Raw genomic sequence first — 288,358 nt, 5'->3', positions numbered from 1 at the left:
CAAACTCTCCACAGACCTGTCCCGGATCACACAGGCAGGGCCGGCTGCGTTTATCACAGATTCTCTACAGTTGCAAATCACCCCCCTCCCCCCAACACAGCCTCACAGCATGTTCCTGTTTGCCCGCAGCCGTCTCAAAGTATGACCAAGAAATGTATTTGAGGTTAAAATATTCCATATTTCCTTCAGCCCTGAAAAAAGCCCTTCAAGACATACAGCCCCTATAAAATGAGTACATGGCACTTATAACCTTAGGGCTGTGGCCTGAACGAACTGCTAATGTCGATTACAAGTTTATCTCCACAGATGCAGACCAAGGAAGAGATAGGATCACTCTTCCACACCCCGAGAAGGTTCACAACATCCACTGTTTCTCTACCCGCTCTTTTGAATGTTCATCTTCTCTTATGTAGATTTACTGGGCACCAAATAGAACTCCAGGAGAATTCCAGCAGCTGTCTCACTGCTCACTTCCTCCACCCCTCCCTGTTTCCTGGGCACCCCCTTTGTGCTTTAAATGAGAAGTTCTCAGCCCCTTCTATGCAGAGCCCGGTCCACAACAGGCACCCTGTGCGCTGTGCTTTTCCTGGATGAGACCTTAAAATCTTGGCTTAATAAACCTTAACTGAGTGTGACTCTCTCATTTTCAGTCACTTATTATTTAAGTAAACACCCTTATAGAGAAAGCACTATATACATGTAATTGCAGGGAAATGCAATTCTGCTGAGCTGTTCCCTGCAATGCTTTTCTCGCTGGTTCACTTGGCTGCTTTCTCATCATTTCAACACCAGCTTCTAATGTTACCTCCCAGAGTTCTACCCGCCCTCCATCTAAGATGAGACGCCCCTGACTTTATCATCTGCATTGTTTCGGTCACTCTGATGTTTTACTTGACCCTCAGTTCCCACTGCTGCCAGCTTTCCCCCCAGAGCATCAGCAGGACGTGGCCTGTTACATTCGCCACCAACCCATCCCAAGGGACCGCCTGGAACTCTGAAGCCTCCTGCAGGTATTCGTCGGAGGACTGAACATGCCTCCCGAAGAGCTGGTATTTAAGAAGCTTCCTTTTTTCCAGGGCTCATGACTCCCTGTGCTTGTTGACTACAGTAAATATTTATTGAATACCCAATCCCCAAGTGCAATTCTAGGCACTAACAACATACAAGTAACAAAAGAGAAAACCAAAATCCCTTCTCTCGTAGAGCTTGTATTTTAGTGCAGAGAGACAGACAATAAATCAACAAAGTAAGTAAACATAGGACGTTAGAAGATCTGGAAGAACAAGATTGAGGTCCTGAGAAGGAGAAGGAATGTCCATTTCAGATGTTATCAACTTGTTTTATGTCTTGCTTTTAACTTTCCAAAGAATCTTCAAAGCGATCTCATTTGAATCTCACAGTAACCCTGTATATATACGTTTGTGTATACACACACACACACACACATACACATACACACACATACACACACGTATATTCATGAAGTTTGGAAGGAGCAGTATCGAGCATGAGGTGCTCTTGGGCAGATTCTTCTCTTTGCCTTTAGCCAGTTACGTGAATTCGGTGGAAAGATCTTTCTGGGCCTGTTTCTTTAACGGTAAAATAAGAGGGTTAAACTAGACTCTAGAATCCTTTCCCGCCCTAGAAATATTACCATGGCGATGTTACACCGTACCTGAGCCCTGTGATCCTGGAAAACAGAGGAAGTCAAGAAACCCCAGCACGGCTGCCCTTCTGTGCTGGGGGACACAGCTGACCCCAAAGGACCCCCCGCCCCGCCCCGTGACTGCCATAGACTCACACTTCAACTCACACTTCCAAACAGAGTCTCCCCAAAGTCCCAATTTGCTTTTTATTTGACAATAGCTTTAGTAAAACTGAGGTAATTTGTGACTTCTCACAACCAGTCACAGTCAAAGGCAGCAGCCTGCCATCCAAGAAAGGCCTGAGAATATCTTGCACGTTTGCTGAAGTCTCTTGAAGAAGCGCTGCACCGACCCCGGGAGCTCAGGCCAAGTCACACGGAGCAACAAATGCCCTGGACGTGAGATTGTGGGTAACTTAACGTGTGCATTTGAGCCCCTAACCCCCAGGTCAGAAGGCATGACGCCTCGTACATAAACTAAAATTTCTGTCTGCTTAGCTGTGACTGCGATACACAAAACAGCCAGACGGGTTTTTTGTTTTTTTTTAATTTTTTGAATGAATTTGAAGGGTTCCCTGATGTCAGGGTGGGTGTGGGAGAGGCACTAGAGAGAGGCCTGGCAGTGACCCTCCAAAGGTGCAGAACCCAGCTCCTGTCTGCCAAGAAAGAGGAACAAGGAGTACGTGTCACGATGCTATCGCCAAAGACAAGCCACAGCGGCTTTCAATTCAAACCTCAAATCAAAAGTCACTTGAGCTGCAGGTATTGGTGCTTTTGCCATGGCAACAACACACCGCCTGGGTTTGTTTGTGTGTAGGCAGCGGATGACACTCCCCTGCGCCCCCAGACAGGACAGGCGCCATGGCAGTGTCCCGCTGGGGGTGTGTAGGTGTTGCTGAATGCCTACAAATGAACACTGAAATTTACAGTTTATACCACAGGTCCATGAAGGCAGGGATTTTGTCTCTTTTTTTTCAATACTGTATCTCTAGTGCTTAGAACAGAAACCAACATAGAGTTGGTTGGCCTGTAAATATGTGTTGAACAAATTCTCAAAACAATCCTTTGAGATAGTGCCCCTATTTTAAAGTTTGGAACCTGGAGATTTGGGGAATTAATGCAACTTGTGCAAGGTGATCGTAGCAGAGGGTGACAAGTCTGGAGGGACGTTCATCACTTTTGGTTCTGTGGGATTTGAATTGCCCGAGACACATCCAGTTTGAGATGTCAGCCTCTCCTGTATCCAGAAGGGATTTTTCTCCCCATCAACTCCTGAAATACTTTCTGACGCCGTCTCTCCATTTCAGGCAGTTATCACACACCTCCTAGTTTTACGCTGATCTCTGTGTGGATCTTATTCTTCTACCTGCCTCCCCGGTGTGGATCTAGCTGGTATCTTTATTCTTAAGTCTCAGCAGTGTGGCTTCTCTAGGGACCAAACATGCATGAGTTTCATTGTCAGTAAAAACCAGGCAAGTGTGTGAAAAAGAAAACATCTCAATCACTGAGACCAGGAAAGGATTCTCATTTGCTACTCAATAGCTCTACCAGGAACTGAGCCGTGAGAGCTGGGTGGGTGAGAAAAGTGTCAACATCCCCCAACACCCAAGGAAATCCCAAAGTCACCAGCACCCCCCACACACACCTGCTCTGCGACTCCACAGTCCCTGCTCCCCAGTCACAGCTGGGAGGACCCCCTTCCTTCCGGGCACAGTCAGCAACTCCACCTCCAGGGGTGCATCTCTGCCTTTTGTCTTAAACTTGTTTGCATAATTCTCACGCTATACATTGTGAGATCCCTGAGAGCAAGAACTTACTTTATCTTCATATTTCCAGCCCTGCAGAACCACGCCAGTATGTGCTCAACAAATCAATAAATATATTTTGAGTGACTCAATTTATACAAGCACGAATTTGCTTCACCAGCTGCAGGCACTCTGGCCCTGGGTGGAAGCATTCCGACTGTTTGTAACAACTCCTCCGCCCTCAATTTTATGCCACAGTGCTGTTATTCCACAACTGCTTAATTCCGTTTCAGGACCTGTGGCTTTATTGGATGATTGGAATCTACCACTCCATTTCAACACACTGCCAGTCTTTGAAACTGTCATCGACAAAAGATGATGACAATTCCAGAGAGTGGGAAAACAGAAATCAACAGGTCCTTATTATTTAGAGCATGTGAGATTGTTTGTCAAACTCTTCATGCTACACATGGATCTCTAAGGAGCCCAACTCACCACAATGGAGCCACACGGGGAATTATTGTCCTAAATGCCTCCAACACCAATGCTTGGTCAGGACAGGAACACATGCTGTGGGGTAAGCTGAAAAAAGTCATCATGGCTTTGGGGCTGCCCATACCTGGAAAGACTTTCTATGAAGGACAAAGAATTCTCCATCACAAGATTTTAAAGTTACATTCTTCTGTGAGGTTCTAGTATGGATATCAGAGAAACAAAAGTATCACAGAGTTTTAGGGCAGGCAGCAATTCCACTGAGCTCCCAACTGTTCTTTCACTTTTATTTTAGCAGCACACTGAGTCCAGATATCTCATGCTAAGTTGTTCAATACAGAACCGTCCAGATGCCCACGTCTTCACAGGAACAAGCCTCACCCCAGGTCTGTGCTCACGGGGCTCCCTGGGGAGAGACAGAATGTCCAGATCATGTTCCCAGCTCAGTCAGAGCCTCAGCCTGGAGCCAAATCGAACCTGTTCTTCTCATCTGTCACAGACCGTGCCTGTTGGAGCACACAGAGAAGGGGAGAAAGAATTGTTCTCACCCAGGTTTGAAAAGTATTCCAACGTCCTCATCAATTCTGCTTGGCAGAATCAGCAGGGCCCATTGAAACGCACACCTCTGGCTCGACAGTTCTCCACCTGGGACTCTAGACTTGCATCGCCACGTAGATCTGCAAGATGTACCTGAGTGTTCTTTAAAATAGAAAAAGAGACAAGTTAAATGCTGGCAGTCGGGGATGGTTAAATAAGGATGGTGAGCCTTCTACTTATGCCACCCATGCAGCCACTGACGTTTATACTATAATACTGAGGGTTTTTTCCAAAAATAAAAAAAAAGCATGCTGCATATTTTGTGGGAGGAAAATTCGGGGGTTTATATGTGTGTGTGTGGAGATGGAGTGATTCATTGTGGTTTCCTCTGGGGAGTGAAAAAATGCGGATGAAGTCAAAACAGAGAACTTTTTGCAACCCCTATGGAAAGCAATATGGAGATACCTTAAACAGATTCAAGTAGACCTACCATTTGCTCCAGCAATCCCATTATTGGGCATATACCCAGAAGAACAAAAGTCATTCTTTAACAAAGACACCTGTACCCGAATGTTTATAGCAGCACAATTCACAATCGCAAAGATGTGGAAACAACCCAAGTGTCCATCAATCCACGAATGGATTAGTAAACTGTGGTATATGTATACCATGGAGTACTACTCAGCTATAAGAAATAACGATGATACGACATCTCTTTGGTTCTCCTGGAGAGAGCTGGAACCCATTATACTAAGTGAAGTATCCAAAGAATGGAAAAACAAGCATCACATGTACTCACCAGAAAATTGGTTTCCCTGATCATCACCTAAATGTACATCAGGGAAGGATACTAATTGGATATCAGACTGGGATGGGGGGTGGGGGGAGGGGATGGGTGTATGCCTACATGACGAGCGCGTTGCATACCCTCTGGGGAATGGTCATGCTTGAAGGTGCAGACCCAGGGAGGTGGGTGGGGAGGGGATGGAGGTATGACTACATGATGAGTGCCAGGCGCACTGTCTGGAGAATGAGAACGGACGCGCTTGGGACTCTGACTCGGGGGGATGGGCGGGACATGGACAATGTATATGACCTAAACTTATGTACCCCCATGATGAGCTGAAATAAAAAAAAAAAAACAGAGAACTTTTACCTTTTGCTTTAAATACATCTCTATTGTCTAAAATTTTCACATAAGCATATCTCATTTTATAAATTAAAATAAAATCTTTAAACGATGTAGATAATAAGAGTTAAAAATCTTTGTATGGATAAATGATAGATTAATAGATAATCTCTAGATTGGTCCACAGTTATTTCCAAGGTAAACTTACTGAAAGCCGGCAGCATAGGGTTTGGCTGTTATGACAAGAAGAATATGAACAAAATTATCCTCTTAGGATTAAAAGAAAAAAGCAGCTGGTTCCAAGTCATCTAGGGTAAAACGAGTTAATATGCCTCCATGGAAGCCTGCTCTAATGTCAAATTGGCTGGTAGTTTATCTCCCCTCTCTTCTGTGCTAATTGGCAATTTGCTAAGGATGTACAAGGCACACGATGCCTTTTATCATCAGGGAAATTGCCTACCCTGGATTTCTAGAACTGCCTCAAATGAGGTTTCAACCAATTTAGTGCTGCCCTCAAAGAAGCTTGAAGCTGGGAGATCTGAGGTTTCTGAACATGCCAATAAACACAAGGGAATAGTCTCTAGTCACAAAACTCTGCCTTCTTCAAAATCAAGTCTGACCTGGAAACGTGAAGGTTGGAACCTCAGGCCAAAGCTTTCATCACAACAGAACTTTGTTGCTGCTGTGCCGAGCCTTCCTCCTCAGAGACTCGATTTCCACAGACCAGGAAAACAGAACCTGCTTTTTAGTCTTTTACTGCTTTCAGAAATGAAAGTAATACAGCATGTGAAAAAAACTTTAAATAACATATAAAAGTGCTAAGTGAAAAGCTCCTGCAAAATGCCCAGCAAATACAAACAAGCCCTGTTATTATTTGATATATATACTTTTACATATTTTCCTCTGCAAAGGGTGGGCATGAAAATATATAATTTATGTACATAAAAGGCTTTTACAAAACAATTCTGCTATTTGTTCATCTGTCTTCTTTTAAATAATGCTATATCCCAGACACTTTTCATGTTTATCAATCTGTAAATATAATTTACAATATCATTTTTGTTAGCCACATAGTATTTAATTGTCTGGATAAATTATAATTTATTTAACCAATCCCCTATTGATTTACATTTAGGATATTTGCTATTTGAGATCTGCTATACTATAGTAAATATCCTTGTACATGTATTTTTTTTTTTTACATTTGGCCAATAATTTGTCAACAGAAAAGAACCCAAACTTGTTAAAATAATTTAAAGAGGTTTATTCTGAGCCAAATATGTGTGACCATGGCCTGGGGAGCCACACTCAAGAAGCCTTGAGCAAGTGGACTCGCTGTGGTTGGGTTGGGTTACAGTTTGGTTTTATACATTTCAGAGAGATAGGAATTACAGGTAAAGTCATAAATCAGTACCTGGAAGGCTTACATTGGTTTGACCTGAAAAGATGGGACATCTCAAAGACGGGCAAGGGGAGTTTACAGGTTACATGTGGGTTTAAAGATTCTTTGCTTTGTAATTGGTTAAAGAAATGAAGTTTTGTCTAAAGTCTTGGAAAAGTTAAGATAAGGAAGTCTGCTAGTCACAGACAAGCCACAGGGCATATACGGAGACTCAAGTGATCTGTTAAGTAAACTGAAGACCTGCAGGTGTGGTTTAAGCTTTGTCTTGCGTGGCCTTAGATTTGTTAATGAGTTACAAAGGATATCTCCAAAAAGGGAGGGGGCATGACGAGGCAGATCTAGCCTCCCTTCTCATGGCCAGCAACTCAGCTTTAGGGTATTTCTATGGTCCCCTTCCACCAAGAGGGGGTCCATTCAGACAGTTCAAAAATTTTTTTCAGTTATATTCATAGAAATAAAATTGCAGGGTATATTGTGCATATTAGTATACCCCAAACTGCCACTAAGAAAAAATGTACCTGTTTATACTTCTACCATTTTATTTATTTCTACTCTTGCAGCTACTTTACCCTGTAAATTTGAGTACTCAGTGGTGGGTCCCAATAGTTAGAACAGTCAAATATGTTTTGTGGCCGTGTGGACACTGATGAGTCAACCGTCCACCTTTTCTAGTCAGCATCCACGTGGCCTTCAGTTAATTTTCTTAACCTCGTTTTTCCCATCCCAGAGCCTTGCCCTTCTTATCTCGCCTCAGATTTCTTCTGTGCCTCTGCATACATCTCTCATTAAACTTTGTTATTAAGCTTTTAAATTACAATCATAAAAGTATTTCTAACCAATTCACACATCTCCATTAACACTAAAAATAACAGAGGCGCGGGAAGGATGGGCGGTGGCAGCCGGGCTCCGCGGACAGTCAGGTGGGACGAGCGCTGAGAAGCGGCCGCTGCAGGTCAGGTGTGCGAGGCTGTCAGGGCCAGCCTTTGAGAAGCCAGCTTCAAAGCCATGTTCAAGACAAAGGTCATGTTTAACACGTTGGGGGTGCACCAAGAAAGGCCAGGAAGTGCAGATTACTTCTGTGGACTACGCCTTGAAGAAGTTTTGCCATACAAGCAAGGAGAGAAATCAAGTGGTAACTCGAGACAGAAAGCAGTTTACGAACTCATGGCTTTGGACGGAGGGCCCTAAAGCCACGGCCAGTGGGTGAGGGTGTGCAGAGAGACTGCGTACAGGAAAGGACAGGAGCAGGGTCCGTGCCACAAGCCTGGAGGAGACATGGGAAGGACTGACCCAAAGACCAAGAAAGAATAGCTGCGCTGATGGACTTAAAATGAAAATGAAATGGCAGAAGCACAGTGAAAGGGGCGCCGTGTACGGCAGATATCCAGAGTGCATTCGCCTTGCTGGACTGAAACTCCACACCCGCTGACCACCAGCTCCCGTTGCTCCCCCAGCCCGGGTACCTGCTGTCCGGTCTTCGCTGCATGGCATCGTACATGGAGTCAGTAGTGATCATTGTGCACTTAAAGATGTTAAGAGGGCAGATCTCCTGCTAAGTGTTCTTAGCCTAATAAAATAATTTTTTTACAAAGAAAGGACCAAAAAATAAAATAAAATAAAATGAACGATTCTTTCTCTGAGAGAGGAGAGAAGAGAACCACAGAGAAATGCATATGCCTGAAGGTAGAAAGCACCAAAGACAGGAAGCTTAGGTCCGGTGATGTCTGTTTTTGCAAGAAAATAGGAGGAAAGTTCAAGAGAAGAAAGAGGAGGTGGGGAGTGTGACTTAGGGGTGGTGATAAACATTTGTAAGAGTTGGTGTGAGAAATAAAATTAGAGGCCAACTTAGAACAGGAATTATGCATATTTCCGACAGCATTTAGGACCCTGATTTCTTTTTTAAATTTTGCTACATGTTCTAAGGGATGGATTCTATATAATCTTTGAAACTGATTCAGACTTTTAGAAAATACTTCTAGCTATGGAATCACGTTTAAATAAATGCACCATTTACATTCTGCACAAAACCCTGCTTTTGTGCAGCCAACACACAAATCTACAAGGGGATTGCTTGGGGCTGAATGTTTGTGTCCATAGAAATGCATGTTTGATCTCTGCCCTTGGTTCCTGACACAGAGCTCCTAAAACCCTTGGAAACTCCTGGGTGATAGGAGCATCTTTTATTCTAAGAGGTGACTCTTGGTGGGCTCCCGAACAGCTCCAGCCTGGGGGCTGGTCACCAGAAAGACCAGGCCATGATGGGAGGCTTGAAACTTTCAGCCCCAGCCCCTGACCCTTGGGGAGGGGAGAAGGGCTGGAGGTTGAGTTAATGACTGATCACACCTACCTCATGAAGTTTCTATAAAAATCCCTAATCCATGGGGTTTGGAGAGCTTCCCGGTTGCTAAGTGTGTCCATGTGAGGGAGGGTGGTGCACCCCAACTCCACAGGACGGAAGCTCCTGTGCTGGGGACCCTTCTGAACCTCACCCTACATGCCTCTTCATCTGGCTGCACGTCAGTGTCATTTATAATATTCTTTATAATAAACCAGTAAGTGTAGATAAAGTGCTTTCCTGAGTTTTGTGAGCTATTACAGCAAGTTATCAAACCTGAGGAGGAGGTTGTGGGAATCCCAATCTGTAGCCAAGTCAGAGAGAAGTGTGGGTACGTTTAAGACCCGTTACTTTGATTGGCATCTGAAGAGGGGGCCAGTTTGGGAGGATCAAGCCCTTAACCTGTGGAATCTGCACTCTGGGTAGTTAGCGTCAGAATTGAATTAAATCGTAAGACACCCAGTTAATGTCAGCAAAGAATTGGAGAGCTGCTTGGTGTGGAAACTCACACATTTGGTGTAACAAGCGTTGTGCGTAGAGAAACAGTTTTCCTTAACCACCCCCCCCCCCCAAACTCATACGTTGCAATCCTAGCTTCCAATGTGGTGGCGTTTGGAGGTGGGGCCTTTAGGTGATGATTGGGTCATGAGGGTAGAGCCCTCGTGAACGGGATTAATGCCTTGGCAAGGAGAGATGTGGTAGCTTTCTCTCTCCTCTCTGCCGTGTAAGAGTACTGAGACCAAACAGCTGCCTCACCAGACACTAGACCTGCCAGCAGCCTGATCTTGTACCCTGCAGCCTCCAGAACTATGTGAAATACCTTTCTGTTGTTTAAACCATCGAGTCAGTGGTATTCTGCTGTAACAGCCCAAACTGACCAACATAAGGATCAGACAAAGGATTTGGGAGCCATTATACTATCTCTGAAATTCTGTATCACTGAATTTCCTCAAAAAATTATAAAACGTGTCCAAGCAGAGATCGGTCTTCGTCTCCTCTCTGCTTGGCCTATGCTGACCAACACATCGTCTTTGCTGGCCCTCGAGTTCTCACCGAACAGTCTCGTTCAATGCTGTGTTCCCAGACTCGTTCTCTGCACCTTTCTCCACCTGCTTAATCCTGGGCCGCCACAGCACAGGGAGGGCAAAGGTGGAATAAGAAGGGACATTCATCCCTCCTCACCTTCCCCTCCCCACTCGGTATGCTGATACTTGTCTCTCCATCATGGCTCATTTCAGATGCCACCTGCCCAGTGATGCCTCTCTGCTATGGTTTGAATGTGTCCCCCCAAAAAGCAAGTGCTGGAAACTCAACCCCAGTGCAACAGTGTTGGGAGGTGGGGCCTAAAGAGGGCATTGAGCCAGGAGGTCTCCGCCCTAATGGATGAATCAAAGCCATCATCACAGGAGTGGGGTCCTTATGAGTGGATGACTGCGGCCCCCTTCTGCCCTCTCTCTCAGGCTCTCTTTCCCTTCCACCTTCTGCCACAGGATGATGCAGCAAGAGGCCCTCACCAGATGCCAGCCCCTCAGTCTTGGACTTCCCAGCCTCCAGAACCGTAGGAAATAAATTTCTATTGCTTATAAATTAGTCTGTAGTGTTCTGTTACAGCAGCACAAAACAGACCGAGACAACCCTCTTAGGAGCCAAGTGAGAAGCAACAGGGCTCCCTCTGCCTTGGGTAGTTTTAACATCTGTCTCCAATCCCAGATTGCAGACTCCTTATGGATGCAAAACACTTATCATTCCACCTCTGGAATCCCAAGTGGCTGGCATAGCACTGTGCATTCATCACATGTTCAGTAAATATTTTGAACAAATTACTGCACTGTTTATCCTAAAACCTTGGGGGGGTTTCTCCTGTATTTCTCTATCCAATCTTGACTGCCACAATCAGAAAGGAAGCACAAGGACACTTTCTTCTTGGATGTGTGGTGGAACCCTTAGCAGCAGACAGTAACTGCTCTGGGTCTGTCAAATATGTGCCTGTCAAACCTTGGTGTTTGATATGCTACTGCAAGCACTATAGATAACAAATTAAAATATCAACCAACAGCATAAAAGACACAGCACTCTGCTCTCAGACCTGTCCACGCTCTCTAACGAGTTCCCTCGAGCCCACCCCACCCCCGTGGCAGAGCTCAGTCCTCCCTGGCTTCCCTGTGTTGCCACAGGCCTCCACGGCAACCCGAGCCCACGAGCACCCAATCCAGGGTCGTAACAAAAGTGACTCATTTTCCTGCGCTGGTGACTGCTTCTTTCTTAACTCCGTCACTACGCTGATGGCACCGCCTGTCCATTTTCTGGCTGTGCACAGGCCCTCCTGTGACTACTCTCGGGTCGTTTCCAAGGCACACATCAGCACTGACAACAGTCTAACTGTTAGGGACCACAAAAGCCCTTGAACTTGACTGTCTAGACCTTCAAGCAGAGAGGGAAATGATGAAAAACGGATGTGCATTATATCATTTTGAAAGTGAAGTCCAGGGTCCTGTAGTGGAAAGGGCCCCAGACAGACGGTCGGTTCGGCTCCACCTTAACTAGCTGTGTGACCACTGCTGCTGTGTGGGTGGAATTGTGGCTCCCATAGATACGTATGTTCAAGTCCTAACCGTGGCACCTGTGAATGTGACATTATTCGGAAACAGGGTCTTTGCAGGTGTAATCAAGTTAAGGTAAGTCCTCCTGGGTCAAGGTGGGCCCCGATCAACATGACTGATGTCTCTATGAGAGGAGACAAGAGGAACACACAGATAGACGGCCATGTGACGATGGAGGCAGGGAACGGAATGATACAGCTGCAAGCCAAGGAATGCCAGGGATTACTGACGACTGCCCAAACCAGGAGAGAAAGTGTCGCCCTGCCGACACCTTATTCAGCCTTCTGGCCTCAGGCCGTGAGAGAGTAAGTTCGCTGCTTGAAGCCACCCAGCCTGTGCCAGTTTGTTGGGGCAGCCCTAAGAAAGCAATATACCATCCTATTAACCATAAAGCCTGGCATTTGTAGATTTGGCAGCACGCATTCCTGTATCTTCACTTGATTTTCAACACCTAACAGGGAGGCATTATTATGCCCGTGTTACAGAGGAGGATACTAACAGTCATGTTATTATAAAGCACTTGTCCGAGATCATACAACCTGGTGAGAGGTGAAGGTGGGCAAGAAGCCAGGTGCTCTGATTTCCAGGCTGCACTGCCCTGTGCCTGGAACCCCCACCGGTCTACCCCTCCGTCTAAAGTGTGCTGTCCCTGATGCAGTTCTGGGCCCCACCTCACACCTGCAGACTCACACTTCCGGGCGTGGAGTCCCGCCACCTGTGATGCTGAATAATGCCCAATTTGAGAGCCCCTGGGCTCAGAGGAAGAAGCTTCACTGTAGGCCAGAGAAGGTTTCATGAAAGAATAAAGCTCAAAGAAGATTCTTAAATGACAAGTAGAAGTTTAGAAGTCAAAGAAATGGAAAAAGGAAATTTAGGTAGAGGAAACATCGTATGCAAATGCAGGGAAGCACAGTCCATTCAAGGAGTTATAAAAGCTTCAGACCAAAAAGCAGATCAAGAAATTAGAAAAGTGGGCAGGATTTGGAAGGGTGAGGATCAGTTTTGCCCTTTACTTTTAAGTGTGACCTTTAAAATTGTTGGGAGCCAGCTTAGCCTTATGCAAAACGCCATCTTATACAAAGCGCCATCTTAAGCTTACATACTTCTTCTTCCTCCCTCTTGCACAAAGAAAGCGCGCGCAAAGCCTGTAACACCCCTCCCACTCCCTCGTCTCATATCACACCACCACCCTTCCTCCTATCAGCAGCTGCCACGAGTCCTTATTCCTACCCTCCCCCCGCTACAGTGCATATAAGCAGCCACCCAGCAATAAAATTTTGAGGCTTGATCAGAATTTTGTCTTGCCTCCATTTTGTGTGTCTCTTGTCTCTTTTCTTTCACCAGCAGCAGGTAGTCCTCCTCGCACCCCTGCGTTGTATGCCCCGCTGGTCGGGACATAAACTGGCGCCCAACGTGGGGCACGAGGCACGGAACAGCGCTGTTGGCACCTACTCAGAAGACGCCCCGGCCGGGCACCCCCTGAGCCCGAGAGCTCGCTTGGAGCCCGTGAGCCATCAGCCCACGGGATAAGACTCCGCGTTGATCGTCGCTGGATTGGCCGCCCCAGCAGACATCGGAACGGTGAGTAGGTGATCATAATGGGACAAGAATTGAGCTCGCATGAGCTCTTCCTTAATGGTCTTAAGGATTCCCTCAAGGCACGCAGAATTAAGGCTAAAAAGAAAGATTTACGTAGTTTTTTTAGTTTCCTGGCTGATGTCTGTCCCTGGTTCCCTCAAGAGGGCACCACTGATCAAAAGTGCTGGAGACGGGTTGGTGACTGCCTCAATGACTATTATCGCACCTTTGGCCCTAGCAGGGTCCCTGTGTCTACCTTTTCCTACTGGAACTTAATTAATGATATTTTACAAATTCATTCTCAAGATTCGGACATTAAACATATAATCCAGACGGGCGAAGCGGCTCTTAAAGCCAGCTCTCGCCCCCCCTCGGCTTGCCACTCGGTTACCATAAGTATGCCGGAAGAGCCTGACAACTCCAATATTGAACCCCTCAAAGAAACTCTCAAAAAGGTCCCAAAATTATACCCTCCCCTCACTTCCTCCCCTCCTCACGATGATCAGCTCCCTCCTGAGGACCAGGAAGTCTTAGATGACCAGGCGGCTCATTACCATGATGAGGAGGACCCCTGGCGGCTTACTGCGCCAGTTCTTCATCCGTTACCCTCCGCTCCCCACAAACCCCCCCCTTATCACTTCCCTCAACCACTTCCACCGTTTGAAAACCTTTTACGCCCTGCGCCCGAGGCACGTCCTCCAAATGACCCCCCGCCACAAATAAATTCTTCTCTAACCCAACAAATTTCCTCCCTTAGGGAAACACTCCGACAAAAACGGGAACACATTAGCGTAGTTAAAGAACTTAGAGCTCTTGAGAGTGAGCTCGGCTCACTTCTTCTCAGCAACTCTAGTACATCATCCAAGAAACAAAAAATTCCCGATCGGCCGTTACTGGCCTCTCCAGTTACACGAAGTCGCGCCCCCAGACCCCCTGATCAAGACAACATAAATGAGGAAGAGAGAGAGGAACAAGAAAACCCTGACTCCCAGGACCCGCCCTCTGCGGAGGAGGCCTCTGACACAGAGGAGCCTGAGGGTGACTCTTCCCATAATTCAGGACAAAAATATCGCAGACTCAATCTTAAACATCTTAAAGATCTAAAGGCTGCGGTCAGTTTATACGGGCCCACTGCGCCCTACACCATGGCACTTCTTGAGGGCCTTAGCGACCGATGGCTAACACCAAATGATTGGCTCATGCTAGCTCGTGCCACCCTTTCCGGGGGTGATTTTGTCCTCTGGCGTACAGACTTTGTAGAAAATTGCCGAGAAACAGCACAACGCAATGCAGAAAATAGAACTTCTAGGACCTGGACCAGAGACAAACTTTTAGGAAGACCCCCTTACCAGACTAATGAAATTCAAGCCGCCTTCCCTCCGGGGTTACTAGGCCAAATTCAAAATGCTGGCTTGAAGGCCTGGCGCCGTCTCCCGCCTAAGGGGTCCGCCACCACATCCCTAGCCAAAATCCGCCAGGGCCCAGATGAACCATACTGTGACTTTATCAGTAAACTGACAGATGCAGCAGAACGACTGGTTGGGGAAGGCGAAAACGAAAGTGTTTTTCTTAAACATCTAGCTTACGAGAACGCCAACCCCGCCTGTCAAGAAGCAATTCGCCCACACCGTAACGGCTCTCTTGCTGATTATATCAAATTATGCTCAGGAGTTGGGGCCTCCCACTCCATCGGTGTAGCCATCGGGGCAGCCCTAAAACCTCTTGTCGCCTCCGCACCTATAATTTCTTATCCAATGCCAACCCGATATTCTCAATAAGACTTTAGAAGTATATGTAAATGTCTGTTTTTCATAATTGCTCTTTATATTATGTGTTGTCAGACAAGATAGTTATTTAAGAAACATGGAAAATGCAGAAATGACTATAGACAATGTTTTCACAAAAGTAACTATATAATGGTACAATAGATGAAGGCAATGCATGGCCTTCCAATAAAAAATATTTAAAGATTATATTATATTATATTACATCATGTTATAGTGTGATATAATATGTGACTATAAAATTAATTATATAATTGATATATAATGATATAATGTTTGATAATATTTGATAATGTAATTGATAATTGATGTAATATCATGATCCTGATTGTAATTGTGATATTATATTATATTGTGTTATATTATGAAATAATTATTAAAATAATTATTAATAATAATATAAATAATAAATAATTATTAAAAAGAATTATTTAACATAATTCAGCCAATCCAGGGACAAGTCCCTGAGAAAACTTGTTTCCTTCCTTGCAGGCAATGAAGCTCTGCCTCTTTATCCTCCTCATATGCTCCTCCTGTATATACGCCGGCTTCGGACCCCCGCCAAATCCGCAAGAACTCATAAGACTCCTCTATGGGAACCCCTGTGACTGCGGTGGAGGGAGGAATTTGCTTAGCCTTGCAGGAACAGTGCTGTTTCTATGCCAACAAGTCTGGCATCGTCTGGGACAAGATCAAAAAATTACAAGAAGATCTCATCAAACGAAGAAAAGAATTATTTGAAAACCCACTCTGGACCGGACTTAACGGACTTCTCCCCTACCTTCTCCCTATCTTGGGCCCCCTCCTTTGCCTCCTCCTGCTTATAACCTTTGGACCCTGGGCATTTCGCCATTTTACAGATCTCATAAAAAGACAAATTGATGCTATCCTTGCTAAACCTATCCAAATTCATTACCAACGACTGGCAGTAGAGGATGGTTTTGGTGAAGATTGCTACGGCTCCCTCCCTACGGGGACGACATGCTAACCAGAGACATGTCTACCCCCTCCCTTCACAGGAGAGGGGTATGAGTACCGGGATGAGTGCAAAACAAAGTATTGCAAGGGAAGGTCACAAAAATTTCGACCTTCTCTGGGTATCCCTGAGAGCATGCCTGGCTTGCATAGAGGTTGGTATCTACTATTCTCTGGAATAAGTTCGGCTCTGCCTCTCCTCCCCAAAAGATACCAAGAGCCATCACTGGTGGGCACAGACGACCCACGGGAGGAGCCAGGCCCCTGCTCCCTCACCCGGTTAACGCTCACCTTCCTTCTTGTTTTAAAACAGAAAGGGAGGAGATGTTGGGAGCCAGCTTAGCCTTATGCAAAACGCCATCTTATACAAAGCGCCATCTTAAGCTTACATACTTCTTCTTCCTCCCTCTTGCACAAAGAAAGCGCGCGCAAAGCCTGTAACACCCCTCCCACTCCCTCGTCTCAAATCACACCACCACCCTTCCTCCTATCAGCAGCTGCCACGAGTCCTTATTCCTACCCTCCCCCCGTTACAGTGCATATAAGCAGCCACCCAGCAATAAAATTTTGAGGCTTGATCAGAATTTTGTCTTGCCTCCATTTTGTGTGTCTCTTGTCTCTTTTCTTTCACCAGCAGCAGGTAGTCCTCCTCGCACCCCTGCGTTGTATGCCCCGCTGGTCGGGACATAAAATGTTCCTATGTACTCTACGATGAGGGGTTTCATAAGAAACACGTTTGGGAAACTGTCCGCTGTGTCTACCTGCACCTTTAGACGCACGGGGCACAATAACACTCGCAAGACTCTGAGAATTCCTAGGGTGAAAGAAATTGCTCAACTTTGTTTAGAGTGACATTTCTCAGACCAACTGAGAAACAGAACATTTTCACAGGACTGAATTTTTCACAGGAAATCTATTAACATCTTGATGTACACTATCCGTGTTAGAGATCATGGAGAATTTTTGAAGGATTTTAACTAGAAAAGATGATATTTTTATTTTAAAAAGATTTCTGGCCTGGAGATATAGTGGGAAGATGGAAATATGAAAGAAACTTGCCACGGAAAGAATTTGCCGTGTTGAACCAGGAGCCACGGTGGACTGAGTCACAATTTGATGCTGATATGATTCCTCCAAACAGATGTGATGGCACAGCTACATATTGGCATGCAGAGAACCCCAAAAACATGAATCAAATATCCCACTAACAACTTGCCTTAAGGTCAGGATTATTTTCTGCCTAATAAACTTCCCTGAGTATTAGACTGGTATCAATTTCACAAGTTAGAATTTCTGAAATTCATGACTTACTTCACAGATAATATGGAACCTTGAAAATAACCAACGACACTGTAAAGAGTTTTTGCTTATTTTTCTGGGATGTAAGAATATGCACATCACCTGAAAAGCCAGGTTTTCCTTTGAAACTGTATTGTGTGAATTTGTTTGGTTTTTTTATCATGGTTTATCTTGCTTTACTTGGATTTCTTCTCTCAAGTTTTCTGATAATGAAGTATCAGATTTCCTAAAATTCTCAAATCGCTGCTGTTAGGTGACCACCAAACATTGTCCCCATCCAGAGGCCACAGATCTGAGTAAGGGCAAGGCCTCGTCTTCATCCTTTGGGCCACGGAAGACTTGCTGGAGGGAGAACTGAAAGGTGACCACGATGATGGAATTTTAGGAATTTTACAACTTCTGACTTATTACCTTTTGACTTGCACAAACAATTTTAAGTGCAAAACATTTTTGCATATGTATTGTTATAACACCATTATATTCTAAAATCCAACTCATTAAAAGGACTAAATTTGGCCAGCACTTCAAATACTGGGATGTATCCAACTATATCATTTTCCTTCTCTCTCTCTAAAAAAGCAATGTTTTAGTTCTTGGCCAATCTAAAAGTGTTGCTATTTCTTGAAGAATAACTGACATCACCTCATTACTCCCTGTCATGCTCAAGCCAAAATATTTCAAATGGATCTGCAGCTGTTACCAATCTTCACCGTCATTCTATAGCGGTTTTGAGGGCTATTCATGCTACTGAAATATCACCTGTTACCTATTCAATTAACACCACAAGCAACTTAGGGGAATTACTTTAATATTTCCTTTAGTTTAAAACTCCCTTTGAAGGTTGGATGTTATAAAAGTCTGTTAGGGTTGCCATAACAAAATACCACAGACTGGTGTCTTAAATAACATATTAATTTTCTAACAGATCAGGAGCCCAGAAGTCCAAGGACAAGATGTAGGCAGACTCACCTCTCCTGGGGCCTCTTCTCTCCTTGGCTTGTAGATGGCCTCCTTCCCACTGTCCTCACGCAATCTGTGTCCTAATCTCCTCTTCTTATAAGGACACTAGTTATATTGGATTAGAGCCCACCTTGATGGCCTCATTTTACCTTCATTCCCTCTTGAAGGGCCTTACATCCAAAAACAGTCACATCTGAGGTACTGAACGTTAGGACTTCAGCAAATTAATTTTGGAGGGACACAATTCAGCCCATAACAGATGTGATATATTGAATGAGTCATGGAATTAAAACACAGAAGATAAGGATTTTGGTTCCACCTCAGACACTATTGATATCAGCTTGGACAAGTCCCAAAACCTCCCAAGGTTTTGGCTTCCTTGTGTGCACCAAAGGGAGAGCCTCACACATGTGTTCCGGTGTTCCCTGGGAGCCACACCGTCGCGGGTAACCACCACTCGCTCCAGAGGAGCCAAGGGGCTGTGGGGGACGGAGGTTGCCTTGCAAGCCTTGTTCTAGGGCTTGTTCGTGGCCTTGTAGTGTCTGGCTGGCCAGCATGCTCTGAGCAGACCCCGGTACCTGGACTCACAGAGACCAGTGTTCAGAAACCAGAGAGCCGCGACAGCCCTGGGCACAGGGAGCTGCAGTCCTCTCTGGGTACACCTACCTGTGGTCAAGCCGGATGACCACCAGAAGGACATCAGTGTGTTAAGGTCAGAACAAAAGAATGTTTCTCAGCTCTGATTGCCTGATGCACTTTTATTCATCATATGGATAATTCTGCTGAGGAAATCTTCTAGCTAGAGCAGCTCCAACGAATGGTGGCAGAACACAGTGACCCAATTCTATAACTGCCCCTCTTTCCTATTATAGGAAATTTAAATTTAAATTAATTAAAAATAAAATGTAAAAGTCATTTCCTCAGTCACACTGCCACGTTTTAAGTGCTCGGTCATGTGTGGCCGGTGGTCACCCTACTGAACATTTCCATCATCACAGAAAGCTCTGCCAGGCAGGGCTGCTGCAGACTGCACAAAGCTCAATCGTGAGTTTCCACATGTGATGCGCCATCGTCATGCTGTGACTTTAAACACATTAATACAGGCAGGCTGCTGAATACACATTGTATTTCCCCAGGAAAGAGCTTTATCACTCATGTATTAGTGATTGCACAGATAATACAAACACAGCTATACAGGCCTACCTCATTTTGTTGTGCTTTACTTTATTGCATTTCCCAGATACTGTGTTTTTCACAAATTGGTTTGTGGCAAGCCTGCATTGAGGAAGTCTATTAGTTCCATTTTTCCAATAGCATTTGCTCGCTTTGTGTCTCTCTGTCACATTTTGGTAATTCCCATAATATTTCAAACTTTTTTCATTATTATATCTGTGATCAGTGATCTTTGATGTTACTATTGTAATTGTTTCAGGACTCTGCAAACCCTGCCCATATAAGATGGTGACTGACCGGCTGTTTCCCCGTCTCTCTCCCTCCCTTCAGGCTCCTGTTCCCTGAGACACAACAACATTGACATTAGGCCAGTTAATAACCCTACAATGACTTTTAAGTGTTCAACTGAAAGGCTGAGTCCCATGTTTCTCACTTTAAACAAAAGCTAGAAATGACTAAACTTAGTGAGGAAAGCATGTCAAAAGCCCAGATATGCCTCTTGCACCAAATAGTTAGCAAGTTGTGAATGCAGAGAAAAAGTTCTTGAGGGAAATGAAAAGTACTACTCCAGTAAACATGCAAATGAGGAAAAAGCAAAATAGCCTTCTTGCTGATATGGAGAAAGTTCTAGTGGTCTGGATAGAAGATCACACTGACTGCAACATTTCCTTAAGCCAAAGCCTAAGCCAGAGCAAGCAGATGACTCTCTTCGAATCTATGAAGGTTGAGCGAGGTGAGGAAGCTGCAGAAGAAAAGTTGAAAGCTAGCAGAGCTGGTTCACAGAGTTTAAGGAAAGAAGCCGTCTCCATAACATGAAAGTGCAAACTGAAGCAGCGAGTGTTGATGCAGAAGCTGCAGCAGGTTATCCAGAAGATCCGGCTAAGATAAGTGATGAAAGTAGCTACACTAAATAACAGATTTTCAACACAGACTAAACAGCCTTATATTGGAAGACGGTGCCATCTAAGACTACAATAGCAAGAAAGGAGAAGTCAATGTCTGGCTTAAAAGCTTTACAGGACAGGATGACTGTCTTGTTGAGGACTAATGCAGCTGGTGACTTTAAGATGAAACCAGTGCTCATTTGCCATCTTGAAAATCCTAGGGCCCCTTAAGAATTACGCAAAATCTACTGTGCCTGTGCCTCAAAAATGGAAAAACAAAGCCTAAATGACAGCACATCTGTTTACAGCATGGTCCACTGAATATTTTAAACTCACTGGTGAGACCTACTGCTCGGAACAAAAAATTCCTTTTAAAAGATTACTGCTCTCTGACAATGCACCGGGTCACCAAGAGCTCCGATAGAGATGTACAAGGAGATTAATGTTATTTTCGTGCCTGCTAACACAACACTCGGTCTGCAGCTCAAGGATCAAGGAATAATTTTGACTTTCAGTCTTATTATTTAAGAAATACACTTAGTAAGGCTATGCCTGCCATAGAGAATGATTTTCTGATGGATCTGGGCAAAGTCAATTGAAAACTCTCTGGAAAGGATTCACCATTGTAGATGCCATTAGAACATTCATGATTCATGAGAGGAGGTCAAAATATTCACGTTAACAGGAGTTCAGAAGACGTTGATTCCAGCCCTCCTGGATGTATTTGAGGGATTCAGAACTTCAGTGGAGTAAGTCACTGCCGTTGAGGTGGAAATAGCAAGAGAACTAGAATTAGAAGCTGGGCCTGAAGATATAAGGGAATTGCTGCAATCTCATCATTAAACTTGAACAGATGAGGAGTCGCTTCTTATGGATGAGAAAGGAAAATGGTTTCTTAAGATGGAATCTAATCCTGGTGAAGATGCTGTGAACATTGTAGAAATAACAACAAAAGGCCCTAGGGTCACACCACTGGGGGCTGGTCAAGGAGCCCACATGATGTGGTCACTAAAGCAAAGCCTGCTCTGGTGCTGCCCTCACCATGTGCTCCCGCTCCAGGCCCTGCCTTGACCCTGCGCCAGTTTCTCCAAGCTGGGATCCTCCTTTACAACTATTGTCCCCCAGGATCCAGACAGCTATCCCTTCCCTCGGGCCCCCTGTCTGTCCCACTAACAACCAGATTCCCCAGCACCTTTCAGACAGCTAGGAGGTTCACATGAGATATGTTCAGGAAAGTGCTTAAAAATCTGTAAATCACAAAACAACTACATGTTATTATAGAAGTTTTGTATTTTTGTGAGCCTCCAAAATAGTAGACAACATGTAAGTGCTCAGTACATTTATTAAATAATGAATCTATCTATCTATCTATCTATCTATATATATATATGTGTTCACCATGAGTTGAAAATGCTTGAGAACTTTTTTTAGAATCTGCATCATAACCAAGGGCTTGTGAGAGCAGCAATACAGTCCTAACCTGATTTTGGTTGCTCTGGGCTCTGTATCTTCACTGAATTTTACACATAAACTCCAGACTTGCATCTTAAGAAATTACAAAATACACTCAATGCTCCTGATTTTATGATTTCAGATTTGTGAATTCATCTGTTTGCTGAAATTGTTCACTCTAAAATCAATACATGCAGTGCTTGCGCAATCCTTGCAGACGTGCACAGAGTGGCAGAATATCTGAGAAACCCACACACGTTCCCAGGTGAGGCCAAACAAGGCAACACTGTGCCTTCTTATTTACAGCTCTTATGCTGTAAAAAGTGCCCTCTCCACACTGTATTTAGTGCCATGTTTCTTGCATTTGGGGAGTTTTGGTTGGTGATTCCACTGCTTAACTCCCCAGGCAGAGAGCTGAAGTGCTATCTAGCGTTCCTAAGTGCAGGAAGTCTGTGCTACTCTTTAAGGGGGAAAATATGTGTGTCAGATGAGCTTCATTCAAGCTGTTGTCCATGAGTTCAACATTAATGAATCGATGATGTGTTAAAATAAGGTGGCTTTAAATAGACACACGTGAAGCAAGCCCGTGTATCCATCAGCTGATGAAAGTGTTGTGACCAGGCTGCAGGGACCTAGCCCTGTGTTTCCCCAGGGGCAGGGCTTCCGTGTTCACTCGGGGCGGGCTCACAGCAACCTTACAAGAATTAACTGTATGTGTCTAAGAGAATAACCACGTAACTGAAAACATTTATATTTAAAAATATACTAGCTAGCAAGGAGCCTTTTCTGAAAAAAATCTATAGTTCAAGCATTAAAATTCTTGTTCCGTACTTTGGCCCAGGATTGACTCATCAGCCCTGAAGTCACCTAAGAACATGCTGCTCCCTGGTGGGCTGTTGCCGACGCCCACGCAAAGAGCCGGTTAGACGACTACCCCGAGCTCTGCGTACTGTGTAATAAAGAGCTGTGAAGAGTGGTTTATAGCTGACCATAATCTCAAAAGGTAGTGGGATTGGAAGATACATTTATTCAGTGAGGTGTTTTCTTGATGGAACTCGGATCTGGTTTTCAGATGCATGTTTCTCCTCTTCTCTTTCAGTCAACACACCATCGACCTGGAATCATCTGGATCCATCTATACTCAACCTTCCAGCAAAGGCTGAGCCTAGGATTCCCCTCCTCCATCCTCCCTCCCTCTCCCCCTGCCCGCTCCTGTCCTTCTTTCTCTTCTTCAACAGCTACTGAGCAGCTACCACGTGCCAGGCCCGGCTGTAAGCACTAAGAATACAGAAAGTAACGCCCTGATCTCACGGCTTCATGGCACGAGAAGAAGACAGTAAAAACAAGTGCCATAAAGGAAAGAAACAGGAAGCCACAGTGCAGACGGGCCAGCACCGTGGTGGCAGGGCCAGGCTGTCTGAGGATGGAGGGAGGAGGGGAGACTTGGCGGCTGGAGGAAGGCAGATCAGAAGGCTGTTCAAGGGAACAGCAAGTGAGAAAGCCCGAGGGTGGGCAGGAGCTCAAGTGTCCCAGGCACAGTAAAGAAGCCAGTGCAGAGGGAGTATGTCTCCTGAAGGGACAACCAGGGACAGAGTGTCACAAACAGGGGCGAGCTTCCTGCCAGGCCTCTGCCCAAACTTCCATTCCCATCCTGATCGTGGTTGTACGGATCGGTCATGCTGCCCCTGAGTGCCAGTGTGGAATGTCACTTTCATGGGTATAGATTTTGGCCACAGCTTCACTACCATGGAAACCCTGGAAACCATACAAACCATCCTTTTGTATTCTGGCCTTGAACATGGCGTGGGGGAGTCTGAGGCCAGCTCCCTGGTAGAGGCTGCTGCATACATCTGCCTGAGCACCCGAAGAACACCCTCATGTTCAGGGAGCTTAATGCCGTCATGGGGATCCGTCCCTGGGTCGGCAATCCTTTATCTACCTTTCCTTGAGCATGGTGTGCTCTTTCAGCCCACACGTGTGGCTCCTCATTTAGGAAATTTCTATTGTCTCATTGTGCTCATGCCTGGGCAGCTCTGACCAGACTCTATCTGCTGACATATCACGTGGGAGGAGACTACTTGTCCTCCTCTCAGAGCTGTAGTTTGAAGCCTGGGAAGGTGTAGCTGTATGCACTTTCCTCTGACCCAAAACCACAGGAGAGGAGATGGGGAAGCCCAGCAGAGGCCCGGGACAGGCTCGGTGAGGGCGCCTGGGCACCCACTCTTCTGAGGATAACAGCAGTCAGCGGGTCACTGCCGATTCCAGGGAGGGCCTGGAGGTGTGCTTCTCCCTTTTCTCCAGCAACATTTCTGCAGCTCACCAAATGGAAAGGGGCAAAATCAAGGATGCCCACTTAGTTCACCTTTATCCTGAGTTTTGAATAATAGCAGCCAACTCTTACCTATATGCACGTGCTCTTTTTGTCACTTCAAATATACAAACTGATTCTAATCCTTACAACATCCTTTTGAGGCAGCTGCTAACTCACCTTCATTTTACACATGAGGAAACTGAGTCACTGAGAAGTCAAGTGAGATGCTCCAAAATCACAAACCTTGAGGTAGAGGCAGTCTGAATTCAAAATCTGTACTTTCAGACACTATTATAAGCTAGACTGGGTCCCATTTTCTTTCAGCTGCCATCGTCAGTGTGGGACATCCCATCCACTGTCAGCCATCCTCCTGCTGGACATCGGTGGGGACACTTCTACGGAGCAGCTTCCCCGGGGGGGTGGACAGTCATGCCCCTCTACTCCAAGATCTTCTTTCTTCCCTTGTTTATCACTTTGTGAAGGCAATGGCCTTATGTTTTGCTCTTTTCATCGTTTGACTTAGGGTAGCAAGTTTGGAGGTGGGGAAAGAGTTTAGGAAGGCTGAGTATTTGGGGTTTATTTTTATAATTTTTGACAATTTTATTAGGTAGCAAGTGACAGAGATTCTATGATCCATTTTCATATTGCCATGTTTGTCCAGAAGTTTCCAAGAGAGTCATTTTATTACCTTTTGAGGGCATAATGGGGGGTGTAGGGGACAAAACAGAAGCATGGAGGAAGAGCTCCTACCCCTTCAGGTTTCTCTGGTTGGGAAGGGCATCTCACAGAACGTGACTCTTGAGTTGAAGGACAAACAGGAATTAGGTAGGTAAGTGAAGCCACTGTAGGAATGTATTGGAGGAAGATGTATGAAGCAGAGAATCTAGAAACAGCGAAGAACTAACGTTAATTCAGAGATCTCAAAGACGACTGTCTCGTAGGGAGATGAGGCTAGAGAAATACTCAGAGGGCCCGTCAATATGGAAGCACAGCACGTGAAGGAAGGTGGGAGCTGTGGGACACCTTTGCACACTTCTGGTCACGGGACTTCCGATCTTACTTAGAGATATCACACCAGCCGTTGTATGAAGGAAAGATTTGCAAGGCACAGATCAGGGGCAAGAAGACCAGTTAATAAACGGTTGCAATAATCAAATGGGAACACATGAGGATCTCTACTAAAATAATTGTACCAAGTATGGAGAGAAAAGAATAATTCTGAAAAATATTTAGAAACTAAAATATTTGACACTTGGTGATTAATTCAGGCGCAGGAGAGATCTGAATCAAGGGCGATTCCATTATTTGCAGTTTCTAATTTAAGCATGTGGCAGGCGAAGCCCCTGACTGAGTGTAGGGAATACAGATGATGGGAAAGTTTGGAGGCAGATGGAGGGGGAATTAGTGAATTTCATTTGAAAAATGTACAGTTTGAATTCGAGTCATCCAGGAAGAAATATCAGCCTCTATCCAGAAGTTCTTTCTTTCTCCCAATAACATTTTTACATGCATACCCTTCTGATATTTACCAAAAAACTTTCTATATTTATATATAAATATATATGCATATATACTTTGTAGATACGTGTCTAATTTTTCTTGCTGGATTGCAAACTTGATGATAGGAGGTAGAGTGTGTAGTCTATTCATATAAGCTCGATAGTGCCTATGTAGCACAAAGCCTTGCGTGTAGTTGGTGTTTAATTCATGCAGTGAGTTAAAGGATGGATGCATGCATGCATGGAAGCATGAAAAAATAACCACATGGCTTCAAGCAGATTCCAGAGATATAAAGTGAAAGATAGAAATATGAAAAATGGAACTCAAGAAATAGAATTCCTATCTGATATTTGCTATCAGAAAACATAAGTTTTGCTATATGTTTGTTTCAATTTATAAGTTGAGTGCCTTTCAGAAAACTTACTTTATCAAAGAAACAGAAAAAAGAGAATTATTCTCAAATTATGAAGCAGCATAAATTTATGCAGCTGTTAGAAAACATTTATACTTATGAAACACATTAAAGGGGATGCAACATAATTAATTAGCAGTGTTAATAGTTCTGAAGGTGATTTCTATGGGAACTCAGTATATCAATTCTGTGCACATTGTTATTTCAAGAGATAATTTTTCACACTACAATCTCATAGCCTGTAGAAACTAAAATATCCATCAAACAACTCAGTTACCTCTGCTGTTTAATGGATAGCTAGGTTCCACCAAGGATTCATGTTCAGTTCATTCTTTTCGATGTGTTCTTGCCTGCACTCCTCACTCTCCTGGCGGTTTCAGATCGCACTCATGGCAAGCTCCTTTCCAGCATGAATATACATTCCATAATAATTCTTAGTACAGATACTATGTCTGACCTGACTGGTCTGCAGGAAATGAACTGCTCACCCTTTAGAATCAATAGCCATTTAACACATCAGGAAAGTGATTAGCTAACTAGCAGCCTAATAGCCTGAGACTGCTCATGCACCTCTAAAAGGTGGATAATGTATTCTCTTTCCACTAGTGAAATGAGCCCTAGTATTATTTACAGAGAGAAATCCTTAAATTTCCCAACAATTAAATACAACTGTTGCCCTTTAGAGTCAAAGTTAGTATTTCAAATTAAAGGTTGTGCCAAGCCTCCGAAACTCCCTTACTGCCGTCCCAACACAATCACATTTAGAACAGCTTGGGCTTGAATTTCTCACACTGTTTGACCTTGAAAAAGGTCCCTTACTTCTCTGAGCCTGTATTCTTATCAATAACTTAATCTTACAAGGTTATTGTGTGTGTTAATGAGAATATGTACCAAAACCAGCATATGTAAATTATCCATCAGTATCATTTTAACTAATAGATGAATTAAATCTGTGATTGTAGACAGATTTTCCTTCATGGAAGCTGTGCCATTCTACTGCCAAATTCAGCTGATGGGATTTTCTTGGTTCCAGTTTCCACCTGCAGCAGAAACATGACATCTTCTAGCCTTGTTCTGTTCTGGAAGGATCAACCAGAGCTCCCCATTGATACAGACAGTCTACTCCCACCCCACACGATTCTGCCCCCTGTCCCTCCCACCAATGTACACACAAGAAGACCAGAGTCAGCGAAAGGGTGAGGAAAAACTAAGGGTGTTAGACAATGAAATGGGTCAAAAAAAGGACAGAATATCTAGTTCACTCTGCTCAACCTCCTTGCAGATTTTAATGCTGTTGATGGTGCCCCATAGACTCTCCTTCTCCCTTAGCCTGACGGTGTTGTCTTCCTCTTCCTACCTCTTTACCTGAATCTGTTCTGGCTCATTATTCTGTAATGTCCAGTCCCGGTAACCTGATATTACCATATTTTATGATAACAATGTTGTCTATATCTTTATTCATTCTGAAAACATTTATCAAGCAGCTACTTTGGGCCAGGCTATCAGTAGATTTGGTTCCTGCCCTCCAGAAGCTACCAGTGAGAGGGAAGAGCCCGTGTGCAAGCAGATAAATGACTGAGCGTGCTGCTGGATAAGAAACTTGAAGAGCTTTGCACCCACTCACTGCTGGCACCACCAACATCCACATCCACAACCTGAAGGCCACACACTCAGAGAAGTGGATCGCTGGCCAGCTCTGCAATTCCTCCTGCCTGCTCTCACCTGCTCTTCCCTCCTAAGCTCTGCCCTCTTTGATAGGCTCATCTTTTCTCCCAGAGCCAGTTGCACTAGGCTCTCAGAGGCTCCGCTCAGCTTTAGTCTCCAGCACTGGACCACACCACCTGCTTGCACAGGCAGTGTCTGCAATGGACTCAATGTGTCCTGCCAAACTCCTATGTTGAAAAACTAACCCTCGATGGGATGGTATGAGGAGATGGGACCTTTGGGAAGTGAACAAGTTGTGAGGGTAGAGGTTTCATGAATGGGATTTGTGCTCTTATAAAAGGGCCCCCAGAGATCCCCTCATCCTTTTTACCGTGTGAGGACAAAGCAAGAAGGTGGTCATCTATGAACCAGAAAGTAGGCCCTCACCAGACACCAAATCTCCCAGGGCCTTGATTTTGGATTTCCCAGGCTCCACCTGGTCTGTGGTTTTCTTTCATGGCAGCCCTCGCAGACTAAGACAGTGCCTGCGCTTGTGTTAGCAAGCACATCTAGAGACCCGTCTACCATGGGCATTCACAGCCCTCCTCTAGAACCTTCCTACAGCTGCCTCACCGCCCTGCCCCCTGCCTCGAGGGCAGAGGTGCTAAAACACTTGTGCTGCTCCACAAACACTTGGAGGTTTCCGAGACTCTTTTAGGAGTATGCGAGGTCAAAACTATTTCCCCTATAACAGTTAGATGTTTTCCACTGATTTGAGATTTGCACTGATGGTGTAAAATTGCTGGTGTTAGCAGGAATCAAGGCAGTGGTTTCAAACTATGCTGGTAGTCACTGAACTCAAAACTGAAGTTTAAAAAAAAAAGCCAGTTTCATGTTAGCACTTCACTTTATTGGTGAAGCAGTAACAATTAATAACTATTAAATCTCAACCTTTAAGTCCATATGTTTTTACTATTCTGTGTGATAAAATAGGAAGTGTGAATGGAGCATGTCTGCTGCATATGAAAGCTTGGAGGTTGTCTCAAAGAAAAACAGTTGTGCAATCATTTGAGTTGCATGCTATACTAACCACTCTTTCACAGAACACCATTTTCCTTAAAGAAATATATTGAACCAATTGTGGTTATTCAGAGCTGGGTATTTGAGATGTATCTTTTTCTAAAATGAACCAAATGAGCTTGTCATTTCAAGGAAAAGAACTGTCAGTTTTTGTTGCCAATGTAAAATCCAAGCTTTCAAACCAAAACTAAAATTCTAGAACTTGCCAATATAAAAATTTTTATCATAAAGTAAGTAGTAATATTAACAAATATAATTCTTAGATATTGCATAATGACATGTATTGACATCTGGAAGATCTGCATAACTTGGTGAACCAGTGTTTTCAGGATAACCAGTGCGTGAAGGTTGAAAAGCATACGTGGGTGAAAGCTGCAGCCAAAGTGAGAGATGGGGTTTAGTGCTGTAGAGTGGGAAAAGCTGACTGATAGGGTTTCAGACTTCATCCTGTCATTAGCCTTTAAGAAACTGCCATGGATCAAGTCTGGTATAGTATCAAAGAAGAATGTCCACCATTATCTGAAAGAGCTATTAATACATTCCTCTACTTTCTAACTACATAGATATGTGAGACTGGATTTTCTTTATATAGTTCAACCAAAACAACATATTGTAACAGATTAAATGCACAAACAGATATGAAAATCCAACTGCCTTTCTGTTAAGCTAGGCGTTAAAGAAAGTGGCAAAAGAGTAACACAATGCCACTTTTTTCAATTTTTTTGGTTTGGAAAATTATAGTTATTTTTCATAAAAACACATTATGTGTCATATAATTTATCATTGTCATTTTAAATGGATTTCATAAATACATATTCTAATCTTCATGGGTTTAATTCTTAACATGAAAAATATAGATAGATATAACCCACATTAAAAAAGCTCTTCGTGGGCTGGGCGCGGTGGCTCACGCCTGTAATCCTAGCACCTGGGAGGCTGAGGTGGGCGGATCGTTTGAGCTCAAGAGTTCAACAGCGAGCAACAGTGAGACCCTATCTCTACTAAAAAGAAAAAAAATAGAAATAAATTAGCTGGACAACTAAAACTATGTAGAAAAAATTAGGTGGGCATAGTGGCGCATGCCTTGCAGTCCCAGCTACTTGGGAGGCTGAGGCAGAAGGATCGCTTGAGCCCGGAGTTTGAGGTTGCTATGAGCTAGGGTGATGCCACAGCACTCTAGCCCGGACAACAGAATGAGAAAACAAAAACAAAAATGAAAAAAGCTCTTTGTGCCTTCAACAATTTTAAGAGTGTAAAGAGGCTCTGCAACCAGGAAGTTTGAGAATCGCTGTGCTATGTATTGCCAGCTTCTCCCACCCACAAGAATGGACACTGAAATCTTGCAGTGGTTGGGGACAGCATCAGAAGGGAGGCCACTTGTGAGCTGTTGTTTAAAGGATCTATAGGAATTTATCTAGGGGGTTTGTGTTCTCCTTAGCTCTCTAAAAGAGGCGATGCATGTTGAGTAGTATAGTGAGGAACTCTGGACCAGGAATCAGAAAATAGGATGCTCCCATTTTCTGATATAGAGCCATTGGTTTATCTCCATGGGTTTCCTGACCTATAAAATGCAGACATTAGATTAGGTCCATCCCTGAGCTCCTATATATATTAAATATTTAGCAATGAAAGGCTAAGCATACCTTTCAATCTACAGGGAATTAAAAAAAATTTAAAAGACAATTTGCACATTAACACAAAAAAGCTTTATATTGAGAGTCACTAAAAATCATATTTTCAGAAATTTTTTGTGATATGAACAATGCTTTTAATATAATGTTAAAGGACTATGATATACAAAATGATACTCATAGTTTGATCCTAAATTTACTAGGAGAAATCTATGTGTGCATATTTTTACAAATAGTTATTTCTGGATAATAGGATTACTGATGATTGATACTTTGTCCTTTATAATGTTCTATTTTCTGAGCCTAATCACAAAGATTTATTTCTTATGTCTTGGGATTACTTATTTCTTATATTGTTGTAAAATAAGCTATCATTTTCCATCTACAGGTGAGCATGCATGAAGTCAAAAAATAATCCGCTCATTATTCTAGGAGTTAGGAATGGAACATCCAGCTTCTTTACCGTTAAGACCACTAACCACCTTTTCTGATTGCTTTATTCTCTGAACTCCAGATATCAGGGTTCAAATGTCCTTTCTTGACCAAACTCTGGAAACATGGCCCAGCTTGGGTCAGAGCCCGGGACCTCCTCTGGGCTCCTGGACCCTGAGCCAGAGGCCACATTTCCCTGCCTTCCTTTGCAGGCGATGTGGCCACATGGGTGCTGCTCAGCTGATGAAAGGAGGTGGAAGTGTCACGTGCAATGGCCGCCTCACCTCAGGAAGCTGCTCACACCCACTTTCTCTTTCCCACTTTGCACTGTCTGGAAAATGGCACCCATTGGAGAAGCCTGCTTGGATCCTGAGATGATATTTATTTGTTGAGAATGACAGAGTGGCCTAAGGAGTCTGGGATTGGGTAGCCTCATAGCGTGATGCCACTTCATTTGCCCTGGGCTGTCTGGCTAGCTATGGGCCGTTATGTGAGGGAGTAATAAACTTCTAGATTATTGAAACAGCTTGTCTATGCATCTCTTTGTTACAGTTTTGCTTGTACCAAAACTAATGCCATAGGCAAAGGCAGTTTCTTGATTGCTCAACAAAGTAGCAAAAATATTGCTTCTTCTGTATTCACAGTTTGGCTCTCAGAATTTCAAGGACGAATTAATCATCAAGAAACAAAATCAATGACCATCAGAGCCCTATCAAAAAGCATTGAGAGAGCTATGATTTGCAGTTATTTTTCTGCAAGTCTTCAAATACACCTTGTCTGAACATACAAATATCCCCCTTAGGATGATTTCTTTTGCTAGTAAAGTATTCCCTTTAATTATAAACACTTCTTTTTTCTTGACATCATTTCTTCCACTGAATTAACAGGATCTGAGTTATTGATTGGGTGGATGTGAAATTGAAAGCCTAGATAATTAAAAACCAGAATAAGCATTTTTCTTATAATCACATAGTTCATAAACTCAAAGCCTTTGGATAACATACCCTATGAGTCACTCTCTTGAGACCAACACAGAGAAAAAGCAGAGAAATGAGCCAGAGGAGCAGGAACACCACATTTCTAAAGCTCAAAGCAATAGAAAGTGTTTTGACTGTTGGCTTAAAACCGGTCATGAAAGACAATCCCTTTAAACTCATTGAACGAGAAGAAAATTGGCAGATAATACAAAAAATCAGAGCATGTCCACACAGTACAAACTTATATGGCAAACTACCTGGTTCATTTGATCTGCAGAGACATCCACAGGAGAAAAATCTAAGGTTTTTCTTAATCCACTTGGAAACTTAATCATTTTCCGTTTTGATATCAGAATCTACCGTGATATCTTGGTCCCAAATCTCATTTAATTAACGATCTTCTCTTTCTTTGTCCTTGAAGACCCACTAATGTGTTCCACTTAAACAGGTGGAGAATTGCAGAATGACTGTGCATCATTACAAGATGGTGTTAAACTTTATTCAGGTTTCAGCTGCACTTGTTGGACGAGACAGGCGGGCATTTGGGGACAAGGCCGACCGCTGCTGCGTGCACCCACTGTCCCCTAGGCTGCTCTCACGTGCCTTGTTCTCCAGCTGCACCCCTGTTGCCCCACCCACACCGTGCACGGCCTTGGCCTTCATACATAAAACTACCCTGCTTAGGAAGTCTCTGTGGAGCACAAAGGAGGCAAAGTAGATACACGAGGAGGAGCCTGGGGAAGTAGCACAGGCAAAGATCACACACTGTCACAGGTCATTCCAGACAAAATCATCCACTCAGCGGACGAGGTCACGGAGCCGGAAGGCCCAGGGAGTGCCTGGGGTCGTGGTCGGGCACAGGCAGACGGGACTGAGACCCAGGCCCCGCCCGCCCGTCCAGAGGCTCTGCCCCTTCCCGGGTGCAGGCGTGGGCGCCGCTGGAGTGCAGGGGACCAATAAATGGCATTTCTTTCTTCTCTGTGGCCGTTCATCACCAGACGGTGATGATACTGTTAGGTTTATTACTGATGAGTTGTTTTGAGGGTGTGGCTCCGTGTGTGCATCCGGGGGCCCTGCCCTGGCCCCACCCCCGCTCTCGTTTGGGTGGCCCGCCTGGGAGGAGATGGCAGTTGCAGAGCAGGGGCGCTCCCGGGGCTCTGGGAGAGCAGAGGGAGTGAGCCTCCCGTAACTCCACCAGTCGGGTGCACGCTCCTGCACTGTGGAAGAAGAAGACAGGGACAGGCAGAAGGCCAGGAATGTTCTGGGAGCGGAGGCCCCTTCACCCGCAAACACAAAGCTGGACGTAGAGTGGGAACATAGGTGAGCTACGTCTCTAATCCCCAGGGCTGGCCACAGCGTTTTATCTTGCCCGTACACAATGGCAGTCACAGCCCAGTGAGTCCACGGGACAGGCTCGCCTAACACACACGCAAGGGCAACCCAGCCCCACACATGTGTAGGCAGGGACGGCAGGGCAGCCATCCTGTCTGGGATCAACAGACTGGGTCTATACGTCATGTAAAAACACTGAGCTTCCATAACTCAATGGCACTGTGTCCCCTGCAGGTCACTGGTCTCTCCTCATGCTTGGGGTCAAATCTCTGGCCTGACTAGGCCCTCGCTCGGACAAGCGCTCTTGCACTGATTCCACTTGGCAGTGACAGTATTGCAGTCACCAAGGAGACGGAGCCTGTACACCCAGAGAGGGACTCAGGTCCCATAAAGGCAGACTGGCACCTAGAGGTCAGGGCTCTGGCCCCAGAGAACTCTGTGTGTGTGTTGTGTGTGTGTGAGAGAGAGAGACAGAGACAGAAAAAGGGAGAGAGAGAGAGAGAACCTCCCAGCCAAGGTCAGGTTAAGTTATAGGCATCATTAAATTATGTTTTGGCATAAACTTAAAACATCTCTCACCCTAACTTCTGGGATAACAGACTAAAGGCATCGTCCCTTCCCAGGGACCTCCTAAGGCAACTCACCTAATGAAAATAAATATTTACACAGCAATCTAGAGATTTCAACACATTAGAAGAAACATTTTATACATTATTCTAAAATATAAATTTTTTATGAACTTGAGTCACCTAGGTCAATGTTTTTTGCAAATTATTTTTATGCAAGGATATCCAAATGGATAATTTGGCCAATAAAAAGTAGCTAGCATTCTTACCTAATTTGTATATGAAAAAGTCTAAGTTAAAGTGCCTAAGACACATGCTCTGATTTTACCAGAAAACATCATTAGGAGCAGACTTTTTAATACATTGTTTATTTTGTATTATAAATATAACAAGTGGTCATTAAAGATAATTTAAGAAATATCTTTAAAATATAGTGGATAATGCTTTACCCATGCCCATTGTTCAGTTATAACCAACATTAAAATTTAGATGAATTTCTATAGTTTTATGCATACATTTTTGATCGTGTGTATATACACACATATATATGTGTGAGTGTGTGCATGTGTGTGTGTATATACACACATACACTCACACACAACCAAAATTTTGCTTACATCAATTTACCTATATACTTATTTGCTATTCTCACATAACACTGATGGCAGAGATGGCTAGCTCTCCACCTTCTACAGAGTACAGATGTTCCTAGGATGACATTTCCTAGGAACCCCAGCATCCAGGTGCCAAGGGACTGAGTTCAGGCTTATGGAATATAGTGAAAGTCAAGATGCTGTCTCCAGGTCTGGTCCAAATAAACCTCCGCATGGTCCTCTTAGGCTCTCCCTCTTTCCCCTTTTTCAAGTCAGATATTAGCACCAGGCCAGCCACAGGCACTGTGCATTGCAGACATCAGAGCCTCCATCAGCCTTGAGTGCCTGGATCCCAGCTGCATGTAGCGTCCTTCTTTGCCCCATCGGCTGCAGGTGACAGGTGTAGGAAGGGATAAGACTGGGATCTCAGTGTTACAGTAGTTCATGTTAATTAGTAAAACAACACATCCAAAGATGTCTTGAAGCTTAATACATAATTCAAGAATACAGTTAAGTTACTCTTTTAATGATAAGGTTCATTTATGCAAGCATAAAATGAAAGACAAATGCCTCATTTCAGATATTGAATTGCTTTTTTTTTTATTCTTATTTCAGCATATTGTGGGGGTACAAAAGTTTAGGTTACGTATATTGCCCTTGCCCCCCCACTCCCCCGAGTCAGAGCTTCAAACGTGTCCCTCCCCTAGACAGTGCACATCGCACTCATTATGTATGTATGCACCCATCCCCTCCACCCCCCACATCTGCCTGACACTCAACTTGCTTTTACGCAGGAGTGAAATAATCACAATGATTGCTTTGCTTTCAACTTGACCTGTAACTTCAGGGGTCATAGACATATAAATGGATAGCGATGACAATGCCAGTTCTGCCATGTTTGTATTGCTAGAGTAACCTTGTCAAATCATTAAAAAAGGGCATTTATTAACAGACATCTTTTCATTTTACAAGCAAAACTGGGATTTGGGAGAAAAACTGATGTAAGTATAAGGGTCCTTTCAGATCACAATCAATTGTCATATCCTGAAAGCATGTGTCATTTATTTGCTCCCTCTCTCTGTCTCACATGAAGCTGTCCTCTGAGTCATTCATCACCAGCAACAGCTGTAGACATAAGGCGTCCCAGCCAGATGCAGCCCCAGCCTGAATGCAGTAGCTTTGCATTCTCAGTTCATCTACAACAACAGAGACAGCTGTAGCATTCCTAAAAATAGTCTGGATCTCAGCACTTGCAGCCTCTCCCATGTTGTTACAACACCCATTGTCACCACTGTTTATATTCCTGGTGCCAGATGTTCCTACAGCTCAAAGGACCCAGGTTACATTTGTGAGAATGGTCTCTGTCCTCTGCCTTCAACTCCCTCTGAAAAATCCAAACAAAACATACTTCATAAGAGATCTCAGTTACAAAGGCAATTTTAAGGTTTTTTAAAATTTACCAACCACATTTCATGTCATCTGTGGTGAGAGGTCCCACTGGCACACCATCTGCCTCCTCATTCTCTCAGACCCTCAAGACCACTAGAGACCCTACCAATATGCTGGAGGCCGGTCTCTACCTGCAGGCAAGCAGACTCACTTGGACATAGACTGCCTGTCCTTCCCTTAGTTTTGTCACTTATAGTAGAAGCGTTTATTTGAAAGGTCCAATACCTGACATTCCAAGACCAGATTTCTGGGACTGAGAGCTCATAGTGCTGAAGTCCTAGCCAGAGCAATCAGGAAAGAGAAAGAAATTAAGGGTATCCAAATCAGGAAAGAGAAGGTCAAACTATCACTTTCTGCAGATGATATGATCTTATACCTAGAAAACCCCAAAGATTCCAGGAAGAGACTCCTAGAATTGATAAATAAATTCAGCAAAGTTTCAGGTTATAAAATCAATGTACACAAATCGGTAGTATTCCTATATGCCAACAACAGTCAAGCTGAGAGTAAAATCAAAGACTCAATACCATCCACAATTGTTACAAAGAAAATAAAATACCTAGGTACATACTTAACCAAGGAGGTGAAAGACCTCTATAAAGAGAACTACAAAACACTGAGGAAAGAAATCACAGATGATACAAACAAGTGGAAAAACATATCATACTCATGGATTGGTAGAATCAGCATTTTAAAATGTCCATACTGCCCAAATTATTCTACAAATTCAATGCAATTCCCATCAAAATATCAACATCGTATTTCACAGGTCTAGAAAAAATAATTGCACGCTTCATGTGGAACCAGAAAAGAGCCCAAATAGCTAAAACAATCTTAAGCAAAAGGAACAAATTGGGAGGCATCACATTATCAGAAATGAAACTATACTACAAGGTTATAGTAACCAAAATGACATGGTATTGGTAAAAAAAAAAAAATAGAGACATAGACCAGTGGAACAGAACAGAAAACTCAGATATAAAACCATCCACCTACAGCCAAACTGATCCTTGACAAAGCAGACAATACACATTGAGGGAAAAAATCTCTGTTCAATAAATGGTGCTGGGAAAATTGGATAGTCACATGCAGAAGAATGAAACAGGGCCCCTATCTCTCACCACTTACTGAAATTAATTCAAGATGGATAAAGGACTTAAATGTAAGGCATGAAACCATAAGAATTCTAGAAGAAAATGTGGGAACAACTCTTCTAGATATTGGCCTAGGCAAAGAATTTATGAAGAAGACCCCCAAAACAATCATAGCAACAACAAAAATAAGTAAATGGGACTTGATTAAATTAAAAAGCTTTTGCACAACCAAGGAAATAATTAACAGAGCAAATAGACAACCTATACAATGGGAGAAAATATTCACAAGCTATACATCTGATAAAGGGCTAATAATCAGAATCTACAAAGGACTCAAACAAATCAGCAAGTAAAACTCAAAACAACCACATAAAAACCAGGCAAAAGAAATGAACAGAAGCTTTTCAAAAGAAGGTAGACAAATAGTCAATAAATATATGAAAAAATACTCAACATCACTAATCATAAGGGAAATTCAAATTAAAACCACAAAGAGATATCACCTTACTCCAATCAGAATGGCCTTTATTGAAAAGTCCAAAAATAATAGATGCAGAGAGAAGAGAATGCTTATACACTGTTGATGGGACTGCAAATTAGTACAACCTCTATGGAAAACAGTATGGAGATTCTCCAAAGAGCTAAAAGTCAACCTACCATTTGATCTAGCAATCCCACTTCTAGGTGTTTACCTAAAGGAAAAGAAGACATTTTATCAAAAAGATACCTGCACACAAATGTTTATTGCAGCACGATTCACAATTGCAAAGATGTGGAAACAACCCAAGTGCCCATCACTTCATGAGTGGATTAACAAAAGTGTTATATGTATACCATGGAATACTACTCATCCACAAAAAGGATGAATTAATGCCTTTTGCAGCAATTTGGATGACACTGGAGACCATTTTCCTAAGTGAAGTATCTAAAGAATGAAAAAACAAACCCCACATGTACTCACTACTAAATGGGACCCAACCAAGAGCACACATGTGCACAGAGAGAAGTAAAACTCCAAGGAAATCAACCATGGCCGGGGGGTCCAGGGGGCAGGAGGAGGAGAGGGCAGGTGAAAACCTACCTAACGGGTACAATGAACAATATCTGGGTGACGGGTACTCTTATAACCATGACTCAAACATTATAAAAGCAATCCATGTATCCAAAATACCCAAACTATTTATACCCTGTAATACTTTGAAATTTAAAAAAGAATGATGAAAAATTGAAAATAGGTTCATGTCTCTCCTATGAAAACTCACATTGCCAAATACTAGCTGTGCTTACATCACCCTTTAGAAAATACTATTTTATGGTTTCCATTTTTTCCACAAATTAAATATTAAATGTGAAGTTTTAAAAATTGAAAAAAAAAGAACACAATTATAAAAAAATTTTTCAAAAAAACCTTTAGGATGTGGTCTCACCTCCTGCCTTTCTAGAGATAACAGGTAGCAGTTACCTGTCCTTACTGGCATCAGTTTGAATATATGACTAGATATTTGCCTGAAAAATAACTTCAATAATGAGAACCTTATGCACAGACCACAAACCATTTTCAACCATTACAATATCATTTTTTAAATTTTTCATAAAACTTATGTTATTTGAAAGCAACCTTCTACTATAATTCACTTAATTTATCTTTCCAAATAGCCGCTATCAGAGTTCTCAAAAGTGGATCCAAACTACAGCATCATAAGAGCTCAATTTAAAAATATATATATTTATGTGTGTGTGTGTGTGTGTGTGTGTGTGTGTGTGTGTGTGTGTGTGTACGTAACCAAAACTTTGGTTACATCAGCTCTTAGTTGTACTATTGTTACTTTCAACTCATAAGTTCTAATTAAATATTTTATCCTTTCCCAAAAACCTGTATGTTCCCCTCTCTAATGGTGAACAGAGCTATTACCTACTAATCACTCAAGCCAGAAACCTCCCTCTTTTCCAAATCATTCTTATTCCAAAGCTTAAACTTTTTGTTTATTCTGTCTTCTCGATATTTTTTCACTCAATATCCTTCTGTCCATTTTCACTACCATTCAGTCAACAAATACTAAATATTTGCTGAGCACCTAATAATGTGGTAGGTAGGTACTGTCCAAAAATAGTCTCTACCTTCAAGATCACAGTCTATGAAGAGAAAAAAACATACAAAAAATAAGCTCAAAGTTAATCATCATACTCATCATCATTATAGTTAAAATTTATTGAATATTTATGTGTCAGGCTCTATCACATTAAATTCCTCAAGTGATCCTAACAACTAAGTACTGTCATTATCATCCTAAGTAGGAAATCACTGGGGCTTAGACAAGTCAGTGTAGCAAGGTCACATAATACAAGAGCAACAGACAAAAAGTAACTGCTTCTGTATACTAAGAACAGATGATTAGAAATTAACTTTATAATAAAATGCGATTTACAATAGCATCACAAAATATTAGCTACTTTAGGATAAATGTGACAAAAGATGTGAAAATCTGTCACAGTAGGCACCATTCTAAAATGGCCCTCTATGAGTTGTGCCCTTGAGTGCGGGTGGGACCTTTCACTGGCTTCTAACAAATAGAGTATGACAGTGATGATGGGATTTTGCAGATAGATTTAAAGTCACTAATAAGTTGATGAAGTTAATCAGAAGGGAGATAGATTATAGATAGTCCTGACCTACTCAGGTGAGTGGTTTAAAAGACAGTCTAGAAGCAGCAAGAAAGACTCCCTCATAGCACGCTCTCTCAGTCTCTCCTCCCTCTCTTCTTTCTCTCTCTCTCCCTGCCCCTTCTCTTTCCCTCCTTCTCCCCCACCTTCCCTTACTGGGCCTGGGAAGAAAGCCACCACTGCTTCTACAGCTGCACAGAAACCAACACTGAGCACAACCAGCTGAGCATGAAAGAGACACTGGAGCCTCCGCTGAGACTGCAGCCCAAACACACACCTCGACTGCAGCGTTGGGAAACCCTGGCCAGGCTCCAGCCAAGCTGTGCCTACATTCTCTTTTCCAGATAATAAATGTGTGTTGTTTTCAGCTGCTAAGTTTGTAGTAATTTGCAGCATAGAAAATGAATACACTTGCACATAAAAGTATAAGAAAAACGAAAGAAGACCTAAGTGACTGGAGAGATACACCATGTCATCTGGTCTCATGGTTCAGAAGACTCAATATTGTTAAAATGTCAGTTCTCCCTCAACTGACCTATATAGTCAGTGCAATTGCAGTCGATATCCCAGCACACTCGCTTTGTACAGAAACTGACAAACCGATGTTAAAGTTCCAAGGACCTAGAATAGCCAAAAAAAAAACTTTGAAAAAGAACAAAATTGGAGGACTAATTCAGTCTGCTATCAAAATTTATTATAAAGTTTCAGTGACAGGACATACTGTACTGCATTAAGATTGACAGATCAACAAAAGAGAATAGTCAGAAATAGACTGACACATATATGAATGGCTGATTTTTGACAAGGATGCAGAGGCAAATCAGTGGGGGGAAGATTGTCTAGAACAATAGGATATCTATATGAAAAAAAGGAACTTCAATATGTAATGCCCACTAAACACAAAAATTAACTCAAAATGGATTATAAATCTAAATGTAAAACTTAAAACCATAAAAAAAATTGAAAGAAAACATAAAGGAACATTTTATGACCTTGAATTAAGCAAGTATTTTTAATATGATACTAAAAAGAAACATTAATAATTTGTACATCATCAGAATCAAAAACATCTACTCTTTGAAAAACACTGTTAAGAGCATGAAAAGACAACTCACAAACTGAGAGAAAATATTTTCAAATATTAGCTGATACAAGACTTGTAATAAGAAAAAAGGTGTAAAACAATGGGCAAAGAATTTGAACAGACATCTCACCAAAGAAGATAATATGTATTGCTCATAAACACACGAAAAAATGCTCAACATCACTAGTTGTTAGAGAAATGCAAATAAAAATCACAATCAGATCCCACTACGTACTATTAGAATGACCAAAATTAAAAAGACTGATCACATCAAGGGTCGGTGAGTCTATGGAAGAACTTGAACTCTCCTTACTGCTGGTAGGAATGTAGAAAATCCATTTGAGCCACTTTGGCAAACAGTTTGGCAGTTTCTTAAAAAGTTGAACACATACTCATCATCATATGGTCCAGCCATTCCACTCCTAGATCCTTCCCCAAGAGAAATGAAAGCATATGTCTGTGCAAAGAATTGTCTATGAATATTCATAGCAGCTATATTTGTAAGATCCAAACTCTGGAAACAACAACTGGAGAGATTATTAGATCAAGAATGAGCAGTGGAAATGATAGGGAGGGAGGAACCCCTTTTAGGTAGAAAGAGCTTAGGCAGAGATATGGAGAAGAAAATCAGCATGATAAATTTATGAGACTAAAAGCATCATCTGCATTTGTGGAGCTATAAATGTTCGTGCGATGACAGTCATCAGCTCACACAGAGCCTATGTACAATGCTTGAGAGCAAGACTTCACACTGAAGAATTTTAAGTGGGACAGTGACAAGCTAACATTTTTATTTTTGGTTATGTACTCTGATGACAGAGACAAAATAAGAAACCCTGATCATGGAGATTAAAAAAGTAGACTTTTGTGATATATATTTAAGAGACGACACTCACTCAATGATTAATTAATGTTGAGTTAAGAGAATAAGTCAAATTTCCCGTGCTGCTAAGCTGGCTTCACTAGGTGGAGGGTGAGAGAGAGAATGTGGAGCGGCCGGTCTGATGAGTTGTGGACATGCTGGATTTGAGAATTGTCCTTCCTGGCTAGGAAGAGATATCTGGCAGTCAAAGTATATATGAGTCTAAAAGCTGGGGAAGTAGACTCGCGTGAAGTCATTAGCTTGTGAGAGAACGTTTCCAGCCACAAGAATAACTGCAGTTGTCAGAGAGAGTTTGTGGCTATGGAAGAGCACCAAGCCAGGGATGGAACCGCAAAGGACACCATCGGCACTTGTGACACGTGTTGCTACCTGCTGCAGGCACCGGGCTCTGGTGTTAACCGGGGCTGGTTCATGGCATCTGCGTTATGCTATCATGCATAGGCCTTACCGGCATTCTCCTTGCAGCCCTCTGTAGCCAGCTCATAATTAAAGAAGAACTGAAAATTCTAAAGTAAGTCAAAAATACATAGATTGTTATTATTCTCCTGCTTCTCAATGGCATGAGGAGCTTAAATGTCACTGTGTCACTTGTGTGTGAGAGCACTGAAGGTTTTCATAGGAAGGAAAGTTAAGATGAAGATACTTTATAAGTAAAGTACTATGTGGTCACAGGAAAGAAAGGAGTAAAGGGAGTGGAGGAGGGTAGCCGGAACAAGTGAAGGAAACGGACTGGAGTTCCAGCAGGGCAGGGGGCAGGGGCTGTGAGCTGGGGCAGCCGACCAGGCTTCTTTCTGATTGAAATTAGTCTTGTGATTCAGAAAAGAATCGAATCCTTAAGGGTCTGGCAGGAAAGAAAAGAATGTTTTTAATAAAAAGGACAATCTGGGAATTTCAATGTTGATAGAATCAATATAATAATAGATAATTTTAAAGAGAAAACATTTAATTACAAAGAGATCAACGAAATAAGAACTAAAAGAAACTGTTCATTGGAATTGGTAGGTGGCCTTAGTAAATGTTAGTAAAATCGGCAGGGATAGTTTTATGTGTGTACACCTATGTGGCAACGTGTAAGTAAGTGTGCACACACAGACTACATATCAACTTCAGGACAGCGGTTACCTCTGGAGAGGAAGAAGAGGGGTAGTAAGAGGATGTTTTAGCTATGCCTATAAATTTTCATCTCAAAAAACTTGAATGAAATGCAGCTAAACATTACCTTTATTAAGCCTGTGTGATGAGTATACACATATGTCTGTATTATTGTTTTCTATACTTTTCTGTACTTAAGTGATTTCATAATTTTTAATAGCGAATAGGAAATGGGAATATTGAGTTTGAAACACTCCTCTGAGTAATGACTAATGGGGCAAGGTCTCCAAAGAAAACAAGAGAGGAGTCACGTCACAACATCTGATCTTAGAAAAAATTAAGTAAGGGTATTGTGGCTGTCACTTGATATATAGGAGAATGTGATACTCAGGCTCTAAAATGGGGCTCTAGTCACCCCTTAGTCTGCCACCTCCCACAGTGCCCAAAGACATCCTGCCAAATGAACATCTGACAATGTTATCCTCCTGCTTGCATATATAAAAAGCAGTTGACTTTTGTCCTAAGGATAAAAACCCAAACTCCTTTCATGTCAATATGTTCCCCGCCGATTTTGCCAACCTCATCAATCACCTTCCTTTCTCTCTCTTTGCTTCTATCTCTTCTCACCCCAGAAAACAACACTGCAGACACACCAAACTTCACTCAATCATCTGAACTTGCCCTTGTGTTTGGTGGTTTCATGATTAGGAACACGTGGTTGCTTCTTCTCAAAATGTCCTTCTCTGCCCTGCCTCTTAGCCACTACACCAAGCTCAAGAAAATCAGTAAGATCTGCCTTAACCCCAACTGCCTGGGCTGGTCATCTCCCTTTTCACGTCAACATTGAATCCTTTAAAAGAACTTATCACAGTGTGTTGCAGTAGGGGGTTCACGTAACTGACTCTCCTACTGGACTGAGCTAAGTCAGAGTAGCGACCTATTAAATTTTGGTTCCCCAGGGCCTGACACATGTCTAGTTTGTTGGAGGCTCTCAGTAATGTCTGATGAACAAATAAATGAATGAAGACACTTACATTTATGTGGACATCAAGCTTTTATATTTAGTAAGGTAATTTATGATCAAACTTTCTCAATTTTTTTTTAATTTCACAGAATTTAATTGAGAAAAAAAAATCACATATTGGGCAGTCCCCAGAGCAAGAATAGGTTCAGAGAAACTGCCATTTCTTAGAATTTCATTAACTCTGCAATGTCATTCCTATCTTCCAGGATTAGAATCTGATGCAATAATAGAGAAAGAAATTTGCCCTATTTTTTCAACAAACGTATAAGTACAATTACTCAAAATTTGGTTTTCAAATTAAGTCTACTGAGCCATACTTCTTCTCTAAAAATGCAATTATTCTTTCAGTAAGTAAATTAGCTTCTAAGTCAAATACTCTATTAGATGATCTAAATTACAAGGTCTCTTAGGCTCTGAAATCCATTACATTCGTTCTGTAGGGCCTGCTTGGTCTGGAAGAGTTAATTTTCTCTTAATGAGTGAGAAATTTATTTATACAGACTAATTATTTCACCATAATAGTAGGACTCCTTATTTTGCTTCTGTATCTGCATTTGTTTCTAGAATTCATTGTTGTACATTTAATGAAGAGCTGTTAATTATATGAGTAAGAATTGTGTTTTCCTCTCAAATACTTCATATAACACACTTGATTAAGAAAGGCATAGACGTCTGCTTCTTAGTTGGACATTTACAAATTATTCAGAGCTTTAACCAATTAAGAATGTGTTCCAGGAAGTCTCATTATTACAGAAACATCAAATTAAACTTTGGATGGGTTTCTAACTTAATCACTCAGGGTGAGCTTCATGGTGCTTAATTTCTCCTGGGTTTGCTTAATTATGAACTTCCAGTGTATTTATAATTATCATTGACCCTAACTTGGCAATTGTACATATACTTATTTTTTAAATTTAGCACCACAAGGCTGTAGCAGATGTTTTATACCTATTCATGCTCCCTGAATAGACCTTGGAGTTGTTTACATATCGTATGTTCTCTATAAAACTATGTATCATTGGTTCACTCCATATTCATTACCTCACTTAAAAACCACACAATACCACTATAGGACTACGTGTCATCTGCATTTTATAGATAGAAAATAAGAAAGAACTTACCCTGGTTCAAATACCAGAAGTGGTAGAACCAGGATTTGGATTCATGCCTTCCTGACTCCAGAGCTCGTGTGTCCCAGCCATTGCCGTGCTGCAAGTGCCCTTGTCAGGGTCAGCGACCTGTGCTTCATCACTGTGGCCTCCACAGCTCGCAGTCCTGCACTGGCAAGTAGCAGGTGCTGAACACCCTCCGGCTGAATGAAAGAATGAATGAATGAACACTTGCAAAATAAAGTTTTATGAGAATATATAATGCATAATTCTCAAAACAAACCTGGGACACATATGAATATCATCCCAATTTTGCAGGAGAGGAAACCAAACCTCAACAACATAGCTAAGTACACATAGTAACTGGCAGGTTTGAGTCATAGCAGGTGTTTTGTCCCCACAGCCAGCACTGTCTGCCCTGCAGCTCACTGCCCTGCACTGCAGAGACAGGGGCTCACAAAGCATGGCTTGGAGAAGCCGATGGCACAGTGGCCAGGAGCACGGCCTGATGCCCACACAGACTCTGAACAAGACCCAAATCCCCACTTATGAGTGCTGCGATCTAGAGCATACGCCTTTGTTTTCTCATCGGTTAAATGTGAATAATGAAAATCCCTACCTTGTGGGAGGGTGGGAGCATCACATGAGATAATACGCATGTGCCCCAGGCACAGAGTTAGAATGCGGTATGCATCATCTCTTAGTTTGCACACGCCCTTTGCTAAAGAATCAGAACCCCCAATGTGGAGAGCTCACGCCACTAGTAACACATGACTTGGATGTTGGTGGTACAGAGACAATGCATCCTTAACATCGCATCACAGACTGCAAGGCCTATTCCCTTTTCAATGATCTTTTAATTCTTACGATCACACCAAAAAGAAAACCTCCAGTCATCTTTAACAGAATCACTTGTTCATGTCACTTTTTTAACAAAGAAAGATCAAGCTCCATCTGAAAGTATTAGTAGGCGATAGTAACAAGTAAGAATTTAACTTAAATGCTCTATTTTCATTCCATGAATTTTGACATTTACTTTATATACATAGTAAGAAATATTTATATTCAATTTTGTGATACTGGTATCAGATTTACTTTTTAAATAAATTTATTAAAGTTGGAAAAGTGCCAGGCTAGCAAAAGACAGCAAACAACCCAAAAGTCCACCAAGAGAAGACTGATTGAATAAATTATACACATCCACACAAAGGAGTACTATGCAGCTGTGAAAGGAATGAGAAATATCTCTATAAATACCTTAAGGTAACCCCAGAGTATGTTAAGTGAAAAAAAGCAAAGTGAAGAAAAGTGCATATAGTAGGCTATCATTTTCTAAGAAGTGAGTGAATACATACAAGTGTGTGTGTATATATATATATATATATATTTATACACATACATGATATATACCTATATAAATGAATACATAAACTGGAAACTAAAAAAAAAAACTTATCTAAAGGGGGAAAAGTGACAGGTGGAGGCATCAAGGACAGAAGGCAGTCTTATGTAAATATATTTTCTTTCAAAGATTTGACTTCAGAAATATGTGTTTGACATAATGATAAAATAAAATTAGTGAATGTTGCCTCCAAGAAAATGAAATAGACATGCTTTTCCTTAACCCTCCTTCTAACCACAACTGAAGACCCTACATGTTACACATAAACATAAGAAGACTGAAAGACAGAGAGAAGCAGCAGACGGGCAAAAGACCTCAAGACTTGAGGAATGGCTTAGTAATGAATTTTCTTTTTGCCTCAAATACCCACTCTAAATACTGGAGAAGCTGGTCACCCAGGAATGCCAATGGACACAGACAAAAAAATTTTCGAGAGAAACCTGTTTTTCAACTTAAAAAAATAGGCAAGGGTCAGCCTAGCAAAAGAGAAGATGTTTAGACAATAACCACTCTACTCCAGCCCAATGCTACAGCCCCACCCATGCTGCCAGCCCAGGCCAAGTGGGGACCTAGACACACCCCAGGTTGTCATGAAGCATCAGTCACCCCTCGTCCAGGGAGATGTTAAGGAAACACAAGTGCGCAACTTGAACTTTCATCCCTGCTCCCTTCCCTGTCCCCTAGTGCCAGTGGAAACCGCACAGAAAGCCTGGACTTCAACCCACGCCAGTAGTAATGCTGTTCCCCACACTCTCCAGGCTGCGGTGGTATCAGAGGAGGCTCAGTGGACAGTCAAGACTTCTATCAGTGCTCAGCAGTGACGAACACCCTCCCCCATGCAGTCAGTGGTGACCACATGTGGAGAAGTAATAAGGTGCCCCTCTTTCTCTCAGACTTAGTGTTATCAAAAGAGGTAAAGGAGGGAGCCTGAACTTCCAGCCACACCCAGCCATGACAAGGAGCCCCTTCTCCCCAGATGCTAACAGTATCTGAGTAAAGAACCTGGACTTTCACCCGCATTTGGCAGCAACAGGACAATGCCCTCCACAACCATGGAGCAGTGTCAGAGGAGACCTAAGCCACAAGATTTTAATAACAGGAATCTTGTAATACCCAACATTTTCAAGTGTCAATTGAAGATCACTCATCATACCAAGATCCAGCAGCTTCTTAAACTGAATTTAAAAAAATTGAAAGCATTCTCGCTTAGAACTGGAAACATACAAGGTTGCCCACTATCACTACTTCTATTCAACATAGTGCTGGAAGTCCTAGCCAGAGCAATCAGACAAGAGAAGGAAATCAAGGGCATCCAAATGGGGGCAGAAGAGGTAAAACCATCGCTCTTTGCTGACAATATGATCTTATATCTAGAAAACCCCAAAGATTCTGCCAAGAGACTACTGAAATTGATAAATAAATTCAGCAAAGAAGTCTCAGGTTACAAAATCAGTGTACGCAAATCTGTAGCATTCCTGTACACCAACAACAGTAAAGCTGAGCATCAAATCAAAGACTCAATACCTTTCACAATAGCAACAAAGAAAATAAAATACCTAGGAATATATTTAACTAAGGAGGTGAAAGAACTTTACAGGGAGAATTATGAAACACTGAGGAAGGAAATAGTGGAGGATGTAAACAGATGGAAAACCATACCATGCTCATGGATTGGCAGAATCAACATTGTTAAAATGCCTATACTATTCAAAGTGATCTACGGATTCAGTGCAATTCGATGTAAACAGATGGAAAACCATACCATGCTCATGGATTGGCAGAATCAACATTGTTAAAATGCCTATACTATTCAAAGTGATCTACGGATTCAGTGCAATTCCTATTTAAATACCAATATCATTTGTCAGATCTAGAAAAAATAAATAATTCTACACTTCATATGGAACCAGAGAAAACCCTGTATAGCAAAAGCAACCTTAAGCAAAAGGAACAAATTGGGAGGCATCAATTTACCAGACTTCAAGCTACACTACAAGGCTATAGTAACCAAAACAGCATGGTGTTGACACAAGAACAGAGACATAGACTAATGAAACAGAATTGAGAACCCAGATATAAAACCATCCTCTCATAGCAATCTGACCTTTGACAAAGCAGACAAAAACATACACTGGGGAGAAGAATCCTTATTCAACAAATGGTGCTGGGAAAATTGGATAGCCACATATAGCAGACTGAAACGGGATCCACACCTCTCCCCTCTCACAAAAATCAACTTAATGGATAACAAACTTAAACCTAAGGCATGAAACCGTAAGAAGAAAAGTGTTGGAAAAACTCCTGATAGACATTGGGCTTGGCAAAGAATTTATGAAGAAGACCACCAAAACAATCACGGCAACAACAAAAATAAATTAAATGGAACCTGATCAAATTAAAAAGCTTCTTCACAGCCAAGGAAACAATCAGTAGCGCAAAAGACAACTTACAGAATGGAAGGTAATATTTGCATGCTATACATCCGATAAAGGGCTGATAATGAGAATCTACAAAGAACTAAAGCAAATCAGCAAGAAAAAAACCAAACAACCCATTAAAAAGTGGGTCAAAGACATGAACAGAAACTTTTCAAAAGAAGATACACTAATAGCCAAAAAGCATATAAAAAATGCTCAACATCTCTAATCATCAGGGAAATTCAAATCAAAACTACAATGAGATATCATTTAACTCCAGTGAAAATTCCTTTTATCAAAAAGTCCCCAAACAACAAATGTTGACATGGATGTGGAGAGATAGGAACACTCATACACTGCTGGTGGGACTGCAAACTAGTACAACCTCTATGTAAAGTAGTATGGAGATATGTCAAAGAACTAAAAGTAGAACTACCATTTGAGCCAGCAATCCCACTACTAGGTATTTATCCAAAGGAAAAAAGACATTCTATAATAAAGACATCTGCACTCAAATGTTTATAGCAGCACAATTCACAATTGCAAAGATGTGGTAACAACCCAAGTGCCTATCAATAAATGAGTGGATTAATATCATGGAGCACTACTCAGACATAAAAAAGTGGTGAACTAATATCTTTTGCATTAACCTGGATGGAACTGGAGACCATTCTTCTAAGTGAAATATCACAAGAATGGAAAAACAAACACCACATGTATTCACCATTAAATTGAAACTAATCGATCAACACTTATGTGCACATATAGAAATGACATTCATCAGAAATCAAGCAGGAGGAGGAGGGAATGGGTAAATTTACATCTAATGGGTACAATGCACACTACCTGGGGGATGGACACACTTTGACTCAAACAGTTCAAAAGCAATTTATGTAACCAAACGTTTGCACCCCCATAATATTCTGAAATTAAAAAAAAAGAATATGAAGGAATAATCAGAAATAAATAAATAATGATCAGAAGAGGTCAATACTAAGATACCATAAGACATTAGAATTACCTGACAAGCATTTTAATGCACTCATTATAAAAATGCTTCAACAAGCAAAATATAAAAACACTTAAATGAAAAAACAGTAAGTCTCAGCAAAGAGATAGAAGATATAAATAAAAGCCAATTGGACATTTTAGAACTAAAAACTGCAATACCTGAAATACAAAATCTCAAGGGATATACTCAACAGGATAATGAAAAAGACAGAGGAAAGAATCAGTTAACTAGAAGACAGAACAATAGAAATTAACCAATCCTATTAATAACAGCAGAGAGAAAACAGACTTAAAAAAATGAACAGAGCTTCAGAGATATGGGACTATAACAAAAGATCTAACACTTTTTATTGTGGGAGTATCATATGGGGAGGGGAAAGAAGGTCAGGCTGAAACAGTTCTCAAAGAAATAACGGCTGGAATTTTCCAAAACATAGCAAAAGACATAAACCAACAGATTGAATAAATTGATTGAAACCCAAACAGGATAAATGTATTCCCCATAAGATCAGGAACAAGGCAAGGATGTCCACTGTAACCACTGCTATTCAACATTTTGGAAGTTTTAGCCAGAGAAATAAGGCAATGAAAGGAATACAGATTGGAAAGGAAAAAATAAACAGTCCCTATCTGCAGATAGCATAGTGGTCTACATAGAAAATCCCAAGGAATCTACCAAAAAAAAAAAAAATCATATAGGATTAATAAGTGAGTTCAGCAAGGTTACAAAATAAAAAATCAATATACAAAAAACAATTGTATTTCTATATACCAGCCATAAACATGTGAAAACCAAAAGTAATGAACAGAAGATAAAAGAGAATATCTAAATAAACAGAGTGACATACCACATTTATCAACTGAAAGACTCAACAAAGAAAAGATGTCAGTTCTCCCAAACAGATACACTGGTTTAACACACTATCTATCAAAATACCAGCCACATTTTTAGACTATTCTAAAATATATCTGGAAAAGTAAGTGAACTAGATCTTAAACAATTCTTAAAAAAGAAAAATAAAACATGAGAAGTCACTCACCTTGATTTCAATACTTATATAGCCACAGCAATCAAACAGGGAGGCTTTGGCTGAGAGAAGGACACAAAGATCAACAGAACAGAAGAGAAAACCTGGAAATAATGCCACCTGCTATAACCAATCTATGTTTTACAAAGGTGTACAAACAGTCTGATGGAGGAAGCATAGCCTTTTCAACAAATAGGACTACAACAGTTAGACATCCATAGGCAAAAAAAATTAACCACAACCTACACTTCACACCATATACAAAAATTAACAAAATTCCCCTGCATATGAGGCCAAGAAAAAAATAAAATTTAAAAAACTGATAAAATCAACCATAAATTTCAATGTAAACTATAAAAATTTTAGTGGGTAATGTAGGAAAAAATCTTTCAGACCCAGGGCTTTGTTAAGCATTCTTAGACATGGCACCAAAAACACAATCCCTAAAACAAAAACTAGATAAATTAGACTTAAATTGAAAAACTTTTGCTCTGTGAAAGAGTAGAAGTTTAAGAGAATGAAAAGACAAGCTACATACTGGGAGAAAATATTTGCAAACCATGTCTATGAAAAAAGACTCATACCTAGAACCCTCAAAACTCAACAATAAAAAGCATAATCCAATTAGAAAATGGGCTAATTATGTAAATAGATGCCTCACCAAAGATCACACACATATGGCAAACAAACACACAGAAATATGCTCAGCATCATTACCCACAAGGGAAATGCAAACTGAGACCACAATGAGGTATCACTGCACACTTATTAGAACAGATAAACAAAAAGTGGTGACAACACCAAAATGCTGGTGAGGATGGGGAGAAATTTCAGTTCTCATGCATTGCTGATGGGAATGAAAAATGGTATGGCACCCTGGAAAACAGTTTGGCAATTTCTTAAAAAAAAAAACTAAACATACACTTAACATTCAACCCAGCAATTGCACTATTGAGTATTTACCCCAGAGAAATAAAAACCTATGTCTACACAAAAACCTCCACACTGTTGTTTATAGCAGCTTTAGTCATAGCAGCCAAAACCTGGAAATACCGAAAATGACCCTCAGTAGTGAACGGTTAATGGTGAAACAAACTGTGGTGCATCTATACTATGGAGCACTCAGCAATGGAAAGAAACCAATCATTGATACAACTTAGAAGTATTTCCAGGACATTATTCTGTTTAAAAAAAAGAGGCAAATCCCAATCCAAAAGATATGTGAGGTATAATTCCATTCATATAACATTCTCAAGATGAAAAACTTACAGAGATGAGAAACAGTTTGGTGATTGTCAGGGGTTAGTCACGGCGGGAGGGGTGGGCGTAAGTGTAAAGGAGTATGAGGGAGAGCGTTGTGGATGGAATAGTTCTGTATCTTGATTGTGGTGATGGTTATGCAAATCTATCCATGTGTCAGAATAACATAAAACATAAAATGCCTGACTTTGATATCATACTATGATCATGTAAGCTAAAACCACTAGAGAAAACTGGGTGAAGGGTACTTGCAACCTCTCTATACAATTTGCAAATTACTATGAATCTATGATTATGTCAAAATAAATATTTTTAAAAAATAAAATTAAAGAGAAAAATATAATTCCTAAAAACTTAAAGCAAAATGAAATAAATGAACCTAACTCTCTATCAAGGTGGTGGCATACCCACATGTAGAGACATTATTTCAAGGGACTTTACAACCAGTAATTTGATTGTGTATCCTTAGGGGGATATATCCTAAAGATGAACAGATCACCCAAAAGTAAATCTTTAACTTTTTCCAATAATCATATGGTTGGTGATAGTGTTATTATATTTCTGAGATAGTTCTGTATGTATTGTGGAAAAAAACCAAATGTATTATTGCATTAATGTCATTGGCAATTGATATTTTCAGCATGGTAGGAGAGAAATAAGACATTTAAGGGCAACAAGATTAAATAAAAGCCTGTATTTCTAAATTTAAAATGAAAATATCAGTATAAACTCAAGATATATTTTATTTTTGACATTATGTCCAATAAAAAGATATAGAAGCAATGAGCAAATCAGTAACAGTGATCACCTCTAGAATGCAGAATATGCTTTCCCACACCAAGGAACCAAGTCTCCTTATACAAATGGAACATGGTAATGCACACCATCATAAGTCTTTATATATATGGTAAATATAAATATATATGGTAAAATTCAAATATCTTCACACCAGAGGTGAGGAAGCTATCAAGGACTGTCAGGGTCATGTTAAAAAGATTCAGAAGTGACTCTGATTGCCCAATAATAGAGCAATTTGAGCCCTGATGATGATGATGATGATGATGATGATTGCAAAGGATTGAAACACATCAAAAATATTTAAATCAATTAATTGATAATGGTACAATAAAATTGCATTTGTTATCTTTGGTGAATGCTAAGAAATCAATTCATTGTTTTTAAAAACTGATAAATAGAAAGAATTAAGCTTTTGTCTGCCTTTCCTGTATAATTTTACTTCAAGTAATCAAATAATTGATCAAATGAAGTTTCTCTTTGTAGAATTACTCTAGCTATTAATGAAGAAAGAATGACAGAATGTGGCCATTTTGGATCCTTTAATGAAATAATGAAGTGAGGTCATGACTGTCAGTGAATGTTGCAATAAAAGAGACCAGGAAACCACATACCACCACCTGGGATGTAATCTTGGGGGGGAAATCTGAATAACTATAAGTATAGTGGACTAAAAAGCATCTTTTTAGATAATTATATGCATCATCTTTAATATTTTGCCAAATTTCAGTCACGTAAAGACCATGGCTTTTACGCATATTGTTTTGTCAGTATGAAAGTGTATTTGTCTGCTCAACATCACTAATCATCAGGGAAATGCAAATTAAAACCACAATGAGATACCACCTTTCCTGTGTCAGAATGGCTATTATTAAAGGTCAAAAAAGAATAGATGTTGGTGCAGATGTGGTGAAAACCACATCCTTATACACTGTTCATGGGAATGTAAATTAGTACAACCTCTATGGAAAACAGTTTGGCGATTCCTCAAAGAACTAAAAATAGACCTACCATTCAGTCCAGCAGTCCCACTACCGGGTATCTACCCAAAGGAAAAGAAGTCAATATATCAAAGAGACATGGGCAATCGCATGTTTATCACAGCACAATTCACAATTGCAAAGATATGGAATCAATCTAAGTGCCCATCAACTGATGAATGGATAAAGAAGATGTGGTCCCACCATTTTACTCAGCCATAAAAAAGAATGAGTTAATGCCTTTCACAGCAACTTGGATGGAACTGGAGGCCATTATCCTAAATAAAGTATCTCAGGAATGGAAAAACAAATACTATGTGTACTCATTTATAAGTGGGAGCTAACTGTGTGTATACATGGTCCTACAGAGTGGCATAGTGGACTTTGGAGACTCAGAATGGGGAGAGTGGGAGAGGACAGAGGGATCAAAAACTACCTGTCAGGTATGATGGGCACTATTTGAGTGATGGGTACACTAAATGCCCTGACTTCACCACTATCCAATTAATCCATGTAACAGAAAACTACTTGTACTACCTAAATCTATTGAAATTAAAAAAAAGACAAAAGAAAGTGTATTTGTCAAGGAAGGAGGATAGAACATATTTTAAAATCTAATAGTTTCTTAAATTGCTTAAAATATGTAGATATTTAGATATATGGGTGATGGGCCTGCATTTATTCTTTTGCTTTTATCCCTACAAATATCAGATGCAGGACTGCTTATCAGTGAGGAACAGAATGGACATAGCAAAAAATTAAATTATCCCCAAGGAGCAAAGGCTTGATATGAACAAAATTAATTCAAGGAAATAAAAAACAAAAAGAACAAAGTCATTAAAAAGTATGAATGGATATGAAAAATAAAAGTGATACAATATATGTATAATTGTCCTTAAAGTTCAACAAAAGGGTAGAAAAATTATTAAAAATATGAAAAAAGGGTCAATTCAACAAGAGGATAAATAATAGGAATCTATATGCCCCCAACAGCAGAGCCCCCAATACATACAGCAAATATTAATCAATCTAAAGGGTGAGAAAGACTGCAAAATAAGAATAGTAGGGGAGTTCAATACCTCACTTTCAGCAATGGACAGCTCACCCAAGCAGATATTAACAGAGAAACATCAGAGTCAAACTATACTGTAGACCAAACGAGTATAACAGAAGTTTACAGAATATTTCATCCAAATGCTGCAGAATACACATTCTTTTCATCAGCACATGGAACATTCTCAAGGATAGACCATATGTTAGGCCACAAAACAAGTCTTAAAAAATTTTAAAAAATTGAAATTACATTAAGTATTTTTTTCTGACCACAATGGAATAAAACCAGAAATCAATAACAAGAGAAACTTTGGAAACTGTACAAATACATGGAAATTAAACAACATTCTCCTAAATGACTAATAGGCCAATGAAAAAATTAAGAGGGAAATTAGAAAATGTCTTGAAACAAATGAAAATGGAAGCACAACATACCAGAACTTATAGGATGCAGAAAAACTCGTACTAAGAGGAAAATGTACAGCAATAAATACCTACATCAAAAAAAAGAAGGCCCCAAATAAACAGCTTAACAATGCAACTCAAGAAACTAAAAAAGCAATAACAAACCAAACCCAATATTAGTAGAATGAAAGAAATAATAAAGATTGGAGCATAAACAAAATTGAGACTAAAAAATAAATAAAAAATCAGTAAAATGAAAAGTTGATTTCTTTAAAAAATACATGAAATCAACAAACCTTTAGACTAGCTAAGGAAAAAAGAGAGAAGACTCAAACAAGTAAAATAAGAGACAAAAAAGGAAGGATTACAACTTATATCACAAAAATACAAACGATCATGAGAAACTATTATGAACAACTATACATCAACAAATTGGAAAACCTGGAGGAAATGGATGAACTCTTGGGTACATATAACCTACCAAGATTGAACCAAGAAGAAATAGAAAACTTGAACAGAACAATGATGGGTGACAAGATTAAAATAGTAATGAAAATTCTCCCATCAAAGAAAAGTCCAGGATCTGAAGAATTCACTGCTAAATTCTACCAAACATTTAAAGAAGAACAATACCAATTCTACTCAAACTCTCCAAAAAAAAATTGAAGAGGAGGGAATACTTCCAAATTCATTCTACAAAGTCAGCATTACCCTCATAACAAAATCAGACAAGGACAGAAAAAAGAAAGAAAGAAAGAAAACTACAGGTCAATATTACTGATGAACACAGATGCAAAAGTCCTCAACAAAATACTAGCAAACTGAATTGAACAACACATTAAAAGTTCATTCATCATGATCAAGTGGGATTCATCCCAGGGATGTAGGGATAGTCCAATATACGCAAATCAATAAACATGATACATCATATCGACAAAAGCAAGGACAAAAATACATGATCATTTCACTAGATGCTGGCAAAGCATTTGAAGAAATTTAATGTCCTTCATGATAAGAACCCTCAAAATTTGAGTATAGAAGGAGCACACCTCAATAACATAAAGGCCATACATGATAAGCCCACAGCTTATAGAAGGAACAGGGAAAAATTAAAACCCTTTCCACTAAGATCTGGAACAAGATAAGTATGCCCACTTTCACCACTTTAATCCAACATAGTGCTGGAAGTCCTAGCCAGAGCAATTAGGCAAGAGAAAGAAATAAAGGGCATCCAGGCTATAAAGGAAGAAGTCAAATTAGCCTCATTTGCAGATGATACTATCTTAATATTTAGAAAACTCTAAAGACTCCACCAAAAAACTCTTAGAACAGATAAACAAATTTAGTAAAGTTGTAGGATTAAAAATCAACATACTAAAATCAGTAGTATTTCTATATGCTAACAGCAATTAATCTGAAAAAGAAATCAAGAAACAATCCCATTTACAATAGCTATAAAAAACATAAAATACCTAGAAATACATTTATCTAGAGAAGTGAAAGATCTCAACGAGGAAAACTATAAAACACTACTGAAAGAAATTGAAGAAGATACAAAAAAAATGGAAAGATGTTCCATGCTCATGGATTGGAAGAATTAATATTGTTAATATGTCTATACTACTATCAAATTGATCTACAGATTCAATGCAATCCTTACCAAAATACCAATTACATCTTCACAGAAATAGAAAAAAAAAATCCTAAAATTTATATGGAACCGCAAAAGACCCTGAATAGCTAAAGTCATTCTCAGCAAAAAGAACAAAGTTTCAGGCATCACACTACCTGATTTGAAATTATACTGCAAAGCTATAGTAACCAAAACAGCAACACACTGGTCTGAAAACAGACACATAGACCACTAAAGAGAATACAGAATGCAGAAATAAATCCATGCACTCATAGCTAACTCATTTTTAACAAAGGCACCAAGAACATACATTGGGGAAAGGACAGTCTCTTTAATAAATAGTGCTGGGAAAACTGGTTATTCATATGCAGAAGAATGAAACAAGACCTCCATCATTTATCATCTACAAAAATCAGTTCAGAATGGATTAAAGACTTAAATGTAGGACCTGAAACTATGAAACTAGTAAAAGAAAACATTGGGGAAATGCTCCAGGACATTGATCTGGGAAATAATTTTTTGTATAAGACTTCAAAATCACAGGCAACAAAAGCAAAAATAGACAAATGGGATCACATCAAGCTAAAAAGCTTCCACACAGCAAAGAAAACAATCAACAAAGTAAAGAGATAACCAACAGAATGGGAAAAAATATTTGCAAACTATTCATCCAATAAGGGATAAATAATCACAATATATAAGGAATTCAAATAACTCAATAGCAAAAAAACAAATAATCTGATTTAAAAATGGCCAAAAGACCTAATAGACATTTCTCAAAAGAAAACATGCAAACAGACAACAGGTATATGAAAAAATGCTCAACATCACTAATTATCAGGGAAATGTGAATCATAATCACAACAGAAAATCATTTCACCTAGTTAAAATGGCTATTATCAAAAAGACAAAAAAAAAAGGTGAAGATGCAGAGAAAGGGGAACATTTGTACATTGTCAGTAGGAATGTAAAGTAGTACAGCCCCTATGGAGAACAGTATGGAGTTTCCTCAAAAAACTATAAATAGAACTACCATATGACCCAGCAATCCCGCTACTGGGTATATATCCAAAGGAAAGGAAATCAATATATTAAAGAAATACCTGCACTCCCATGTTTATTGCAGCACTATTCACGGTAGCCAAGATATGGAATCAACCTACATGCCCATCTACAGATGAATGGATAAGAAAAGTGTGGTATATACACAAGGAAATATCATTCTGTCATGAAAAACAGTGAAATCTTATCATTTGCAGCAACATGGGTGGAACTGGAGGTTGTTATAGCAAGTGAAATAAGCCAGGCGCAGAAAGACAAATATCACACGTTCTCACTCCCATGTGGGGGGCTGCAAAAGTGGATCTCATGGATGCAGAGAGTAGAACGGTGGCTACCAGAGGCTGGGAAGGATGAAGAGAAATTGGTTAGTGGGCACAAAAATACAGTTAGATAGAAGGAGTAAGGTCTACTATTAGACAGCATAATAGAGAAATTAGTTAACGGTAACTTATTGTATATTTCAAACTAGCTAGAAGAGAAAAATTGTAATTTCCCAACACAAGAAAAGATAAATATTTGAGGTTATGGATATTACAATTACCCTGATTTGATCATTACCCATTGGATACATGTATCAAAATATCACGTGTGCCCCAAAAATATGTACAACTAAGATACATCAATTAAAAAATACAAAAATTAAAAATAAAGCCATAAATATAAAAAATGTAAGAAAATAGTTGAAAAACTAATATGCAAACAGTATCCTTGTAGTACCCACCAGTAAACCTTTGCCTCTTCACTAAGAAAATTTACTTCTAATACAGGTCTCCTCCCCACTTAAAGGACTCTGAATCTGGTGCTTTTGCATAAAAATTATCCCGTTGGTATTTTGTTCATCATGAATTTCTTTGCATTGATATTTTTTTAAAGATTGTATTAAAGTAAGATTTCTGCCTGCTCTGTCTCCTGCTGGCCAGCACAAGGCTTTTCCATCCTGCGGAAATGAAGCCCGGGAAGATGCTCAGAGCCAAAACCAGTTAGCTGTGGGTGACGATTTATTTTCACTTCTGGTAAATAGCTAACTCCCCAATTAACTTCTCCATTCAAAAAATGCTTTCTCCCCAACTAAGCTAAAAGGAGTTCTTGACAAGCAATAAAAATGTTAGTGCCCGTCAGCTGCACTGCAGACACTCAGGGTCCTTGTTCCTTGACCTTTACATTTTAAAAGGCTCATGGGGAAAAAAAAAATCACTCCAAAAGCATTTAGCCCATCAAATGTGTTCAGGCCCAAGAGTTTGCTGCATTTTAATTATTCAGGAAACTGCTTTGCATGTAAAACAAACAAACAACAACAAAAAAAAAACCTTTTAAAACTTAGAAAATAAGCAAGGAAAGGGAATGGGCAACCTTCTGCCTAAATCATAAAATTTGAAAATAATATTTTTAGAAATGGCATTTTTAAAAACTGTATACTTCAAAGAAGAAATAATCTTAATGAAGCAAGGCTTTTTCCTCCAAGAGACTTTGGGAAGAGCATTCATAAACCATAAATCCCCCTTCTGGGAATATAAATAGTCACAGCAGCAATAACATGCAGCTACACAAATAAAGTCAGGGTCAGAAACATAAGAAATAAGACTGCGTTGAAGTATAGAGACATTAGGTGATCAGTCAAGATGCCGTGATCTCATATATTTTAAAATGTATTCCTTGCCTTGTCCCAGAAAGGATTTAAAATAACCTAAAAGGGCACATAAAATCCAACCAGATAATACAAGTCAAAATTGGAGACAAAAAGAGAAAGAAAAACAATTTTTCAGACATAAAATGCAGCCAGGAAAAAAGCTAAAATGTATCCCCAGAATAACCAATCATGAGCAGAACCATGTCTAATGCACTCTGGCTTCACCATAGGAAGACATGTTAAAACAGATACTGAAAGGGAAATTTAGAAAGACCTAAGGGCTGTTACTAAATCCTCACGGTAGAGAAACGGAAGCCCAGAGAAAGGCACAGTCTCCCCAGCACGGAGAGGCTGATCTTTCCTTCTAGCCTCACATCCTTTCTACTTTTGTTGCTGCAACCCTAGACCTTGTCTCCCCTTTTCCTTCTGGGCAAATCCCCAGTGGATACCCGGGGAGGAGGAGCAAGAGGATGGAGATGTAGAGGCTACATATATGCTGATAGGTATTGACTGAAGCTGGTTAATAATCAAATAATCAGCAAACATGTCAAATATTGATCGCTCACCAGCCACTGTGCCAGTCATTGGCATGATGGGAGAGGCACCACGAAGGTATCCACAAGATGTGAGGGTGAATGTCAGTCACACAACCACTTTGCCATTGATCCCTACCTCATTTAGAACGGCAAAGATTTCTAAATCTTTACAGATCTATTGGTGGCTTTTAAGCGCTGTTAAATTTTTCTTTTGTAATCCTAGCAAGACAATAAAGTTCTCAGCTTAGCACTAAAACTTTATGACATAATTGCAGCCCATTTATTCTTAGCACATTTAGTAGGAGCTGTATGCTAGTTATGAGAAGGGGATGCAGGTGTTATCATAATTTAATACTCCAGCCAACCACCTGGCTGTGTTACATGATCCCCAGCTGAAGGGGAGTGAAGACAACATATTTTTTAAAGTTTCTTACTTTTTCCTTTTAATACATATTCCCAAAAATAGTGAGGTTGGAGGGTACCCTAGATGATCTTGTCCGTTTACAGAGGCAGCAACCAGACAGAAAAAAAATAGTCCCACTGTTGCCATGGTGATCATAAGATATAAAGCCATTCCACAAGAAATCTCACTCACTTGAAAATTGAAGTCCCCAAGTGACAATAAGCCGAGAAAGCTGTCATACTAGTTGCATAAATGGGAAGTTTCAAAGTCTAAGACTCAGCAGAGTACGGGGACAAGGAGTGAGCGTCTAGGCTCACTCTGCCTCGAGTCACAGGCAAGTGGACACATCCTCAGGAACCTCGTGTTAGAGATCAGATGACTAGATGACTTCCACAGCTGAAAAATACATTTTCTATTAAAAAAAAAAAAAAAAACAGATGTACCTTTAGGAAAGTGATGAAAAGAAAAAGGCCTACTGGCAAGACAATGAAGTCTGTCTTCATTGAAATGCTTAATCAAAGGGTGTTACCTCAAAAAGGAGAAGTAGTTATTTCATGAAATACACTCAATTGTTGTGGAATACGGCTTTAAACATTTCCCAGCTCCAAATAAAGAGGTGGGTGTTGCCGTTCAGGTGGTCATCAAGGGCCATGTGAACGGTGCTCCCTACAGTTCTCCCTCAAAAACTGGGGTGGGTTCCCCGCTATCGCGTCGCCACTAGGTGCCTCCCAACACTTCCTCATGCCATGCTGCTTCGTGACTCCCACTCCTCAGCCATCCACGGGTGTCCGTGGGCGAGGGCAGCTGTGAGCACCGCCACAGGACAGAACAGTAACTTGTGACTTGGGAGCTGCTGGTGGCCACCTCCAACCCATCAGGTCGGCTGAGTGAGGATCCAGAAACACGCAGAGAGAAAAGCGAGTGAGAAGCAGAGAGAGCACCATCCCGAGTCCCAGCAGCTTCCCAGTGCCCTGCCCAGTCTTTCCCGAGGCCCAGCAGGCTTCCCGCCCTTGGGTCCCTAAGTCATCTGCATCTCTCGGAGTCAAGTCCCTGCTTCAGACACCAGCTGTCACTCAAAAGGAAACAGGCTTAAGTAGCCAACTTCATCCACACAGACATAAGGAAAGTTCTTCAGCCCTCGTCAATTTCAACTTGTTATAATGTCACCATCTCTTCTTCCTTCTTCCTTTGCCCTGAGGGGAATGTCCTCAACACTGGCATTTTCCACTCTCTGGTCTCATCTGACGACAGCGCCTGCCCAACAGAACACGTGCTGTTTCCCTCGGTGTTAGGCTGGTTGTCTGGTCTCAGCTTTACCTATTAGTGGCCAGCTGTCCACACCAGCCCCTAATATTTCTTAGTAAAAACAATAGACAGTTTTTATTTTTGAGTATTTACTATGTGCCACACCCTGTTCCAAGTAATTTATAATGATTAATTTATTTATTCAGTTAGTCCTCACAATAACCCTATTGGGTAAGTACTAGAATATCCCCATTTTACAGCTGGGAAAACTGAGGAAGTGAGTGGTTAAGCCATTTCCCCAACTCATATTGCCGGTAGGTAGTGGAACAGCATTTGATTGCAGGCAGTCCAGTTCCAGAGCCCAAGCCCACAGTCACCAGCCAGCACGGCCTCCCTAGTAGGTCCAAGTCCACACGTGCACTGAAAGGCAGTTGGCAATATCCCCGGGAGACGCTGCATTGTGAAGAGTGGCTTTCGGAGTGGAACTGCTTTGGGCAGCTTCAACTATCTTCAATGACATCCACATTCACACACACACACAATCCACACACACAAATCACACAAATATTCAAAGACACACACCTACACACATGAAAACACACAACACACACACAAATATACAAATGCATAGACACACACTGCCCTCAACTTATGGCCAAGATGACACTGAAAGATCACAGCAGCTCGGGGAAGCTGTCGAAGCTCCGATTCTGGAGACCAAGACAAACACAGTCTGGGATGAGGTACGGCACAAGCTGGTGGCATCAGGGGAGCGGCAGGCTAGCAGAGGCATTTAGGCATCCACCACTTTTAGTTGAACGCTGTTAATTGAACTAATGAAGAATAGGCTAGAGCTTGGAGAATTAAGAGGACTTTGAGTGGGTTTTTTGTTTTATCTTGCTTTTTGTTTTTAATGGAGAACAAATCTCACCCCAGAAAAGCTTCTTGCTTCCAGATTGGGGTTGCCAATATTGAACTTCATACCCGTGACAGATAAAGGCAGCCTCTAGTGACTGTATGTGTGTGTTTGTGTACGTATGTAAATGTGCCCACAGAAGCAGTGTAATCCAGCTACAACTCACAGATAAATGTAGAAGGTTTCAGATACACCAGGTCTTGTAGAAATTGCAGGCTTATACAGAAGAATACGGTTTGCAACATGAAATGTAAAATGTGTAGGAGAGAAATTGAGCTCTTGACAGAGAAGTGAAACATTTTCACCATAGAATTGTTGGAAACAAATAGCTTCCTGCCTAATACAGCCCTCTCTCTACCGTTAGAGAAGTGCTTCCAGTTTCTCTTCTACGTTAAAGCAGTTGACATGCTCATTTTCACATCTTGTATGGTCTTGAAAATAAGAACAAAATATTTACCTTCCACAAAATTATCTTACTTCTTTGGCCTTATATACAGAGTGATAAAGAAATGAAGTAAACACAAGTCATTACTTAGACTCAACTCTATTATTCCTAACTTATAAACATGAAAGTATTTAAAGGCAACAACGCAATTTTGTGGTCAAGGAATGAGGACTTTGGTTTTGACTCTGTTTAAAATTCATGATTTAGAAAGTGATTTTGCCAACCTGTGCCTCAGTTTCCCATAGATCGAGTAAATGCCTTGGATTCGATCATCTCAGATGTTGGCCAGCACTGGAATTCTATGATTCTCTCCCAAGATGTTAACTTGAACTCACCTGTGAGAGAGAAAGCCACGCGGCTTGGAGTTCCAGACCCAGCTGAGAATTCTGCCTCTCCTGCTTACCTGCTCTGTTGCCTTGAGCGACTCAGCCTGAATGGCTTGCTCTGTAAACTGGAAATAATGACACAAGCAATGTGTAGATTGCATTGAAAAGAGATATGGAGGATGATGAAGCACCTGTGACAAGCCAGGCCAATGGTGGTCACACAGCAAAAATGAAAGAAAACAGAGGGAAAATTAGTGAGTGGTGAAAAGAGCTGCTTTGCAGAGAAGTGGGGGAGCTGAGCAGAGCCCGGGGAGAGTGGGTGAAGGGAGGAGAGGCCAGGGAGGCAGCGCCAGAGGGTGGGAACCAGCAACCTGCTCTTAGACCTGACGCAGCTCACTTCAGAATTGCATTTAACATTCTGTATTAACTAAGAAATCTGAGGAACATAGAATTTGAATATCTCATTCAGGATAACCTGAAGATTTGGTAAAAATAAATAAATGAATGAATACTAAAATAAAAGCTGCTCTAGAAAATCTGGAAACCCGTAAACCGTGAACTGTGGCTCCATATCAAGATACTTGGCACGTTGCTCTCTAGAACTGGGGCTTCCCACAGAGTGGTCATCAGAACTCCTACCACAGAATCATCCGGACTGTTTGTTTAAATATGCAGATTCCAGGTCCCATGCAGACCTCCCAGTTCAGAATTTCTAGGGTGGGCACAGGACTGTGCATTTTAAATCCATTTGCTAAGTGATTCTTGTGCACACGCCACTTTGAGAACCACTATAGGACAGGATAAATGACCCCCTAATGTCCAAGCAAAGATTTCCAATAGGTCTCATTGCCCGCAATGCTTGTCCCTTTTCACACAGGAGCAATCAAGGATTTCCCAGAGGAATTTGCCTTTGCAGACTTTTTCTACAAAGCTTAGAGCTGCAAAAGCTCTCTGTCCCTGGAAGTTTTATCTATGAGCTCATCCAAGAGAATTTAAATAGTTTTCCAGAATTTTAAAGCCAAGTTCTCCCTCTTTCTCCCAGATTAACAAATGTGGGCATTTAAGAATAAACAGTTAACAGAAAATCCAAAAATGCTAAATAAAAGAGGGGAGAAATTCTTTAAATTATCTCTTGATGCATGACAATAGAGATTTCTACAACTCTACTGACTTCTGCAAATTGTGTAGGTTTTCCAGATAACCACATGTGGAATTTCGTTGGAAACCCAAAGAGATACTCATAGGTCATAGCCCACATTTCCGTCTGTGCCTCATGACAGAAAGTCAGTGATGCTCCGCAGGCAGCAGCAGGAGGCACCAGCCTCTCCGGAGGGAGGTGAGTAATCTCAGTCAGAGAAAGGCTGACAGCAGCCACTTGAAAGGCTAATCTAAATTTATGAGCCTTCACCTTTGCTGCTTCCTGAACGTTGATTCCAGAAGACGTACAGCACAGAAGACGTGTAGCTCGCGCTTCCTAGATGGATGTGGAAAGGTCATTTGTGGCAGAAAAAATAGCCTTGGGATGAAGCCAACTTAGAAACTACAAGTTGTCCTCTGACGCTCTTTCCCTTTAGCTAGACGAACCCGCTGGTTTCTTTTCCCAGCTGGCCCCAGTTAATAATTTGCAGCCTTCAAAGGGCCTTGAGGGAGTTATTCATGTTACCTATCAAGTGATCTCCCCTAAGCATGAATGGGCAGATCATTCTGGAAGAACCACAGAAGGGAGTTTGCAGAAATTTAAGGTGAGTTTAGAAGATAAGATACTGAAAAACAAGCCGGATAATTTTCTGATTATTCATAGTAGACAAGTAACCGCAGGTACCAACTGATTATGCAAAACCACGCAGGTGAGAGGTGGTGTCTTCATCTTCCGCACAGTGCTTGCACACACCAAGGTCACGTACAGTCTTCTTATGTCATGGACCTGCCTGCTCTATTTTACATCTCATCAGTGTAATTCTGCCTGCAAGTTTTTTGTGGTTTTTTTTTTTTTTTTTTACTTTTTTTTTTTTTTTTTTTGAGACAGAGTCTCACTTTGTTGCCCGGGCTAGAGTGAGTGCTATGGCGTCAGCCTAGCTCACAGCAACCTCAAACTCCTGGGCTTAAGTGATCCTACTGCCTCAGCCTCCCGAGTACCTGGGACTACAGGCATGCGCCACCATGCCCAGCTAATTTTTTCTATATATATTTTTAGTTGTCCAGATAGTTTATTTCTATTTTTTCAGTAGAGACGGGGTCTCACTCAGGCTGGTCTCGAACTCCTGACCTCGAGCGATCCACCCGCCTCGGCCTCCCAGAGGGCTAGGATTACAGGCGTGAGCCACTGCGCCTGGCCTGCCTGCAAGTTTTAACATGAAAAACCTGCTCAGAGTCATCAAGTTTATAAATCCCAAAACCCCAAATAAACATTTCTTAGAGAACAATAAAGCTCTGATTAATTTTTGATGACAAAAGATTACTAGGAATCGTCACTGTAATCATTTAAAGCCTATCTTAAAGGTTTAAAGAGCCTCATTCATTACATAATGTCATACTTTATCCTAACTTTATAGAAGAAAAAATAAAGATGACATTAATTTTTAAACATAGAAAAGTAACTTCCAAGCAACTCTCAATAATCCAACTAACGGGATGTAGATAATGACTTGGAAAGTCCAAAATAGCAGATAATTTTTAAAAATCTATTTGCCTTTGTATTCCATTAGGTTTATCTTAAATCAGTGCATATAATACATAAAATAAAATAAAACTCTTTAAAATTACATGTTAAGTCCCTTATCAGCTAGTTAGTAAGAGAATGTGAATAAACAGAGAAGGAAAAAGAGTTTTCTCAACTTAGGAGGAAACCAACTGAAATGTTCTTCATTGTATTGTCCAAAAATGAGTACGGGAAGCTGACTATGGCAGACTCTGTGGAAAGACCACCTATTAAATAACAACCCAGTGGCTGCTAGGAAATATTCTGGCACCATTTCCAGAATTTTAAGAAATTTACATATGTATAATATATATGTTCACATATCATAAGCATAGGAAAAAAAGTAAAAAATTTTGTGACTTTTTGTTGTTTGTTTGGATAGCATGGCAGGCAGCCGCCACAGCAAGCCCCAGCAGGAGGCGGACCAGGCCGCGTGGCTGCTGGGCTGAGAGCCCCGTGCGGGAAGCGCCCGGCCAAGGCTCAACTTTCAAGCTCCGACTCTGGTTCTGGCGCTCGCTGCGTGGTGCAGGGTATGTTTGCATTCTCGTTCCTCCATGACCGTTATCATTCTCAACCAACACATTCACACAGCACATCAAAGACTGTAGCAAAGGGGAGCTACTCCTGCGCTCACTGTCCCATGTCTTTGTCCTGGCTCTGTTTTATCCATCAAGCTCTATGCTCCTAGTAATGAAAATAAATCAAGTGAACAGCTTTTACCAAAACTGCAGTGGGAAATAACATGTCTCCAAGCCATTAAACATTGTTTAAAATTTGGGTGCATTTCTTAAAGCTGTTAGGCAGTCGGAGGGAGGACTGCAAAGTTCCCACTTCAGTTCCCGAATCAGATGAGCTGGCAACGTGACTGTCTCCCCACAGGCTCTGTGCCGGGTGATCTGCGCCCACACCCACCCCGCTCTGCCGAACCAGCAGGCTCAGACTCCTTCACCCCCGGGTGAGCAAAGACGGAACAAAGGACTCGCACGGCAGGTGGCGCAGACTCCCAGGCGCCAGGGCAACACACGTGGCGGCTCCTGCTCCCGCTCCCCCCTGCCATGGGCGCGGCGTGCGGCTGTCACTCACCACGGGCCACGAAGTAAAGCTCTGTTCTCTGTCACGTTGGCCAGCTCTGCACGGACATGAAAGAAATACAAACGCATCCTTCAAGATAGCAAGATTGGCATTTTCTCGAGGACAAACTTCTGCCGTCACAGGGGCATCTTGGGGACAGCTGTCTGGCGTTTGTCGGAGATCAAGTTGGGAAGAGAGAGGGTGAGACTTTGTTCAGATTGGCCTGATTAGGCTAGATTTTAATCCATTCTCAAACACCATTCTCTGCCTCCAAATTGAGCATAAACCCTGCACAGCACGGCCCTGCACTCAATACTAGGACAGAGCCATGAGTCTTTGTGGCAGGAGGAAAGGAAGGGATGGCAGGGATTATGCATAATTGCGGAGGATAGAAGAGTGGGAGGCCGCTGGCCACCCTCACCTCCGCTGAGGGCAGTGGAACCTGCCCCTTTCAAACACTGCACTAGCTATTAAACAGCATAGGCAGCTTCGTGGTTTTGAATAGCAGATGAAAGAGCACACAGGTTTTATAATGCAAATTTGCCAAGTTCATGGCCTCAGCCTCCAGGAAATCTATTGTTTCAGAAAAACCTTTCTCAGCTCTTGAGAAGACAGTGACTTTCCTGAGTCGACTCCAGATATCTCTTCGTCATCTTATGGCTTCTTGGTCTCTGGCTCAACCCTTTCTTTGGTCATCATGCCTCCTATCCATAAATTAGCCTTAAACAACCAAAGCACTACTTTTGAGGAATTTGGCAGGAAAAATCTACGTAGAGTTGCTTTATGGGGAAAACGCCAGCAAATAATGATTTAGAGAAATTTTCCAAAGTTTAAGATTGTAGACAGTTTTACACTCAAACATGTTAGGGGAAGAGGGGGAATGGAGCCAAGAGGAGTGTCTGTAAACCAGGATTTTCACTGCCGACCCCTCCCAGCCCTTTGCTGATTAAACTGACACCCAACTCGAGCTGTTGCTGTCGCATGGGTTCCTCCGGCTGCCTTCAGGGAAGGAGTGCAACTGCAGAAAGCACATAGCAACAGCTTCATACAGCCACAGCATTTGGAGGTGAGGAGGGAATTTAAGGATCATCCATCCAATTACTTCATTTTACTGGTAGGAAAAACTGACGCCCAGAGGTAAATTGTCCAAGGCCCCAGATCACAGAGGGACTTAGAACAGATCACGGACGTGGATTTCACCTTGACCACAGGGGTTGGAAGCTCCACCTGAGCCATCTACACATTGCCAAAATAAATTCATTTCATCACACGTTAGCTCAGCTAGAGCTCCTCGCAGCAACTCGGTAGCACTTGGGAGAAACAGAGAGAGCCCCACAGAAATTGTGATCACCCCCTGCCTGCCAAGGTCAGCCAGATTCTCAGAACAGAGACCAGAAGATTGCATCTGTTTTTCCATTTTATTCACACACCCGCTGTTGGACCTAATGTTTTCCTGAAATGTGCCATATTTTACTTCCGTCCTTTTTAATTCTCCAAGTGAGGTCATTGAGGCTTCCAACTGGGTCACAGCATTGCCCTTGAACACTTAGCACACAGTGTGGAGGAAGGCAGGAAGGAACAGTGTAGCTATGAGCCGCCACAGTGGGCAGTGCCCTAACCCGGGAGTCCAGAAATGAGGGAAATTTTAAGACCTTAGAAAGTGGTCAAAAGAAAGGAACAGAGGAAAATCGTCCAGCTGCAAACCAACCAAGAGAACAGGGAGTGCTAAATTCTCTACTGAAATAGCGGGGCCTGAAGTGCTGTGTGTGTCTCCAAGATGTTTTACTGGTGGTGATGGGCACTGTTTCTCACTCCGTAGAGAACAAAGACAGGTGGGAAAAAAATAGGAACTCGGATGAGGAGGGGACAAGGGCCAAATGGAGCCATATGCCTGTGCCTATTAGAGTGGTTTCAAGACTGGCTAATGCAGTGGTTTTGAAGCCATTACCCTGGTTTTAAAACTATTTCCCTGGTTTTGAAACCTTGGAGCTCTGAGTTTCCATGGTGATGTCTGAGGGGTGAAAGAGGCTCAGCTCTAGCCTGCACTGTTTGCACCTGGACTGTAGCTCCTGCCCCGCCTCTGCAGCTCCGCACTGAAGGCCTTCTAGAAGCCATGCCAGCCGAATTAGTTCCGCCGCTCAGCACACGAACTTGGTCTCTCTGCCTCCCTGTCTCTCTCTCCCACCTCTTCTCTCTCTCTGTCTCACATACACACACACACACACATCATCATCATCATCATCATCACATCATTTCTTGAAGAGGAAACTATTACATAAAAATCACAAAATAAATTCTAATTTTCTTAATTTTATTTTTAAATGTGCAGGGAAAAAGGTAAGGTCCAGGTACTTTTATATCCACTGAGTGATTTTATAAAGAGTCAAAATGAAAATGAAATGATTTTCAAGAGAAAGAAGATCTGATTGAGTGGATTAGAAGTGAATTGCCAACGGAAACGCTAATTAGAAAGATGCCGTCTCCAAAATCCAGGAGCCAAGATCGTTTGCCGAGACAATTAGCTGAGGTGGCTCCATTGGGACATTCAGTTCACAGTCACGAGAAAGCACACAGGGATTGAAAGCATGAAGTCTCACCACTCAAGCTGGAATATTGTCGGAGAAATTTAAAAGGTGGTGAGGAAGAAAGGATAGAAAAATCTCAGAGTTAGAAACAGAGTAATGCAGAGGCCGGTGACATTTTCCCTTTGATGAGGAACTTGACCCAAGTGTCCTGAGCGGGGTGGCCTGGCAATGTGTCTATCCTTAAATTTGTTTTTTATATTTTCTTCAATTGTTGCATCAAAGACTTAACAGAAAGTCACGTTCAATTAATACATGTCACTTCAATGAGGAGGTATATTTTTCTGAAGGTAACAATATGTGAGCAGCCCACGTGCTGGCCCGAGTGGGTCCAGCCACCGCCCTGAAGAGAGCGTGCTGTGGAGCTCGCGCGGAGCAAGAAGAGCACCCACAGCAGGCTGGCGTCAGTGGCTACAGTGGGAAATCGTGACCCGCATCAAGACTCCAGGTGTGAGCCATTTCTCACACCCAGACCAACACTGGGAGGAGAGGCGGAAGCCCTGAGGAAGAGCCCTGCCAAGCCACCACAAGTTTACATGCTGAGAGGTTCCCAAGCCTTCTCCAAAGGGCTCTGGGCCTGTTCACCAGAGTTACCATAGTGGGGAAAAGGGATATGCAGGCTGACAAAGCTTTAGCACTGGGTTCAAGTGTTTAAGTGACACCAGTCGCAAACGACACAGAATGCCATAATCACACGCCAGATGGACCCACGTGCATCTCAGCATGGATGCCATGGCTCTATGGACACAGCTAGCGTCATTTCTCCTGACCCCGAGTGCATCGTTGAGATGGGTATACTTAGCACCCGGCAGAACCGTCACAATGGCTTTCTGGTGGGTGGAGTAAACCATTATGGTAGGAAGAGCCAAACAGAGGCCAGTGAAACTGTCCCCTTCCGGCAAAGACAGGAAATCAGAAGCAGCCCTGTGGCTGATGATCCCCCGCACACCCCTGTTGAATTCACCTGCATGGTCTCTGTAAGGTGAGGATGGCATGTGGCTTAGTCCATTCATGCTAACAAAATACCTGAGACTAGGTAATTTACAAAAAACAGAAATTTATTTTTCAAATTTCTGGAGGCCAGAATTCCAAGATCAAAGCACTGGAAGGTCTGGTGTCCGGCGAGAACTAGGTCTCTGCTTCCAAGGTGGCGCCTTGTTTCTCATCCCCCAGAGGGCATGAGCGCTGTGTCAGGACACGGCAGAGGGTGGAAGGGTAAGAGGGGCCTCGTTAACTCCCTCCAGCCCTTTTATAAAGCACTGATCCCAGCCATAAAAGTGGAGCCCTCATGACCTGATCACCTCCTAAATGTTCCACGTCTTAATGCTGTGGCCTTGGGGATTCAGTTTCAACATTAATTCTGAGGGGAACACGAACATTCGAACCACAGCAGCACACCACCATGAGCTCAGCCAGCGGCCCTCACCGCTGCTGCTGGGCCCCGTGCGGCACATTTGCTCAAATAACACAGCGTCTGGCAGTGGGTACACGGCTACGGTGCGGAAGAATGTGTTCAATTCCTATCACTAAAGGAGACCAAAGGCCACTGACACTCATGGGAATACGAGCAGTGCACATTCACTCTCTTGCCCAAGGTCTGGGTGAGCTCTCCTGGCTCACCCCAAAATAGTTCACAGGGACCTGGATGATGTGACAGTCCACACAGTTTGACAGGGTCCACTACGTTGGTGACGTCACTTACTGTCCCTGGTGTGCAGGAGTGGCAAGGACTGTAAGAGCAGTGGGAAGAAACATGTGTTCGGTAGCATGAGAGATAGAAGAGTCAGGGACCTGCCACATCAGTGACACTGTCAGAGAGGTCCACTGATCTGGGGAAAAGATTAGGACAAGTCACTGCACCCCCTACCACTAAGAAAGAGGCCCAGGGCTTGATCTGGATTTTGGAAACAGCACGGGCTGAACTTGGGAATTCAACTTAAGTCCCTGTATCTGGTGTCTCAGAAGGCCGCCAGGCCACGAGGGCTCCGGAGCAGGTCCAGGCTCCACGACAAGCTTCCAAAGCAAGCCATGAGCCGACAGACCCAAAGGGGTTGGATGGCTCCCAGTAGATCAGGAGCATGTGGAATCTTCAGCAGGCCCCAGCAGAATTGCAGCCTAGACCCCCAGGCTTCCAGAACAAGGCCGTGTAGAAGACTAACTTGCCCCTCAAAAAGCAGCCCCTGTGCATCACAGGCCCCAGTGAGGCCTGAGCACCCACCCACACGTCCAACTGGCGCTGCCCGCCGTGAGCTCAGTGTCGACCCACCACATCTCGGGTGTCTGCTGCTGCACAACAAACTCCCCCAGAAGTAAGTGGCTTAAAACAGCCTCTTTTTTCCTCACAATTTTGTGGGTCAGAGTAGTTGATTGTTTTACACGGAGGCTTGGGGCTCCCAAAAGTACAAAAGTGGAAGTTGCTAAGCCTGCTAAAGACCCTAATGATCCATGTTGCAAATACATTCCCCCCTCTCAAGGTACCTAAAAGTTTGGTTGCGTTGCAGAACCAGGCCCCATCTGGAGTTCCAGGACCCCGTCATCTCAGTGAGGCCTGGGAGCAGCTCTCTGCAGCCGGCCTCGTAATGGGAACTCGGGAGACAAGGACCCACCCCGCAGGCACCCAGAACACAAGGGCCAGGCCAGGCGAGGACCACAGCAGACAGTCCCAATCGCAAAGAAAGACAGTGGCAGATACAAAGTGGTCACTGGTCTGTACGTGTCAGGAAACCCAGCTGGGCACGTGGTGCTGGCGGAGAGCCTGGTTCTGGGGGTGCGAGGGCGCTCAGGGCACACCTGTGTGCCTTCATGTCTCACATCAGTGCCAGCCGGAGAGCACGTGCCCTGGAGGAGACAACAAGGTGGACAGAGTAACTCTCCAGGAGATGTCAGCGTCTGCCCTCCGCCACCCAGAGTGTGGACAGTGGCCCGGGAGTGGAGAAGCCACGGTGGTAGTCACGGGATGGACCCTGTGCGTGGGCCTGTCTGCGTGGCCTCCCCGGGCTATGACTGGCCCAGACACCAGTCTGCCAGCTCCTGGCAGTTGCCCTGCTCCTAGTTTGTCACGCCATGTGTCTTCCGCCCCAGTGGGAGCAGTAGTTCATCCTTGCAGGACCGACTGCAGGTATTGGTTTGCTTTCTCTGCGTGCTGTGCCACTGCCGGCGCTGTGGCCTCCAGGCTTCCAGTGCCCGTTTATCAACATGGGAACCTGCCGCACGGGATAAGGTGATCCCGTAACACCTCAGACTAAGGGACTCAACTTTACAGTGAAGGAGGTGTGACAAGGATCACACAATGCATCACTCTTAAGCAGTCGACTGGACCCATCCATTTGTCTTCTATACCACTGCAGGTATTTTCCTAAATAAAAATCCAGTGCTTCGCTTCTCACCCAAGACTAAACAAACCCTTTGGTGGGTTCCCCAAGCCTGGAGGATGCAGCCTGAACCCCTCAGTATGCTGTACAAGGCCTTTTACAGCCTGGCTCCAAAGCCCTTCTCCAGCCGCGTCTCCTGCCGCTCCGCACACGGTCCACAAAAAGCCACACTGAACTTGGCCTGTCTCCTGACAGCGTGGGGCCTCTCAGGCCATGTCACCTGCGTTTGCTCCTCCTTCTTCTGGAATATCTTTGCTTTCATTCTCCTCCTAGAACCCTCCCCAACTCCTGTAAGAGCTGTTTCAGCAATCTACAGTTGTGTGACAAACTATCACAAATGTAACAGCTTGAAAGTGCACCAATTTACACCCTTCCAGCACCCGGGGAACAGGGACAGCTGTATCCTCTGCTTCAGGGCCCCTCACTGGCTGCAATCCTGGTGTCAGCTGGGGCTGCAGCCTCGTGCAAAGCTGGACCAGGGAAGGGCCTGCTTCCAAGCCCACGTGGTCGCTGGCAGAATTCAGCTCCTTGCAGGCTGCGGGAGGAGGGCCTCGGCTTCTTGCTGGCTGTCGGCTAGAAGCCACCTACGCTCCCAGCCACGCAGGCCTCTCCACAGGTAACTCACGACGTGGCAGCTGTCCTGAAAGCCAGCCAGGGAGAGCGTCCCCTGGCAAGACACAAGCCACACTCTGATGTGATGTGATCACAGAAGTGCCGTCCCATCACCTTTGCCATGTCCTGCCCACACTCAAAAGAAGGGGACGGAGGGGTGTGGACACCAGGAGCTGGGAGGCACTGGGGCCCTCTTGGAGCCCCCCAGCCACAGGGCCAGGTGGTACCACCCCTAGGGTCTCCCTGAGCCGCTCTGTCCTGCGTCTCAGAGGCAGTCCTGCTCACACGCTCGCTGCCCACAGCGGCCTCCGCACACTGCACACGTCCTCCACGTGGCTCCGCATGGGGCCGCCCAGGGCCCGCAGGGCTCCACGCGCAGAGGGGACAGGGAGGACACCCACGCAGCCACCCTCCTCACTCTAGAGCAGGAGGAGATGGGAGGCTTACAAAGGTGGATTTCTATAAATTTAAGCTCTTCACAGCTTTCTGTTCCTCATACGTTTGACAATCCAACTAAACAGTTACTCTATTTAAAACTGAAATCAAGACTTAGGTTTTATCAGTACCTGATGTCAGCTAAGGTAACTTACATGCTAAAACAACTTTAGTCATTGTTTCCACTGAAACTTTTCGCCAAGGGAAGAAAGATGTCTTGAATTTATGTGCACAGCACTTCAAATCCCCACGAACACCCTGTAGAACAAGCATCGTCACCTCCGTTTTGCAGGCAGGGAAATGGAAGCTCGGCTTAAGTCATTTATTCTTGATAGAATCAGGACTCAACACCTTGGTCCAGAAGCCTCCATCCTCACCCCACCTCCTGCTCAGAGCGCAGTGGCGGGGCTCGGGGTACGGGTGACCCTTGTGCAGGGAAGGGACTCCCAGGGGCTCGGACCCCACATCCAGGCAAATATGCAGCATCACGGCTTTCGGCTTCAGAAGCTTCTCCCTGGAGCTGCAGCTGCCCCATCTGGTGGGTGGAGTGACCTCAGGCCAGTCACTGGGGTCAGTGAGGACAAGGAGATGGGGGAGCCAGGGCGACACTCAAGCACCTGAGACCTGCCGCTTGACAAGCGCTTGTGAGTACTTTGGAGTACCCGGGAGATCCTCTAATATCCTAGCTGCTAAATCAACGTTAAAACTCTCACCAAAAGAAAATTCATTTGAAAGCATGCTTTAGTCAACTTCATGACATCTATGTGATTTCCCCATTTTGCCTCAAAGGTAGTCTTTTTCTTCAGAAATGCCCAATTACATGCAAAATCCTGGCAACTACTGATTTACTCTATTCAGAAACCCCTCTTGGCAAGCCCAAATCTCACACTCAACCAGTCCACCTACGCCTGCCACGGGAGGCAGCAGGTGCCCTTGGTCTCCTGCGAGGAGATTTTACAGAAGGGCCCCGCTGGGCACGGGGCCCTTCTGGGGACAGAGGAAGGGAAGGAAGCCCACTGACAGTGACCAGTGACGGGCCTCTGTCTGTGAGTATTATTCTGCAGGACTGAGCAGTTTGCCACTATTGGAGAAAAACCTTGTTTTGTGTAAAATGCCCTGGGGGGTCACTAGGTCGTTTGTTAAGGATTCCTTTTTTTTCAGAACTATTGACTGCATGCCTACTTGCCCCAGGGCTCCTTTCTAATCACAGGCTTCCATCTCCTTCAGGTTCCCACCCTAATGAAGTTTTGTGACTTACTAGCAAGTGCCACAGACCCCTCTGCAAGTCCCCACTAACAAGCTGCATGACTCTAAGTGGCTATTTAGTTCCTCCCGGCCTCAGTGAACTGAGGATGGAGAGAGAGGAGATGGCCCCAGGGTTTGCTTTAGCTTCTCAAGGCGAGTGAATTGAATAATCTGTTTAATCAGCTCATTTTACCAGTTTTAAATATGACTGTTACTAACTGGCAGTGGATTCATTCCCTCCAGGCAGGCACTTGAAAAAGCGAGCATAAGAAATGAGCGAGCTGGCGCTTTCTTCAGAAACATCGTGCCATTGGGAATAATTGGAATGCCTCTCCTTTCTCTCTCTCCAGAATTAATGCAATGGATTTATATGAATTCGAAGGGAGACAGGGCTTGGTGGACTCTGCAGGCAGCAGTGCAGAGCTTGAGAGAGAGAGAGAGAGAGAACGAGAGCATGAGAAAGAAGGAGGGAGGGAGAGGGAGCGAGGGAGGCCACGGGGCAACGCCCCAGAGTGAAGTACCAGCTGGAACATGAGAAAGGGGTCCACGGGGTCCGGGTGGGTGGCCTTGGGTCCATAAGAACGAGTTTCTGAGAGAGGCAGGAGAGAGTCCCAATGTCACAGCAAGAAGTCCCTCAGGCTGCCAGCTCAGGGAGCACCTGGGGAGCCAGACTTCTAGACTTTGTCTCTTATTAGCTATCGACTTCGAGAAAGTGCCTGAACTCCGTGCCTCAGCTCCCGTCTGCATCTGTAAAATACGTGTCGTCACACACTGGTCATTGTAACAGTTAAATAATTGAATACATGTAAAGTGCTCGAAGAGTCTGGAACACAGACCATGCCCAACACACCCTCCCTGGTGCTTGGTGGAGGAGCCTCGGGGAAGGAGGCGTCTCTCAGTGCTGCCGGGATGAGGCAGAAACAGGGTGTGTCCGTTGGATGCTGAGATTTCGGTTCTCCCCATTCCTGTGAGAACTGTTAGCCATGAAGAAATGCCCAAACTCCCCCAGGGGAGTTAAAATTGCTCTTAGCCACTAATTCTAGAATTCCAGGTAAAAAAACAGAACAGACATTCACACACCCAGGCTCAGAGCCAAAACCTTAAATCCCAGGGGATATGTGATCCAAAGTTCTCTGACCAGGCAAGAGTTTCATGAGCTTGTGTCTCGCCCTGGGTGCAGATATGGTATTTACTGAGCAAAATGACTAATCAGTGATTTCCTTAAAAAGCATAGTAAACAGTCACCAAATATTTATTACCCAAATCAAATAAATGAAATCAATGGGTATTACTGTTTTTGCCAGGAATTTGGAGGGAATAAAACTTGGGGAAATAGAAGTAACTTATAATCTACTTTGAAAATCAAATTAAAATTTAATACACAAGAGATTATATGTGGAAAGACACTTGATGCTCATACTGTAATCTCCACCCCTCTCCAAGTTAGTTTTTAAGTTATTTTAAGGATATAGCCATGTTCAAAACATCATGAATACATTTGTCCTCTGGATTGGGATTTCAAGTTGGGGGTGGGGACACACTGGGGTCACATTGGGCACAAAAGCTTCAGTTTGCTCAATGCCAGAACTGGAAGCAGACATTGGTGGCATTCGATCTCTGCAGGGTCAGCTAGGACCAAAAGAGTTCCTTGCATGACAGGCAACCAGAGCCAGGTTCCTCCTAAGAAATTGGGAGCTGAAACAAGACACCAAAATATATGCAAATGCTGCTCATGGCTATGCCTGTATAGAGCCAGAACACCAGAAGATGGGCCAAACCTCTCATTCCCCAGCCCATGCTCTCTCCACGTCACTCCCTAGCAAGGACCCCAGAGCTGCCAATACCATAGCTGGTTCTAGACCAGGCCCCCAGAGGGATGAGAGGAAGGAACCACACAATGGCTTCTTAGAGAGAACAAGGTGAAAGAACAAAATTTCCCACTCAGGATAAGTCTACAAATCAAAACTCCAAAGCACGTGAGAAAAAAGTTTATTAAGAAAGGCAGCCAACAAAGGCAATAATCAAGATATAAATTTACTGCTAACCAAATGCAAGTAGAACAACCAAAAAGGACTTTAAAATAAGTATATTTAATATTCTTAAGTAATATTAACAAACAAGAATAAAAATATGATTAGAATAGTAAGTTATGATTAAGAACAGATGGATATGAAAAATATCAAATTATAAACTCTGAAAATAAAAATTAAATCATTAAAATAAATAGCTCAACAGCCAAGAAGGTGTAGGCTGGATTCATCCAAACAGAGAATTAAAGTTGATATAAAGGCAACCTACACTCCAGTGTTAGATTAAGTGATGTTGACTAAAAAGACTGACAGAACCCAGACAAGGGAGAGATCTCCATGGTTGAATAGTTTCTGTGGGAAGTTATTGGAACCAGGCCTAGGTGCCCCTAACAGAAAGCCACCTAAAACTGAATGGATTGCAGGTGTATGTTCCAGAATGCTGTCCCCCTCCCATGGTGGTTTCACAAATCCTTTGCAAAAAAAAAAAAAAACTTAAGTTCAAAAAGCAATAAAACCCTTTAAATTAAAAAATAAAATGCACAGAAGATGGGGAGAAATTGGAACCCTTGTGCACTGTTGGTGGGAATGCACAGCCGCTGTGGAAAACAGTACAGCAGTTCCTCGAAAAATTACACATAGAATCACCACGTGACCCAGCCAGTCCACTTCTGGACATTTACTCAAAAGAATTAAACAGGGACATGAGCACATATTTGCACACCAGTGCTCACAGCAGCACTATGAACAATAGGCAACAGGTGGAAACAGCCCAAATGTCCATCACCGTGTGAAGGGGGGAAACAAAATGTGACACATACAAAGGAACATTCCTTAAAAAGGAAGGAAATTCTGACACATGTTAGAACATGGATGAACCTTGAAGATATTATATTAAGTGGAAAAAAAACTTATCTGAGGTATGTAGAGTAGTCAAATTCACAGAGACATAAGTAGAATGGTGGTTGCCAGGGGCGGTGGGAGTTGGTGCTTATGGGGACAGAGTTTCGGTTTGAGAAGATGAAATAATTCCAGAGATTGATGGTGGTGATGGTTGCACAACAGTGTGAATGAAAATGTACACTTAATGAGCACTTAAAAATGGTTTAAAATGGTTACATTTTATGTTATTTATATTTTACTAAAAAATTTTTTTTAAAAAAGAAAGAAAACAGAAGACATACTCTAAAGGTCATTGGGTCACAGATGATTCTAGGTGACACGTACTAAGCCAGGAACTAAGTACTCGTTCACGTTAAGCCAGCGTCAGTAAAAAGTTTTCTGTTATGATAAATATCAAAGGAGGCTGTGGAGACAAAAGCGACTTTATTTTAATCCCCCATGTGACTCCTGACTGACTCCGAGTCCAGGAATGCATCCAAGAGTCTACCTGATGTATTATTCTTCCTGCAGAAACACCTGTTCGCTGTAAGTTTCCCCTTTCCTCCAGCACAACCCTTGATCTTGTTGCGAACATCATGGGCTATGACAGCCGTAGCATCTCAGCCACCTGCACATCCCTTCCAGAGCGGTACTTTTTCCCGGAGACACGACCCCCGGCTCAGAGGACTGTGGCATGGAGAGCCATCTGTCTTGCTGCTGCCCAAGACCACGCTTCTGGCTGTAAATTTCCCTAATAAATCACCCTTTCCCGACAAACTGGATTTATCTGCCTCATTCTTTGGTTTCTTGGCTCCTTCTGTGTTTGGGGGTCGCTTTGCATATGCGGCCCTTTCACGGAATAGAGGCCATGCGTGGAAAGGCCTGTTATAGTGCAGAGTCTTGATAGTGATAAAACAGCAGGGAGAATCTCGAGAACCAGTATGATTTTAAACACTGTATAGATTTTTATTACATATGCTATGCACATATTTATAACTAATCTCCTATACATACACAGTCTAACATAAAAATTAAAGTATATTTTTGGGCAGAAAAATAAGAATAGGTATGTTAGATATTATACATAAAAACCAAATTGTTTTTAAAAATTCCATCCAGAGCAATGGTAGTGCACTGAGCAAAATGGCCTGACAGTGACTCTGAATGCCCACTCTACTGTGGGGACCTGGGACCCGGGACTCTTCCCCCTTCCAGACAGAGGGAGCTGCAGTCAAGGTCATGCTATGGAATGGTCCCCCTAATATTCAAATGTTGAGATCTAACCACCCCCCCATGGTGATGATATTAGGAGGCAGGGCCTCTGGGAGGTGATTAGGGTGGAGCCTTCATGAACGGGATTAGTGTCCTAAGGAGAGGCCAGGGAGCTCGCTAGCTCTCTCCCCGCCATGTGAGGATGCAATGAGAAGGCGGCTGTCTGTGAGCCAGGAAGAGAGCCCTCACCTGACCCTGACAGCACCCGGATCTCTGGCTTCCAGCCTCCAGAACTGTGGGAAATAACTGTTGCTTGAATACCACCCAGGCTATGGTATTCTGCAACAGCAGCCAGCACTGGCCAAGACAGCAGAGAATCAGTGGCTCCCTTCTGCCAGCAGGACGGAATGCTTGTCCCCATGGACCCCAAGGACCCCAGCTTCTGGAGAGCTAGCAGTAGACAGCAATAACCAGGGCCCCAGCCAGCCGGTGGGGACATACGCAGACCTCAAGCTTGCCCTACAGAAAGGTAGAATAAAAGGGCAAAGTCCTCCACTGAAACACAAACCCAGTCTGGAAGACCCAGGGGGGCCCCAGCTCACTGTGGGATGAGGGGGACGCAGGCCTCTTCTCTTGCTGACCCTTGGTCTATTTACATTCCCCCTTTCTCCTTCTCTGCACTGATGCAGAATTCATCCCCCCGTGCATGACACCAGGCAGTTTGGCCCTCCACTCTCTCCTGTCAGTACTATCAGTTGGTTTCCAAGACAGGGAGTAACACTTACTGGGACAAGAAGTCCTGTGAGATAGCAGTCCCCAATCTTTTTGGCACAAGGGACAGGTTTCATAGAAGACAATTTTTCCACAGACCAGAATGGGGCAGTGGGGATGGCTTCAGGACAAGTCAAGCGCATTACATTTATTGTGCTGTCAAACCTCTGCTGATGATAATCTGTATTGGCAGCCACTCTCCAGCACTAGCATCATTGTCTCAGCTCCACCTTGGATCATCAGACATTAGAATCTCATAAGGAGCTGCCACCTAGATCCCTCGCGTGTGCAGTTTACAGTAGGGTTCGAGCTCCTGTGAGAATCTAATGCCTCCGCTGATCTGACAGGAGGCAGAGCTTACGCAGCTTATGTGAGCAATGGGGAGTGGCTATAAATATGGATAAAGCTTCCCTTGCCCCCCACCGCCCACCTCCTGCTGCACAGCCCGGGTTCTTGCACATGATATTATGTCTGTGAGATTCACCCATGTTGCATTCATATGGTTTGTTCATTTTCATAACTGTGTAAGATTTCATTGCCTAAATCCATGAACGAACTTGTTGGGTCTTAGGTGTGCGTATGTTCAACTTCAGTAAATAATGCCAAACTATTTTCCAAAGTAGTTGCGTAAATTTTGCCGGTCACTCAGCAATGTATGACAGTCCTGTTGTGTCATATTCCCATCAACACTTGGTATTGTCGGTTGCGTTCATTTTGCCCATCCAGCAGGTGTGTGATGGCATCTCACCATGGCTTGAATTGGCATTTTCCTGATTCCTAGTAAGTTTTATTTTCTTTTCATCTCTACTGGCTATTTGCATATCCTGTTTTATAAAATACTGTCCAAGACTTTTGGCCATCTTCCCTTTGGCTTTTCTATCTATTGATTTGCAAGAGCTCCTTATGTATTCTTAACACGAGTTCTTTCTCAGACACATATGTCGCAAATATCTGCTGCTAGATGGCTTGTCTTGTCAGTCTCTTTCATGGATTCTTTTGATGACATGCACACTGAATTTTAACGTGTTCAATTTTATTAATACTTTTCTTTATGGCTAGTGGATTTTGTGCCTTTTTATGAAATACTTCCCTATACCTTGAGTTATGAATGAAGATTCTCACTTAAGTTTATCTTCTACATATTTTTGTTTGCTTTTTTCTTTTAGGTCTTTAATCTACCCAGAATTTATTTTTACGTGTCGTGTGAGTTAGAGGTCCATTGGGATATCCAGTTGTCCCAGCATCATTTACTAAAAAGCCTGTTCTTTCTCCACTGCTGTGTAGTACCAACTGTCATGTATCTGGTGTCAGAATGTGCCTGGTCTCGGGGCCCTCTGGTCTGTCCCTACCCTGACACCTCCCTCACCCTAACTTTCCAACATCCTAATACCTGGCGGAGCCAGTTATCCCTCCTCCTCTGCTTCTGCACGTGTGTCTTAGCTGTTCTTGATCTTTGTGTTTCTCATGAATCTGAGAATTAGCCTGGCAAGTTAAAAATAAATAAAAAACTTCTGCTAGATTTTTATTTTTATTAGAATTGCTCAAACTCTCTGTATCAGTGTTGCGCCTTCTAATACACAACTGTAGCATGCCTCCCCACTGATCTAAGTCGATTTTGGCCACAGCCTATGCTTTCAGGCATAGAGATCTCACACATCTGTCGCTAGATCTATTCTAGAGCCTTTACACTCTTTAATATTTTGATAAATGACACTTTTTGTTATTTAATTTTTTAACTCTTTGATATAGAGAAAAACAATTGATCTTTATAAGTTTATTTAATATGTCAGGAAACTTGAAAATCTCCTTTTTATTCTGATTATTGTTAGATAAAATTTTCCTTCATAATGAAATCTAATAAAGGTGTATAAATGTCTATTTATGTGATTTGCTTTTAATATTGGTGGGAGATCATAGTTTTAACTAATAAATGCCCTGACAGTCTGACAGTCTAATTATATGTCAGGGCTACTGTGCCACAGTGATAACTGTTTTCACAAAAATGTCAGATTACACACACGTCACATATCACACAATTTAGTTTTTATTTATAATGAATGTGGTCTGCTGATCAGCTTTTCATAATTGCACATTTAAATCTCTCCCCATCCCCCTGGAAACCATAGTTCCTTCTGAGACTTGGCAGACCAAGCATCGATTGAGGGTCTATGATGGGCCAGGCACATCACGTGCCTCCTTTCACTTAATTTTTACAACAATAACATGTGGAAACAATTATCTGCATTCATGGGTGAAGAAACTGACGCTCAAAGCACACAGTTTGCCTGAGGCCTCACAGCAGTGAGTGGCTGAGCCAGGAGCTCAGCTCAGAGCAGTCCTGTGCCCCTCCACCATGCGGGGCTCAGAGGAGACGGCTCCCTCCAGCTCCTCGGCACACGGAGGCAGAGCCACCCCGCCCACCACCCTGCCCTCTACACACACTGTTGCATGTCACTGTCTTGTCTACATGGGGTCTTTAAGGACATGCTAGTTTTGAACAGTATTTCAAAGACCTATCCCTTGTTTGACACATATATAGAGATAGATGGGTAGACAAGTGTCCTGTGTTGGCCTTGTTTCAAATGTAGGATTCGTTACTACTCAGGTCTGGCAAGGCAAACAGATCAGGAGACGACTGCCACTGAAAAGTAGTTCATTACTCACAGATCCCAAGAGGAGGGCCACCACCGTGGAGGGGCACATGAGGCAGCACCAGGGTCGTCCAGGGGCAGGAGAGGGGAGCTGTGGGCCAGAGTCCTTGCTGTGGTTTCCACAGGAAGAGAGAGGTGGAGGAAGCAGGCCCAGGACTGGCAGGTTTGAATAATTATAGCAGGTTCTGGGGCACAGGGGCTGTCCCCGGTTGTCTGGCACCTGGTGTGATAGAACAGGGATAGTGGCCTGGGGTGTGAGAGCCCTAAGAGCAGGTGGTGGGCAGCGGGTTCTTGATGTCTGGTCTGCAAATGAAAGATGAGCTTGCAGGTGAGTCCTCTGCTCTCTCTAGGAATCGGCTACCCTGCGAGGGACAGTCCCTCCAGGGGCAGCAAGGCCCCAGATGTCACAGCGACAGAGACACATGGCTAATACAGGGCTACATGCAGAAAAGAGCTGATGTAGCAGGCCTGACTGCTGTCCTTGGAAAGGCCTGCTTAGGAGGCTGGCCCTCAGCTGCTTTCCCCGAACTTGGATTTTGGGGAGGCAGGGATTGGTGTCGGGGCTCCCAGCACTCTGACTGATAGGAGCGGGTGACTGTGGGCCATTGTGCAATGTGGTTTGCGCTGAGTATCTGCTTTCCTTTTGGGAGTCTGGGGTTTGGCACGCGCCAGACGGCACATAAAAACCCTGGCGCCAGGCCTCCAGTGAGCTTGCCGGGTAGACAACACTTCACACGTGTTGTCATAACTCGGTGCTGGGGACATTAAATGAGTCCCGTGTGCCTCCACGGGAACGGGATTCTCGGAGGCCTATGCATGGTTTCCCCCGGACTTCACCCCACGTGCCTTTTCCCTTTGCTGATTGTGCTTTGTATCTCTCCATTGTAATAAATCAAAGTATCTCTGTGTATCCTCGCGTCCTCGCAGTGAACCCCGGCCCTGTGGGCGATCGGGAGACCCCGGCACAGCCCATCTTTCCATCCAGCGAATATTAAAGCCCAATATACTTGTTAGGGCCCTTGTTTCTAAAGAATGGGATTTTTTAAAACATTAACCATCATTAAATGTTTGACATACGGGATAAAAATTAATTACCCTTCTGACGGGCTTAGCCCGCGAAAGGCCGTAATTAGCGAGCGCTTGTGCAGTGTGCCGCCTCAGCAGCTGTGCTGAACGCAGGTTTAGCCTCCTCGTGTCAGAGGCAGGGCTCAGTCACTGACGCAGCTCTTGGTCCCTCATCACACCGAGGTGGCTTTAGCAGGTAGTCAGAGGTAAGAACTGGGAGGCCCTCGCCCACCCCCAATCTGCTTCTTTAAACAGACCCTCAGGCATTTGCCCTGGAACCTAAGGCGACCCACACCCTATTCCCCAATGTAGCCTGCTGGTTGCCACACGCTCTCTCCTCCCTCTCGCTGGCTGTGCTCCCAGGATGCCGTGGACCCCCAGGGTCTATAAATACTGCAAACTCTTAAACTTTCACATTGTGGTCTTGTCATTGTGCTGCAGTCCAACCCCTGACAGTGGGGTCACCCCCAAGAGCCCCTTGCAGGCGGACCCCAGGCTGAGGCTCTTAGTTGGGGCCTCTGGTGGCTGTGGGGACAGTAGCTACCAGGCAAGCTGATGGAGAAACTTGAAGAGTTTCATCTAAACCAAGGCTGTTTCATAATTAAGCTGCTCCCTGAAGACTTATCTTTGATCCTTAATTTGGCAACAGGAGGGGGTTCTCCTTGTGCCCGCCCATCATGGGCTCCTTTGCTCGGTCTATGCTTTTCTTACTTCTCTGGACTTTGTGCAATGTTATTGACTTTTGAATTTTTCTCTTTGGTCCTTTGTCTATTTTTTTTGGGGGGGGGGATTATTATGTATTCACATGCAGTTGTAAGAAATAATACAGGGCCGGACTTTATACTCTTTACCCAGTTTCCCCCATTAGTAACATTTTTCAAAACTATAATACAATATCACAGCCATTATCTCAACACTGGTAGAATCCACTGATCTCACTCAGATATCCCCAGTTTTATGTGTACTCTGTGCCTGTATTAGGTCTCGTACAATTACATCGCCAGCGTAGGTTCATGTATCCACAGCCACATTCAAGATGCCAAACACTGCCAACTCCACAAGGATCCCTCAAGTTGTCCTGTTTTAACCACAGCCAAGTCCCCTTCCCTGGCAACCATTAATCTGTTCTCCATTTCTATGTTATACAGTATGTAAGCCCGTACACTGTGCAAACTCTCTGTGCTCAGCATAATTCCCTGGGGATCTATACTGGCTGTTTCATGTATCAATAGTTTGTGCTTTTCATTGCTAAGTAGTATTTCACAGTGCAGCCAGACCACATGAAGTTTACCCATTCTCCTACCTGCTGAAGGACATCTGGGCTGATTCCAGTTTGGGGACTTACAAATAAAGCTGCTGTGAATATCTGTGTACAGACTTGTGTGTGAACACACATTTTCATTTCTCTGGAAAAATGGCCAGGAGTGCGATTGCTGGGTCAGACTGAAGTTCCATGGATCTTTTGTTGAGAAGCTGCCACACTGTTCTTCGAGTGTGAGTGATCCAGTTACTCCTTCTATTAACTTTTCATGACCCCAGATTACCATTTTGACCGACTCATATACAGGTAATTACAAGACACCACAAAACTATGTTTCTCCTCCTCAACTTCTGACCTAAGTGGTCAGAAGTCTGCCCCTCAATGGGCTGAAATAGATGCAGACCTCAATACATCACTGCCCCTCCCATGCCTGTGCAGATACCACTTCCTGTCTCCTCTCTGCCCCCACAAAGCTTTGACCCTCGCTTCCTGCAGGGAGCCATCTGAGATGTCTCAACTGTACCCACCTGTCCTCACTCGGCATTGCCTCCTCTCTTGGAATAACTGGATAGATTATTTTCCTCACCAGGCTCTCAGTTCTCTGAGGGCCAGAGACGGTCTCATCTGCCATCCCAACCTCAATATTTAACCCACTGCCTACACGTAGTAGGTGCTCAATTAGTATTTGTTGTGGCTGAATGGGTAGTCTCAATCTCAAAAGCCCATTCAGTACAGTATTCCAGGCAGCCATTACCAAAGAATTTGACACAGGAATTGAAAGCCCAAGTCAACAAGAAGGCAACACTCATTAGGTGTGGTGCCAATAAATTCACATCATGTATTTCCAAATAATACATGCTGATGAATTAAATTTCTTCTAAAGAGCAAAACGGCATATTGTCTGCCTTGTTTTGCTTGCTGTGAGGAAATCAACCCTTTACCACAGTTATAGATACAGACAGAATCTGAATATATTCACACATTGACCTGCTGTACTTAGATCTCCACACATGCTCTAACTAACAACCTGGTTTAACTGCTTGTTAACAGTTCCCAGAATTAATGATTTCTAACACAATTGTTGCCCGGACTTTCAAATCCCATTTTATGTTGTTAAGTTCCTTTTAATGCTAGGAGACAGTCTCGTATTTCCAAAGGAAAAAATTAAGCATCACCCTAGAGATGTGTATAATTGAATGTACAATCTAATTTCGGCCCAGGGACTTGGACACTTCTAATTAGTGTGAGCGCCTAAACCCCAGGCCAGGAATTCATCCCTGGAAAGATCAGACCAGGCTGCTGCTAACTGCTTTCACAGAGGCCTGTGTACTCCCACTCTCTGTGGATCCCAGGAGGTCTCCTGTCCCTGGGGTAAGGTGAGCGTAAGATAAGTTACCATCTGCAAAGCTCTTGGGGAAATGCCTGGGAAACAGTAAGCATGTGTGTATTCATCAGGGTTTCCCAGAGAACCAGGCCAATAGCAATTATAGAGGTAGAGGTGTGTGTGTGTGTGCGTGTGTGTGTGTGTGTGTGTGTGAGAGAGAGAGAGAGAGACAGACAGACAGACAGACAGACAGAGATGTTCAGTGATTGGCTCATGCAATTATGGGGGCTGCACGTTTAAAAGCTGCAGGGGGGCAGCAGCCTGAGCCCCAGGGAAGAGCTGATGCCGCAGCTGGAGTCTGGAGTCTGTCCGGGGCAGAATTCCCCTCTTCCTTGAGAAACCTCAGTCTTTTTCTCTTAAGGCCTTCAGCTGGCTGGGTGAGGTCCACCCACATTAGGGAGAGTAATCTGCTTTACTGAAATTCTACTGATTTAAATACCGATCACATCTAAAAATATCTTCACCACAATATCTAGACTGGTGTTTGACCAATACCTGGGTGCTTCTGCCTATCCACGTTAACAGAAAAGTACCCAGCACAGCACAGCGTAGGTGCAAGCAGGTGTTAGGATTCCCATGGGATTCTCGGGGCACAGGGTTTGCTGTCGGTCTCACAATCCCTGAACCCTGTGCTCCTAACTCAACCTTCCTCTGCTCCCCTCTCTCCAAGCCCCTTCCTCCAGCCCCTGCTTCAAGGCAAATAAACGCAACTAAATCCATTGTCCTAAGTCTCTTGTCCCTTTCTTTTCTCCCCTGAGTCCCAGCCCTCCTGACTGTCACCCTTTGGGAGCCTGCAGGTGCGGGTGTGCCCCAGCCCGGGCGGTGGCGTGCCCGACCCCGCTCCAGCCCCATTCCTCGCCCAGAGCAGGCGCCTCTGCCCTCAGTGAAGAGCCTTGTCTCTTTTAAGTTCCTGCCATTCGGCTCTACCACCTCCTCATGCCACCCCAAAGATGGCTAGAAACTTCTCCCCCGCGCAGCCCACCCGTCCTGCTGAGGCCAGCCTCGCTACACTGTGGCGCACGGCAGCAGGCCCTCTGCGCCCTGACCTGCCGGTCCCACGCCCTTCACTCCTCCTCCTCTGCCAGCCTCCTGCCACGGACTCCTAAGGACTGTCCCCACCTGGGACTATCCTCTTTTGACGCTGTAAATTGAAGCAAACTTCCCTCTGACCACGCGGACTTCCCCTCCATTACCTCCACCACACCTGCCTCTGCCCTCATACAGCCCCCAGGCCGCTGCCCCTTTGACTCAATCCGGTGTGTGAGTCCCCTGCCGGCCTCCCCTCCCCTGTGTCCGGCCGCGGCCTCCCCTCCCCTGTGTCCAGCCTCGGCCCTATTCCAACCCCTCCGCTGTGGCTGCGCCCCATCCTCTCCTCCGCGCCTCTTCACGGGACGCGGCTGCCGCCCGCCCCGCTGCGGCCACCGCGCCGCAGTCCCTCACGGCTTGGCCCGGGGGCCGCTCCGCCACCCCTGACTTCACAGGGCGCAACTGGGTTGAACTCTTTCTTCTTGCCCGGTTATCCATTGACATAGATTCCTTGTTGACATACCGTTTTGAAGTCTTATTTTTCTCATTTTTAAAAGTTTTATTTATCTGCTCATCACTGTTGATTGTTTCTTGAAATCTGGTGTATCTAACAGAAACAGAGTTCTTCCTACGCCGGTTGTCAATTCTATGTGAGAAATGAAGAACGTCCGCCGAGCTCCGGACTGAGGCGTTGTCGTCTGAGCAAGTCATGACGTTACCTGTGGGCTTGGGCAGCGGCGCTTCCTCTGGTTGACTCCACATGCGGAAAATTAAGTTGGTTACAGAAATTGGGGAAAAGAGCAGGTAAAATTGTGTTGCCAAGTTACGTGCACCAAAGTTGCCACGCCACCCAATGCACTGCTGTCATTCTGCTGCCGTTGCCTCCCGCGTCCTCTCTGTGGTATCTGCAGAAATGATTCCCCTTGAGCACTCTGATAAACTCACAAAAGATGAAAAATCTCACAGCATATCAGGGCCACATGAATATTTGAAGATTAGCTACAGAACTATTGTAATTAGAGCAATCAAAAGAAAAAAATATATATATATACACCCACAAGGAGAAAGAATTATCTGTGTGCTTCAAGGACATTGAAAATATCCAGCGAAACTATTTTAAGAGAGTTCTCTTCTTTCTCTGGATTTTTCAGCCAGAAATCACATTTTCTTTGGGTGGGAGCCAGCCCCACCCGTAGCTCCTGCACTCTGGGATTTCCTTTCCACTCCTTCCGATGAAACGGGGGCAAAATTTGCTCTCAGTGGAGGAGGTAGTCGGTCCTGAATCAAAAGGATGCCAGTAAGATGTATAGTTCTCCCTCAGGTTAGTAGTCAGAGACCAGACTCCTGCCCTCACATTTCGGTGGCTGGCCGCTCCCAGAGACCTGGCCGTCTGCCCCTGGCCTCATCCAGCTCCCAGTTCTGTCCCTGTAGACCGCGAGCTCTTCCCAGCGCCGCTGAAATGCCTCCCTTGGCCCCTAATACACCAGCCACCCATGGGTCACGTGACCTCTTGAATCACTTGTGAACTGTAGAAATGAACTTTGGCTAATTCAGAAGGAATTAGTTAGGATGTTGAGATATTCAAAGTATCTCTCAGAAGGTGGAAAACCAGCAGCTAAGGTTACATAGCCAAGCAAAAAGTCCAAAATTATGCTACAAGCTGACCCTAGGGAGACCTCCCCACGTCAGGGCCTTCCCAACTGCCACCCCCAGCACCGGCTCCGGACTCTCCGCTAGAACCCCCAAGGCTATTCCTGGGATTGGGCACTGCCCGGGAAGAAGTCCCTGCAGCCCGTGTTGTTGGGGTCGCCAGGTCCCAAGACAAAGGCTGGCCCGGTGCTTCCAGTGGAGGGAACCCGGGGCACTGTGAAGGTTAATGCTACGTCACAGCTCAGCCAGGCTACAAGACCCAGTTGATGGGTCAAACACTAGTCTAGAGGTTGCTCTAAAGGTATTTTTTAGATGTGATTAACGTTTAAGTCAGTAGAGTTTGAGCAAAGCAGATTACCCTCCATAGCGTGGGTGGGCCTCGTCCTGTCAGTTGCCAGCTGCAAACCAAAGACCAAGGTCCCCTGAATAGAACAGAATTCTGCCCCCAGACAGCAATACAGAAATTCTGCCTGAGTGTCCAGCCTCATACTCAGGACTGCAACCTCCACTCTTACCCAAAGCTAGCTACAGGCAGCCTATGGTTTTATACTCATTCTAGCCAGTCTCTACAAAATCAGGCCAGCTAAATTTTTTTTAAATCTCTCTCTCTCCCTTCCTCCCTCCCTCTGGATAACCTATTGGTCCTGTTACTCTGAAGAACCATGACTAATACAGTCACTTACATGCACATAGGTGCAAGGAGGGCTGGCTTCTCTCACGTGGGAGGTCAGCCTCTCACCAAGATTCTGAAGAGAAGGGTGTGCTGAGCAGTAGCAAGAGTAGCCAAGTGTACTACTTTTATTCTCTTACAAGTCGTATGTGCAAAAAAGCCCTAATAGTCTTTTACTTTGCAAAGTTTGCAACTACCTTGTTAACAGTTTCCGGATTGTCCAAAAATGAAGAATTATCGTCTTTCTTGAAGCCTGGGTTTGCACTACCAGGCTGGGCTCACTGGGCTGTGGAGAGCAGGCGTCCGGCCCACGAGCACCACACGTTGGTCATCGTTCCTTACCAGTTGCCAGACTCAGTAACCATGAGAAGGGAGATTTGGTTTCTTTATGGAATGGGCTCCAAAAGGCAATCAAGTTTTGGGCTGCTGATGGAAAAAATGAGGTTTGGCAGTGAGATGACTCACAGTTTAGAGCCAGAAAATGGAGGCTTTAGATAAAGCAAAAAATACATATTTAAAAATGGGAAAAAGATCTGAATAGACATTTCTCAAAAGAAGACATGCAAATAGCCAACAGGCACATGAATAAAAGCTCAACATCGCTAACTATCAGGGAAATGCAAACCAAAACCACAATAAAATATCATCCTTCCCCCAGTTAAAATGGCTATCATCAAGAAAACACGACAAATGCTGGTGAGGATGCATTGGTGGGAATGAAAAGCAGTCCAGCCGCTATGGAAAACAGTACAGGATTTTGACATGGACCATGGCTTACATTTCTCCCCTAAACAAAGTCACCACATACTCTAAAAAGACAAGAAAACAGAATTATGGAAACTAGTTTGGAAGTCCTCAGGCCAAAGAAAAACCTGCTTAGAAAATGAAAGATTAAAACTTCAGAGAAACTTGAGTAGGTCGTCAACTGGTGTTATAAGGAAACAGGTGACTCCCAACTGAAGTGTGATCCTGAAGAAAGTCAAGGACCAGGTGTTCTGAAGTGCAGGACCAATGAAAGCGTCCAGGTGGATTATAACAAAGGCTACATACAGGCATAATGCTATGGGCTGCACTTGGATTACCTCACCCCAGCCTCCCAACAAACACAAGGCAGAGATTACTATCATTGCCACCATCATCATTATCAACATCACTTCTGATGAAGGATCTGAAACTCAGAGAAACTAAGTCAATTTCCCAACATAGTGGCGCTAATCCATGGTAGATTTAAACCCAGCCAGTCTCACTCTGACCACCACACCACACCACCTCTTGTAACACATCTTATAGTATCTCTAGTGAATGTCAATTAGAATGGGTAGCCAGCTTTCTGGATCATTTCTTGTTTGTTTGTTTGTTTCATTAAGTGTAATTGTTTAATCACTACTATCCAAGTTAACTTTGATACTAACTGTAGCGGCCACTTTTAGCGCTGGTGCTCAGTAGCGAACGAATAATTACTTAAAACACATAGTGTTTAGAGAGAAGGGGAAAGACCAAAGTCTGAAGGATAAAATGGCTTCTGTGGCTAAGTTCTTTCCCGTATTTATTACCAAGGATACGTGCAGAAGGTTAGGGAGTACACAAGAATGTGGGAACTCAAGCAAGCATAACTTTTTGCAGATAAGGAACAAGATGTGTGGATATCAGCTAATAATTCTTAGAACAAAGAATTTAGCTGGAGGGCAAAGGTCTGGGCCATTTGCTAACTTTTTAAATAACATTCGTACACAGTTAGCTGTTTTCAGCTGACCTTTGCACACAGCAAACAAGCAGCTTCGTTCACTCTGCTCACGTTCTTTCCATCCATCCATCCTCTCTTCTAGGCCCAGCCCCCACAATTAACTATTTAAGTTTTGATCCCAAGTCATTTGTAGTTTATGCAACACTCCTCAGCATAAGCAAAAAATACACACGTAACAACTATTAGTACATATCGACACTCTGTAATCAAAGGTGTGTACCATTACAGCTATGTCCTTATACATATATGTTTAGATATGCCACCCCTACATGAATAGATGGGTAGGCAGGAAGGTAGGTAGGTAGATAGGTAACCTCTCCACATGTGCTATTTTTAAAACTCCACCCCTTTGTGCATCGAGGCTAGAAAGTGAAATTTATCCATGGAGAGATTTTATCTTTGTCCTGAGAGGGATCATTCTTATGAGCAATTTTGCCCATGCAGGAATATGCTTGTCTTGAACTTTGGTGAAGTTACCCAAATGCAGAGACTATGTTCATTTTATTACAGTTAAATACAGGAATAGTTTCCTCTATAGTGGGTGGAACACATCTCTATAGGGATGATTAGGAGGTAAGGGACTTGGGGTTCCCACTAACAAGCTGTGATCATGGAATGTGCAGTCAGATTTTCTGTGAGGAGGACAGACATGAGTCGGGAGGCAGCTGCCCATCCCGGGCAGCACCCAACCTCCTCAACTCCCGGGAGATGCGAGTCAGGAGCATAGCCAGGGGATGGCAAGGAAAGGGGCTGTCAGTAGGGGAGGACACTGCAGGTGCAGGTGATGGCTGTGAGGATGGAGAGGTATATGCCACTCCCGTTCTGGGTCATAACCCAGCCATCACCTCCCAGCCTCCACGCCAGCTTTGTGTTCATATGCTCTGTTTTGTAAGCTAAGGGGTTTGAGTCATTTCAACATTCGGAGTGAGGATGAGCTGGATAGAGAAGTTTGCAGTAATGCACAGTCAGTGCACCGTGTCTGGCCAGAGAAGAAGGCAAACAGCTGGGAGCCACTTCAAGCAAGAGGGAACAAGTAACAACCAGGAAGTAAACCCTGAGAACAAACCCAGGTCTTCAGAGACGCTCTCTGGGAAGGGACTAGCCTGCCAGCCATGGGAGACAAGGGCTCAGTCACGTTGAAGGGGAGGGACTCCCAACAGCTGAGAGTTCGAGCACAGAGACTCTGAGGTTCTGATGAAGGACCAGTTCTGAGGGAGGAGGCTCATAATGGTAATAATTAAAAGTTGATAACCAACTCTTGAGAATAAAAGTGGTAAGTCTAAACATATTTTCAGATGTGTGAGGGGGAAATGAGATTTTTAGAATTAAATTTTCTCTAAAGCAATAATGGTACACCAAAATTCACTGCAATAACAAAATTCCCCTAAGTTATTGCTTCATTAAAGTATAATGGATTTCCCTGAGGAACTTTACAATGGGATTATGGCTAAAATCGCTATTTAGCTTCCATTTTCATTTAGTATTAATGACTAAAGCTAGGAGATGTGTACTCTATAACTTCAAAAGATTATGATTAGCCATTCTTGATTATTTTATTGACATGTCAAGACACTATGTGCAGATAACAAATTGATTGACTTTTTGTCTCATCTTCTCTCAACCCAGAGTCACCTAAGACAGGGCCTTTGACTTGGAAAGGATGATTTAAATAATGGGCACTTCACCCCACGTCCTTTTCAAGTGGAGGCACAGTGGTTTCTAAAGCACAAAAAAGGAAAGAAAAATAATTAGAGGAAACCATTTTCAGAGGGCAAGAGATACGCCTGTGTAAGTAGACAAGTGTCTACAGCGTTGTTATGGGACAATCACCTGGAAAAATCCATGTGGCATTTAGAAATGTGACAGATATTCATTGGGAAAGGTCTTTGAAAGGACATGAAAATATATTGGAGGTTCTGCGAGCTCAGATTTCAAATGTAAGAAGATGGCTACGCAGTTTTCCCATTTGCTGCTGAGGGCTTCTTTGCTCTTGTCTCCAAGGCTCCTCCTCGCCTTGTTTCTCTGGCTTGATCCCGTCCAGTTTAAGGCACTCATAGTCAGGAAACCTTTGTCCAAGCCCTTGCTTGAAAGAGTTCACCAAATCCTCCTCCTCCATGTCAATATTCCCTAATACCCCACTTCCTCGACATGGCAGCCAAGATTGGACACAGGAGCTAGAGGGGTCCCCAGACCGTATCGCGCCTCAGAAGGATCTAGGTGGCTTCCATTTTCCACCTCCTGACCTGCCCCAGGACATATGCATTGATCGTGAAACAAGTATAGATAATGATTTAAATTCCGTGCCTACTATCTCATGGACAGCGCTGAGCAGAACTGTCTGCGTCCACTGAGAGCTAGCAGTGATCTTCACTCTGCATGGGCTTTTGGGAGAAGGTGATCTAATGCAGCTTTGACATACTTCACTCAACTCTTAGATACCTAGCCTGGCGCGGTGGCTCACACCTGTAATCCTAGCACTCCAGGAGGCTGAGGCGGGAGGATCACTTGAGCTCAGGATTTCGAGACCAGCCTGAGCAAAAGTGAGACCCAGTCTCTACTAAAAATAGAAAACATTAGCTGGGCTGTGGTGGCATGCACCTGTAGTCCCAGCTACTCAGAAGGCTGAGGCAGGAGGATGGCTTGAGCTCAGGAGTTTGAGGTTGCTGTGAGCTATGATGACACCACTGCACTCCAGCCCAGGCAAGAGACTGAGACTCCAACTCTTAGATACCAAAACATACATAGGACTGGATATCACCTGTAAGGTCATTCTCATGAGTGTATTTTGAGCTTTTTAAGCCTATAATTCCTTTAATAAACACAAATATTTTACACACACTTCCTCTCACCTCCCCTGGTTAGGAATCACTGTGTACTATTGGAATAATGTGGTCATGAAAACTAAAAGACAACCTGAAAGCATCCAAACCGGTGCTCTACCAGCATCTACGTCCTGGCTCCCTGCACCCTGCCACCGTCGGAATGCCAGTTCCCACCCTCCTTCCAGCTGGCTTCCGCAGAGGCCGGGGAAAGGTGCGTGGTAAGGTAAGGGGCACAGCGTCGCGTGCAGCGGGCAGCACGGACGCTGTGTAAGCAGACACTTGAGAAAGGCCCGTCTCCTTCACTCTGTGCCATCCTTACCCAGCATGGAATGGCTTTGTAGATTTAACTGGCAGCATTCACTGTATCTCCTCAGTGGCCAACGAAAACAAAATCCTAATTCCAAATTATATTGGCCTAAATCTCATGAGGAGCCCTTCTGTTCTTGGTTATATGGTTCCCAATTTACTCATTACTTGGTGGATTTTAATTTCTTTTTGCCTTCCTCAAGATAACTCCTGTGCAGAAAAAGAGGCATTTAAACACAATTCCAAGGAAGCCTGCATTAGCCTCACTTGATGCCCAAATATAAGACCCTATACAGCATAACTGACCCTTCTTTTTAGCTAGGGTTGAAGCCATAACTTTCTCTCATTTCTCTTGAAAGTGTGAGGAAGGTAAACTAATTGGAGGGTTGGTTACATCATGCACATGAATAAATGACATTAAAGGAAGCATTTACATTTTATCTTTATTGAGCAAGTGCACATTGGCAAAGTTAGAGAGAAGGGAAAAAATAGATGAGTTTGGAATAATTGAGAGCACAGAGCCTTTAACTTTAAAAAGAGATCTTTCTAGCTTATAATCTGAAAATGTATAACTGACGCTTTACACAAAAATGGCCATCTTTCAGCACACAATTTAAATATCTCAGAAGCTAAGAAAGGCTAAAGAAGCAAACAGGGAGAATTTTTAATCCATATTAATGGGTTTATTTCAAAACTTAGTAAACAATTGGATGGTACTATTTTCTAGATAAGCACTTCCCAGTACAAATATAATGCAAGCCACATATGTAATTTGCAATTTTCCAGTAGCCACATTAAAAAAGTAAAAAAAAACAAATAAATTATTTTAATAATACATTTTAATTAATCCAATATAATAAAAATGTTATTTCAATATGTAATCAATATATAAATTACTAAGACATTTTTATTTTTTATACTAAATCTTTGGAATTGGCACATATTTTACATTTACAGCACATCTCAGTTCAGACCGGTACCTGATACCCACACCTGACCAGAGGCTACCTATTAGCACAGTTCTAGGCGACTTAACCAGTAAGATAATATAGACTCCATAAGTGCTCAATTCTTAGCCACAACTGTTAGCTACCTCAATTATAATATTCAAACATGTGGCTTTCATTTAAAATGGACAGAAATAATGATTCCTGAAACTGCCATTTTCTAAACTGTAACATGCATTTGCATTGAAAATATTCAGTTCTATCAGGTGAATAAATTTGTAGTTTGTCAGACATAGGCAAAACTTTTTAAGACGTTTTAAATAGATAAGAAACTGGTAAGCAAAAAGTTTATTGAACAGAAACAGAACACATAAGATATGTTAAGCACAAGACAAGCAGTTAGTATGTACACCATGTTTGCTAAACATAGATAGAAGGAAGGAACAAAACATAACTAATACTCATGAGGCACTTAGGTACTAAATAGTCATAATATAATAAATATATAAGTGCACCAGATATTCAGGATATACTAAATATACATGAGTACTTAATATTCCTGAGTCTTCATTTGGCTCCCCATGGGTAACACCCATTGCAGTCTCAGGTGATGTGAGCACTGAGTGCCCCAAGATTCAGAGAGTGGTCCTTCCTCCTGTTGCACCCCACCGAGGTATATAGTAACCAGCCCTTCTCTTCTCCCTTGTTTCTCACTGTGGGATTTCAATTGATTATTTAACCATGGGATTTGAGCATTTTAATTGGGTCTGTGAGCCCTTCTCTCCTGTGGCCTCTGGGCCAGCCTGCCTGGCAGCGTACCTGAGTGATTTCCCACGCGCCACAAATGGTGTTCACCCAGCCAACACAGGAAGGGAACACACAACACCGCTCCTGATTTCCACTACAGACCATTCCCAGCTTCTAGTGTTTCAACTTTACGATGGTGCAAAAGCCATACACCTTTGGTCAGAAATGTACTTTGAGTACCCATACAACCATTCTGTTTTTCACTTTCAGTACAGTATTCAATAAATTACATTTGATATTCAACACTTTATTATAAAATGAGCTTTGTGTTAGATGATTTTGCCCAACTGTAGGCTAATGTAAGTGTTCTGAGCACGTTTAGCTAGGCGAAGCTATGATGTTCAGTAGATTAGTTGTATTAAATGCATTTTCAACTTAGGATATTTTCTACTTATTATGACACAGCCCCTTCTTAAGTCAAGGAGCGTCTGTACTGATGTGGTAAGAAAACAGTTGGGATCAATTTGAAATTATGGCATCACTGCCATTTACTCAAGGAATAAATCAGTCTTCTTCATGAAGTACTGCATAGCTGATAAAATACTGTGGGCATTAAATAGGTCAGAAAATTTATAACAAACTGGAAGCCCATATACAAATAAATTCCAGCCAATATTTAATTATAAATGGGTGACAGTTTACATAAAAAACATACTTCATGTCTTCCCATCTTACCTCTTTTTTTCCCTAAAGCCCCACCTGGCAGGATCTGTGTGGTACAGTGCCTGAGCCCATAAGGGTGGTACAGTGTTGGCTCACTTGCCCAGCAAGCTTGGTGGCCCTAAGTGAATTCCTTAACCTTCCTATACCTCAGTTCTTAGGTGTGAAATGAAAGCAAAAATAATAACTACCTCATAGAATTGTTGTAAATATTAAATAATAGCGCATGTATAAAGTTCTGGTACTTCAGTGAGCTCATGCCTATATAAGAACACAATTAGGCATTTAACATGTTATCTCCATTCATTAAGGTTCTCTTTAATGTGTGTCAATAAAGTTTTAAGATTTTATCAATAAAGAATCAAACAATCAATACTGAATTTGTTCTTCACTATACAGAATGGCACACATTTAAGAAGAGATACAAGGCTGAACCAAGTTAAGGGAAGCTGGGCACGATGGTGCATGCCTGTAGTCCCAGCTACTCTGAAAGCTGAGAAGGGAGGATTGCTGGAGCCCAGGAGTTCGAGACCAGCCTGGGCAACATGGCACGACCCCGTCACACATACACACACAAAAAGTTTGGGGAAGATTTTTTAAAAACCAGAATTCTTATATTTTCCTGGATAGAGCTTGAGCCCATCCTCTGAAGAGAGGTATCACAAGAATGGAAGAATAGGCACGACGTGTACTCACCATCAAATTGGCACTAACTGATCAACACTAAGGTGCTCACACAGTAATATTCTTTGGGGATTGGGGGTTGCGGGTGGGTAAACTCACAACTAATAGATGCGGTGAGCATTGTAGGGGGGAAGGGCACGTCTCAAATCATGGTTGGGATGTGGCAAAGTCATAACATGTAACCAAAATGTTTGTACCCCCATAATATCTTGAAATTAAAAAAAAAAAACAGGATTCATACACTGCTGGTGGAAATATAAATTGGAACATCTATCTTGGAAAAAATTAGGCAATATTTTTGCATTTGAACACAAACACACCCTACAACTCAGCAGTTCCATTTCTAAGTTTATACCCTAGAGCGGTGGCTCTCCAAGTATGTTCTACAAAACTCTGGGGGGAGTCCCTGGAGATATTTCTTGAGTGGTCTACCAGGTCAAAACTATTTTCATGATAATATTAAGGCATTATCTACCTCTCACATTGTGTTGACATTTACACTGATGGGCAAACTGCCGGTGTGTAGCATGAACCAAGGCCACAGCACCAAATCGTGTGGTAGTCATTGTGGTCATTGCCACCACAGCTAAAAATAAAAAGCTAGTTTCACTTAACCATTTCATCACATTGAAACTGAAATTGAAAATTAATTTTCCAAACTCCCAACCCTTGAGTACATGTCTTTTTAATGTTCTGTGTGACTAAACAGGAAGTATACAACACTTATTCACAAGCAAAGTCTTTGTGCAACCGTTTGATCTGTGAACTGAACTAGCCATTTTCACAGATGAGTATTTACTTGAAAGAATAACTGGCATCTTTTTGAAAACCACCCAGTGAGCCTGTCACTTAAAAATAATAACTGGCAATATTTGTTATAATTGATAAAATTTAAGCTTTCAAGAAAAAATTAGAACTGTAGAAAGCCTACATCTGCTACCATGAGCTTCATAGCTCCCCAACACATAAAGACTTTGCTAATGAGATTGGAGGTGAGATTAATTAATGTGATTTTTTGTATCGGTAATGAAATGTGGAAGATCTAACACAACTCAGTGAACTATTTAATATTATTTTCCAAATGACCAATGTATGAAAATCATTCCTGGATATAAGGTCCATGCAAAGTGCAACAGATTTTAATGTAACAGAATACAAGAAGTTTATTGAAATATTTCAGATCCCTCATTATAATAAACCTTTAAGAAACAATCTCTTATCTAGTTTTGGCATAGTATCAAAGAATATCCACAATTCTCTAAAAAGTTAATTAAGACATTTCTCCCTTTTCCAACTACCTATTTCTGTGAAGCTGGATTTTCTTCATATTCTTCAACCAAAACAACAAATTGCAGCAAACTGAATGCAGAAGTTGATATGAGAATCCAGTTGCCTTCTATTAAACAGATATTCAAAACATTTGCTGAAATATACAACGCCACACTCCTCACAATTTTTTGTTTTGAAAAATATAGTTATGTTCATTAAAATGTTATATGTATATATATAAACATGTAACAGGTGTATTACTGTTATTTTTAAATGAATTAATAAACATTTTTTAAATCATTCACTGTTAATTCTTGATATGGCAAATATCGATAAATGTAACTCACACAAACTAAAGCCCTTTTGCCAATAATTTTTAAGAGCATCAAGGGTTCTGAGACCAACAGGTATGAGAATTGCTGCCCTGGAGAAATGCTTGCCCTGCGTGCAGGAGTTCTGCGAGCGCTCCGCGGCCATGCCGGCAGCAGAGCAAGAAATGGAGCCAAACCCAATGCCGTCAACAGACCAGGTAAGTAAATTCTGATATACTCGTACCACAGAATAGGTTAAAAAAGAAGGGACCCAGCTGTAATCATCAACATGGATGAAAGTTTGGAAAATAATATTGATATTTTGAAAAACACGTTGCAGAAAAATACACTGCTATTCTGTTTATACAAAATTCAAAAACATGCAAAACTGAATAATATATTGATTAGGACTAGACCTGAAATAAGCTGTAAAGAAAAGCAAGGAACGCTAAACCCAAAATCCAAGACGGTGTGACCTGGGTGATGAGGGAGGGGCGGGGGTTACAGAGGCCGGGGAGCCTGGAAGAGCCTCGCGCCAGCTTTTCCTTAAACAGGTGGGGGCAAGGGAAAGTGTCCAGGTGTTCATTTGGTGGTGATGATGATTACAATATTAGTTTATATCTTTTAAAATATATGGAAATGTTTTCGTAGATATCCAGTATTTGCTAAACAAAAATGCTTAAGGTTCAAAAACAGAGACAGAGAGAGACGCCACGCTAGTGAAGGGGTGGTGTCGGTCCCACACAAGGCCCCGCACTTGAGCTGCACTGTCAGCAAGGCAGGGACCGCCCCGCCTTCCGCCTCGCCGCCCTCCCCCAGCCCCCGGCTCCCGTGACCGCAGGGGTTCTGGCCTCTTGTTTACACCTGAGAAGCGGCGACCCACCTAACCTAACCCTAACCCGCGTGATCCATTACCCCGTGCCTTTGATGGTTCTTGATCCTGGCCTCCCCTGTGCTTTTGAGAAAACAAGTACTAGAACAATCGTGAACACTATGAGCCTGTTTTGGCAGAGAAAGCCGTCCCACCGGGGCTTCAGAAGGGGGCGGTGCCAGGGGAGCCTGCGGACCCCCCTGCCGGCGGCGGGGTGGCCCGGGCAGCCCCCACAGAGCTTGTGCAGAATCAGAAATAAAGCGGTTGCCGTGCAGCGTTTACTTGAGTCCAGGCTACAGCAGTTCCTGGGCTGGAAACCTTTGCCAGAAGCTCAAGTGACCACCTCACAGTCGCTCGCAAGCCACCTGCCCGCCCCTCCCGCTCACGCCGAGGCAGGCAAGGAAACGACATCTCGGTGGCCGCGAGTGGGCGGTGGGCTCAGCACCCAGCCGCATCCTCCTGTCCCGGACCCCAGCTGCCCCCATGCCGCCCCTGTCTCACTCCTTCTCTTTTGTCATGTGCCTTTGTTGACTGTGCTGTGTCTGGTTCAAAGGGAGCCCCTTCTACTGAGCTGGATAAAGTAAAGGAACACCAGTGAAAAAGGACACAGTGAGCGAGGTCAGCGGTGTTACTTAGCAGCACAGACTCCAAACAGGCCAATGCAATTAGAGTAAATTATCACGGGAGGAGGAGGAGGCACCTTCCCCTGAGATCATTGAGACAAATGACGCCTTTGAAATGGGTTGGAGACAGACTGGCTTGAAAACAGAGAAGGGAACAAAATGACTGGTGGAAATGCAGCCCTGGATCCCAGGGCGGTACAGAAAAGAACAGGGCCTTATCTCCTGGTTAAACGCCTGGGATTTTCAGCCCAGCACTCACGCTCCTTCTGTGCTGGCAGGGTCAGGGATGCTGATGATGCTATCTGCTGGTTACATTTCAGACAATCCAAACACTGCGGAAACATTAGGCACGAATGGATGGGATTTGCTTAACACTTCTACAGTTTACTGTGTGCCAAGCCCTATCCTAAGGTCACATAAATATTATCTTGTGTGTTTCTAATAACAGCCCATGAGTTAGACACTCTTGTTATCACCGTTTTACAAAAGCAGAGGCACAGAGAGGTTAAGTCCCTTGCCCAAAGTCACAGAGCTAGCAAATGAGGGGCAGCACCAGGACTTATGCCCAGGCCATCTGTCCCCATAGCCCAGTCTCTCACCATGCCACAAAACAGTGCAGTGATGCACAGCTGGTGGGGGGTGGGGGCGGGGAACAGCTCTCTCATGCAACATCAGTGAGGAAACCCTTGCACAAAGCAAGCAAAGCACGTCTAGCTTAGCCTCATTTTGTGCCCCAAAAGACCCTGATCTGAGCATTCAGGATTTTTTGCCTTCCAGCTGCTGTGATCTGGGAAGGACCCCCGGCCCTACCCTGGCCCTCTGAGCATGGCCTTCGCACTCACCCTCCTCCCTACCGGGAACCCACAGCAGTCTCCACGGCCAATGCCCCATCCCACATGTCCAGTCTCCTGGCTTCAAAAGCTGAACTTCCGTCTGTGTTTCCACAGCCCTTTATTTTGAAGGCCAGTTGGTCTCCATTCTCTGGCTTTGTGATCTCTGTTGTCATCCCTCTGCCCACCCCCTGCCCACCCACGCACGCACCAACTTTACCTGATCCCTTCATTGCTGCGGCCCCCAGAACTGACAGGGCACAGCCCATGCACAGCCCCAGCCGTCCCCACCGCCAGCCTGGGGTCACCCACGCACACTAAAGGAGCAGATCAGACAACCGCAGAGCTATCAGAGACGCTCCATAAAAGTACCACGGCGCCCAGCAGGGGTGCAGTGGGCTTGATTTTATTTTGATGTTAGAAATCAGTACCAAAATATACCATGTGCTGACACATAATTTATCCTTGTGGGTTGTTCGCTTATTTGTGAAACTGATGAACAAGGAGTTAGAAGAGCATTATCCAAGAATCTCCTGCCCAACAAGCGACTGGGCCAAGAACCTGCCGTCCTCGCCTCCACCTTCGCCTGTCCTCACGCCTTTCACATGAAAATCCGAGGGAGCAGAAACAACTCGGCCACACTGTGTTCTTTCATCTGTTTGCCCCAGTTTTCTATCTGTGCTGCTCACAATTCTTCTTCCTCTGCTGCTGAGATTGACTTGACAATTCAAGTGATGTTTAACTTCAGTGCACCTTTGGAAACTGTAAGAAAGTGCTGCTTTCCACTCAGCCTTCAAATTCGCCAAATGTGCACATAAAAGCAAGCACGCAGGAGCACACGGTGTCATTTCCATTGTCTCCTTCACTGAAAAGAAGAACAGAGACTTCACTTGCGGGCCAAAGTTCTAGAAAAAACAAACCTGGTTTGCAAATGACATTTCACGATTTCCACCCACGAATCAGTGACCAAAACAAGGCCATGATATTCAATTCCAGAAGCCCATTTGCATTTGCATTAATGGAAAATTTAAAAAGAATCCGTCTGTGTTTTGTTCACCTAAATTAGCATAGCAACAGTAATTGCTGAGTGATATTCAAAAAGCGGATATTGGCAGGTAAATAGGAAAACAACCACTCGGTTTGAAAACTTAGGTCATGAGAAAGTATAGACAATCACAGACCAGTTGAGTGCTTCAAGATAATGGTTCCCAAAGTGGATTCTAACCTGAACTGAATAGCATGGCTGTGGAGTGCCACCCAATCTTGGTGTTAGAGCCGGTTCCCATCTGCCCCGGGAACAGAATCAGAAGACTCATCCAGAAGAATTTGCAGTTTTGAAGGTGCCGGGGTGGTGCATTGTCAAGCCTCTGCCCGGGGCTGAGGAATGTCTCTCAGAGGCCTTCCCCTGGGCAAGACACTCGACTCTGCACCTGGTCCCCAGGCACCGGTGGTCGCCACCTGCCCTATCTTAGGGCAGGATCTCGGTGGGACCTCCAAATGTTATGGTCTGAGATGCGAGAAATGACCACCTGAAGACCGAATTGAGCCAAATCAGGAGTCTTTATTAGCTGGCCAGCGACTGCCCTCTGCACCGCCCAAAGGCGGCACAGAGTGCAGCAGTGAGCCTTTGAAACAGAAAGTTTTTATATTGTAAGTTTGTGGGTGGACAATTACTAAGACAGAACAAGCACGTGTACAAAAAGCCTTGAGTAAGCATGATATCATTTTCTTATCTTTGGTGTAACAGGATCTGGGCAGTTTGGGCTCTGGGCCATATCTTGTTCACGTAAAACATGAGTGTCATAATAGCTTTACACAAAACGTGGGGGCTGTCATCATTTTATGCAGAACACAGGTGTTGTAGTCACTTAGGAATTTCTGTGTTGGGGGTAGCAAGCAGGAGCAAGCACGTTTTACAGAAGCAGAATGGCAAATTAATGATTTTTCAGCACAAAACTCAGACTGTAACATTGGGAAGCCCCTCTCTGATGAGGACATGATCCCATGGAACTTGTTGCTGGTTCTTGGAGTAAGTAATTGAGCACCAACTATGAATCAAGACATGTAACAAGTCCCTAACTAAAATAGATGATCTCATTTCATCTTCATTACAAAGCTATCAAATAGGTATCATTAACACCATTTTATTGATGGAAAAACTACACCTCTAAAAATGTTTTGCCCTATGAAGCACAGCTACTCTATAAATTACCATCCTTTCTCAGGAGACACCTACCAACCCAGGGCCTCCCAGACCCTCCAGCCCCATACACTGTTGAAGAAATCAAGCAAGTCATTCCCTACCTCCTGACTACTTAAAAAGAGGCTGGGTTAGCCCCAAAGCACCTCTTATTTTCTGTTGCTCCACCTCCCTGCCATGCAATAACTGAACACTGTCCATTCTTCCCCAGAGCCCAAGGGCCTCTGGGGCCCCATAGCAGCTCAAAACAGCCCAGCCCATCACCCCTCATGCATGGAGCCCATGCCCTTCAGGGACCAGCCTCCACGCCAAGCTTTCTCAGGTTCTGCAAGAAGGTGGGCCCCAGAATCCCTCCTCTCCTCTCTTCACTGAATTTTTAGGGGCTGGAAAAGGGGGTAGACATTCTTTCCTCAGTTGGATTTCCTTCTTTTTTTTTTTTTGGAGACAGGGTCTCACTCTGTCACCCAGGCTGGAACGCAGTGGTGTGATCGTAGCTCTCTGCAGCCTCAAACTCCTGGGCTCAAGTGATCCTCCTGCCTCAGCCTCCCGAGTAGCTGGGAAGCTAACCCAGATAATTCTTAACAATTTTTTGTAGGGATGGGGTCTCCCTATGTTGTACAGGCTAGTCTCAAACTCCTGGCCTCAACCAACCCTTTCACCTCAGTTTCCCAAAGTGCTAGGATTACAGGCCTGAGCCACCACAACCAGCCTGGATTCCCCTCCTTTATTTTTTTAAAGGCTTTTCTCTGATCACAAAATTAATTCTCATTACAGAAAAAATGGATAATACATAAATGTATAAATAAGAAATTAAAATCATCTGTGATCCAACCTATCAGAGATAAATGTTGTTGAACATGTTTATCTATTCCTCACCAGGGCTTATTTACTGTATGTTATTCCATTCCTTGTATAAGTTGTTCACACACATTGAGTGCCGACTGTTTACCAGGCACTGTGTGAAGGGGCTGGGTGCAGGGCAGTGAGTCAGACACCCTCTGATTTCAAGGAGCTCCCAGCTTTGGGAAGCAACCTGGCAAGCAGAAAAGCCCATAATGAAAACACCACAAATTGTCATCAAGTTACTGAAGGAAAAGTAGAGGAAGGAGAATAATGAGAAAACACCACTTAGACTGCGGTCAGGCCGGGCTCTGGGATAAAGAAGGTAGACTCCAAGGAGTGTGGTACTGAGTGTAGGGTGACGAGCAGTTGTCTCCAGCAGAGACGTGACAGGCCACAGCGCATGGAAGGAAGCAAAGGAGGTGGAGGGCTGCCGGGTCACCTGGCTCTGGGGCTGACCCTGAGGAGGCAGGCACCATCGGGAGGCTGGGCGGGGTGTGACATGCCCAGACCTAGCGCAGGGGAAGGTCACCGGGACCACAGCTGGAAGGAACTGGCCTGGACCGGAGGGAGGGGTGGGCGGGGCCGGGAAGAGAAGCCGCTGATCCAAGACACACTGTGTGGACAGAATGGGGAGGAAGGTGGGAGCGTGTGCATGAAGAGGGGAGTTTGAGCTCCGATACTTCCATTCAGCCTTGGTTAAAATCATCACCAAAACCAAAGGCCACAAACTCCAAAAGCAATTCAGGGGGCGCTTCATAATTTGGAGGATGCGAAGCGCAGACCTCTCATTATGGCCTGTTGTAGAGAACAGCGGGCACCTGGAGGAAAAAAGAGGCCAGGGCCGGGGAAGACACTAACGATTGTCAGATGAGCCAAGTGTGGTGGAGAGTCTTTGGGGTCATGTTTATTTTGTATTTTTCACCATGAAATGGAGTGACTTGTTGACACTAAATACTGCTGTGAGTTTATAGTCTAATCACAATGGTCGTTATAAAACCCATGGTCTTGAGACTATAATACCTGTTCTATTTGTTCATAAGAAATTTTATTTATTTATTACATAGGGGTATCAAAACTTAAAGTTACCTATCAAAGATGTGGTACTTATTTCAACTTTGTCTTTACTAGCCTTGTTTGAATTGACCCGAATAACGGCATAAACATTTATAGATTCTCTTAGAGTTATAAAAACCCATTTGTAAGGTTTCTTTCTTCCTAACATGGGGTTTATAAATAAGAGTAAATTGTGACCATATCAGTATAATGTGTTATTATTTTTAAGATTTAAAAGTAAATTATGATCCTATTGACCCAAATTTTAAATACAATGCAGAAACTTGTTTTTCTACAAATATATATAGAGAGGCATATATCAATTCACATAATCAAAATTATAATCTATTTTTATCTTCATTTTTTTTTTTTTATTTATTTTTTGAGACAGAGTCTCGTTCTGTTGCCCTGGCTAGAGTGCCGTGGCATCAGCCTAGCTCCCAGCAACCTCAGACTCCTGGGATCAAGCAATCCTCCTGCCTCTGCCTCCCAAGTAGCTAGGACTACAGGCATGCACCACCATGCCTGGATAATTTTTCTATATATATATTTTGTTTAGCTGTCCATATAATTTCTTTCTATTTTTAGTAGAGACGGGGTCTCACTCTTGCTCAGTCTGGTCTTGAACTCCTGAGCTCAAACAATCCTCCTGCCTTGTCTTCCCAGAGTGCTAGGATTACAGGTGTGAGCCACTGCACCTGGCCTATCTTTATTTTTTTACTTAGAATGTCATCAAAATGCTGGGTGCAGTGGCACATGCCTGGAGTCCCAGTTATTAATACTTGGGAGGTTAAGGCAGGAGGATCTCCTGAACCCAGGAGTTTAGCCTGGGCAACCCAAGAAGACTCTGTCTCTAAAAAAGTAAAAATCCATGAAAAGTTACCTTGTCTCATTAAGAATTCAACAAATTGATTTCCAATGGCAGCATAGTATCCTAGAACATACATGTCTTCTGACAGATGTATTAATTTCCCTGTTCCAATCTATTGGAATAGCTATTCCATGAACAGTTATGATGAATCTCTGTGAGCATCACTTAGGATTTCCTTAAAATGGACTCCTGTAAATGGAGTGACAAAATAAATATCTTGCAACTTATTGGTTTAAACAGGATCACCTTTTATATTATTGTCAGATATACAGTTTGCAAATATTTACTCCCATTCTGTGGGTCTCTTCACTCTGTTGATTATTTCCTTTGCTGTGCAGAGGATTTTTATTTTGCTATAATCCCATATGTCTATGTTTGCTTTTTGTTGTCTGTGCTTTTAAGGTCTTATCCAAAAAAATCCTTGCCCAGTCCAATGTCATGAAGCATTTTGCCTATGCTTTCTTCTAGTAGTTTCATAGTTTCAGGTCTTACATCTAAGTCTTTAATCCATTTTGAGTTGATTTTTGTATATGATCAAAGATAGGGCCCAGTTTCATTTTTCTGCATGTGGACATCCAATTTTCCCAGCACCATGTATGGAGGAGACTGTCCTTTCCCCAATGTGTGTTCTTGGCAACTTTGTGAAAAATCAGTTGGCTGTAGACACATCGTGGATTTATTTCTGGGCTCTCTATTATGTTCCATTGGTCTATGTATCTGTTTTTATGCCAATATTGTGTTGTTTTGGTAACTATAGCTTTGTAGTATGTTTTGAAGTCAGGTAGTGTGATGCCTACAGCTTTATGGGGGTTTTTTACTCAAGAGTATTTTAGCTATTCAGGATCTTTTGGTTCCATACAAAATTTAGGATTCTCAATAGCAAAAAACCAAATAATCTGATTTTAAGATGGGCAAAAGACCTGAATAGGTATCTCTCAAAAGAAGATATATATATATATATATATATATATATATATATATATATATATGGTCAACAGCTATATGAAAAAATGCTAAACATCACTAATTATCAAGGAAATGCAAATCAAAACCACAATGAGATATCACCTCACTCCAGTTAGAATGGCTATGATCAAAAAGACAAAAGATAACAAGTGTTAGCACAGATGTGGAGAAAGAGGAACCCTCACATACTGTTAGTGGAAATGTAAGTTAGTACAGCCATTATGGAAAACAGTATGGAGTTCATCAAAAAATTAAAAATAGAACTACCACATGATCCAGCAATCCCACTACTTGGTCTATACCCAAAGGAAATGAAATCAGTATATTGAAGAGATATCTGCACTCCTGTGTTTACCGCAGCACTATTCACAATAGCCAAGCTGTGGAATCAACTTCAGTGTTCATCTACAGGTGACTGGATAAAGAAAATGCAGTATATACACACAATAGAATATGATTCAGCCTTAAGAAAGAATGAAATCCTGTCACCTGCAACAACATGGATAAGTCTGGAGAACATTATGTGAAGTGAAATAAGCCAGACACAGAGAGACAAATACTGCAGGTTCTTACTCATGTGTGGAATCTAAGAATGCTGATCTTTCAGAGGTTGTGAATAGAGCAGTGGTTACTAGGGGTGGAGGAGGGCAGGGAGAAGGGAGGGGGACAAAAGGGAGCAGGGAGGAAGAGAAGACGGTCAACTGTTGCAAAGTAACAATTAAAAAGAAATAAGTCCTGGTTCCTGTTGCTCAGTAGAGTGACAATAGTCAACAATAAGTTATTGTATATCTCCAAATAGCTAGAAGAGAGGATTTTGTGAGTTTCTACCACAAAGAATAATAAGTCAGGCATGGTGGCTCATGACTATAATACCAGCACTTTGGGAGTTCGACGCAGGAGTATTGCTTGAGGCCAAGAGTTCAAGACCAGCCTGGGCAACAAAGCAAGACCCCATCTCTAAAAAATAAATAAATAGGTCAATGTTTGAGGTGATGAATATGCTAATTACCCTGATTTGATTATGGCAAAATGTAGAAATGTATCAAAACATCACATTGTACCCTATAAATATGTACAATTATTGTGTCAATTAAAATTTTTAAAAATTATTCCAAAATAAAATGTGTATTAAAAAAGTAAATACCAAAAATCATTAAAGAAAAAAAACCCACCAGGGTCACCAATCAACCCTACTGCAGCCTCCCACCCAGCTGTGAGCATCAGCCCGTACCCTTCTCAGGCCTGCGGACAGCTCTCTTCCATCCCTTGTTGAGCCTAAGAATACTGAGTTATAGAAATGCCCCCTGTATTTTTGGAGACAAGATTTAATTTCAGAAGTCAAATAAGGCTTCGCCTTAAAGAAAAAATAAATGTGTTAGTTCGAAAGCTGCCTTGCCTCAGGAGGGTGTCGTTGGTCAGTAACAGCTGCACGTCAAAGAGACAGCTGTAAACTGGGCCTATGGTTCTCACCTGTTTTGAAAGACAAGACAGGCCTCACCTAGAACCAAAAGGTTGCCGGAGCTGAAAGACAAAGACTCCCCGGAGATGAGAGCTGATCAAATAGATATGCTAATGCCCAAGCCAGGCCCAGACGGAACCATGTGGTTAAAGTAAGTAACACAAAGCACAGCTCATGTTGACTTCTGAGATCATCTGTGTCTCCAAGAACACAATCACTGGAGCCAAGATGTCTCTGTTTTTTGCTAAAGTAATAGCCTTCTCAGAAAACTTAGAAGTTGGCCCCAAGAAGATTTTGTAACTCATTGTTCCCCTAGATAGAGTTAACTAAAGGATCTGTAGTAGCCTTTTAGAAGACTTTGACCCTAAACCAAACTGCCTGTAGTATGTAAATAGCCTGTATCTACCCTATAAAATACCTGTGTGGAGTTTCAGTCTTTGATATATTTTTTGTGGGAAAGAAATATATCCATCCGGACACCCTCCTTTCATCTATTTTCATAAACCTTTACTTTATAAACTATATCTTTGGCTCTGTGTATTATTATCGTTGTTTTATTTTTATTTCTGTTTCCTACTATTTTTTCATCCTTTACGATGACCCCTGCCTGAGAGACGTGATTGGAAGAAAGAGAAAAACCTCTTTGCGGGGAGCGTAGCCAACTCCCCGCAATCCCTGACAGGCGGCGGCTGCTCTGCAGCCTGTGTCCTTTGAGTCCTGAATGGCGTCATCCCTCCCCACTCCTCCCGGCTCTCAACGCTGGCCGCACCTGGGCACTCCCTCCCCGGCCCACGGCCAGCTGTACTGAACACAGGGAAGTCGAGTTCCCTTTTTTCAAAGCTACTCGCTTCCCTCCTGAGGTGACACCAACCATACGCGTCTGGAACAAACTATTTCGCGTCCTGGGGCGGGAATAAGAGGTGGTTTCCCAGGCTACTAAAAGCGCTCAAGGTGTAGCCCAAACGCATCCCCCCACACTGGAGAGGTGTCAACTGAGACAGAGGCTGCTCGCTGGAATGGTAGGAGATTCACCAGACCATGACATCATCGCCGCGCCCTGGGAACCCGGCCAACCCTGCCGGGGAAGAAGCCAGGTCCTTCCCACAGTCACCCTCCCACTGCCGCTGCAACCTCAAAGCAGAACTGGACAGGAGAAGGGGTCTGATGTTGACTGGACAAGACCGGCCTTGTCTTGTTCTCGAATGTTCCAGATATTCCGACACCAACCCCTTTCGCCTCACATTATGCTCCATGGAGGATAAAGGGACTTGCTCAACTTTTGCAAATACATGTTTGGTCACTGGGAGCAGTTGCTGATCCCCTGGCTTGGGAGGAGCCAAACCGTCTCCGCAGAGATATTCCGTCATCTCTTGCTCAGCCGTGACTGCAGGTGGATAGGCAGAGCACCCCAGAGAGAGAAGGGGCCAGGGATGGGGTCCCCAGGAATGGGGGTCAGGTCATGCAGCCAGGCACACGCTGAGGCCAGCACAGGTGGCTGCTGAGAGCACAGGGCATCTGGGATGAGCGTCAAGTGTGGCTACGAGACCAGCTGCAGCCGTGGGGGCTGTCGTTTGTCCCACTAACTTCTCTCCATCCCCTGTCAACAGGACAGACCCGTGGGAATTCTGACCCCCACACGTATATGGGGAAGTGAATCTGCGCAGCACAGGGTGGCCTGCGGCAGACCCAGGATCACCTGTCCCCATTCTCCTTCCATTGTGCAGCCCAGCTGCGTGGGTGGTGTCAGCAGGTGCCTGACGTCCAGCTCGCCCCTTTCAGGGCTAGCTGCAGAGAGCGTGCACTGCCATCGCCGTCCCCGGGACAGGCGGCCAGAGGCGGAGGGGTAAAGGCATAAGGGCTGCGACTCGTGCAGCGTTTGCTGCAGACTCCCTGGGGGAGGCCGGCTCTGCTCCCTCTCTCTTCGCAGCTGTGGATCCTCAATAAATATCTTGCACCTCAAACTTTGTCTCCGTGACCACTTGCAGACAATCCGAGCTGCAACAGTGAGAAATTACCCAGGCATAAGAATGACACTGAGGGTACGGGCAACTAAAAGGAAAGAGAGAGGAAGAAGGAAAGGGAGAGAGAGAACCAGAAAAAGAGAAAGAGGGAGGGAGAGAGAAAGTTCCTGGTTTTAATTCTTTCAGAAAAGGAAATTACAACTTCAGAGAGCAAGTAACCAGACCAGGTGACCCGGCCGGCGACTGCCAAGCCTCACTTGTCTGACCCCAGACCAGGTTCCTCCGCCTGGAGAGCGCTGCTCGCTGCGGAGCCAACGCCGGCGTGCGCGACCTGCGGCGGGAGCTCCCACCGCGCCCGTCACCCGCCGGCCGAGTGACCCGGCAATCGTCTCTCCTCTCTGGCCTCGGTGTCTTTATATTTGAAATAAAGACAGCTAGAAAATTTTCCTATTATTCTGTTCTATTACTCTATGATTCTGCTGTGCTGTATTTTTTTTAGTATGTTCTATCCTAAAGGGGCTTCTGTGTCCTGGAAATTCAGGTAGGGAAACTTCTGCATGTTAGCATAGCGGACATTAAGTCCTTTGCTTCAAAAAGTCCACAGATCCCCCAAAATGGTGCTTAAATTTGTGAATGTGTGCATTTTCTTTGCATTTTTCTCAGTAGAGGATCCATGAAATCTATGCTATTCTTAAAGGGGTTTATGACACCCTAAGACGTTGAGAAGCCCTGATTTAGGTCCATCTATGTCTTTACTAAATAGGACAATTTGCCCGAAATAGACGTGGCAGATAAACAGCAGCTCCAGGCAGCGGAGAAGAACAGACAGACTGAATAACCAAGATGCTGCCAGTCGGAAAAGGGAAGCAGCGCGAGGGCAAGCGCTGGGGGGCTTCGCGCCGGAGCCTCGCGCCTTGCGGGGACAAGGGCCTCCTGTCCCCGCGCACACCCTCATGGAAGGAGCAGACCCCTCCGCAAGTCTGCAGATCACAGACCCGGAGGGCTGCACCTTGCCCAGGGGCCCAGGCTGAGAAGGCAGAGGGTTCTCAGGGAAGCTCTCTGCCCTCTTGCTGTGTGCCCAAAAGCAGGGCATAGATTTACAAAGGCAAAAGGTATCCTGGCCACCCCATCCCGCCCCAACCAGGGAGAACAAAGGTTAACCAGGTTAACCACTGAACACAACTTTGACTTTTATTGTCCAGAAACGATATCAGAGGAATCTACGTTAACAAGCTTCGCTAACCTTTATCTGCTATGTATTTGCCACCCCCTGTGTGGCACCACAGGGACGGCCACAGCAGGGAAGGGGCTGCAGGGCCCAGCAGAGCAGCCTAGGACTGTGTTCCATGTTCCCCACTGCCCCAGAGCTGCAGGAAAGCACCTAAGCTCTCACAATGACGCACCCCTCCGACTCCCAAGAGGAAACGTTTATTAGTTCAACAACTAATTTGGTTCATGTATGTGCCAAGCAATGAAGAAAAGAATGAGCATGAGAAATGGGACAGCACCACGGTGACAGTGAGGCAAGCCGGTGGCCTCACCGTGAAGACAGAGCGAGCAGGGACAGGAAGGACTGCAGGGTCCCATCAGCAGATGCCAGCGCAGACAGACGGAGATGACCAGGGTGCTGCCCACACGCAGCAACTCGAGGAGAAAGGGAAGAGGCAGCCCTGCACCGATCTAGAAAGACCTAAATTAACTGACTTGACCTGAGTCTGATTTTCTGCCGTCAGTAGAAGGAAGGCTTAAAACAGGACTAAGTTCTCTTTAAAACACAGGCTCAGTACCCTGAGTTTGTGGCCTGTGAGTGGCCGCTTGGTGCAGACCTTCACCACCGCCCCTCCCATCCCAACAGAACGAAACAATTAGCAATTCGCATCTGAATCCGAGTTTCTCATTGTACAAGGGAAAGGTAAGTGCTGGAAAAGTCAAATGATTTGCCTGAAGTACGTTTGATGGCACAGCAAGAACCTTCTACTCAGTAAGAGCGTAGTGCACGCTGTCTGCGGGGGCAAACCTTGCTGCGCACACCAATGACAGCCCGTCTCCTAACCCAGAGACCTGCCCTGTGGCCTGCTTCTCCCAGGGTCATTGTTACAACCGCAAACCTAACGACCCAGTTCAATCTTCAGATTGTGATTCGATTGTCTAATCAAAGTATCTGGCAAGTAGCAGGCATTCAAGAAATGTTTTAAGGAATGAGCAAATGAATTTCCCATAGTATTTTCTTTACTGTAATTCTCCTCTTTTCAGGCCTTTATTCCATATACACCACTGATATCTGGGTGTCCAGCTAGACTGCAAAGTGGTTGGTTTCCAAATGTGTCGGTGGAAAAACACCAGATGACAATTGCAAGGGCACCAGCACTGAGGCTGCAGGAACAGCCCACTTACCATGGCTGTGTGCTCAGACGAGGCCCATGATCACCCTCTAAGGTAAGTAGGGTTACTATCCCCCAAGTTATAGGAGAGAAAATGAGCGGCCCGCAAAGTGGGGTGGCGTGGCCAAGGTTGCCCAGCCTGTGAGTTGCCCAGCCGAGACTCAGCCGTTGGCCATCTCCGACAGCCCCGCTCCGGCTGCCGCCCAGCTGGAGCCCTTGCACTTACATTCGCGGTCAAGCCCATCCTGACCTCATGCTCAATTCTGATGTTATGCACCATCTGCTCTACACTTGCCAGCTGCTGGTCGCCTGACTCAGAGCCAGGCCCTGTTCCTGGCAGGGAGGAACTATAACCTCAGGACTAGAGCAGGCGACCCAGTTTTATTAAGTGTTTCCAGCTTTCAACAATCTATGTTGAGGCTCTGCATCCTTGACACAGCCAGCAGTCCACTGTATCATACAAGGATTAGCAGCCATTTTTTAAAAATTGTAGTATAATACACATAACATAAAATTTACCATGTTAACCATTTTTAAGTGCGTGGTTTAGTTTTTGTTTTTAAACTTAGATAAGCAGCTTACATGCCTATTACCTTGATCAGGCTGAGTCCCCATAGCAGAGACTCAATCCCACTTCTAGTCTGTGTTACTGAGAAAGAGCAGAGAAACTGAGTCCCACAGAGATGTCAATGTAGCAAGGTTGAGTTCAAGAGGAGCCGGGGACTCCCCTGCCTTGTCCAGCATCAGGCTGAGAACAGCAAAAGGCAATACGGTCCCCAGAGGGGGGGAGGACAGTTAATGCTGCCTGCGATGCGGCACCTCCTGAGAGCTCATCCCATAAGCCTAAGACGTCCCCAACAGGTGGGAGGCGGGGGGGGGGGACAGGGACAGCCCCTCCCTGCCATTCTTCTCAGAGTCCATTCACTTCTCTGTTTTCATACTTGCAGAGTCACCTCAACTTCCAGTTACTTTTTCTGATAAAGTTTTATTCCGGAATTTATACTGTCTCTCTTTGAGGTTATTATAAAATTAAGGATGAACTCTGTAAATTATAACTTATAAATTATAATCTGTATAAGTCAGAGTGGAGAATAAAGAGTTTCTATAATTGAGAATATGCTCTTACCTAGCCCCATTACCTTACTGTACAAAGAGAGATGAATAAGAGGTGTCCTGTGTTGTACGTGGGAAACATGGCATGAGACGACGCACATAAGTGTCACAACATCCAGGCGACACTACAACTTAAGAGAGACTTCTAACAATTAACATATGCTTTATTGGGAAGGTTAGGAACCAGAATCTTTGCTTTAATATTCAGGAAAGATCTACACAGTCCACAGCATCTGCATGTAAATATGAAACAATCCCCAATGGCTTTCTTGACATAGGGCTTAGTGAAGGAGCAAAAAGACAAATTGAGAAGCCAGGATCCCCGCTCGAGACTATACTTGCTCATACTGAAGGCAATAGAGAGCAGCGGTTTGCAAACATATTTGCTTTATGCCCCATCTTAATTTGTTTGTGCTGCTATAACAAAATACCTGAGACTGGGTAATTTATAAAGAACAGAAATTTGTTTCTCACAGTTCTGGAGGCTGGAAGTCCGAGATCAAGGCACCAGCAGGTGTAGTAGTGAGGGCTGATCTACTCACACATAGGGACATGCTCTGCTTTTAAGAGTATAATTAAGAGTATAATTTCCTCTCTGTGGAAATAAACAGCTAAACGAAGAGGTGCTACTGTGTCACTAGCAAATATGGAACTTACTAAATATTTATTCATTGTTATTAAGTGCAATACACACACAGTCTCCAGTTATCTGGCAAATGTGGATGAAAAAAATTTTCTTCCCTTGAATCTGAATAAAGGTTTTTGAAAATATGAAACAATTATGTATCTCTGCTGTGTGTGGCTTTTTTGCAAACTTATAATGCCGGAAGTAAACATAAATCTTTTCACCTCCTTCTCTTTGAAACCAAGCAAAACGGTAAACAGAGACACAGCCTGAGAAATGGGCCAGTGCGAGGGTCTGTCTCATCTCTGAGAGTGGAAAATGCAGAGGGCTCACTTCGGAGCAGAACGCTGCTTCCTCGTCTGCTTCTTATAAATCTTTAATACCTGGCTTCATGGATACTTCAAATAAGGCCTGGAGCATTGCCACGAGCCTGTATCCAGACGGTGAACGCCCTGCCCTCCCAGCCTTGGATACGTTCACTGGTGCCCTCCAGGCTTTGCTCTCAGGGACTCTCGGAGAGAGGGAGGCCCTGCCCAGCCATGGTGCGGGCATGAAAGGCGAGATCACAAACTGAACACGGGCGCCTCTCACGACGCACTCTGCAGTGTATCAGAACATCCCAGTAGTGACCAAAATGCTTTCTAATGTCTTCTTCACCCTCAACGGAAGCATGTTTAAGACAGGAGGGCCAGATTCCAACATCTCAGATTGTTCCTTTGATTTATAAAGGAGGAGGAAGTTCATGGTAAAAGGGAGAGTAAGAAAGAACAGCTGTGACTTCCGAAGCACAACCGCGTGAAGGACGCTGGAATCGAGGATGCAGGCGGATGCTGAGACCACCTTCTCCTTCCTCCCACCGGTGAACTGTGGGGGAAGGCCTCACCCTGGGGGATCAGAGCCCAGACTGAACACGGAGCGTCCTCCGAAGAGGGCAGGCTGGTGACGAATGGCAAAGGCGGTGAAGTCTGCTTAGATGGGGACCAACAAGTACCAGCTGAATTTAGCATCGAGGACATCCTCGGTGAAGCATGTGAGAGCACCTACCTGGGAGGAGTGCCACGGGAGTCAGGCGACAGCGACCTGGACCCCTTGGAAAAGCTGCACGGATCCCCAGCCTCATCATTCCCTCTGTGCAACTCTTCCCAGCTTCTCCAAACCAAAGCAATACATCATTCCTGACGGCCACGCAAAACAGTTTTAATTTTTCTTAAAGTATTCATCACAGTTTGCCTTATATTAAAGACACGGTTTATCTCCCTTCCTGTATTATAAACACTTGCAAGACAGAAAGTAGCATCACCCACACACCCTTTTATTCACTCACCACGCACACTGCGCACCTCGCACACTGTGCACACACCTCACGCTATATACACACACCACACGCACACCTCACACCTCACACTATATACACACACCACACGCACACCTCACACCTCACACTTCACGCTATATACACACACCACACGCACACCTCACACCTCACACTTCACGCTATATACACACACCACACGCACACCACACACCTCACACCTCACGCTATATACACACACCACACGCACACCACACACCTCACACCTCACGCTATATACACACACCACACGCACACCTCACACCTCACGCTATATACACACACCACACGCACACCTCACACCTCACACCTCACGCTATATACACACACCACACGCACACCTCACACCTCACGCTATATACACACACATACACACCACACACCTCACACCCCACGCTATATACACACACCACACACACACCACACACCTCACACCTCACGCTATATACACACACTACACACCACACACCTCACACCTCACGCTATATACACACACCACACGCACACCTCACACCTCACACCTCACGCTATATACACACACCACACACACACCACACACCTCACACCTCACGCTATATACACACACCACACGCACACCTCACACCTCACACCTCACGCTATATACACACACATACACACCACACACCTCACACATCTCACGCTATATACACACACTGCATGCCTCACACACTATATACACACACCACATGCTACACACTTCATACACACACTACACACCTCACACACTATATACACACACCACACGCTACACACTTCATACACACACTACACACCTCACACACTATACACACACACCACATGCTACACACTTCATACACACACCTCACACACTATACACACACACCACACACTATACATTTCACACACACCACACACACATTACACACCTCACACACTATACACACACACCACATGCTACACACTTCACACACACACCTCACACACTATACACACACACCACACACTATACATTTCACACACACCACACACACATTACACACCTCACACACTATACACACATCACACGCTATACACTTCATACACACACTACACACACTATGCACCTCACACACTATGCACACACCTCACACTATATACACACACCACATGCCTCACACACTATACACAATCACATACCTCACATACAACATACACTACACACCTCGCACACTATGCACACACCACACGCTATACACTTCACACACACCATACACACTACACACCTCACACACTATACACATACACCTCACACTATACACTTCACACACTATACACACACCTCACACTATATACACACACCACACACTCTACACACCTCACACACTATACACACACCACATGCTACACATTCACACACACCACACACACATACACCACACACTACACACCTCGCACACTATACACACACACCATACACCACACACCTCACACACCTCGCGCACTATACACAATCACATACCTCATATACAACGCACACTACACACACTACACACTTCACACACACCTTGCACACTATACACACACACCACACACTACATACCTCGCACATTATATACGCACACCACATGCACACCACACACCTCACACTCTATACACAGTCACATACCTCATGCACAACACACACTACACACGTCACACACACCACACACACTATACACACACACCATACATCACACACATGTATACATACACTATACACACACCAAACACACCACACACATATATACACACTACACACACACATCATATGACACACCACACAACCACACACATATTGCACACACAACACACTGTCAACCTGAAATATAATAGACAGGATCAGAATCCAGTTTTTAAGAGTTCATTCAAGCAAAAAGCTGGGAATGGCCGTCCAGGGAAACAGTCTCCAGAGAAAGGGGTCATTGCTCCTTCCGAGTTAAAAGTCAAGGTCTTCCTTATCCAGGCAGAAAACAAAGAAATTTAGTGAGATTATAACATTTTCTATACAAGGCTGATTTATGAGTTACAACAATTTAATTAGTTACAGTTTGTTTCCTTTCCCATACAGCTTGTTTTCTTCTTTTTTTACAGCTTGTTGTCATTTTCTTTCCAATGGGAAAGAGCGTATTTGACATTCCATCTTAGGCAAGGTGGTAGTCATGAAGCGTTTGTGTGAGGAAGGTCAGAGGGAAGTTAATCTACAATGGGATCAACAGTGAGGAGGGACGGGGTCTTCCCTGCACCCTTTAGTCATTTACAATATTTTACAATACAAGGTGGGTAAGGAAAAGGCTAATCTACTCAGAGAAACAAGCGCTACAGCTGCCTGGGTCACAGCCACCTGCTCACCTATCTTGAGTCCCATAATCACATTCCCTTAAGGCTCAAAATATTTTAAAGTCCCAACAGCTTAGATTTTGAATTTCTCATTTTCACAATGTTAGGTAGGTAAGAAGGGACTCGACTCTCCTAGGGACAAGAGCGGGTGCCTCTCCATGGTGCAGCGTTGCCTCTAGCCCCGAGCAATTGCCCCACCTGGGGAAGAAGGACAAAGGCAGGCGGCCAGGTGCCACCCAAGCCAATCCTGCCCCTAGCAGCCACCACGCCTGGGGAAGGAGGAACCCCTGCCAACCTGCAAACCCAGCCAGCAGGCACCACAGGATCTGGACAGTGGCCTAGAGGAACCTAAGGCTAATTACCTTGTCTGTCGCACTGATTCAGTGGTGACGTCTGAACTATGATAAGGGCCCCATCCAGACACTATGAAACAAGACCCCAGACTGTTACCTGCGTCATTTTGTTACCACAGAGGGGCCGCTGGTTGTCTGTGGTGAACGTGTCTTGCTCTTGCTCTGTAAACCTGCCTTGTCCTTTCTCAGTAAACCTCGTCTCATGCCGGCCTTGCTTTTAGTGTGTCCTGTCACTCTTGGACCAAGAGCACACCAAGAACCAGGAACAGACAACTACACACACACATCTAACGTACACACATCACACACATACACACCACACAACATACACACACACCTCTAGACATAAGTGCTTAGATTAGTTCCTACACATAGTAATTGTTTAATAAATGTTAATTTGAGTTGAATTAATGTATTCTACATCAAAATAATCTTACATTTTTAAAAATAAACATTCTATTCCATTGATTTATTGTTGCATTTTATGGTGGTGACCCAGAAACCTTGTTTTAATCATCTGATTTATTTCTATCTTGGCATCATGTTTTCACCTCAAAATAAAATTTAATTTGAGTAAATCTGCACCAGGCATTAATCATGCACTTACTAAATATCCTTTTGAAGTTTGGATGCACATGACATGTCTTCTGGAGCTCAGTGCTTGGGTTAGTTTTCACTTGAGCTGTCAACTGAATTGTACCATCCTTGGCAATCAGCGGCTCGGGGTCTGATGGGAAGACCCATCACACACTTCTCAGCTTGATGCGGAGCTCACCAAGGCAGACAGGCTGCACCCCTGGGTACTCACGTTCCAAAACCTGCTTCTCACTTTTCCGCTCCCAGGACCAGGATTTTACCAAAACACTGAAAGCTGACTAGCTTTGCAGATGTTCAGCTCAGCAAAGTGTCATGTGGGCAAAACACCAGTTCATCCCTTTGAAAAGTGAATGTGGCTATCTGGGAGGCAGACGCCATGCTGCCCGGCCAGCACACGCTCTTCTTCACCCTACGTTCTCACTCCATGGTTTTTCCACGCCCTGCATCAGAGTTTTTCTTCCTCCTAGCTTGGGACCACCTGGGAGTGAGGCCAGCCCTGCCAGGGAGTGCCCCCTGAAGTCAGCGTGCTGTCATCCCCCCACACAGACTGAAAGAGGGCCTCGCATCCACTCAGCCAGTGAGGCCGCTCTCTCTGGCCAGCGCTGGTGAGTCATCTCTGTCCATGCACTCTGTACACTGTTTTCTCTCTCTAGGTGCTACGCACAGAACAACCCAGACATTAGCCAAGACTATACCTTTAGCTCTTGATCCTAGAACCCAATTATATGATATTGTCCAAAATGTGAACCTCTTTGTTGCCTTTATGTACTACCTATACTGCTGGTACGCAATTGGCCATGTACTACTGACAGTGATATCTGTGCAAGGGCTTCTCTGTGAATGAAGACTTCACTTCCTACAACCACTCAAGTGAACAAAAATGTATTGAGTTTTGTAAAAGCCAGGATTAAGTTGCAGGAAAGACATTTAACAGAGGGAATTAGCTGTTTGTGACATTGTTGGAAGGACAGCAGCAGCAAGCTCTCAGAAGAGCCTTCCAGAATGACTCCCAAAACAGGAATGCCAGGGTGGCCTGCTAGGTTGTTGCCACCTCTGCCACCATCAGGAATACGGGGAGTCAGAAGGTAGCCCCCGGGTCTATTGCATTCGAGAGCACATGTCATAGCTGCACCCTAGGGATCAGGAAGCCATGGCTGTAACTGCCATCACCACCTCTCAACCCCACGAGCCTAGAACTGGACAGACATGTAAAAATAGTATTTTTACATTTTAGCCCAGGATCCATTTTGAGTTAATTTTGCATAAGGTGTGAGATTTAGATTGAATTTCATTTGTCTAAGAATGTCTAGTTACTCCAGGACAATTTGTTTAAAAGACTGTATTTCCCCATGGATTTGCTGCTGCAGAAAAGCCCAACGTCCCCCCCAATGAGGAGCTGGGACACCAGGAAGACGAAGTCTGCCTTGACTTTGTCTAGCAGATGTAATCTAATGAGAAATCCTTGTTCTCATGCAGAACACTAGCAGCAGGTGAGTTAAATATAGTATATTAGTGGAAAATTTGAGATATAGTAAGTCCAACAGATCAGAAAATGATTGCCATTCAAATGGTAGTTTATCACTCACAGTTCCCAAGAGGAAGAAGCAGGCAGCGTCAGGCAGGGCCACAGGAGAAAACACCCAGGGTGATCGAAGGAGGTGGGGCAACTGTGGGCAAGAGCCTTTATGGTGGTTTTGTAACAGGGAATGGCCTGGAAAGAAACAAAAAGATTTCTGTTGAACCTAACAAATATTGATTTATAGAAATGCTCCCTATATTTTTAGAGACAGAAATGATTTCAGGAGTCTTGTAAGGCTTTGCCCTAAAGGAAAATGTAAACGTGTTAGTTCGCATATCAAAAGCTGCCTCGCCTCAGGAGGGCGTCTCAGTGGTCAGTAGCAGCTGCTTTCCAAGGTGACACTGCAGTCTCAAGCCTGTGGTTCTCACCTGCTTTGAAAGACAAAGCAGGTCTTGCATGGAGCCATGGGAAGGGGAGGTGATCAACAAAGACAGGCCGCCGGAGATGAGAGCTGATCAGAGATGGGAGCTGATCAATAAGATATGCTGCCCGAGCCAGGGCCCAGACGGAACCATGCGGTTAAAGTAAATAGCATAAGGACAGCTCATGCTTGACTTCTGAAATCTCTGTTCTGATACACAATATCCAGAGCCAGAATGTCTCTGTTTTTGCTAAAATGACAGCTTTATCATGAAACTTAGAAGTTTGCCCTAAGAAGATTTTATAACCCTTTGTTCACCTAGATAGAGTTAGTTAAAGGATCTGTAGAAGCCTTTTGGGAGACTTTGACCCTAAATCAAACTACCTGTTCTTATGTAAATCCTGTTACCCCTGGCAACCAAAAACTGTACCTACACTATAAATATCTGTGTAATACTTCAGTCTTGGTTGCATCTCTGGTGGGAAGAGATGTAATCCTCCGGGCACCCTCCTTATTTGTCTTCATAAATCTTTACTTTATAAACTATATCTTTGGCTCTGTGTATTATTTTTATTTCTGTTTCCTACTATTTTTCTCTCCTTTGCAATGACCCCTGTCTGAGGGACCCGAACTTTTGCTGGGAGTGTAGCTAACTCCCCGCAGATTTCTATCTCTTTAAAATTTCCTCCACTCTTTCTGGGCATTGCAGCCTGCCCTGCATGCCTGAGGCATGTTAAGTCTTTTGTTAAAACTCCCAGGTGGCACCAGCCTCCCTGGTGGGCGGCTGGCAGAGTTCACAGGCTTTGTCTTTGGCAGAGAAGGGACATTAGAATAGTTAACCACAGTAATTTCCTGAAGCTGAGAACCCTCCATTTAAAAGCTCTGCATTTCTGCCTATATTGAGGAAAAAGTTGGATTTCAAGAGGATAGTCTGCTTTTTCCACCCTTTGCCAGCAAAGGTAATAAATCTCTTTCTCCATCCCCAAAAGACTTGTCCTCATTGTTCTGATTTGGCCTCGTGGACAAGTGTCGAGTTTTCAGTAAGTTTCCATGGGAAGGAACAGGCAAGGCAGGGTAAGCCATCTTAGGATTGAATAGTCTGAATCATTTCAGCAGGCCTTGAGAGTTTAGGGACTGTCCCTAGTTGTCCGAGGTGATTAGGGCAGGTGGACAGTGGCCCAGAGTGCAAGATGCCAACAAAGAAGGCATCTGAGGTGTGGGCTCTGGACTGGTTGGTTTGTGTTTGAAAAGCATGCTCATGGGCAAGCTGTTTACTAGCTCTAGGAGCTGGCAAGCTCTGGGAGGGGATGTCTCTCCCGGGCAGGGAAGTCTTCAGATATCAAAGCATCAGAATACAAAAAATGAAAGACATGGTTAATATAGCAGGAAGTCTGCCAAGGGTAGTTTTGGGTTTGCAGCCTCCAGAATGAGGAAGACACAGTAACCGGCAGTCCCAGTGAACACCTGCTCGATGCATGACCCCTGGCAAGCCTCAAGGAAGATAAGCCCTCATGCTCAGATATTCACAGCCAAGAAAGAGAAGAGAAAGAACAGCACATGACACTAACTAATACAAGGCCAAGTGTGATAAGGGACACAGGTGGCACAGGCGCCGCCATGAGTCAAAAGGAGTGTGCACACAGCTGGCGGGAAGGCAGGCTACAGGAATCACACTGAGCTTGGCACTGGCTGATTGGTAAGATTTGGGGAACAGGGTCAAAGCACATTTCAGGTGAAAAAAGAGCAGCAGAGGCAGCAGGGGGTGAAAATGGGCTGTGTCCAGGGAGCAGGGCTAAGCGTTGTTCGGCTCATCAGCTGGCGAGAGGAGCCTGGGCTCTAGGCCAGACCTGGATTTTGAAAAATCATCTAACAACAGCATGTGGAGTTGGTCAAGTTAGAGTCAACGAGGACACCTCTGCAATTAATTAACCGGCTGAGAGGTCATGAGACCCACACTACAAGAGCAGCAATCGGAGTGGAATTAAGAGACAGGCTGTGTTTGAAATTGAAGTGACAGATCTCTGTGTCTGGACTCGGAATTCCTCACAGGCACGGATTACACCCTATTCATCTTGTTAATGGCCCTGATTTGCACAGTGCCCGGAGGAGGTGCAGGATATTGTAAAATAGGATCTATAGGACTGGCTAAGTTGAAGAAAGGTTGGCAGAGTCAAAAGGTTGTGAACCCTGAGATAGAGAAGGCTGTGCTGCCCACTGCCCCAGAGAAGCCCAGGGGCACTTGAGTCGATCGATCAGGGTTGAGCGGAGCTGCTGAGATCAGGGCGGTAGCAACACCGACACTAAATCTTGAGAAAGATCAGGTCAGCGGTTTGGGGGCTTTAAAGTCTGCAGGAAGAAACAGAGCAGAGGGAAGCTTTAGGGTGCAGCCTCGAGGTGAAGGAGGAAGAATCAGGAACCAACACAGCTGGTAGAAAGGTCTGGATCAAGCGGCATCCTGGAAGCCAGAATTTCAAGGCCAGGAAAGACGTCCTGCACCACACTGCCGAGGGCTGCAGGGACCTGGGCGGGAAGCAAAGGGTGTGTGGTTGGGAGGTGGCGGTGAGGCTGGAGTGAGCGCCTGCCGCAAAGAGTCAGCCCAGCCCTGGGTGCTCACTGGGCTCTCCTGGGAGTTTAGACAGTTTCAGTGCCTCAAACCCACCCCTAGAGATCCTGGTCTAATTGGCCTGGGCCGCGACCTGGATGGACATCAGGAGTTCTGAAAGCTTCTCAGGAAATCCTAACGAGCTGTTGGGAAAGGGACGGCCCTGTGTAAACACGAGGGTGCGCTGCAATCACCCGGAGGGCTCCTTCACAACTTGCTGCGCCCACACCCACCTGGAGGGTCTGATCAAGTAGGTCTGGGTGGGGCCCAAGAATCTGCATTTCTAACAAATTACTAACTGATGCTGATGCTTCTGGCATGGAAATCACACCCTGAGAACTACTGGTACGAGGACTTCCCTTCCTCGAGCTTTAGTGGTGAAAACTCAAGAAAAAATACTGTGGTCAGAGATGGGAAGATTAACACAAAAAACTTACTCCTGTGGAAGAGACCTAAAATCTGTTACTCTTCGGTTGAGGGAGCTGAGGAAAGTCATTTCACCCAGTGACTGTCGATGGTGCCTGTACTTCCCTATCACCTGGGAAGCCTCTAAGACATACCAACACCCAGGCTTCATTCACAGAAATTCTCATTTTCTGACCTGAGTTGGGATCCACTGTTCAATTTATTTTTTATTTTATTTTTTTTAGAGACAGAGTCTTGCCATGTTGCCCAGGCTGGAGTGCAGTGGCTATTAACAGGCAAAATCATGGCTCACTGTAGCCTCCAACTCCTGCACTCATGCAAGCCTCCTGCCTCAGCCTCCCGAGCAGCTGGGACAATAGGCACATGCCACTGTGCCCAGCTGCATTTGATATTTCTAAAGCTCACTAACTCAACTTCCCAGTCTCAGTTTTCTTGCTGAATATAAGAGTCATATCAATATGTGTCCAACTTTCCAACAAAATCTAAAGCTAAATTATGCTTAATGGTAAAATACTGAATATGTTCTCCATAAGATTGGGAACAAGATAAGGATGTATACTCTCACCACTCTTGTTAACAGAGTGCTTGACATTCTAGTCAGTAAATAAGCCAAGAAAAGAAAATTAATAGAATATACATCAGAAAGGAAGAAATAAAAAATTTTATTTGCAGGTGACATGACTGTCTCCACAGGAAAACCCAAGAAATGTTTTAAAAACTACTACAACCATAAGTGAGTTCAGCAAGGTTGCAGAACACAAAATCAACATAAAAAATTAATTATATTTCTATATACTAGCGATGAACATGTGGAAGCCAAAAATTAAAAGCACAATACCATCTACACTCACCCAAGAAAGTTAAATACATAGTATAAATCTAACAAAACATATATAGACTCATATGCTAAAAACTACAAAATGCTAATGAAAAAATTAAGTAAGACCTAAATAAATGGAAATATATGTTTATGATTTGGGAGACACAACATCATAGAGATGTCCATGCTCCCCAAATTGATACACAGGTTTAAAGTATTTCCTATCAAAATCCAAGTAAGACTTTTATAGATATTAAAAGATTATTTGATAATTTATATGAAAAAGCAAAAAATCCTAGAATACAATTTTCAAAAGAAGAATAAAGTGGGGAAAAAGAGTCTACCCAATTTCAAGAATTATTACACAGCACTGATCATCAAGACTTGTAGTACTGGTGAAAAGATAGACACACAGATCAATGACAAATGATAGAAAATCCAGAAATAGACCTAAACAAATGCCAATTGATTCTTGGCAAAGGTGCAAAAACAAATCAATGGGGGAAAGACAGTCTTTTAAACAAATTATCCTGGAGGAATTAGACATTCATAGAAAAACAGAAGTGACCTTCAATTTAAATCTCATACCTTATACAAAAATTAACTGAAAATGAATCATAGACTAAAATGTAAAATGTGAAAACACTTTTTTTGAGAAAAATAGGAGAGACATCACAGAAAATGGTGGAATAGGGAGCACCAAGACTTAGTTCCTTCATTGAAGCAACCACTAAGTTGGCAAAAAATGACAGGAACAACTTTTTCAGAACTTGGGCAATCTAATTTTAAAAACCTACAGCAACCAGGGAAGTCCTAAATAAAGAGAGAGGCTTCTAAATTTTGACAGTTGAGGGAAATCTGTTGGGTCACTGGCTGGCTGTTAAGGTAACTGAAAAGAGACCACAGTGACTACCAAGGACTACAGATACTATAATCTTTGGAAAATTCACTAAACAACTGGACAATTGCAACCCTCAGCCAGAAGCAACAGCAAATGTTGGGGAAGGGGGAGAATCTGATTTCCATACTTACCAGATGATAACATTTAAAATGTCCAATTTTCAACAAAAATCACAAGATGTAAAAAGAAACAGAAAAGTATGACCCCCTACACAGGAAAAAAAGAAAAAAGAAATTGACAAGAACTATCCTTGAGGAAGCCCAGACATTGGACTAACTAAACAAAGACTTTAAGTCCACTGTCTTCAATATGCTCAAAGAGCAAATAACTAAGCAAACCCAGGATGTGTGAACAAATCTATATTAATAAAAATAGAAATTATAAAATAGAACCAAATAAAAAATGAGGTGCTGAAAAGTATAATAACTGGAATTAAAAATTAATGGAAGGATTTAACAGCAGATTTGAGCAGGCAGAAGAAATATTCAGTGAACTTAAAGATTTGGCAATTAAAATGATCCAGTCTGAGGAGCAGAAAGAAAAAAGAATAAAGAAAAATGCACAGAGTCTGAAGTACCTGTGGGAAACCATAAAGCAGAAGAACACACACATAATGAACGTCCAAGAGTAGAGAGAGAAAGAGGCAAAAAGAATATTTGAATAAATAATGGCCCTAGACTTCCCAAATTTGATGAAATATGTGAAACTATACAATCAAGGGAGCAACAAGTTCCAAGTGAATAAAGTCAAGGAGAACAACACTGAGACACATTATAATTAAACTGTCTAAAGACAAAGACAAAGAGAGAATCTTGAAAATAGCAAGTGAGAACTGACTCATCACATACAAAGGATGCTCAGTAAGATTAACAGCCCATTTCTCATCAGAAACTATGGAGGCCAGAAGTCTGTGGATGGTATCTTTAAAGTGCTAAAAGAAAAAAATAGTGTCAACTAGGAATTCTCAGACAAAATTAAATGAAAATGGGGAATTACTATAAATATCACAGAAATTAAAAGGATCATAAGAGAATACTGTGAACAATGGTATACCAACAAATTAGATAACCTAGATGAAAGAGTCAAATTCCTAGAATTTGACTAGAAATACACTATTACCAAAATTGACTCAAGGAGAAATAGAAAACCTCAACAGACCTGTAACAAGAGATTGAATCCATGAAAAACTTCCCTACAAAGAAAAGTGCGGAACCAGATGGTTTCATTTGTGAATTCTACCAAAACTTTAAAGAAGAATTAACACTATTCTATCTCAAACTCTTCCAAAAAAATAGAGGAAACACCTTATATCTCACTCTATGGTGCCAGTATTACCCTTCTATCAAAGGCAAGCAAACAGACCAAAAGAAAACTATTATAGTATCCCTTATGAATATACATGAAACAATCCACAACAAAATATGAGCAAAGTAAATCCAGCAGCATATTAAAAAGATTATACAATATTAATAAATGAGATTGATCCCCAGAAAGCAAAGGTGGTTCAATATACTAAAATCAATCAATGTAATGCAACACAGTAATGGAATGAAGGGGGAAGAAAACCACATGGTGATCTCAAATGACACAGAAAAGGCATTTGACAAATTCAACAGCCTTTCATATGAAGGCACTCAGGAAACCAGGAATATAAAAGAACTTTCTCACCATGATAAAGGGCACTTATGAAACACCCACAGGTAAAATTGTGCTCAGTGGTGAAAGACTGAAAGCTTTCCCCTTAGGATCAGGAACAAGAAAGGACGCTTCCTTTCACCACTTCTATTCAACATTGTACTAGAAGTTCTAGCTAGAGCAATTAGGCAAGAAAAGGAAATAAAAGACATTCGGACTAGGAAGGAAGAAGCAAACCCACCTCAATTTGCAGATGACGTGATTCTATATACATAGAACATCCTTTAAAATCCCCCAAAATCTTAGAATTCATAGTAAGTGAAGTCAGCAAAGTTGCAGACTGTAAGATTAATATATGAAAATCAGTTGTTTCTATACATATGCAATTAACAATCTAAAAAGACAATTAAGAAAGTAATTCTGGTCGGGCGCGGTGGCTCACGCCTGTAATCCTAGCCCTCTAGGAGGCCGAGGCAGGTGGATCACTCGAGGTCAGGAGTTCGGGACCAGCCTGAGCAAGACCCTATCTCTACTAAAAATAGAAATAAAAATTATCTGGACAACTAAAAATATATATAGAAAAAATTAGCCAGGCATGGTGGCGCATGCCTGTAGTCCCAGCTACTCAGGAGGCTGAGGCAGTAGGATCGCTTAAGCCCAGGAGTTTGAGGTTGCTGTGAGCTAGGCTGACGCCACGGCACTCACTCTAGCCCAGGCAACAAAGTGAGACTCTGTCTCAAAAAAAAAAAGTAATTCTGTTTACAATAACATCAAAAAAACAAAATGCTTAAGAATAAATTTAACAAAAGAGGTGCAAGATTTATACACTGAAAACTATAAAACATTGATAAAAGAAATTAAAGAAGACTTAATAAATACAAAGACATCTCATGTTCACGAATTGGAAGAATAAATATTATTAAAATGACAATACTCCACAAAGCAATCTACAGATTTGATGCAATCCCTACCAGAATCCCAATGGGCCTTTTTCTAGAAATGGAAAAGCTGATCCATAAATTCATGTATGCTTATAAGAAACTCTAGCCAAAGAACTTTGAAAAAAAGAAGAAGAAAGTTGGAGTTTTCACTTCCCATTTTCAAAACGTACTATAAATCTACAGTAATCAAAACAGTGTGGCACTAGTATATGAGTATATATATATAGCAATGGAATAGAATTGAGAGTCCAGAAATAAAACAATACATCTATGGTAAATTGATTTTCACCAAGGGTGCCATGACCTTTCAATGGAGAAAGAAGTCTTCACACCCTCTCTCCTTTCCTCTTGGCTGGTGAACCTCTGCTCATCCATTAATGTTCAGCTCCAGGATCCTTTTCTTTAAATAGCCTTCCCTGAGCCCCAGGCTAGGTTAAGGGTCTCATTTCTGTTCTCTCAGTGTATGTATTCTTATTGTAGGTATCTTTGAGGACCTGGATGAATGACACTTCCTTTTCCCTACCTGATCCTGAACCCACTGAGAATAAGGCTGAATGTCATTTTCGTTACAAATGCAGCTGTTGTTGAGAATACATACAAGTAAGCTTCACAATCCTGAGCCCCAGACCTTGGCAGACTCGCCAACCATGACTGTGGTGAACCAACCCTCCCACCACGAGCAGACTGCCCTGCAGCCTGCTTACTCCAGTGAGGTGGAGAAGAAGCATCTGAGAGCCACATGCCAAGTTTCTCCTCCCAAATTCATCATTAGCTAAATCACTCCCTCTCCTGGGTGAAGTGAGTGAAGGACCCAAGAGAGTCCAGATTGTTGCCACTCAAGCTGCCTTTACACATAGAGCACATCAGGAAGCAGGAGAGACACAGAAGGAATGCCCCACTCTGCTTTCTTCTTAGCAAAACTGGTGTAATTTTCATCTAGAGCTGACTCTTCTCTCAGTGAACTGTAAGCTACTAAAAGACGGTGTACCCAGTGTCTAGTGTGGGCCACACACAGGCCAGTTGCTCAGTAGGGGTTTATTGGACAAGCTGGATTCCCTCCCACTGAGAATCACCTCCATCCCCTCTACTCACTGATACCACTCAGATGCTCCTCCCCCATCTACAAACAGAGAAGGCTCATATCCTTGCAGGGGCTGGTGTCACTGTTTCTTTGAAAAAGATAATAAAATAACTAGATAACTATATGTGATGGTGATAGTGAAATTATCTAGAGATAAACAATGTTAATCATCATTGTAGGGTCAGCAAATAATGTCAAGGTAAGATTCTACACGCATGACAATGCCAATGGCCATTGAGATTCTACTTGCTTAATTCAGTCTGCTGAAAACTAAAGCCACATCGAAATGCAACCTCTGTAAATGTGGTCACTGTTTCCCACATCCATGGTAAAAATGAGATTGCCTCTCAAAGATGGGATATGATCACAAAATATCCACACAGAGAACAGAGAGTAGGGAATGAACTTTAAATTAGAAATCAAATGTACTGAAAAAGAAAATATAAAACAGAAAATATTTTCAAAAATGTGTAATAGTCATTTTCAGCAAATTAGATTATGTTAAATTAGTACAGAATCTTAGAAATCACAAACTTATTTCAATTTTTAATAATGATTATTGATGAACTCAATATTATGCATTATATACTATGCATTAAAAGATGAAAAAATATCGATGCCAACACTATCTGGGGCCAATATCACATCTAGAGCCCAAACATATTAATATGCTTCTTGGCCATCTCTCTTTTCAGTGCCCAAGAGTTCAGATGTCAAGGGTCCCTCTTTTTCTCCTATTTATTTATCTTCTAAGTCTCCAGTGGGAAAGTTAGAAACCGCTATGGTTTGAATGTGTGAGTGCCTTCCAAAATGTGTATGTTGGAACCTAAACCCCAATGTGGTAGTATTAAGAGGTGTGAGGTATCTTAGGGAATGATTAGGCCATAAAGGCAGAGCCCTCAAGAATAGGATTAGCAATGTTAGCAGAGGGCTGGAAGGAACCAGCATGGCCCTTTGCCCTTCCATCTCTTCTGCCACATGAGGATACCATGTTCCAGCAACAAGGTGCCATCTTGGAACCAGAAACCAGGGCCTCACCAGACACCAATGCTAGTGCCTTGATCTTGGACTTCCCAGCCTCCAGAACTGTGAGAAATAAATTTCTCTTCTTTATAAGTTATAAAATACTCTTCAGTATTTTGTTATAGCAGCACTAATGAACTAAGACAGGAACCAATTCAGGAGCATAACTCTGGGCCCAGCTCTCTGGGGTGCTGTGAGAGGGAGCTGGGTAGGCAAAGGAGGGGCCTGTGGTGACTGCTGTCAGAGAAAAACCACTCAGATGTGTGATGGTTTTAGGTTTTACATTCAAGTCAATGATCTAGTTTGAGTTAATTGCTTAGAAACTGAATATCCAATTGCTCCAGCAACATTTGTCAAAATGACTATCATTTCACCACTGAATTGCCTTTGCACTCTGACAAATCAATTGTCATATAGACATGGGCCTATTTCTGGACTCTAAGAACAGAAATTTTTTTAAATCTCATGTTGATTTCTATATTTATTCTGATGCCAGGACCACCTGATTACTGAATCTATAAAATAAGTCTTTACATCAGGTACTGTAAGTCTTCAACTCTGCTTTTCCTTTTCAAAATTGTCTTGGTTATTCTAGGTCCTTTGCATTTCCATATAAATTTTAGAATCAGGTAGTCATGAGTTCACTCTAAGTTTCTTCTACTTTAACATACTTGATTTCTAAACTCTGCCTTCACATAGTATGAATTTGTTGATAGCTAAGACTTTGACATGAGTGGTGTCAAGGAAGGAAAGAACTCTGAGCCCATGTGCCACTATTGAAAAGGCTGTAAGGACAATATTTATCTTTTTAATACCCTGTATTCAAAATCCAACTCACCTAGCATTTACTGAGCATCTATTCTATGTCAGACATTTTGTGTCACTACCACCTCAGTCCCCAGAGCAGTCATGAGCAGCTGGCATGATGGCACTGCTCATCAAAGGTGATGCCACAAACCCACCCACTGTAGGTCCGTGGCAGTGCAGAGCTGGCCCCAACAGCTCATTTGAGGGGATTCCCAGGAGTGGAAATGAACTTGTTGAGAGTCATTGGTTGGCTTGAACCAGTCTTCCGTGTGCTCTTCAGCTTGTCCTCTGCCACCGCATACAGGTCAGTCTTCGTCAGGATGGTGCCCGTGACCCTGTCCTCACAGGTTGTATCTTACCTGTGTTCCTGAATCTTCCATAGCCGTAATCACCTGGGAAGCATCTAAAAAAATAAAGCAGATTCCTGGGCCTCAGATCAAATCTGTTAAATCTCAATTTCTAAGGGTGGAATACCTAACCTTAATCTAGATCCACTACTGCAGGAGAAAATGTTGCTATAAAGGACATTAAGTCAACCAAAAAAGTTAGCTATGAACAATAAGTCAGATGAAAGTAAATGCACACTTATTTAGTCGATCACTGTACTGTGGTTATATACGAGAATATTCCTATCCTGACAATAGACGCATTGTAATATTTGGGGCTAAAAGGTCGTGATGTATGCAACTCACATCAAATGGTTCAGGAAAAATGATACATGTTTGTGTGAGGAGAGAGAGTGAGAAAGAGAAAGAGAGAGAGAGAGAGAATGTGAAAACGATAAAGAAAATAGGGTAAAATATGTTTTAAAAGGTGAATCTGTGTATAGTTTCTTTATAATATTTTTTGTTTTTGCAACGTTTTTGTAAACTTGAAATTATTCCCAAAGAAAAATTAAGGGGAAAAATTTTAATTCCATGTTGACTTTTAGCAGTCCTTTGCCTCAGCCAAGCTCCTCACACTGAATAAACCCAGAATCCCTGGGAAATGGTCCGCATCCTGAAGGAATCAAAAGGAACCGCCGGTCCCCGTGCCATGCGCTCGTATAAATAGAACAGTGTGAGGTTACTAAGCAACTCAAGGCACCTTTCGCTGACTCTGTTTAAAGACTAAGTCAGGTTTCTCTTTTTAAAACCTACTTAAATAGAAATCCAACTGTTCGGTGCACTTCTTTTCCCTTATTTTCCAGTCCTCCAAAATCCTTCACTAGGGTTGATATGCAGATACACACCTCATAAAAACCACCAATATTTACCGAGCGACTGCCGTGTGACCATGTCAGGCGCGGGGAACACGCAGCGTCTCCACAGCCAGGGCAGCGCGCGCTCCGGTCGCCTGTCCCCTGGCCTGTCCCCCTGACGCAGCGGCCAGGCCTGGAGGAACAGGGCCACACACACACCGCACACACCGCACCCGAGAGTAAACTTGTGCAAGGCTTGGAGGATTGGACTCCCTTTTCATTTACTAAAGAATCCTAGAAGGACCCTGCGGACTCAGGAAGCAGCCGTGGGCCCGTGCACGGAACATCACAGCCGGAACCAGGGAACTGGCGCCAGGACCACCACGCGCTGCGCATGCGCCAAGTTGCAAGTCCTCCCATCCCATAGTCTCAGGGCACCTTTGTCAACAGCCTGTGAATAGACGTTGTTAAAACACAAGGGGGAACGAAGTCACAAAGCTAATGAGTGGTGGAGCTGGGATTTCAACTTCTAGCTCACCTCGACAGCCATGGCTTTTTTTTTTTATCATATAACAGATTGGAATTTTATTTTGTTTATTTTTTATTGATACATAATAATTATACATATTCATGGATTACATGTTACATCTTGATACAAGCACACAACAAACAATGATCAAATCAGGGTAACTGGGACAAGATTCACCTAAAACATTCATCATTGCTTTATGTTGGGAGCATTTGAAAACTTCTAGCAATTCTGAAATACAATAAACTATTGTCAACTATAGTTGCCCCATTGTACCAGTGAACATCAGAACTTCTTCCTTCTATTTAACAGAATTACCCCTTCACCAACATCTCTTCATTACCCCTTCCCACCACCCTTACCAATCTCTAGTGGCCACCATTCTGTTCACTACTTCCTTGAGATAAATTTTTTTTTAGGTCCCATATATGAGTGTGAAAATGAAATATTTGTCTTTCTGTGCCTGGTTTATTTCACTTAATGTCCTCCAGATCTATCCATGTTTCCACAAATGACAAAATTTCCTTCTTTTTAATGGCTAAATAATATTCCTTTGTGTACATACATCACGTCATTTTTATACATTTATCCCTCAATAAACCCTTAAGCTGATTCCATAATTTAGCCATTGTGAATAATGCTGCAATAAACACTGAAGTGCAAATATCTTCTGGTTACATTTTATGACTTTGCCTCACCCAAGTGAGGTTTAGAGGCATGCCCTTTCCCTCTACAATGCTCACCTGTCTGTGACCCTTAGTTGTGAGTTTGTCCCCTCCAACCCCCTAATCCCTGGAGAATATTACTACCATATGAGCACCATAGTGTTGATCAGTTAGTCCCAATTTGACGGCAAGTATATGTGCAGACTATTCCTCCGATTTTGTGATACTTCACTGCAGATTATGGGCTCAAGCTTAATCCAGGAAAATATAAGTGGTGCTAGATCACTGTCGTTTCTTATAAAGTCATGGCTTAGTTTTGTTTGATTTTTATTTTAAGAGTTACCCCAAATATTTCACCATGAATATTTAACTTATAAAACTCGAAAGGTAAGCAACATCTTCTTCCCCAACCAAGCAAAGCAACCACCTTGGAGCACAAACTCAGATCACAATCCTCAAAAATCACATTCTATTACTATCCGAAATTTTTGTTCTGTTTTGTTTTTATTTTAATCTCCCCAAATCGGCATCATTTGATTATTTTTATTCTGTCAAGCTTTATTTCTGGACTCTCTTCTGTCCCACTGGTTTGTATATTGATTCTTACGCCAGTACCACACTGACATGAGTACCATCTTTAAAGTAGATATTGTTTCCTCCTCTGTAAAGCGAGACTAGTGCCGCACGGCATTCCCCGGGGTACAGACAGGCCAGTCCAAGTGGAGTGCCTGTCACCGTGCCAAGCACAGGAGAGTCCCATGCATTTTTGTTGCTGTGTTTGTTATTTCGGTGAATTTAGCAAGATTAAATAACATTTTCATAATCTCTAGCCGTCAAGAGTAGGGCCAGGATAGACCCAGAGGAGCCCTCCGCAACAGCCAGGCAGCAAATATCTGGCAAACTCTGCTTTGTGCAGCTGTTAGCTGGGATTTAGGTACATTTTGGTGAATAAAACAGACATGTCTCCAGTCACATGATGCTTACAATCTGGTGTGGAGAACATCAAATAGGTTTATAGATAAAATAAAAGTGTCATTGGTTTGACTAATGAATCCTATTAAAATACGTAAAATGATACTATTTTTCCAGAAAGTATTCATTTGCTCCATAAATTTCCCCTTTCTCTCAAGTGAGCGCCCTTAATGAGATTTCAGTCTGATTCCATACTTTTCAGCCACTTTTAATTATTAGAACAGCCTGGTCATGTCAATCTCATAGTCAAATAACATTACTCTCTTTTTGGCACAAAGTTTCAGTTGGAAGAAATAAGATTGATCTGGGGTACAGCATGGTGATAATTATGTATCATTAATAATAATGTATCATGTATTTCAAAATTGCTCAAAAGAGTAGATTTTAAACATTCTCACCACAAAGAAAATAAGCCGGTGAGGTGATGGACATGCTAATTAACCTGATTTAATCTGTGCAGTGCATACATATTTCAAAACAATACATCATTTCCCATAAATATATACAATTATCATTTTTCAATTACAAATAATAATGAATTTTTAGAAATTATTCCCCCTTCTCCGCAGCACTCCTGCCAGCTGGAGGGCGCCGTGGCTGGAGGGGGGACGCGCAGAGAGGGTCTCCTGCCTTTCGCCCACCACCGCCTTCCACCTGGGGCCCCTTCGCCATGGGGAAGAGGAGGAAGAAGAAAAATGTTTCCCTGTGTGAGTCTGCTCCTGTTGCGTTTGCTGAGCTGGTTGCCAACGTCAATGCACTGTATAAGCAAGACCACGGGGAGAGCGAGGCTGCGGCTGTGTCTTCATTGATTATAAATGACAGAAATCAGTTCCTTGCCTTTTGGGGGGTTCTTAACTTTGCATGTATCATTTCTCCTCCCTGCCCCCCAAGGGGCTTGTAGCTTGCTTACGAGGAATGGTTGTGCTTTCTGGATGTCCTTATACGCCACTTGGTCTTTGACACAGCGAGGGGGGAGGGTTTCTGACTCTGGGGCCCCATTTCAGGAAGCCACGACTGACACTGGACCCGTCCTCACATGTCAAAGCACAGGATGGAGAAAGGACCCTGGTGGTCATCGGCCCACAAACCCCAGGCCCGCTGTACTCCCGGGTGGCTGGCGCAGGGCAGCCTCAGACTCAGCGCGGTGGTCTGAGCTCAGCCTCCCTGGTGCTTGCAAGTGCCACCTGCTACTCAGGAAAGTCGTCTTCTACAGCCTCTCCCTGCCCCTTATCCACGGGGAAATGAAGTGAGTTTTTTAGGAAAAAGCTATGTACGCCCCTGGTATTTGGGGGGCTGAGCAGGCAGAGTTTAGGTTCGCAGGTCATGGGAAGTACGATCCCCCCGTCCTCTTTGGGTTTTCCTGTCCAGCCTTGGCATGGCGCTGAGCATGTCATCAATATTCAGTCCTTGATAATCATTTATATTTAGCGGTAACTTGGCAGGAAAAAACAAGATAGGCAAGAGTTTAGGAGAGTCACTTCTTACTTTCAAAATGTAAATACACCGATAAAAATTGCATGGTAACTGCATAATTTTAATATGTAGAGTCACTCAGACATTTTCTGACAATTTTTATTAAAATGGTATTGTTAAATATAAAATAGGATTTTTAATATATAAATATGGCCCTAACATTTATATGTAATTGTAAGAGCGTGATTTTTTTTTTTTTTTTTGAGACAGAGTGTCACTTTGTTGCCCGGGCTAGAGTGAGTGCCGTGGCATCAGCCTAGCTCACAGCAACCTCAGACTCCTGGGCTTAAGCGATCCTACTGCCTCAGCCTCCCTAGTAGCTGGGACTACAGGCATGAGCCACCATGCCCGGCTAATTTTTTTGTATATATATATTTTTTAGTTGGCCAGATAATTTCTTTCTATTTTTAGTAGAGACGGGGTCTCACTCTTGCTCAGGCTGGTCTCGAACTCCTGACCTCGAGCGATCCACCCACCTCGGCCTCCCAGAGCTAGGATTACAGGCGTGAGCCACCGCGCCCGGCCGAGCGTGATTTTTAAAGGACTTTGTTATTCATAGCCTTAGGAGAAAGCCCACAGCCCCTGAAAGAGGACAGACCTCGACATCACCTCTGTCGGGGTCCCCCTCCCCGTGCTTGGGCGCACAGTGGCACAGGACAAATGTTTCAGGACAGGATCCAGGGCAGTAAGGGATCATTCTAGAGGAAACCCATCAAAGTCTACCTACCAAGGCCATCTGTGTCCCTTTTGCATATAAAGATGCTAAGAGCCCGAGTGCAGTGAAATGCCTTAATGTCTCTGGATTATATCCCCCTGGTTTGAAATGTGCCCGAGTTCCGTCCCCAAAGCTGGGAATAGATTTCCCTCAGTATAAGTGCACTGTGTAGAAGACTTTGATGGTTTACACTAGTGCCTAAAAAGGCAAAGCCTGCAGCCCAGGGACCACACAGCCGCGCCGCCTGGCAGCAGGGCTCAGGAAGCGCCCTTCTCTGGTGCCACCTGTTGTTGACAGGCAGATGAGGACCAGGAAGGGCAGGGCACGGCCTGCAGCGCCAGTGTCTCAGGAGAAGACTGAGCGTCCCAGAGGCCAGGCTTGGGACGACTGCAGTCGTCAGCGTGAGCTTGGTGTGCGGCTGCTCCATGTCCATTTTAGAGTCACCCTTCCCAGAGCCTCTTCTCGCAAGGTGACCACCTGGCTTTCTTAACCGCTGGGTCCCCTGACAAGCGTCCTGTTAGAGAAGCTGACGCTGGACGGTGCTTTAGGAAAGCCCCAAGCACCAGGCTGACGGGTTCTGGACCCAGATGGGCAGACGCACACGGGAAATCCCACGGGACTGCTCACCGAGATAAGCACAGCACACACTGAATAAACACTAATACAAAGTGACCGTTATAAATGTCACTCCAGAGTAACGATTTCTTCTGACTTACTGACCTTGCTGGGGAAGGACTGTTCACTTTCAGCAGGGATTGTTTGGGCGACTTGTTCTTATACTGGCAATAGTGTAAATTAAAATCCAGGCCTATAAGCAGAGCTCTGACAAGGGCCCTGGCTCCTCGCAATCCACCAAGGTCTCTGGGAGGTCGCCCTCTGCAACATCCCACGACCGGAGGTCCCGCTTCCTGCGGTGGGTACAGTGCCCGCTCGATCCCCACCTGTTCCCTCACCGTGTCTTTGCCAGTGGAACCTGCTATGTTCAGGGACCTCCCCTGCTCTACGCTCCTCAGGGGAAGGTCGTGCTATGGCCAGATCCCACGCAAGGAAGGGCACCCCCTTTAACCTCACGGCCCTGCGTTGACTATGCACTGCTTCCGGCCAGTGAGAAGCGACAGGACGTCTGTAGGGACTTGCAGACAAAGAAAGGGACACGTGGAGAGAGGCTGGTGTGAAGCCCGGTGTGCAGGCTGGAGAGGGGTCTGCCCACAGCACAGACGCCCAGGGAGGAGAGCTGAGAGCCCAGAGAGCAGGACGCCCCGGGTGGTGGCCATTCACGGCAAATTTTCTACTGCTTGCAGCCAAAAGCACCTTAAAGGACACATCTATGTAAGACTTAGAGGATTAGCTCTCATTACTCAACAGTACTTTGCAGACCAAAGTTGTTAAAACAAACCGAAAATTCTGATTCTGTTCGCTATGGCCTTACAATGGACTGCACAGTAAAAAGTGTAATGAACCATGGAAATGAGGTTCTAACTGAAATGTTTGGGTTCTTTCAATCTATTTCCAAGTTCTAAACCTGGTCATGGTCTGGTTAACATTGTCATCACCCACTTGGATGAAGACATAAAAGTTATAGTTATTAGATGTGCAAGTGGCCAAAACTGAGAGGCATTGCTAATAATCACAGATCAAGGATTTGAAAATATAAACGGAATCTATTTGTATATTAAAAGAATAATTCACCAGGAGCAAATGTGCTTTATTCCAGAACCACAGAGGTCTCTTACTATTAGGAAATCCACAGATTAATTTGGAGTCACCTTAGGAGATCACATCAACAGGTGAAATGGGAATCTCTATGGGATCATTTCATTAGATGCCACAAGGGCAGGGACACAATTCAACATCCATCGCTGATGAGGAGAAAAGTCAGAGTCGACCAGGCGCAGGAGTCTCCCTCCTTCACACGATGCACACGCCAGACCGACAGCTGTGTCTCGCGTGAGAGGGAAACACCAGGGGCTTCGCTTCTAAAATGAAGACCCACGAGATGCCCTAGTAGTAACATCACCCTGTGGGTCCAGAACAGTACAATAACTAACAAAGCACATTTCGAGTGCTTATTATTTATGTACAACGTCTTCTTCACAACTCTATGAAGTAGACACTATCTTTTTTCTATTTTAGACAATGAAGCTAAAGCCTAAAGAAATTTGAAATCTAATGGACAGTATGAGGCAGAGCTTATTTAACTAGATCTCTCTGTTACAGACATCAAACAGAAAGGACCTGCATACCTATTGAAAAGAAGGAAAAAAACTGTCATTGTTTATAGGATATGTGACTATATACCCAGAAAAAAAAAAAAAGACTGAAAAACATAAAGTTAATAACAATATGGTAAAAAGACTAGATATAGGATATCTATTAATATTATATTTACATATGTTTATAATGTTCCTACATGCTAGCAGTGCAAATGTAATAGGAAATGCTTTTCACTACAACAAAAATTTAAAAATAGGTAAAAATAATTTTAACAAGACTTTACAGAATCTATATGCTGAAACTCCAATAAATTCAGACACATTGACTAAATGGAGAGAGATTCCATTTTTTTTGGATAGGAAAAGTCAGTGCTATAAAAGTCTTCCCAAATTAAAGTATGGGTTGAAATAAATCATATCAAAATCTCAATCTTTTGAAATCTGAAAAAAATGATTTGAATCTCACCTAGAAAAATAAACTGGCAATAAAATAAATACTCTAAAAAGTATTTGGGGGGGGAAGTTATCGGAGAGGCACCTACCAGATATCACAGTGTCTCATAAAATGTCAATAGTCAAGCCAGCATGAGCTCACGTAGAGGCCTAAGGGAGCTCTTTGTACTCTTGCTACTTTCCTGTGTGTGTTAAATGCCATCAAAGTGAGGAATGATACTGTACCACAATAAGCTTGGCTGCCCACGGCACCTGAGTCTACTGCAGACACTGCCTGGCCAGGTCTGAATGGATCCCAGTTGCAGTCCCTGGAAGGGCTTCCACAGGGGCCCGGTCACCTCTGTGCAGCGCGGCCGGCACTTGGAGGCCAGGCGGCTGTGTTGCCGTGGGGCGGGGAGGGTTCCTGGGGAGAGGGACCTGGAAGTCATTGCCACCACGTACTCGAGGCAGGGCAGGCTGAGCCTTCGCTGGGATAAAGCACTGTGTTCAGGAGTTAGCTCAGAAATTCCACTTTCTCATCAACCTAAGAAGGATGGAGGCAAAAAGTCCATCTTCACAATCACTGGAACATCTCTGAAGCACGTAAGTCTCTGTAGCAATTAGAACTGCGATGAAATGACATGAGAATGAGTGGATGGACAGATGGATGGACATACAGACAAAAAGATGGATTGACAAGGGAACAAGCCAATCTTGATGGCCAGAAAGGAGTGTGAACTCTTCCTACTCTGACCCTGTATAGTTCACTCTCCTTCAAAACCAGCCTGTGCCTTCCATTTGCAAGTGACAAAGCTCTGTTTTGGCCCAGACAAGCCTGTCCCATCTTCCATCGTGTACACTTGACTGCGGCACCTTCTTTCCTGCCCGACGTGGACTGGGTCCACACAAAGGCACTGCGTGTCTTTCGCCGTGTGTTCCAGGCTCCCTCAGGTTAGCCCGGGCAGTGGGAACACGTGAGGCACCGCGGGAGCCAGGAAGGCAGGAGACCACCTCCGCGGGAGCCAGCCAGCGCTCCGAGGGCCCCGCAGAGCAGCCCCTGTCCTCAGGGACACGTCTGCTGGCCACAGGCGGTGACCCAGCCTCCCCACCTCCCTGCTGTCCCCGTCCAGCAGCCACCCAACTCACCTGTCTGCTTACGGTGTTTATTGCCTCTTCGTCTCCCAACATGCCCCTGCCGGCGGCGTCAACCTCACTGCCTGTTCCTTTCATCTCGGCCTCAGCTGTCAGTACCTCCAAGGAGACGTCTGGGTCAGGCCCGTGTCTGTCCACCTCCTGTTCGCTGCTTGTGGGTCAGGCCCGACCTGAAGCCCGCCAGCAGAGCCAGCACAGGGTCACAGAGCAACCGAGGCAACACCGCTACGCACGGCCAGCCAAGGTCGCTCCTTCCAGGACAAGGAAGGGCACGGCTGCTCCCGCCGGAGGTCAGGCCCTCCTAGGGCCTCAGACAGTCCAACCCATACACATGTCATGTGACAAACCTCACTTGTGCAGTCACTTCTGCAAAGAGGTCAGGAGGAGGGCCACTGCTATCAACCAAGTAGAGGCAGGATATTCACGGTATTAACTCCATGTGATGGTTACAATCTGTTTTCACTCCCTTACACGCGCTAATTCTAATTCTCACAGCTGCAGGCGGCTTAGCACTGCTGGAAAGGATGGCCTCACAACCCTTCCAACTCGGATCCACACGCTCTGGTGCATCGCCCTCTCTTTCCCGCCAATTTAATCTGCTTATTCTACTATGGACCCCACATGTCAACAATGATTAAAAATACCACCTTTGGGACTTTGGCTTAAACATGATGAACTTAACACACACATTTCTTTCTGCTTCCTCTGCAACCCCACTTGAAAGTCTAGAAAGGATAAAAAAAAAAAAAGGAACAAACAAACAAACAAAAAACAAAAGAAACAAGCCCACAAGAACAAAACGAGATGATAGCAAATGCCGTCAGGAAAACTGTGAAAGTGGAGAGTCTGTGAACAAACGAGAACTGACTATGGTTTCCGCGTTTCCACTCTCTTAGCAGCCTGTGAAGTGGGGGGCTGGGTGGAGGACGGTGACAGAAACAAGCCACTTAGCGCTAAGACCTCCTCGCCCCAAATCCTGGGACCTGGAGGCAGTGGGCTTCCGGACGTGGCCACGCTGAAGCAGCTCGAGTTCTGCAGCAGAAGGTGGGAGTTCCAGACCCCCGCCTGTTACTGCGATTACTGTTGGGTGTAAATCTTCTCTCCGGCTACTTATTTTCTAGGTCTCCCCTCTCTTCTGTCTTCTTCTCCTGCACTCTTTTGGGCTAATCAAGTATTTTCCCATATGCCACTTTATCTCCACTGATGGCTCTTTAGCTATGCCTCGTAACTTCAGTTTGTTTATTGTTTTGGTGGTTGTTCTAGGGAATTAAATATGCATTCTTAACTCACCACAGTCTACTTTATGTTAACTTTATACCACTTCAAATCTAATGTCAGAAGCTGACAAGAGCACAAGTCCATTTCCTCCCTGTGCAACCTTTGAGCTACTGTTTCAGATATTAAAACATCTTATTTCTACACGTGTTACAAACATTGTGGTGTTCTTTAATCTATAGATTGATTCTTTTACCCAAGTTCCCTGATATTTTCTTTCTTCCTTTGAGAAGGGAAAAAAGACAAAGGCATAGATAGTCACTGGATGGCAAAGCATCTCAGACCAGGATTCCTTTATCACAGAAGTGTTTCTTCTACTTCTACCTTACTTTTGGAGAGTAATCAACGCTCTTTCTCTTTTAAGAATTAAAAGAGAATGTGAACTTGATGTCAGATTTGCATACAATGTTGAAAGAGTTTAAAATTATTCATAGTTCATTCTTCTTCCCAACTGACTTTCTCATTGGAAACTTATTCAGAAAGTTAAAGAACCAGAACAGAACATTTTGTACAGCAAAACAAGAGAGAAATTTCTAACTAAAAAGAGATTTCATTACAAGGTTCACATTTGGGAAGTAACTTTGCCAACTACCAACTTCGAGTGGCTTTGAAATGTAGTCTAAAATATTCTGTTTTCAAAGGGAAAAAATGAGAACACAGAATTCTTACGTACTTTTCAGATAAATCAAAAGAATCCCAACTTGGATCTGTGCTTTCCAAGACTTGACAGCTAGAGTTTACATAGTTAAGTAAATTTTAATTATATGAAAAGTAACCCCATTTACTCTGATGTGGCTAAATAGAAGGAAAGGGGAAAATATTTTTAACTGGAACTATTCTGTAAATCTGACATTTGTGGCTAGCCAGGTACAATGTGTGAGAACAAGCTTCATCTGCCAATGGGAAGGCCATTTGCATGCACCTTTTAAAATATTATACTCAATAAGACCCAAAGAGGCCGGGCGCGGTGGCTCACGCCTGTAATCCTAGCCCTCTGGGAGGCCGAGGCGGGTGGATCACTCGAGGTCAGGAGTTCGAGACCAGCCTGAGCAAGACCCCGTCTCTACCAAAAAAAAAAAAATGGAAAGAAATTATCTGGCCAATTAAAAATATATATAGAAAAAATTAGCCGGGCATGGTGGCGCATGCCTGTACTCCCAGCTACTCGGGAGGCTGAGGCAGTAGGATCGCTTAAGCCCAGGAGTCTGAGGTTGCTGTGAGCTAGGCTGATGCCACGGCACTCACTCTAGCCCGGGCAACAAAGTGAGACTCTGTCTCAAAAAAAAAAACCAAAAAATAAGACCCAAAGAAAGATTTCCAAGAAAGCAAGATAGATTTCATTCTGTATTTAATGTGAAAGTTTATGTGCCCCTCAAAATCTGAAAATTGGAAGTTTTCTTTTTGTAAAATTACTAGTATACTTGCTCAGGTTGGATATTTTAGAAATTGGTTTATATAGCTGGGTTTTGTGTTAAACTTTGTAGAACCTATTATGCCCTCAACAAAAAATCCATTAAAACAATACCTCAACTCTACACTAAGTTTTTTCCTAATATGTTTCAACTTGTAGTGAAATTATTTCTGACAAATTGAGAACAGACCGACGATGGTCAATGAGACACAAAAGGATTTTAAGATAGAAAGGAGAGAAATCGCCTCCTAGTGGAGGAGGCGGACACCTTAACTCAGGGTTGTATGTATCACGGAGATGAGTGACAGCCAAGGACTGGGAAAGCCCCCTCAGACACTGGGCAGCAAAAAAGAGAAACTTAGGTAATGGATTAGAACCAAGTTAAAGAGCATGTATTTTAAAAACTCATAACAAAAAAAAAGTGTGACCACAAAAACAAATGTACCCCATCAGCGGCTGAATTGTCACACTCAGGGCCTGAGATTCCCAGTTTCAAGTTTTGTGGTTTAGCCCACGTGGCAGCCTCACACATTCAACCACAGTGTCACCCTCAGTTCTCTGAAAGACACCAGGGTTTTAGCCTATCAATCTCAGCTGGCCTGAAATGCTAGGTGCCAGTCCTCTTGGTAAGATGAATACCTATGAAACCAAGGAAGATGTAAAAATAAGTACAGAGAAAATGCAATTAGTCAACCCTATAATACTGATGAAAATGTGTAACGACACATTTTATAATAATTGGGTTCTTTGTTTAGGCTGTTTTTGAAGACGCTTAAAAATGCTTAACATAATTTGTTCTACTACCCATACGCCTGATTCAATTTGTGAGCATTTTCTAAGATTTGGTCTGTCAGATTGGTAAGTCTACTTAGGTGTTCGAAATTTAACTGTAGGTGGTATTATAGTTTGAGGAGGATTTAATCATTGAACATTAATCAAAACATTAAGCAAAGAAAAAATAAAAGTGATTATTTTCATAATTGTTTTAAGTTCTATAAGCTGAGTGTAAAGGTTTAGGGGAAAAGCTGCCTAGAGATAGTTAATTTTAATATATGGGGCAATAATCACAGCATGATGACATTGGACAATTGCCTCCCATGCACGAAAGCACTTCTTGGGAGTTACAGCACTAATGATTTCCACCAGACTGACTGTCACTGGTTTCTACTTTAGAACTGCAGAGCTGTGGAAAATGAAACTAAAATCAGAACCTGCAACATCAAATGATCAATGTGCTCCTATGAAACTCAGAAGATTGCCATGTCTCTGGTTACCAGAACTTCTGGAAACTGAGTATCTTAAAAGCCCAATAACTTTACAGGCCATTACTACATTAACATGAAAACTGATCTTTTGCTAATGGAGAATATTCAAATTACCATCAGAAAAGCTCTGTCTAGTGATTTTCCATGTTTCTGGAAAGTAAATTACATGTCTAAGCAATTTAAAAAATTTTAAAATTTTAGTCAAAAAAATATTGGTTTGATCAGACTACCTGTATTCTGGCAAATGTGATATCCTTTAAGGAAAATCACTGCATCACATGAACCCACTAACAAATCATCAATCATTTTAACTAACTTTTCCCACAGGATTTGTACCTTAAAAATGAAACAGTCTTTGATTCTTAAACAGGAGATGAATCCTGAGTGTCTTTCTACAGGAGAAAAAAAAAAAAAAAACTACCAGAATAAACTGTTTATTAGCCTTAGCACAGCAGTCCCCAACCTTTTTGGCACCAGGGACTGGTTTCATGGAAGACAACTTTTCCACAGATGGGGGAAAAGAAGGGCCTCTGCAGCCCGGTCCGCAGCCTGGGGGCTGGGGACCACAGCCTTAGCACATTTACTCAACAGACTTAGGACTAAAAGATGAAAATGAATGAAAAATGATACTCACAGAGATCAGGTGATGAGGTTAAAAAACAAAAGGCTCAGTTTTGGGGGTGGGGGCCTGCATGCCATGTGTGCCCAGCGAAAGGGCCATGGTTCTAGAAATAAAGGGGAGGGGGAAAATAAAAATCTATTGGCAATATTTAAACCAAAAAATATTAAAACAAAACAAACTTGAGGTACTACAAACCAAGGATAAAAGTACTGAAAATAAACTAACCTAATGCTAAAACTTTCCAGTGAACTTTGAACTGTAGCATATTAAAAATTAATTTAAGATTTTAGAGTTCTCTAAATACAGCTAGCTCTAAGTAATGGCTGCAGTGTGTGTGCGGATAGATGATAGAGATATACAGATAGATGAATAAATGGACGATAGATAGATGGTGATAGATAATTCCAAAACATTTATTTGCTATTCACTAAAGGACAACAGCTGACTTGTTCAAGGTCCAAGAAAAGAGACAGAACACGTTTGGAGTGAGAATCCTTTAATAACTATATTCATTTCCAGAGAACAATAAATACAGAAATTGCAAGCAGTATATGTAACAGTAATATTTGCCTTGGATACACCTGCTTTTTTATACAACTTAACAAGCAAACACTATTTTCAGAAATTAATATCTGGAAAAGCTACATAACAGAAGGAAATTACAAGTAAAATGAAAAGTATTTACTCTTGGCCCTAAACACAGAGGCTGCCCCCCCGCCCAGGTCCCTCTGCGGCGGAAGGGGAGGCCGGAGAGGCGCTCAGCTGCGGGCGGCTGCGGTCTGGGGCTGCTCGGACTGCAGCTGCTTGCCCAGGTACTCCCTGAAACACAGGAATGACGTGCAGAATTCAAATGCCAAGAGCCGATGGCACAGTCAAGACACGATATACCCTGTCATATATACTTACTTTAACATCTCAAAATTATTAATAAAATGGCCCTAGAAAACTAAGCCTTTCCACGTTTCAAATGTACCTGTACTGTCTGAATTCCTCTCCATGTATCACACAAAAGCAAGTCATCGCACACATAAACTAGTACTTCTTGTACCAGTACTTGTACTAATAACCTGTGGTTACTACAATTACTCAAATGGGTGATTACAAGGAAACGTAGTTACTTCTCGGAGAAAGTCTACTTTCCTGTTCAGATAAAGGTCTTGTGTATTCCTGCTGCCACCCCTGCAATCTAAGTTTAAAAATCAACTTCATTATGATTCCAAGTGGCCTCACACATGAAAAATAAATTTCCTGCTGTTGGAGAACACCCGCATCTATGCCCTGGGGTGAACACAGGAGCAGGTGAAAATACATCACCGAAAGTAGCATCACGAATCGCACCACCAGCAGGAGATTCCCCACGGAGCGCTCCCTCCGCCCGGGCACGGTCTCAGGCCCTCCCAAGACGGTCGTGCCAGATCCCCAGAGCAGCCCCACACCGGGCAGCAGCTCACTCCACAGAGGGGCAACTGCGAACTGGAGCAGTCGTCTCCAACCTTTCAGATCATGCTCCCCTTCAGCAATCAACTGAGCACGCACCCACAACACGCTTACGCTTAGCTCTCAATTACACACAGGTGCCACTGCTAATTCCAGGACAGAAAATAATCTTCCCCTTATTTTCCTGCAAAGGAGTTACCCTAACTTTTATTTTAGAACTAATAAGGACAGAAAAAAGAGATTTTTTTTAAGAGAATATTTAAAAGATTATCTCCTATAAAAAGAAACAAGCATGAATTTTGAAATAGAGACACAGGTTTACATTCCAGCTCTATCACATCACGAATGTGCTGGCCCTGGTGGTTCACAGTGTTCTTCCTGCGAGGGCTCAAGAGGTGCCAAGTGTGAAAGCGCCTGGCCAGGTGGCGAGTGGCAGGCCCACGGGCAGTGCCACCCCCGTCACCTATCCAGGCCCATGGGCAGTGCCACCCCCATCACCCTATCCAGGCCCACGGGCAGTGCTACACCCACATCCTATCCAGGCCCACGGACACTGCCACCCCCATCACCTATCCAGGCCCACGGACACTGCCACCCCCATCACCTATCCAGGCCCACGGGCAGTGCCATCCCCATCACCTATCCAAACACACGGGCAGTGCCACCCCCTGCCTACCCAGGAACACCAGCAGCACCACCCCCCACCATCCAGGCACACTGGCAGTGCCACCCCCCATGTCCTATCCAGGCCCACGGGCAGTGCCACACCCCACCTCACCCTCCCACCCCCACCAGCTGTTTGAGCACCCCCAGGGCCCCCAGCATCCACAGGCAACTGTGATTCTGCCTTTCTCCAGGGAGGTCCAGAAGAAGGGGAGAGACGTCCCACACATTCCATCTGCCCCGCTCTCCCCTCTGCTGTCACAGCCTGGACCAAAGCAGCAAGGACTGAGAAGAGCAGGCAGCAGCCCTGGGCATCGGAGAGAGGAGGAGGAATCTGGGAAGGAGCCCTATGGGAGGTGGCAGGGACCCCTCCTGAGGCTGAAGAAAGTGAACCACACTTTCAAACACAGTGAGGCTGCCTGAAACTTCCTATGACATGAAAATGGTTTATGGTCTTTTTCACCTTTATAGTAAAGTTCTTATGACTGATTCATTAATTCTGGGTGTCACATTAAAGTGTATAATATTCTTGTGTTATTAAGAACCACCCTGACATAGTTTAGACAATGGGGATCTTATGTCCAATCAGGAGTAAGTAAATAGTCATGTCCATTTTGTACAGAGGCCAGAAGGGAAGCCATCCTATACATTTTATCAGACAGAGAAAAACAGCAGTTTATGGTCACTATTAATGCTACACTCTGGGAAGGCCTGCAACCTGGGAGTATTTGTCACTGCACAGGTCTGTTTTGTTTTGCTTTGTTTTGTTGGCAGGGGGAAGAAGGATTATAATATTTATTGCAAAATTTCCAGGTCTTATTTCCAGATCTTACATTTTTCCTACACATACTTAACAAATTAAACCTGAAATTAGAAATGCTTCATTTCAAGGGGTGTTCAAATATTCCAATTTTGAATGTTAGATTGTTTAGTGCGATTCCTTAGAAAACATTTTCAAGTATACTCGAAGATGCTGTGGCACCCTTTGATTACAATAAGCCATGGTTCTTTCAATAAAGGAAGGACCAATATCAAGGACCATGTTCTAAATATAAGTTTCCAAAGACAGCTAGCAAGAGCGCAAGGCAAAGCCTCCAGGATATGTTACGGGCAACATCCTCTTCTACACTCTTGGTTTTCCATACCTGCAAGGTGGCCCAGAGGCACCCACTTCCTCTTCATGACCTGAGTGCCCGAGTGTAGGGAAACCAGCACCTCTTTTCCTCTGTCTGCTAATGGGGGTTTGTGCGATTTAGAATTTGGGGGAAGGACATGGACTTACATAGATGTAAAGGTTCCAACTAAGAACCTGCACATCAAGGGCCCTGGATGAAACTCTGTGAGCCCAACTTGAGGTATTTGTCATAAAATGCCAAAAGCCCACCAAGAGAAGAACTTCCAGTGGACCCACTGGAAGAAGAATCAAATCTCCTCCTCAGGCTTTCTTGAAATTGCTGTGTTTGTTATGGCACGTGGGTCGTTAAAATGTCAGAGGGAACCAAACTGTGGCTCAACTGAGAACGACACTGTACTATAATAGAAAAGGACCTAACCTACGCAAGCTCTGGGGAAAATCTACTTCTTTGAACTGAGCCTGTGAAATACTATAGTTTACTCCCCTGGTGCTGAATGGCAACAGGCTGTAAAACGAAAACACTCCCAAGACTGGGGGACCCAAGCTGGCCTCTGACTCCCCTGCGATTCCAGGCCTGGGGGCCCTGGCACCAAGAGCCTGGGGCTGGGAACACAAGACGGCTGCCCACGCAGCACTTGGGCACAGGCGCACCCACACACGATCCTCTTTCACCTCAGAGCACTCCCGTGGGGTGGGTGCCACCTTCTCCAGGTTACAGGAGAGGGAACAGGGTGCAGAAAACGTCAATAACTTGCCCAAGGGCCTGGCCAGGGCTCTGATCCTATTGTCCTTCTCCTGAGGGGCTGCCCGGCCTGAAGAAGGGCCTGGGAAGGTACAGAAAGTAGACGCTTCCTATTTTTATAGATTAGAAAACAATGAGAAGGTGTGAGTAATTTCTTCAGGTTAAAGTTACATTTCTGTCTGGCCAAAGAAAAAACTATATGGATACTATCTCGGGGGAATACAATGTATCCAGAACACAGGATGCAAGAAGAGATCTTTTACATGAATTAATCCAAGTATTGAGTCAATTAATCTTTCTCTCTATACACGAAGATCAATACAACAATAAAAATTCAACTTGAAATGTAATATTTTTCTTCTCTTTACTTCACCCATGTCTGAAACTGCTGGGATCTTGGGATCCCAACATCTCTGAAACCGAAAACAAGAGCAGTCTGAAAACATACTCCCCTTTTAAAAAAAATCCAAGTACAAAACAGCTCACAAAAGAGATCACACCGTATACTGCAAAAGAGTACATATCTGACTAAGAAATACTGAAAAACTGCTTTCCGGTTCCTATGAAGCACCACTGAAATGGCTAAGATTTGACAGGCAGTGTCTGAAGGTGACGTTAACAATCAAGGATCCATGCTGTCAGAAGGGAGGGCACCAGGGGCATTTACTTGCTATATTAACTCTTAAAGCAACAGAAAGACCCTTGCTGAACTACAACTAAGTGCCAAATGCTTCAGAGTATATTTAGCTGTTTAAAGAGTTAACATTTTTATTCTTCTTTTAAAACCATAATTGAAGACACTATGATAGTATTCAACAACATGCTAACTTCACCACCTGTGTAACCTGAAACACATGTAACTTCAACTATATAATTTAGTGCCAGAAATTACATGGTAACTTCACTGATACAATTTAGTACCAGGAAAAAAGTTAATTTTCTACTGATAAACACAGTAATCAATGAAAACTACAAAGTCTCTCTTATTTTCCTTTTTTGCCTTGCTTACCACAAAGCTGAGTAGAAAATCCATTGTTACTAACATTTTTGTATTATTTTCTCTAGTTTTCTTTCAGTGTGTAAATCTTCCATAACTAAAGTCATAATGTTCCTGGAATTCTATATCCCACTTCTTTCCATGAATTTATCATAATTAATATTAAAACCAAAACTTAGTCATAATTATATATGTTTCTTTTTTTCATTTTTAAAGTTTATTTTTACAGATTTAAGGAGTACAAGTGCAGTTTTGTTACCTGGATATACTGCATAGTGGTGAAATCTGGGCTTTTACTGTACCTATCAACCAAGGAATGGACACTGAATCCAACAGGTTATTTTTCATCCCTCATTACCCTCCCACCTTTTGCCTCGAACTCCTGACCTCGAGCAATCCTCCCACCTCAGCCTCCCAGAGTGCTAGGATTACAGACGTGAGCCACCATGCCCAGCGGCTGCATACCCATTGTTTGGCTCCCATGTAAAAGTGAGAACGTGTGGTGTTTGACTTTCTGTTCCTGAGTTATTTCACTTAGGATAATGGCTTCCAGTTTCACCCATGTTGCTGCAAAAGACATGATTTCATTCTTTTTTATGGCTGGGTGGTATTCCATGGTTTTATATATGTATCTATTTAGTGTGTGTGTATACACATACACACACACACACACACACATTTGCTTTATCCAATCATCTGTTGATGGGCACTTAGGTTGATTCCATATCTTGGCTATTCTGAATAGTGCTGCAATAAACATATTAGTGCAGGTGTCTTTTTTATATAATGATATGATATATTTCTTAACCTTTATCTGTCCTGTTTTTGGAAAACAAGTTAGTATAATATAAATCATTTACAAACTATTCTTTTCTGAATATATAAAAATAATTTATCTTAGAAATATGAATTTATAAGCTGTTTATAATATACATTTATATTTGGTAAAAAAGAAAAATTTAAAATAATTTTATTATTTAATATATGGTTCTATTTTCTTTATTGCTAACTCACTATAGTTTAGTTATAAATTTAGTGATTTCTCCAGCTTTTATCAGGATTTTGAATATGTAACACAGAGCAAATGTAACACCTAAATCATGGAAAAATCACAGCATTCTCTCTCATCTGCATCCAATTTACAGAAACATTTAAATTCCAAAAGTAAGTACTATATAGTCAAACTGTTTCCACAATATTTTGAAATCTCAGCCTAGGTAAAGTAGTATATAACATCACAACACAGTTTTATAGTGCTTGCTGTTTACTAAGCTCTGCACTAACTGACACATTTTCTTATTTACTCTTCATATTAATACCCATAAAGGAACAGATAAGCCCCATTTTATAGATATGTAACTGGAGTGTAGCAATGATAAAAGACAGAATGTTAGGTTAAGACAACTAGTTAGTGGTGGGGGTGTATATTTGTACCCAAGTGTGTCTGATTTTAAAACTCACAGTTTTAGTGACTACACGGTACTGCCTCACAGTACATAGTACATTATTCTACCTACCATGGCTGGAGACATATCATTGTATAGATGTGAGAATAAAGAGCTTAAGAACATCACAATGTGAATCTTTATTTTCTCAAACATATTTTTATAACACTAGCCATTTCATTTTCTAACAGCATCTGAATTCAAAGATTAACAGATTAGCCATCTTCCTAAACAGGTGACCCATAAAATTTTAAAAAGAGGTCAATGATTCTAAAAGTCTACTCTAGAGTCTCATGGGAGTTATAGTCTTTAGAAACAAAAACGTACATTTTAAAAGCAATTGCATTAAAAGGTGTATTCTAAAAGCAATTTATGTAAAATTCACAATAAAAAATTATTTTTCCTACAGGAATTCCACTTATCAAATCTTTTTTCACTAGCTATAAGATCTAAACATCACTAGCCAAACCCTGGCTACGCTCAAGAGTAGTCCTCCTTACCTGGCACTACCAGCTTTGTCACAGATCAGCAGCACCTTAGTGCTTCCTCATTTGGCTAACATCATAGCCAATGCACTGAACCACCCAGTTGCCTTTTAAATGCTGATTCCTGATCAGCAAGGAGTTACAACCATAAGCAATCTGCACAATGCACAGCATGCTCCTAACCGAGCACAATACAAACTCATCCACTGACGTAAGGTACAATGTGGGAGAAATGTCTGTGTTGTTATAAGGACTTCTAACAAGAAAGTTTATTTTATATTCACTACAAAGATAGCATGTAAGCGAAGTCCACATTTAAGACTTATTATTGACTCCTTTTTCTTGAATTATATTTAGAGTATAAGACTGAGAGCACATGAGAGTGGAGAGGGTGTCTGATTTATCTTCTTTCAGTATTTAGATCAGTGCCTGGCATAAACTAAGTAAGAGCTTGAAGACTGTCAGATGAAAAATAGTTGCAGACTCCTACAGGAAAGTTAGTCCTGGAAAAGGATGCATTTTTCTCCTAAAAGGAAACGTGCTTGAAACACCAGTAGAGACAAACACGTCAGCAGTTAAACCTACCAACTACTCCATAATCTAAACCATTCTATCACTGCAGAATTGCTCAAACAAAATTAAATGATCTTTAATTGGAGTCTTCTTATATAACACAAGAAAGCTCAACCAAATGCACAGTAAAGAAACAATATTTTAGAAGACTAGTTCAATGTAGTAGAAAGTGAATAAAATCAGCTTTATAAATAGCTTAAAAGATCTCCTAGCCTGCAAAATTATTCTTTAGAGCATCATTTCCCCACGAGATACACAATAACTAAAATAAACCGAAACGTGTGGGCCAGTTGTTTTTTCAATATGAATCACAATCACTTGAAATGAGTCTCGGAGCTATTTAAAGAATAACGCAGTAAAATCACACAACTTTGGCACGCACACTACATACAAGGTGACAAGAGGTTTCCAGTTTGTTTGTCTGATTTTGTTTGGTAACTAAGAGTATCAGTTATAAATCCGGAAAGTCGTTGGCCTCCTCCCTCTTATTTCTCCCCCACATCCAACTGGTATCCAGGTCTTACAGATCCCTCTCTCCTCAACACACCAACTCTATCCTCCCCTCTCACCCCTGAACCTGCCTTCCCTGGGGACGCTGGCACACTCCGTGGCTTGGATTGGATCTGTAGCCTCCTTACTGGCCTTTTCCCTCCAGTATTACACCCTCTCATCCAGTTACCTCCACTGTCTCTAGAATGGTCTTGCTAAAATGATGCCATTATTTGCACTACCCCTTGGTAGTTTTCCACAGCCTTCAGGAAAGAATTCAAACTTCTCAGCACAGCAAAGATGGTTTGTCACGACGTGGCCACTACATATGTCTCCAACTTTATTTTTACCTTCATAACCAGACTCCCACTACCTGGAACCACGGCTAACTGGCCGCCTGGGTGTGTTTGCACACAGAGCCCTCTCTCCCTAGAACTTCCCCTCCCTCCCAGCTCCACCCTCCCCGTTTGGCGGCTTCCTCTAATCTGTTCACAGCTCCCACCTGCTCTCTGGCCAGAACCTTGCTGGGCCCGGGGAAGGCCCACTCTCCACGTGGCTGGGCACGCAGCCCTTTTCCACAGTAATACAATGAAGCGTGTGCCTACTGCCCTCCACCATAGCATGAGCAATCTAGCTTTCCCCCCAAAAGATAAAACAGGAAAATTAGATTTGTTTAAATTTCAAAATCTGACATAAACTTAAAAAGTATGTAATTAATGGAACTACCGACCACTAACTACTACCAACCTTCTCTGTCAAAAATCAGTTTTCAAAATAAATTTCATTTCAATATAATCTACAATTAGCTATTTTTAAGTTAATAAACCAATAAAAGCGATATAACTACTTCAATGATTTTGATTTCTTAAACATTTCAAACATTAAAACATAAAAATTCTTGGCAATGTCAATGTTGTAAGATTTACCGGATATTAATTTGCAAGGGATTACAAGATTTTCCTAAGTCTTAAAGGAAGAAGGGGCTTTAAACGGTCCTGAAACCAGCCAGGCACGGTGGTGTGTGCTGTAGTTCCCATTACCCCAGAGGCTGAAGGGGGAGGATCTCTTGAGCCCAGGAGTCCAAGGCTTTAGTGAGCTATGACTGCATCACAGCCCTCCAGCCTGGGCAACAGAGCAAGACCCTGTCTCTAAATGAATAGATAAATAAGTAGTTATTTGATCCTTTTGTAGCTCCTAAGTGTGATTGTTGGGTCTTCACTGCTCATGTGTGAGATGTGCCTCCCTCAAACCTTGCTACGTCAGCATATTATCCATCTGACACACACACACACACACACACACACACACACACACACACACAAGGTCCTGAAACCCAAGCACACCCACAGCTGCCTCAGTTATCTATGCTGGTAGTGGTACGTCCTATGGCCCCCCCAACACCTAATAATCAAAGTCAAAGCAATTAGTTATAATTTTAACACATAAGCATATATAGCAGATTTACAACCCCTGGGAAGAAGACTGCTAGTTGTTCCCCAGTATCTTTTTTCTCTTTTTCTTCCTCAATAACAGAACCCTTGAATTTTGGTGAGGTATGTGGCCTACCAGAATAAAGACTTTGTTTTCCAGTTCCTTTGCAGCTACATGCAGCCACGTGCTGAGTAACAGCCAATAAGGTATACGTGGAAGTGTTGGGGGCAACTCCTGGGAGCCTTCCTACTGGCTGGAACATCCACCGCCACACACGGCCATGAGGATGAGGGTCACACCCCAGGGATGGCAATATGCTGAGCAGGAAGAAGCTCGGATCCCTGAGCACTTGGACTGCCCACCCCTCACCTAGATGTGAGACAGAAACAGACATCTATCTTTTTTAAGCTATGGTTATTTTGGATTTCCATTATAACATTAGCTGAGCCTATCCTTTCAATTATCTCATCTCTTCGGTAAAAATACTGTATCTATACTAGATGCATACAGTCAACCTGGGATTTAAAATACACTTAGGTAACAGCTTACCTACAAACTTAAATAAATTTAGACAGATGGCAGTAGAACTCAGACTGTTTTAAAATACTGGAATTCCAAAAACTTTTTGCTATGGTTTCAATGTTTGTCCCCTCTGAAACTCATGGTGAAATGTAATCCCTAATGTAGCAGTATTGAGAGGTAGGGCTTTAAGAGGTGATTGGGTCCTAGGCTCTGCCCTCATGAACGGATTAATTGATTCATAAATTAACAGGTTAATGGGTTACCATGGGAGTGGCACTGGTGGCTTCACAAGAAGAGAAAGGGAGACCTGAGCTAGCACACTCAGCCCCTCCCCACGTGATGCCTACGCCGGCCACCTTGGGACTCTGCAGAGAATCCCCACCAGCAAGAAGGGCCTCACCAGATGCAGCCCCTTGACCTTGGGCATCTCAGCCTCTAGAACTACAAGAAATAAATTCCTTTTTTTGGTAAATTACCCAGTTTCAGGTGCTCTGTTATAAGCAACAAAAAATGAACGGAGACACTGTCTTTTGTGGTCTGTCTCGACACAATTTCTACCTGACAGCTCATCTGTCATCTGCTTCCCCTCCTCCCAATTCTTGTCCACAGAGATGAGCAGAAAGGCTGACTGTGGTATCAGGCCAGAGCTAAAAAAATAAACTTTAAGAACAATGACACAGAAAATCTTGAGTACCCCCAGAAAATAGTCAGCAAGATTAAAGTAAATTATGACTATATGATATAATTATCTACCTCAACTGGAAGACTAGCATAGCTTAAGCAAAGAGAAAGAAGAAAGGAGTGGAAAACATATAAAAACAACTTGGAAAAAAATACCAGAATATGATGAGTTGCTTTTATATTAGCCTTCAGAAAGCTCCAAATGCTTCTAAAAGCCTAATATATGAGCACCTTGGTCTGAAGAGCACCGACCACTGACAAGAAACCATTTAGTGGGAAAAACTAGGCAAAATTTTTAATTAGCAAAATGTGGACCAAATAAAAATTCTCTGTTTTAAAAATTTTAGACCACAATTTATAACCAAAACTATCCAAAGATCATGCAAGTAAAATAATTAATACAAGCCACTCTAATAGTTATTTCTTTGAAAAAATGTTATACCACTAATGAGAACACGTTCAACAACAGTAAACATTCTGTTGTTAAACACACCTATACATTTACTTTTTTTTTTTTTTTTTTTTTTTTTTTTTTTGAGACAGAGTGTCGCTTTGTTGCCCAGGCTAGAGTGCCGTGGCATCAGCCTAGCTCACAGCAACCTCACACTCCTGGGCTTAAGCAATCCTACTGCCTCAGCCTCCCGAGTAGCTGGGACTATAGGCATGTGCCACCATGCCCAGCTAATTTTTTTTTTTTCTATGTATATTTTAGTTGGCCAGATAATTTCCTTCTATTTTTAGTAGAGATGGGGTCTCGCTCTTGCTCAGGCTGGTCTCAAACTCCTGACCTTGAGCGATCCACCCGCCTCGGCCTCCCAGAGTGCTAGGATTACAAGTGTGAGCCACTGCGCCCAGCCTATACGTTTACTTTTGTATGTAATAATCAATCTTGATTATATGCCCATAATTTATCATACTTGCTCTCATTTAACATGATACAAAGGAAAAATAATTTCTACTAACAATTATTTCTAAATTGGAAGCTTGTTTTCCTTAAAGCTTCAACTTAAAAATTTATTTCAGGAAATGAATTGGTCCCTATTTGTTACCATATAAAGTCTATTCTTATACAGTCACAATTTTTAAAAGTGTATATTTAAGGTACTTGAAATAATAATCTAGTAATCCAAGGTACTTAAAAATTTTTATTTCCACAGGGGTAAATTAATAAGATTAAAGTAAATCATGGCTGCCAAACTGTGAATAGATACTATTGCACCATACTACCAGGAGGAACTTCAGAATATTGTTTAAAAACAGAAGCCTAAAAAGTAAAATATTCTATCACCAGCAAATAGCTTTGTAATGTGAAATCCTAACGCATAAAAAAAAGAGAAAGTATGAGAAACATTACTTCAAAGAGACTACAAATGATACAAAGGTATTTTTAAAAATATATATGATGATAAATAATAAAATACAGGTAATTGCAAATATGAGTACTTGTGGGAAGAAAAAACAGGTCTTGAAATTACCAGGTTATAAATCACTACTTGTAAGAAAAATTCTTAAATGGATATTTAATATAAGTTTAATATGTTTTAATATTTTAAACTACCATATTTAATATGTTATCTAATTCATTTTCTTGATTCTATAGACAAATGGGCATAACAAGCCAAGTGTTTAAATGAGAGAAATCACTCTCATAACTTCAAAAGCCAAGATATCAAAAAAGAAACAAATTGTGCTAATTTAATCTGTAAAATTTGAAGGCTATGATGATGGCCATATTTACTTGATTAAAATGCTTATAACTCATGTTCTGTCTACTCCTAAAAAGGTGTGGGAAGATGCTTAGCTTAGGGCTTAGGGGTCAGGCAGAGTTCAGTTGTCCTTAGAAGTTGTTTTCTTAACACCAAGGAGGTAAGTTACTTTCCCTTTCAGTGGTAACAGAGTCATCACCCTAAACCTAAAGTCATGTTGGGAAATGGGGGTGGAAAGGCATGTCTTTCCAGCAACAAAGAGCCAGGAGCAGCAGGCGGTGATTAAATAAGTGATGCACAAAGAAGAGAAGGCCAGGCAATCAACCTACTGGGGCCCATCCATTAGTCCTGGCTGTAGGAAAGCCGTCTGATTGCCGGGCAGGACCTGCACGCAGCCAGCTTCCTGCACAAAATTCAGGGTGTGGGAGGAACAAAAGGAAAGAAGGGACAAAAAAAAATTTCAAATCATTCAGCAAACTGTATACGTGGTAGCTGCAATCAAGACAGAAATGGCAAGCAGATGGGAGGAAAAGAAAAGAAAGAATGACCAGAACAGTAAGCAACAGACACAGACAATGAAAATAAGAAGAGATGCAAGAGGGACAAGCTCCAGAGCAGTGCCATGGCACAGCAAAGCCAAGCCCGGGAACTAGCTCAGTAGGGAGAACTCTCACTGTGCTGGGGAAGGGGTACGCGGCTGTACACCCATTAGGCCCCAAGTATGCCTTATCGGAGAGAGCAGGATGGAGGGACACCAACTTTGGAATTAGGGGTTACACGACCTCGGTTCTAATCTAATGCCCATAAATAGAAGAGGCTGGACAATTACTTAACCACCCTTATGCCTTGGACTTCTTATCTCTTATTAACAATATACACAGGAAAAGAGTGACATCTGCCATGCAGAGATGTGTGCGGATTAAAAAGACAGTGTGTGTCCCTGGTTAGTGCTGCTTTAGGGCCTCAATAACGTTAATTCTCTTCCCTCCCACGGGAGTCTCACTCCACTCCCATCCACCATCTGTAGCACATGCAGTAATTGATAAAGACTGGGAAATACACTGAACAAGTTTAAAAAACCGTATTGCTTCCGACCCGCTACCTAGTCCCACCTCCACCCCCAAATTACTAGTTTGGACCTTAACAATTTAAATCTTTAGCTATGAGAAAAACATTTATTCTGGGTGAACTGAACACCGGACTTCACACAACCCCAATTTAGCAATTCATTTCAATAAATGTTTGCTAATAATCTGGACAGATGTTTTAATCTCACCATTAGAAGGAGTACTGGGCAGGGAAGTGTCTGCTCATTTAATGGTAGACAATCCCACTAACGACCTCTACCTAGGGGACAGCCCCATCCTGACTCTTCTGGGCCTTGAGTCTTCCATCTCTCCCATTCTAACTCTCTCCTGGCAGCATTTAAACATCACCTGTTTTAAAACAAATAAGAAATAACAAAAATCCAATCTCCGCCTCAGGTCCCAAGTACTGGCCTCCCTCCTCCCTGGCCTGACACAACTTCAGAAGGAAATGATCACACTATTCTTACTTCATCACTGTCCTCAGCCTGCTGCCATCTACCTTCTGTGGCCACCAAGGGCCCTGGCCTAGATCACCAGTGGCATTGTCACTGCCACATCCATTGTGCGCTTTTTAGCCCTCCTTTGCCCTGTCCCCTTGGATTATTTTACACTGGAATCCCGCTACTGGATGTTTACCCAAAGGAAAAAAAGACATTTTATTAAAAAGACACTTACACTCGAATGTTTATAGTAGCACAATTCAAAATTGCAAGGATGTGGAAACAACCCAAATGCCCATCAATACATGAGTGGATTAATAAAATGTGGTATATGTATACCATGGAGTTCTACTGAGCCATAAAAAAAATGATGATCTAGTAACTTTTGTAACAACCTGGATTGAACTGGAGACCATTCCTCTAAGTGAAGTATAGAAAGAATGGAAAGACAAACACCACACATTCTCAATACTAAAATTGAAACTAATTGATCAACACTTATGTGCACATATGAAAATAAAACTCAATGGAAACCAAGTAGGTGGGAGGGGAGGAGGGGAAGGGTAAACTCACACCTAATGGGTACAATGCACACTATCTGGGTGAAGAGCCCACTTATAATTTTCACTCAAACTGTACAAAAAGCAAATTATGTACCAAAACACATGTATCCCCATAATATTCTGAAATTAAAAAACAAAAACAAACAAAAAAAAATGGCATAACCAAACTGAGTCAGCCGAATGTGGAAAGCTGAGCTAGAAAATCATGAAGACACCGAGCTTAGTCTGCTGCTCTGGAGCAACACTGGGTCTTGGGCAGAAATGGGAGAAACCATGTGGCCCAGAGGGAAAGGGAGATGGACAAAGTTGCTGCCCTGCTTCCTGCCAGTCTTCTGGTTCCCAGTTTCAGTGGACTATGTGACTTCACCTAACATTAGATTCTGTGAGCTACCTGATATCCTTACACCACCACCTCCTTATATTTAAGGTAACGTGAGTAGGCTTTTGTTTCTTGCAAACAAACTATTCCTGGTGAATATAAAGAATAACTGTTTAGGTCTCAGTTTAATTAAGGTACTCCTTCACTAGTAGAATCAATCATTAACACATTCCTGTTTTGTTCTGATAGAACTTCTAGTGGCTAACTTTTTCCTACAATTTTATCAATTACATTACTCTTAGCTAAATATACAGCTTCTTCAAACGATCTATAAAAACACTAATTTTTTAGATTATCATTTAAGAATCAATTTTTATCATCCCTTCAATTTTACCAAAAATGAAATGAATAAATCAGAATGCGTTATTCTTACTTAAAATAACTTGTACTTCTTAGGACAAAAATAGCAAAATTGTTATAGATTGTCAAGAGACAATAAACTGGATATATTTGATTTTAAACATAAACTATGCAAAAGGTATCTTAGAAAAGAGGCGTGTATACACACATACACTTTTGTAGGCCAAACACAATCAGACAGATTACAAAAGTAGAGTCTTAAAATTATGCTAAAAGTTTATTAACATTACTAATATACTAGCCATGAACATATGAACCTTACTAAATACATGTCATTCATTCCTTTCTTTTTTTTTTTTTTTTTGAGATAGTCTCACTCTGTTGCCCAGGCTAGAGTGCCGTGGCGTCAGCCTAGCTCACAGCAACCTCAAACTCCTGGGCTCAAGCGATCCTACTGCCTCAGCCTCCCAAGTAGCCTGGCTAATTTTTTCTATATATATTTTTAGTTGTCCAGCCAATTTCTTTCTATCTTTAGTAGAGACGGGGTCTCGCTCTTGCTCAGGCTTGGTCTCAAACTCCTGAGCTCAAACAATTCACCTGCCTTGGCCTCTCAGAGTGCTAGGATTACAGGCATTAGCCACCACGCCTGGCCCATTTATATTTCTAATAACTAAGGAGAACAAATGTCTATAGTAATCTAAATATCTTATAATTTACTTTCTTAAAGTTGTATTCATGTGGGAGAACACTGACTCTTAGTATCCCAAATAAAATCTCTAGTACTAAGTTGTATTGAAAAGCTTGGTAAGGAAAAGTTTTTTAATAGCTTTATTACTCTAGAAGAGATCGAACATATGTCATTTTCAGAAAATCATAATTGAGACAGGAAGGTGCTACTGAGTCACATTTTTCTCATGGTAACTACCTGAAATGAAACTTATCAAATGGTACCTAGGCGCTAGATGGAACGGAGAAACAGAATAAGATAGAGTTCTCGCTGGCTCCAGAAGCTTGGCTCTGGGAGCTTGGCTCTGCAAGTCCAAGCCCGGGGCCATTCTCACCTCCTCCCCAGTCTCCCAAGTAAACCCAGACAAGATTCTTTTCCAAACTGTTAGATTTTCTCTATTTAAGATTCAGTTCCTCATGCACTGATGAATATAGACTGCTGACTCAAAAGGCATTAACATTTTTAAAAAATAAAATTTCAAAAGATATTTTGTAACTTTTATTATAATAATTCAGTCAGTCAAGAAACACCCATGGATGCTAAAATAATTCGGTGAGAGTGTGCTGGGAAACAGAACAAGTATTTAGAGTCTCAAAATATCTCCCCACAGATTACTTACTTATTACAAAAGAAAAAAAAAGCTCACTTACAGTGGAGAAACCTAATAGATGCCACTGTAACCAAGTGCTCAAAGTTACACTGCCAATAATAGGGCGAAATGACTCAGCAGCTTCCTGATGGCAACACTGAGGGGGACACCACACTCCTCCCGGTGTTCCTGCCAAAAACGCACAACCCCAACCTCATCTTGAGGAAACACCGACGGCCCCAAAGTGAAGACCATTCTATCAAGCAACTGCCCTGTAGTATGTAATACTATCCACGTTAAGAAAGACCAAAGAACTGTTCTATTTAAAGAGGACGTGACAACTAAACGCAATGTATGATCTTGGATTGGACAAAAAATATTTGCTAAGCCAAGAGTATAAGCAATAGACAAGGAAGTCTAAATATGAGCTGTATATTGCATCAGTGCACCACAGTTATATAAGAGAATATCCCTATTCTGAAGTATTGAGGGTTGAAGGGTCAAAATATCTGCCACTTATTCTCAAATAGTTCAGAAAGAGAGAAACAGAGAGCGAGAGCGAGAGAGAGAGAGCACGTGAGCACAAAAATGGCAAAATGGCAAAACTGGTGAATCTAGGTGAAAACAACTCTTTAGTAGGTAAAATTCTTTCCACTTAAAAAAGTAAAAAAAAAAAAAAAAAAAAAAAGACGAAGCTTCATAAGAAAGCATTCTTCTCCGCACACTTCCCTTTTTAATCACAGCCAGGAGGGTGAAAGCCCCATCCTACAGACAGGGGAGCAGGAAGGTTGAGGGACCCTGATACTTTCATGACTGTGTTGAGCCTCTGATACCAGCTCCGGATTTGCCAATGTGACATAAGAAAGATAGATCCTTTACTTATTAAAATAAAAAAATACTAAAAGAAATAAAATTGACATTCAGATTACTGTGATTAGGTTAAGCCTTCCTGGAATGCTGAAACAAAGCACAAGACTTCAGAGGTGGCCTTGCAGCGTCAAGTTGTTTCTGTTGACACTGCTCTGAGTCCCCACACACAGCCTGTCCCAGAGCCTCTGCCTGGAAGTCCTCCCTGCACTCCAACCACATCTTCATCCCCTGACTCCTTAATCCTTAGGACTCAGCTCAAGCACCACCTCCCTCAGTTACTGTTTCCAAACTCTTGTAACACCTATATAAACTTCTGTCACAGCGCACACAGTTGCTGCACTGCAACTGTGTGCTATGCCTTCATTTTCTACTTCATATTTCTCTACTTTAGCACATAGTGAATTTTCTAACAAGTATTCCTGCCTAAATCAGACACAATCACAGAGATAAAAGTAAACACTCCCAGAGTTCCCTTATCTGAGAAAGGAACTGGATGCAAATGGAACAGAGCAGTGTTCAAACCAAACATTGAAATGTTTTCTCAGAAGACATTTCTAGGATATTTAGCAAGATAGGAACAACTGTCATTCCAGAGACTATTTTTGTTTCAAGGATGTACAAATACATAGCCCTTAAGCCCTGAAGCACCAGTGCAAGAGGGACAGGGAAACAGAGCTTTGATACAGTGTGGGTGTAAGAAATCTGATGTTTTAGGAAAACCTCTGGCCCTCAAGCTAACATTTTGGCACCTTTTTCCTGAATTTACTTTTTTAAATGTAAGTATGGACGAATGATGAACTTCATTTAACTCACATAAGGGAATTTAAATTTAGAATATTAAAAAAGTAACTGCTACATTGATATATAATTCTTTTAAAATGTAAATTTAATGAAAATACAATTAAAGAATATTTACACCAAAAGGTGCCTTTCTAAAGATGACAGGCTTATCATCTTTCTTCGGTGGGGAGGGCTGAATCCTCAGATTTTTACTAGTGACAAAAACTTGTCAGTTCATTTCCATTACCCATGAGATTTTTGCCCCCATCAAGATGTAACATCTGGGTTACATACATAAAAGGAAACTGAGAAAATAACTCAAAAGCTTAAATCTCTTAGAGAGTAGATATAAAATTTGTTTAATCTGTATTAAATTCATTTTTAGCATATTCTACAGATCATTCTATTGAGGTTTATTTAAAACATACACAAACACACACAGACACGCAGGCCCACAATGAAATACACCAAGTGACCACAAAGTAACTACTCCACCCATAGCAAGAGAAGAGAAAGCATTTCATAGCAAAGTAAATTAATTCATTTTTCCCTATTTCTTCTTACTAGACAAGCCTTTTCTTTTGTCTATGCTTTATCAACTCTTCAAAACCCAATTCAGGTATCTGTTTGTCCAAGAGGTTGATCCTAATCAAACAAAACCAAACCGTGAACTAGATCCATAGATCCTTACACCTGAGTCACGTGCACCTACGTGTGAAATCTGTACTTGATTTAATATTTAATTACAAAGTGTACAGACTCCATTATCCATCAGGTGGTTTATTTTCTTTACTGCCAATGCTTATTATCCACCTCTTCCAAATGTTTATTTAGGCGGGTACTTTGCAACAATTTAAGGTTTATGTTATGCTGGCACTTCCAAATCAACTGCGATTAAGTGGTACACAGTGTCCAGAAAAAGAAAAAGGTAGCACAGCCTCATCTCTTCACTAGCAAAGCAGCAGCAGCTTTAGACTGGGAGACAGAATTGCCCAACTGATGGTGAGACAATAGCTGTAAAGAATTCCTCTTTACTTGCAATTGGTCTTAATACTTTTTAAAAATCCTGTTTTATATGGATATATATATACATATTTTAATACACAAAACATATGACACTAAAGATATTTTCAAAGGTTCCTCCACTAAAAATGTCATAATCATAATGTGGAAAATTCCAAGCACCCAGAAAGAGACCAAAATTTTCTAAATTAATTATGGAAAAGTTAAATCTGAAAATGTTTTATGTTTATTAAAAATCATATGGTATGTTTTAGTAACATGATTATTAATGCTAAAAGGTTAAAACACAAAAGGGCTTTCTTTCCCTTCAGTTCTTAGGTAACAATTTTAATTACTCTATTTATAGCTGTGCGCTTACAGAATAACTAAAATATCCTAAATAGATACAAATGTCAGAGTACAAAGCAGTTTTATCCATACTGTTCACCTGGTGAGTTTTTCTCTGTTACATTAATTTACCTATACATACAGATCTAGAGAGGGGAATACTCATAACTTATTCTGCTTGAGAAAAGGTTGAAAACGAATCTAGAAACATAAATAGAAAATTCTACACAAGATCCTCTACCTACAAAATTCAGTGTTCCTTTCCTGAAGTCCTGAGCTGTCCATATGCACATATTGTTGCTTCTGAATTAGAGGCTGATTACATTTTAAATCATTCTGTAGGAGAAAAATGATGAAATTTTATAATGTTAAATGTATGAACTGGGAGTATACATATAAGTTCTCTAGAGTAAGTTGTCATTATTTATATATTTTGGCAAATTTATGAATATAAAAATCCAGCACTACACAAAAGCACAAGGGATGCGCCGGGAACATCAGGGTGGGCACAGAGAGATCAGAGAGCTGCACAGGAGACAGCGAGGGAGACCCGTGAGCAGGAGCAGCCTGCCAGAGGCCTCCCGAATGAGGGGGCCCCAGGGGACGCCAACGTCCCCTCCCTCCTTAGCAACTCTATTCCTCTCCCCACCCACACTCAGGGTCATCTGTAATCCATCATTCTATGTAAACACCGATGTGAAGTGGAAGGGGAGAAACACCGGCTATGCTAAGACCTACCATCAGGGAAATAATTTTGAAATCCATCATAAAATCATGAAAAAGAATTAAATAAATACTTTTACATGTTATATAACTCTATTCTTCATGTTATATAAACTCAAATCTATCCCTCTATTATCAAGAAATAGTATTCAACTCCTAATAACAGAATCAAAATCAAGATCCACGGCTGACCCAGTTCCATGATTCCATAAGTATCTAATTTATACTTAATATGTAATTTTGGAATTATACTTAAAACTTTTTAAATTCCCTGCAGAAAATAATAAACATTAACTTTACTGTATCAAAAATTACAAGTTAGTCTAATAAACAAAAACTTTAGAATAATGCAATATCAAAACTTTAAAATTATTTAGGGTAGAAAAGAAAATCTAGGCTGTGCTGGAAATGTAGGAATGTGGCCTGGGAGTAAACAGTGACTCTGGAAAAGTGCTGCTGCTGCCGCCACACAGACCTTTATGCTACTTTCATCCACAATTATATTTTAATTATTTTCCAATAATTTATTTTACTACGGAGTGCTAAAATATACCATTTATAAAAACTCATTTCAATTTAAATCAAACCGATGCTGAGACAACAAAGTCAACTGTGCTTTCAAGTTTTCACTTGATAGGAAAGTAAATACTTGTAAGAGAACTTTATAAGATCGAATCAATAAACATCTTTAGAACGTCAGTAGCATATTTTAGGCTAAAAAGCCCCTATTTTAGGCAAGTAGAAAAGTAGTTTTAATTAGAATGGTTTAATACAGACAACTAGGTTACCTGAATAAAGACATTGATCCAAACCCCTTTTACATTTGGGGATATACTTTGCAGAAGATTACTTTCCAAATAGTATTCTATTTAGTCTCCTATTAATCTGGTATTGAAATAAATTGCTTGGCTTTGGACTATTAAAAAAAAGAAATAAACTGCTATTACTTGAGCAACTTTCATTCTCTGGCTGACAGACACACAAATTTGTTAAGTCACAACAAAATATAGAGGTCGCATATGCATAGTAATTTTCCTTAATACGAAAATGTCTTTATGAAGAAAGTATAGAAATACAGTAACAATAATCTTCTTCATTAAATGCAAAGGAGATTTATCAAGTTTAAAACATTAAAGTTAAAATAGCTTGGCACATAATTAGAGAGACGGTGGGAAAAAGAACCCTCATCAGTTAGTTGGTGACAACGAACGAATAAGCCAGATTCTGTCTGTACGGACATACTCTTCCTCTTGCAATCAACCATAGAAAAATGTACTTAAGTTCCTAAATTCAAGGAAAAAAATCAAATTTAAAATATCTCATCTTCAATGCATAATCATTTGAACAACAAAAATTCTCAACCAAAAACTTTCCTCCACCGGCAAAGGGGAAAGGTCAACATTCTATTTCCATTTTATGCACATCATTTCTTTCACTCAGGAATATACATTTTTTTAAATAAACAAGAAAAACACTAAACCCAACAACAAATTCTTCAAGAAAAAGAACTATTCAAATGAAATCATTTTTTATTAATAAAACAAGAATTAGATTTCAACAACCCTAATTTTAACAAAGAGGGAAAATAAAACTATGACTTTCACAGGACTTTAGAAAAACATCTGGCAAATACAAGTTCATTGACTGCAACAGCCTTAAACTCTATTAAATGCCAACGTCCTTTAAACTAATTTCATGAAAGATAATAACCAAACCGTGAGATACAAAATTTGAAAATAATTCTTTTATGTTGAAAAATCCAGCTTGAGGCAAAGTGAAACAAGGAGAAAAATCCAGTGAAGTATTCTATCCATGTTTTACTGACAGACTTGGAGTTATTCCTTCTGCTGTACAGATAAAAACTATTTTGGAGTACCCTCTGCTTTGATCCCATTCATCTTGCAGTGAGGATATGAAAAAAAGTAAAAACACTTTCGACCCATCAAGTGAAAACACTTCCAGTCCGCCAAGTGCTGCCAGCACTAGCTCTGAAATCTACCCAAAATCCATTTACTTCTTACCTCAACATTTACCACTTTGTCCATCCACCAACCACCTCAACCCTAGACCACCATGAGAACCAGCTAAAATGCTCTTTTCGCTTTCACATTTAGCCCTATACAATCAATCCATTCTCCAGAGAGTAGCCTAAGTGATCTTTTTAAAACATAAACCAAGTCTTGTCATTCCCCTGTTTAAAAATCTTTTAATGGCTTTCAACTCATCTTATAAAAGTAAGAGTCAAATGGCATCCACAAGACCTTCCGTGATCGGGTCCCTGCCTACCTCTCCTCAACCATGTATTTCCATTTTAGCCCTTGTACCATCTTTCAAATCAGAGTTTCTCAACCTCAGAACTGACATATAGGGCCAGATACTTCCTTAATGTTGAGTACAGTCTGTACATTGCAGGATGTTTACCAGCACCTCTGGTCCCTACCCAGTAGGTGCCAGTGGCATCTCCACCCACAAGCATCACAACCACGTAAGTCCCTATATATTGTTTTAAATAAGCCAAGCTCATTCCTGCTTTATGGCCTTTTGCCCTTTCACTCCCTCTACCTGAAATGCTTGTTACCCTCAATAATTGATCTGTCTGGCTGGTTCCTTATTACTGTCTCAGCTTAACTGTTTGGCCTACTCAGAGTGGTCTTCTCTAATCACCCTATGTAAGTTTGTACCCACTTCCATCATATTTATAGCTGGCATTTAACGTGTCAGGGTAAGAAGTACTCAAAAAGCAATTGTTGTAAGAATGCATAAATGTCAGTATCTGTGAAAAAAGTGCTTAAGTGGCAGGACCATAATATGTAATACATGATGCCTAGATATTCCCTTATACTGTATCTGCCTGTATCTTCAAATGCACCCATTCTAATGCACCATTAATCCTTTCCTTTGGAAGCACTGGTGGCATTATTGTTACAGGCAATGTACTATTGTTTGTTGTGTCTTAATAAAAACAGTCCAAAATCAGATTATTCTTCCAGAGGGCGGAGAATAGAGAGGCATGTGAACTGTTCAGAAGAGCCCTGAAAGCACTGAACACCCAACCTATAGCTAGAAATGGCCATGCAAAGGGAATCCTCATTTGTTCTTTCATGTACACAAGGGCCCAACATTATATCTAAGCAGTTACTCCTTAATTTAACTTGTTTTATGTATGTCAATAATTTTTATTTTAAAAATAAAAAAGACAACAGGAAAGCATGACTTTGGTTACTTCAAAAGCAAAAAGCTATAATGAATGAAATGTGACAGTTAAATCTGAATTGATCCATCAGTTTTTAGTGTTTTTACGTGAACTGGTAAAATCCACCCAGGTTAACCATATGCTGAATAGTTAAACACTGCAAAACTGTAGCATCTCTAAAGCAATCAGTAACCGGATTATATTCCATTCAACTATAAAAAAGACTGACTTACGTCACAGAGTCCCTTTAGTTACTTCTGGAGTTGCTTTTGATATCATTACTCTGAATATACATTCTTTGAGACCATTAGTGCAGATCATCTTTTTAAAGCTATCATGTCATTGCTCTGAGTTACTAAAATATATTTCTAAATTTTTAATCAAAATCACTGGTATTAAAAATGATCCCTCATAAGATCATTCACATAAGCATTTTAGAATGGGCAAATGAGAGCTTTGCAGACCAACGTATGAGTGTGAGCAAAAAGCTGTAGCATACCAGTTGTGCACCATGAGCTTCTGCACGGCCAGCAGAGCATTGTATCGGACCTGCTGGTCCTCATGATGCATGTGGTTCATTACCAGCTGCTTCCCACCGAGCTGCTCGATGACCCTGCGAACAGAAGAGACTTGGTGAGGAGGCTGCAATCACTTCCGAATTCATACTGTTCATAAACAAAAAAATTCAAATACCAAAATGCCAAGGGACTTTTTAAAAAGTTACAACATACACCAGGCATGACGTCATGTGCCTGTATTCCCTGCTACCTGGGACGCTGCGGAGGGAGGATGGTTTAAGCCCAGGAATTTGAGACCAGACTGTGCAACACAGTGAGACCCTATTGCAAAGTAAATAAATTAATTAATAAAAGTTACGATGTTTGTAACTAAACCAACACATGCCTTTTTTACACCATTTTCTCTGAATCACAGATTTAAAGTATTCAAATATTTTCTCTTTTGAATTCCTAATGATAAATCCAACTGTTGTTCTCATTTCTTAATCCAGGAAAACATCATCTACCTGGATAGCACAAGACAATAGTACTTGAGAATATAGTTTTCTAGGTAGTTTAGTGTTAATTTATTACCATAATTCTGGCTTTCTTAAAATCAGTATTGAAAACCATCGAATCTTTATAATAACATAAGATTAACATCAAGTCCACCAGTGATTGTGCTGTGTGATAGATGCGGGCTTGGATGCAGGTAACAGAGGACAGAGGGTTAAAGAGCACCCATGTTAATTTCCTGGAAAAGACTTATCGATTTTAAGATATCTGTCCCTTTCTCGTAACAAAGGGATATGGCCATGTGACCCTCTGGGCAGTGAGACAGAGGAGAAAATTCATATCTTCAAGAGCACCGAAATGACGGACAACCAACACTGCTTTCTATCACCGCACCCCTGACTCCCTGAAAATCCACTTATATTAATTACAGACACAAAACTAAAGGGAAATGGCTATTTGCTTCACCAACAGGAAGAAAAAGGCTCTCTATTGCTTTGCAATGGTGTGGTTACGGACAGAGCCGTGGAGTCCCTTAGCCCCAGCACACTTTAATGTAATAGGGTACTGGGTGGTTTAAGACAAAGTTTCTAGGATTAGGAAGAAATAAGTGAATGGGGGTCGGGATGAGAGGGAGGCTTTTACCTGTGTACCTTTTCATTTTTTAAAGAAAGAAATTTTTAAATGTATTGAGGGGAAAAAGAGTACCATATAAGTATATAATGAAACATTAATTGAAATTTATTATGTAGCAGGTACTGTCCATTAAACATTATCCTATCTAATATATCAATGCAGCCATTTATCAGACATGTGACATTAAGCAAGTTATTTACCTCATGAATTCCTCCCTGCCAAATAACAAGGACATCTCCTTTACAGCAGTGTTGGGACCATTAAAGGACATAAAGCCCATGTCCCCACACTATACTTGAGCCCAGGTCAGTTGCCATGACAACTATACAAGGGCTGCTCCCTTCCTTCTGTCTATTCTCCTCACTGTGATCAAAGGGATCTTCACAAAACTCTGAATATCATTTTTCTTGCTTAAAACAATTCAGTGGCTTCCACTGCTCTTAACAAAAGGACCCAATTCCTTAGAACAGCTGATAAGGCCCTTTACACAGCCCCCCACCCACCCCCGTTCTCTGGACCTTCTCTGAGCACTGAGCTCGCAGTCACAGCCCTGTAACTCCTGCCTGAAGGAAGCCTGTCCAACGCACGCATCGTCTCTGCAGGCACATCACAGCCTTCTGTGCTTACCAACACTGCACGGCACTTGAGCACTACACTTGGGGGCTGTCTTAAACAGTAAAATCACCCCCAAAAAGGACAAAAATGAAAAAAACGTGGCACTAAATAGACCACGAGCAGGACACTTTACAGTACAAGAGTGAACACAAGGCGACAGAACGTTGCCTTGTCCCACCTCTGCTAGCAATGTGCCCGCTGACAACACAACCAAAAGTGCCTCCAGTGCTCATACAGGGTTAGCAGGTAGGCGAATTCACAAACCTTGAATCTGTTAACAATGAGGATCAACACACAATTTCAGAAAGCTGTGATATTATGAACAAAACATGACTGATAAAAAAACCAGATCACACACCATTTACAATAATACCTACATAAGCGCTTTTCCCACAGGTTGGGCACTACGCTAAATGCTTTGTATTTTTTACTTCATGTAATCCTCACAACAAATACACTTCCTAGCACTCTATAAAGTAGTATTTTTGACATTTTATACTACCTTGCCCCTTACACTATCTTCTCATACTACCACCAGTCAAAAAAATTTTCAAGAGCTTTGCTTTTAATAATTGATATTATGTTCATTTATCAAGTATTCACTTTCAAACTACATGTTATTGCTCTCCACCCCAGCAAGGCCGGCAGATCTCATAGAGGGCTGGATAACCTCACCCCACTGAAACTCACACTGTTATGAAATAAACAATTGTTCATCTCATCCTCTCAATTCCAGATGTGACTGAAGCACCAATTACTTTCAGATTATACAAATCTCTGATATCATAAATGCTTTAAAAAAAATGGTGAGAAGAATCCTTCTAGTTGGCAGATCACAAGACATCATTTAAAAGACAAGATATTTTGGTGATTTACTTTAGAACTAGATTCAAGTACTTCATTTATTAGCTATTGTCTAATAGGGATAAACTTGCTAATCATATTTCAAAAGAAATTGAGTCAATAGCATGTTAAGCTTTAAGGACTTGGAATATTATAATACATGATTAACAAGCTCAACAATAGTAAGAACATTAAAGGAAGACACCAGCTGGCAAAATACAGAAATGTAATTTTAGAGTAAACTTTAAATATCCTAAAAAGCACAGAACTATTTTTGTTTGTTATAAAGATCTCTTTCTCTCATAATATAGTTTAAATAATTCAGATGAGTTTACATAAAATATCCTGAGAAGAATTCTATTGTTTAGCATTCTAGTAATGGCTAATAAAACTATATCACACTATAACATGATTCCACACATATTGCTAAAAATGGTTGTTTCATGTATGCTTCCATTTATATGTAAGCAGGTACTTTCATATCTGTGTAGCAATATGCCCTCTAGAGTTTATAGATTCAATGAGCACAGAAACCACATCTATTTTGTTCCCACAAAAGAAGGTAACTTTTTTAAAGTAAAAAGTTAATTTAGAAGAATTATGGGGAGTATAAAGCTCTGCTTTTCCAATCAGAGGTGTACCATCTTTTTGAGCAAGGAACTTGAAACTCAAATTCTTCACTGGCATTTTTACTAAAGTAATAGAAAATGGTCATTGCTGGCCTTTCCAGTTTGTGATGGATGAGACAGCACTTTTATTGATAATGCCAGTAAAATCACTTCTATTTCTTTAATTAACTTGTTTAAATGGCATATCTTAGAGATAGTCCCTATCTTGAACAGGTTAAACCTATCATTTGAGTTCTAAATATCAACATCAAATTTGAGATACCAAAATAATTTTCTAAGATAAATGACTTGTGGTAAAAATGAATATATCATAAAGAGTTATTTTTCCAAGTCTTGATGTGTTACTTTTATTCATAAGGGAAAAAATGAATGAGGGCTATAGTTAAAAATCATATCCAAAAGCTGCAACTGAATATAAAAAAAAAAAAAATGCTTTTATGTTGCTGAATGCAACCCAAGAGTAGGCTGGAATTTTTACTGCTATCCCACAAGAAGCAACATTCCATTTTCCTGCTTTTGTTTAGAATGGGCTTATCAACTGAGAGTCTGATTAAGTGTTGAAATAGACTTTTGTGGGAAGGCCACATATAATCTGAATATCCAGCAGAGCTTCTAACTCTTGCAGCCATTCCTGCCAACTGATAGTAGTGACTTAGCATTTTCTAATTCAGTAGCAATAAAGAGTAAGAAAAGGAACTGAGTATAGAGATCCTGACTTATGACCCTAGAAGCCTATTCTAGGTACCTTGGTAAAAGATCACAAACAAAATAATTCCTATAACTGACATGAAAGTAATCAGTAATTTAACATGTAATTTAAAATTTTTTAGTATTATGATTACTCTTTTAAAACATTTATTTCAAATTGTTAGTCTGTAAATGCACTGAAGACCTATTAAGTTTGAAAAAACCTCCTGTAACTCTGAGAGAAAACACTCTTTTTTTGAGAAGCCTCAAAAAAGAGAGTCTTCAAGGTACTATGTGATAAGGAGAAAATTATTTGAAAATATATCTCAAAGGAGAAGGAGTGGGAGATTGCATGGGGAATAAGTTACTCTGGGGAGAGGCTTCGGAATAAAGAATGAGTATGTTGATTCATAATGTGAATACAAGCCACTGGAAGGACACAGTAAAGGAGTAGCATGGCCAGAGTTTCAGGCCAAAAAAGACTGCTTCGGGAAGAGCACCAAGGACTGACTGCAGCAGGTGGCACAGCAATAGGTGGTCTAGAGAATGTAAAGTGTGGTGCGAGAGATAATCCTTACTAAGGGGAGAGAGTAAGGGAGGAAGAAAGGGATGGAGAACACAACTGGATCCTGTGAGGGCATAACAGGCTTCTGACCGGGCAGTAGATCGGGTGTACACAGTAATATCCAAAAGAAACATGGGAAACACCAGCTGGTTAGTGATGTCAGTGCGGAGTCGGTACTGTGAGAAGGTAAGTTCTTTAGTAAGCTTTTCGTTTTTAGGATTTTAGATTACTTTAGACTATTATGATATTTTTACCTTCATTCACTTCGTAGCAGTTATAATTCTAAGAAGGCTGTATCTATCATCTGTCTGTCTTTCATGTAAAACACATTTTGGATGGGTTAGAGACCTTGGTTATTAGCTATATTTATATCTGCCTTATCTAAAGATCTTTAACGTTCCATAGTAAAACAGGCTATTTTTGAATGGTACTAATCACAGATAGTTCTTGATATTATAGTGTTGAGACCTATGAAGGTCTTAGTGTTTACCCTACTTGCAGCTAACAAGTTAGCCTGCCATAGTTTCATGGATGCTGGTAGAAGACACAAGACTCCTAGATCTCATGGACAGTTTATTGCTCACAGCAACAGAATCAGCAAGACACTAGCATTTTTGTGCTGGTCCACCAAAGCCTCAATTTCTACCTGGCGACATAAAGAGAGCCAGATGAGATCCACACATTATACAGAAGAGAAACCCTAAACTTATGGAACCTAAATCTCTCACATGGCAGTAAGCACACCTGCCTCTTGCTCCTAGGCAGACAAACCTCTTTGAAAAGGGCATTCAGTGTCTCATCTTGCAAGCTCAGAAAGGCAAGAGAAATGTTTTTGCACAGTATCAACCCCTCATTTCTACACCTTCTTGCCCGTTGACAAATTTACCCATGAATATAACACTCCCTGGTGGCTCTGATTAATCTGGCTGGCACAGGTTGAGACCAAGTCCATTCAATTAGTCTCATATGCCATTTAATTCAGGCTACTTCCTATAAGACTCCAAGCACCAGGATGAGGCCAACCTGCAGCACTGACCTCACCACCCACATACCCCAGCATCCTTGACCCAACCAGCTAAACAAATGCAATGAATCATCAGAGTCTACAAGGGTAGCCTCCCCCATACTTGTCTGAGGGCTATATGATCTTCTGGTAGCATTTCCTGAAATACTTGAAGGTCTCTTATGACCACCCCTAAAGTACAAGTTACTGTGGCTTTGGGAGGAAGGTGAGCTAATGCCTGGCTACCATATAAGAAGCACAACACCAGGGTACCTGTGGTGCCCCTGGAAAGTTGTTTATCATTGCTGGGGCCACCCAAGTGAGACCTTCATGACTTGGGGAGCTAAGTCCAGAGTGGCTTCCCAGCTGGATGAAAGACCCTAGGGGGTCCCAGTTCAATTCAAATAATTGAGTCTAATTGTTTCAAGGAGGGACTGTACTATTTGTCTATGCCACCAGCCAGGGGACATTTGTCTGCACCATGGAATGGCTGAGGGATGGCTTCAGGATCGGGAGTGGGGAAGACACACAGAACTGTTGACAGGCATTTTGCTTAAGCTACCATTATCCTTTCTGTTTCCAATAGATTTCTCAGTAAGGTTAAAGAGAATGGCCATGAAATTGTGGTCAGAACTGTCTGGTGGTGGATGACATACCCAGCTGTCAATTAAGCATAAGGCACCTGCAACAGCTTGGGAGATCTGTGTGCTTCCTTTGAAGAAAGCTCTAGGGGAAATTCACTGAAAACAGAGATCATTAATGTCCCTCCCTGCCCTGTGTGTCCAGGGTCTGAGATGCACTGAGGATGTTGTTATCCTCCCACTGCCACAAAATCAATGTGTCCCACACCAGTAGCTAACTATACCACTCTCTAATCATCCCTAATTATAGCCAGACCTCTGATCTGAAGCAGCCAAGTACAAGGTGCAAGGGCATTTCTGCAAAACTTGTAGAGACTCATTAAGTCCCCATCTTTAGCCATGTGAGTCACTATAGAGGGACTTGGTGAGCACTGTACTAACCAAGCTGTCCTTTTCCTTATGATCCAGGTTACAGGTGTCGGCAAACTTTTTCCTAAGGGCCAGATAAGTAAATATTTTAGGCTTGTTGGTCACATGGTCTCTGTTGCTACTTAGTTCTTCCCGTTGTAGCTAAAGCAGCCACAGACAATATGTAAATGAATTGATGTGGCTGCGTTCTGATAAAACTTTAGTCACCCAGCCATGAGTTGTGATTTGCTGACCCCTCATCTAGATCAATGAAGTCCAACAAAGGACTCTAAGAAGCTGAACCAAAATTAAGTTTGAATCCCCTAAGCCCCCATTTGGCTGGACTGTGGTACACCAACCAGGCTGACCTGGGGTTGCCACTAAGGGAAAGAAAGAAGCATCACGCTGAGGAATCGTCAAGACAGAATCCCAAATATTCAAGATCTTTCATCCTTTGCATTACCCAGAAAGCTGCTAAGAGGAAACAACCCCCTTTCTGGGGACAGCCACATTAATATGGCAAAACTGCTATAGCAAGAGGAGGAGATAAGGGAGGTAGAGTCAGAAATCTTTTCACGTAAATTTTTGAGGAGGCTATTGCAAAGCTCAAAAATGCCAGATGAAGGAGGACGGTAGGGAGCATGGAAGACGCATCAAGTACCTTGGCCATCAGACCACTGTTGAGTGGCCTTTGAAGTGAAAGGCACACTACTGTCAGCATGCAAATGGTGAGGAAAACTGAACACATGTTACACACTGGCTTCAAAGGTCAAAATTATTGTAGCCAGGCTCAGCCAATTTGAGTGTAGTGGCAACACTGTCACCTGAAAACCTATCAGTAGTGGTAAGGTGCCATGACAGCCCTGAGAGTGCGCCATATATACTGTGTGGTTGGTCTGTGAGAAGTGGGAAGGGGGGGCACCATGCCCCACAGTGTGTCTCCCTCACTGATACCATCGGGTTAACTGTTGGCAGGAGTCACTGTCAGTATGCACTGGTAGACTCTGCATCATCAGAAACAGAGAGTCCCTTTCTTTTTGCCAACATGGATGGATGTGTTGCCATGTCTATTGCATGACAGACCCCAGCAGCACAGCTAGCAACCTGGGCAGTGAAGGTTTACACAGTAACTACGATTTGCTTTCACAGTTCTTGGCCTAAGAGGACTGTCTCTAATCTGCTAGTCTACAGTTTTTCAAGTGTCAACCCACACAGCGAGGCCACTGGCAACATCCCAGGAGTGAGTAAAAATATAACAGTTTGTCAAGGAGATGATGGCCAGATCCATGAAAGCAGCCTAGAGTGTGCCACCGAGTGGAGTGGCCACATCCACATTGGCTCTGCATAGTTGCTACTGAGGTCGAACAGCTGTGGCAGCCTGACGTTCCCTCGAATGGTAGCTGTCACTTTTTCATGTAAAGCTGAGATGCCGTGGGGCCAGCTCGCTGTATTATTGAATATCCCACTTCCATTTGACCAGGGAGGCCTGTTGGGTCTTTCCCACCTTGTTAGCTGTGGAGATTGAATTGACCCACCCAAGAGGAGGAATGTCAGGTCTGAGTCCCAAGCCCTCCCTGGGTCACGGCAACAGCAGCAGAGAGCTAGCTGCTTTTCAGAAGGGGTGTGTACCTGGTGTCCACATCAGGGAAGCAACAAGTCCAAAACAACTCTGGATGGAAGCTATCTCCCTTTGTCAGAGGTTCCAATTAGCAAAATCACCAGTCACAGAGACCACAACTCATATGGGACATGTGGGTTGAAAAACCACAGATAGAGAGTATGCCACAGAGTGATGACAGCTTCCAATGCAACCTGCTGGTCTGGGCCCTACTCAAAGACTGCTGATTTGCCAGTTAGCCAATATAAAGGATCAAGTAGAAAACACACATATAATACAAAGTCTTCAAAACCCAGAGTCCATTCCGTTTTGGTGGTGGGGGTTGAAAAGACAGCAGTTTTTGCTTGCATGCCAGGGAGACAGAACACTGTGAATCTCTCTATATGGTCCTGAGAAACTTCACATGGCAGGCAGCCCTCTGGGTGGTGCTGGGGTTGACCAGCCACCACAGTTAGCAAAAGAATGACAACTCCAGTCAGGGCCATTGAGACTGAGGCTTCCAACTTGCCAAGCAACAGAACCATCTATATAGTAGAAGCTTTGGCCACCAGGGGTGGAAGCACTAGATCCTGACCATTCCCAAGGGCGATGGGAGTGATTTATGTGCACTTTTCTACATGTATTTCTTCCAAATTGGGAAGATCTCTTATCAAACTCACAGGATGCGGGTGTGCAAACATATAAGACATTAATTCTTCACATACATGCAGATAGAGAAGCAATACTAGAACACTGAACTGGCCCACAAGACCCCACCCATGAGGTCATATTAGGTTCCCTTCCCAAATGGACACAGAGATAAGTAAATATCATTGGAAATCAAGAAGGGGGGAGGGAGAGGAGGAGAGAAGTAAAAAGCCACCTAATAGGTACAATGAACACTATTCAGGTGATGGGCACACTTACATAGCCCTGACTAAAGCATTATAAAAGCTATCCATGTAACAGAAACATCTGTACCCCCTTAATCTTTTGAAATAAAATTAATTAATTAATTTTTATTTCACATTAAGGTAAAATAACAGGTAAGAGCTTGACACCCCAGCCCTATCAGCAGTATTTTCATTTAAATGGAAATTAATATTTTATACCAACAATATGGAATTATGATAATATAGAACAATGTTCTTGAAGACTCAGCATCTTCTTAATATTCTGAAACCACATTACTTATACAATCACTTATTCTTCCCATGTATAAGCCTCGCCCATGTGTCTGGATCCAGGCAGGAGGTACAAAGGTTAACAGGAGACTCTCTTGCTCCCAGAGTCAGTGGAGTCCTAACATCTTTTCTCCTTAGACCCTAATCTGCTAGCCAAGATTGCCCTTTTATAGTTGTTTAAAAAGAACAAGGGATAGCATTAGTTGGGAAATCTGTAATCATGGAATTCAGAATTTGAAATGAAGAAAGTAATTTGATTTTTTATGCCTTGGTTTCTCCTTGCTTAAAATGATAAAAAATCACTTCTTTCTAAAAAAAAAAAATTATCTATAATCCCACAGATGACAGACAGCCACTGTCAATACTTCCAATGCTTTGCTTCATATAATGTATGTTGATATCTAATAACTGCGGTTGTACTTTGTTCAGCTTATTGCTCATTGTGACAAGCATTTTCCCATGTCATCAAAGATTCCTGATACTATGATATATGTGGGTACTATACTGTTTTAGTATTGAATATTTTGGTTATTTTTGGTTATTTTGAATATTTTGGTCACTATTGAATATTTTGGTTATTTTCAAAATTTTTTGCTATTATAAATAATGCTGCAAGAAATAGTGCAGGATCTTTTAATGTTTTCTTTCAAATACAGAATGAAGGATGAATATAATATTTTTGTTACTGTTTGAGCATCCCAAATACAAAAATCCCAAATCCTCCAAAATCTCAAATTTTTGAGCACTGACATGATACTAAAAAGAGATGTTTATTGGAGCATTTCAGATTTCAAAGTTTTAGATTAGGGATGATGAACCAGTAATGCAAATATTCCAAAATCTGAAAAAATCCAAAATACTTCTAATCCCCAGCATTCAGATAAGGGATACTCAGCCTATATTATTTTTACCCAAAAAAAGCTTTTTATCCCCCTAACTTAATAGTTTTCCATTTGTTTTTGAAGCTTCTTGTAATGTACTAAGCTCTTTTACAAATACAGTCTTACATATCTGTATCTGTGCCATCTGCTTTCTGAAGTGCACCTAGAATAAATAAGGTTCGATGCAACGGTTTGCACCACTGGATCAGAATAAAAACGTCCTGCAGTTCAAACACTGAGTGACTCATTAGCTACCCTAATTTTCCACCATCCTGAGTAGTTTCCCATCTGCCACTTGTCTACTGCTTCTCTAGAAGAGCTCCCATCGTAGGGCAGACCCACAGTGTTTAGATATTTATACACAATAAGAAGTTATGAGGAAATGTAGAATGCTAATGTCTGCAACTACAACCATGGCTCCACCAATTTTTTCATACATTCTAAGAAGTCACGGGTTTACTCATTTTGACATTGTTATTTGATAAACAAGATAAATACTGTTATATGTCTTCCTAATATATAGCTTTCATAAATATAAAATATTAGCATTAGTAATAAAAGCAAGATCTTCCCTGATTTCCAATACTTTGTGTGTTTTGTCATGCACCTATGCCAGGAAAGTAATGCTATCCTGACTTCATGGCGAGAAGACAAGAAGCTTTATATTTCGTAATTTTCCTGGACTCTGCCCTATATCTCTCTTCCTTTAGCTGATTTTAACTCATGGTCTCCTATGCCTATAATAAAGTGAGAGCTAATAATATAAGCAGCTAATAGTTATTAAGCATTTACTATGTACTTACTAGCAACTGTTCTAAACAGTGTACTCGTATTAACTCGTTTAATCCTCATGTCGATATTATTATCACTCCAATTTTATGGATTAGGGAACCAATTAGCAAAAGAAACAGCACTACACATTCCTGTTTTTCCAAACAAAATAAAACAGCCCTTTTGTCCCATTTATTGTTTTGCCCCTTGACACAATATTGGTACCTTGATTTCTTATTTTTCCAAAATAAACCTGATCATCCCTTTATTGTTAATGTATTTTAGTAAATTTAAATTATGTGACTAGTATCTCCTCCTCTATACAGCCATACCTGTACTTTAAAGTACAAAATTCCATTACTATGCATCTACTGTAACTGTTCTTTACAGATGTTATATTTCCTTTTATACTTTGAATCTACTCAGGTCAATAACAATGTCTAATTCATTTCTGTAAGTACAAATAGTAATTGAAAAATAGCCAGTGCTCACAAAATGGCGAATGAATTAAATCATACAAACCAAAGGAAATCTTTAACATGAAATAGCTAGTGTGATCTCTGTTGGCCACTACACAGTAGTATTATGCAAGTGTACTTATATTTTTATACCACTCACTTTTAGTTGGGTTTTTCATAATTCCTACTACATGGCAATCTTGATTTCATTTACTCTTGTTATTTCTTCTGCTAACCTACTCTATTTTAGGTCAGTACATTTTTTAGGATTCTGTGTTGAAGGTTTCAAGAAACCAAATCAAATTAATGATTTTCTCTTACCGTTTGCCTCGTGGATAATGCCGCACATATTCTCCAACATCATGAGCAGCAACAGCTAAGACTTGTGGATCATCTGACACCTCCAAAAGTTTTGTTAAGATTCTGAAATAAATAAAATCCAAAGAGAGATCAAGTTCTAAGTTTTCTATAGAGCACAACAGAACACAAGTATAATGTAGATATCTTCCTAAAAATGGGCATTTATAAATATAATCATATTTTTCTAAGGATTTCACTGTTACATATAAGTTAGCAGTTTCCAAATCATTATACATACATAACAGGTTACTTTTAGATTCACAACATATACTATGCATAATTCCCAAAACATCAGGGACTCCGTCTCTCCCTCTATCTCAAAAAAGACAACTAGAATATGAATAAAGTTATTTTAATATAAGACTATCAGTGGATCATTGCTAATATTTTTAAATAAACCATTTGTAAACAACAGGATCTATTGTTAGCAGTGGGGCAAATTACTTTCAGTGCCCTATGATCAAGATGGTGGACTGAGCACTAAGCACACACATCTTTCCTCTCTCTGGCCCAACTCTAGCAAAAGCCTGGAACATGTACCTTACAAATAGAATGAAATCCATAATGGCAAGTGAATGTTTCTTAAAGATGGCAGTCCAAATCCACCATCCAACTCCCTTGCCCTCCTAGTACTTTCTCATATTGCTGCTGGAGCCTGATGGGTACTTCTCAGAAAGCAGCCAGGGACCAAGAGCAGAGAAGGCTCCCCTTTGCCACAGTCTCTGTCTCCCTCCTCAAGGACTAGCAGGGAGAGAGTGCATCTACCCAGGGGTGCACATGTCCTTGGGTGTAAATGGGGAGGCGGTGACGCTGCTCAGAATCCAAGGAGCTGGGAAAGGACTGCCTTCCTCATATGTGCAAGTAGAGATCATTCAAGAAATAGATCATTCCTATGTTATCTTAACTGCTCAAGGGCCTAGAAATAAATGGAAAACAACTCATTCTACAAGCACAGCATAATTGTGGTATCCAATCAGAATGAGTAATTTTTTTAAATGGCTAGGTGGAAGACTAAAATATTAAAAAAATGCTTTCTAATATTCTAGCAATATCCACTCACTTAGAAATAGATACATAAAAGCCTTAACAAATTAGCAAATTGAAATCAGTTGTATACTGAGAGAATTTATTCAGTTCTTAGCTCAAATGTCGCCTCTTACATAAGAGCCCATGGTCCCCCTAATCAATACCCTCCCCCATCATTCTCTTCTCCACGTGCCTTTATGTTACATATTTACTTATTTGTTTAGTCTTTCCCAAATACAATGTCAGCTTAATGAGAATAAGGACTTTCTTTTGCCATTTTATCTGCAATACCTAGAACTGTACTAACCACACAACAGATGTTCAACACTTGTTGAAAAATAATTAAAGTGTTAAATTGGTGAAGACAATTAAGAAAATCAATTTTAACAGCTTCTGATAGAGTTTAAAACACATAGACCCTTTGACCCAGCAATTCTATTTCTTTTCTTTTCTTTCCTTCCTTTCTTCCTTTTTTTTTTTCAGACAGGGTCTTGCTCTGTCACCCAGGCTGGAGTGCTATGGTGCCCTCATAGCTCACCACAACTTCAAACTCCTCGGTTCAAAGGATCCTCCCTCCTCAGTCTCCCAAATAGCTGGGACTACAGGTGTGTGCCACCATGCTCAACTAATTTTTCTGTTTTTTGTAGAGACGGGGTCTCACTTTGTTGCCCAGGCTTGTCTCGAACTCCTGGCCGCAAGCAATCCTCTCACCTTGGCCTTCCAAAGTGCTGGGATTATAGACATGAGCTACCATGCCTGGCCCAGCAATTCTATTTCTGGGAATCTTTCCTACAGAAATATTTTCACATTTCCAATAAGATATCTGTGTACAGTGTCTTAAAAAATGACTAAGACAGTCATTTTAATTGACTCCAAGTCATAGGAAGTGAAAAGACAAGTCACAAACTAATACATTTAGTATGATGACACACATAAATAACTCTATATAAAGATGCAAGTAAGGTATATCTATGCACTGTTCAAGTTTAGCCTAAAGCTGCCTCCTTGCATATATTAAGTTTGGCCTAAAGGTTTCTCCATATGTCGTGAACTATAACCTAACTGCATATGTAAATAGGTGGTAACCTATTTCTATGCTAATAACCGAGTTGCAGCGAATCATAGGCAGTCAACTGTTCAGACCATGTTCAAATAAAGCAAATGCCAAGCATTAACCAATCCAGCCATTTCTGTACCTCACTTCCACTTTCTGTATATCATTTTCCTTTGTCTGTCCACAAATCTTCTGTGACCATGCAGCAGGGCCAGAGTCTCTCTGAACCTATTCTGGGGTTCAGGGGCTGCCCAACTCATGAAGTTACATGAAGGTTGTTTCAAATTGAAGAAATAAAAAAATAGATAAAACTACATAACAATAGAAAGTTGGGAAGAGAAAGAATTTTTTTAATTTATAAGAGATTACAAAATGTTTATGGAAATATGATGTGGTCAAAAACTAAGATTGGATGGATTTGTTTATAAGGTTTTATTAAATTAAGCCTGGTACTGATAATACTACTACAAAAGCAAAATTTGGTTTTCCCTTTTGAACAAAAATTTCATGTAGTATTAATAAGACACAAAAAAATATTTTTCTTCACCTTTTGAGTAAACTATAAAAAAAAGAGAGAGAGGAGAAAAGGAGCAACAGAGCCTGCCTTTCTCGGGTCTTTTGATTGTTGGGAAAACTGAGTCTCTTCTCTAACAAAGAGCAAACGTTTTTGCTTTTCAAAATCTTTGAATTGCCATTTTGGCTAAATAAATTATTATTATTTTACAGCAACCTGTGATCTTATTTTCATTAAGTATTTTAAACCTTTGACATTTCTGACAGGCTTCCCAAAATTACATTTCACATTTAAAATTAAGTCTTTTTTTCTTACCTCAAACTAACTTCGGGCTGCTACAGAGGGCCCCTGCTGCTTTCAGAAAGGAGAGAAACAGGCTTATTTGATATGTTAAATTACATGGGAAGCCCTGTCAAATAAAAAATTATGTTTAACCTTCTTCGAGTTACACTTTTATGAATATTAATATATGTTACAAAATTATATGGGATTTCTATAATTCTGATATGTCTAGGTATATGTTATCACTAATAATTATGGTTATTATGTTAAATTATTGTAGGCTATAGAAATAACCAAATTTCTTGTCAACTGTCTCTTTAACTAGGACCACTTTATTTTCATAGTTAATTGCTTAATTCTGACGCAGTTTCTGAAAACTTCACAAGCAAGTAAAATACTAGAGAACTATGTCTTCCGGGAGGTTCATAAAAAAGATGAAAAGGACCCTGACAAGCACTCTGGAATACAGGTTTCTGACATCTTTAAGATCATATCATCTGGACTGGGTAAGAATTTCCAGCACTCCAATGAAGAGAATGACTGGTTTACAAAACTGCTAACACCAGCAGGATGAGACAATTGAATATCAAGAAAATACTGTGCCAGATTTTCATGCTAAGTCAGCCAGTTCTGAAATTATTTAGATATGCAATTTGAGTGAACTCCATGGCCCAAGTTAAACCACCTGTGATAATTCATCCAATAAATAGTGCAGTATACCTGAAATGAGAAACAAAATTGGTATGTAAGAGGATGTAAGTCCTACGTTAAGTGTGGACTCATGGAGAGCCTGGACAGCCACCTGATCCTTCCTAAGACCTTAAAGCCTCCATTATTAAAAGTTCTGCATTCCATGACTCATCATGGAAGAGATAAAATAACCCAAATTTAAAATATATAATGAATGGTCTGATGGGCCATTTAAACAATTATAGAGGAATCTAGTTCAATTGTCATTTTGAATGCATGTTTTCTGATTGTATAAAAGCTTTCCTATGCAAGAGGGCTAATGTTATAACAATGGCTAAATGGTTATTAGGAAATGTTTTCCTCATGGGACACTCCTGGAAAAATCTTCAATGATAGAGGTACTTGTTTCACTGGACAAGTTATGAAATAGTTAAGTAAGGTATTACACATACAATAGCATTAGGTAAAGCTAACTAAATTGACTGGATTGCCTTGGTCAAAGGTATTGCAGTTGATGACAATCAGATACACTTTCAGTGCAAAACATTAAGTTGATCCCTTATGAAATCGTCATGGGAAAGCCTATGCACCTAATCATAATACTTCATGTATCCTCCGCTACTAAACTCTGATATGACTAAATGCTGCAAAACTTTAATTATGCCAAAGTGTATTTTTACCAGGTGAAGAAAGCTTTTCATGGTCCACACTGACTGAGGACAATCTTGATTCTGGAGACTGTGTCTCCTTAGAATGACATCAGACTGCCCTTGTCACCCAAACTGCAGCAAAACTTCAGGACCCTGAACCTTAGATTAATAATCTCACAACTTCAAGAGCCCCTCCAGACTCTTGGAACCATACACCCATTGGAGACCTTAAGATGAGAAAGTAGCCAGGGAAGTTTCTCCCCAGAAGCTCACAGCATCCTAGAGATGGATAGCTTTTTCCGAAGATCACAGATCAAGACTTCTGTGCTATCATAGTTTTCCCCAATCTCTAGTAGCCACCATTCTATTCACTACCTCCTTGAGATCAATTTATATTAGGTCCCATAAATGAGTGTGAAAATGCAATATTTGTCTTTCTGTGCCTGGTTTATTTCACTTAAAATCATGTCCTCCAGATCCATCCATGTTTCTGCAAATGACAAAATTTACTTCATTCCATTGTGTACATAGACCACATCTTTTTTATCCATTCGTCCCTTGATAAACACTTAAGTTGATTCCACATTTTAGCCATTGTGAATAATGCTGCAATAAACACTGAAGTGCAAAATATCTTCTGGTTACATTTCATCTCCTTGCCTCACCCAAGCGAGGTTTAGAGGCATGCCCTTCCCCTCTACAATGCTCACCATGTCTGTGACCATTAGTTGTGAGTTTATCCCCTCCAACCCCCTAATCCCTGGAGAATATTCCCTGTGAGCACCATAGTGTTGATCAGTTAGTACCAATTTGATAGCAAGTACATGTGGAAGCTATTCCTTCGATCTTGTGATACCTCACTGCGGATAATGGGCTCAAGCTCAATCCAGGAAAATATAAGAGGCACTAGATCACTGTTGTGTCTTATAATTGAGTAATACTCCATTGTATACATATACCAAATTTTAGTAATCCATTCATGAATTGACGGGCACTTGGGTTGTTTCCACATCCTTGCAATAGTGAAGCCATAAACATTCCGGTGCAGATGTCTTTATTATAGAATGTCTTTTGTTCTTTTGAGTAGATGCCTAATAGTGCTATTGCTAGATTGAATGGTATTTCTATTTTTAGCTCTTTGAGGTATCTCCAGTTTCTTTTCCACAGAGGTTGCACCAATTCCAACTTGCAAATATTCTAAACTTAAGCTTAATTTAATTCAACTGGAACATTTTAGTAATTTCAAGAGATTAAAGACTTCGATCATTTTATTACGTGATATTTTAATATTAAGAAATTATTTTATGAAATTGTAAGCAAATTACATTAACACACAATTCCTTAAAAGCATGACATAATGTTTATTCTTGAGAAAAGAAAAATAGCTCAGAGTAGTCTGAACTATGTGAAATATGAGAAATTTATCAAGCCCAGACAGACATTAGAATTGGCCAGGGGCAATTGTTTAAAGACCTTTTGCCCAAGATGTGGAAACAACCCAAATGCCCATCAATTCATGAGTGGATTAGTAATATGTGGTATATGTATACCATGGAGTATTACTCAGCTATAAGAAATAACGGTGATATAGAATCTCTTTTGTTCTCCTGGAGAGAGTTGGAACCCATTCTATTAAGTGAAGTATCCCAAAAATGGAAAAATAAGCATCACATGTACTCACCAGCAAATTGGTTTCCCTGATCATCACCTAAGTGTATATTTGGGATTAACACCAGTTGAGTGTCGGACAGATGTGGGGGGTGGGGGGAGGGAATGGGTGTATACCTACATAATGAGTGCGATGCACACTGTCTAGGGAATGGACTCGCTTGAAGCTCTGACTTGGGGGATGGGGGGGTACGTGGGCAATATACATAACCTGAACTTTCGTATCCCCATAATAAGCTGAAATAAAAAAAATATTAATAATAATAAAGACCTTTTGCCCCTGACAAGCCACCTCACCCATTATCTTCAAGTTCCTGTAATTTATGATACAAAGAACAATGTATAGCCAATCAATAGCTTATGTTATTTTAATGTAAATTCTTGGTAAACTATTTAGGAACTGCCTCTTCTTTTTTTCTTAAAAACCCACCTGTAACTGCTGCTAATTGGGAGTGTAACCATTCTCATTAACGATGGCTAGATACTTCCAGGACAGCCCTCATATATTCAGAGCAACTTGAATCTATGCTCCCAGGTAGCCATCCTCAAACTCTGAGCTCAAATAAACTGTATACTTAATCATATTTTCTGAATCTCATTCTCTAAGGTTGACATTCTGAATTCCTCAAACCAGGAGTCAGCAAATTACAAGTCGAATCCAAAGCTGGCTGCCATCTGTTTTTGCAAATAAAGTTTTACTAGATGGATGCTTTGGCATCACAATGGCAGAGCTGAGTAGTTGTGACAGAGACTAAATGGCTCACAAAGTCTAAAATGTTTCCCATCTGGGCCTTTACAGAAAAATTTTGCCAATCTTTGCTTAAACCACATTCAGTGACTTAAGCCATTCTCCATATGGCTAGGACCAACATACAAAATATGGTGTGCAAACTGGCAGCATCTGCATCACCTGGACACTTGTTAGAAATGCTGAATCACAACCCCTACTCTAGACCTAGTGAGTTAGAATCTGCATTTTAACAAGATCTCCATTAACAATTGCAAAGCATAGTCTTTCTTAGACTCAAAGAATGTTAGACCTCGAAGAAATCACAGAGACTTTCCAGTCAAATTTACAAAACATGAGAAATGACTTTAATAGTTATAAAGTAGGGATATGGCAGAAAAGGAAGGTAGACAGCCTGTGTGCAGCCATTTTGACCAGACAGACCCTAACCACCCTGAACAAGAAAGTCACAAGGAAGCCACTGCCTGGGACCACCGGAGAATGGATGACTTACTAAGCCGGATGCCTTTACAGCCAAGGAAACTATTAGAAGAGCAAACAGATAACTTACAGAACGGGAGAAAACATTCACATGCTACACATCCAATAAAGGGCTGATAATTAGAATCTATATAGAATTCAGGATAATTAGCAAGAAAAAAAAATCAAACAACCCCATTAAAAATTGGGGAAAGGACATGAACAGAAATTTTTCAAAAGAAGACAGAATAATGGCCAAAAAACATATGAAAAAATGCTCAACATCTCTAATCATCAGGGAAATGCTAATCAAAACCACAATGAGATATCACTTAACTCCAGTGAGAATGGTTTTTATCATAAAGTGCCAAAACAATAAATGTTGTCATGGATGTGGAGAGATAGGAACACTCATACACCTGCTGGTAGGACTTCAAACTAGTACAATCTCTGTGGAAAGTAATATGGAGATACTTCAAAGAGATACAAGTAGAACTACCATTTGGTCCAGCAATCCCATTACTGAGCATCTACTCAAAAGAAAAAAAGACATTCTATAAAAAAGACATCTGCACTAGAATGTTTATAGCAGCACAATTCACAATGGCAAAGATGTGGAAACAGCCCAAGTGGATTAATAACATGTGGTATATGTACACCATGGAGTTCTACTCAGCCACAAAAAACAATGGTGATCTAGCACCTCTTGTATTATCCTGGATAGAGCTGGAGCCCATTCTCCTAAGTGAAGTATCACAAGAATGGAAAAACAAGCACCACATATACTCACCATCAAATTGGTATAAACTGATCAACACTTTTGTGCATGTACAGTAGTAACATTCATCAAGTTTCAGCAGATGGGAGTAGGGAGGAGGGGATGGGTATATTCACACCTAATGGAATGGTCCACACCGTGTAGGAGATGGAGACACTTGAAGCTCTGACTCGGGTGGGGCAAAGGCAATATATGTAACCTAAACATTTATCATTTGTACCCCCGTAATATGCTGAAATAAAAAGATAAAAAATAAATTTAAAAAACTGAAAATATATAAATATATACATATATATATAAAAAATATTACCATTGCCCCATAAGGTGTACCCCTCCTCCTCAGGAAAGGACCCCTACTCTATCTACGGAGTCAGATCTGTTGTCTGTCTCTGTCTCAATAAAAGCTTCCTGTAGCTAGTTGGCTCTCTCTCAAATTCATTCCTGTACAAAGCCAAGAAGCCCCTTGGCAAGTTCAAAGGCCTTTCCTCCCTTCACTGGGGCACCCCCTATATCTATGCTGCATCAGTTATCCTTTAGGGCCATTTAGTACCCTGAATATCTTCAGCAACAATGACAATATCTTTGTAAGATTATAAATGTGCTCAGCATGCTTTTTATTTAATAAGTTGAATCATCAATACAAAGGTTCCAAAGAAACAGTTCAAAATAAAAAGAGATTTTTTTTGGTAAACAAAGAGCTACCTCCAAGTCATCTCTGAACACAGCTGTAAGTCACCAATGGATTCATCAATCATAACACAAACCTCTATCACCACATTAGCCACAAGCCATGATTCTATCAAATACTCCAATGAAATCCAGACAGTAACATACCACTGTTTTATAATCAGACCAAATACGAATTCTGACTCTGACATTTGCTAGAAATGTAATCTTGAAAAGTGCCTATTCAAATCCAAAATAGAATTTACATTATTATTCCAATTGATCACTCAACAAATTTGCTCTCATTCTCTTTCACATGTTTTCCTTCAGTTTTATAAACCTAATCAGCTCTCTCGGTTTTTGCTTTTCTCCATGGTCTCTTATATTTCAGAACATTTCCTTATTCAAAATAAATACTTATTTTAAAACTAAAATATACAAGCTACAAGGTAATTTCTGAATACTACCGTACTCAAAAGTGATAAAGAAAAAGGTAGATTTAAATTATGCAAAAATAGGTCATAGTCTGACGTAAGTATGGTTCTCCACAGATTAAAAATATGCACTGTTCTTTGTAAATAGCAGAATTATGTAAAAATTTCATCCAGATCTATTTTATCAACTAGTTTAGAGGACAACATTAGTATGCTCTCTGTCAATCATCCTATCAGATAATTTATAGGGATTAAAAAACTAAAAACAATTATTGCAAATTTCTTCATCATCACATAAACATAAAAGAAAAATACCACATATCATTGTTTCTGGTTTTCAGAAAAATCATGAAGAGTCATACAAAGGTAAAGGGAGTAATCTAAAGGAGCGATACAAATTGAAATCTAATGCCAGAAAACAGAATGTGCCCTTTTCGAAAGTCTCTTTAAGGGTATCGTAATACTTCACTTAGTAGAATGGGTTCCAACTCTTTCCAGGAGAACATAAGAGATTCTATATCACCGTTATTTCTTATAGCTGAGTAATACTCCATGGTATACATATACCACATTTTACTAATCCACTCATGTATTGATGGGCACTTGGGTTGTTTCCACATCTTCACAATTGTGAATTGTGCTGCTATAAACATTCGGGTGCAGATGTCTTTTTTATAGAATGTCTTTTGTTCTTTTGGGTAGATGCCCAATAACTGGGTGTCGGGCAGATGTGGGGGAGGGAGGGGATGGGTGTATACCTACATAATGAGTGTGATGCGCACTGTCTGGGGAAGGGACACACTTGAAGCTCGACTCAGGGGGCTGGGGGGGGATGGGCAATATACATAACCTAAACTTTTGTACCCCAATAAAATAAGCTGGGAAAAAAAAAAACATTTTCTGGGATACAAAGAATACATATCATTATTTAAAAAAAAAGGAGATATCATAATAAAGAGACATGTAATACTTTAGTAATAATTTGTAAAAAGCTTCCCTCCATTAAATTCAAGATTTCCAAAACTTAAATTTAAAAAACATTATCCAAGCTCTGTCCGTTGATGTTGTTAAAACTCAAGTTGCAAGGCAATGCTGAAAAGATAATCTGCTCTCTCTCACCTCCTATTCTCCATCAGTTCCACAACTCACTGTGGTTTGTCATTCTTTGTTTAAATAGAATAATGTATCATTTTCAGTTATACAGAGAAAATGAAGTCTAAACAACACAGATAGGTGTGCCTATAAATGCTCCATCAGCCACATGTATTTACCTTTGTTCCTTCTAGATACTTTATTTCAATTACAATAAAGGGATTTTTCTTTAAAGCATAAATCCTTATGGAAGAACAAACAGAAAATGAAACAAAAACAACAAAATGGTGAAGTGGAAAGTCAGAGAAACAAACGTCAAATAACTTGAGAAAACCAATACCAAGCTGGCAGTGAGGGAAACTGACTGGCAACCTGATTTATAACACAGAACTGTTTATATCAGTATTTCTAGACACCAGACTCCAATATAACAGCCATTAGCCATATGAAGCTATTTAAAGTTAAACTGATTAAAATTAAATTTTAAAATTCAGTTTCTCAGTCACACCAGTAACATTTCATGTGTTCTTTAGCCACAAATATTGTATTGAGCAGCACAAATATACACTATTTATCTGATCACAAAAAGTTTCACTGAAGCTGAAATAGAAAGTGAAAAATTATAATGGCATGATCTACGGGAACATCAAAAAAAACACATACATGGGAATAAATCTAATGAAAGGCAAGACCATAACACTATCCAAAGGAAATCCTACATAAATGAAGAGATATACCATGTCCATGGATTGGAGGACCCCACCAAATTTCAAAAAACTATCAATTCCCTCTACAATGAACTATGGATTCAACCCAAACTAAAATACCAATAAAACTGCATGACAAGCTAATTCCAAAGTACATATAGAAATGCCAGAAACCACCAAGACACCTTGGAAGAAGAGGACTGCACATACTATCAAATATCAGACTTAACATAAAGTACAATAATTAATATAACATAGTATTAGAGTAAGAATAGACAAATAGGTGATGAAATAGAATAAAGCATTCAGAAAGACATTTGCATAGTAGAGGTTCTAGCCAGGGCAACTAGGCAAAAAAATAAAAATAAATAAAGGCATCCAGATTAAAAAGTTGAGAAGTAAAACTCTTCTATTCGCAGATGAGATAATCTTATACACGTGACCTTCAAATAACGTGGGTTCAAACTGTGCAGGTCCACAGGGTGCCAAGATAATTCAACAGGGAAAGAAATCTTTCAACAAATGGCCCTGGGACAGATAGCCACACGCAAAAGAATGAATTTGGACCCTTACCTCACACCATTTACAAAAATTAACTCAAAATGGATCAAAGACCTAAATGTAAGCTAAAACTATAAAAATATTAGAGAAAATATGGAAGTAAATTGTCATAACCTCAGTTTTGGCAATGGATTATTTGCTACAACACTAAAAGCATGAGAAACTAAAGAAAAAATAAATTGGACTTGAATAAAATTTTAAAACTTTTGTGCTTCAAAGGACACTATTAAGAAAATGAGAAGACAACCCACAAAATGAGAGAAAAGTCTGCAAATCATGTATCTGATCGGGGACTTACATCCAGAAAATATAAAGAACACTTACAGCTAAGTAATAAAAAGGCAAGCCAGTTAAAAAATGAGCCAAGCATTTGAACAGACATTTATCCAGAGAATATATACAAATGGCCAATAAGCATATAAAGAGATACTTGACATCATTAGCCATCAGGAAATACAAACAGACACCACAATGAGATACCATTGTATACCCACTAAGATGGCTAGAATCAAAAGGTCAGATAATAGCAAGTGTTGGCAAGGAGCTATAGAAATCAGAACCCTCATACGCTGCTGATGGGAATATAAAATTGTGCAGCCACTTTGGAACACAGTCTGGCAGTTCCACTAATGGTTAAACATAGAGTTACCATATGTCTCAGCAATTTTACTCCTAGATATCAACCCAACCAAGAGAAATCAAAACATGTGTCCATGCAGTAACTTGTACAGCAAGCATTATTGGCAACAATATTCATAATAACAAAAAGGTAGAAATAACCCAAATGTCTATTAACTAATGAGTGAATAAATAAAATATAATCTTATCCATGCAATGGACTATTATTCAACCATAAAAAAGAATTAAGTACTGACAAATGCCACAACATGGATGAACCACAAAACACATTATGGTAAGTGAAAGAAGCTAGTCAGAAAAAAAAATAAATATTATATGATTCCATTTGTAGGAAATTTCTATAATAGGCAAATCCAGAGATTAGTGGTTACCTAGGGCTGGGCAGATGGGTGGATAGAGAAGTGACAGCTAAAGGATATGGGGGTTTTTTTAAGTGATGAAACTGTTCTAAAATTGACTATGCTGATGATTGCACTTATCTGTGAATACGCTATTAATAAAAACCAGTGAATTGTACATGTTAGGTGAATTATATCTCACTAAAAAAGAAAGTTTGGTCATATTGTTATGACAAAGGTAAACTTCCAGAGTACTGGGGAAAACATTTTTAATAAATAATGCTGGTTCAATTAGATATCCATGTAAGGAAAAAAATGAATCTTGTTCCCTAATTTTTTCCTATTTTTTATCTTACCCAAAAATCAATCCCAGAGGGACTGGAGATCTAAATATAAGAGGTTAAAAGCTTCTAGAAGATATCACAGAAAGATATCTTCATGACCTTATGTAGGCAAAAACTTCTTAACCAGGACACAGTGTTGAGCCTAAGAATACTGAGTTATAGAAATGCCCCCTGTATTTCTGGAGACAAGATTTGATTTCAGAAGTCACATAAGGCTTTGCCTTAAAGAAAAACGAAATGTGTTAGTTCAAAAGCTGCCTCCCTGGTCTCAGGAGGGCATCTCCTTGGTCAGTAAAAGCTGCACTTCAAAAAGACAGCTGTAAACTGGGCCTATAGTTCTCACCTGTTTTGAAAGACAAGACAGGCCTCTTCCTAGAGCCATGGGTTGCCAGAGCTGGCAAGGACCCCTGGAGATGAGAGCTGATCAGAGAGATATGCTAATGCCCAAGCCGGGCCCAGAAGGAGCCATGCGGTTAAAGTAATTAACACAAAGCACAGCTCATGTTGACTTATGAAATCATCTCTGTCTCCAAGAACACAATCACCGGAGCCAAGATGTCTCTGTTTTTTGCTAAAGTAATAGCCTTATCAGAAAACTTAGAAGTTTGCCCCAGGAAGATTTTACAACTCATTGTTCCCCTAGTTAGAGTTAGTTAAAGGATCTGCAGTAGCCTTTTAGAAGACTTTGACCCTAAAGCAAACTGCCTGTTAGTATGTAAATCCCGTTGCCAAGCTTGTATCTACCCTATATAATACCTGTGTGGATTTTCAGTTTTGGATGTATTTTTGGCGAGAGAAAATATTCCCATCCGGATACCCTGCTTTTATCTATTTTCATAAACCTTTACTTTATAAACTATATCTTTGGCTCTGTGTATTATGATTATTTCTGTTTCCTACTATTTTTTCATCCTTTGCGATGACCCCTGCCTGAGAGACCTGATCGGAAGGAAAAACCTCTTTGCTGGGAGCGCAGCCAACTCCCCGCAACACAGGAGAGCATGAATCATACAAGGAAATAAATTAAGCCACATTAAAATTTAAAGCTTCTCTTCACCAAGACACCAATAAAGAGTAAAATGGCATGTAACATTGTGGGACAAAATAATTGCAATGAATATATATGTATGACAAAGAACTCATGCTCTGAATAGTTATAGAATTCCTATGAAATGAAAAAAAAAAGAATACTTGAACAGGCACTTCTACAAGAAAAGGAGGTGTCCAAATGGCTAAAAGGATGTGAAAAGCTATTCAATCACTTCAGTCAGCAAGAAAATATTAATATAAATTAAAACCACAGAAATATCTAACAAAGAGTGACAAAACAAATGTTGGTAAGGATTTAGAATAACAGGCATTAAGAGTATAAAGTGGCATAAAAACTTACTTCAAAAGTTCGTAATTCTTCTCATTTAACCTCACAGCATTCTCTCTCCAAAATTTTTCAGATTTGTGCACAGGACTCCATTCCAACCTTCCAGATTTAAGTTCCGAACTGTATTCATCAAATGAACTACAAAAATTTTAAAGAATTCAAAGTTTATAAAAATCTTAAAGTTACTCCAAAATTAAGCAAAATAAACATCTTCACTGATGATTTAATAACAAAGACTGAACACTAAACAAAATTTAAACACTCTTTAGTAAATCATGTGAACTTTTATTCCAGGCATTAAGGTCCAACACACCTGTAAAATTTGAATGCTGGGCATGAGATATTAAAGTCAGCACTTATTTTCAAAATCGTTACCCCAATATATACATGAATATGTATAAGTATTAATAAAAGATTTGACAATCTATCAGGATTTCTACCATGACACTTGAAATTCTTTATTTGCCAGACCACTAAATATATTAATGTAAACTTATGTAAAAGCATAGTACTTTAACATAAAATAATAGTATACTCTAATACTATTATACTATAAGTATCATAAACTACAATAATACATCACAAAAACAAAATCACAAGTATCAGTATATTTTACAATGTGATTACCAACAGTGTATAGGTAATTTGTTACCTGAATTAATCTATTATAGATTAATTAAAAACAAAAACCTCTGTACATATAACAAATTGCAATTCACTTTAATTCAAAAACCATTCACTATGTGTAGCATAACTTGATTATTCAAAGCTTTATGACACGAAATTGTTAATGTGGTAAGTCAGTAGACAAACACAGTGTCAGGACGAGTTTGGACTTACTTTCAAGTAAAAAAGAGTTGTAGCCATTCAGATGCTGGCTGGTAACTCGGTATAACCAGGTTGTACTGGGTAAATTGATCAGTGTCTTGTTTGAATAAAATGGTAATTTACTTTAATGTAGGGCTGGCTAGTATAAGAAGTAAACTAGTATTTTTAACATTCATATCCTAAACCTATAACAGCAAAAACAGAGCCAAGCCTCTTTCAGCTACCTCCATCACCCTATTAGCTTTACGTAAATAAATTCCATTAAGCAATAATAATTGGCTAACATGGATTAAACCATTTAGAAAGCTAACTATCACTAATCTTATTTTTTAAAAAAACAGGCCTTAAATGATTATTACAAAAGAATTGATCATAAATTGTTAAATAAACATAATAGAATTTATAATTATGAAGCCTATTGTTGCCCTGCCTATTATATTAAAATCAACTTATCCATATTTGGAATTATAGAATGACAAAAATCATTTGCCTCTCTCCACAAAAATCCAGTACAAACCACTGACACAGGTAACACTTTCCATCTCTGGGAAATCTTTTGGCCTTGGGATCATGGCTGCATTGAATTATCTGGTAAATACATTTCTGAAGCATATACTACAGTAACGGTATTTGCTAGGCAGTTGGAACCTCACAACAAATTCTGCAAGGTTAGCATTTTTATTACTATTTTACCAAAATGACTTGAAAAAGTCAAGATGCTTGTGCAAGGCCACATATGGAGAAAGTAGTGAAAGAATCCAAACCCAAGTCAGCCTGGCTCCCAAAACCCAATCCACCTACAGAGAAGGATCTGTTTCCTGAGAATGGTTTGAAAACAAAGAATACATATTAATGGGAAAGATCATCAAGATATTATGAAACAGAAGGCCTATTTTTTCGGGAGTAGGGGGTAGGCAGAGAGAGGCTGGGAGGCTTTTTGGAAGCAAACACAAGAAACCAGAGGGGGAGCAGGACTAGGCAGGGAAGATGGTGGGAGTGAAATGGAGTCTCTTCCCTACTGTGTAAGGGCGTTTTTTTCTTTACTATATGTATATGATTTGCATTATTTTTCATATAAGAAATAAAAATAAAATTTCATATAAAAAATAAAACTTTCATATAAAAGTAAAATCCACCCAGACATGGCGGCTCATGCACTTTCGGAGGCTGAGGTGGGAGGATCACTTGAGCCCAGGAGATCAAGACCAGCCTGGGCAACATACCAAGACCCCATCACAAAAAATTAGAAAAATTAGCCAGGCATGATGGTGCATGTCTGTAATTCTAGCTACTTGGGAGGCTAAGGCCTCTGGAAGGATCCCTGGAGCCCGGAAGTTCGAGGCTGCAGTAAGCTATGATTGTACCTCTGCACTACAGCCTAGGCAACACAGCAAGACCCTATCTCTAAAAAATAAAATAAGCCAATAGGAACTTCAAAAAGCAGGAAAAAAATATTCTCTCCATATATGAGCAAACCTCCTCCACAAATTAACAAACTATCATTGCTGCTTAAAAAGACTCTGAGAGAAGACTCTCAAGGGGTCTTCTGGGGGAGGAAAGCCAGTCAGATTTCAGACAGCAGGAAACAGTGGGAATCTCCCTGAGTGAGAAGAGACAATGCACAGTGCTCACCAACTGTCTCCATGTAAAAATGATGTCTTAAAAGAATACATAACATATTTTAGTAAAATCTCTTGATTTTTACAGTTGGCAACAAATTTAGATCTTCCTGAAATGCTATGTGAGTCAAAACAAAGCTCAACGGATCCAGCATTTGAGAATGTAAAAGAAAAACACACCTAAGGTCCTGGACACTCTCACCAAGTTTTTCCAAAAGAAATTTGATATCTTCGCTGATATCTTCATCATCGTACTTCTGCTGTTCCAAGTTCTCCAACTGCTTCAGAACTTTGCACTGAATCATGGCCAGAGCATATTCTTGGCGAGTTTCTCTTTCAGTTGACTTTTCTAAAAAGTTCTGGGTTAGACATAGTGATAATGAGAAACTGTATAATTTGTCATGTGATGTTCTCAGACCTCTGCACTTTCTTTTATACCCTCTCTCTCCCTTCTAGTCTCAGGTTTAACTACCACCTTTAAGTGGATGACTCTACCTCAAATCCTTATTCATTCTTGCGTGTCCCATATCAGAAGCCTACTTCTGATTAGTTCCGTACTTCCTGGCTTACTAAACATCTTTAATTATCAACCCAGACTTGTGCTCGCTTCAGCAGCACATCTACTAAAATTGGACTAAAACAGATTAGCATGGCCCCTGCATAAGGATGACATGCAAATTCCTGAAATCAGATCAGCCTTACAACACTGAGCACATTCACAATTAAAGTCATTTCAATCCTTTCTCATGGCCTTTCTCCATTTGCTGCCCACCTAGAGTACTTAAGATACTAAAAAAGAATGTTTCTTCAAATATCTCTCTTGTTTTCAGTCACCTTTTTTCCTCGTCTCTAATCAACAAGGAACAACCATTTAAAAATAAACTCTCTTGCTTGAACAATTATTAGAAAAGTTCTGTGACATTCAGGCAAATTCTCTAGTTTTCTTCTGTGACTTTCTTTTTTTAAAAAGAGTACTTAGGAAATAGCAAAAGAACCTATAAATGTATAAACTGTTCGATGAATTAACCAATATTTCTGAGTAAGGACCAAGCTAAGCCCTAGAAGCAGGAAGAATAACAGTAGGCCCCTGCTGTCAAGACAGCTACTTTCACCAAGCTGCTAAAGAACTGCCCAAAGCCCATCCCAAAAAACAAAGTACAATAACAACTTCACATCAGTCATGCAATAACAATTCTAAATCAACTGTACCAAAATTTGAAACTACTTCTTCTTTTTTTGCAAGCAAGTTATAGCTGTAATAATTGGGATAAATAGATGCAAAAAGAGATTTAGCTTAGTATGTGGAAGTTAGTGAGATCGATGCCCACCATTCTTCTTCCCTTTCTGTTTCCCTCAGATTTCAAGTACCTTGAGAGTAGTTTCCCTTAGTTTATTTATATCATCAGTGCTAGGCTGTGTCTGGCTCAGAGTTGATACTCAATAAAGTATTTGTTAACCTAATATTTCTCCTCAGTGCTTACATCTGTAAATATCACAAACTACTTGGAATCCTTTTTTATTATAAACAGATAATGAGTAGCAGTAGCATAACTAAATTAGCTTGCTTTAAGAATTACTTCACAACTAAAACATTAACTCCCACTCAAGTATAATGGACCAAGAACCTACTGGACAAACCCTTCCCTTACAGAAAACCTATAAAACCTGGACAGACTCAAAAAGCAACTACCTCAAAGAACAGTGTATAGAAGACACTTCACATCAGACAGACTCTGATGTGAAGATCACACTCTCCTAGGGTAGGGAAGTCAGGGAACAATATAACTAAGTTCCTATCAATGAAGTTTTTATCCTGAAGCTAAGTATGGTCTGTGCATTGGACACAGTGGCAGTCAGAGAACCCACAGAAAAGCAGAAAAGTAGTCTTTTTGGCCTGGGGAACCAGAAAAGTGAAGCTGGAAAACCATGAACACTGAGGGGGGTGAAGAAAACCACCAAGAAGACTAGCAAAACTAGAAAGGGGACCCAAATTCTATCTAATCCATTCTCTGACCAACCCCTGAAACATGCATGTGCAGGACAGATTCAAAGCAGCTCAGCTAAAGACAAAGATGTGAATTACAACCAGAGCTGCTACCCAAGAAACAAAGTCTGTAGTTCAAAGTCAGTCAAGAAAACTCTCAGCTAAAACAAAGGAAGCAATAACTTACTGGAGAAAAATAGCAGAATGCAGAATCCCCACAGCACAGTATTCATAATGGCCAAGATACAATCTAAAATTACCAGAAATACCAAAAAAAAAAATGACAAAACAGAATATAGTCTTAGAAGAAAATCAATTGAGTACAGCTCCAGGATGAACCAGATACTGGAGCTAACAGACAAGGATTTCAAAACAACAACTATAACAATCCTCAATGAAATAAAATATGCTTTCAATGAATGAAAATCTCAGGGGAAAAACAAGAAATTATTAAACATGATCAAATGGATATCCTAGAAGTGAAAAATACAATTTCTGAAATAGAAAATTAGCTGATAGACTTAAGGACCAAGTGGAGATGAAATAGGAAAGATTAAATAAATTTGAAAATAGATTAAAATTATCCAAGGAAGAGAACAGAGAGATAAAAGATTTTTAAGAAATGAATAGAGGCTCAGGAACCTATTAGATGTTACCAAACAATCCAACATATGTGCAAATGGAATACCAAAAAAAGAGGGGGGAAAATGCAGCTGAAATTTTATTTGAAGAAATAATAGCTGAAAATTTCCCAAACCCAATGTGAGAGAAATTTTTGGACATAAAATGTTCAAAGAACACCAAGACCAAGCAGAGGCACATCATTGTCAAGCAGATAAAAAGTTTGAAGAATATTTTTGCTGCACATAGAATTCTGGGTTTATGGTTAACAGACAAAAAGACAAAACTAAAATATAAGCACCAAGTTACCCTGGTAAATTTTATGAGACTTATAAAGATTAGCAAAGCCTCTATCTATTTAAAGTAGAAATTATTCATTCTTTGAGTCAATCTAACTTGGAACTGTTATCTTAAGTCATAAAATATGTCTCATGCACACATCAAAAAAAAGTTTCCATAATAAAAATCATTTCAAAAATCCATGTTTCATGCTAAAGTGTTAAAATTGCCATCATGGTGAAAGAATTACTTCTGAATTTCTATTAAGTGGTACTGTTTTATTCTTACATGTGAAATATTGTGAACAAAGTATATATTTAATGGTTCAAAATTCTAAATATATTCCACAGATTCTATCTCCAGCGATGGAAAAGTATAATAGCTCCCATTTGATCAACCCTCTCATAGAAAACAACTATAAAATCTGAATGAAATATAAAAACTGAAGGAACAAAGGACAGTAGAAATTGGAAGGGATTCTACACATGGAAAAAATAAACGGTACTAGGAGAATTTCTGGTTTTACAAATGGCTTTTCTCCCAAAGGGAGGCCCCAAGCAGAAACAAACCAGGTAAAACTCAGACAGAAACCCACAGCTCCACTGGCCTGAAGAAAGACAAGACAGTTCAGAGTGACCACAGCAGCTAGAAAGTGAGAGGAGAAATCACAGAGAGAAACACAAAGAAGCTCCTTTGTGTTGAACTCTGCCCAACTCTCTGGCTGACCACTAAACTGTGCATGCAAGGACAGACTCTAAACAGCCCAGCTGTGCCTAAAAGAAGGGAAAAAAGAATTTCAGCTGGGGCTCGCCACAGGAAGACAGAACTTAGAGTTGGAGTCCAATCAAGTTAACTGCCTGCTAAAACAAAAAACTCAACACTCTATGGAGGAACATAATAGAAACCAGAGTCTCTAGGATGTCATATATACAGCTGCAGTCCCCAATCCCTGGATTTTAGGGACAGAGCCACAGAGCTCCGCTGCCCACCCGCCACCCCCGGGCCCATCTATGGAAAAGCTGTCGTCCATGAAACTTAGTGGGGAGGGGACTGCAGGAGGTGAGTGGGGGGCAAGTGAAGCTTCACCTCTATTTATAGCAGCTCCCCATGTCTGGCATCACTGCCTGAGCTCCCCCTAGCCCCCCACCCCAGTCCATGGAAATTTTTATTTCAGGAAACCGGTCCCTGGTGCCAGAAAGGTTGGGGACCATTGATTTACAACATTCAGGACGCATTCCCAAATTAGTAGGCATATGACAAAACAGGAAAATGTGACAACACTCAAGAAAGAGTCAATCAAGGAAGATCAACCCTGAGATGAAATAGATGTTGGGATTAGCAGAAAAAGATTTAAAGTAAACATTATAGCTATGCCTGAAGAAAATATGCTAGTAATGAAAGAACAAAAAAAGAAAGTTCAGCAGAGAAACAGACACTATAAATTTCCAAATGGAAATTCTATAAATAAAAAATGTATCATTTTAAATTTTAAAATTTACTAATGCACTCAAAAGTGGATTGGAAATGACATAGGAATCAATGAAGACAGATAAACAGAAATTATTCAATTTTACAGACACATACAAAAAGATACTCCCTATTCCCAATCCTCCAAGAAGGTGAACAAAGACTCCATAACTTACAGTGCAATATCAAAAGGTCTAACAAGTGTAACTGGAATCCCAGAAGGCAAAGAGAAGTAAAAAGGTGCAGAAAAAAACATCTGAACAAATAATGACCAAAATTTTTCTAACTTTAGTAAAGACAGAAATATACAAATCTGTAAGTGCAGACACCAGAAAGGATAAATAAACTAAACCCAGATATATCACATTCAATCTCAGAAAACCAAATATTTAATATAACAAGGAAATTTTGACGGCAGCTAGAGAAAGACAACACATTATATACAGGGAAACAAAAATACAAAAGAAGGCTGACTTCTCATCAGAAACAATGGAGGGAGGTCAGAAAACAGAGGAATGATATCTTTAAAGTGCTGAAAGGAAAAAAGAACTATGAACCCAGAATTTGCATTTGGCAAAAATATCCTTCAAGAATAAAAGTAAAATAAAATCATTTTTATATAATGAAACTGAGATACTCGATCACCAGCAGATGTATGCTAAAGCAGAGGTTGGCAAACTTTTTCTGTAAAAGGTCAAAGAGTAAATATTTTAGGCTTTGTAGTCTCTGTCACAACTACACAATTCTGCTATTATAGTGCAAAAGCATCCATAGAAAACACATAAATGAATGCGCAAAGCAAATGAGTATTCCAATAACACTTTATTTATAAAAACAGGTGGTGGGTCAGATCTGGCTCACTGCCTACTGCAGTTTGCTGACCCTTGGGCTAAGGGAAATTCTACAGCTGAAGGAAAATGATACCATCAAGTAGAAAACTAGATCTTTAGGAAGGAAGGATGAGCTGCAGATATACTATATAGTTGGACAAATATAAATGACTATATTTCCCTTTTAACTTCTATAACATACGTAAGACTGTTAAAAGCAAAAACACTGTATTTAGCATTTATAACGTATGTAGATATAATAGTATGACAACTATAGCACAAAAGATTGCAAGTTCTTACATTTTACATAAAATAGTACAATATGAACTTTAAGAGAAAAATTAAGGATGTATATAGTGACACCAAAACAATCTCTAAGAAATAAAATACTGCAAAAAGGAAGTTAAGACCCAAAAGAAAACTTAAAATAAAAATTTTTAGATTTAGTTTATTAATACATAATAGTTGTATATATTTTCAGGGTACATGTGATATTTTGATAGATTCATATAATGTGTAATGATCAAATCAGGATAACTGGGATATCCATCACCTTAAACATTTATCTTTATGCTGGCAACATTCAAATTATTCTCTTCTAGCTATTTTGAAATCTATAACAGGTTATTGTTTACGACAGTCACCCTACTGAATTGTCAAACGTTAGGTCTTTGTTTCTTCTATGTACTTATGTTTCTGTACCCATTAATCAACCTCACTTCATTCCCTTCTCCCCTCTATCCTTCCTGGCCTCTGATAACCAAAAATGATTCAGCCATGAAAAAGAATAAAATCCTATCATTTTCAGCAACATGGATAGAACTGGAGGTCATTATGTTAAGTAAAATGAAATTTTTTTCATACACTGATTACTTCTGAAGAAAATGAAATTTTTTAAAGAATTCAATTAACCCAAGAGAAGGCAAAAATCGAAAACAGAAGGAAAAATACCAGATGAGCAAATAGAAAACAGTAGCAAATAGAATACAGTAGAGCAAATAGAAAACAGTAGAATGGTAGACCTAAATCCAACCATACCAATAATTAATAGACAAACTTTAAATATAATAACACAGATAGGCTGAAACTAAAAAGATGGAAAAAGATATATCATGCAAACCATAAGAAAGCTAGTGTATCATATTAATTTCAAATAAAGTAGCCATCAAGACAAAGAGCATTACTAGTGATAAAGACATTTCACAATGATATGAAGCCCAGTTCATCAGGAAAATGTAATATTCATAAATGTTTTAATAGCAAAGCTTCAAAATTCAGGATGCAAAAAATCAACAAAATGGAAGGGAGAAACAGACACATCTACAATAATAGCCAGAGATTTTAACAGTTCTCTGTCTCAGCAACTGATAGAACCACTAAACAACAACAAAAAAAAAATCAGTACATAGAAGATCTGAATAATGTTATCAACCACTCTGACCTAAATAACATTTATAGAACACTACTCCACCTGCAAAATACGCATTCTCTTAAAATACACTTAGTATATTCCCCATGATAGATTGTAAGATGAGCCATAAAACAAGCCCCAAACTTCAAAGAATTGAAATCTTACAGAATATGTTTTCTAAGCTTAAGGGAATTCAATTAAAGATCAGTAAGTTTCTAATTTTTATTTTGAAATTTAACAATGCACTTCTACATAATCCATAGGTCAAAGAACAAATCATCTTCTTTGATGATGTATGACATTAATTCTTTTTATTTTTTCTTTTCATTTTTTTATAGAGACCGAGTCTTGCCATGTTGGCCAGGCTGGTCTGGAACTCCTGGTCTCAAGTGATCCTCCCACCTGGGCCTCCCAAAGTGCTGGGATTACAGGTGTGAGCCACTGCACCTGGCTGACCTTAATATTTTTACATGCTTGTCTCCTTTACTAAACTATGAGATCCTAATCAATAGGACCATACTAGACATCACAGATTATTTTTAATTCCTTCCTTAACCCTCAGTTCTGGCTATGACTACTCTTACTCTTCTCTTTCAGAACACCTATTACGTCTTTCCACACAAATTCTTTTCTGAGTCCTTAAACTATGGGGAGGCCTAAATCTGATAACTTTTCCCTTTATGAAACTCTTCTGTTCTTCCTTTCCTTTTGTGAGATTTTACATGTTTTTCTACTAAATTTTCTGTTATCTCTTCCAGTTACTTTTCCTATTACCCTCTCATATCTAAGATCTTTTGTTTATATGGTTGTTAATTTCACTATATATTTGCAGCCTGGTGAATTAAACTCCATATTCCAGATATTATAACTAATGGCTTCAACTATAACCTCAACATATTCAAAATAATTAATATATAACATAATATATAAAGTAGCCCTATGGTATTCTTCTAAAACCAACTTTACTTCCAATTGTCTAAGATAATGGCACTGCAAAGTTTGGTCATCTTTGATTCTCCCCTTTCCATCAACTCTGGCAAACTAATCATTAAGCTTTATCTATTCTTCCTTAAATACATGGTCTCATTTCATTGCTCCATTTTATTACAAAGAATGAAAAGAAGAAATGAATGGGTTCTAAAAAGTACTTAAGAAACTGAATTTGCCAGAAACATATATAATCTGGCAGCAACATATTCTTTGAATACATTATTTTTTCTTTAAAACTAAACGATATCTTCACTTCAAAATCAAAAATGGCCAATCCACTACAAATATCATTTGGCTCTAAATGCTCACTCTCACTTTCTGTACTTATTCATTGCAGGCTGCTAACAAACAGTTCACTGCACTGCATTGATAATGCAGACTACACTTTTAAAAGCGCTGTATTAAAAGGACTCACTTCAAAATTAAAAATGCCCATCAATACATGACTGGATTAATAAAATGTGGTATACGTATACCACGGAGTTCTACTCAGCCACAAAAAACAATGGTGATATAGCATCCCTTGTATTATCCTGGATAGAGCTGGAACCCATCTTGCTAAGTGAAGTATCACAAGAATGGAAAAACAAGCTCCACATGTACTCACCATCAAATTGGTATTAACTGATCAACACTTAAGTGCACATATAGTAACAACATTCATCGGGTCTCAGGCAGATGAGATGGGGGAGGAAGGGATGGGCATATTCACACCTAATGGGTGCGGTGCACACCATCTGGGGGATGGACACGCTAGAAGCTCTGACTGGGGTGGGGCAAAGGTAATATATGTAACCTAAACATTTGTACCCCTGTAATATGCTGAAATAAAAGAAATTTAAAAAAATGTCTCAGCCTTGCTAGACTTCATCCAAACCTGCTATCTAATAAGCAAGACAGGGGTTAATCAAAGAGGTCAAGGCAGAATTCCTGAAATAGAGAAAAAGGGATAGACTCGAGAATAAAATTTCGTCATGGCAATACTTCCATGCCAAACAGTGGACAAAATAGCCTCCATACACTCAGACTAGAGTTAGCCTCTTTGAAAGGGTTACAACTATGAACTTCCTGCACAGTAAGATGTATGTATGTGTATGTCTATGTCTTTGTGAGTATATGTGTACAGATGTGACTTAAACATCATGATTAACATATTTAATGAAAAGAAGAACTCAATTTGGTGCTAATTCTTCTTAGGGTTTTCTCATGAAAATCACACAGTTGTAAAAATACAACTTACCTTATTATCTGACATATAACATAGGCTCCTGACTAAGAAGAGCCAAAAAGAGAAATCAAACAGACATAAAACTGTAGACAACAAAGATGATCTCCAATGTCTTTCTCAGTCACAGCCTCAAAACATTCTAATTTATTTTAGGAACAGAAGATTGACAAATCAATTTAACCAAAAACAGTAATATTTGCAGAGACCTGGAGTTCAGCACCTACTGTGAATAAGTAAGATTGACATTTTCAAAAATAAAATTCATCCAGCCAAATGGGAACAAAATAATAATAATTAGCAGCTGCTAGATTTGTTCAGCTCACAGCAGCTCAGCAAGCTTCCTAAAGTCTTCAGCAAAAAAAAACAAACAAAAAAAAAAAAAAAAAAAAAATACTTTCCTTATGAATTTCAGGATGTGGGAAAGATGCATGACCAGACCATCTTCAAATAACCATGACATCTTTTTTAAAAGTTACAGGAATTTGAGAATGATTTTTTTTTAAATCATCCTTTTCCCCCCCACCTGTTTGATGGTCTAAATCAAAAGCTTTATTAGGTCCTTATCAATGGCTCAATTTGAGCTCCACTGTGTATATTAAAACTGTGGATGTGTAAAGATGTTCTTCTGACATTCAGCTCTTAGCATGTTCACACAGTGATTTCATTATCCCAAATTCAGCACAGGAGAGTAAAAAAAACTAGCATTTCTGCCAGTAGACAGGGTCTATTTAAAATAATCTTAAAAGCAAAATTAGACAATAGAAGCCCAGAAATAATTATAATAAATTCCATGTATTATGGGTAAAAAAATTAAAACTACTGTTTAAACAATATTTTTAAATCTTGCTAAATATTAGTAACATATTCATGCTTCCTTTTTCAAATCAAACAAAATAGCACTGGATCTTTCCCTGGACTCAATTAATTTAGCAAGAATCCAACTTACAGAGATAGGAGATTAAAGAGGCAAACTGCTATTATACTATGATTTTATGGAGAAAAAATGCAGAGAAATAAGAACATATTGTACATTTACTATTGTCAGGCACTTTGTCTGTTATTTCATTGACTTCTCTTCCAATCTTAAAGTGAGTTAAATATTACCCATCAACTCGCACCATTGAAGAATCTAGCTCTGGGAGTTCAAGCCACTCTCTTAACATTGGAACAGTCAAGTGCAAGAATTCACACCTAGGTCTATCCACTCCAGAGATACTCTAGTCTTTCTACTGCACCACGCTGAAAGGAAAATTAGCAAAGAGCTACACTACTCTATTTCACAAATTTCCATAAAAGTAAATAATTAATCGAGAGCTCCCAAATCAGGTCAAAATAAAAACTAAGGATCTCAGTCCAGCTCTACACTCTACACTTATTGTGATTTTTTGAGCTTCGTATAGTGTAAACATGGTGACTTCACCAAGTCACTCCATCAAGACAAAGATTTTTTTATATCTTTTTTTATTTCATAGCAAATCAAAGACGAAGATTTAAATAAAACGTGAAGGCCCTGAGAAAAGGTATTTTGTCTTATTCAACTTTGCACACCCTCAGTAACTAACACATTGCCTTATACATATCTGGTCTTCTATAAACATCCAATACATTAATAGATAAGTGAACAAAAAATCTGAGAGGAATAAAGGGAAGGAGGGAGAGGGATAAGGAAGTAGGGAGAGAGGAAGAGAAAAGAGGAAGGAAGAACTTAAAGGTAGGATTCAACTAATATCAACTAATACTTCTTTTCCTTGACATTACGATATTAAGAGATACCTGGGGGGGGGGGGCGGCTGAAAGATGGCAGAGTGGAGGTGACCTCCTGGATTCATGCTCCCGAGGGGAAGGCATGGATCTCAGTCTGCCACAGCGCTAGAGGATCGCTCCCCACCAGAACAGCGGTGTGAATCCACGGAGAATCAGCGTGGGACACAGAGAGCAAGAAAAGACTGAGGTGAACGGGAAATCAGATCTGGAGATCAATCTGGAGAGTGCAGGACGGACAATAGAGAGGGGAGCGTGGGTCGGCTGTACCCGCCTCACCAGCGAGGGGGGGGGGGGGTCAGCCCCACAGGAAAGCAGCCTGTGTCCCCCACTGACCCCCACTCCCACTCAGTCAGGGATCTGCCTGAGGCTGGTGCGGAATCACCGCGGAGACACGGGGCTCTGTGGAGAGGTGACAATAGCGGGGGGCATTTCGGACCCCGGAGCCCTGTGGGCGGACTGCGACCCGCGAGGGAGGGGTCGCGCTGGGCTGCAGCGACAGACACCTGGGGGACGCCGAACTGTCCCTTTATGCGGGTGGCTGGGCTCCCGCAATCCCGGCTCCCCCAGCCCCTGCCAGACCCTGAACATTGGCCCCCAGCGCCAGCGACCGGCACGCGGGCAGCCAACATTGTCCGGGTCCCCAGCCCGGCCGCTGCGGAGCGACTGGGAACCGGGCGGCTCCCTCCCCTGGTCCGCGGCCCCCCACTAGGAGCCCCGCCTTTGCGTGAACACCGAGGGCTTCCCCAGTCGCGAGGGAGGGGAGCGTGGACCTTGCGGACATTGGGGCAGGGGGACCGTCGCCCCCGGGAGCCGCAGCAGCCCGGGTGCTGGGCGAACGCCGGCACCCCCTCCCCCAGCCGCTGTCCTTCGCGCAGAGAGAGGCAGAAACCACCTCGGGAGAGGAAGAGGCAAGGAAAAAGTCGCTTTCCGTCTGCAATGAAATCAGCACAGGGACGGGACTCTCAAACTGGTTTCGGGCCAAATTAATTCCCTGGGGCTGGACCCAACAGGAGCAGCCCCCCAGCTGAGGCAGCAAAATCCTGAACAACACGCGAAGGGCTCCCCCTAGTGACAGAGGAGGCAGCTTACCTGGGCTGCTGCACAGCCCAAGATCCGTGCGCGCAGAGTGCCTCTGTCCAGCCTAAAGCTGAAAGAGGGACCTAAGGATTGATCCAGATGGGAAGGCCTCAGCGAAAGAACTCTGGGAGTTCAAAGAATCAAGCTGAAACCTTGCCTTCAAAGAGGATTACTAATTCTCCACCAATTGACACAAATCAAACTCAAAATAGCAATATGTCACAGGAAGAATTTCAATCATGGATCATAAATGAGCTGAATTTTATGCAAGAAAAAATGGGTAACCAACACAAAGATACCACAAAAAAGATCCAGGACTTGGAAGACAAATTCACTAAATAAATCGAAATATTGAAGAAAAATCAAACTAAACTCCTGGAAATGAAGAATTTATTCAGGGAGCTACAAAACACAGTGGAAAGTCTCAAGAGCAGGGTAGATCAAACAGAAGAAAGGATCTCAGAGATCGAAGATAACACTTTCCAATTAAATAAGTCAGTCACAGAGATGGAGCAAAGAAATAAGAGAAAAGACCAGAGCCTACAAGAAATGTGGGATTATGTGAAGAAGCCTAATGTGAGAGTTATCGGCATTCCTGAGGGTGAAGAAGACAATAAGCAAGGGCTAGATAAGCTATTTGAAGACATAATTGAGGAAAATTTCCCAGGTCTTGCCAAAACTCTAGATATACAGGTTCAAGAAGCTCAAAGAACCCCTGGGAGATTCATACCAAATAGGAAGACACCACGTCATGCAGTTATCAGACTGACCAAAATTTCCACTAAAGAGGCCATTCTACGAGCTGTAAGGAAGAAGGAACAGGTTACATACAAAGGAAAATCCATCCGAATTACGCCAGATTTCTCAGCTGAAACCTTACAAGCTAGAAGAGACTGGGGCCCCATTCTCACTCTTCTGAAACAAAATAATGCCCAGCCTAGGCTCTTATACCCAGCTAAGCTCAGCTTTATATATGAAGGTGAAATTAAGACATTCTGAGATAAACAAAAACTCAGAGAATTCACCAAGACCAGCTCTCCAAGAAGTACTCAAAACAGGGCTAACCAGGGACCAGCACAAGAAAGACCCACGAATATAAAACTACTCATGAGAAGAAAAAAACCCAGTTATCACAATGGCTCAAGTGAGAAAACAGAATAATGAAATTCAAGCCAACATGAAGAACAGAAATCAGTCTCACTTATCTGTTCTCTCAATAAATGTGAATGGATTGAATTCCCCACTCAAGAGACATAGGCTGGCCCAATGGTTAAAAAAATACAAGCCAAGTATCTGCTGTCTTCAGGAAACTCACCTAACCTGCAAAGATGCATTTAGACTGAAAATAAAAGGCTGGAAATCAATATTTCAAGCAAATGGAAGTCAAAAGAGAGCAGGCGTGGCAGTTTTAATCTCCGATAACTTAGTTTTTAAATCAATGAAAGTAACGAAAGACAAAGATGGTTACTATATACTGGTGAAGGGTACAATTCAACAAGAAGACATAACTATACTTAATATATATGCACCCAACTTAGGTGCACCCAGATTCATAAAGCATACCCTACTTGATTTGGACAAAATGATAGATAAGAGCACTTTGATAGTCAGAGATTTTAACACGCCGCTGACAGTACAGGACAGATCCTCCAAACAAAAAATAAACAAAGAAACAAAGGATTTAAATAGAATGCTAGAACAAAGGGGTCTGACCAACATCTATAGGACATTCTACCCAAAATCCACTGAATATACTTTCTTCTCATCAGCCCATGGGACATTCTCCAAGATTGACCATATCCTAGGACATAAAGCATGTCTTAAAAAATTTAAAAAAATAGAAATTATACCATGCATTTTCTCAGATCACAGCAGAATAAAAGTAATAATGAACCCTAACAGAAACTCTCATTCCTACTCAGCGTCATGGAAGCTAAACAACCTTCTCCTGAACAATTATTTTATAAATGAAGAAATCAAGACGGAAATCAAAAGATTCTTTGAATTAAATGACCATGGAGACACAACTTATCAGAATCTGTGGGACACAGCTAAAGCAGTTCTGAGAGGAAAATTTATTACCATAAATGCCTATATCAAAAAGACAGAAAACTTACAAACAGACAATCTAATGAATAGACTCAAAGAGCTGGAGAAGGAAGAACAGATCGACCCCAAACCCAGCAGAAGGAGAGAAATTATTAAGATCAAATCAGAAGTGAATGAAAAAGACAACAAACAAACCATAAGGGAGATTAATAAATCAAAAAGTTGGTTCTTTGAAAACATAAACAAGATTCACACACCTCTGGCTAGGCTTACCAAGAGCAGAAAAGAAAAAACTCTAATTACCTCCATCAGGAACATGAAAGGAGAAATCACGACTGATGCCACAGAGATACATGACATCATCTACGAATTTTACAAAAATCTTTATGCACACAAATTGGAAAATGAGGAGGAAATGGACCAATTTTTAGAAACACACAGCCTTCCCTGGCTCAACCAGGAAGAAATAGAATTCCTGAATAGACCAATATCTAGATCTGAAATCGAAACAGCAACAAGAAACCTTCCCAAAAAGAAAAACCCTGGACCAGATGGGTTCACACCTGAATTTTACCATACGTACAAAGAAGAACTGGTGCCCATCCTACATAAACTATTCTCCAATATTGAGAAGGATGGAATTCTCCCCAACACATTTTACCAAGCCAACATAATTTTAATACCAAAACCAGGAAAGGATGCAACAAAAAAAGAAAACTACAGACCATTATCCCTTATGAATATAGATGCAAAAATTCTCAATAAAATCCTAGCAAATCGAATCCAAGTGCTTATCAAAAAAATAATCCATCACGACCAAGTGGGCTTCATCCCAGAGATGCAGGGATGGTTTAACATACGCAAATCTATAAACGTAATTCACCACATAAATAGAAGCAAAAATAAAGATCATATGATCCTCTCAATAGATGCAGAAAAAGCATCTGACAAAATTCAACACCCTTTTATGATAAGAACACTTAACAAAATAGGCATAGACGGGGCCTATCTAAAAATGATACAAGCCATATATGACAAACCCACAGCCACCATCATACTGAATGGGGAAAAATTGAAAGCATTCCCACTTCGAACTGGAACCAGACAAGGCTGCCCACTGTCCCCATTACTTTTCAACATAGTATTGGAAGTCCTTGCGAGAGCTATCAGGCAAGAGAGCAGAATCAAGGGAGTCCAAATAGGGAAAGAAGAGATCAAACTCTCACTCTTTGCTGATGATATGATGTTATATCTAGAAAACCCCAAAGATTCAACCAAGAGACTCCTGGAATTGATCAATGAATTCAGTAAAGTCTCAGGATACAAAATCAATACACACAAATCAGAGGCATTCATATACACCAATAACAGTCAAACGGGGAACCAAATTAAGGACTCAATACCCTTCAAAATCGCAACAAAGAAAATAAAATACCTAGGAATATATATAACTAAGGAGGTAAAGGACCTCTATAGGGAGAACTACGAAACACTGAGGAAGGAAATCGCAGAACATGTAAATAGGTGGAAAACCATACCATGCTCGTGAATCGGAAGAATCAACATTGTTAAAATGACTATTCTGCCCAAAGTTATCTACAAATTCAATGCAATCCCTATTAAATTACCAACATCATTTTTCACAGATATAGAAAGAATAATTCTACGCTTTGTGTGGAACCAGAGAAGACCCCGTTTAGCAAAAGCAATTTTAAGCAACAAAAACAAAATGGGAGGTATTAATTTACCAGACTTCAAACTATACTACAAAGCTGTGATTATTAAAACTGCTTGGTATTGGCACAAGTGCAGGGACACAGACCAATGGAACAGAACAGAAAATCCAAACATAAAACCATCCTCATATAGCCATCTAATCTTTGACAAAGCAGACAAAAACATACTCTGGGGAAAAGATTCCTTATTTAATAAATGGTGCTGGGGAAACTGGATGGCCACATGTAGAAGACTAAAACAGGACCCACAGCTTTCACCTCTCACAAAAATCAAATCACCGTGGCTAACAGACTTAAATCTTAGGGGTGAAACTATTAGAATTCTAGAAGAAAATGTAGGAAAGACTCTTACAGACATTGGTCTAGGCAAAGAATTTAGGAAGAAAACCCCTAAGGCAATCACGGCAACAACAAAAATAAACGAATGGGACCTGATTAAACTAAAAAGCTTCTGCACAGCCAAAGAAACAGTCACGAAAATAAACAGACACCCTACAGAATGGGAAAAAATTTTCGCATACTACACATCAGATAAAGGTCTGATAACAAGAATCTATTTAGAACTCAGGAAAATCAGCAAGAAAAAAATCAAACAACCCTATCAAACAATGGGCAAAGGACATGAATATAAATTTTTCAAAAGAAGATATAAGACTGGCTAACAAACATATGAAAAAATGCTCAACGTCCCTAATCATCAGGGAAATGCAAATCAAAACCACAATGAGATATCACTTAACTCCAGTGAGAATGGCCTTTATCAAAAAGTCCCCAAACAATACATGCTGGCGTGGGTGCAGAGAGACAGGAACACTCATACACTGCTGGTGGGACTGCAAACTAGTGCAACCCCTGTGGAAAGCATTATGGAGATACCTTAAACAGATTCAGGTAGACCTACCATTTGATCCAGCAATCCCATTATTGGGTATCTACCCAGAAGAACAAGTCATTCTACAACAAAGACACCTGTACCCAAATGTTTATAGCAGCACAATTCACAATTGCAAAGATGTGGAAACAACCCAAATGCCCATCAATCCACGAATGGATTAGTAAACTGTGGTATATGTATACCATGGAGTATTACTCAGCTATAAGAAATAACGGTGATACAACATCTCTTTGGTTCTCCTGGAGAGAGTTGGAACCCATTATATTAAGTGATGTATCCAAAGAATGGAAAAACAAGCATCACATGTACTCACCAGAAAATTGGTTTCCCTGATCATCACCTAAATGCACATGGGGGAAGGGTACCAATTAGATATCAGGCGGGGGGCGGGGGGGGGCGGGGGAGGTGCGCACCGTCTGGGGAATGGTCATGCTTGAAGGTGCTGACTCAGGGAAGTGGTGGGTGGGGGGAGGGGATGGAGGTATGACTACATGGTGAGTGCCAGGCGCACTGTCTGGTGAATGGACACGCTTGAGGCTCTGACTCAGGGGGATGGGCAGGACATGGACAATGTATATAACCTGAACTTATGTACCCCCATGATGAGCTGAAATAAAAAAAAGAGAGATACCTGATTCCAATAACCCTTTTATTTTGCATAATAATGATCCAAAATGAACAATAATGGAAGACAGGAGGAACTAGGTGGGGACAAAAAACTAAGCAGGGTTTGTGGGAAGCTCAGATAGAACAGCTACCATATAATGTCTACAGCAGCTTATGCTGGGCTACAGAGTAAATCTCAACTCGTTACTATAAATTATTAACATCTGATTTTTCCTAGAAACTCACAGCACTTAAAATATTATCTAATTAATACATTAAAAAGTAATGTAGTTTCTCAAAACTGAGGGGAAAAGATACAATGAAAAGATATATTCTTTGAAATAATGGAACAGCTAATATAAGACCCTGACTTCTATTACAGTTCTTTCCCACACCTCTATTTTACCTTAAATAAACAAGCTATTTTATTAACAAATTATTAAAAGCTTATAACAAATTTTATGGTAAATTTTCACAATCATCCACATTTTGAAAAATAGATATTTTAATTTCAAAAAATATGTAACATGCAAAAAAGGACAGGTAAATATAATATAAACTGAAAAATTGTACTATTAACTTCCTTGTTAATTACTTAGGAACTCGTTGACCTTTCTATTGCCCAAAAGTAAAAGTTGTACAAACAAAATAAAAACAGTAATGACTTGTCTTCCTACTCCGCCTTCCTGACTGCAAAGATATTGCATCAAGGGTGACTCTCTTTCCTAACAGTTTAGCAATTATAAAATATATCTTATTTTCTGAAAACAGCTTTCATTACCAAGCTTATGAACAGCTTTCAATTTAGAAAAAGACCATGCACTAACAGAAAATAGGGACTCTCTCCTCCTCTAGTCAAGCTTTCTGTGATATGTTTTTTAAGTGGATTATTGTAATAAACTTCCACCATATTAGTAGTCTTAACATAATTATGAAAACTAGATGTAAGAGACTTTGAGGGACATTGATTCTCAACGTAGCAGAAGCTTCAAGTAAATGGATACTCTGTCATAGAACATTATCATCATAGTTTTAAATATGAGAACCAAACAAAGCATCCAAAAGTTTATAAAAGAACTTAACTCAGTCAATAAAGAAATCAATTAAAATGCCAGTACCAGACAGGGCTTTCATTGGACATATGGAACAAGCTGAAGCACGGAGAAGCTAAGCAACTTGCTGAAGACCGGGAGGCCAGCCCAAGAGCCCGGCGAGTCTGACCTCCGCTGCACGTGCCACGCACTATTCACCACCACAAGTGCACACACCCTTTGCAGTAACTAATGCCAAGCATGATCCACCCCAATTGTGAAGAGACGAGAATTCAGAAACCCCAGCTTTTCAGCACCCACTGCAATTCATCCAGAGTTAAAGCCTTGTGTAGTCAAGGAAGAGAGATTATAAATTGCTGGTTTTAAAACGTCAGGAGGGCTCCATATCTGGGAGTGACACGGAGGGTAATTTGAAGTTTTTTTCTTAATATTTCTCTATCATATCTTTTATAAGACCATACTATCAAACTAGCTCCATATTATCAAACTAAGCTCCATTTTCTTAAAATGGTAGATGCTTATTTAGTGCAGAATATTTTAGTAAAATAAAGACTCCTGTGACTATGGAGCACAGAAAGGAAGAAAGACAAGGGAGAAACTCAAAACAAAGACAAAAGGAACAGAAGGAGCTTTAATCCTTTGGAGAATAAACATATTGAGTTGAAAAGATGCCATACATATTTGGCTACAGTGAATAAATTTAAAAGAAGAATCACTTCTTATTCCATATTCCCTCAGAGTATGCAAAGTACACAATACAATAGCAAAGTAGATCTGACAAAGAAGCTTGTTTGAAGGTATATGCTTTCATGTGTGATGTCTTTTAGAGTGAATATCAGTTAAGGTCAGACAACCAACCTTATTAGTTATCTGAAATATTAGTGTTGGCCCCACCAGCCCAATGCCCAGAATAGTAGAAGCAAAAGTTCCATTTAAGAAGCAAGTCTGTGCGATCAGAAAGGAAACAGCCATACATACCAGGACTGTATCTTCAAGGGCCAGATTTATGTGTTCCATTTACTCTTTGAAAATTCACTTGGGGCAGGGGGAGTAATAAATCCTACAAGAACAAATTACTGATGATACTAGAAGGTTCTTTCTTTACTTGTTAACATTTATCAATTTCTCTCCACCTTTGTAATTCCAAAATAACTATTCATCCTTCAGAAGGCATTTCATGCACTTGTACCCAATGTGTACAATAAAAACAAAACAAATAAAAAATAAATGAAAATATCAGATCTCTCTCTCTCTCTCTCTCACACACACACAAGGCCCTTTGAGCCTTCTCTTCTCTGAAACTTTTCCTAAAAGCCCCTTCACTCTCTACCTCGCTCATGCTGCTTTGCCTCCTGTGCATCACTTATCACTGCATCTCACTGACGTTGCTTCTTTGCACAGTCTGTCTTCACTAAAGCATGAGACTTTCGATGTCCAGCTGTACCTTGGTCATCTGTGTTCTCTAACGATTAGCGAAGGACTTGGCACATATAAAGAACTCAAAACTTTTTTGTGAATTAAAAGAGACTGGCAGAAGACCCTATTTCTCGAATTTTTCATCTTTACTAAATAAATAAGAATATGGACAATGAAACACTTAAGTAGAAGAAAAATACATTCAGTTTAGGTACTAAAATATTTTAGAGTAAAACCTCATTGATACAACCTACTCTGATTCAAGAACTGATTACTTTATATGGACTAGACTGAAATTTACTCCGACAACTCATGTAGACAGAGTGCCAGAAACACCAATGGCAGAGCCACCATGGTGTAGGAAAGGTGCAAGGAGGAACCACGTTTGCCTGTTACTTAACATTAAACTTCTTTAAGGGCCACAGAACAATTTTTATATAAAAAAGAGGTTACTGTTTAAAAAGAAAGATAATCAAAAGCAAATCTAATGCCCAGAGCAACACCTGGTCAACAGCTGGTCAGCATTTTTCATATCCAACTGGCCACACATTCATCTCACTTTCCACTCTCTCCCAGGATTTACACTGAATGCCGCTTCTCCACGCCTTCAGTCACTCACTCAAGCCAGGAGAGACACTGGGTTTAACACTTCCAGCTGGTATTTTAGGCAAAGGAATCCTCCCCTCTCATGTTAGCTTTGGTTTTCCTTTTCACAGTTTTCTCCCCTTTTAATGCCAGTCTTAAGGTTCCTCAGAAGATATTAATACACCAAGACAAGAAAAAAAGGAGCTAGCAGAGTAGTTAAGCAACAGCTTTGGAGCCTGACAGATCTCACTGAAATTCCAATCCTATCACTTACTGAGGATTAATCTCCAAGTCTTGGTTTCCTCATCTAGAAAATATAATTAGTAATAAAACCTATTGGGTAATTATGAAGATTAAATAAGGCAATACATGAAAATCACTCAATAAATTATAATAATTATTATTCTCAGCAGCAACAACTGGTTAGCATAATGGTTAAAAGTGAGTCACACTGTCTGAGTTTAAATCACTGCTCTGCCAATTCCTAGCTATTTTGGTAAATTATTTAACCTCTCGTGGCCTGATGGCCATTGCATGGCATTCTTGGGATGATTAAATATGTAATACATTTAAAATAATTAGAAGTGTGCCTGACACAGAAAAATCTGTCAATAAACATTAGTTGTTATTATTAACTACAGACAACTAGAAAAGAGTTCCTACACATCAGATTTTAAAATTTAAAAGGTGACAAATGCTATGAATAAGCAATTTATAGAGACAATATAAATGACCAATAAAAATATTAAAAGATGCTCAGCCTCATTCATTAACAGCATGCAAATTTAAAACAATGATTCTGGCCAGGTGCAGTGGCTCACACCTGTAATTCTAGCACTCTGAGAGGCTGAGGCAGAAGGATCACTTGAGCCCAGGAGTTTGAAGTTGCAGTGAGCTATAATGACGCCATAGCACTCTAGCTGGAGTGACAGTGCAAGACTGCCTCAAAATAAACAAATAAATGAAACAAAATACATTTTTAATTAAAAAATAAAACAATAATTTCATTTTTCACTTAAGATTTTATAAAAATTAATAGATCACTGAAGTCTGTTATTCAAAATAAATATATTTATAATGATCACAAAATAAATCACCTATTTTATCTTTTAAAGAAATAAAAATTAAAAGATAATAAAAAATGCTAGTGAGAGAGGACAAAAATAGGTACTCCCAATACACAGTTGACAGAAATATAAATTTGCACATTTTTGAAAGGTGATTTGACATTATCAAAAGTATAAAAAGCATATTCCTTTGACTCCCTAGAACTATATCCAAAAGAAATATTCATCAAAGTGGGCAAACCTATGTAAAAGAAACTAGAAACACTCCACATGCCCATTACTGGGGCACTGATTAAATAAACCACTTTATACCAACAGTGGAACATTGCCAGTTAAAAGAATACTGAACACATATATATACAAAAATGAAAACATATTCACTAAGTATTGTTAAAATGTTATAGAACAGTATTTATAATGTGATGCCATTTCTGTTTTTAACTACAAAAAATCATACACTTATTTATATATTTATCTCTATGTGCTTGGAAACATCTGAAAGATGTTAGTGAATATATCTGGCAAATGTGATGTCTATTTAAATTTTTACAATACATCTGTACTCGTTTCTATTTTTGACTTGTTATTGTTCATTTAAAGAAAGCATGAGAACAAGTAATGGTTAAAAGTACAGATTCTGAAGCCAACATCCTGGATTTGCATGTCTTCCATCTACCAGCAATGTGACCTTTCTACCTCAGTATCCCCATTTGTAAGGTACAGACCAACACTAATATTAACACCACCTAGATACTAACAATAACAACAATTGCTATGTTATCGGGCTCTGGTGAGCATTCAATGAGTTAAATGGAAAGCCCTTAGAATAATAATGCATGGCACAGAGTAAGCGCTATATAAGACACGTCCACCATTATTACTCTTGGGTAGCATTGTTAAGAGACAATACTTCAACCAAGCCACCCCCAAGAAGCCCATCTAAATCCTAGCAACCAAAAAAATTATCAATAGACAATTGTGATGGCAAACACATTGGCTCTGGGTAACAATTAACAATACTTGATTTCTGTCTTACAACTAACTGCCTGCCAATTTAAGATTGAGATTCTAGCTCAGGTCCTATTTTGCCCTCAACTTCCTCATCTGTTCAAAGGAGGAAGTTGACTTAGCTAATGGACAAAACTCCAATATCCTAATAGGATAATTTAATAGTTTAAAAAGTTGCCTCAGAAACATACTGCTAGTCAGTAGATCCAGAATCTGAAACACAACTCCATATTAAAATGTGAGCTCTGTAAGAGAAAACTCCTTCCATAACAGTCTCTTGGAATGCATGGCAGCAAAAAGAGATTTCCTCTATCTGAATGTAATACAACTGCATTTCCCTAGGAGCATTCTATAACTCACACATTTCCTTCACTTAGGGGGTTTCCTCCCACCCATCCCACTGCCCTCTGCCATAAATACAAATTAGTGATATTTACTCTGTGCTCACTAAGACTTTACAGTTTTGGCCGGGCACGGTAGCTCACGCCTGTAATCCTAGCACTCTGGGAGGCCAAGGCGGGCAGATCATTTGAGTTCAGGAGTTCGAGACCAACCTGAGCAAGAGCGAGACCCCGTCTCTACTAAACATAGAAAGAAATTATACAGACAGCTAAAAATATATATAGAAAAATTAGCCGGGCATGGTGGCGCATGCCTGTAGTCACAGCTACTTGGGAGGCTGAGGCAGTAGGATTGCTTGAGCCCAGGAGTCTGAGGTTGCTATGAGCTAGGCTGGCACCATGGCACTCTAGCCTGGGCAACAGAGTGAGACTCTGTCTCAAAAAAAAAAAAAAAAAAAGACTCTACAGTTTTACAACCACATGGAAAATAAGTAACTTTTTCCCACCTGCTAAAAACTTCAGTATGCTGCACAGTGAAAAATGCCACACAGACACCGACACACCCCCACCCAGCACAAAACACTTACGTGAAATGCTGCAAGAATGATTCTTGTTACTTTCTCTTTGACAGATTCTTGAAGGATATCAGACAGAACAGGAATGATATTATACCGTCGCAGATGTTCACACATTTGAGGACTGAATGCCAGGAGCCATATTGAAAAAATCATTTGATACTGGAGTTGAAATCCACACTTGTTACTCAAAACTCCCATTATGCTGAAAAAGAGAAGACATTTAGAAAACATTTAATATGATAGCATAACAAGAAAGAAGAAATAAGCAATTATTCTCTTTTTGTGCTAATGGAACAAGCCTCTCTGAATTATGTCCTCACTTTCTTTTCTGCCAATGATAACAAGCAGCTAGACTGCTACTTACAGAGGGCCATTTCCAGCACAGCTCCACTTATCTCTCCCTCCAAAAGTCATAGGACCTCAGGAATCTGGAGCCCTTGCTGCGTGGAAGCCATGAGAAAGGGAACAAAGACTTTCAATGTGGTGGAGGAAATGGTTAGAGGAATCTGACAGACAATAGAACCAAATATTATACCGAGATTTTGAGTCTGGGCAAAGAAGAGAATCACTGATAGCTTTAAAATACACAGGAAGCTCAGAGAAAAGAGGGGATGAGTTTGGGGGAAACCTGTGATGAGATGAGTTCAAATTTGACACAGCCAATCACTAAATTTTGGGGTCAGGAAAAAACTCAGACGCTTCTAGTTTTATCTCTTACTTTACTGATAAAGAAACTACGAAAACAGTCTGGGCAACACAGAGACCCTATCTCTACAAGAAAAATTAGCCAAGTGTGTTGGCATGCACACACATAGTATGCACCCAGCTACTTGGGAAGCTGAAGTGAGAGGATTGGTTGAGCCCAGGAGTTGGAGACTGCAGTGAGCTACGATTGCACCCCTACACTATAGCCCAGAAGACAGAGCAAGACCCTGCCTAAAAAAAAAAAGAAAAGAAAAGAAAAGAAAAAAAGAAAATAGGAAAGCTACATACATGAACATGAAAGAGGTTATACCAAGGGAGATAATATACGTAACAGAAGAAGAGGGCTAAGGAAATATCCCTGGGGATGCCTACATTCAAACAGTGAAAGACAGAAATCATCAAATAAGATCATTAAAAAACAATCAGAGAGGTTAAAGGGAGTTCCAAACGCATTAGAACGTACAACACAAAGTGTGAACCCTAATGTAAACCATGCAACTTATTAACAAAACTCTATCAATATTGGTTCATCAATTAAAACAAATGTGCCACACTAATGTAAGATGTTAACGATAAGGGCAACTCTGAGGGGAAGGAGGATATACATGGGAACTCTCTGTACTTTCAATTTTTTTTATAAACCTAAAGCTGCTCTATTAATTCAAATTTTTTAAATTTTAAATCTAATTTTACAATCTAAAATTGTATTGACTTAGCAGAAGGCTTGTATCTGTGTCATTTCTCCATTTCTGTGATTTGTATAGTTCTAAATTTGCTGAATTATCCTTAATTTTCTGATGGATGGTTTCTCCCTTGTCCCCTCTATTTTTGGTTGTTATGAAAAACTTGCTTTTATTTAACATTGATGTCAGTATATAAACTGCTGTAAAATCATGTAATTTAATACTATAAATACCTAGTACCTGGGTACTTTTGCTCTGATCTAGTTATTCACTAAGCCTTCTATGCTTTGCTTTCTGATGCTGTGGCTGAGACCCTGGAAACCACATTTCTGTTTTACCAGCTGGCTCCCTGGTAGGCTGTGCCAAGAGCAGAAGCTAGAGGCTGACTGCAAGGATGGAGGAAGGGACTTTCCCCTGTTGGCTTCCTGTTCCTGTGAGCATCACCCCAGCAGCAGCAGTTCTTTCCCATGGCAGCAACAAATCCAGTTTTTCCAGCACTAGCCAACCCCAGAGGCCTGGTCCCAGACCCACAGGGCTCTTCCTCAGAGTTCAGAGACACCAACATCAGATGAGCAAAACCTCTTCAAAGGTCTAAATTTCAGCTTCACTCAGTGCCTCCTCCAAGAATGCAAACTGCAGTGATTCCAATCTCTTACCTTTGCTCCCCGCAACACACAGCTTTATGGGTGGTATCTGCACTTGCTACCTCTCTGACACTTAAAAGTCACTTTTTTGTTTGTTTTCAGAGCAAAACAAATTAGTTAGCAAATTTATACCTAGTTAATAATTCTTCATATCAAATTATCTGTTAAAATAAAAACTTTTTAAATAACCAGAGTGGTTAACGGGAGCTCAGACAGTACACTGTTGCTAAAAGCGAAGCACAGAGGTTTCAGAGGAGGGAGTTATCAGCGATGAGGAACACCACAGAGGAGTTCAAGCGAGTTTAAAATTTATATATAATACGCATGATTCTATTGAAAAGATAAGTCTTCTATACCCAAATATCAACCATAAGCAACATCGTAATGAAGCAAAATAAAGCTCCTCTTTACCAGAATAAGGAAGGGATTCACTTAGGTAGGAATAAGAACCCTGAATCAATGGGGGACATGAAGACAAGCATGCTAAGGGACACAAGGACACAAAGGCCACGATAAACCTAAATATAGCGATTTAACAAATATTTATGGAGGATCTATATAGCAGATACAGTGCAAGGCATGAGGGATATAATGGTGGGCAAAAATAGACACTGTCTAGGATCTCATATACCTTACAGTCTGGTACAGAAGGGGGAAGGAGTCTCTGAGGAAGAGACCTGAAGATGAGTGAGCATTCACTGCCATTTAGATCTCTGCTGTCCCTCTCATCACAAAGGTAAGCTAAATGTGACTGCTGCATGAAAAAACAGCAAATCACTGAGCTGGTGTTACTTTTAAAAATCACTGAAAAAATTACTAAATGATGCTGTAGAATCTTAAAGGCTACCTTTGTTGGGTATTTCTGATTAGATTATAAACTTCTTCAAGGAAGAAGCCATATCTTTCTTTGTTATTATGCAGAGAGCTCAATAAGTGTAAGTAACTGTCAAAGTCAAGATTAGAAAGAAGGCTAAGGTCCATGAGGCCAAACTCATTATTTTCTGTTTTGTTTTCTGATCAAGTGTTTTGTTTTTTTGTGTGTTTTTGTTTTTTTTTTTTATCAAACCACTGTAGGCAGACAAACAGCTGGTTTACTGGCTGGCATGTCACTCTCAGTAAGCTACTGCTGTACCCACTTAAGAATACCTCCTACCTCATCATGCAATGTCACCCAACAATGTAATGTTCGATGTGCTTTTTATTAATAAAAATCTCACGTTTAAATTATGTACTACTTGATACTTTCAAAATAATTCAAAATCTGGGGGTATAAATGTTCATAAATGCTACTAATTTGTGGAGGCAATTACCCCCAGCAAAAGCCTACTTTTAGCTCCAATATTTAAGAAGTCAATACTAACCTCCAGACTTTCTCATGAAGTCAATGATACACAACATAATGCAAGGTAAACTTTTTTTTATCTTATATAGGTGCATAAATATTCAGAAATAGTGTTGTACCATGTGTAGAATAGGATTTTTAACCAAAAAAAAAAAATCAGCAAACTGTAATATATAGATTAAAATGTACTGGGTTTTTTTTCAAATCAGTTATTTTCCTCTCTTCAAACAGGCTACACCTGAAAGTTTTTTTTGCCTTACATTATTCCTCCTTGTGATTTGAGAAGCAACAAGAACATTAAAAAAAAAAAAAAACTTTTTCAATGCTAAGCAAAAGAAATAGAAAAGCAGAAAGTACATGTTTTATTTCTGAAAATGAAGTGACTTCCAAATTGCTATACTTTCAGCAAGTTATTGTATCTTTATTAATGCCTATTCTCATCCTAAATGTTTACTTGATTACAGCTACTCATTAGTGGTCATTAGCATATCAAAATGAATATCCTAGATTATATTTATGCCTGCTCTTGTTGCTGAGCTGAATAGTTAATAATGCTGATTGCTCTCCAAAATACTAAGTACTAGTAAGCAGAATAGCAGCAGCATTTGGTTTACTTTGGTATACACCATGAGGATCCAAAGGACCAAATTTTAGTATTTGAGTTTATTATATAAGCAATTGTGACTATTTGGTAAAGATTGCTATTTCATGACTTTTTACTCTTTCTTACAGGTTTTTCAAAGAAAAAAATCTTATTTTTGTTTAGCAGAATAAAATTCATTTCATTTTATAATTACCATATGGATCTATTGGACTCTTATAAATAAACCTAAGATACATTATGGGATCTTAGTTATCTTATGCCATTTCATCATCCTAGATATTATTTTATCACTACTCATTAACTATAACCAATTATACTATAAAATGAAAGACTAAAATAATAAGAAAATTGGAGATTGATGGAATCACCTAGGAAGATAAAATAATAGTGAAATAAATCATTATCCTTTATTATTGTAATGGCCAAACTATTGCATTATCTTTTAGGAAAGTAAAAAGACTGGCAACACTATTTTTGTAATCTGCCTTTAGGTTTCTGTGCAGAAAAGAGTTAACAGCAAAGTCCTGAGACTGCCAGCCTTAGACAGATCTGCTTACAAGAATGGCCCATAGCTGGCTTCTGGGAACTTGGCTGATAAAGAGTTCCATACGTTGATAGAATATTTTCACTAAACAATAAGGGTCATTTGCTGTACCTAAACTGTTTGTACAAACAATATAGTTTATGCTGAACACCTACTACTATAATCTGAATGCTTGTGTTCCTCCAAAATTCACATGTTGAAATACTGCAAACCACTCATGAATGGGATTAGTGCCCTTAAAAAAGGGCCCTGAGAGAGACCCCTTGGCCCCTTCTGCCACGTGAGGTTACAACGAAAGGATGATCATGTATGAACCAGAAAGCGGGCCCTCACCAGACATCAAATCTGCCAGTTCCCTGGTCTTGGACTTCCCACACTCCAGAACCATGAGAAAAAAATTTCTGTTGTTTATAAACCACCCAGTTTATTAGTATTTTGTTATAGCAGCTGAAAGAGATTAAGATACCTACTTTCCTTCAGGAGTCTGGAATTTTGGTGTATTCTAGGGAGAGGGTGCCAATGCGACTAATCTCCAATAAAAAACTTGGGAGCTGACTCTCTGACGGGTTTCCTGGACAGAAACTACACACAAATGTTGCTGCATTTTCGACGCTGGGGGAAGATGCACTGCGTGTGATCCCACATGGGAAGGAGAGAGCAGGAGGAATCCTGTACATGGATTCCTCCAGACACAGCCTGTGTCTTTGTCCCTACGACCCAGTTGTGCATCCTAACTACATCTCTGTAATAAATCTTAGCTGTGAGTAAACTATATGCTAAGCCTGTGAGTCTTTCTAATAAATCTCCTGACACGGTGTGAACACAGCTGAGAATTCACAATTTTTTATTTTCCACCTATAATGGCAACTAACAGAGGAAAGCATTTCACAATTATTAAGTTAATCAGAAGATGAAAGCAAAGAGACGGATAACGTTCTGTTTTCTAAAATAATGGTGAAATTGGTCATATAAGTGAAATCTTAAACTGTGAATCTTTAGATGACTATGTCTTAAATTAATTTTCTGAAACTCAAGAACTGATTACTGAGCAATATATTCTGGACAAAAAAGAAACATGGTATTCTCACCCAGTTAGCCACTGAACATGAAAAACTTCCAGACAATATTTTGCAACAAGAACCTGGACCATTTTGCGGAAGCACACGTGATGATTTTCTTTCATCTTTTATGATATTTGTGCATCAAAATATCCTTATTACAAAAAGGTCTGCTCTGTTCAAATTCTTATTAAAATTTCTAGTAGTTGTTTTTCACTCTTTATTCCTAGTTCTGTTAATTTTTCATAAAATGACTAAAGGTCTATTTTTAAAGGGTCTATTGGACCCCCCCAGATGACAAATTGTGATAGCTATTTTTCCTGCCATATTGAGGGTTAAATAAACGTGAATAGATTCAAATTATATATATCAATATAAAAATAATTACTAATTTATTGGATCAGTAGATATTGAGTGATTGTGACAATTCAAATCCAATTCATAGGAATAGCCTTTGCAGAACCTACTCTAAGAAACAGCACACAAATATTGACTGAGGAGATCTAGACAACTTGGATCCCTTTCCCAAGTATATCCCTATCCTAAGATGTAGTGCAGGAGTCTGACGGAGTGTGATGCTTGCTCTAAATCCTCAATCATTAAGCAACCCACTGTCTGTATAGATTTTCTAACACAGAAACAATGCCCTCACTAACTGAAAAGTGTATTTGGCTTAAGAACAGTTACATCGCTCATTATGAATAAATAAATTGGCTTTCTGGTGGTAAAACAGAATTTCCATTGTTTTAAGGTTTTATTGGTTGTTCATATAAGTTTCTTAAGCCCGAGTAGGCAGCTCCTCAAAGTTTCTGTACCTGCAAATTAGAACCCCACAAACAATGGGCTAAATTATATGGCATTAGAAAGGAAGGTTTTTACTCACTCTTTTTGGGTAAGACCTTTTCTTGTTGATTTTTGCCTCTATTTTCTGCAAAAATACTTTCATAATTTTTTTTATATTCTGAGTTCTGGGAATTTGTTCTGTCAAGCATCAGGTTTTTGGGAAATCTTAACATCTTATAAAAGCACAGATCAAGCAAGGGAAGGGAAAACATTCAGTTTGATAGTTACTGGCTTCTAAAAAGGTTAGCATAAATCCATTGTTAAACAGACATAAAAAAATGAAATCCTTCTTTTAGATGATTAAATATATTTATTTATTTGAAAACATCAAGGAAAGATGCTTTTAAATGCTATTCCACATTAGAAGTAAAGGCACTCACCAGTTTACCCCATCTGCTTCCACCCAGGCAAAGCGGTACTCATTGACCCGGAGCATCAGCTGCAGACACCCAGCAACACACTGCACATACTGAGAACTCTACGTGAGAAGAAGTGCACAGTTTTAAAACTGGAAAGCATTTAAAGTCATGAGAGATCATGCACATACATTTCTAAATGAAAAGTCTCATTTTTTGCTACAGTTTGTTAGCATCAGAGCATTCAAAATTCCCTAATATCTTTTCAAAAGTTGATCCTGTTTGCTTTTATTTCTACCTCTTAGAAATGAAGATGATTTTGTCTCTCAAATTAAATCTACACAATTCAAAACTACTTAACACACATATTTAGAGAAATCAAGAACAAAATGATTATAACTTTGATAGTTTGACAAATAAGCACATTGCCCTACAATGTTTACAAATGTTTCATACACCCTTGAATAGAGACACTATATAGACAGAATACTGTCCTACATAATTATGGAAATATGAAAGAACAACAGTAAAATCAACAAAAAGAAGAGTATATACTTTGAGACAGGCCTATATTTAAATGATCTCGGACAAGTTACTGAACCTTTCCAATACTTAGTTTCTTCATCCTTAATAAGGACAACACTGCCAAGCATCCTGAAGGGGTACTGTTAGGTTTAAGGGAAATTAATTCATGTAACACACAGCTAGACATATTATAGGAACTCAATAAATGGAAACTTTATAAAAACTCTATATGGAATACAAAAAGTCTAATTAAACACTTGAAAAAGACTGCTTATGATTTTTAAAACTGTCAGTTCGGTATCACTGTCCTACAGAAACTGTACTGTAAATCTGAAACTTAAAATAAATAGGAATAATACCCCCAGAAGTTATAAGCCCCTTCATTTTACCAAAGCTAGCAGGAACACCTGCCGTAGGCTCTTCCCTAAACATTTACAATGAGCCTTATATCTTTAAAAATGGAGGAGAGAGAAAGAAATTTCAGATGTTAGCCTTCACAAAGAGCATGCTAATAAAAAAAAAAGTTTTTTTAAAGGAAAGGATCATGGATGTTATATAAATTCACAAAACCTACTATACATGATGCTATTAAACTGTTCTAATTTAAATAACGTTCATAAAAACCTAACATTTCAAAGAAATTCCAGACACTCAAATACAAAAACACAATGATATAAGTACACTTGGTGGAAGAGTCAAACGTTATCAAGAAAAGGTTATGTTAGGTTCTAAGGAGAAAGTAGTTAATATATTTCCACAAATATACAATATACCCAGTAATATTTGCCTGAAAATTCAAAACATTAGTAAAAACTAATGACAAAGAAATAATGCTTTTTCAGCTCTAAAATAATCCTGTATAGTGGAAAAAATATGTATTTTTCCAGTTAAGTCAGCTGGTAGAAACTTTTTCTGAAGAAGAAGAATCGCATCTTTCTTGTTTGGAGAGATAACTTGAGTAAGGTTCCTAGACATAAATAAATGAAAGTCAACCTAGAGCACTTTCCTCTCTTCCATTTATCATCAATTTCATCTCATTACAAAAATTTCTTGGTTCCGTATAGGTCTTCCTTTTCTGTGCCTGTTCACCATGCTGTGTTGAAATACGTAACATACTGCAAGTATGGATTCTTCATTGTTATTTATAGCTTCAGTACTCACGTTATAAAAGAGCATATAAAAGGTGCGAGTCCTAAAGCTGACAATACTCTCTCCTATTGTACACTACCAGGCAGTTGCCATACCATTCCAGGGATTACTTTCAACGTACAGAGTGAGATAGCACTGGGAAATGACTGAATATTGCCTTCAATTAAACAAAACAGAATGCACCAATTTCTTGTCTTTCATTTAAATCATCTTATGAGTCTCCTGTATAAAATTAATGGTTTTTTATTAAAAGAAAATAATCAGCCTTGGATCAATACAACCAGTCACCATCTCTAATCCTATACAATGGCAATTCAATATTGATGGAGAAAATCACACAACCATGCAGCCATCAGCATGCTGGTCTCTCTCCCTGACATTCCCTAGAGTCACCCTCACATAGTCACCACTCTCCACCTGCCCTGCTCACTTCCCTCACTCTAGGCAGGCAAGAGAAAAACAGGGACCATGCATTAGAGCTTCACTCAGCTATCAACATCTCTCCCCTAAAACTGATCTATGTTTCCAGACATTCTTTCTTACCTGTCTCACCTAGGAGAGACTGCAGCAGGCCTTCTTCCCACCCAGGAGCCGTAGCTCCCAGGGTCTGCATCCCCTTCCTCCCCTAGAGTGCTCAATCAGTCAGACCTCTTTCCTACAGGTTCATCCTCTCATCGCTTACCCTTCCCCAGGACTGCCTGAGCAAATAGGAGCCCCCAGATGAGACTCTATGTTGTATCCTCTCAAAAGACTCTGTGCTTCTCCCCTACCGGCCAGTGCCACAAGTTTACTAAAATAATCTGTGCAATTATTTGTTTAAGGCTGTCCTGTCCAGATACAATGTAGCCCTCTGAAGGCAGCAATCATGCTCACCCTGTTCAGTATTACACTTACAGTACTATGCACTGTATCTATAAAACACTCAATAAATATTTCTTGAATGAATAAACCAATAAATGAAGTGCAAATTAACTCCACATCTTACAAACTCCTCATCTTACAAATGAATGATGTCCTAATAGATATGGTTCAATAGTCTATAAAAGTTTAAAAACTTGACCAAAAAATTCTATATGATATTAATAATCAATACTGAAAAAATATACACAATATGGCACTACTGCCCTGTTTCTTTTTAGAGCCAAGACTAAATCTCATTGACTGTTAAAAGTACTTCCTAAAGCAATTATGGACCTTATAAAATCACCTAATTTTTTTTTAATTTAAGTCATCTCAATTTCAGAACTAGTAAAAATTGCTAATCAATTTTTAGCTAATCCTAACTCACCTTATTTTACTAGGAAATATTTATGATGCAGGAGTTCATTTAACCAGACAATTGCCTAAATTTAAATTGCTAAAGTAATTCACTTCTCCAGTGACAAAGTACTGCCTGTAAATGGACTGACTTAACAAAAATATATTCACATAAAAAAAGTTTTAGATGCCCAATGTATTGTTTCCTGAATAATATTTCTTTGAGTTTTAATGTTATTCAACCATAGCTAGTTCTTCTTTATTGTAAGGTTTTTCTGTTTTTTCTGCAAATAGATTTTTTAACCCTTGTAACTACCAAAAAAATCTGTCAAAAAAGGAAAAAAACCTACTTTTTACAAAGACAATTTATTAACATGTATATATTAATAAAGTACTTTTTAAAGTCCTTTCAAATGAAAATAAAAAAATAAAAGGAAATAAAAATTTCCCCTTTTAATGATAACAGCAGCTCATTATTATGATCCTCATTTTTTCAGATGAGAAATCCAAGGCTTAAAAAGGTGAGATAATTTGTTGAAATTAAAATAGTGAGTAAATCTTAGATTGACATTAGAAATCAACTCTCTTCATGCTTGAGCTAGCGTTCTTTGAACTGTGCCACACATCCGGGCAGAGAAGCTGCCACAACATGTACTTTCTATGTAGCAAATCTCAACGATAGAGAAAAAACACTTGTTTCTCAACACATTTAAAAAGAATATCATTTAGATAAATTCTCCAATGTTGCTGAAAATGCAAACTCTTAGTATATATGGTGAAATAATCACATCATAGGGAAAATAGCAACTGACAAAATTAACCTTCCTGGTGAATATGTTCTCAGAGATCCATATTCTGCAGAATTACAAAGTAATTCAAGAATTAAGAAATTTCGAAATAAGTACGCATTAAAAGAGAAACATAAAACCATTAGTGACATTGTGCCAAAGTAAAACTAATGTTATATAATAAAAATGTTTATAAACTTTCAATGTTCATCTTCAAAACGCTAGGGTTTAAGTGCAAAATGAAAAAGAATAAGATAGTACTCATCTAAATTTTGGAATTGTCAGTCCTTGAGAAACCAAGACTACACTGCAGTAAAAGGCATCTGTTCCACAGATAGATAGTAAAAATGCACAGCATGCTGATATCAGTGAAGCACCAGGATTAACTTTTCAAACACACAATTGACTAAAATAAGTACCATGAACCACTTTTACATGAAATGGAAGGATGCTGATAAACAGTTCCAAAAGTATTTAATGTTTCATGACTATTAAATGACTCTTTTCTCTTAGACCTAAAAGGTGAATGTGCACTTGTGTGTACATGTGAGTTTGGCTGCTATGATAGACACTCACTTAAAAAAACAACACAGGACAATATCAAGTGTCAGCAGAGAATGAGAATAAATTCTCATACTTTGTTGAGGGGTACACAAACTGGTTCAGGAAATTGCTAATATCTATTATAACTAAATTCATATATACCCCATTACCAGGCAATTTCATTCTAAAATTCTAAAATTATCCAGACAAAAGGGTAGACATCTGCCAAAAGGCATGTACAAGAATGTTCACAACAAGATTATTCACAATAGTCAAAAACTAGAAGCAACCCAAACATCCATCAATGAAGAGAATGGTTAATACTCATATAATGAAATACTACATTGCAATGAAAAACAATTACTGCTAAATGCAACATGAATTCCACAGACACAATATTTAGCAAGAGAATCCAGACACATAAGAGTTCATACTATATGATTCCATTTCTAGAGTTCCAGATCAGACAACACTAATCTACAGTAATAGACATCATCATAATAATGATAATCTCTGTGGGAGTTGAGGTGAAGGCAGTAGGAGGAACCATGATATAAATTGATCCTGTTGAACATTTAACACCTCTGCATTTTACTTTATGTAAGTGATGACACAGTTTAAGAAATAAGAAAAAGACAAAAGAAAGGGAAGGAGGGAAGAAGGGAGTAAACACTGAAACAGGAATCAGAAGTCTGGCCACATTACACTGGACAAATCACTTAACCACTTCAAATTGTTTTCTCATTAGCAAAGGAAAATAATACCAACTCTACCAAACCAAAAAACAAACAAAAAAACTATTATGAAATTGAAATCACTTTCTATAATACATTAAACAATTGTAAGGTATATTATTACCATTCCTGATATTCAGGAACTAAAATATATTTACCCCAAGAATCCTCTTGAAGTTGGCTTATTAAAAGAGATCCTCAAGTCAGTATTTATAAAATACCTAAACTGAATTAAGATACAGTCTTACAAAAACATAATTTCCATAATTTCACTATTAGTTTAAAAAATTATACATCTTTTTCAAGTACTGCTTTCATCTAATGTGTTTAATCATGTATCATAATTAGTTACATGGCTACTGGGAATCTTTATTATAAGGAAAAATTATTGCTGGCATAACTAAGAAAACATGATTTACTTTATAAATTATTGCTTTGTACACAACTTCCACAGCTAATAAATACATAGTATTAAGTTATCTTACTATTGTTATCAGTGCTATACTCTGAAAATGACATGTAAAAGAAAGCCTTGTACTTAAATACCACTTAATTTTCTTTTGCATTGCCAGAATATCTCCAGGTGATCCTTCCAAAAATCTCAGCAGAAAAAAAGTCATAGGTTCTTATCTTTCCTCCTTTTCTTAACATTCATTCTGTGTATATATTTTAAAGATTCCCAATGTTTGAAAAGTACTAACTTTGTAAAAAGAAGATAAAAGGACAATGAAAAAGAATTGCTTTAGGTAAATAATAATACTATTGAAACTTACACACATAAAAAAAACATGTACAGATGCTCCATGACTTAAGATGGGGTTGTCCCAATAAACCTATAGTAAATTGAAAATATCTTAAGCCAAAAATGCATTTACTACACTTAACAACAAAGCTTCATGGCTTAGCTTAGCTTACCTTCAAAGTGCTCAGAACACTTACATTAGCCTACAGTTGGGCAAAATCATCTAACACAAAGCCCATTTTCTAATAAAGTGTATTAACAGAATATCTTATGTAATTTATTGAATACTGTACTTGAAAATGAAAAACAGAATTGTTGTATGGGTACTTAAAGTACTGTTCCTACTGAATGCATATTGCTTTCACATCACTGTAAAGTCGAAAAACTGTACATTGAACCACTGTAAGTCCTGGGACTGTTTGTAATTGACTGTGAGTTACTTTAGGTCCCCACAGACTTCACACCTCACAAGCTAGAGCAGACTGCAATTAAAGAACAGGCCTGCACTATGTGAATGACTGACACAGCCCTGATTTCTGCCCAAGCAGCATTTATGATGGACTTATCAACAAAGTAGTGAAGAACTAAATCAAGGAAGTTCTCCACCTCTTCTGGATGAAAGACAAGTGTCATATCAGAACAGCAGTAAATTAAAAACAAAGTCAAAGCAGTAAAACTCACCTCCCATTAACAAGGATATTAGAACTGTCACAAAAACAATTTAAGAAATTTGGCCCAAAGCCAAAAAAATTTTTTTCCTCCCCCTTCTCATTCTAAAATGCTGTCAATACATACTAAAACATGGATGAATCTTGAAAACATTATGCTAAACAAAGGACGCTAGTCACAGAAGACCATGTATATGATTTCATTTATATGAAATGTCCAAAAAAGGCAAGTTGAGAGACAGAAAGCAGAGTACTGGCTGCCAGGGGTTGGGAAGGGACAGCAGGAATGGGGAAGACTGCTAATGAGTACAGGGTTGATTTTTTGGGTTTTTTTTTTGGGGGGGGTGGTGAAATGTTATAAAGTTAGAATGTGGTGGTAATGGTTGCACACCCAAAATATATTAAAAACCACTGAACTGTAAATGAATAAATTTTATGGTATGTAAAATATATTTCAATAAAACTATTTTTAAAAACTAAATAAAATTGAAAATTTACTTCCTCACTCACACTAGCCACATTTCTAAGTACTCCACAGCCACGTAGCCAGGAGCTGCCATAATGGACAGTGTGGATATACAGAACATTTCTAACATCCCAGAGAATTCTACTGGACAGAACTGCTCCAGAACACTGAGAAGCAACACAAAACAAGTAAGAAGGAGAACCTGACAATTTAACCAAGTCACCTACTGCCAGTGAAACAATGTCCATCTAGCAATAACTAATGCTAGACTGAGTCTGCAACAAAAATAGTCAGAAAACAGGACACAAACACAGGAGCTAGGAGTCATTTCACTCTCCTGCATATCTGTACCACACAAATGAAGCTGGGCAGAGGAAAAAGGAAAACAAGGAAAAAAAACAAATTCCCAGATTCTCTCTAAATCTTGTCAAGTTTGTGAGGTTTCTGGGCATCAACACAACAATCCACTTCCAAGGCTGTGCTGTTTCCTCAGAAGAGAAGATTTATAATTCACATTCAAGAACCAAGCTAGGTGTGGTGGCTCACACCTGTAATCCTGGTACTGTGGTCTCGAACTCCTGGCTTCAAGCAATCCTCCCACGCCTCAGCCTCTCAAAGTGCCGGGATTATACGAGTGAGCCACCACACCTGGCCGATAATCCTAGCAGTTTGGAAGGCCAAACTGGGAGGATTGCTTGAGGCCAGGAGTTTAAGACTAGCCTGAGCAACATAGTGAGACCCCTATCTCTTTGAAAAATTAGCCAGGCGTTGGTAGCACACACCTGTAGTCCCAGCTACTTGGGAGGATGAGGCAGGAAGATCACTTGAGCCCAAGAGTTTGAGGCTGCAGTGAGCTATGATTGGGCCACTGCACTCTAGCCCAGGTGTCTCAAAAAAAAAAAAACGGAACTAGTAAAGAACTGAACAGTTTTAAGGTAAGTACATATAGGTTGATATCATCTATTATTTCCACAATTAGAGAACACAAAATAATACGTTTTAAGGAAATTCCACTTATGTAACTTAATTTAAATTAAAATGTAATGATTCACTTATAACTTAAGATCGATGATGTTTCTGTTGCTATTTTACAAGACAATTCTGTTGAATGTTTATTTCCCATTTTGCAGTGTAAAACTTTTTTGTTTGTTTTATACTGACATCAAGTGGCAATAACAGGTAATGCAGTTTACTAAACTACTTTTCCCACTGGTGGGGGGGGGGGGTTAAGTGTTCAATATCTATAATCATCAGGGAAATACAAATCAAAACCACAATAAGATATCACTTAACTCCAGTGAGAAGGGCCTTTATCAAAAAGTCCCAAAACAATAAATGTTGGCGTGGATGCGGATAGACAGGAACACTCATACACTGCTGGTGGGACTGCAAACTAGTGCAAGCCCTGTGGAAAGCAATATGGAGATACCTTAAACAGATACAAGTAGACCTACCATTTGATCCAGCAATCCCATTATTGGGCATCTACCCAAAAGAAAAAAAGACATTCTATAAAAAAGACATCTGCACTCAAATGTTTATAGCAGCACAATTCACAATTGCAAAGATGTGGAAACAACCCAAGTGCCCATCAATACATGAGTAGATTAATAAAATGTGCTATATGTATGCCATGGAGTACTACTGAGCTATAAGAAATAATGGTGATATAGCACCTCTTGTATTATCCTGGATGGAGCTGGAGCCCATTCTACTAAGTGAAGTATCACAAGAATGGAAAAACAAGAACCACATGTACTCACCATCAAATTGGTTTCACTGATCATCACCTAAGAGCACATTTAGGAATAACATTAATCGGGTGTCAGGCAGATGTGGGTGGGGGAGGGGATGGGTGCATACATACATAATGAGTGCAATGCGCACCATCTAGGGGATGGACACGCTTAAAGCTCTGATTCAAGGGTGGGAGGGGGGACAAGGGCAATATATGTAACCTAAACTTTTGTACCCCCATAATATGCTGAAATAAAAAAAAAATCTAAAAAAAAAAAAAGGAGTTTAAGATACGGCATCCATATATTAAAAAGTCTGAGTAGGCAATATGACTTGAGGAATGCCTAAAGATCCAATTCCAGTTTAGCTGCCTCAAAAGTAATTCTCTATGTAATTCATTCCTTTGGAGTCTCTGCAACTCGTTAGCTGTGTGACCTCAGGCAGGCTGGCGTGCTCTTCTGCTTGGCCTCACTGCTCATGCATGAAACGTAGCTAATGCTGTGACCCACATCTCAGAGGAAGTGTAAATACTCAAGGAGATGTATTAATATATGTAAAATGAGTGAGACGGTGCCAGGCACGTACTGAGTGCTCAGTAAACATCAGCTGCCAGATTAAGATTCCCCTATGAGAATACAGGAGCTTCCAGATAGCTGAATACATGGAGGTTCCTGGAGGGTAGTGCACCCAGGTAGAACACAGAAGCTCCACGCCCTTCACCCATACCTTGCCCTATGCATCTCTCCATTTGTATCCTTTGTAATATCCTTTATAACCAACTGCAAAACACTCAAACCAGTATCCTACCTGAACATAAGGAACCCCCACCAGAAGGTGGGCAAAGTTTCTTGGGCTGTGCCAGTTTTAAAGTAGGGGAGCTACTGAAGCCAAAGCAGCAACTCCTGGCCCTGAGCCTGAGAACTTCAGGTGGTGGCAAAGTGGTTGGCACCACAGAAGTCAGTGTTACGAAGATGGGGGAGATTGAGGATGGGGAAGCCGACCATATCACAACAGATGTGCAGGGACAAAAGTGTGCACTGGTATGTCAATGTACAGCCACAGAAATATGACCTTTTTTGAATACAGTGTTTAAGAACCCAGTGTGTAAATTATATAGATTTCTCATGTGATAGATAAGTGGATGCAAATCCGGGAACAGACATCAGAGAGCATACTTTCTTTTCATATTTCTAAGGAATTGATTTCCTCTCACATAAAAGAAGATTTGTGTAGAAACCGGGAGCTAAAAGAACTTGGTAAACTTTCTCCATAATGGGTCAATCAACAAAAACATGTCCTTACTCACCGTGATTGGTGAGTATGTAGGAAAATATTCTGACACAACTTAGCAAAGAAACAGGGTCCTCTTCCAAATCAAGCAGCAACAAAGGAGAGAAAACATTAGAATTTGTTCCAGTGAATCTACATTTGCAAAGAATGCACACACAGAGCCCTCACTTGAAAGATGCTCTCTACGCAGTCCTCACTGTGGGAGCCCCAGCTGCCCATTTTCTGGGATTTAAGAATGGTGGTCTTCAGAAACTACTCCATAGATTTGAAATGAGAAGAAGAAATATTGGATACCAGTTTATTTACTGTTCACCTGAAAACACAGCCAAAGCAAAAGAAGTTCTCAGCAACATCAATCAACTACAACTCCTTATAGCAACCCATGCAGACCTACTGCTTAATTCTGCAAGCCAGCATTCTCCAGACAGCTTGAAGAATTCTTTAAAAGATGCTTTAAGAAAAAGTAAGATCCAAATCATCACTACAGTCGGGAAAATGAAATCCTCGAATCCCCATTGGTGTTGCTTTCTGCATACACTGCTTTTCATAGCATCTGGAAATGCAAAATTGACTAGGTTAAAAAGCAAGCTTCAAAGCGTTGCCACAGGATCAAAATGAATTGCCTCATTCTCTTTTTAAATCTTACTAAGCCCTATTTTCTCAGTAGAAAATGAAACCTATTATTGGTTGGTGTATACTTCTCTTTTCCTTGGCATCTTTTATTTTCTTTGGTTTATGGTCTTACCAAATGAATGAAATTAGAGTCTGAAAATTAAAAAAAAAAACAGTATGAAAAGAAGGGCTGACACCCTACTCTAACTCATAGAGTTGCTTTTCAAGTGGATAGCTGTCTGAAAGAGTAGGAGCCTTCAGGAAGAGTCTGAGAAGATGTTCAGGTTTGAGGGGCACTAAAGGGAAGGAGGAAAATCAAAGGCCATCTTGTTCTTATTCACAATTACCCCTGATGCTAATTTCCACTTAGGATGTATGTGTAAGAATCTACCAGATAAGCCATCAGACTAACATGCTGACAGTTCAATTAATCAGTTTTGTTTTTCCAATGCACTGCACAGAAAACAGCAAAATAAGGATGTCATGTCAGCAGAGCTTGCACCTCCTTATTTAAGCTTTAATAACTTACAAACACTTTACCAACCACTTAAATAAGTATAAGACAAATGATTCTGAAAACACCTTTTTTAAAAACCTACCAATAAGCCTAAATTTTTCAAATTTCAAACTGGTAGAGATTCACATAAAACAAAGATTCCAATTTAAACATCTGCTTCTGACTGAACACCTAGATTTCCTACCCACCACCACTTCCTCTTCCCCACCCTGCCCCCAAGATGGTTCATCCAGTTCTACACCTTGTTCTGATTCCACTTCAGAAGGCTAATGGCCATCTTCTGGCCCCAAATAGTATTCTTCAAAGCCTTCAATTCATGCCCCAAAAGAAGTCCAGCTCTTGGCTTTGCAAATGGAATCTGCTGCCATCTATGGTCTTAGGACATACATACAAGTATGTTCCTTTCAAACTATGGGAGGACCAGTAACCAATACGGATATTACATGGCTCCTCCAGAGCTTCATTTAGGTCTATTATGGGCAGGTTGCATACACTACCTTCTAAAATGTTTTCCAGTTTCCCAGAGATATTTCCAACAAATGAAGCTGGATGCACCTCAGCTACATTTCTCTTTTTTCCTTGTCTTTCTCCCAACTGGCTCCAATCGTGCCCATCGTTACTTGTCCAGATTTACTGCCAGTTTCTGAGCTACTCCAAGAATATAGCAAAGTTAAGTCATTTGCAAATAGGAAAGATAACTTTAGCCAAGAAAGGAACTTGGACAGTCATTAGTTTTAACCTTTAACCTTTTGATACTGCAAAAATGTGGGGAGAGATTGGTCAAAGAAGAAAAAAGGGGCAGGTTGGTGTGGGGTTGGCCACCACATAGCTCCACGTAAAACCTTGAACTGCACAGTGCAGCAGCGAGTTTTAGTACCATCAGGTAACTGAATTTCTTTCAACTGTTTGATGTATTATTTACCTACTTATTAGAGAGATATTAGACAGTTTATTAGACAACTGAAGTTTGAAAAGAAAAACTATGATTATTCGCTCGAGTTGTGCATCTGAATTCAGATGCTTGCTTTGATTAAAAGGGTGCCTAAAGAAAAGAGTAATGGAGAAGAACAAGTCTCATGTCTACCACAGAAAAAGTGATCACCACAGACCACAAATATTTATATTCAGTTTTGCGATACAATTAACCTAACTGAAGGTTACACGTCAAATCCATGGATTTACAGCCTGGTAACTAGTAAACACCTTCAAAATCTTAAATGTCCATGACTCAAAATAATTTATTTTCAGGGTGTTAGGAGGCCAGCGAATTAAGAAGGAATATACTTACATCACTTGAAGAGACTGTTCCTGTTTCAACAGCAACACCGCTACCACGCAGTTTCTATTACGAAATAAATAACTTATTACTTAGTTTTGTTTTTAATTTTATTCTAATTTATCAGCTACAAAAGGGACCTAAGCAAATTTTTTTCCCTACTTCTTGTTAATAATTTTTCTCCATAATTTTCCCCCTAATCCTACTTAACAAAAAGCATGGGGATGATCTAAAATATTCTATATGTCATTATACTCTTCCAAATAATATCTTCATCAATAAATTACTAAAAATGGAATAATAATAAACTGAATACTGAGCTCCAGCTAAATTTCATAGGTGAAGCTAGTGCACATTTCCAAGCCTCAGGATTCACTTACTGAATTGTTTTGCCAATAAGGTGCCTACCTTAAACTGAACTATCTATACTATATTCTTTGGCAAAGCTTTTCAAAATAGGTGCCTGGTGATAGGAAGATACCGTATCAGATTATGAAACTTAAAATGAGGTTATCCACAGCAATGTTAACAAGTAGTAATGACAATGAAAATCCCAAATGTTACACAGAAATGACCAAAGAAAAGTTAAGGCAAAAAGTCAGAGGCTGAAAGTGCAAGAAAAAAGTGATAATTTCTAAAAGGAAACTTTCATTTTGTTTTATTCAATAACTATTATCTACTAAGTGTCAGGCATGAGACCCCATAACCCAAATACAATGCTCTACACTATCCAAAAAGCTTCTAAAGATAATAATAATAAGGTAAAAGAACAAAATAGCCAAACTTGGACTTTTGAGAGTTTATTTCTATTAGAATCATGAAATCGTGAGGGAGAAAACACTTGTGATAGAGAAAAACAGACCTCCAGAGAAAGCACTATCACATGACATTGGAGCAAAATAGCAAATAAAATCACAAATAATTCTATGTTACTTTTTTAAAACAAGGAGCCTGCAATTTAATCCTGATTGAAGGGTACAGAAGAAGTGTCTGCCCACAGCAAGAGAGACAGCCAAGCAGGAGCAGTGACCAGACTCTGAGAAGCAAAGCCAGACTGTGCCAGGTGCCCCGCCGGGTGGTACCTGCAGCAGCAGGACTTGCAAAGCAGAAACGCCAAACCACTACTTACAGCCAAAGACTCTGTGATAAAAAGACTGCATTAGAAAGATACAGCAAATGCTTTGAAGAGTATTTATCTAATACCAGAAAACTCAATTCTAATGAAAACTGTTATAGATACTGAAGTATTTGCTTCCACCAGTGAAGAGAGAAATATTTTCCCTCAGTGGTTGGATGTGATTACAACCATAGTTAATCATTCCAAAAGTGACAAATCACCTATGAGGCACACTGTAAATGTTATTCCTATAAGGAAAAGTCTAAGGTAAAATTGCCCAAAAAGCTAGTAGCAAACTACAGCATCCATCCTTCCCTACCAATTTTCCTTTTACGAATTCAGCTACAACAGAGCCTGATTACCACTACCCCCAAAAGCTAACACGAAAGCAGAATAAAGTTTATTTAAAGGAGGAGATCACTTCAAAGTAGGAAAAAGGAGGGGTATCATATTTAACTAAGCATTCTGATTCCAAATTATATACTACATTTAGAAATTTAAAATCTGATTTTCACACACCTACTTTTTTCATGGTATTTCATTTAAATACCCAGTTTTTTAAATACCTCACAAACTCAGTAAAATCTGCAAACTGGTGGCTCTTATAAAAATACTTTTTAAAACTAAGCCCCCCAAAATGGTTAAAATTGATGCTATTGACATAAAAAAGATTTAATTTTGTTCAAGACACTAAAATCTCTACCATTTAAGCTCCCCCCAAACAGGCAGGCAATGATAAGACAAAATGTATAACTAAGCACAATATCATGGTGTCTCTCTTATGCCTCAAACTAAAATCTATTACAATAAAGTCTCCTAAAATCCAAATTACAACTTAATTTGTAATCTAACAACCTATCGTATTATTTCTCCTGGTCCCATTCCTCCATGCCACCCACCCCCACAACACAACCTCATTTTCCTCCACCTTTCATCCCCATAAGACTCCTCCCCCATCTTCATTTCTCTCCTTTTCTGAGCATCATTCCCACCAAACCTCCCCCTTACCACCTAACACTTCATCACTGAAAGCCTAAAAAACACTCCATAGAATCTTCATTAGTATCCTATCTTTTATACTGATCTGAGGAAACATGAAGACAAAAAGTGAAAACTTGTCATTTTTCCAGCCATTACACCTGCAAGCTATTTTCTTGCATGGAGAAGTAGAGCTATAGAGGTCCGGAAGCAACCAAGATGACCAATAAGCAGGCCTCATGCTTCACTTTAGCCCTAACTCTTCAATCCCACAATGAAACCATGAAATCACGAGGACAAACCACTGTAGGAGTCAGTCATCTCGCAGCTGGACCAGCAATCCGGGCTCCCGCAGGGGCTCCTGGAAGCCTGGTACAGACTTGGCCAGACAAGGACAAGCAGGTTGACTAATGATCTATAATGTGCTGTTTGCAGTTGAAACTCCCCTGGCAGCAGTCAGGACCAGTTTGTTTACTGGTATAACCGGTTAGACGGCATGGCCTGGTTATGTGACCAAAAGGGCTTAAAAGACCTCACTAGAAACTTTCAGAGAGCTCTCGCAAAAACCAAGATTCCTCACACAAATCTTGGTGATTCCGAATTCTGAGGCAGACACAGGAGCTGCCCCGGGAAGGCGCTCAGCCCGAAGCTGGCCCACATGCACACTCCTGCGGTGCCGTTTCTGCTCCTGTATCATAACCCTGACATGAGCGTGCTCTTTGGAGTTCTGCAGGTGCTTCCAATTCTCCAACCTGCATAATCTTGGCAGCCACCTAAAAGGAAGATACACCCTTGACCCCTAAAAAGAGCAAGTGGAAAACACCAAGCAGCAGAAAAGACAGAAAGGTTTGAATTGAAGCAAGTCAAAGAAAGAAAAGCAAAGCACACTATCATACCTTAGTGTAGTTTGGCTTACTTATCAAGTTCGAAATGACATTATTTTAATAAAACTTTTTTTGTAATTTAACATGTTTACTGTAAACAGATTAAGAGAACATGGATGTTGTATTCCTTTCAGAGAGACTACAAGAAATTTCTTTTACCTGTGAACTCAGCTGAGTTTTTATCCAATTGAAATAGTAATTTAAGTCACTGCCTTCCATCAATTCTTTTCCCCAAGCTGCTAACTTGGCAATAATTCTTGCTGCCTAAAAACAAATAAGAAATACATTTGAATACTTTACTGGTTCTAAAAATCATATCGTATACCTTAAAAACAACTTGTAACCATTTTGCTACATGATTTCTATAACACTCAACTCCTCCAAAATAAGTTATATTTTGAAATATAAACGTTCAAAATGTATTTTTAAATATTTCCAATTAAAGTGAACCAAAACTAGCTGTGTTTTAAGAATCTCTTGATATTTTCCTTATTATTCTGAGTTTCAAAAGTAAAACTAGACTTCATTATATGACCAAGAAAAACAAAAGAACACAAAAATCCTTCTTAGAGGCAGACTTGTACCAAATCACTTGCCAAAGTTATAAGCAATCTCTACAGCAATTTGCCAGCCACTCCCTCACTCATTCCAAGCCCATTGTGAGCTCTGATACTTAAAAATCCATACCTTTGTATGATATATATCCTAGGTATTAAACAGTCATTTCTCTCTCAACATAAACAAATACCCTTTTCTCCTCAAAGATTTCTCCATTTTTCTCAAGTTATAAAACTAATCAATTTTTTTATTAAATAGGCAATATAAAATACTACTTCCTCACACACAAACGTAATTAAATAAACATTCTTTCAGTACTTTCTGAAAGCAAATCACTGTCTTAAAACTCCAATTATTCAGCAATAATTAATCCTACAAGAGAATGACAGAGCTAGGCTAGTTAACCCCAAAATAATTTATTTCTGGTGCTGGTAGACTGATGTTTGTTCTTATAAACATCTTATTTGAATATAGCTAAACCAGACTGACAGAGGTGCATTTCCAAGGTCAGAATGCCAGAGATTCAAGTGTCCTGGTGTATTTGGAATTTTGTAACACAGGGGCTAACAGGGACACCTTCACTTATTCACTGAGTTGTGACATACTGATATTTTCACGTGTCCAGCTAAGTGGATTTACAGATAAATTATCTAGTTTAAATTGATCTAACTTTTACAAAATAGACAACTGACTTAAAAGGATTCCTAACAGAGTTAGGAACTATTAAGAATCCCTGTTAGGGATTGAAAATATTATCAGTAGTGTCTTCACTGGTGAAAAGAAAAAGACAAAGGTAAAAGAGACCTGACATTTCTACTCCCAGCATAAGTTCTATATTGGCACATAGTAGACCGATGACAGTCTGACCCTCAAACTTAGAATGGCCAAAAGTAATCAAAGTCATGAAGAAGTTAACTTGGATTTGGCTGCACAGTTAGTAATAATGAAACTTGCTCTACATATGTATTTGTTGTATAACGTACTTGCCAATTTTATTATAACACTAGGAAAAAATTTAAACCAAACAGTGAAAACAAGTTTCTACAATTTGAAAAAAGAAAATATAATACTGGATTTTTATTTTTTGAGACACACTCTCATTCTGTCACCCCTGGCTAGAGTGCGGTGGCATCATCATAGCTCACTGTAATCTGAAGCTCCCAGGGTCGAGCAATCCTCCTGCCTCAGCCTCCTGAGTAGCTGGGACTGCAGGTGTACACCATCATGCCCAACTAATTTTTCCATTTTTTGTAGAGATAGGGTCTTGCTCTTGCTCAGGCTGGTCTTGAACTCCTGACTTCAAGTGATCTTCCCGCCTCAGCCTCCCAGAGTGCTAGGATTACAGGTGTGAGCCAAGGTGCCTCGCCTTGTTACCAGTTTTTTAAAAAGTATTCTTTAAAATACAGTTTATTTCAAGAGTCCCCCTTAATTTCTCTTCATATATGTTTTATAATGTACATGACAATGAATACACTAACATATAAATGAATACAGATAAGATGTGGAAGGAGAAGGAAGGAGAGAGGAAAAGAGAGAAAAAAAAAAATATGTTCAAAAATGTTTCACTGACAGTGGTCCTTGATTTGAAAATTCTAAAAACATCTACTGAAACAAGCAACTTCTGGAGCTCCCGCCATCTGCCATAAGCCTGCAGCCCACTCCCCACTGGAAATACAGAAGGCTTGTTTTTACAGAGGTTTATTCTCTCAACCCTGCTCTCAGAACTTCTCCAGACTCCATGAAAGATTCTTCAGTGTTAGGGCTTCCAAACATACCCCTTCAGGGTAAGTTTAAAACAAGAGTGTGTTTAAGATATTAAAAGACAACTAAGCAATTACTTAATTAAAGCAAAAATGAAAGACAGTAGCTGCTTCAAAGAAAAATTGAATTTTTCTACAGTAAAATGTCCTTGATCCTACCACAGACAATCTAGAGCTGTTTGCACATGTGAATTCACCACAGGCTTTGATGCTAATGAACTCGTTTTCAGTACAGTCTAAACTTTAACTACATCAGAGCAACCCTGTGTCCTCCTAACTCCCAATGTCCCCTCTTCACTGAATACCAATTGAGAAAACTAATGTCCTATGGGAATGGACATGTTACCAAGTCATAAAATGCCCAGGTTTGTTTCTTACCTAAATCAGAATGTGAACACAATTTTATCTGTCCATTTAAAAATAATAATGAAATAATTTTGAGAAATAAATTTCCTTCTTATATGATATTTAAAAAGACAGAATGTGATCAATTCAAAATTTACCATATGAACAGTAAAAGGATCCTGGCGATTCAACATTGGCAGAAAATAAGGCCACGCAGTATTCTTGCTACGTTTCGCATAGTCAAAGAAAATGCTAACACGCTGGTGATTTTCCTAAAAAAAAAAAAAGACATGATATCACTCATCAGAATAAATTTTACTAAAGAATTAATAACTGTATACCACTTGTCAACCTTTCATTTTATGTCCCATCAGGGTGTGTTCTTTTTTCTGTGTGTGAGTGTGTGTGTGTGTGTGTGTGTGTGTGTGTGTGTGAGAGAGATTTATCTCTCTTTCATCATTATTACAGAGCAGGGGGTGGGGACAGTGGTAGGGACAGGTATTTTACAAATAAAATCAACTTTAATGATTATAATTATTTTGAATCACAAGGTGTGGGACTAAAAATTACATTCCTTGTCAGCCTGCACCTCTGACCTGCTGTTCCCAATGTCACATTGACACCTCTACCCACGCCAAAGTGTGAACATCCTGGCTGCCACACAAAGGAAATTGAAATCACAAGTGGGTACAGAAAGATCACAAATTAGGTCTAGATTAAGGATCAGCAGGAAGCACCTCAAACCACTAACAAACAGGCAAGGGAAACAGGGAATTAGAGAAATCTCAAATGTTCAAGATTACTTCTTAGCATATCATGACAGAAAAACTCAGGACAGATAAATGATAGCAAAAAAATAAACCCCAGCATATCACACAAGCAGGCAGATATAGGATCTGAGTAAGAGTGAATCAAAATGTCATTAAAACTTCACCTCTCACCTAAATTTTCTCTTAATATCTCTGGCTGAAATCTACATTCTGTTTCATTAAGTGTATATAGTCACTAAATAGCAATATTTGCTAAAAAGCACAAATAATCACATAAGCAAAAATTTCAATTGTCAGATCAACATTTAATTCTTTTTAAATACATTGGTTTTAATATTGGTCTGTGCTAACAGTTACCTATTTGAGGAATGTATTACAATCTCCTTAAGTAAAGAGTCATTATTGTTTAGAATAACAATTGAAACAGTTATGATAATGACTTTATCAAAGAACTGAAAATTCAAGTAGACCACCATTACTTCACTGATGGAGGAACTCAGGTTGCAAACCTTTAAGAGAATAAGGATAAAGTCCTTCTAGTCAGGTACACTTAGCAATTGCTGTGATATCCAGGCACAGAAAACAATTTAACTATCAAAATTATGTACTAAAAACTGAACAAGTAAGAAAAAACAAACGATTCTGTCAAAAAGTATTCTGTTCAGAAGTGATAAGAATGAAATAATTGGATTAAAAGTAGGAAAAAACTTTTGAATCATAATATTTCTAAATAGGACATGGAATCAAATGATAAAGGTATATGCAAATTTCTCACTGTAACTAAAATTTTACAAATAAAATCAATTGTTAAAATATATTGAATTGGTAGCTGAGGACAATATCAGCTACCTAAATCTGAATCTCTCCACTGATCCTCCATAAATACAGTTTGACAAAAATAACAGATAAAACTATACAAAACCCATGCCCTGAGAATAACAAGAAGACAGAGAATCCACATTCTAATTAACCATAAAAATAAAACACCAAATCCCAGCAAAGCTATCTCTCACATCCCTACCTCAAGCTTTTGTGGATGGTAAGGTACATGTGGAAAATATGTGTAGAAGGAAGGATATGGGGACAGGAAGAGGTCACCAGCAGAAAATAAAATATACCCTAATTGTGCAGGAACTGAAAAAGACTCCTGGTAGATCAGAGCACCGACTACAGGAAGCAGGGAGCAATCACAGAAAGGCATCACTTTTGGGAGACAACAAGATAATAAGAGACAGAAAGGCATCTTGAGGAGACTGGGTGGTAAAGAGAAAAAGAAACAAAAGGGGGAAATTCAGGGTCCTGCAATATACAAAATGAGACCAAAAATACAATAAAATAAAAATAATAGGATATACAATCTGCCCCCCACCAAAAGAAAGTCATCCATTAAAGGAATTGTACCTCACTACAAGAAGAGAATAGGGTGCTCCTGTGCTAGGAGTTTTGTAAACTACCCAAATCCATGATATGAATAGGTGAAAGCAGCCTAAATTTATACAAAGCTACCATAACAAGAAATTGGAAGATACAAATCAAATTATCTCAGGTGATGAAATTCCTTCCCCCCCCTCAAAAAACACAAAGAAACAAAAGAATATTGTAACATAATGATCCACACTGAATTAAACGTCTTCAAATAAGCATTTGGAGAAATGAAAAACCACCTTGAATCGGAAATTCAAAAGCAAAGCCAAAATATTCTCCCCTAAAAAAGGAAAATAATAATAATAATAAACTAGAGTTGATTTCTTTCTTTCCCTTCCTAAACTCAAAGAACAAAGTAGTCTCAAAAATTAACACTAAATTATAAGGTGCTCAATAGAGAACAAATTCAAAATTCAAAGAACTATAAACCAAGGATTCTCTAAGCCAAGCTGTCGTTCAAGTATGAAGACTACAGAGGAAAAGAAAAAAAAATTAATACAAAATTTAGAGAATACTGTACCCACAGGTATTCCACTTGCAGAATCTACTAGCAGATGATCCCTGGGAAAACTTCAGCAAAAGGAGCAGGGTGAAAATTTAATATAACAAAACAAAGGCAGGAAGGAACAAGTGTAGAATAATAATACATAAATGTTATATGTTCTGACAAAGTAAAAAAATTGCCACTAAAAAATGAGGAAAAGAAAAGAAGCAGAATAAGCTCATTGATTATTGCAAATCAAAGAATACCATTAAAAATAACAAACCACGCAGTGCATGGTGGCTCACACCTGTAATCCTAGCACTTTGGGAGGCCAAGGTGGGAGGATTGCTTGAGGCCAGGAGTTCTAGACTAGCCTGAGCAAGAATGAGACCCTGTACCTATTTTAAAAAGTATAAAAATTAGCTGGGCATGGTGGTACATGCCTGTAGTCCCAGATACTTGGGAGGCTGAGGCAGGAGGATCACTTGAGCCCAGGAGTTTGAGGCTGCAGTGAGCTACGATGATGCCACTGCACTCTAGCCCAGGTGACAGAGTAAGACCCTGTCTCAAAAAAGTTAAAAAACAAAAACAAATTAATCAATAAAACAAAGGATTAACAGCATTAAAAGATAACCAACAGAACGAACAGATAACTTCCTAAATGCCAAAAAAAAATTTTAAATAAAAATGCAAACAAAACACATCATGAAGAGAATAAAACTGTAAATTTCACATGCACATAGTAGTTATAACACAGTATGACAGAGTTGAGATCAATCTTCTTAGTAATATTCATAAATGTGGATGGCTAATTCGCCCATTAAAATAAAAAAGTGTTCAACTCACAAAGCAAGACCCAAGCCTATACTATATCCGAGAGATGTACCTAAACAAACTGATTCATCTATAAAAGGACAGGCAAAGATATACAGGTGAATAGAAATGATAAGAAACCATGGGTTGCTATTCCAATATTAAAGTAGAATTTAAGCCAAAATGCATTAAGTATGACAAGTGGGATACTTTTTAATGCAAAATGCATTAAATGCATTTATATTCAGTATAACAGTAATGAATATATATGCACCAAATACAGTGCCCAGCTTTATAAAATGGAAACTAGAGGATGACAAAAGAAACAGTCAGAAATGCATTTAAGAGGAGATTTTAACATACCACTCTAAATACAAGATAAAGCAGACTCAAAAAAAAAGCAGACAAAAAATAAAAATATAGAAGGCCTTCATCCTAATTAATAACATAATCAGTTAGGTAGATCTATTGAATATATATCAAACTTTACACCCTGTAAAAAAGAATACATCTTCTCAAGTACACCTGATACATTTTAAAAATTGATCATATATGAATTAACAAATAAAGCATCAGTAAATTCCATAAGTAGAAATCAGAAATCAATAACAAATGTTTTAATGCATTTCTGCCTGAAAATTTAAAAAACATATATTAAACAACCCTTTAGTGAAAGGGAAAATTGGGATTGAATTAAAGAAATTCTAAAATGTAATAACAATAAAATCACTACATATCAGAACTTAAAGGATATATTTTAAGCAGTAATCAGAGGAAAATTCTTATCTTTAAATATTTGTTTCTTCATAATAGAAGAATGAAAATAAATTGAAATTCCCAGTTCAAAATGCTATAAAAAGAACAAGGTAAACAAAAAGATAGCAAAGGAAGAATAAAAGCAAAAGCAGAAATTAAGGTAGAGAACAGGAAAACTGTAGATACAATTGATATTAAAATCCTGATTCTTTGAAAAAAATTAAGAACATTGGGGAAATACCAGTTAATCAATAAAATAAGAAGGCCAGGCACGGTGGCTCATGTCTGTAATCCTAGGACTCTGGGAGGCCAAAGCAGGAAGATCACTTGAAGTCAGGAGTTTGAGACCAGCCTGAGCAAGAATGAGACCCTGTCTCTACTTAAAACAGAAAAATTAGCTGGGCATGATGGTGCATGCCTGTAGTCCCAGCTACTTGGGAGGCTGAGGCAGGAGGATCGCTTGAGACTGGGGGTTTGATGTTGCTGTGAGCAAGGCTGACCCCAAGGCACTCTATACCAGGCAACAGAGCGAGACTCTACCTCAAAATAAAAAAATTTAAAAAATAAAACAAAGAGAAAGCACAAATATACAAAATAAGAAATGCATGGGGGACATACTATGTAAATAGAGAAAAGAATTTAAAGCATAAGATTTAATCACAAGATTGCAGCCATCTATGAAAATAAATTTGAAATCCTCAATGAAAAAATTTCTTAAGAAAATACAGATTACCAACATTATCAACATTTGAGAGAGAAAGCTGAACATGACCAATTTCTGTAGAAGAAATAAAAAAGGCTATTAAAGAATTACCCTATCAAAAAACATCAAGTTCAGACATATTCACAACAGAATTTTACCAAAACTTCAAAGCCCTTGTAGTCCCAATACTATATAAATTGTTGCAGAGCATAGCAAATGAAGAAAAATCTCCAAATTCTTTTTATAAAGTATAATACTAAACCAAATGAAGAAAAAAATAAAATTACAAATCACTTACAAACACTGATGCAAAAATCCTAACTAAAATAATAGAAAAGAGAATTCAATAGCATATCAAGGAAATAATACACCACAACCCAGTGGGATTTAGTCCTTAAATGTAAGGTTGGTTCAACATTAGAAAATCCATTATTATAATTCACTATATTGATAGTTCTAAGGAGGAAAAAAAGTCAATTATCTCCACAGATGCTTAAAAAAAATGCCTTTGACAAAATTCAACACCTATTCCTAATATTAATGGCACTCAAAAAATAAGAATTGATAGATGCTTCCTAAATAAACACACACACACACCTTAGTCCTACAGCCAAGATAAAACTACAAAGAAACATTGAGGCATTTCCACCAAGATTAGAAACAAGGCATGGATGCCCACTATCTCCACTACTATTTAACATTGTATTGGAGACATTAGCCAATACAGCCAGAAAAGAATAATAAATCAGACACATAAGAAGTGGAAAGAAATAAAGTTATTTCTGTTTGCAGATTGTGCCTTTAAGAATTAAAGGAAAATTCAGTTATAAAATTAATTCAAATTCACTAAGGCACCAATATATAAAATTAATATTTAGAAATCAATAGCTTTCATATACATAAACAAACCAGTTCAAAGATAAAATTGAAGAGAAACTTTTATAATAGCAATAATGAAGATAAAATACTCACGCATAAGCTTAACAAGAAATGTGCAAAACCTTCATGTGAAAACATTACAACACTCCTAAAGACACAAACATACACTTAACAAATAGAAAGACATTCCTTGTTCTTGCATAGAAAAATTCAGTATTATATTGAAGGTCTTTTCTCCCTAATTTATAAATTTAACAAAACTTAGTAAAATTATCAACAAACTTTTTCATAGATCCAGATATGCTTGCTGACACTCAATTCCATATTGAAACAGCATGCAAGAATACCTAGGAAAATAATGGAAGAAGAAACAAACTACAAAGGGAACTGGCCGTAAGATCCTCTATCATTAAAACTGGGTGGTGCTGGAACACAATACACAGGCATTCCGAATAACTTTACAGAAGATCCAGAAGTAAGCCTAGGTACACAGCAAGGTTGAATGTTAAAGAGAGCATCTCTAACTACTATGGCAAAGACTGATGTTTTAATAAATATTACTTAATAGGACAACTGAATGGCCATCTGAAGAACATAAAATTAGACATAGACCTTACACGATACACAAGAACCAACTCTAAACACGCCAAATATATAACCGTAAAACATAAAACTATACAAGTACTGGAAAAAAATATATGGGTGAATTCCACTATACCCTTAGTATAAGGAAAAGCTTTCTAACTGTTATTCAAAATCTGAATTTAAAAAAAACTTTTTTTGATAAATTAGACTACATAAAAAATAAAAATAAAATTTTTTACCATGCAAAAAACACCATAAGCAAAGACAAATGGTAAATGACAAACTGGGAGAATATACTTGAACTATATATCACAGATATATCCCTAATATATAAAGAACTCTGAAAATAAAACTGGCAAAGACATAAGTAATTCAGGGAGAAAAAGATACAATAGCAAACTTTAAGAACATCTAAAGATATTCAACGTCAAATACCACTGCAATTGGCAAAAATATAACAGCTTGACAATGCCCTCTGTTGATAAGGTTGCAGAGAAACAGGCTTTCTCAAACACTGCTGGGGGAGGTGGGTGCAAAAGGGAACATTTGGCAATACTGTAACAAAACTACACACTCAGTTCCCTTTTACCCAGCACTTCAGTTTCTAAGACTTTACCCAGACAGTATACTCCCAGTATACTCCTGACAATATGAAAATATATTTGCACAAGGTTATTCGTGGCTTCATTATTTTTTTCTTTTTTTATTGATACATAACATTGTACATATTTATGGGGTACATGTAATATTCTGTTACATGCATAGAATGTGCAATGATCAAGTCAGGGTATTTTGGGTATCCATCATCTTGAGTATTTATCATTTATATGTGTTGCGATCATTTCAAGATCTCTGTTTCATTATTTCTAATTATAAAATTTTGCGAAGAGTCAATACCCATTACACAGGAGGACAATTAAGCTATGGTACATCCACTAGTGAGGTACTGTGTAGTTCTCACAAACAGAATACGGATGGAAGATCTCTATGAACTGACATGCAACGATGTTAAGTGAGACAAACAAGAAAACAAGAGATTGTATCTACTAAAGTATTTTCAGACAGGCCTGATATTGATCCTTTCTCACATTATAAAATCCCTAGGTTCCTGTAAAGGACATGATGACTCCCAGGAAGAAGGCACCATTTTTCCTAACCTTTGTATCCCCAGTAATAGTTAGCACAGTGCCTGGAGAATAGCAGGCCATCAATAAATTTTTTTCCTTGGAAATTGACAGAACAACACTCCATAAGCAGCTAGACTGACATTCTTCTTTCAAGTCTCTTGAGACCCGCAGACAGATTCAGCACCTGGATGGCTATCTCATAAGAGCTACTCTACATACCAACAATCTAAACCTGGACTGCACTCTAGTATAAAATACAAAAGTATTAATAAAGAAGGGCCATCTGAGTTCAGGGACAGTAAAGCAATAAACAGAAACTTTATGCAACTGGGACAGTTTCAGATGATGAGCATAACTGTTCTCAAAAGGAACAAAAGCACTGAACCTCCAGGGCCTGACACTGGCCTGGAACATATGAGCATTGAAACGTACTGGCTGATTGAAAAAGAAAGAACCACATCATCTATAAGTACAGAGAGCATCCAGAAAGCCTCAGTTGATTCACCAAACTTCACCGGTATTCAACAAAAACTTTGAGGTATTTTGAGAAAAATACATATTGATTACTTGATATCCTGAAAAACACCAAAAATAGCCTGTGTGTGGTTATCTCCATCTTTAGGTTTGTTAGCAAATCACAACCTACATAATTAAAAAATAGATATTATACTCTAAAAGAGAACCAATGCTATGAGTGAAATCTGCAAAAATGTGGCTACTGTGAAGTACACAAGAAAATGGAGTCACCAAATATAGTAAGTAGAGAAAACACCTACCTGCAGCATATCATCAACCATAGTTAGAATATACTGAACGGTCTGTTCTTTGGAGATATGAGTCATCAGATTTATAAATGTTTTAGCACACTAGAAAAAAGTGAAATTAATGTTAATTATTGTTTTCCTTTACAAAAACAACATTTTAATGGAACTTCAATATAACATTATTTCTCTTTCATAAATTAGGATACAAATGCTATTAACAAATTTTAATTACAGAAAATATATACCTTTTACAAATACTGTTGTGATGAAGTGGGGGAGGATCTCATTATGATTTGTATAGATTTTTTTCACCCATAAAATGCTGTATGGGTTGCATCAGATTTTTGATCATTTATAGTGAATAAGTTTTAGAATGTTTACTATTTTTAGACATACCTACCAACTATTAACTTTTGATTATCCAGATGACATAAAGTTCTGTAATCAAAAATTATAATTGGTTTTGAATATTTTATTTTATGTCTTGTGCTTAATGGGAAGCAGAACACTAGAGGAATAAGAGTACTGGAGGTTGGAATCAGAAGGCCTTGACCTGTCTCCATTCTACAACATGTGAACTATATGACAATCTCTCTGGAATTCAATAAAAATGGAAGCCAACTATGTTACCTACCAATTTTCCCAGGATTATTGCAAGAATCAGACCAAGTTGTATATGGGCTCCTCCAGCCAACCAGGGCTCTATATGAGCAGATCTGATGGGCAGTGGAATTACACCTTGTTATGAGACCAGGTTCTAAACTCAGCATATAAATCAAACAGGGTACAATCAAAATTACTCTACAAAAATCCCTTAAATCACCCACCCCGTCCAAAAAAATGGCCATATATATGCAATACCATTCAATAATAGGTTTGGAGTCATACTTTGAAAAATCTTCCCCATTCAAGCAAGTATAAATTGAAGTATATTTCATTCAGCAGTCATTCATTCAATAAACCCTTAATGTAACAAACAGCATGTAATACAGGCCACACTATAGGAAAATGTATACCTTATCAAAATCATACCCATTCCAGAATTTATGTGTATCTATTAGTCATATCCTTCCATGGATAGATAGCTCACTTACCATAGTGAATAGTGGGATTGAAAAGATTACAAAGTTAATTTCTATAACATTCACATAATTTAAAAAGTTAAGAGTTATAAAAAACTGGATTTTTTAAGTCAAAACATTAAAGTGGAAACACTTTCATCTGTTTTAGCAAAAAAATATAAATTGACTGTGGCATTTCTGTCACAACTTTTCTTTCCAGATATACTGCCATTTTGTTTGGATAAAACCAGACACTTCCTTCCTAGCAATCACCACATAAAAGGCCCATCACACCAGACACTGCAATTACGAAAGAACCATCTGAACTCCTTAAGGGAAGAGTCTTATCTTACTAATACCATATCCCCAGTCTTACCATGCACATGACAGGGACTCAGTACGCATGTGCTGAATAAGCATTGAATTACATGTACCTTCCAATGCATATGCAGCTGGGCTGGGGAAGCTTTTTCAAAGGATGACACCAATGTCAGACATCAGAAAGGAAATAAGGAACTAGATTTGACTGTACAATTTAAAATTCAATATGGCAAAGTGCCCTATAAACCAAGTTAAAAATTTAACAAAGAGGCTGGGGAAATGTATGGCATACACAGACCTGGTATACCCAACACATAAAGGAAGCTGACAAATCAATAAGAAGAGTATAAACACTTGCACAGAAAAGTAAATAAAGAATATACAGCCATGCATTGTGTAATGATGAGGATACATTCTGAGAAATGCGTGATTAGGTGATTTTGTCATGTGAACATCATGGAGTGCACTTACACAAACCCAGACGGGATAGCCTACTACACGCCTAGGCTGTATGAAATAGCCTATTGCTCCTAGGCTACAAACCTTTGCAGGGGGTTACTGTACTGAATACTGCAGGCAAGTGGAACACAATGGTAAGTATTTGTGTATCTAAACATACCACAGAAAATGGACAGTAAAAATATAATATTATAATCTTATAGAACTACATCATGTATGTGGCTCGTAGCAGACAGAAATGTCGTTATGCAGCACATTGACAGTACAGAAGCAATCACTATGGACATACAAGGAGCCAAAAACCATTTACAAATGTGTAACACTATTACATTAAGGTACTATTTTTCACCTATCAAAATTACCAAAAGATGAATGACTGAACACAGAGTGGGTGCTGGAGCAGGAAAATGAGCACTCTCATATATTACTAGCAGGCACTGCGGACTGCTACAGTCTTTTAGGAGGGTGCCTTCACAATATATACCAAAACTCTCATAAATGTGCAAGCTGTTTGATCAATAATTATACTTCTAGAATTATGAGTAAATAATTAAGAATGTTCACCTCAAAACTGCTTATAACAGAGAAAAAAAATGGAAGTAACCAAAATATGCAATAGCAGGGAATTGGTTTAGAATATATGGTTTACCTATTAAACGAAAAATTATACAATTTTTTTAAAAAGCCACAGGAATACCTTTACAGGCATGGGGAGCAGGCAAAATATATACAGTTAAACAAAAAGAACAAAACCACATATATCGTCCCATTTTTGTAAAAAGTTCATGTTTGTAGCAGTGTGTACACTACATGTATAGCAATGTGTCTAGAGAGATATAAAGTGTTAACATAAGTCACTTATTAACACAAGTAATTGGGGTATATCAGGTAGAATAACTCATTTTTTTTTCCTGAATAGTATTTTCTTATTTTTCTACAACAAACATGGATCACAAAAGAAGGTAAAACATCAACATATGTAACTACATAAACATTTTAAACTACTATATATGAAAAAACTCCAAAACAATTCAAAGATAAACAGTAAATAAGGAAACCATGTTTGATACAAATATGGCAAACATTAATATACTCTGTATGTAAAAAGACTATATAAAATCAAAAAATACCAAAACTTTACAGATTAAAATAAAAATGATACCCCCCCAAAGTAATTTCACTGTAATCCCAGCACTTTGGGAGGGAGGCCAAAGTGGAAGGATCACTTAAGGCCCGGAGTTCAAGACCAGCCTGGGCAAGAGAGAGAGATCCCATCTCTACAAAAAATTAAAAAATTAGCCAGGCATATGGTGGTGCATGCCTGTAGTCCCGGCTACTTGGGAGGCTGAGACAAGAGGATTGCCTGAGCCCAGGTGGAGTTTGAAGCTGCAGTGAGCTATGATCCTACCACTGATCTCTAGCCTGGGTAGCAGTGCAAGACCCTGTCTCAATTAATCAGTAAATTTTAAGAGACACAAATATTTAATAAATCAATGAGAAAAAATGTCAGCCTATGTTATCAAACTAATAAAATGTCCCTTTTTACCTAGCAAATTCAAATATTTTTAACTATATTAGTCATTTCAAACATTACTAGTAAGAATACAAAGTGGAAAAAATGTTCTAAACAAAAAGTTAAGCAACTTTTAAGACTTCATATACTTTGAAACAGTAATTTCTCTTCTAAAAGTCTATTCCAAGAAGATATTCAGAAATGAAGAAAACGATGAAGGTATAAGTATACTCAATATAACACTTTTTCCAAAATTAACAACAAAAACTGGGTATCACTTAAACGTCTTCTAACAAAAGAATTTTTAAGTCAAATTATAGTGCATACCTAGAATGGAAATCATATAATCACTAAGATTTTTCTAGAATTTTTAATGACACAGGGAAGGGTTCATGACATAATGTTTATATGAATCACCTGGCTGCCTTCAGTTTGAAGCATCTCTTGCTTCTCTTCAGGACTTCTTTTCATTTCAAACCTTTGAATAAACTCACAATCTTCAGCAGAAATCATCTGCCCCCTAGAAAGTAAAAATAAGTTGTTTTGTTCAGTCAATAAGAGCTGAATAGCTACTGTGAGCAAACAGGAGTTCCCCGTCTTTCTCCTCTCTCCTTGGCAGTAAACCACGAGGGCTGACACAAGGGCCCTGACATCAGATAAACCTGGGTTCAAAGCTTAGCTCCACCTCTTAGGGATGGTGCAAAAATCTCTGGAACCTGAGTTAATTTATCTGCAGAATTGGAACAATGACCACATTGCCTTAAAGGGGTTGCACTGAAGAGGAAATTAAGTAATCCACATAGGTGGTTATTAGCACAGCACCTGGCACACCCATAGTAAGCACTCAGCAAAATGTTATCTCTTAGCATTACCCAAAGTCTCACCCTTAGTCCCCTTCCCAAGGCAAACAATTTACTTGGTCTTCTAATTTATGAAGTTCAAAGCCATTTTATTAACATTTTGATTAATAAAGATGTGTTTGAGCCTAGTTATGATGATTTAAAATTCACAGTCCAAAATCACAATTACTTTTGCACCAACCTAATATATGAACTTCTATAATCATTTTCTCCAGCGCATTCTTTCCCTCCAGACACAAAAGGTTATTTTTCTCCTTTCTGAAAAACAAGCTCTCCCTCCGACCCCATCCTCCCAGCAAGCACCCCGCACCATCCTGTTTTCCTCCACCTCTTCCAGGGGTCCTTTCATCACTGGCTCTTCTCTCTTCAAGTCTTCTCCCCAGCACTCAATCCTTGGAATCTTTTCTTTGCCAAACTCTTTCCTGTGAGAGATTCAATTCAAGAGACCATTCTTCTCTCTCACCCAAACCTTCACCAACTGTCTCCTACTTCCATGTAGAGGTCTTAACATCTTCACAAGTTCAGCATCATCACCACTGAATTGTTCATCTTCCTTCCCAAACCCAGCTTGACCTACCAATTTCTCCACTCATCAGGTAGTCAAATGCACTGTGCAAAACTCCCATCCTAATGTCTAAATACAGATCCTTCCTTGTCAAAAGATGTGTTCACAGAACGGCCTTGCTTGTCCCTGTAAAGACTCTGGGCACTTCAGCGTTTGTTCACATCAACTCCTTCAGGCCTTCAGTATGGTAGGAAAAGCACAGCATTTGAGTCAACCTGAGGATGCATTCCAACTCCAGGTGTGAAACTTTGGCAAGTCACTGCCCCTCTGACCACTATTTTCCACACTAGTAAAATCGCAATTACAACACTACTTGCCCCGTTCCACTGAATGGTTATACAAATCAAATGGGAAAATATAAGAAAAAGCACTTGATATATTTAAGTATAGAGTAGAAACATGAGTAAAATAAAAAAAAATTGTATAACGTGCGTTATCACTCAAACAACATCAATATATTTTTTAACTCAGTAGTTTAAAAAGCTGTCCCTTCCTCCTACTCCCAAGTATGTTGAAGGACTGGTGTTCCACAAAACCCAATCAGAGAAACACTGAATACGAAGCTGGTTCCCAAAACGCATGATTACAGAAGGGTGTCCCTGTTTCAGAGCTGTCTCGGGTCAGGTTCAGAGAGATAGGCCCTGAGATGAAGAATCACGTGCAAGTGACTTATGAAGGAAGTGCTCCCAGGAGAGACTAGGAATAGCGTGGAGGGCACAGGACATGGAAGGGAACAGCCCAGCCTGGATTTAGGCAAAGGACCACGGAGGACAGCTTTCCCTGAGCCCACAGCAGAGCCTGGGAAGGTGAGGCACTCAGAGCTGCCCCGCCCCAAGACAAGGTTGCTGAACTTGCATACTTCTTGTTACCTCCACCCACAACCCCACCCTCTTCCAAAGAAGATCTTGATTTTTATGTATTCAAAATCTATCAGTGTTTTACTTTGTCTCTTCTGGAATTTGTATTTACTATTACTATATACTAAATTGTTTTATATACTTTGAATTTGCTTCTGGACTTTGTAATCTACCATTATATCTTTCTTATAATAGTTATACACTGTTTAAGCACTGTGACTTTGTTTTCATACATGCTTATTTTTAAATGGTTTTTAAAACTATTCTCATCTATTTATTTTTCCAACAATTCCTTAATCACCAGCCTAAAGAAGAGTTTTCAGTCCTTCCTCCTAGACCTCTCTGAAGCAGGTGACGCTGCAGCCACTTTTTGATACCCTTCCTCATCCTCCAGATTCTGCTCATCCCCTCAAGCCACTCCTCCTCACTGCACTTCAATGACTCCTGAGCCTCTGCCTCTTCAGTAGGAGGGTCCCTTCATCTCCCACACTACGGGTTCTCCCTGGGTGCTGCCCTCCACCCCCTGTGCTGGCAACTCTCAGTCTGACTCTGGTCAGGGCTCCTGCAGTCCTCACTCCATCTCCTCCAGCAGATGGCAGAGGCACTCCAGACCCTACAGAGCCACAACTGAGACCGTTAATCCCTTAGGCTGGCTAATGGGAAGTTGAAAGCAAAAACAGACACTTTACCCAGTTCTGACTCTGGCTAACCACTTCATATACTAGTCAGGAAAAAACGCACTCTGCATCCTGAGATAGATGAAGATAACAAGGTTATCCTGTCTATGTCTGGCCCCAAAATAAATGAAATGATGAGCATACCTATAAACCTGACCTCCCTAGCTAAAACAATTTTACCCCCAAATTTTGCTGCACTGATATGTAAAAGGTATGTCATAACCCTTGTGAATAAGATAATCATGTCAAAAAGCTGCAGCTTTTCTACCATGAAGGAGGTGTACCACGAAGGTTACACTTGGTAACCTTATAATTTGTCAGTTTTCTTTGCCATTTAAATAACTATTTTTTTTTATTTGGAAAGCCATTCCTTCTGAAGTCTGATTTTCTTTCACTTGTTGCAGGTAACCATTTTCTTTCCTTGTTTAAATTCTTTTGTCTGTTAGTCTTCCTTTGACAGTTCCATAACCTAGCTGGTTAGAGACTCTGGTGTTTTCTCTAATCACCCACAGCCAATCCAAACAATTTTGACTAGTCCTGTGGCAACAGTCCACCAATGGGTTTCCCTGCATCCAGTCCAACCCTCCTCTAAACAATCTTCTTATCTACTGACAGCTTTCTCAAGCATGCATCTGATCACATTCCCTTTGGATTGTGAGTTTGAATGGCAGTTTTACCTAGCACTTAGGCAGAGGCATTCAATAAAAATCTTTTAAATCAATTGAATAATTAAAACCTATATAAGGCCGGGCACATGGCTCACACCTATAATTCTAGCACTTTGGGAGGCTGAGGTGATAGGATCACTCGAGGCTGGGTGTTTAAGACTAGCCTGGGCAATATAGCAAGACCTCATCTCTACAAAATAAAAAAAAAATGATCTGGGCCTTGTGCATACCTGAAGTCCTAACTACTTGGGAGGCTGAGGTATGAGGATCACTTGAGCCCAGAAGTTCAAGGCTACAGTGAGCTATGATCGGGCCACTGCACTCCAGCCTGGGCACCAGAGCAAGACCTTATCTCTTAAAAAAAAAATTCACATAAGCATGTGCATGTTACTTAAGCTATCTGAACAGCTATCCATACATCTTTAAAACAGAATAGAATAGAAAAACCTATGTCACGGTATTGTTATGAAAATAATGTTAGATAGTATGTTAATTACCAAATATTACTTCCTTTTCCAAATACTTATCTCCACCACTTCCCAACAAGCACAATACTCTACTCATTCATAATTCATCAACTGATGTTAATTGGCAGCCTCCTATGTGCCAGGTACCTTTTAACAGGTGACACCGGAATTAATTAGACATCTCTCTTTAGCTTACATTCCAGCGGGGACAACAGAAAATACACAAACATAAAAACAAATGATTTTTTAAAATACACATACACCAATCATCATAATGTTAAGGCTGTATATGCTATGAAGAAAACTGAGGCCAGTAGGAGGCTAGAAAGTGACAGGAACAACAGAGGGAGGGACATTATTTTAGAGAAGGCCCTTCCTGAGGTCGCCTACAAAGATACCTGAATGAAGTGAGCTAATAAGCTAAATGATCTATGTGCAGAGAGACAGAAGTACAGGTCCAAGGACCTAGGGCTTGCTGTGTGTGGAAGAGCAAGGAGGGCACAGGAGCAAGAGAGCTGTGGCCAAGATGATGTGGTTGGATCTATATTTTTTTAAAATCACTCTTGCAGCAATGTGAATTGCTTGTATGGGGGCATCAGTAAAAGCAGAGACCTGGGTGAGAGGCAGTAACAACAGAGCTCATGAGAGAGGATGACAGCAGGCATGAGGGTGGGAGCAGCGGAGGTGGAGAGCAGTGGTCAGATTCGGGGTACGGTTTGGACTGGCTTTTAAAGAATTGTTAACGGACTGGAAACGGATTGTAAAGGAAAGAGAAGAGATAAGGATGACCCCTGGGTTTTTGGCCTATGAAACTGGGTGAATGAAGGAGTCACATATAGGCCCAAGGGAGCCTGGGGGGAGCCACGTGGAACTACTGGAGTTTCCCCATGCACTGCGTGTTCCCCCAGGCCTCAGCACGCAGCCTGGGCCTTCCTTCAAGCAGCCCCAGCTCCTCTGCCTGGACAGCTCCTGAGAGGATCTTCTTGAGTTCTGTGAAAACTTCCCCATTACTCCCAGAAATTATTTGCTCTCACCCTTTGTTGTACATTTCCTTTTGTTATAAATATATATACTGTATATATGTCACTATTTTAACACAATTTATTATTTAATTTGTTTAAACGTCTGTTTCCTCATTAGACTTAAACTCATGAACAAGGATGGCATTTTACAATTCTTGTATCCTCAAGATATAGTTTTGCTGGATTCCAGTGTGACTGAAACATAGCCACACCCAACCATGTGCTGTCTGGTTGAATTATTAAGAAAAAACTTAATCAAATATATTTTTAGATACTATATTTTCATAACAACATGTTAATCTGCAAGGAACAAAACCATACTGGCTTCTGACATTAGGGAACTCTTCCACAGGTTTCATTATATCAGTATATAATGTGATACAAGATTCACTGATTATTCATGTGTCATGTCCAGCCCTAAATAATCTGTCAGCTCTTTTAGGAGAGGCACATTTCACACCCACTTGTGTCTCCACATCAGGAAGCTCAACAGCAGGCACACAGGTAAAATTTGATGAACACTTGCACACAGACATACAGAGTAGAGGGGTTTTATAAAAGAAATTTGTGGGATGGACAACAGAATAAAGGACAGAATGGGAAAAAGGAGAATACAACATATGTATTAGGACATGGGACAGTAGGAACAGAAGAGAAAGCAATTAAAAACCTCCATGTAATTAAAAATTGTTCCAAATGCCCATAAAGGAAGTTCTGCCAGTCTGTCCATGCTTTATGACCAATAATAATATTCTATTTAGATTATAAACAGATCCAGGCTTTATAAACAGGGCACTCCTTGTCCTCTTAGTGTAAATGCACTCTGGACTAAAGAAATTAGGAAACGGAGCTGGAAATCCTAATTTCACTGGAGATTTAAACAATTACACAGATACCCATGAACAGAAAAAACATCAGCAAGTCCCTCCCCCTCCTGTCCTTCAGTCAGTGGCTCCACAATAATCCAGTTTCCTAAAGTGGCAACCCAGAAGTCATCCTAGACTTCTCTTTCACCTCCACAAAACAAATGCATCACTAAGACTTTCTCAAATCTATCCAATTCTATCTATTCCAACAATACGCTACATAGCCTCTCTACCTCTAAGCTTATTACCCACAAATTCACCCTTGATGTTATCAGAACAATCCAACCAAGAGGCAAATCTGATCATCTAACTCCCAGCTACAAGTTTTGGTTATTTCCAACACCTACTCTTCCTTGGAACCCTAATCATAAAAGGTCTCAAGAAGAGGGTCGGAGACACACACTCTCACATCCATTCCACTACCATTTTCATCTGCTCTACATGCTGAGCCTTTCTTAGCAGACTTCACATCAACCATGGGTTTCAGGGCTTAAGAATCGGCTTGCAAAACACTGACTGACAGGATCAAGTCCAAACTCCTTCCAGCTGCACACAGGACCTTCACAATCAGCCCCTGGAAGTCTCTTCAGCGTCAGGTCTCCCCACTGCCACCTCCAAAACATGTGCGACTCCCACCTAGCCTGCTGTTTTTGCTTCCCTGACTTTGCTCACACTATCTGTTCTACTTGGAAAGCTGCTCCTTCTTGACACATGGCTAAATACCACTCATCCATGGAAACTCAGTTCAGGGACCATCCCCTTCAGGAAAACTTCCCGAGGGTAGCATTAGCTGTCCTTTTTCTGTGCACCCATCAGACCCTGAGCAATTTTCTATTATTAGTTAACACACTGAATTAAAATGATCTGTTAATACATCTGACTTCCCTATTAGAGTATGAGTTCCTTTAGAAATGGCACTTTATATCTTTTTTATAGCCTCAAAGCCTGGAAAAATGACTCAAAGTTGGCAAGTAATAAATGTTTGATGAGTGCTAAAGTAACAGAAATAAAAGAATCATATTTGTACACTGTATATCCCCCCCTACAACAAAACAAACTACTAAATACAAAACTACAGATTCCTCAATATTTTTTTAAATGTATATATAAATCTGAACTGAATTTCCTCAATAACTCAGTTGTAAATATAGCAAAATAAGCAGATATGAAGTAAAGTCAATATGATAAAATATAGTTAACAATAAACACTTACTTTACAGATAAATATAGAATATTGAAATACCAGCATTCTAAATCTTAATATAACCAAGAAAGGGGGAAGAACTAAAATTTATTGAGTGTATTCAACATGCTAATGCTTGTATTCAACAGGGCTACTACTTTTAATACATTATTTCAGCAACAAGCCTGTGGGATATGTATCTTCATTTCACATTTACTTTACTAAACCTCAGAGAAGTTAAATGATTTGCCTAAGATCACCAAGCTAGCAGAGAGAACAAAAATTCAAACCCAGGTCTCAAACTTAAACATCTATGCTTTTCACCCGTTGTATGGGCCATTCTAAAAAAAACCATCTGCCTCCACACTGATCACCAGGGCACGCTGGGCTACGCTGGCCAACTTTGCCAGTCACTCCTTTCCTCCTTCCATAACTCACGAACATTGCTCTCAGGTATCCCACTCATTCAAAAAGTACTTCCTTTCAGCCAGAGAAGGTCAAAAGTACTATGAGCAGCTCTGTTTCCCCAGTAGAGCCCCAAGCTCTTTCCACCACACTACGCTAACTCCCTAAGACAGCTAAGTATTCTAAGAAGGAAGTGTTTCTTCCACATTTACTAGAATTTTTCCAGTATTTCTCTCATAGAAGCATGACCATGAAAAAGTCTGATGCAAAAGCATATGATTATCCATGATTCATGGCAAATTGGTACTTACTGAAGATAAGATTGCCAGTTCACTTTGTTTGCACGAACTTCTGCAGCCTTGGCAGCAATAATATTGGTTGGGACAGCAGCATCCACAGCACCTCGGATATCCATTTTGGTCATCTAAATTTTATAATCTTGACTATTTTTCAACAGATCTTCAATTTAGATGTAAGGTAAAAAGAGAATACCACGTGTTATTTTTTAACAATGATTATTATTATTATCATCACTTTAATCTCCCTTTGCGTTCAGCTCAAATATTCAATATCCTAAGTCTGAAAGCCCTATCATTATATTTCAAATCTTGTCCACTGCACCATAAAAAAGTTCCCTAGGCTTTTTTTTTTCCAGGAAAGGCTTTTTAATTATTGGCACCAATATTGTACTGAGATTTTTAAAATGACCTCTTAAGGTTCTGAAATCAGAAATCATGGTTAAATAGAACAGGCATACAAAATAAAAAAATATTTTAAATTTATATTATTAGGATCAACTTTCCTCTTCTGACAGAGAAAAAATTATAATACACATGAGGCCAATTATAAACTTTTACTAAGCACCATTTTGAAGTGACATTAAAAATTGTAAGTCCTTTCTAAAATTACTCATTCAAATAAAAATGTACAAAGTGGGGACATAATTTCTCAGAAGACAGTTCTTTCTTTTCAACCAAAATCCACAGTATTTTCAAAAATCAATTTTGGAATAAATTTTGGGAACAAATACCTATTACAATTTACATAAGCCAAATGAGAGTCAGGTCTGACGACAAGAACCTACAATAATGAGCTTCTATGTAATTCTCACTCCAAAATTTACAAATAAAAAGCTTAAGCTTGATTTCATCACAACACAAAATATCATTTTATGGCCATTGCCACACTAAGCTATACCCAAAATTCTATTCCAGATTCCCAATGCACTTAGTCAATATGGAACTTAATCTCTGTATCTGAGGATTTGCTGCCTAAACAACCAAGAGCAGCGCAGACTGGCCGGCCCAGGTCAAAACAGGCTCCATCCGGGCCAGGCTGGAACGCTGGAACCAAGCAGGCTCAGCCCCAGTGACCTTTTGGGGGTAGCTCAAGATGTCTCAAGACGGTTACCTAAGTCTCTGAATGATTCGCACCCCCAGCAAGCCAGGGCCTTGGCCCGGTCCTGGGGAAGAAACAATTTTTACCCGTCCCCTCCTCTCTCCTGCCCGCCCCTACCCATTTCTTTCCCCTGCGGGAAGGTTCTGCAATTTCGTAAATCTGGTTGAGGCCTGGAAGGGAAGAAATCTCGCGACCCGGGGCGAAGAAGGGCAGGAAGGGGCCAGAGCGGCGAGAGCCCTGCACTCACCAGGGAAGCTGGAGAAACCGCGGGGGTCGCCTCACCGGGCCCAGTGCCTGAGGCGGAGGCAGTCCCGCCTCGCGAACCCTGGAGATCCGACAACGCACCACAAGGAGGCAGAGGGTGCGGCGGTCCGGGGCGTCCGCAGCCAGGCTGGGGCGCCGAGTCAGAGCCGAGCGGCCGTCTCCTGCCAGGTCCGGAGGCCGGAGCGGCGGCGGGAAGCTCCGGAGGCGGAAAGCGAAGCGCCGCCCGAACTAAGGAGACGTTGAAGACAGCACAGGCAGAAGGAAGCCGGAGGGGCCGCAGAATGACAGGAGCGCCCCTCACGTGACCAGATGCACGTGACCGCCGCGGAAGGCGGAAGCCGGAATGGTCCAAAACTGCCGGAGGAGGGGCGTTGCGCCGCGAAGGGATTTGTTCCGCACGGGCTGCGGGAACCCGGTGGCCGCGACGTAGGCCCCGAAGGGACTCGTGGCTCGCGGGGGCTCAGCCAGTGCAGGGGACGTGGGGCTGACGAGGCGGGCGCGCGGAGCCGGCGCCCCCAAACCCAGTGCCCACCATTGGGGTACCCGAGGACCCCTGCCTAGAGGTGGTTTGAGAGGCCAAAACTTTTATCTTAACCACATCCTTTTGAAAAGTTTGTTTTAGTGCTTTTATTTATTTATTGGTTGATTGACAGGGTCTTGCTCTGTTGCACTAGCTAGACAGCAGTGGCCTCATCATAGCTCACCTCAACCTCAAACTCCTGGGCTCAAGGAATTCACCTGCCTCAGCCTCCCAAGTAGCTGGCACTACAAGCGCTGCCACAATTGCCACAATCGCTAATTTTTTTGGTTGGTGGGGTACAGGGTCTCACTGTGTTGCCCAGGCTGGTATCGCACCTCGGCCTCCCAAAGTGCAAGAATTACAGGCATGAGCCACCGTGCCCAGCCTAATTTAGTACTTTTAAATAGATTGATTTTTTTATTTAGATTTAACAGCTCGATGAAGCAGGCATTCTTATTCGGATCGTAAGTATAAAACTGAGGCTGAGAAGTAGGTCACAAAAGTTATCTTAACCTAGGGTTGGAGATTAGCAAATGTATATTCTATACAGTATTTACAATTATACCAAAAAGTTAAGAGTTGTTTAATTAAAATTCAAAGTTAACTGGGCATCCTGTATTTATCTGATAATGGTGTTTTGAGCCCACGTTTTTCATAGTCCAGGCCTAAGCTACCCTCTTTGCTTTAACATAATAATGAGTAATACTGCACTGCCTTGGTGGTAAGGCATATTTTTGTTAAAAAGCACTGAAAGGGATTTATAAATATAACCAATACATTTCTACGAAAAATATTAAATTGAGGTGAAGTTTTAAAACAATCAACATTTTACATTGATTATGAATAAAGATACCTAATAACAGTGTATAAGATTGTACTAATTTGCTGCTGCTGTGACAAATTATCACAACTTTGGTGGCTTAAACCAACACAAATTTATTATATCACAGTTCAGTAGGTCAGAAGTCAGACATGGATCTTACTGGGCTAACAAGTTTTTGGCAGGACTGAGTTCTTTCTGGAGGCACTTGAGAATCCATTCCTCTGCCTGCATTCCTTGGCTGTGGCCCTTTCCTCCATCTTTGAAGTCAGCCGCCTCACCTCTGTCTCTGACTGCAGCTGGGAAGGGTTGTCTGCTGTTATGGGGGGAGGGGGGTTATGAGATTCAATTGGGCCCACCTAAATAATCCAAGCAACTCTACACATCTCTAGGTTCTTAACCTTAATCACATCTGCAAGGTTAGGTCATGGATACCTTTGGGGAAACCATTATCCTGACTATCACAAATAGGGAGGGAGGGATACACACCAATGCAGGTGGTTGAATAACAATAAAAGGAGGCCCTAGATGATATCTCTGTTAGTTTTCTAAAGTTAAATGTTTAAAGGAACTCTAGCTAGTAGGGCAAAATGTTAATCTTTTTAAAACTGGATGCATAGATATTCCCTATATCCTGTTTATTTGAATATTTTGTTTTTAAAAATTGATATTATGGATTGAGTCCATTTATATGTGAAACTCTAGCCTAAATTAATGAAGGATTTGCTTACCAAGAAAATACTGGAATTAGAACAAAACCTCAATAATAACATAGTAAAATATTCATTGGTAACAAACATATATATAGGTCACAAAACTGTACTCTAATATTTTAAACTTGATACATGTTTCAAAGATTGAGAGTGGGGAAGGTACCCCCTCAGGGCTTTCTGACCTAAAATGTAACCAGTGCTTCTGTGGAGAAAGCAGGTGGGTCACTACCCGTTCACTAATCTGTCATTCCAAATATGAAGGCAGATTTTAGGCAGTGCTGGGGATATGGCCTTACTAACAAAATGACATCCTTATGGAGCATATGAATGCAAAGCTCCCACTGCCAGAAAGAATAGTTAAGTGTCTACCCAAATGTTAAATGTGCATACTCCATAATCTAGCAATCAAGCTTTCAGGAATTTCTCCTACAGAACTGTCAGTATGCGTGTGCAAAGATGAATATACACGGGTTTTCAAGGTGCAATAATTTTTATGATAGCAAAACAAAAATAGAAAACATGTATTGATCAACTCAGGCTGCCATAACAAAATACCATAGACTGGGTAGCTTAAACAACAGAAACTTATTTCTCACAGTTTGGGAGGCTGCGAAATCTAAGATGAAGGTCTGGCTGATTTGCTTCCCAGTAAGAGCCCTCTTCCTGGCTTTCAGATGGTCTTGCTGTGTCCTACATGGTAGAGAGAGAGAGCTGCCTCCTGTCTCTTCTTATGGGGACAGTAATCCTACTGGATCAGGGCTCCATCCTTATGATCTCATTTAACCTTTTTTTTTTTTTTGATACAGAGTCTCACTCTGTTTCCCGGGCTAGAGTGAGTGCCATGGCATCAGCCTAGCTCACAGCAACCTCAAACTCCTGAGCTCAAGCGACCCTTCTGCCTCAGCTTCCCGAGTACCTGGGACTACAGGCATGTGCCACCATGCTCGGCTAATTTTTTCTATATATTTTTTAGTTGTCCAGCTAATTTTCTTTCTATTTTTAGTAGAGACTTGGGTCTCACTCTTGCTCAGGCTGGTCTCGAACTCCTGACCTCTAGCGATCCACCTGCCTTGTCCTCCCAGAGTGCTAGGATTACAAGCATGAGCCACTGCGGCTGGCTTCATTTAACCTTTAATTATCTCCATACAGTCGCTATCTCCAAACACACTCATACTGAGGGTTGAGGCTTCAACTGGTGAATTTGGGGGATATGTAAACATAAACACAATCCAAATTTAGTCCATCAGTTGAAGAATTGAGAAAATAACATAGTATCATACATTGAAGTAGTATGCAGCCATTAAAAAATAATTTAGATAGAGCTTTGACTTCTGACACGAAAGGACATTCGCACTCAGGTAATATGTACAGATAACATAATTTTTTGCTGCTTAACAAAATGTTCACATGTGTGTTTATATGTACATATCATACAAATCTGTAATGACACACATCAAAATGTTTTTAAAAATAGGTAACTGGGGAGTAGGTTATGATACATTGATTTTTGCTTTTTACTTTAAATACTTCTGTATAATGCCAAATGTTTTAGTTAGAATATATTTAACTGTTAAAAATTAAAGGCAAGATTTACCAATTAAGCCATCTGGGCCTGAAGTTTTCTTTCTTTAATAAATATAAGGCTATTTTGGTAATCTATTTCTCTTTAAGTGAACTTTAATAGTTTGCATCTTTCAGTGATTTAGTCCATATCATCTAAGTTGTCTAATTTATTAGTATTAGTATAAACTTGTTCATAATGTTCCCTATTATTCATTTGATATGCGTAGAATTATTACTGAAGTTTCCTCTCTCATTCCTAATATTGGTAGTTGGTAGTGTCTCCTTTTTTTTTTTTTTTCCTGATCCATCTGGCTAGAGGTTTATCAATTTTATTGATCTCGAAGAACCAGCTCTTATTTCATTTATTTATCTCCTCCGTTTGATTTGTTTTCTATTTCATTAATTTCCACCCTGATCTTCATCATCGCTTTCATAACATTTCATAAACCCCAGAATGCACTGTTACTATTTTTTGTTTGAAATAGTCTTTTAACAAGAATTAAATAATTTTTTAAAGTATTTATATCTATTCTCAATAATTTAGCATTTCCAGTGTTCTTTACTCCTTTGTGTACATCCAGATTTGGGGGGATTTGGTTACCATTCTTCTTCTGCATGAAGGACTTCAGTTAACATTTCTTGTATTTAAGATCTGTTGGTGATTAATTTTTGAAGCTTTTGTATGTCTATAAAAACATCTCTATTTTGCCTTCACTTTTTGTTGTTGCTTATTGGGGCTCTTATGAATGTGTCTTATTTTCTCTGGATGCTTTCAAGATTTTCTCTTTTTCACGGGTGTGAGCAGTTTTATGAAGATGTGACCTGGTGTGGTTTTCTTCATGTTTCTTGGGGTTGAGGTTTATTGAAATTCTTTCATTGTAAAATTTATAGTTTCCATCAAATGTGAAAAAATGTTGGCCTTTATGTCTTCAAGTATATGCATGTCCCCCACCCTCCTATCTGTTGAAGACTCTGAATACTGTGCATTAGACTGCTTGAAGTTATCCCACAGCTTGCTGATGCTCTATGTGTTTGCTGTTTGTTTTTCCATTTTTTTCTTTCTGTGTTTTATTTTGGATAATTTCTTTTGCTGTGTTTCAAGTTCACTAACATTTATTCTGCAATGTCTAATCTACCAATAATCCCATCAAGTGAATTTTTTGTCTCTAGAAGTTTGATTTGAGTCAATTTTGTATCTTTTATGTCTCTACTTAACATGTCTCTTTTTTCCCTCTAGCCTCTCGTGGAATACAGTCATAATAACAGTTTTAATGTCCTTGGCTACTAATTCTACTAATTCCAACACCTGTGTCAATTTGGAGTTAGTTTCAATTGATTGGTTCATCTCCTCATCATGGGTCATATATTCCTGCTTCTTCTTAGATGTCAGATATGGTGAATTTTACCTCATTGGGTGCAGGGATTTATTTTATTCCTATAAATATTCTTGGGTTTTGTTCTGGGACGTACCTTTATGTCACCCACCGTTTGATCCTTTGAGGTCTTGCTTTAAGCTTTGTCAGGCAGGACCAGAGCAATGTGTGGTGTAGGGTTAATTTTCCCCAATATTGGGGCAAAACTCCAAAAGCGTTGTGAATTGTTAAGTGTCCCCATGCTGGCCATCGAGAACAGGTGCCACTCTCAGCCCTTCATGAGCTCAAGGGACTGTTTCCTTGACTGTTGGGTGGCTCTTTCCCTGGCCTCAGCCAGTCTCCTCACACCAGCACTCTGATCAGTGCTCAGCTGAGCACTCCAGGGGAGCTGCCAAAGAACTGCAGGTTCTCTCTGTGCAGCTCTTCCTCACCACACCCTGCCCATGAACTCCAGCTGTCCTGGGCTCTCCAGACTCCCTGCTACATCTTCTCAATACAGCAGACCACGGGCCTCCACCTGGTCCCCGCTCACTGAGCCACAGCCTGGAAATTTTCTCCAGGCAGTAAGCCAGGGCATCCTCGGGGCTCACTGTACTTGTTCTGTGTCACTTGGGGATCACTGCCCTTTGTTGCTTATGTCCATTGTCTTGGCACCATTTTTTCTTACTCTTAGTCAAGTTTTTTAGTTGTTTCAGCTGAGAGGGTAAATTAGGTCCCTGCCATTCTGTCTTAGCCAGAAGTAGAAATCTGAGTGTCCTTTTAAAAGCAAATCTAGAGGGGGAAAGTTTTCATAGAGGAGAAACAGAAACTAATCATATACTGATAAACTCCTAAAAGCCAAAACAGAATTCATGTTATTTTAAAAAAAAAAAATCAGCAAAATATTTCCTGCTTTACTTCCAGCCCACGGGGCAAATAACAAGTTAAGCAAAAATGGTTTTTGAGGTGGGAGGATCTCAGATATTACAATGGTTGGTGGCCCATACTGGCTCAAGCCAACCTGACAAAATTTTATTCCTTGGTATTTAATTCCTCTTTTAGGGAGAAATTAATTTTAATTTTAATTTAACTTTTATCTTTGGGATTGGGGCAACAATGAAGAAAAGGTTGAGAAACACTACCTTAGACCAGCAAAGGATTTCTGACTATATTTATTTCCTAGGGCTGTCATAACAAATTTTCATGAACTTGGAGGATTTTAAAAAAACAGAAATTTATTCTTTTTTGGTTCTGAAGGCAGAAGTCCAAAATCAAGATGTCAGCAAAGCCATGCTCCCTCCTAAGGTTCTGGGTGAGAATCTGTTTCCTGCCTCTTCCAGCTTCCGGAGGCTGCCAGCATTCTTGAGCTGGTGGCTACATCGCTCCAGTTTCTACCTCCATGGTCACATTGCTTCCTCCTCTTCTGTCTCCTTTAAGGACCCTTACTGAATTTAGAGTCCAGCTGGATAATTCAGGATGATCTCAGGATCCTTAATTGCATCTGCAAAGACCCTTTTTCTGTCTAAAGAATCATTCACAGGTTCTGGGGATTTGACATGGACTTATCTTTCTGGGAACCAGCATTTAATAGCTACCTTCACAAATACAGATCCTAAACAAAATGAGACAAAGGGTAGGAAGGACCGCATAGCCAAATCTTGCCTGGGCTGCTGTCTGACTCCTTAATTTGTCGGGAACTTGTGTGTCAGCCAGAGCCGATTCTCAGGAGTTTGTAATGCAGTATGTCATAGACTGAATGTGTCTCCCCCAAATTCAGATGTTGAAGCCCTAATCCCCAGTGTGACAACATTAGGAGTTGGGGCCTTTGAGAAGTAATTAGGGGTAGATGAGATCATGAGGGTGGGGACCCCTTGAAGGGATTTTTGTCTTTATAAAAGAAGAGACAGCAGAGAGAGAAAAATCTCTCTCCATAAACACACACCGAGGAAAGGTGGCATGAGAACATAGAGAGAAGGCGGCCGTCCGCAAGCCAGGAAGAAAGCCCTCACCGGAACCTGACCATGCTGGCACTCTGATTTTAGACTTCTAGCCTCCAGAAATAAGAAAAAAATTAATTTCTGTTGGTTAAGCCACCCACTCTATGGTATTTTGTTTGGATAGCCTGGGAAGACTAATTACACAATACAAACGAAGCTTCTTAATCACACCACCAGAAAAAAGTGTGAATAATAATCATTTACAACAGAGAGAGACTAAAGCCCCTGTAAACAGAAACAAACATAACAGAAAGCCTGTTTAATCCCTCTCGTTCTCATTCAGTTGGAGACACATTTATTGGGTATCCCAAATTTGCCAGGCACTCCAATTTTCTTGGGGATTTCTTTGGAGTTGCTCAGAGTCAAGTTGAGGATCACAGATAAAGTCAGATAATGCCAATAAGAGCAATAATGGAAGTGCATCTGAGCAGCCTGTGAGCCTGGAAGAGGCAGCTGGTGCTGCTGTCCACAGAGAGGAGCAGCAGTCGGGGGCCCCACGTAAGGCCTGACACTTGCACCGGTCCCGGACAAGGCAGGCTGATCAGGAAACAGGTGAAGGGTCTTCCAGGAAAAGAGAGAGTCTCAAATTCTGCAGGAGTCCCCTTCCTCCTTTCTACTCTTGACCCACTTGCAAATGTCAGTTTTAAGATGAAATAGGTTCTTTCATGGCAAGAAAAATCCAGAACATAATGTTCTCACTCATATGTGGAAGCTAAAAACTGGATCTCATGGAGGGAGAGAGTAGAACAGTGGTTCACAGGCAGGGAAGGCGGGGGAATAAAGAGGGGATAGTTAATTACAGCTAGCTAGACAGAATAAGCTGGAATATTACAGTAGCACAATAGAGCGACTATAGTTAACAATAATTTATTGTATATTGCACAGTAGCTAAAAGATTAGATTTAGAGTGTTACCAACACACAGAAAAGATAAATATTCGGGGTGACAGATATCCCAATTACCCAGATTTCATCATTACATGTTGTGTGCTTGTATCAAAATATCACATGTACCCCATAAATATGTACAACTATTACATATCCATGAAATCTTAAAAAAAAAAAATCCAGAGCATGTTTCTCTGTGTAACTGAGCAAAACCAGCAATGAGGCCTGAGCTGCATGTCGTCCTCCCTGGACCAGGTCAGCCACAGACCGGCACTATGCGGCAGGGCTCTGCGGGTTCCAGGAAGCTCTCCTCTTTCCAGAGAGGCACAACGAGATGGAAAAAAAAGCAGGAACAAAGCAGTGAGCAGGTGGGGGGCGGGGGGGCTGCTTCACTGGCATCATGGCATTACCAGGTATTTGTCTGGCACAGGGAGAAGAGGCAGGTAGTCCCTGGCACTACCTGCCTTACATTATTTCTTTAGCTGATCTATTGGTGATTTTCCTCCTTCAACCAGGCAGCTATAACAAAGTACCATAGACGAGGTGGCTTATGAACAACAGAAATTTATCTTCCCACAGTTCTGAAGGCTGCAAGTCAGAGCTCAGGGTGCCAGCAGGGTCAGGTTCTGGTGACAGGTCTCTTCTAGGTCGCAGACTGCGGACTTCTCGCTGTATCCTCGGTGGTGGAAAGAGGGTGCCCTTTGGGTCTCTTTCATAAGGGCACTAATTTCATTCACGAGGGCTCTACTTTCATGACCTAATCACCTCGCAAAGGCCGTTGGGAGGTAGGGTTTCTACGAAGGAATTTTGGGAAGACAAACATTCAGACCATAACAGTGATCTCAACTGCCTAATTATATATTATAGCATATGCAAGATACTCTTTGACCTACTTTATAATGTCTTTATAACTGAGCTCCAGATTTGTTATTTAAAAATGACATAAGAGGAATTAGATAAAACTGTGTTGACAGAAGAAAAATAATAATAATATTTAATTTATCTATCAAATTAAGTTAATCTCCCATATCTTTAATGATTCTAGAATAGCATCGTATTACATGTTTGGAGAAAATCTAACACTTAGAAATCATCAGAAGGTAGAAAAATGATGAAGTTTCAAAGGAATTTCTTCAACCTAAAATATATGAAATGTTACAAACATCATTTCTGATATTTTCTTTCCAAATGTGAATTGAACTTATATTTGTCCATAGAAATAGAAGATTCTAGTCAAAGAAAATCCTATTCTAGAAGATTTATCAGGAAAACTTACCACTCCCAAGTAATATTATGCTACCAGCCTACCTTCAGTTAGTTGCACAAGGACTTTGAGAAGTTTTTACAGCTCACTGGATAAATTACTAGTTTAATGGAAGAATGGTTTTTCCATTCTCTTTCATACAATCCCCCTCAGAACAATAGGTGTTTGCAAGAAGCTGGCTTTGTTTGGCTTAACAGTAACTCCGAATATTGACGCCATGACCCGTTTACAAACTGCTCTAACCAATTACCCTAACAGCCTCTCATTGCTTTGGTATTGCCAAAGCACGTCTAACAGCAATCATACAGGGTTTCACTTATACTCTGTGCCCTAAATTCTTATGGCAACTAAGCTTCATATTTTCCAGGTAAGTTAATTTTATTATATTGCACCGTAGGTCCCAGAAGGACAACTTCCCACAACTTGAAATTTTAAAAACATGGTCACTATGGTTAGACAGCTTCTAAAATGGCTCTTAATGATCCTCACCTCCCAGTGATTCATATCCTCATGTAATCCTCTCTCCTTGAGTGTGGGCTAGATCTGCTGACTCTTCTAAGGAATAGAAAAAGGTAAAAGTAAGGGGAAGTCCCTTCTGAGATCAGGTTACAAAAGACTGTGACTTCTGTCTTGCTTGCATTCTTTCGGGTTCTTCTCACTTGCTCACTCTGATGAAGCAAGGTGCCACGTTGTGAGCTATGGAGAGGCCGGTGTGGCTGGAACTAAGGACAGCCCTCAGTGAACAACCAGCAAAAACTGGAAACCCGTAGCCCAACAGGCTTCAAGGAACTAAATACAGACAACAACTGCGTGAGTGAGCCTTGAGATATCTGCAGCCCTGGCCAACACCTTCACTGCAAACTTGTGAAGGACCCTGAGCCAGAAAGCACAGCTAAACCATAGCTCTGTTCCTGAAACTGTGAGATAATCAATGAGATTTATTACCCCGCTGTGAAACGTTTGGTCACTTGAGGAAGTTGCCTCTCTTTTTAAAAAAAGTTAACAGCTTTCTTGAGATATAATTCACATGCCATACAACTCATCTATTTAAAAGGTACAGTTCAGTGGTTTTTAGTATATTCACAGGGTTGTGTGGTCTTTTGTGAATGGCTTCTTTCTCTTAGCACAATGTTTTCAAGATTCATCCATGCTGTAGCATTGTCAGTACTTTGTTCCTTTTATGGCAGAATAATATTCCATTGTATAGATATACCACATTTTGTTTATCCATCCATCAGTTAATGGGAATGGAGGTTGTTTCAAGTTTTTAGACATTTGTATGCAAGTCTTTGGTGAACATAGGTTTCATTTCTCTTATTTGGGTAGATACCTGGGAGTGGAATTGCTGGATCAGATGGTAACTCTATGTTTAACATTTTGAGGAACTGCCAAACTGTTTTCCCAAGTGATTGCAATGTTTTACATTCCCACCAGTAATGCACGAGAGTTCCAGTTTCTCCACATCCTTGCCAACACTGCTATTGTCTGTCTTTTTAATTAAAGCCAACCCATTGGGGTGTGAAGTGGTTATCTCATTGTGGTTTTGACTTGTTTTTCCCAATGCTAATGATGCTGAACATCTTTTCATGTGCTTATTTAGTCATTTGTATATCTTCTTTGGAGAAATACCTATTTCGACACTTCACCTGTTTTTAATTGAGTTATTTGTTTTTTTATTTTTGAAGTGTAAAAGCTCTTTGTATATTCTGGATTACAAGTCCCTTATTTTGTATATATAAATAATTCTATACATAGGAATGATTTGCAATATTCTCTCCTATTTTGTGGTTGCTTGTTTGCTTTCTTCATGATGTACTTGAAAGCACAAAAGGTTTTAATTTTGATGAAGTACAATTTTTTCTTTTGTCATTTGTGCTTTTGATATTGTATCTAAGAAGGCTTTGCCTAATCCAGCATCACAAAGATTTACCTTTATGTTTTCTTCTAAGACTTTTATAGTTTTAACCCTTACATTTAGATCTATGATCCATTCTGAATTGATTTTTGCATAACTGTATGTGCAGTAGAAGTCCAACATAATATTACTGCATGTGGATAACCAGTTGTCCCAGCACCATTTGTTGAAAAGACAATTCTTTCCCCATTGAACTGTCTTGGCACCTTGTCAAAAATCAACTGACCATAAGTGTACAGATTTATTTCTGGACTCTCAATTCTATTCCATTGATCCACACGTTTGTCCTCATGCCAGTACTATACAGTCTTAATCACTGTAGCTTTGTAGTAAGGTTTAAATTGGTAAGTGTGAATCCTTCAACATTATTCTCTTTTTTCAATATAGTTTTGGATATTCTGGGTCCCTTACAATTTCATACAAATTTTAGGATGGACTGTCAACTTCTGCAAAAAAGGGAGCTGGGATGTCAATAGGGATTATGTTGAATATGTAGAGCAATTTGGGGGGCCCAAGATTATTTTACAAAAGGGAACTTCTCCAGTTCATACTCCCCAGTAATACACATCTGGGGCCCTCACCTTTGTGCACCTCCAAACCCAATGTCCAAGAAGCTACTTGGACATTAGTTACTTCATGACAGAAGAGTAGTTTACCTTTTTGCACTCTCTTTAATAATCTTATATTTATAAAGCAGTTTATAAATATGAAGTATGGTGTTAGAAGCCAATTCTTGGCTCACTCATTAGATGGCCAGTTACCTCATTAAAAAATCAATTTAATTCCATATGATGTAAATAAAAAGTATAATAATCCTTGAGTTTAAATTTGGGCATGAGTTTAGCATAAGTTTCTAGCTGCAAAGGTGACAGCTATTAAAATGACCTTTTAAGAAACCTGGAAAGATTAGGCTAACCATCTGCCTGTCAATTACATAGCCCAAAATTGCCAAGTGCTATTACCTATCACACACCACTAATGCAGAAGTTTTTCCAAGCAATCTATTTAATTTTATCATTATATATTAAGCTGTATATCACTCGGATCATTCCTTTCTGTTTTGATTTGAGATTACATTTAAATTAGAAATACATGACAGGTATAGTGGCTCATGCTTATAATTCCAGCACTTTAAGAGGCTGAGGTGGGGACATAGTGAGATCTCATCTCTACAAAAAAATTTCTTTAAAAATTAGCCAAATGTGGTGGCACGTGCCTGTAGTCCCAACGACTTCAGAGGCTGAGGCAGGAGGATCACTTGAGTTCAGGAGTTTGAGGCTTCAGTGAGCACTCCAGCCTGGGCAACAGAGAAAGATCTTGTAAGTAAGTAAGTAAGTAAATAAATAAATAAATCTTTCTACCTTTAGAGGGCACTCATAACATACAGTACTTAGACATTCACACTAGGCAGCTCTACCAGGAATAGAACATTAAAGATCTGTGGATAAGCTACTGATCCACAAAACAGATAATCCTTTTCCTTTGATTAGTGTAACCTTCCAGGGCGGCCCCCAGCAGACTCAGGAGATGGCCCAGCATTAGCCAAAGGAAGAGAAACAGAACAGATCCCCTGCAAATGTTGGTAGAAACCAGGCAACAGGACTCATTCCGGGCCTTTATCACAAAAACATGCCCAGGCTTTCCCAAGATGACCGAGAGTGCCTCCAGAAACATGCCTCCCGGCCACCTATGTGGACACAATTCCTGCTCCTGTTTAGGTCTGAGAGATACAACGCAAACATGCGCCAAACCACAGAAAATGAAGGGGACCCCAAGGCTGCACCTGATATCAAGGTAAGATGATCTCCACAATCCATGATTCTTTCTTGCTTGACAAGAGAGGCTTAATCCAGAAAGAATACAAAACTATGAGCAAGCTTTAGTGCCATCACTCACTTATGTTAATGTTTTATCAAAAATATTTTCAGACCAACCCCAAGGGAAATATAGAACCTTGATGATAATTACCTGATGGATCCAGTTTTCTCTAACCTGAACAGCTTCTCATTATCAAAACAAATGATTACTCATTGCTTTTTTGTTTCTTTGCTTGTTTCAAGAGATAATGTTTTAAAAACCAGTAGACATAGATTTTATAGCTATTGGTATTAGCCTTTGGATGTTTTTCTCTGATATAAATATTATATCCCATATACTAATGAAAGAAAAAGTACAGACTGCTTTCTACAAAAATTCCAAGAGAAAAAAATTGATTAGCTAATGTAGGATGATAAGAATATTAAGGAGCTAAGGGGTGTTTTTTCTAAAACCACAGTGTCCTAAGATGAATTTTCTAAGCATGAGTTTCTATGAATAGGTAATAACATTATTTCTCTGAAGAGTGACAATTTTCCTGCTCAATGTCATGTGTATCTTTGAAGAAAGTACAGTTTAAGTCTGCAAATCCTCTTAGCTATTAATAGAACTCTCTTTTAAACGGTTATTTGGTATGGGAGATGGGCATGTGTTAATGTCTAACAAACAATGAGCAGAGGTCAGAATTTAATGTTGCAAAATCCTACTACAACAAACCTACCCAAATATCTTAACCCTAAAAAATTCATCTCTTCCTGTGCAATGTCTCATATCCTGATAATAATCATCTGTTTGCAAATTCCCTGTTTAATTCACTAGTTGTCCCCTTTTTCCTGATGTTATTTTAACCAAGTGGCACAACTGGAAGAAAAGTTTAAAAAAAAAAAAGGTCAATAGAAGTTTTTTCTGTAGAAATGTACTAACCTTTGCTTTTGAGCTTTCAGACATATGTGAACAAATAACACATGAGTGCCCACAGCCCCATCATCATCTAAGAACTGGGAGTTTAGGAAGCTAGTATGAAATAGGATATAGTGGCCAGGAGTCCTTAATTAATGGGCATCTAAATGTAGGAAACACACACAAAAGATATTTCTAAAATGTAGAATTTGGAGGTTACTCTGAGGAAATAGCAACAATAACAAATATGTATTGTTTATGTTGTATGTACATACATTGTATATGTATGTTGTATGTGTATGTATATACGTACATACACACATAAACATAATTTGAAACTTATAACTGTCCTGGGGGGTGTGCTGTAAGTGGGATCATAGGCAAATGCAGTGGAGAAGTGTTTAGGCATCAGCAGTTCACTCTGCACAGCACCCAGGAACAGGCACACGTGCCGGCACCGGGCAGCCTGAGCTGCCGTCCTGACCTCAATAACCAGGGTAAACAGGTCCAGGCCTGCGCAGCAGCAGGTGAGAGTAGAAGGGAGCTTCCAGTTGGGATATTACTGGCTCCTTCACTTGGTTTTGTTTTTTTAAAAAAATATTTTTAAATATTCTGTATCTAAATACAGAAAGAGAAGACATATCCCTCTTCTAGCAAATACAAGGATGATAGCACTCAATTGATTTTGATTCTACAGATATCATGGAATCCTCACTAACTGAGAAGCCTTGGGCTAGGTGCTGCAGGGAATAAAGAGGAAGAAAGATATGCTCCTTCCTCTCTAGAGACTCACAATATATTGTGAAAGACAAACATGTCGACGACGTCTTATCTGCATGAACTCATGTCAATTATATAGGATACCTATTTAATTACTATACATTCAGTAAGAAATTAGGGATGGAATATGATCAGTATGGGATAAAATGACTGCAAAAAGCCTAATGGAAGAATGAAAGGGGTGAAATCGACATGAAATAATGTTTAAGAACATATAGAAGCACAAAGAGGAAACATGGGCTAAAATGTGTCTAGATGTCCAGGGGCCAATGAGAAACCCTCAAAAAAATCCTCAAACTAACCCTCACACCTTATATAAAAATTAATCCCAAATTAATCATGGGCTTAAATGTACACTATTTGTAAAATTATAAAACTTTTAGGAAAGAGTGGGAGAAAATCTTTATGACCTAGGGCTGGGCAAAGAGTACTTAGATATCAAAAGCATGATCCATTAGAAAAAAAAAATCAATAAATCAGACCTCATCAGAATTTTAAAACTTTTGCTCTGTCAAAGACACTATGTGAAGGATGAAAGACAAGCTACAAACTACAAGAAAATACTTGCAAAGCCCGTATCTGTGAAAGGCCTTGAATCTAGCATAAAGAATTCTCAAAACTCAAAAGTAAAAACCGTCCAACTAGAATATGGGCAAAAGACATGAACAGACATTTCACTGAAGAGCTTACACAGGTGGCAAATAAATACATGAAAAAATATTCAACATCATTAGCCAACCGGGAAATGCAGATTAAAACCACAGTGAAGTATGACTACACACCTAGTAGAATGGCTAAAATGGGAAAAATAGTGGCTATAAAAATGGTTAGAATAAACACATACTGATACAATTATTATATGTTAATTAAACACAAAAATAAAGGAAGGGCAAAACAAAATAAAAATAAACTCAAATAGTGTTTCAGCTTGTCATAAAAGGTACTCATTATCATCCCAGAGACTTTTCTTATTTAGCTAACTTAGACAATCCCTTAACTTAATAAAGCATCTAAGCTATCAGCTAATGCCTTTCAAAACAATAAATGAAAATGGTGATCAATTTAAAAGTGAATGGCAAAAGGCAATCTCTAAAATTTCTCATATAATTTTCATAAAATTTAAGAAATGAATGATGTTTTCATGAATAACAAATAAATACTTTTCATCTCAACTAACAAAAACACCAGAGTCCAAATATTACAGCCTCAGAGTAGGCAGCTCAACTCAGACAACCTGTGTGCATCAGCCAGGCAGTCTGGGCCATGCTACGGTAACAATGAAACCCCTAAGATCTCAGAGGGGGGTGAATCCCACTGCTTACATTCACACTCACATTTTTGTCGGAACCAGGCCCATGACCAATCTAATTGCAAAGGAGACTAGGAAACATACAGGGGCCCAAGTTACCAGGAAGCACTTACAGTTTCCACCATACCATCTACTCAGCTCTAGTCTAAACACCTATGCATTCAGTTTATAATTCTGATTGAGACTTTGAAGAGGAAAAATGGAAACCCATTATATCAATGAAATAGGGTAGTATCTTAATATGAAAGCCCCGCTGGTGGCAAGAGAAGTAATAAATAGAAAACTCAGATGACTACCAAAAAAAAAAAGAAAAGAAAGAAAGAAAAAAGGAAAGAAAGAAAGCAAATCATCCCTTATACATCAGAAAAGAGTATCTCTGAAAAGATATGTATACATATGCATACACATAAGAAAGTATAACGTATAACTGTGCTTTTCAGTTACACATTGACTTGAAAAAAGTCAGTGATGGCCGGGCATGGTGGCTTACGCCTGTAACCCTAGCACTCTGGGAGGCAGGTGGATTGTTTGAGCTCAGGAGTTCGAGACCAGCCTGAGCAAGAGCGAGACCCCGTCTCTACTAAAAATAGAAAGAAATTAGCTGGACAACTAAAAATATATACAGAAAAATTTATCTGGGCATGGTGGCGCATGCCTATAGTCCCAGCTACTCAGGAGGCTGAGGCAGGAGGATCGCTTGAGCCCAGGAGTTTGAGGTTGCTGTGAGCTAGGATGATGCCACGGCACTCACTCTAGCCCAGGCAACAGAGTGAGACTCTGTCTCAAAAAAAAAAGAAAAAGTCAATGATGTGGCAAAGTAACATCACAAGGTGACAGAGGTGGCAGAGCTTAAAGAAAGAGAGGCAGGGAGGGTAAAAAGGGAGCTAGCATGTGATAGCTGAGAGAGCTTGGTTAAACCACAAAGATTCATCTTGGAGACTTCTAGGAATAACTGAGAAGATCCCAGGTAAGGAAGATGAAGGAAAGTCTGCAGTGATCAGCTAGGGAAAGCTCAAAAGATTATTTACTATAGTTAATGTGGCCCCATTTTATTTAACCTGTAGGCAGAGGAGCCCTGGGAACCATGTGCAGCACCTCGTTGACTGTTTAAAGAATATCCAGCTCAAATGAGATTGTGATTATGCTTTAAAACCAAGAACAGACCCAGAAGAAGTAGGAAACGCTGAAAATGTTTTCAGAAGAAGTGATGTGTGATCTGCAACTTGTTTTAAATAATCCAGGGAGCCAGCAAGAGAGAGACCCCATCTCTACTAAAAATAGAAAAAAATAGCTGGGTGTGGTGGTGCTTGCCTGTAGTCCCAGCTACTCGGGAGGCTGAGGCAGGAGGATCGCTTGAACCCCGGAGTTTGAGGTTGCAGTGAGCTATGATAACACCGCTGCACTCTAGCCTGGGCAACAGAGCAAGACTATGTCTCAGAAAAAAAAAAAAAAATCCAGGAAGGAGGGAAGTAGAGGAGTAAGACATGAAGCAGAATTGGCAGTATGTTGTTGTTAAATATTGAAAGTGGGTGATGGATATGAAGGTTGCTGAGCCTACTCACTCAGTTTTTTTATTTTAAAAATTAACATAAGAAGATTGTTTTTAAGAATCTCAAAGATGAGAGCTTAGAATTTACCCATTAAAATTAAATAACAAATAAATAATGCAACTTTCCATGTTCTGTTTATATAGCACAGTGGGAGCCACTAGTGCATGCTACCTAGCAAACATCCAACGGACAGCACAATTCATCCTGATCTTTCAGGAAAATCTTTAAAAATGGCAAAAGATCCTATGTGGAAAGCTAAGAAGCATACTTTAAAAATCCTGGCCAGATTTAGTACACTGGTTGGTTTGTTTGTTTTTTCACAAATTTTATAACTCTCAGATTTTAAATCAATAGTTAGGAAAAGAAATATATTTAAGTATCATTTCCACTGGTCTCATAAAATCATGCTGGCTTCCCTGCTGAAATCAAGCCAGCCTTCACAAAGCCATAAAATCGCTGCAAACACTTTAGAAAATTTATGTTTAAGTTTTGCCTTTTGCAAGGTAAAAGTATAGATGAACTATTAATATATTGGGAATGTTACAGAGTGAACTTGTTATTGTAGGTTCTATAGGAGCCATTTATTTCCATTCAATGAGAAAATGCAATTTAAATCAAGCTTGTGTCCTTTAAGAATTTATTTTAGAAATTTCTACAGAATGGTTGTATAATTACTGCATTTAAAATGACTGAAAAGAATGGGTGCAGTGGCTCATGCCTGTAACCCTAGCACTTCAGGAGGCTGAGGCAGGAGGATCCCTTGAACCCAGGAGTTTGAGTTGCAGTGAGCTATGATGATGCCACTGCACTCTAGCCTGGAGGACAGAGTAAGACCCTATCTCCAAAAAGAAGATAAAATAAAATAAAGTAATTGAAAAAAGGAATTTTAAGATGAAGCAAATATGTTGAAAGGATAATAGTTTTAACCATGTAGTGACAATGGGAATATTTTCAAATATTCAAGAATAAAACCCAAATCATGAGCTACGTAAGTTATTTGATTTGACATCAACTATATAAAAGGTTTTTTAACAAGAATATGTTTTCTTATATGATTTTGAATTCTAAACACTAAAAATTATAATGATTTATTTTCAAGTGATAGATCATTCCAAGGACTTTTATCAAAATAAGACTGAAGGGAGGGCAAGGGCAATATACATAACCTAAACTTTTGTACCCCCATAATATACTGCAATTAAAAAAAAGACTGAAAATGAACTAGAATATTGTAAACATAGTCTCAATGCATTTTTTTTTTTTTTGAGACAGAGTCTCACTCTGTTGCCCAGGCTAGAGTGCCGTGGCGTCAGCCTAGCTCACAGCAACCTCAAACTCCTGGGCTCAAGCGATCCTTCCACCTCAGCCTCCTGAGTAGCTGGGACTATAGGCATGCACCACCATGCCCGGCTAATTTTTTCTATATATTTTTAGTTGTCCAGCTAATTTCTTTCTAATTTTAGTAGAGATGGGGTCTCGCTCTTGCTCAGGCTGGTCTCGAACTCCTGAGCTCAAACGATCCACCCACCTCAGCCTCCCAGAGTGCTAGGATTACAGGTGCGAGCCACCGCGCCCGGCCTCAGTGCATTTTTGTAACACTGTTCAAATTGCATATGACTAGAAGACAAAACGAAATAGCAGGGAAGCAGAAGGCTAGCAGCTCAGAAGCCTCAGCCCAGGAGTTTGTGGAAGATACTGGAAAGACAGCATAACACCAACCAGCAGCCTGTAATCACAGCATCTCCATGTTCTCATTTCACATTCCCAGGAGAGAGAATCTGGTGCAGTATGAATGTGATCTACCTCTGGATCCATTAGCCCTGGCCATTCTGTAGGTTGTAAAACAATCTTAAGGAGTTGTCCAGCACATATTTTGAGTGACTGCAACTTTGAACCAGCTTATGGGACTCCCAAATTAATCGTGACACTTGAAGTAGACAGCCCTGATTTAGATGTTTGAGTTCAGGCATTTTTATATCATTCACAAGTTTTATAATCACACCTCAGAGATAAATGCACTTATCTTCTTTGTTTGTCTCCCATTCCCACCACCAGATATTTTGCAAAGTATCTGTGGATGGCCCCTGTAAAACTAAATTCTGGAGTCACTAGACCCCCATCTCCTGGGGGACCCTCTCTGCTCTCTTGCTTGAGCCAGGCCAGCTGACCCTGTATGGATCAACTGAGATCCAGCCACACATGAATATTTTTGGCTATAAGTTATCAATAAAATGCGTAGATGTGTGAAATTGCATAAATATATTTGAGCAAAACATGATCAAATGAAATGAATAAAATATTATTTGAAAGAAATGATCAAAGCATTTAATATTACCAATTTCATACCACATTTCTGAAATCAGTGATAAATCTGCTCTCTCTACTTCCTCAAGCTGTATTTAAGGCTTTCATGTGTGACCATTTGCCCAGAGGATTACATGTTCTAAGGAATATATTCTTGAAGTTTTTATTTGAAGAGAAAGCTTTACCATCAGTCACATCATCCAAGGAGGACGTGCAGTTATTAATAATTTTATAGAGAGTTTTGTTGTGGAACAAGTTTGCTGGATTAAAAAAAACGTGATCAGCAAATAAAAACCAGGTACTATGGCTTCCTTTTTTTCTGATTTTGTCTTTTCTAAAAAATGGCTGCAACTGGCTATTTTTAACAACTTATTAGTGTCATTAAGGTCTGCAAGTTTCCCCTTTCCAGAGCTGCAGTTCTGGAGAAGAAAGCCAGATGTCTCCCATCATTTGTTGGCTTTGGGGGGCCAGCCTTTGTCCCATGTGCATTCTCCACGACACTCAGAATAGACAGAGTGTGGGACAGAAGGCAAGGGAGGTCCCTTAGGCAGCAGGTCCATTAGTCCCGGCCAAACTGGGAGGTAAGAGAAGTTCTCCTTCCCCCGCACGTGTGCACACACACACACACACACCCCTCACCTTAGGCCTTTCCACAATATCCCCAGGCATACCCGAAGCATCTCATTCTCTTATTCTGGCCTGATTCCTCCCTTTAGGAAAAGAAATAAAGTTTAATTTCGTATGCACTTAGACATAAGGGAATTAGTACACTGCTCCTGCTCATGAAATCTACAAGGAATGCTCATATTAGAGCCACCAGAATGAACTCCCAGAGGCTTGGGGTTCGGGGCTATGTCCAGCCCCTCCTCAGAAGCCACACTCCAGCCTGGTCTAAATCCAGCAGCGATGACACTGGCTTCTACTGCTGGTTACAGAGAAGGTGTGGCATTCCAAACCTCCACTCCAAACCTCCTCCTTTTCTATGCAATCTTGGCCAAAGCCAGGTTATAATTCTGCTTGGTTCATCCATCAGAAATGGGCTGATTCTTAGATATATGAAATCACACAATGGAGGACAATGTTGCCTTTGGGTTTTAGGAAATCAGGGGACCAGAGAGCTCATTGCATTTTCAAATTCCTTCCTCCCTGAGTCAGGATTCAGAGCTCCTGCTCTCTTCTCTCTGCCTCACGCCCAGATGCAATAAACATTCCAAGGAGCTCAAGAGGGAGAAAGGCTCTTTTTTCCTAATACTCTTTAAATGCAGGCAGTGGGAGAATGGTGAATACTGACATCTGCTGGAAATCCACACATTGCAACATTTCCCACCAGTAAAACTTGAAGCTCGGTTGTAACTAAGTTTGCTTACTTGAAGACATCCTTTTTCACCAAGTGAAAAAGCTCAGTAACATGCATCCTTTTGGCTGACCCAGGTACAAACTGCCATAAGCAGGATAACGACATAAAGGGCAATGTCTTTGAAATGGCAAGAGCTGGTTTTTTAATTCAGGTCTAAGTTGGATTTCATTCTCTGAGTCTTGGTTTTTAACATCTATAAAATCAACACAATAATACCTCTCACACGTGATTTCAATGGGTTGCTTTGAAAAAAAATCAAATGAGATAATGCATGTAAAAATGCTCACGAGCTCCAAAGATGTGGGCTTTTTAAAAAATGAGATACTCTTTTTTTTTTAAGCCTGCATCTGTGGGCTCAGGTTCCCATTAGTCCTGTGCTGCCATCCTGGGAACCCCTGGACCCGTATGTGCGTGGTTTGTAGCCAGTTTCTCCCACAGTAGCTGTTAACCTAGTTATCTCCATCTAAAGATGGGCCTTGTACTGACTGGGCACATGGTGAGAGCCCAGTTAATACTGACTGACCAACTGATTAGTAGATAGAAATGCATTATCTCCCTACTTCATTCCCACCGTGTGGATGAAACCTGACTCAGAGAGAGCACGTTATTTCTTGA

General features: G+C 40.6%; 1 protein-coding gene and 2 non-coding genes across 4 annotated transcripts; 2 read left to right on the top strand and 1 right to left on the bottom strand.

The window, feature by feature from the left end:
- Positions 1-146,564: 146,564 nt before the first annotated feature.
- Positions 146,565-266,992, bottom strand: ATP6V1H (ATPase H+ transporting V1 subunit H). 2 transcript variants are annotated; one of them, XM_045561002.1, is made up of 14 exons: positions 266,681-266,991; positions 265,347-265,494; positions 257,883-257,985; positions 254,124-254,213; positions 245,964-246,077; positions 243,302-243,406; positions 240,176-240,229; positions 227,884-227,981; positions 221,090-221,282; positions 198,277-198,455; positions 195,662-195,787; positions 181,583-181,684; positions 169,893-170,006; positions 146,565-146,904 (listed from the first exon to the last, which is right to left on the bottom strand). In XM_045561002.1, exons 2-14 carry the CDS (start codon positions 265,457-265,459, stop codon positions 146,844-146,846), a joined length of 1,452 nt encoding a protein of 483 aa, XP_045416958.1. In that variant the 5' UTR covers positions 265,460-265,494; positions 266,681-266,991; the 3' UTR covers positions 146,565-146,843. The 2 variants fall into 2 exon arrangements, with proteins under 2 accessions (XP_045416958.1, XP_045416959.1); XM_045561003.1 differs by lacking the exon at positions 240,176-240,229 and having other exon boundaries at positions 266,681-266,992.
- LOC123645499 lies at positions 155,231-155,332 on the top strand. Its single transcript, XR_006737612.1, has one exon. It is a non-coding gene; the product is annotated as a small nucleolar RNA U13 (small nucleolar RNA).
- LOC123645329 lies at positions 198,696-198,797 on the top strand. The gene has a single exon (XR_006737519.1). It is a non-coding gene; the product is annotated as a U6 spliceosomal RNA (small nuclear RNA).
- Positions 266,993-288,358: the final 21,366 nt, after the last annotated feature.

This window comes from Lemur catta, chromosome 9 (genome assembly GCF_020740605.2).
Source record: "Lemur catta isolate mLemCat1 chromosome 9, mLemCat1.pri, whole genome shotgun sequence".
Classification (NCBI taxonomy): domain Eukaryota; kingdom Metazoa; phylum Chordata; class Mammalia; order Primates; family Lemuridae; genus Lemur; species Lemur catta.
Note: the sequence above shows the minus strand (reverse complement) of the source record. Positions and strands in the feature narration are given on the sequence as shown.

What these genes read in the sequence shown, in the direction of transcription:
- ATP6V1H (XM_045561002.1), bottom strand. Translation starts at nt 265,459, where the DNA reads ATGACCAAAATGGATATCCGAGGTGCTGTGGATGCTGCTGTCCCAACC. An exon ending in TGGTTGATGATATGCTGCAG is followed by an intron (nt 246,078 to 254,123) that starts GTAGGTGTTTTC and finishes TTTTTTTTTTAG; the next exon opens with GAAAATCACCAGCGTGTTAG. An exon ending in GAGAGTGTCCAGGACCTTAG is followed by an intron (nt 195,788 to 198,276) that starts GTGTGTTTTTCT and finishes AAATTTTTGTAG; the next exon opens with TTCATTTGATGAATACAGTT.